At 36.6% G+C, this 228,851-nt stretch overlaps 16 protein-coding genes and 1 pseudogene across 19 annotated transcripts; 11 read left to right on the top strand and 6 right to left on the bottom strand.

The window, feature by feature from the left end:
- Positions 1-896: 896 nt before the first annotated feature.
- Positions 897-33,186, top strand: LOC127787366 (mediator of RNA polymerase II transcription subunit 33A-like). Its single transcript, XM_052315373.1, has 12 exons — positions 897-1,346; positions 2,379-2,489; positions 19,130-19,477; positions 19,684-20,000; positions 20,252-20,343; positions 21,156-21,516; positions 22,332-22,542; positions 24,258-24,372; positions 24,508-24,669; positions 25,212-25,866; positions 31,435-31,644; positions 31,791-33,186. Exons 1-12 carry the CDS (start codon positions 1,057-1,059, stop codon positions 32,909-32,911), a joined length of 3,993 nt encoding a protein of 1,330 aa, XP_052171333.1. The 5' UTR covers positions 897-1,056; the 3' UTR covers positions 32,912-33,186.
- LOC127787367 (uncharacterized) lies at positions 15,403-18,363 on the top strand (annotated as a pseudogene).
- A 1,109-nt stretch (positions 33,187-34,295) lies between the features above and the next one.
- Positions 34,296-42,606, top strand: LOC127787424 (protein PALE CRESS, chloroplastic). Its single transcript, XM_052315468.1, is given in 9 exon segments — positions 34,296-34,653; positions 35,773-35,905; positions 36,003-36,070; positions 37,246-37,270; positions 37,273-37,439; positions 38,212-38,298; positions 40,784-40,834; positions 41,570-41,749; positions 42,241-42,606. Coding segments are annotated over 8 exon segments (939 nt in total). The 5' UTR covers positions 34,296-34,653; positions 35,773-35,778; the 3' UTR covers positions 42,475-42,606.
- Positions 42,607-42,868: 262 nt separating this feature from the next.
- On the bottom strand, positions 42,869-53,785 carry LOC127787060 (CSC1-like protein At4g02900). Its single transcript, XM_052314911.1, has 11 exons — positions 53,472-53,785; positions 53,037-53,198; positions 51,744-51,879; positions 50,394-50,495; positions 50,021-50,140; positions 49,809-49,889; positions 47,202-47,542; positions 46,184-46,429; positions 45,236-45,560; positions 44,204-44,437; positions 42,869-43,264 (listed from the first exon to the last, which is right to left on the bottom strand). The coding sequence occupies exons 1-11, from the start codon at positions 53,783-53,785 to the stop codon at positions 43,037-43,039; spliced, it is 2,289 nt and encodes a 762-aa protein (XP_052170871.1). The 3' UTR covers positions 42,869-43,036.
- A 6,636-nt stretch (positions 53,786-60,421) lies between these two features.
- On the bottom strand, positions 60,422-61,670 carry LOC127814042 (EID1-like F-box protein 3). The gene has a single exon (XM_052355265.1). The coding sequence runs from the start codon at positions 61,640-61,642 to the stop codon at positions 60,716-60,718; it is 927 nt and encodes a 308-aa protein (XP_052211225.1). The 5' UTR covers positions 61,643-61,670; the 3' UTR covers positions 60,422-60,715.
- Positions 61,671-72,494: 10,824 nt separating this feature from the next.
- LOC127786791 (protein HUA2-LIKE 2-like) lies at positions 72,495-107,747 on the top strand. The gene is made up of 17 exons (XM_052314449.1): positions 72,495-72,934; positions 73,294-73,370; positions 87,243-89,330; positions 89,547-90,015; positions 99,193-99,301; positions 99,470-99,582; positions 99,660-99,847; positions 99,982-100,423; positions 100,561-101,008; positions 101,109-101,288; positions 101,672-101,748; positions 102,841-102,987; positions 103,085-103,161; positions 103,292-103,353; positions 103,470-103,588; positions 107,317-107,484; positions 107,602-107,747. The coding sequence occupies exons 1-17, from the start codon at positions 72,809-72,811 to the stop codon at positions 107,632-107,634; spliced, it is 4,923 nt and encodes a 1,640-aa protein (XP_052170409.1). The 5' UTR covers positions 72,495-72,808; the 3' UTR covers positions 107,635-107,747.
- A 7,718-nt stretch (positions 107,748-115,465) lies between these two features.
- Positions 115,466-115,897, top strand: LOC127814081 (small polypeptide DEVIL 14). Its single transcript, XM_052355318.1, has one exon. The coding sequence runs from the start codon at positions 115,544-115,546 to the stop codon at positions 115,679-115,681; it is 138 nt and encodes a 45-aa protein (XP_052211278.1). The 5' UTR covers positions 115,466-115,543; the 3' UTR covers positions 115,682-115,897.
- Positions 115,898-116,549: 652 nt separating this feature from the next.
- LOC127814078 (uncharacterized) lies at positions 116,550-124,028 on the bottom strand. Of its 2 annotated transcripts, XM_052355315.1 has the most exons (10): positions 123,897-124,028; positions 123,675-123,757; positions 123,289-123,353; positions 122,631-122,763; positions 121,624-122,420; positions 120,559-120,732; positions 120,332-120,448; positions 119,186-119,365; positions 119,018-119,064; positions 116,550-117,073 (listed from the first exon to the last, which is right to left on the bottom strand). In XM_052355315.1, the coding sequence occupies exons 3-10, from the start codon at positions 123,334-123,336 to the stop codon at positions 116,761-116,763; spliced, it is 1,809 nt and encodes a 602-aa protein (XP_052211275.1). In that variant the 5' UTR covers positions 123,337-123,353; positions 123,675-123,757; positions 123,897-124,028; the 3' UTR covers positions 116,550-116,760. The 2 variants fall into 2 exon arrangements, with proteins under 2 accessions (XP_052211275.1, XP_052211276.1); XM_052355316.1 differs by lacking the exons at positions 123,675-123,757; positions 123,897-124,028 and adding an exon at positions 123,550-123,571.
- Positions 124,029-125,172: 1,144 nt separating this feature from the next.
- On the bottom strand, positions 125,173-148,586 carry LOC127814079 (DUF21 domain-containing protein At4g14240-like). The gene is made up of 13 exons (XM_052355317.1): positions 148,296-148,586; positions 148,020-148,096; positions 142,725-142,808; positions 142,511-142,624; positions 141,875-141,958; positions 141,543-141,614; positions 135,737-135,804; positions 127,615-127,702; positions 127,430-127,503; positions 126,971-127,352; positions 126,701-126,747; positions 126,541-126,619; positions 125,173-125,389 (listed from the first exon to the last, which is right to left on the bottom strand). Exons 1-13 carry the CDS (start codon positions 148,534-148,536, stop codon positions 125,345-125,347), a joined length of 1,455 nt encoding a protein of 484 aa, XP_052211277.1. The 5' UTR covers positions 148,537-148,586; the 3' UTR covers positions 125,173-125,344.
- Positions 148,587-152,044: 3,458 nt separating this feature from the next.
- LOC127787109 (protein WHAT'S THIS FACTOR 1 homolog, chloroplastic) lies at positions 152,045-153,823 on the top strand. Its single transcript, XM_052314972.1, has one exon. It carries the CDS (start codon positions 152,412-152,414, stop codon positions 153,591-153,593), a length of 1,182 nt encoding a protein of 393 aa, XP_052170932.1. The 5' UTR covers positions 152,045-152,411; the 3' UTR covers positions 153,594-153,823.
- LOC127787111 (uncharacterized) lies at positions 153,731-157,873 on the top strand. Its single transcript, XM_052314975.1, has 2 exons — positions 153,731-153,877; positions 157,012-157,873. Exon 2 carries the CDS (start codon positions 157,030-157,032, stop codon positions 157,582-157,584), a length of 555 nt encoding a protein of 184 aa, XP_052170935.1. The 5' UTR covers positions 153,731-153,877; positions 157,012-157,029; the 3' UTR covers positions 157,585-157,873.
- Positions 157,874-159,015: 1,142 nt separating this feature from the next.
- Positions 159,016-160,472, bottom strand: LOC127787110 (adenylate isopentenyltransferase 3, chloroplastic). Its single transcript, XM_052314974.1, has one exon. The coding sequence runs from the start codon at positions 160,216-160,218 to the stop codon at positions 159,247-159,249; it is 972 nt and encodes a 323-aa protein (XP_052170934.1). The 5' UTR covers positions 160,219-160,472; the 3' UTR covers positions 159,016-159,246.
- Positions 160,473-175,656: 15,184 nt separating this feature from the next.
- On the bottom strand, positions 175,657-180,859 carry LOC127813904 (transcription factor LRL2-like). Its single transcript, XM_052355026.1, has 10 exons — positions 180,791-180,859; positions 180,531-180,600; positions 180,419-180,472; positions 178,704-179,038; positions 178,363-178,464; positions 178,113-178,235; positions 177,890-177,955; positions 177,388-177,453; positions 176,401-176,460; positions 175,657-176,236 (listed from the first exon to the last, which is right to left on the bottom strand). The coding sequence occupies exons 4-10, from the start codon at positions 179,019-179,021 to the stop codon at positions 176,081-176,083; spliced, it is 891 nt and encodes a 296-aa protein (XP_052210986.1). The 5' UTR covers positions 179,022-179,038; positions 180,419-180,472; positions 180,531-180,600; positions 180,791-180,859; the 3' UTR covers positions 175,657-176,080.
- A 5,431-nt stretch (positions 180,860-186,290) lies between these two features.
- LOC127786658 (uncharacterized) lies at positions 186,291-196,364 on the top strand. Of its 3 annotated transcripts, none has more exons than XM_052314198.1 (7): positions 186,295-186,537; positions 186,705-186,775; positions 188,338-188,446; positions 192,921-193,003; positions 194,803-194,961; positions 195,642-195,761; positions 196,015-196,364. In XM_052314198.1, the coding sequence occupies exons 1-7, from the start codon at positions 186,465-186,467 to the stop codon at positions 196,165-196,167; spliced, it is 768 nt and encodes a 255-aa protein (XP_052170158.1). In that variant the 5' UTR covers positions 186,295-186,464; the 3' UTR covers positions 196,168-196,364. The 3 variants fall into 3 exon arrangements, with proteins under 3 accessions (XP_052170160.1, XP_052170158.1, XP_052170157.1); XM_052314197.1 differs by having other exon boundaries at positions 188,326-188,446; XM_052314200.1 differs by lacking the exon at positions 194,803-194,961 and having other exon boundaries at positions 186,291-186,537; positions 188,326-188,446.
- A 3,360-nt stretch (positions 196,365-199,724) lies between these two features.
- On the top strand, positions 199,725-205,324 carry LOC127787461 (small nuclear ribonucleoprotein SmD1a-like). The gene is made up of 4 exons (XM_052315519.1): positions 199,725-199,892; positions 200,003-200,079; positions 204,703-204,894; positions 205,009-205,324. The coding sequence occupies exons 1-4, from the start codon at positions 199,879-199,881 to the stop codon at positions 205,068-205,070; spliced, it is 345 nt and encodes a 114-aa protein (XP_052171479.1). The 5' UTR covers positions 199,725-199,878; the 3' UTR covers positions 205,071-205,324.
- A 1,592-nt stretch (positions 205,325-206,916) lies between these two features.
- LOC127787145 (outer envelope membrane protein 7) lies at positions 206,917-207,668 on the top strand. Its single transcript, XM_052315038.1, has one exon. The coding sequence runs from the start codon at positions 207,082-207,084 to the stop codon at positions 207,298-207,300; it is 219 nt and encodes a 72-aa protein (XP_052170998.1). The 5' UTR covers positions 206,917-207,081; the 3' UTR covers positions 207,301-207,668.
- Positions 207,669-217,235: 9,567 nt separating this feature from the next.
- LOC127813889 (F-box protein At2g27310-like) lies at positions 217,236-220,851 on the top strand. Its single transcript, XM_052354997.1, has 2 exons — positions 217,236-217,572; positions 219,579-220,851. The coding sequence occupies exon 2, from the start codon at positions 219,592-219,594 to the stop codon at positions 220,717-220,719; it is 1,128 nt and encodes a 375-aa protein (XP_052210957.1). The 5' UTR covers positions 217,236-217,572; positions 219,579-219,591; the 3' UTR covers positions 220,720-220,851.
- Positions 220,852-228,851: the final 8,000 nt, after the last annotated feature.

Here is a 228,851-nt window from a genome sequence, read left to right as displayed (position 1 = left end):
TAGATGGGTCTTTGTATGCATATATTATTTCTCAAATTAAATTCTTTGTTACTTCAAATTAAAGCCTAATTTATTATCCATTCTTTCTTATTGAAAAAAAAAAATATCATGCTTAAATTTTTAGAATTTTCTTTAAATACACAAATATATAAAATTAATAATTAAATATATGAATACATAATATCAATCATTAAGTATACAAACAAATACACAATATCAATAATCAAATATATAAATTAATAAATAATTATCCTAAAATCAAATGCACAAGCTCTATCATTGTCATAGATGTGTCACGATTGTTTGTCTTTTGTCGTCATGTCTATTTATAGTCCGTCATATTTGTTTATATTTATCTATTAACTTTTTATTTTTTATGACTATGAGTCTTTTTTGATTGTCATATCTAATCGTTTGAAATTTTTATTTCTAAATCAAATGTAATTGATGGTCTCTTTTGATGACAAATCAATTATAATAGATGTGACGATGATAGTTGTGATAATAATTGTTATGGGAGTGTCAATTGTTAAGATGAGTATTATGCAGAGATATGATAAAAGTTGATTGGATGAGATAAATCACCAAATCTGACTACAATAAGATGTCACCGTCAATTTAGCAAAGAAATTTCACGATAGCGAGCAACGTTAGTCCTAGAAATTGAATTTCCTCCTTAAGAATTTGGACTTGAGAGGGAATTGGGGACCCCTTGGTGATAGCCTAAGCGAGGTTGCAGATCAAGTACTCATAATTAATTAATTGACTGATAGAAGGGAAATCTGATTCCGAGTTGACTAGTCAAAATTAAAGTAGTAATAGTTTGTGCGTGGGGGGATGGGGTGGGGCGGGAATAAGTACCCGATTGACCCCAAAGCTGACCCTGCCCCGCTGATATTTCCGATCTAACCGGGCACCAACTGTGCCCAAAAAGTCACCAACACTAGCAAGTTCCACGAGAGAGAGAGGGAAAGAGAAAGAGAGCGAAACTTACACCCCACGGCTCTGCAAAGTGCAGACTCCGACACTTCTCCGATCTGCCCTAATCAGGAGGCCATGGCCGCCGCCGCCTCCGCAGAGCAGCAGCAGGGCGCCCTGTGGGACGGCGTCATCGAACTCACCAAGGCGGCTCAGGAGCGGGGCACTGAGCCCCTGATGTGGGCGATTCAGCTCTCCTCCTCCCTCAACGCCGCCGGAGTCGTGCTTCCGTCTCCGGAGCTCGCCAAATTGCTCGTCTCTCACGTTTGCTGGTCCAACAACGTCCCCATCGCCTGGAAGTTCCTCGAAAAGGCCTTGATGATGAAGATCGTCCCCCCGATACTTGTTCTTGCTCTTCTCTCCGCCAGGTGCTCGTTCGCTCTTGCATGCTTCTTTTTTCCCTTCGTTTCCGTGAGATTGCGTTTGTTTAGTCTTTTTTTTTTTGGGGGGGGCGTCTCTGTATCTTATATTAGATACGTGCTTATGAATTGAGGTTTGGGTTACTTGGGTAAATGAATTGAGGGTTTTTATTTTTTATTTTCCTTTTTCTATTTTTAGGAGTAGAAAGTAAGTGACTCCATTTATCTTCGTAATGGCTTTCACTTGAACCCTCTGAAAATTCAAATTTAATCACCGAGAGAGAGAGACGTCATGATCCAAGGAACAATAGAAGAGCATCATTGTAATAGGGTTGCAATGGTTTGTTAGGATATTTTTATAAGTTGTTAGAAGCACAAGGGTGCTGGTAGGAATCAGTTAACAGCTAGCTAAGCCCTATATAAAGGCTAATTGTAAGAGATTAGGACCATGCTTGAATTGATAATGAATATTCTGATTTCTCTCTAAAATTATATCTCTCAATCTTTCTCAAGTTTCTCTCTTGTTTCTCCCCCCCTTGCTCTCAATGTCTCTCCCTCAATTCTATATGATATATTTCCCCATTTCTATCCAAATTCCCCTCTAAACATTCTGTTCTCAATCCTAAGCCTCTCGGATCCTTCCGATTGCCAATTCCAGCCCTGTTATGAACCCTAGGTTCATGAAGAGAGAGAGAGAGAGAGAGAGAGAGAGAGAGTTGGGGGGGGGGGGATGTAGTCAGCAAATTATTCGAATGTTTAGTCTTATTTGGTTTGTTCTGTTCAATGTCTGGATATTTGTCTACATGCATTGGCAAAGAAATGAATGATGCTTTGATACATGCGGAGAGGTGGAAGTTTATGAGATGGACAAGAAGAGAATAGACGATAAAAAGAAAAACTAAAGCAAAGAAGAAAGGGAAGAGAGAATCTAATGATCCGTGAATCTAATCCGAAAAATAGGAATTACACCTCTGCACCATTGCATCTTTTTCTTTTTGATCAATAACTATAACTTGTGTTGACTCAATCTTTCTTGCTCAGTGTAATTCCAAGTCGACGGTTCTATCCTGCAGCTTACAGGATTTATCTGGAGCTCCTTAAAAGACATGCGTTTTCATTTGCATCTCAGATCAATAGTCCAAATTATAAAAAGTAAGTCTAGTTTGAGTTTTAATTATGCTCTATCTGTTTCAGCTATCATTTATGCTTAATAGATGCTCCTCATTTTCTTTCTATTGATTTTAATCTTTGCCTAGAATTTGTTGATGACCTAATCACTTAACACTTACAAATTCAATCTTTTACATTGTATTGCATCCATCATCACCATCATGTAAATAATTGTGTTATGTTTGACATTTAAATACAAGGCTTTTCTAGTTACAATTAAATTGCATCAAATATGTGCATTGAATTTGAATTTGTTTGCTCTAATGATAGGTGAACTCACTAAACACATTAAAAAAGATGGGGATTTTTACCTAGCTTAATGGGTATCCAATAAAAGTTCAGTTCATTTGGGGTAGGTGTCGACTTCAAATTTTGTCTTACAAGATGGGTATGGATTGGGGGAAAAAAAAACATGTGCACAGATATGGTAAGAGGACGTGTACAAGGACCCAACCCATATTAGACTTGCATATGTAATGTATTAATCAATAAATATATATTATTTTGTTTAACATAGTGCTAGTCCATTATGCATGCAAGGCTAGGCCCCCAGACAACCTATCTAAGCCAGCTAATTGTTGGCTATTGACTAGGTCATATTTCTAACTTAGCAAAATAAATAATCAACATTCAACAACAACTATGACCTAAAAATGCAATAACCCCTATTGATTGAGATTTTGAGGTTAGAATGAATAAACAGTTTTTTAATTTAAATTAAATGGATATTGGTATCTAATGGATATTCGCTACCTGATGGGAATGGAGGCTAAAGTATATTACTTGTTGTGTATGGGTATTAGGAAGGGGATATGCATATGGTAATGGGGAATAATTGGTCCATGTTTGGTCCATTTACATTTCTACAAAAAAGTGATGCTTTGATTTATGCTAGTTTTAAATGACAAAATTTGGCGGATGAGCCAAATCAGGCATGAATACTAGCTAGAGATATTTGTCACGCCCTTGAATTAGGGTTGGCAATTCGGTAATTCAGAATGCAAGAATGATAGGAATTTAGAAGAACATAATGGGGAAGGAAACAAAATAGAAAGAGGGAGAACGAGAGAAAGAGAGATATAGGGAGAGAGAATGAGAGGGAGGGAAGTGATGATCAGATATTATTCATTCCATAATCCTTCCCATAGCGCTGAAGGTCCTTATATAGAGAACTCCTAGCCAATTCAACAGTTATTCCCCTTCTAACTACTCAACAACCCAACAACTAATTGTTACAACAGATTCCCGCCTACTAACCACCCGCCTTATTCAGTTAGACCCCCAACGGTTTATAAGGTTAGTTCCCCAATTATAGTACTACCGCTAGGGTCGTGACAGTCCCCACCCCTTTAAACAATTATTGTCCCCAACTACCTTTAATACTTGCTGCCTCCTCCTCTTCTTCTTACTATTTTGCTTTTCCCCTTTGAATAGTAGAAGTGTAGCAGCATTCGCCTCTGGCTATTTCGTTGTAGCTTCAGCCTTTCCTTCAAACACTTCAGTCTATATAGAATACAACTGTGATTCCTCTATGATGATCACCCTGCACTCACCTATTTCCTTATGGGAAACATCTTCTTCTTAGTGTTCTAAAACGCGCTAAGCGCTAGTCGAGCGCCAGACTGGGGCCTAGCACCTAGGTGGACTGCTATTAATGTAATTTCATGTTATTTTTAGATAAATCAAAGTTAAAAGACAAATGAAATTTATATATATATATAAATCAGAAACTTATATATATTTATATATACATGAACTGGGGGTGATGGCTAGGGCGGGGAAGAACAGCGGAGATGGAGCTTGAGTCAGTGAGGACGTGCTGATGAGGATGGAGCTTGACGACGACGATGGCGTAGAGGCGATGAAGAGGTTGCAATGGAGCTGGAGGCAGCGATGAGGTACCGGTGGTGTTGAGGTAGTGTCGTTTAGGCAGTGGTGGCCTTGGGCTAGAGAAGGGGGAGTCGACTGAGAGAGGGGGGGGGGGGTCTTAGAAATGAAGAAACCCTAAAACGGGCGTCCTAGGAAGCTATGTGCTGCTTGGGCTGCCTAGGTGTCGCCGTCGGCCGATTAATCGGGCCTGCGCCTAGGGGGGCTGACTAGGCCAAAGTTGCGGGGGCCAAAAGCTGCCTAGCGCCTTGCCGGTGCTTAGGCGATCGCCTAAGCCGATTTTAGAACACTGCTTCTTCCTTTTCCCCATCATAACCCTCTATATTCATCAGCTGCCTTTTACATTGATGGTTGGGGCTATATTTGTCTCCACACCTAAAGCATAGCCCTAGTTGTCTCCTTTGCTCTATTAGAGTACCCTTAGTGCCATTATTATAGGAATGTGCTTTAGCTGCCTCTTGATTAGGTCCCGTAAGCAAAAGCCTAGAGTTACCACCCTTGTATTGCCTGACCAATAAACTCGGCTCGTAGGGAACATTATACTTCTTAAAAATGATCTCTAAGGACTTTTCTTGCAGCCTGCCTCATCATCGTGGGTGTCATCATCTTAACCATGGGCCGTAATTCCTCCTTTAACCCGCTGATGAAGCTGGATACCAAGTATTGTTCGGTAAGCCTTGGTTGCATAGTGCACACCATGGACCTCAATTCCTCAAATCAGGCTTGGTATTCCACTACGGTCCCTTCTTGCTTCAATTTACTGAATTCCTCCACTACGTCCGCCATGCCCTTCTCCCCAAAACACTCACATAACCCCTCCGCAAAATCTGCCCAACTTCCTTGCATATCTTCTAATGTGTGATTTATGCACAATTAATTCAGGCAAGTGTACCCTAGAAGTATGCATATAGCGATGAAAAGAATGTCGATCCCACAAGGACTAGATTACAATACTAAAACAATTTTAACTTAACCTAAGTTGAACTAATTAATTAATCAGATAAATAAAAAGAAAACTAGATGGAGAACTAAATTATTTGTAAGAAAAACTAATAAATGAATGTAACTAGGGTTTAGATTTCATTTAATCTAGGTTATATAATTATCTATTCAACCCGATTCAAAACCAAAATACTCGTACAGTATTTTATAATTATTTGCATGTGATGGTGGATTTCTCTCAATTAATTAATAAATTTTCTCAAGTCATATTAATCATTTATTAATTCAATTTCATCGTCAAATTTTTGAGCGGATGTTAAAAGAACAAATAGTCATTAAGTTCTTTGAAAACCTCTAATATCGGAAGGGAATTTGACTTACTAAGGTTCATCGATTCCCACACATGAGCTAATCATCTCTCGATATCATAGTCAAGCATATGATTTATATTGCCTATGGATTTAATTTATAATAATCCTTTAGTTAGTCATGCATAAATCATTAAAATGTGACCAATCTCTTAAAGCATTAAGCAGAATAATATAAATTCCTCATGCAAATAATAATCGAGTTTTGAATCAAACTAAACAAATAATCACATAATCCCAAAATTAAAATTCATCCAAACCCTAGCTAGACAATTTAGCTAGACATTATTTAGCTAAACAATAGATCTGGGTCGCCCGGATTTGGATCACGTCTGCTTGCCCGTGTCTGCCGCGATTCCTTGCTGCTGTGTGGCTGCTCCTCTTCAATCTCCTTGCTTTAATCTTCAATTCCTCAATTTTTTGCCTCCTTATGTGCGCCACACTGCTTCTCCCCTTGGACTTGCTTTTATATTATTAAATATATATGAAACATGCATGCCCTAGCCTTCCAAATCTCCTTTAATTGGCCTTCAATTAGACTTCCAATTATATTCGACTGCTCCTTCTCGGTCAATTCAATCAAATCTCTTATAATATTATTATATATATATATATATATATAGCATGGCAAGCCACCCTAGCCTCCAAATCTCCAATTGAACATAGAATTGCAATTGTCCTCCAAAACCATTCTTATAATATTGTAATATTATAAATATGCACGACAATTGATTATTAATTCTTTAAATTTTATTATAATATTAATATTATAAATTAATTTATAATATCTTTTTTTCTTTTCTTTTTATGCCCAAATCTTCAAATTAATATCATTTGTTGGGTTTCTACGAAAAAAAGATTAAAATTATGTAAAATCTATATAAACACATTTTAAGTAGGGAAAAATAACACAAGGTTAAGATAAAAATATGTATACAATTAAGCCCTATCACCTTCATCTTGAACCCACCCTTAATACCAAGAGTTCGCTACATCGTTCAAATAGGTTGCTGCTAGGTTGATCTTCTGTAATCTGTCGTGATAGGAGCAGGGGAGGGTAACCGGGTAATGGCCTATTAATAGAAGGGGGTAACATTGTAATAAAAGAGGTAGGCGATTAGAAGTATAGAAGTGTGTAGAAGCTTGGTAGTTAGTCGCATGTATTTCAAATGTTGGCGCCACTCCTTGAGGAGGGTATATAAGCCAGCATATGCTGCTGAAGCAGATCATCTTGGAATAGAATTGGATCACATTTCCCCCCCTATTCTCTCTCTCTCCCTCATTTCCTTGAATTTCGTTCTCTTTTGGTTCATAATTCCCGTGCAATTCATTCTGAATTGCGGGAGAAGCATTTGTCAAACTAGAGATCTGACAATCTGGTATCAAAGCAAGTTCGTGGGCGATCGGGAGGGCCATGGCAAACAGAACCAGGATGAAGCATATGGAGGCGCAACTTTAGTAGGTGATGGCATCGGTATCTGAGATGCAGATTAGGATGGACACGTTTGAAGATTCGGTGGAAAGAAGGATCGATGGAGTGGTGAACTTGTGGTGAGAGGAGAGTCGATCACAGACTGCTCGATTAGAGGAGCAGATGAGAGAACATAACCAAACTCTCTGGGATCACATGCATCAGTTTATGAATCTCACCTGAGTTTCCTCCGAGGGAACATTCGGATTCGATCCTAAATCATCAAGGAGGTAATAGCAGATAAGAGGGATCTGCTGAACTGGAAACAAAGCAATTGATGAGGGAAGAAAACGCGGGTGTCAGGAGGCCGGGCGTTGCGCAAGGATCGAACCAAATCGGTCTGTTGATGCCACGAATGGAGATTCCCCTATTTGATGGCCAGAATCCACGATGGTGGGTGAGGCAATGTGAGAGAGTGTCTCGTTTCTACAATGTGGCCGAACAACAGAAGGTAACAATTGCTGCTGCCTACCTTAACGATGTGGGAGATGCATGGTACCAGGAGTGGATAGGAGTGAAAGACAAGTGCTCCTAGGAAGAATTTGTGGAGGGAATGTGTGGAAGATTTGGGGAGAAATGAATGTTAAATGTAGTGGAAGAATTTAACAAGCTTAGACAAGGGGGATCTATGTAGGTCTACCAACAAAGGTTTGAAGAATTGAAGGCCCTCATGTTGATCTCCAATCCCACACTTACCGAGGGTTACTTTGTATCAAGTTTCATCAGCGGGTTCAATGAGGAAATTCGGCCCATAGTGAAAATGTTTCAACCAAAAACAGTACAACAAGCTACGGAGTGCGCGAAGCTGCAAGAGCTAGCAGTAAAGGCATTAATGAAGAGGCAGAAAGAGGTGAGCAAAGGATGGTAGGCGGTGCCTCTACAACACAACAACCGGGGGTGGAATAAGGAAGGAGGAACAGGGGGACCAAGTGGTAAGGCGTTAGCTCTACCAGCTCCATTCCTATCATTCGGGAACAGTTCGAGAGAACAAAGGAGGTTAGCAGGACTTTGCTTCAAGTGTGGAGACAAGTAGACTCCAGGCCATCAATGCAAATGCCAATTGCTGCTACTAGAAGGAATAGAGGATGGGGAAGAGGAGGTTGAAGAACCAGAGAACCAAGAGAAAGAAGAAGAGGATGAGAAAATGGAGATCTCCCTAAGGGGAGTATCCACAAGTAAAATCATAAAAGTAGATGGCAAGGCACAAGAGGACGACCTGTCTATACTCTTTGACAGTGGAAGCACACATAGCTTCCTTGATGAAAAAGTAGCTAAGAGGCTCCATTGCAAACTCACAGGGACCCATCCACTGTCTGTTATTGTGGCTAATGGACAGAAGGTGATTTGTAAGTCAGCGTGTATGGGATTCTATTGGCAGATGCGGGGGGAAGACTTTGAAGCTGACTTAAGACTCCTCAGGTTAGGAGGTTGTGACATGGTCTTAGGTGTGAATTGGATGAGAGAAGTAAGCCCAATTTGTTTTGATTTTAAGAAAATGGAAGTCACTTTCGACAAAAGGGGAAAACGAATGACTATCACAGGTAGTGCAGAGGCTGGAACTTGCAAGCTTATTTCGGGGAAAAGACTACATAAGCTATTTAAGAACAAGTGGACTCGGGTGGCTCAATTGTTCTCAATACGAGCAATTGATCAGGAGGAGGAGGAACTGGACTATGGTGGGAAACTCATACTGGAATCAACGAGGGATGGCTCCTTTCCCTGGGAGGTAAACCAATTGGACTTACTTGATGAACTCTTAGCTGAATTTAAGGATTTGTTTGAAGAACCTAAGGCTCTACCACCTCCTAGACCTTTAGAGCACACCATAAACCTTAAACCCAATTCTGAGCCTGTTAACATTCGTTCTTACTGGTATCCCCCAAAATAGAAAGCTGAGATTGAACGCATGATAAAAGAAATGCTACATCAATCGGTTATCCGACCTAGCATCAACCCATATGCCTCCCTTCTTCTCTTAGTCAAAAAGAAGGATGGTAGTTGGCGGTTTTGCATAGACTACTGCCAGCTCAACTCCCTTACCATAAAGAAAAATTCCCTATTCCTATCATAGAAGATCTATTAGATGAGTTACATGGGGCCAAAGTTTTCTCCAAACTCGACCTCCGTTCAGGATATCATCAAATCCGTATGAGCCCCCAAGATATCCATAAAATAGCCTTTAGAACTCACCAAGGGCACTACGAATTCTTAGTAATGCCTTTTGGTTTGACCAATGCACCAACAACTTTCCAAGCCCTCATGAATCAGATATTTGAACCCTATCTACGCTAATTCATTTTGGTTTTCTTCAATGATATCCTAATTTACATCCCCAACTTCCCTAAACACATAGAGCACTTACAGATGACTTTGCAAATCCTTTGATTCAATAAGTTGTTCATCAAGAAGTCCAAATGTGCTTTTGCACAAACCCATGTGGAATATCTTGGTCATGTTATATCCGAAAAGGGGGTGAGCATGGACCCCCAAAAGGTTGCAGCCATGACTGCCTGGCCAAAACCGACTAATGTGAAGGGCTTGCGGGGATTTTTGGGCCTTACAGGTTAGTACATAAGATTTGTTAAAAATTACAGCATCATCAGTAAGCCATTAACTGAGTTGCTAAAGGAGGAGGGATTTCGCTGGGGTGAAGCAGCCGAAGCTGCCTTTGATAGGGTGCAGAAGGCCATGAGTGAGGTTCCTACATTGAACATCCCTGATTTTAATCAACCGTTTGTACTAGAGATTGATGCCAGCAACTATGGAGTTGGAGCAGTGTTGGCACAAGGAGGAAGACCCATAGCCTTCATCAGCCAAGCTTTAGCACGAAAGCACCTAAGCCTCAATGCATAGTTGTTAAAGGCATGCCTAGGCGCAAGGCCCCTTAAGGCGCCAGTTCAGCGCATTGCCTCGCTTGGGCCGAGGCGATTTCAGTGAGGCGCTCGCCTTGCACGATGAGGCGCCGTGGCGAGAGGCGCACCTCATGAAACCTAGGTTTTAATTAAAACCTAGGCAACCCAATTCCTCCCCTCTTCTCAGTTCCAGCATGCATACATTACAACATATTTACATTTCTTTAGTTTAAATAAATGTTCACATTTTCTTTTATTTATATTTTATCTTCCATTTACTTTAATACATAAATGTAAATAAGAAAGTACCCTCCATTTGGATTCAATAAAAATATCTAAAAAATCACAATCCATAACAATAAGAAAATAGAATTTTTGGTTTTAGTACAAACTCATGATTTAATGATTTTACCACCCCCAATATACATACTTACTATTTCTTGAAAAATTCATTAAAAATTATTTTAACAACAATGAATATTAGCTATCAAAATACCGGAAGATAGTTTTTCAAAATGAAAATATTTTCTTATATATTTCCTTATAATGCGCTAATTTTCCAGATTTAAAAAAATAACAATTTTCAAAATAAAAACATTTTCTTGATTGTGAACTTATAGTGTTTATTGATTGTGGAGAGTACTAAAGGTTGTCCAAAATGTCCTCCATCAGTAAAACAAGAGATTGTAGAGTACATGCAAAAGAAGAAGAATAACAGTGATGGGAGAAATATGGCACCTTTAGATGATGATTTTCAATTTGGTGAAGGGTATGATGATGATGAGGAGCTGCCTCAAAGTAGGAAAAGACCCAATGTATCTTCCTAGTGTATTAAACAAACTCAATCACAATCGGGTTCAACTTCGGCTTCGACTTCAAAGCGGCAAGTAACTCAAGTGATTGAAGAGGAGGGGGAAAGTGAGACAGAGACCGAAGATGATGAAGACTTGGAAGAAGGAGAAGAATTGGGACAAGAAAAAGAAGATGAAGGGGTGATTGAGGGAGATGATGAAGATATTGACCTTGATGTTGATGATCTCTTTGATGATGATTGATTAAAACTTCTTTATTGATTGTGGACTTGTAGTGTTTATATGTCTGTTTAGAACTTTGTATGATGATTGATACTTGTTTGAGTTTGAGACTTTAAGTTTGAACTTTGATGATGTTTCTAGTTTAGAATTTGCATGATGAATGAATCAACTTTGATGATGTTAGTTTAGAATTTGAAGATAATGAATCATTAATGATATGCATGTGTTATTATTGATAATTTGATAGTTTTTTATGATTTTACAAGATTTTGACTTTTTTCTAAAAGGTGCGCCTCGCTTCGCAAAGGCGCGCCTTGCCTCGTGCGCGTCGCGCCTTTCAGAACTATGCCTCAGTGTATACGAGAAAGAACTACTGGCGATTTTGATAACTGTAGAGAAGTGGAGGCATTATTTGGAGGGGAGTAATGTCATTATTTGAACGAATCATGAAAGCCTTAAATTCCTATTGCAGCAGAAACTACAAACACACCTCCAAAGAAAAGGTATGTCTAAATTAATGGGTCTTGATTATATCATCCAATATAGGAAAGGACACGAGAACAAAGTAGCCGATGCCCTTTCCCGTTGCATGGAAGAGGGGACTACGACGGCCATGACTTCTGTCATACTGGAATGGCACTTAGAAGTAGCAACCAGTTACGAGAAAGAAGACTGGACCAAGGATCTAATGGAGCAACTGACCTTGGACCCCATGAGCAGACCAGTTATTCCCTAAAGAATGGGATGTTAAGGTACAAAGAGAAGCTGGTGATCGGAGGTGATGAGTTGCTACGAAGGAAGATCCTGACAGCCCTCCATGACTCGCCAGTAGGAGGCCATTCTGGGGCCCAGAGCACATACAATGGGGTACAACAATTGTTCTATTAGCCGGGGTTGAAGAAAACAGTGCAAGATTACGTGAAGGGCTGTGACATTTGCATCCGATGTAAGCATGAGAACATTCACCCTCCAGGGCTGCTACAACCATTGCCTAGGCTAGAGCAAGCATGGTCTAGCATCAACATGGATTTCGTGGAAGGATTGCCCAAGTCAGAGGGCAAGGACTGCATATTGGTAATCGTGGACAGACTCACAAAGTACAGCCACTTCTTAAGCCTAGCTCATCCCTTCACAACCCAAGAAGTGGCGCGAGTGTTCCTAGACTAGGTGGGTAAATTACATGGATTGCCTCAAGTCATTGTGATAGATCGGGACAAAGTCTTCACTAGCTTATTATGGAAGGAACTAATGAAATCACTCAGTACCAAGCTCCTTATGTCATTCGCATATCACTCGAAAATAGATGGGCAGATGGAACGGGTGAATCAATGCCTTGAGACCTACCTTCGATGCTTGTGTTTGGTGCATTCAACCGGGTGGCACAAGTGGCTAGCCCCTTGGCACAATGGTGGTACAACACCAACCACCATTCATCCTTAAAGATGACCCCGTTTGAGGTGCTATTCGGCTACAAATCACCACTGTTACCTATTAGTGGAGGCCCCAACTTGGTAGCCATAGTGGATGATTATCTAAATCAGAGACAACAAGCTATGCAGACTCTAAAGAGGGAATGGGCAAGCACCCAAAATTGAATGAAACAATACTCTGACAAGAAGATGAGTGAACAAAACTTCTCAGTTGGGGACCGGGTCTACCTGAAACTGAGGCAAGCACAATTAAAGACTTTCTTCCCAAAGGTAGTGTCCAAACTCAATCCCAAATTTTATGGGCTATATGAGGTGTTAGCTCGGGTGGGCAAAGCGGCGCACAAACTACAACTACCAGCAGAGACCACCATCCATCCAGTTTTTCATGTCTCTCTCCTCAAACCCTCTCCTGGTACTAACCCGGTGAGTGCAACCCTACCTCCTGGTACTAACCCGGTGAGTGCAACCCTACCTCCTGTTGTCCCAGCATCACAACAGGTAGCTGAGCTTATCGTTATCGTGGGAAAGAGAGTGATTTACAAATAGAAACTACCCCTCACACAGGTGCTGGTCTGCTGGTCCACCCTTCATTCGGAAAACAACACATGGGAGTATTTACCAGACTTACTCCAACAATTTCCAAGAGCACTAGGACTCCTCTAAACTCTTCTTGAGGATAAGAAGAATTCCAAGGGGGGGGGGGGGGGGACAAGAGCAAGGGAGGGCAACTGGGTAATGGCCTATTAGTAGAAGGGGGTAACATTGTAATAAACGAGGTAGGCGGTTAGAAGTATAGAAGTGTGTAGAAGCTTGGTAATTAGCCGCATGTATTTCAAATGTTGGCGCCACTCCTTGAGGAGGGTATATAAGCCAGCATATGTTGCTGAAGCAAATCATCTTGGAATAGAATTGGATCACATTTTCCCCTTTATTCTCTTTCTCTCTCTCCCTCATTTCCTTGAATTTCTTTCTCTTCTGGTTCATAATTCTCATGCAATTCATTCTGAATTGCGGGAGAAGCATTTGTCAGACTAGAGATCTGACATCTGGTAGAATTGAAATAACCACTCGCATCTCCTTATCCACCACTGCAACTTCTTCCCCTCAGATGCTGGAATTTCCAATCTTAGCATAGGGGCATAGTTGTGAGTCATTGGTTGCTGATTCCTCACCTGTGTTTCTTGGATTGTAGGCTGCTCCACCTCTTCAAGACTTCCTTGCGTCCTCGACCAATTGCCCTGATGCGGCAAAATTGGATCAGATGGTTGTCTTGGTGGGAATTCCAGTGACAACTAGTATTGGGGCAGAGAAGATAATAAGGTAAGCATACTGTCAATCCTTTGCCCCTGCTACACCACCGTTTCTTGACACCTTTCAGTAGCTTCTCATTGTTTCTCCATAGCTTCTTGTTGCTTCTCCATTGCAGCTTGCATGAGTTCTTTCCATTCCGCCAAATCCTCTGGAGTTTAGCACATGGTATCGTGGGTGTTGGTCATATTGAATTCCATGGCCTCCAACCTGATCTCCAATTGCCTCAATCTTGTACCTTCTGCCATTCCGCCTTGTTTCTCAGTCGCGTTGTCACCCACAATTGGCTGTTCTTCCCAGTCCGCGTTGGAACATGCGTTCCCAGCTCCTTCCGAACCCTTCCTTGCTGCTTTTGATGCCTTCTTCACCGTTATGGTCCCACCGAGAATTCCCATCATTGGGTTGTTCGGCTTTGCTTCCACTTCCCTTGTTGGAATCACAGTTGTGGGCCGAAAATTTCGAAATTCACCGCCGTGAGACTACCTCCTACTTCCAACCCCCAAGATCGTTCGACTTTGCTTGGGTCTTCTTACCCAATCATTGACCCTCTTGAAATTGGCATAATCTTGAATTTGTCGGCTCTGTAATTTCTGTAATCACTGGAATTCACTGCTTCTTGAGTCGCCACTTGTGACTCGTTTAATTTTGCACCTAAGAACGTCCAACTTTGCTCGTCACACGCTCTGTTGCGACTTCAATTCTGAGCTGTCGTCTACAGAATTAGCTTTGCTGGCCTGCTTCTTGTGGCTCGGTCACTTCCAACATTGCTGGTTTTGTGTCTGATCAAACCCTCAATTCACTACTCAAGGTTTCTGCCCAAATTGAAAAACTCACAGCCAATGATTGCCTGGCTCTGATATCACTTGTCACGCCCTTGAATTAGGGCTGGCAATTCAATAATTTTGAATACAAGAATGATAGGAATTTAGAAGAACAGAATGGGGAAGGAAATATAACAGAAAGAGGGGGAACGAGAGAAAGAGATATATAGGGAGAGAGAGCGAGAGGGAGGGAAGTTATGATCAAATATTATTCATTCCCCAATCCTTCCTCTTTCTGTTGTAGTGCACGTGGCTGTTGTTTTTAGATTTTTCTTTCAGTTGAATAGCCTAGTATGTGGAGAAGAGTATGTTGGAATGATATAGTGAATTCATATTTCCCTCCTTACTTTTTCTCTCTCATTCTCCCTTCTTTTCCCTCATTTCTCTTGATTTCTGCTCTGTCTCTCCCTCCAATTCTTTTTCGTTTCTCTCTCGAATTTTTCCAATTTCCTTCCTAGACCCTAGCTAAATCCTAGGGTTGTGACATTTGGTATCAGAGCTGTGCATTCCTTGACAATTCTCTCTGTCAAGTAATTTCGACGGTTCTTGGTCGTGATCCAGAAGTTCTTAGCAGTTAGCCAAGGCGATTCAATGCATTTAATTTTGATGAGCCAGGTGATTTTCAGTGTTTCATGTGAGTAAAATTTGGCTGATAGTTGAAGTAAATTCAAGTGACCGAAGCGAGAAGGAACAATGCCAATGATTTTTAGCAAATTGTAAGCGAGGCGGATTTCGTAATTCGATTCGACTTGAATTTTTGAAGGTGATTTTAGGAAGTCGCAACAGATCCAATAGATTCTTGAGGCTACTAAATTGTGTATTAGGTGAAGTCTGGCGGTGATTGGGTGACAAGGAGGAGTTGGCGGGGAGGTGATTGTTGAATCCGCAGTGATCGTGAGCAGAGCCAATTCCGACCATCCAGTCGGACTCAAGGAGTGCAGTTGTCCTCCAGCCAGTGGTTGGTGATTGGGCGAGAAGGAAGATGCGATTTAGGAAGTGGAGCATAGGCGAATTCAGAGTTGGCAGTCCTTGGGCTACTGAATTGCGATTGAGGCGAGTCAAGATTCGAGTAATGGAAGGAAGCAATTAATTTTAATCTGACTTTGAAGATATCAGAGATTGAATCGCGAATTAATTGACTTGGGATAGGCGATTGCAAAGCAGGGCTATTCTTGGAAGCTGGTTGCAGCGATTTTAAAAAATTTGCAACATATCCAATTGATCCAGATCCATCACTGATCTAGTTAATTGGAATTGAATCGGATTTGAAAGGCGAAGCTAAGCGTAACCAACTTCGGCTTGGGAGTGAAGACGATGCAGGTTGAAAGAGTTCCGACAGGATACCAAGTTGAATTTGAAGGCAAATCAAAGGGCGCAACGGACGCGGATATTGAGCAACCATTGAACAACTGACAGTGCAATCTAGGAAGAGGACTTGGATCAGGGGCGCTGAAATTCAGATCTAGGATGCTGTAGAGGACTAAGGTGATTCAGTGGAGCTCATTTCGGCAATCCTCGATTCTAGAATTGGATTGAGGGCTTGTTGATTTGGGCCAGGGCAGAGGGAATGAGGATGGAACGACTGGAAACCAGGACGAACAATTTGGTAATTGGTGTCAAATAGCTCCAAGTGGAGGCAAGTTGCTATTGAGCGGAGTATGCGGCCAACTTGGATTAAGCTAAGTTGGGTTCCAAGAGGAAATTGCTAGAGTCAACCAGTAGTTGAATGTTGCCTCGAGCATGTTAGCTCGATAGTCTAATACGCCTTCTAACGAATTTCACTCCCAGAGCTTTATCGGCGCTAATTCTAACGACGTCAAGATCTAGGGAGAGGCCTAACAATCCTATGGAAGCAAGGGAGAGGTTGGATGCAGAGGAGGGAGATGTGGTCAAAGGAGTTGGAGGAAACCTTTCCACATCCCTAACACCACAGATGGCTATTCCGGCGTTTGAAAGAGATAGGCCGAAATAGTGGATTAGGAGGTGCGAGCAAGTGTTCTATCAATACCGAGTAATTGAAGGGGAGAAAGTGAACATGTTTGCAGCTCATTTGGATGGCGTTACAGACGCTTGGTTTCAAAATTGGAGCCAAGGGTGGAATGGAGCTGGCTAGAGTTCGTAAATGATCTCTGCAACAGGTTCAGGGAGAAGATGAGGACATATGTCATTATGGAATTCAAAAAGCTGAACCAAAAGGGAACGATAGAGGAATATCAGGGGAAACGAGGCATTGAAAAACAGCTTTTCAACTCTCGATTTCATGGCAGCTACAAGGATTGAGAAAATTAGATAGGCTTATATTAAAAAAGAGGATAGTAAGAAACTCCAACAGAAACAACTAGAGAAGATTCATCCAAATATGGGAAAGATGGATATTGATTATCAAGTTCCCCATGATGCGTTTTTCAAATATCAAACTAAGTCTAAGCTGACACAACGCGGTGATTTGTATTTTGAAGGAAAAGAGTTGGAGGAAAAGCTAGGGGAGATGAAGCCTGGGATGTTGTCACATGAACTAAAAGAAGCTCTTGGGATGCCTAAAGGCGCTCCTTCCCCATGGCTCATCGACATGCAGAGATATGGTCCACCCCCTTCTTATCCGCATTTGAAAATTCCAGGGCTGAATGCTCCTATTTCTCCTGGAGCTAGTTTTGGTTATCATCTTGGTGGTTGGGGCAAACCTCTTGTTGATGAATATGGCCGTTTGCTCTATGGTGATGTTTTTGGGGTTCTGCAACAAGATCAACCCAACTATGAGGAAGAACCAGTTAATAAGACCAAACATTGGGATGATTTGGGGGAGGAAGAAGAAGAGGAAGAAGAGGTGGAAGAAGAGATCGAGGAAGAGGAATTGGAGGTTGGCATTCAAACAGTTGACAGCCTTTCAAGCACTCCCATTGGTGTTAAGACTCTTGATGTTATTGATCTCCGGAAGCGGCAGAGGATGGACCCTAAAAAACCTCTTTACCAAGTATTTGAGGAGAAGGAAGAAAGGATTGCACTAGGCACCTTGCTTGGAACATCTCATACCTACGTCATGGGCATGGGCACACAAGACAAGACTGTAGTTGCCAAAAGAGTTGATTTGATTAAAGATTAGAAATCAGATAGAGTTGATGTGACATTACAGCCAGAGGAGTTGGAAGTAATGGACAATGTTTGGCCTGTAGGGAAGTTTGAATTTCTTTCTATGATTGGAAATGATATAGTTACAGGAATAACAACTCAATTGGAACAATTTTCAATGGCAATAGGGAAGAGGTGGGTGGTTGGACTTGGTGTTGCAGTAAGTCATAATATTGTTACAGTTGAGGAAAAAGAAAGGAGACAGCAAAAGAAAAGGGAAATACGAGAAAAGAACAAGAAAAGGCGAAGAAGAAATCAGATTGTAAGGCTGGAATGGAATGAAGAACGGGGTTGGCAGTTGTAAATTTCTTGGGGACAAGAAACCTTCCAAGGAGAGGGGATTGTCATGACCCAAGGAGAATTAGAGGGTCAATACTGTAATTAGTTATCATTGTTTGTTAGGAGATGCCGTTAGTTTTATTGTAGTACACATGGCTGCTGTTTTTAGATTTTTCTTTTAGTTGAATAGCCTATAAATAGGCTCTAGTATGTAGAGAAGAGTATGTTGGAATGATATAGTGAATTTATATTTCCCTCCTTACTTTCTCTCTCTCTCTCATTCTCCCTTGTTTTCCCTCATTTCTCTTGATTTTTGCTTTGTCTCTCCCTCCAATTCTTCTCTGATTCTCTCCTGAATTCTTCCAATTTCCTTCTTAGACCCTAGCTAAACCCTAGGGTCGTGACACTTACTAACCACCTGCTCTATTTAGTTAGACTCCCAACGGTTTATAAGGTTAGTTCCCCAATTATAGTACTGCCACTAGGGTTGTGACAACATCGACCGACATCATAGAATTCAAAGACTTCAAGTTTAGAGATAAAAAATTGAATATATAGAAAGGTGAATAATGTCATAGTCTGACTTGAAGATCAAGTAATTCCATGAAAAGATTAGTTTAGATCTCTAGGATCAGTTGTCTAAAAAGGTTGGGAGATCATTGAGGATGTTACTCACAGAATTAAAGTAGGATAATTAAAACATAGAAATGCATAATGTTTTATGTAATAGTAAGAATCTCATAAAATAAAAATTTATTAGAAGGTTATAAGACCAGCTCTCTAATATAACGGATATTAGAATGTTAAAGTAGATGTGTGACAAAATGATAAAAGTAAAAATGAGGTTGTGTTATAGGGTCAGAGTGACTCCTATTAACGCTAGAGACGTGACTAAGATGATTTGATCATATAGTAGGAAGACCAATATATGCTTTTGTAAGGAGGTAGATGGAATGGGATTTTTTTTTTAACAAAAGAGGTAGAGAAAGAATAAGAAAAACTTGGTAGAAAACTTTTAACATGATGTGTTGTGAAGCCTTACAGAAAATATGATTGTAGCTAGAGTTAATTGGCAGTTGAACATATTTAAGTATTGTTTTGCAGGATCATGAAATCAATCGATGAAGTTCTTCATATTTCCCAGATATTTGCCCTTCCTTCGTCTGAACCTGGGCTACTTATGGTTGGATTTGTCTTTTCAATTGTATGGCATTTACTTGATGCATCATTAGATGATGAAGGACTGCTGGAACTTACGCCAGAAAAAAAGTCTAGGTGGCCAACTGGTACACAAGATGTGGAAATAGACAGTCATGGTAGCATTGATGAGAAGAGAAAAGAACGCCATGAGGCAATGCTCAAAATAAATACTATTATGGCTGTTGAGATAATTGGGGAACTTTTCAAAAATAAGGTGACTTCCAAGATTTTATGCTTGGCACGCCGAAATTTGTAAGTGTTTTTATATCCATGCTTGTGTTTTTTATGCTTCTTTTTCTTTTTAACTTTGAAAATTTCTTCGTGGGAATAGAAACAAGCAATTCTTTGAGTGTCTTTTTGATAACGGTTTGGTTCATCTTAATTTTGATTAGATCAGAAGTAGCTATTGGATTACTATATTGGATGGAATCTAATACTGACTCTCCTTTTCATCCTAGGTCCTTACACTGGGGATGTTTCATCCAGCATTTGCGATTGCTTGCTGCAAACTCATCAGCACTGAGAAATTCAAAAAATATTTCCCCCGAGGCTCTTCTTCGGTTGACATCTGATATGCGTAATGTCCTGTCTCGTGAATGCAAAACAAGTTTACAGAAAAGATTTCATTCAATAATAGCTTCTGGGTCACTTACATCTTCCGGTCAAGTTCATGGCACTAGTCGTTCCGCACTTTGGCTTCCTTTTGACCTGTTTCTGGAAGATTCTATGGATGGATCACAAGTGGATGCGACAAGTGCTGTGGAAGTTCTTACTGGTACAAAATTTTTTCTGAATTGAGTTCTCAAGTTTATGTTTTATTTTTCTTTTATCCTTGTGTTTTTCACTTCTCCCAGTCCTCAGCCCAAGCTGTTTGAGGAGAAATTCATCTCACTTGTGCTCCCTTCCCTCTCACTAGCCCCCCAAAGAAAAAGGGATTCTTGCTCTTCCTTTCCCTTTTGCATCACTTAAAAAAAGTGATGCAACTGTATTCTTATGGACTACAATTGAAGTAGAAAAGCATTGCAGGTTTGTTGAAGTCTCTTCAGGCTGTCAATCAAGCTACATGGCAGGATACGTTTCTTGGCCTATGGATTGCTGCCCTACGGGTTGTCCAGAGGGTAAGTGTTCTTATAAGTTGTGTTCAACTAGTCATTTTAATTTAGGTAAAGTATTTGTGGAAGGAATATGCAAAACTTGCTTGGAATATTGGTGGCAAGTTTTTCTTCCACTTTATGTATGCAGAGCATTCCCAGTGCACAAGGTGCCCTGCATGATGGAGGTTGGGAGAGGGTCGTTTTTATACCCAACCTTACCCCCATTTTGCAATGAAGTTGTTTCCATAGCTTGAATATGTGACCTTCCAGTCAAAAAGGAGAAACCTTACCATTGCTATCAAGGCTCGCCCTGTCCCACTTTATATATAAATCTGGAGAAATTTTCAAGTTTAAGCAAAATTGAGAAATTTGATTTAATAATGAGTTATTATAAACTAATCTTCATTTTATAAGAAAAAAGGAGGAAAAATGATCTTTCAGTTTAATTTGACTTGTCTTGCTACTTCCATTTTGATTTTGACTAGGATTTAGAAATATGAATCAAGATTTGGTGGATTTGTGTGGAAGAATGTCTATCTTGTGGTATGAGGAAAGCCTGCAACTGTAGAATTCTAAGTGCCATATGCTAGAGGATCTTGATTTATAATATAAACTTGGATAATATGTGGGAATCATAAATTAAAATCTCTATTGAGGAAAAAATTTATGCTAGGATTGGCTAGCTATGGTTCTGTTCCAATTTTTTTATTTGTGTTTTTCTACTAGATTCCATTCACATATTTCCTGGCTTTGATTTTTGATGTCTTCATAATGTCTTATGAAATCAAGTATTTAGATATTTATTATGTTCCTCCTTTACTTTTTGTTCTTTTTAGGAAAGGGATCCAGGTGATGGTCCCATACCTCGTCTAGATACTTGCATGTGCCTGCTATTGTCTGTTACAACGCTTGCAATTCTGAATGCTATTGAGGAGGAGGAAACTGTTCTTAAAGATGGAGCTCAATACACCAGCACCTATCAAATGAAAGAGAAACTTGTTCCAGGAAAATGCCGTAGGGATCTGGTTGCCAGCCTGCAGCAGTTGGGTGATTATGAAGCCTTGTTGGCTCCGCCTTTATCTATAACTTCAATAGTCAATCAGGCTGCTGCCAAAGCAATGTTGTTTCTTTCTGGAATTACAGTTGGGAGTGGGTGCCTTGATGGCATAAGCTTGAATGACATGCCAGTGAATTGTTGTGAGTATCAACTACCATTCAGCATGTTTACTGTGTTAGATTATCTAAAATTTTTGCTGTTAGGGAAGGAATTGAACTGAACAAGTGGCTTAATTACACAAAAACAGGGTATACATGAACATGATTAATGTGGGAATTATAAAGGGTGATGATACTCTTAAAAAATTGTATTGTAGATAATATTTCTAATACCCTTAAGGGTATTTGTGTCTTTTTGCTTATATTTAGTGTGTGAGCAACACTTTTAGGTGTGTGAATATCACCACCACCCAATGATAAAATGCCTGACATTTTAAGTAACAACAATTCCAAAGCCAAAGTTGTTTGTAAATAGGTCTTATGGTGGATATTAAGCTTTTGCAAACTAACTTCATGAATGCTTCTGTGACAGAAAGTCCTACATCCGTGCTCCAGAAAGGCCTTCCTTGCATGTTGATCGTTGAGATTTCATAAAAGTCACCTTGTTTTAGAGTCTTTAGTCTATCTAAAACTTGTCTCCTGCAATATTTCTGGCCATCTAGAAGGAATTGATAGTGCAATCGTTTTCCTATGATCTTGATGCTGTTGGTTTTCTACAGTAGAGTTGCTTTGGAGTACTTGAGTGCTTCCAGCTTCATAATTTGTCCCAGCAGCTAGCACAATGTTTTGTTCATTATTTTTTCCTGCTTGCTTCAATTGGTTTTTTGGGTTATTCTCAGCATATGTGGGGCGGGCTCAAGCTGTGCTAAAATATGTCTTCCATTTTGTTTTGGGCATGATTAATTCATCCTTAGTGTACATATGGGAAGTTCTAATCAAATTAAATTTGCTTGCAGCTGGAAACTTGAGGCATCTGATTGTTGAGGCTTGTATTGCTAGAAATCTTCTGGACACGTCAGCATATTTCTGGCCTGACTATGTGAAAGGCCACAGCAGCCAAATACCTCGGAGTATTTCTGGCCAAATGCTAGGGTGGTCATCATTGATGAAGGGGTCCTCTCTAACACCTCCCATGGTAAATACCTTGGTTTCAACTCCAGCTTCAAGGTATAACGCAACCTCTTTTTCTGGCTTTGGTCCATTTTCCCATCATAATTCCTCTGGTGCTAGTGTTATAATTTGGAATGGAGACAACAGGCTATGTATAAATTATCTTTTTACTGCAACCCTATCCTTCCACCAGGAGGGTTTTCCTGCAGCTCTGGGTCTGCTGGTCTTGCCTTGAGGAAGTTCATGAAGTTAGTTATTTGCTTGATCATTTGATTGATGAAATTTTAGTTCGAGGATGTTCATCATGCATTTGATCTAATTTATGTCAACTGGTCCAACCTTTACCGTAATTATTTTGTAACAGGATTGGTTTGGGAAAGATTTTATCTGGTAAGTGTTTTAGTAGCAGGAGATGTAGGTTTAGTTACATGCCCTCATTCATTCTTCATTCATTATGTTACTGAGAATAGCATAACACTAAGTTTATAATGTATACATATTGTTTCTTGGCCCCTTCTTTTCTCTAATTTATATGAAATTGGTTTGGTGTAAGAACAATTCTCTACTAGGGAAGTGGCTTTGCAAATGAAAATATTATAGTTATTGAAATGAAATGTGGATCCTTGTAACTTGAGGTTGGGATAATTTTTTTTTTCTTTTAAAATTTCTCTCTTTCCTGGTAGGTGGTGGAGGGTAAGAATTAGATTTTGGCTGGATTGTTGTTGTAGCCATAGTTCTTTTGGTGAATTATTCATTGAGTTGTATCAGTTAGCTAGTAATAATTGGACTCTCTGAAATATGATTTCTCTCTCTTATTTTTTTGTCCTCTCTTTTATGGTTTTTGTTTCTTGATTGGGAGTTTGATTGCACTTCGTAGTTTGAACTTCTCCTTGCTCATTCCAAGGTAGGGCAGAAGGATAAATGGTTACCTAGCTTGGATAGATTCATTCTGTTTATAAGGCTTTTTTTTGGTAAGAAACTTAATCTGAATTTACCGTGGAAAATTTTAAGGACATTGAAAGCTATGGGTGGCATTTTATTTTATTTCATTTCTTTTCACTGTCCACTTTCCTCACAATTGGTAATCTATCTAATAACGTGATGTCTTTTTATGAGAAATTGGTTGTATATGTATCTAAGGATGGGGAACCAGCTGATCATTGTACATCTTAATTTTGGGTAACAAATGTGATATTTGGATTCCATTTACTGTTTTTTCTTTTTGCGGGTTACAGCAGATAAAGCAAGCTGAAGTTTAGATGCTTTGCATTCTTGGGTCCAGTTTGTCCAAGTAGGAGAGTGTTGGAGTCTTGGCTTATCTTGTGTCGTGTGTGGCAATATATGGAGAGAAAAATATAGATCTTTTGAAAATCTTGAAAGCTCTACCTTTTTGTCTTAAGGGAACCATTCTCATTTCCTTTTTCTTTTTGGTTGGTGGGGTTTTCTTTTTTGAGTGGGTTTGAGGCCATTTCTGTTAAGTTCACCTCTTTAAGGTGTCAAGAGTAAATAATTATATAAAATATATGCTTATCCTCTAGCTACCAACTTAAGATTTTAGATGAGATAGTGGTTGACAATTTAGCAAGAGGCAGTCCTTTTTATTCATGTTCTTATATTTAGAAACAAGTTTATATGAAAGTATGGTATTTTTAACCGCAGCCTGGTCTTCAGTTAAATCCTGTTCTTTCCTGAAGCCAGGTATATCAGATGCTCTTTTTTGTAAATTTACCAGTGTTTGGCAACTGAAATTAAGCTCATGGATTTGATGGAAGCTTAGCAGAAATAGAGAAAGTATATGAGATTGCTGTCAGTGGTTCAGATGATGAGAAGATATCTGCTGCAACAATTCTATGTGGAGCGTCTCTAGTGCGTGGTTGGAATATACAGGTAGGATGGTTTATATATTTAGTGTAAATTGTCAATTTACTCCATATTGCTCTTATCTTGTTGTGCTTTGAATGAGTAGCCACTTATCTCTTCCCCCTTCCCCTTTCTCTTGATAATTTTGGCCTATTCTTGCAGGAGCACACTGCTCTTTTGATTACTAGACTGCTGTCACCTCCAGTGCCTGCAGATTGTTCTGGGAGTGAGAGCCATTTAATAGGTTTTGCTCCATTTCTGAATGTTGTCCTTGTTGGAATATCATTGGTTGATTGTGTTCATATTTTCTCCTTACATGGAATGGTAGGTTTTACTTCTGCAACCATTATTTTCTCTTGAATTTATTCAGAGTCAAATATGTTTTAAGACATTCTAAGATTCATGAAAAGTGCATGCGAAAGTGTTCTTTTGTTTTTGTTTCTTTCCACGGTCAAGTTATGTGAAGAATTAATAAAGGCTCTTTTCTTCACCTTGCTAATAATATAGCATGCTTGGATTAGTGTTGAAGAATTCACAGAACTGTTTGACAGCGTAAACCTAATAAAACAAAAGGAAGCTAAATAATAAATGAGCTTCTCCTCATTTATGGACTGGAAAGTGTTTTCTTTTGATGTCATCTCATGATGCATTTGATTGTGTAGACTAAGAACAGTTAGACACAGATGATGTCTGCGTTGTATGACCAATTGATGGTGTAAAATGTAGATGGTGGACCAGATTTTTTATTTTGGGAATAGAGGGGTCTTAGTGTTGAAAGAGTAAAATCAAATTAGCAATGCACGCTAGATGGAAAAATCTCAACACCTCCACATTTGTCATTGATCTCATGCCTTATGTTCATCCAGGTTCCACAGCTTGCTGGTGCATTGATGCCCATCTGTGAAGTCTTTGGCTCACGGGCACCAATGGTCTCCTGGACTCTGACGACAGGGGAAAAAATTTCTTCCCATGCTGTATTCTCCAATGCATTCACTCTTTTGCTAAAGCTATGGAGGTTTGATCGTCCACCTCTTGAACATGTTATGGGAGATGTGACTCCAGTGGGATCCCAAATGACGCCAGAATACCTCTTATTGGTGCGCAATAATGAGTTAGCATCATATGCAAAGATCCCGAGAGATCAACATAAAATCAAGAGATTGTCAAAATTTTCAAGTCCAGCATCGACAGAACCAATATTCATGGATTCTTTTCCAAGGTTAAAGTCCTGGTACCGGCAGAATCAAGAATGTATTGCTTCAACACTTTCTGGTCTCATAAATGGGAGTCCTGTTCATCAGATTGTCGATGGGCTCTTGAACATGATGTTCAGGAAAGTAAATAGAGGTGGTCAGCCTACAACTTCTGGAAGTAGTAATTCATCTGGGTCAGCAATGGAGGATAACTCCCTCCAACTTAAACTTCCAGCATGGGACATTCTTGAAGCTGTTCCTTTTGTGCTTGACGCTGCTCTGACAGCCTGTGCCCATGGAAGATTGTCACCTCGTGAACTGGCTACAGGTTAGTCCAATCTGCTTGGTATTGTCTACTTTCTTTCACCCTTTTATGCATGGAAACCACAAACCTAGTCTTAATTCCTTGTTTGGAATGAAAAAAAATTAGAATTCAATTCCTAGAATTGATGGAATTCAACTACACTAAACCAAATTCCACCAAAATAGGTGGAATTTGGAAATGAATTCCACGACGTGAGGATAAAATTTGTTTGCGGACAAAAATACCCCCCCCCCTTCCATCCCCGCCATTGATCTTTGTCTCCATTGCCGTTGCCGACGGTGGCCCTCACCAATTTGACGTCGCTATCGGGGATTGCAAGCCAAGTCCTTTTAGGTATAATTTTATTCTAACTCTTTATTTTATTTGTATTTAGTTTTATTTAAATTATTGAATATAATATATTTAGTTAATTTGTAATTCCGAAATTAATTTTGAAATTTAATATTATGGAAAATAATACTTTTCTATATTGTATTGTAGAACGATATATTAGGTATTTATTACAAGTGTGGCTCCTGATTTAGGCAACCAATCTCAAATAATTAGGGTTAGTCAACTCAATCAAGGAACAAAAATAAGGGAAACAATACCAATAAGGAAACATAATCTTCCTATTAAAAAAAGGAACTCTAGAAATAAGGAAATAGAGATATTCTAGGAAGGAAACAATTATAGGAGAGATTTTTGAATTTCTAACACTCTCGTTCAAGTTGGTAAGTGGATATCATCCATCCCCAACTTGTTGATGATCTCTTGAAATCTTGACATTGGTAGTCCTTTGGAGTGTAAGAAGTACTAATCAATTCACAATCAAACTTTTCCTTTATGAAGTGCCTATCTACTTCAATATGTTTGGTTCAATCATGTTGAACCAGATTGTGAGCAATATTGATGGCTGACTTCTTGTCACAATAAAGTCTCCTAGTCCCTTCTTGCTTAACTTTTAGATCTTCAACAATGATCTTGAGCCATAGAAGTTTGCACTCTGTTTGCCATTGCTTTAATTTTCAGCTTCCACACTAAATCTAGCAACCACACTTTGTTTCTTACTTCTCCAAGTTACTAAGTTCCCTCCCAAAAAAGTTCAATAACCTGATGTGGACCTTCTATCCATGAGAAACCCAACATAATTAGCATTGGTATAGGCTTCAATAGTCAACTTGGTACCTTTCTTAAATAGGATACCTTTCCTTGGAGATACCTTAAGATAATGGAGGATTCTGAAGACCATTTACATATGCTTTTCTCTAGGGTCATGCATGAATTGACTTACCACTCCAACTGCATAAGCTATGCTCGACCTTGTATGGGACAAATATATAAGTCTACACACTAGGTTCTAATATCTTCCTTTATCGATCACACTATTCTCTCCCTTTCCAATTATTTAGTAGTTTGGATCAATAGGAGTACTCCTGCCTTTGTTAGGCATTTCATCTGTATGTTTTGATAGTGGTCAATTTCAAGCCAAAGTCCCTTCATGACATTCTAGTACTTGGTGACTAAAAGAGTATCTTGTTTTGTCATTGAAATATTTGTCTTGAGTTTGAATATGACCTCTTGAGCTTTGTAGTACGATTGACGAACAGTTTCCCAAATCTTGGAAGAAACATACAGTTTGTGCTGATTTCAGGTTTAATCAAGCTCCATAACCATGACATTATCATAGAATCTTCTTCATCCTAGGCTTGAAACTTGGAATCCTTTTTGCTAGGTCCGGTTCCTTCCAGGTGGCTAAGCTTTCCTCTCCCTTCGTCTTCACAATTTGTGACCACTAAATGTAATTCCTTCCATCAAGTTGGGGTTCTCTCATATTCGGAAGCTCTTCATTCAATGAAGTAGTTGAAGGCTGTGAAACAAGATCAATCATTGTTGGAATAATTGTAGAAGATTATGGCTGTTTAGGAAGAATGGAGAAGAAAGGTGCTGGGCAGGCTGGAAAACCAAAACGGCAAGGGCTCAGACAGCAAGGCTGATTATCTGCAAGTTGCAGAAGGCGCAGAGAAAGAGAAAAAAAAAAAACGGGCAGTAAGGCCAATTATCAGTAGTGAAGGCTGATTGAGCGAGAGCCCAAGGATGGTGGCTTCGATACCATGTGGAAAAGAATACTTTTCTATATTGTATTGTTGGAACTGTATACTTGGTATTTATTACAAGTGTAGATTCCGATTTAGGCAACCAATCCCAAATCATTAGGGATTAGTCAACTCAATCAAGGAAGAAAAATAAGGAAAACAATATCAATAAGGAAACATAATCTTATCCTAATAAAAAAGGGGAACTCTAGAAATAAGGAAATAGAGATATTCACGGAAGGAAACAATTATATGAGAGATTTCTGGATTTCTAACAATTATATATTTATATATTGCTGAATATAAAAATCTTTATATATTTTTTTTTCTCTTTTTTTTTTCTCTACTTTAACAAAGTCATTATATCAAGGGTATTTTGGGGAGTAAGAGCAAATGAAACTTCAGTTTTGGATTCATTCCAAACATAAGGGCCTGTTCTCTTTGCTGTTTTCGGACCGTTTTCTATTTTCAATTTTTCAAAACACTTAAAACGCGTTTACTTACCCATTTTTAAAAATGCATTTTTCAAAACACCAAAAAACTTTACACACAAAACTGAAAACGCCAAAAATACGTTTTGGCCGTTTTCAGCCAAAACCACAGTGCCAAACCCAAAACACAGAAAACGCCTCCCTCTGCCCTTCTGTATTCTCTTCTCACGCCTCCCTCTGCCCTTCTGTATTCTCTTCTCTCTCTCTCTCTCTCTTTCCTGTTTGATCTTCACTCTTCTCCTCTGTGAAACACCATCGTCGACCAAGATCAGCCCTTCGGATCGCTGCCGTTCGTTCTCTTCCAGCCACCATCGCCTCAAATTGACCCTCTCCGACGGCCATCACCTCAGATCGACCCTCTCCGAGGCCGCCATTCGCCCTTTAGCCACGGTCGTCGTTCGCCCTCAGCCACCGCTACCGTTCGTCCTCAGCCATAGCTGCTGTTCATCCTCCAGCCACTGCCTCTTCAGCAACTCTGATTGTCCTAGGTTCGCGTCTTCCTCCAGCCAAATCCGTCACCTCCTCCAGCCAAATACGCCGCCTCCTCTGCTTTTCATCTTCTGCTCTTCCTCTTTAGGTTTAAGAGGAAGAGCAGAGGAGGCGGTTGCGATTGCATCACCGCCTCCTTCAATGTTTTTTAAAATTATTTAAAAATTAAAAATACAGTGTTACAAAAATACACTTCATCGTTTTTATATTTGTTTTAATTTTTTAAATAATAATAATAATTAATTTAAATTTAAATAGCCATTAAATGTTGAAGTAGCTTATTAATTAATTTATTTGATGATGTTTTATGAATAAAATATCATAAAATAATTTTTTTTAAAATTTGAAAGTAAACGCGTTTTCAATTTTCAGTTTTGAGAAATAATTTTTCAGAATGACAAAGAGAATGCATTTTCAGAAATCTCAAAACAAACACTCAAAACACAAAACTCAAAATGAATTCAAAACTCTAAACTCAAAAATGAAACACAAAGAGAACACCACCTAAGTTTTTGGAATTCAATTAAATTCCATATTTTAAGTTGTCATTGCAAACATGATAATTCATTTGCAAATGAATTCTATCTAGAATTCATTGTAAATGAATTCCAAATTTTGAGGTTCAGTCATTCAAAATGGAGCCGCACCTCTGCTGAATATTCATTCCAACATGACATTTTTATGCATGTAAAACAAAAATAACCAACTCTTAGGGGCATGTTTGCAGAAAAGTCAAAAATCTTGAAAACTGTTGGATTTCACAATATCCATTTTGTTTTTAGTTTGCTCCTCTCCCTTCGCCAGGATATTCTTTTCAGATATATATCTTAGGGTGGCTTTATGAAAGGCAGAAAATACCCGACTTATTGGAAATGGCAAGGTTGGGTCCTCCTTTAACTTGATTAAACTCATTCCACTTTCCCTCTTGCCATTACTTGATTGTCACTGAAATTTTGAAAATGACCAAAATACCCTCAAATATTAGCCCACCCCCTATCTATCTTTCTCTCGTCCTTCTCTCTCAGCCAAAACCCTTTCTCCATTGCTCTGGAAATGGTGACAGCAATGTGTTTCCATCCCCCCCCCCCCCCCCCTCCCTCCCTCCCTCCCTCCCTTTCTTTGTTGTCTCTGATTATATTTCTTCAGGAATGGTCGACAGATGCCCATGAATGTTCTCTTACAAGCTTCTTTCAGAATCGTACTTCCTCATACCTGCATATATAGCTGCTCAAACTCCTCCACTTAATTCTCACTACCACTCAGTAACTTTAGATTCTATCATTGGAAATCTGTATAACACAGAGCTACGATTGATTAGCTTGTTTTGTGAAGAAATGTGAACCAATGGCGGATGAGCAGAAAGCAGGCTATCCTTGGCGCTGGCTGCCAATGCTATGAGCAATGCAGAGGCCAGGAGAGCACTGACTGATGAGGAGCTTTGGCTCCAAAAGTACAAGAAATTGTTGCTGATATCATGGTTTTCATCATCTTTCAGACTGCTGTCATAGTGTTCTCAATGACTGATGAAATTCAGAACACCCAAGTTTGAGTCTGCTTCACCACATCCAATGATTTCCAAACTTCTAATTTTTTCTTCAATCGAGAATGGATTCCAGAGTTGGGGTACACCAACTTTGGCCACTACAAATTCAATAACACCACCATGTTTATCTACTACAGGGTGTTCAATTTGGTAGCATTGCCGTTTGGAAGTCAAAAGCCAATTTCCGGTCAACCATGAAGCCCAACCAAAGTTGCAGTCATACTTTATAGATTTTTAGTTTGTAGTTATTTATATTTTTAGTTTTTCAAGATATATATTTTCTGTAATTTTTAAATTTTAATTTATATGTATATGTATATTATGTCTTTGTATATTTTCTTTAACTTTAGTTTTTATATATTTTGTGTGTGTGTGTGAGAGAGAGAGAGTAAAAAATCCAGGGCAAATTGGTCAATTACATGATCTTTAAATGGTTCCCCCTGGGGGGGGGGGGGGGGTTCCATCTCATTTTCAAAAAGTCAAGGGTATTTTCTGCCTTTTGCCAAACTTTAGGGGTGTTAGGTGAATTTACCCTATATTTTATCATTAGTTTAGAATAGATATTTCAGCGTCAAATTTTAAATTCCATTATTTGGCTAATCTGTTTTCTTATATGATTTGTCACTTCCTAAGCTTATGTGATACTTCTATGGCTTAGTGAGCATGTTAATATTTATGTGCCAATAACCTGTCTTGTAAATTTCTTTAACTAAAAATTTTATACTTCTTTGAACAGTGAGATATGGTTAGTACCACACTGCTGTTACCAATTACTTCAAAATTCTTTTTGCCTCCCTGATGTAAGACTACATATTCTGCTCACTGAAAGAATTTAAAGACAATGAAAGCATGGTTGCTTTAATTGTGTTCAGCCTCCTTTTAAAGTTCTTATAGACTGTTCTAACCTCTTCAACCTTGTTTGTGTCGAGGGTGTGGTGTTGTTGCTAAAACTCCCTTGCCTCTTTTGTCTCAGGTCTCAAAGATCTAGCTGATTTTCTTCCTGCATCTTTGGCTACTATTATAAGTTACTTTTCAGCTGAAGTAACTCGGGGAATTTGGAAGGCTGTTCCTATGAATGGTACTGATTGGCCAAGCCCTGCTGCAAATTTAGCCACTGTTGAGCAACAGATAAAGAAAATTTTGGCTGTGACTGGTGTTGATGTCCCAAGCCTTGCTGCTGCAGGTTTGTTCTTAACATTGTTTCTATTGTTTACTTCTGATCCATTATGGATATTTGTGAATTGAAAAACAATGAACCAGTTGTTAATGGGGAAGAGTATGTTACTTATAGAAAAAATCACTTTTAGTTAAGGCTCGCTTTATTTGCAGGGGGGAGCTCTCCAGCGACACTACCTTTGCCATTGGCTGCACTAGTGAGCTTCACTATAACCTATAAATTTGACAGGGCTGCTGAAAGTTTGCTCTATCTGATCGGTCCAGCTTTGATTACCCTGGCAGCCGGTTGCCCGTGGCCGTGCTTGCCCATCATAGCCTCCTTATGGGCTCAGAAAGTGAAGCGTTGGAGTGACTTTCTTATTTTTAATGCATCTCGTTCTGTCTTCCATCACAATAGTGATGCTGTAGATCAACTCCTAAGAATATGCTTCAGATCCACACTCGGGTTAAGTTCCTCGCCCATCTCAAGCAATGGTGGTGTGGGTGCTCTTCTTGGCCATGGGTTCAGGTCCCACCTTTCTGGTAGGATTTCTCCAGTTGCCCCTGGAATACTCTACTTAAGAGTGCATAGGTCTGTCAGAAACGTCATGTTCATGACAGAGGTAATTGTGGTGCTTCTAATGCATTCTGTTAAAGATATTGCAAGTTGTGGGGTACAGACTGAGAAGATGGACCAGTTGAAGAAGACGAAGCATGGGATGAGATATGGCCAGCTTTCTCTTGCTGCTGCAATGACACGTGTCAAGGCTGCAGCTAGCCTGGGGGCTTCGTTAGTATGGATAACTGGTGGAATAAGTTTGGTTCAGTCTCTAATTAAAGAAACCTTACCTTCTTGGTTTTTATCAGATCACAAGTCAGAGCTGGATGCAGGGGAATCTGAAGGTGCGGTTGCTATGCTGAGGGGCTATGCTCTTGCATACTTTGCAGTGATTTCTGGGACATTTGCTTGGGGAGTGGACTATTCCTCACCGGCCTCTATCCGGCGGCGTAATATTCTTGGGTCCCATTTAGAATTTTTGGCAAGCGCGCTTGATGGGAAAATATCACTCGGTTGTGATCACGCAACATGGCGGGCTTATGTATCAGGGTTTGTGAGCTTGATGATAGGATGTACACCATTGTGGATGCAGGAGATGGATGTGGGGGTGCTGAAGAGAGTGAGCAATGGATTGAGACAGTGGAATGAGGATGAACTGGCCCTGGCTCTGCTTGGCATCAGTGGCGTCGGCGCAATGGGTGCTGCCGCTGAAATGATCATGGATGGCGAGTTCTGAACTGGAATAATATTGGGCATACCATTGAGTTAGATAACTTTTTTGAGTTTCAGAGACATTGATGGTGTCTTTATAAAAATTACCGTACAAAAATCAATCTTGTTGCTTCAGTAGACTTAGTAGGTATGTCGTTATCAGTTGCTTACAGTAGAGTAGTAAACTTCTAATGCCAGCCAATTGGAGAAACCTAATGCAAGGTTGGTAGGTTTTGGAGCCTTGTTCCATCCCTGTGTATTATGAAACGCTAGTGAAATGGAAATATGCTTTGCTCGCAATGCAATCTTTAGCTAGGAGGAACTATTTGTTTATTATATATCCAATTTAACTATTGCTTGCTCCACAAAGGGGAAATTAATCTAAGGAGTAATGCTATTTGTACAGGTGGGGTTTATAGGTGAGTTGAATGACCATTTTGCCCCTTCCTCTCCTCTCTCCTCTCCCTTCCCTTCCCTTTCAGCAACTGTCTCTGACTGTCTTTTTCTCGTGGCCGCCGTCTTGCCGATCGCCGTGGAGAGAGGATGCAACGGCGAGGCAACCCCCCTTACAAATAGCATTACTCTTAATCAAGGTACCTTCCTTTCCCTTTAACTTCGATGTTGATACATTTTGGTTGGCTGATTTGGTTGCAAACACTGCAAAATATAAACTGTTATTATAATAACTAGTTATTTTTATCATTCATTAGATCAGGTTGGTTGGCTATTTGATTATACTTTTGTAATAATTTATTATGTATGTTCATATGTTTTGCAAGACTATGATTTTTAATTAATCAAAACATACTGTCTTTCAAGACAAACTGAAACATAGACATGGGAATTGTGCTATAAATTTATAAATTCTTTTCATTAGAAGGGTCTCAACTTGCTATTTCACCCACAAAATAAATTAGAATTACGTGGCTAATAAACATAGATATAAGTGTATGTCACATTAACAAAATTTGATAAAAAAGTAAAAGAAAGACTAAACTATAATAAAAATTAAAAATTTAATAATTATGATAATAAAAATTGAAGTATATTAGCTTGTTAAGAAATAAAAAAAAAAAATAATTATTGATTCAAACTTTTTAGATAACTTTTTAAGTATAGAGGCGATACTATTTTAGGTAACTTTTTTGCCACTACCTCAACTGCATGCTTTTCAAACCTTATCAAAAAATTTAATAAATCTAAATTTCTTTTCTCTTAAGATTAAATTTTTGCGAACTTCAGATTTATTTTTACTCATTTATAATTTCATGTGGTAAAGGTGTATAATTTTGTTGCTCAAAAAGATTTAAGATTATCTCTATTTTTTATTACTTACTAGTTTTGCATAGGATCAAGACTTTTTTGAAACATTTCATGTACTAAAACTTCGAGAAACACAATAAACTCTATCCAAGTCCTATTTATAATTTTGAAAACGTTTGGGGCCATTTCATATTATTGGAAAAAAATAATCGGGCTAGATTAGAGACGGAAAAAATTCCGTCTCTAATTGACTGCCACCTTAGTCTCTATCTCTCTGACGGTCCGCTTATCATCGTCACCCTTTCCGCCCGGTTGTTCGGTGTGCTCGGTGCCGCCGTCGATTTACAAACACAAACTGGGCTGAGCCGCCGACCATTCACAAACTCGAATCGACGGTTCCGTGCCCGGTGCCGCTGTTTCCGTGCAACACGAATCGATTCACAACTTCGATTGCTCGGTGCCGCCTTTTCCGTGCAACACGAATCGTCGATTCAGCTTAAAGGGGTACGATTTCTTTTGTTTTTCTTCTTTTGTCTGTTTCTTGGTCTTATTTCTGGTGATTCTCGTATTGCTTCGTTTTGACTTGAAAGTGTCTGATTCCTGTCCGCAAGCTAATGATTTTGCTTTTATTGTGATAATTTGATTGTGTCGGTATAATCTTTCAGAGTGATGGGAACCTTTTCTTGCTAGGGTTGTTGATTCGTGCCACCCTAATTTTGAGTCTGCCCCCTGTTTTTTTTTTTCCCCTTACATAGGTCATATACTGTCATGACTCATTCAACTTCAAGTTTAGGATCTAGCAGCAGTATAATTAGGGATGAGGAAAATAGTCCCTTGGGGAAATATGTGACTAGAATGGAGAAAATGGGAAAATGAGGGGGTAGTTGGAAGTGGACATGCAACTTTTGTGGTTTTTAAAAATTTGGGACATACGCAATAGTTAGGGCTCACCTATTAAAGATCATTGGAAAGGGATTGGTTTTATGTAAAATAGTGAATCCTGAAACTATGTCTGAAATAAAAAAATAAAAAGAAAAGCTGAAGGAGAAGTTGTAACCAGAATTTCAAATTTACAACCTAAGCAAGTGCTTTTATCAACTAGTAGTGCTTCTTTAGGACCTTCTTTGTCTTTACATGAACCACCAAGTGTTTTAGAATATTTAAAGAAGAGAAAAGCCAATGATTCACCTATTGCTAGAGCTTTTGACATGCAAACTAGAGCACAATTAGATGTTGAGATTGCTAGAATGTTCTATACCAGGGGTTTGCCTTTTAATATTGCAAGGAACCCATATTGTTTGAGTTCTTATTCATTTGTTGTTGTTCATCCATTTGGTGGCTATGTGCTTCCGGGTTATAATAAGTTGAGGACCACATTACTTCAGCAAGAAACCCATATTATTTGATTATTAAGTGATTTTTGAGTTGATATGAATGTATATTACATTAACAAAATTTGATGAAAGATTAAAAGAAAGACTAAAGTATAATAAAAAAAAAAAAAATTAATAATTATGATAATAAAAATTAAGGTATATTAATTTGTTAAGAAATAAAAATTCTTGCTATGAAGAAAAAATAAAAATAAAAAGCTTCACTAGTTCATTGCAACTGTGGTTCCAGAAAAAGATGGAGGCGAGGCCACTTCAGGTAACTCCTCTGCCACCAACTCCACTGCTTGCTTCCCAAATCCTGTCAAGAAATTCAATAAATCTAAGCTTCCCTCCTCGCAGGGCTAGGTCTCCACGAACTTCAGGTTTGTACTCACTCATCTATAGTTCCATTTGACAATGGTATCTAATTTTGCTGCTCGAAAAGATTTAAGACATCTCCATTTTTCTATCACTTACCAGTTCTGCGTAGGACCAAGAAGATAGAAGAGCGAGACTTGTATGGGCTCCCAAAAGAGTACTACGACGATGTACGTAATTTACATATATAATTTGCTTACAAGGTCTTTTTGCTTTGAGTTTTTTGTTTTTTGTATTCTTTGTGATTGTGGTTCTTGTTGTCTATTATTGGGATTACTTGCTTCACCGGGCTTTTGGCTAAAAAGTTCCTTGAATTCTTTGATTGTTGAGATGGTTACCACTCTATAGGTTCTCTCTCATATGATATCCATATTGATGGGATCTTTTCTTGCTCGGCCTCCTAGACCATGGCCCATGGGATGTTATCAGAAATGGTTGAATTGTTTGAGCCATGGGAATTTTCAGTACTTTCTTATACTGGGATTTCATTGTCTTTCCAAATTTTATTTTCTTAGTTTAGTTCCTTTCTTTAAATTTTACTTTAATTTCAAGCTACCAGGTACCTTCTGTTTTAAATTCTTTTACCCTAGATGATGCCTTGTTTTTCCCTTTTTGGTCTTTGATAAGTTTCTTGCAAGGTGATGAATGTCAAAAATGTGTTCAGACCAGGAACCATTAGAAACTGTCAAGAAGAGGCTTGTTGGCCCACTACTTTATCAAGTATAGCATCTGAATGCAAGTTGTGACCTAGAAATGAATTCAAAATTTCATAGAAACTAACCTACCAAGTTTGATGTCTTTTTTGCACACGAGGATAAAATTCTATTGTTATTGAAGTTTTCTTTCAGATTATTAGTAAATTTTTTGAGACTCTTAACACTGGAATTTGGATTTATATGAAGTGACATGGAAGATAAACCATAGGATGAAATAGTTATTTCACATATAAAATTTGAGTTTGGTGTTCAACATCACTCAATCTTGTTAATGGCTATTAGGATATTGCTAACAACCCATTTTTTTTAACTTGGAAGGGACATACAGGTTTCCGTCTCTTATATATCATAATTGCTCCATCATCTTGTCACTTGTATCTCATTATATCTGGTGTTCACTTTCTCCTATTTGTTTTTCACGTTCATTATCCTGTACTTCCTACTTCATCATCATTGCAAGGAGCCAAGGACAAAGTGAACCTTGGTTCATGAAAAGTGAGATAATTCTCTCTAATAGAAGACATTCATTATTATTTGCTGAAACTTAGGGTTAATTTTGGCACGAGAATTCCGGAGTAAGATTTTTGTAATGTATATTTTGAAAGCTGGCACTAATCATTTTAGGTTAGGAATGGCAAGCCCAACAGCGGGAAAAGACAAGGAATTGCATCGAAAGCGTCAAGAGGAAGATGAAGAGGAGGAGAGAAAGGTTGATGAATATCGTGAAATAGTCATGAGGTTGAAAGACTATCCTCAAGAGGAAGTTCAAAAAGCAAGGCAGCTGGTTTCAAGCTTTATTAGATCTGCTGAAGAAGTGGAAGAGGTAATTGTTGGGTAGAATATCAGTTAACCCCTCTGAGTGACCTCATCTCATCTTCCAACCACCATAGCATTTGAGGTGTCTTACTCTCTCAGTTTCTGCGGGCACTAATCTTTTATGGTGGCATTTATATCCTATTGGCTATTAACCAGTTAATTATTTTTCCCCCCATCAAATTTATTTTAGTTGGTTTTCTCTGTCTTTCTTGTTAAATGTTAAAAACTTTGCATTTCAGTAAGGTTACACAGTTGTTTGTTTGCAAGTTCTGGCACCCACATTGATATAGACACCTGTGCAAGGTATATTGAGTTGGTATTAATGGTTCAGCAAGTGTTTGGCTCAAAAAAAGTTGAATGAGATGAGTAATGCTGTGTCACCTCATACCATGATAAATACTCACATATTAACTGAATCAGTCTTTCTCTGAAGGGGGAAAAAAACAATTATTCAAAGAAATCTTCTTGATGTGCTGTAGATACCTTTTTTTATGATTTCTGAAGCTCTTTTTTGTTCACAAGAAAAGTCATTCCTAATTCTTCTGTACAATACATATATACATATTTGGTAAATGCTAATTCTTTTGTATATAAGAGCTCAATCACAAGCCACTGTTGGTTTTGAGTAGCTTAATGTCATCCATCTTTATCCTGAACATATGGAATATCCAGTTATGTTGTCCATTCATGTCATTCTTGCCTCGTGCCCTCTACACAATGGGATCCATAATGCCTGGTCAAACTTCAATGTTCATGATGGTTCTTTCACTTGTCTACAGAAAATTGAAGAAGCTGCTGATAGGGGTGAGCTTACTGCACTTGTTCTGATGGTCATATGGACTCGCCTTGATCTTGCTCGACGTGATGTATGTTACTATTTTACCTGCTTAATATATTTGGCTTATTTAGTTTTTCTCTGTGGTGATTTATGTGCAATACAAATTTACCAAGTTATAGTGACCAATAGGGATTGCTACTTTGCGCCACGTTTTGTAAACATTCAGATGTCATGGTCTGGGCAACCATTGCAAGATATTAATTAAGTTCCATTGGCGAGTGTAGGAATTGTAAATTTGTTAAAAGAATTTGATTTCCCTAAGAAGCCTTAGATGTATTCTTCTGCCTTGATCTGTATTTTTGGTGATGTTTGTGTATTAAAAGTATTTCGTTTCATCATTGTGTGAATTTTCCATCAAGAGCTAAGTACTTCTGAGCCTTGTTTTTGCCACGATGGTGATGATGATGAAAGCTTGTGGCACAATGGATGACTGTATTGTGAACATTATGATTATTAATGGCATGGCATACTCTATTGTAGCTAGTTTTATTTGAATGATTTATCAACCATATTGCAGTTGGGCCATGATGCTAGTTATATCCTTGAGTCTTACGTGAAGCATACTCTTAGGGGTTAGTCTTCACTGATTCAACCCAATTAGCATATGTATTAAATGTGCATGTCTTTCAAGATTAGAACATATTATCATGGCCTCACATCACAAATGCAATTGTTATTAGGTGTGTCTGACTCAATATCTTATATGCTCATGTGGCACTCCATACCCAATCAATATGGGATTGATATTCTCTTTCACCCAATCATCTAATGCCTTTGTCACGCCAACTCTCACTTCTCCTTGGACTAGAGGGGCTCAGTTTGGCCCAAGTCTATTTCAACTTTCATATCTTCAATAAGGCCCACAATAATAGTAGAGGTGATGGGAAAGTAGGACTAGGCTGTTAAGCCACATGCAACAAAATAGCACTTTCCCTGATTCTTTGTGCAAATTAAATAGCCAATCAACACTGTCAATAGATATAACCAATCAAGAGTAAATCACATGCACATGAGACACTGAATTTTACATGGAAAACCCTTCAATGTGAAGGGAAAAACCATGGGCCAAGCTAGCAAATATTCTTCCACTATATAAAATAATGGGATCCTTCTAGCTCAAGCTAGAGATCACCACAAAAGTATCAACAGCAGAAGTTCTTCACCTATGGTGAATTTCTACACCAAAATAGCCAAGAAAAATGCATAGATCTCGCAAGGTGGTGTTACCAAACCAGCCAGCGAATATGGAGCACAGCGATCCACACTTACACCGCGTGAAAAACCCCTTCTTCTTCCTGCTGCATTGCCTTCTTACTGATTTCTGTGTTCAATTTCTGCTCTCTTCACTCTCAGCCGTCTCTCCTCTCTTGATTCTCGTTCTTCCAAGAAAATGGGTCATGGCCCCATTTATATATTGGAAGAGGAAGGGGCAGCTTCTTCAGGAAGCTGCCCGCGCCTGGCCTCCTGAGGAAGCCAACTCAATTTTTGTCTTTTCCTTTTCTTTTTTTTCTTTTATTCTGTGGGTCCCAGCCACATGGGCGGGACGACCCAACAAGGGGAACGACACACCTGGGTCTTGCTTTAATACCAATTTGTCAAGGGCTCAAAATTTTGAGAATAATTACTACTTAGGTGTGATTGACCTATGTGACACTCCATACCCATTCAATGTGGGACGTGATGGTACGCTGCCTCAATGCAGTAAATGTTTGGAGGAATCTAGTGTTGTTGATGGTAATAATCAACTAACTAATCCTCTATCTCACAAATGCAACTAAACAAAACTCATTTTGGCATGTGAAGTCACCACATGTTCAGATTAGTCCAAACACTTCACTTTTCCCCTGGCACTACTGTCCCAGCACCCCTGAATCTATGCCTGGAAACTGCATTAGCTACGACAAAACCAGTGCAACAACAGAATTCAATTGTATGTTGGTGCTGGTGCTTTTGTTCCGTGGACCCACAAGGGTAAAATGTTTTTCTTTCTTTGTTGACGAGTCCCATTGTCAATATTATGTGTTGACGGAGAAAAAGTGAGAGAGCAAGGGGAAGCGCATTGTGTTTATATATAAAGTTGTGGAAAGTATTATGACAAAACATTATACAATTTATATAGATCAGGGTGGGTGAGGTGTGAAAGGCTAATATTCCCAAGCCTGGATGGGTTTTCATTTCTTATTTCCCGTACCTGATTAACTTATTCTCGTACCTGCCCAACAGAGGTGTGAACCCTACCTTTCTGGTTTCATGTAATAGCATGTCCTTTTTGTATGGATGGCTTATAATTTGCATATTCTGATGGTTTTCCTCTGCTTGATTTGGATGAATTCAAACTCCTGGGATCATAATCCAAAATGAAGAAGTGAAATGACACACAAACTATTTTGCTTCATTACTTCTCATTTATCTATGCTGTTGCTACAATAATAAGTAGATGAAACAGTAATAGTGATGGATGCTAGCTAGCTCTCTCTCTCTTGCTCAGCTATATATTTATTTTACTTTTTCAGGATGAGAAGGATGCTGTTAGAAGTCTCGATCTCTTATACAGGCGGGTTGAGGTATACACTTCTCCCCGTTATGATGCTGAGGCAATTGTTTCTAGAATGGTCTACCCGCTGACTTGGCCCATCCACTGACTTGGCCCTGCATTTTGGCACTTATTTATTCATGTACCTTTGGTCATGGTAATACAGAGTTTTATTTCTTTTTTTTTTTTTTTTTTTTTGGGGGGGGGGGGGGGGGTGGTTGTTGGAGGACAATGTTAGTTAAGCTCAAAAAATGACCTGTTTCAAATTAGCACATCAATTTATCGTCCTTACGTGTGCCTGAGATCCATAATCTGTCTCTTAAGGTTTTACATTTGGAATTAGAAATGTGAAGAAAAGAAAAGGAAAATGATAAGAATAGAAATAAAGAAAATGAAACTCAGTTTATTTAGTTTTTGCTTGATGTAGAAGAAGCAAAGATCGTGTGTAGATATATATAAAAATCCATTTTGCAGCATGGTTAATGTTTATTTTCCTTTCCGGAAAATTTCAGTTCAAAAAATAGAATGAGGTCCATTACTTTCCTGAGAGGTTTGAGATCCTTGTGAAAATATTTCTTTTTCTGAATTACCTTTTTTGACCTCAAATTTGACCTTCTTGTCTCTCAAATTCCAAAAGATTACTGTCCATAACAAATCCCAGCCTAGATCTTCTCGTATGACATGATTAGCCTCTCTTCCTAATTTAGGTCTCTAGCTTCTTTATGTCTTATTTTATTGTAAATCCTAATTTTATATAACAATGTAGACTGAGATTTTGAAACGGGAAGCTACTCCTGCTCTGAGACTTCTCAACGATCTTTTGAATTTGCCCGATGGATCTGACGGTGAAGGGTGGCTGAAGGAATGCAAAAAACGAATGATTGACACCTTTCCGCGGGAGGATCCATTCAGTATTCTTGTCCCTGAAGGATTTGACATTGATAAGGTATACCACAAATCGCCAATTATATTGTTTTGGCAAATTTTAATTGAATAATATTGATGGTCAACCATGAATAATTGTTAGATCACTTGGTGCCCAAATTCGAGGTCTGACATAGTGGCATGCAAATTTCCATGGTAGATCTGTCCCTTCTTTTCTCTTAGGAAAGGGTCTGTCGCCAGGTTTATCAAGTTATCTATCACGCAGATGGTTTTGGGCTTTGATATCTCTACTGAATTGCCTGATATTTGCTAGTTTAGGAAGAAAATTTTCTGGGTTCTTTAGTTCAGAGTGGGCTGCCCATGGAGAAAAGGAAAGTATTCGTTTCTTTTCTTTTCTTTTTTTTTTTTTTTTAGGGGGGGGGGGGGAGGGGGGGGGGGGGGGATGTTGGTTAAATCTTGCGGAACTCTTTGTATAACAAGCCATCTTTAAGATGCCATAACGTTTTAATTTCGCTCACACGAAATGGATGGCTAATTTTTCTTCCCCATCAGCATGAAGGCCCACTTAGACCACCGCTGGAGGATGATAATGTTCTTTTGAGGGTAGATTTTGTCAGGGAGGTTGACGCATTGCTGCGAGAAGTTCGTTTTGAAGAAAGCGAGGAACAAGATGCACGAGCTCTTGATCCTGAATCTGTTGCTGGTATGCTGAAGCAACAGGAAAGGCAGCGAACTATTCGCCTAGTAGAGGTTCTCTTGGATCTAGCTGTTAACTTGAAATGGTAGTTGTACTCTTCTTTTGAACCCCATTTCTGGGATATTCTTATGTAGAGAACAACCTAATTTTATGTTGTAATGTGTTGACGATTGAAAATGCATGGAAGTATCATAATTACACATCCTAATTTTATGTTGTAATGTGTTCACAATCTAATTTTATGTGGTCATAATTACATTTAATAGTCCAACACCTAACCTAAGGGAAGTCTACTCATATCCTAGGCCATCCAAACATTTTCAAATGGAAGTTGGAACAAAAACGCCATGAGAATTCCAATCCGATGGCCATGAAACAGCACCCCAAAAAGTTGTTTCATTGTGCAGGCAGTTGCTTGTCTTTCATGGACCTACGTCCATCAAGCTCATACCTTAAAATGTGGGTGGGCGGAAGGCTGCAACTTTCTTAAATCACTATATTTTTAACTAAACCTGGATTCCTGGATATACACATGCCTTTAAACTATATGAAAACAAACAATCACATCTAAAACAAATCAGATCATCTTACAATGTCTATTTACCTCACAACATTTGAGTACCCATTTTGGTGCTAAAATCAGAACCATAGTTACTCTACAATACCGTTTTCTGAACCCTCATCAGAACCATATTTACTCTCCCTTTGAGACACTCTCTTTGTTGGAACAAGGGGACTGTTCTCTTCCTCATCTATTGCTGCTGGCCTCTGAAACTCCCCATCTTTGAAGACTGGGTGCACATAAGCATCCTGGAGATAGGCTTTCAGGTTTAAGTTCGGTTCTGTAGCCCGTTCTAACGTATCCTTCACCATTGCATCCTGTGTTCAAAGGCTCCGAATAAAGATCATTCTTACACAATAGTAGCACTGTTGCTCGATAATGTGAACTTATTTATCATAAGAAGAAAGAATATCAACAATACTCCAAAGAATTTTTGAATAGTTTGCATCCAAAAATTTCAAAACAGGCATGTTCGAGTGTATTTTTTTTACACCTGTAATGCACCTCAAGACCTATGAACTTTTCTCTACCTTGCAGTACACTGAGTGTACATAAATGTTGATTGCAAACAATTTAAATACAATGAAATCACTAGCCCAAATTTCCAAAAATTATTCCACATTCCACACTACAAGTTTGATGTCAGATACAAAAACGAGAACAAATAGGCATTCCCTAATAGGCTAACTTGGTAATATTAGGAGAAGAAATATACCAAGTCTTTATCCCCCAGTTATGTGTAACCCGCTGCATTTCATTATTTATAGGTTGTTTATTATTTTTAGAATGTCATGTTTGGGGGGAAGGTGGGTTGTAGCCTTTGCATTGCCCCCATAATCCCAGTTTAATTAGCTTTATCTTTTAACAAAATTCTCAGGAATTGTTTCTTCTCCCAGTGAAGCTAGACACTTAAGGTGTGTTTGATTACATTACCTAAAATTTAATTATAGGTAAATTGGCTAGAAAATAAAAACCATCCCACCCCCTTGGAAAATGAATTCCATGGAAAGAATCTTTAAATATTTGTACCATACACATTTTTCTATAATAAATATGTGCAATCAAACACACTCTTAATGTTGATATATCTGTAAATTGAAAACATCGTCCGCCAATTCTCATAAGGGTGCTTGAATCTCTTGACACACATATGATCATTTCTTTGGAAGGATAAGATAAATCATGCTTACTCAAGCTGTCTAATGTCAATGAAAAGTTCAACAAAAAAAGCTCTACATGCAAGTGTTTGCACTCACCTGTATCGGAAATATTTTGAATACTGACTCAAACCGTCCCTTGCAAAATAAATGGAACCAAATGGTCAAGATAGGAAGTGCAATGAGGAAGGGAGTTAAGTGTTCAGCTTTTTTTGTGCTCATCAATCCCATTAACAGAAGCTGGGATATTATCAAGCCGATAATTATACGCCGATGAACATCTGGCCAGAATGATGCCGCACTCTCATACTTTTGGTCGTAGACATTAATGATCTTGCAACAAGAAAAAGTTTTACAATTCAGATTATTTATCGAAAACATAAAATTAAGAATATAGCAAGACATCAGTAACGTGCCACTAGAAAGTCCTCTAGATCCTTAGCATCCAAACTAAAGAGGATTGAGCAACATCGTGAAATCGTAATCCTGCAGTTGATTTTACGTTCTTTTTTTCGCTCGTGTGACAAACAGTGCACCAGCACTCTTCTCTGAAGTTAGGGCTTCTTTTTACTTCTGCTTACTCAAATGGCTACCAACTGTAAGTCTGTAACCACTGTATCGCTTAACATTCATATATCTCTTATTAACTGGAAGGCCTCAACTAGTTGGTCATTCACAAGTATTGCTTACATTTTAAGACGATTGAAATTCCTTTAATTTTCAGAATAAATATTCTAACTAATGTGGCATCTAGATCATGGGGGCTCCATGTATTCTTTTGCAGATTTGTACCGGTTTATGCAATGCGCTTGTTTTTCACATACTAGCAAATAATTTGTATCACTTGTACCATATACATGTTCTGCTGGAGATGTATTGTAATAAATCATTAAATCAGGCCTGGTCCCAACCCTATAAATAGACTTAACCTTCCCCTCCTTTGTGGTCGAACTGAATAGTAACCACAAAGAGAGAACCAGAGCTTGTTTCATTTTGAGGAACTGATAAAGGTGAAGCCTCTCATGTCTTTTATTATTCTGTATTTTCCGCATCTCCATTTCCATATTATATGAATGCATACTCTTACTCTGAAGTCCTAAATCATGACAATCAAAGACTCTTGCAACATACCTGATGGCGGAAAACCATGAAGGCAAAGGCAAAGAAAACAATGACGAAAGGAAGGAGAATTGGGGTGACCACCGAATACACAAGTCCCAGCAAGAAATAAAGCTGTATGCGAGGTTCATAGGTAGCAAAGTCCAAGGAACCAGGATCCGTTGCCTGCTCTCTATCTTTTTCTGTCTTAACTAAGAACGTATTCTTTAGGTGGAACATAACCAAAGGAACCAATCTAACAATCTCTGCAGCTATGCCGGCCCATCCATCAACCATTATGTAAGTAATAAAGAAAGTGGCTTTCATTGGAATTGACACGCCAACAGTTTTTGGGATCCTACAAGGAGAGAATAATGCAAAATATTATGATACTCTTACAATATGAAAAATTGCTAACTACAAATGAATAATATGAAGATTAAATATATTAAATCTAGAAACTTTACACCCCAAAGCTAAGATAAGTTGGAAAATCATACCAAAAAAAGAAAAAGATAAGTCAGGAAATCAAATTGTAAAGTAATATATGGCTCTGAGATGCATGTTGATGCACAGCTGAAAATTTCTATGATTGGCTTGTATATATCATAATGTAAATAACTAACACAATGCAAGAAAGCGGAGGATTGAAAACCATAAAAGTATTCATGAAATTGTTAGCCTGAAATATATTCCTAACCTTGGGGTCACTCCTACTTGAAATAGAAAATAATATGGGACGTTCAGAAATTATTGATGATTATTTTTATACAATAATCATATGTATTTATGACACAATTTAATTCCCTTCAGCAAGTTGCTCATATAAAAATTGAGCTCTAGGCGTTCTCAGTAGCTAAAATAATCAACGGTATCCACTAGCATTTGAATCATCTTAATTTAGACATCAACATTCCTATCCTCCCCACCCCCCCAAAAGTAATGAAATTCAAGCCTTATAAAAGCAAACAAGGATCATACTCGGTTGCAGATTGGTTTAAGAAGGTTTTAAGCTGCTGTAATGCTGTTCCAGTAATAATGCTTCCAAGAAAGACATTAACAAGCAAGAATAAATGATACTTTGCTGCTGATCGTCTATCCAAAGATGACAGAGCAGTGAATCCCTCTATTTTGGACATAGTCATGAGGATTGTTGGAAGAAGGATAAGGAATATCTTTAATGCAATTCCTGGAAGAAAACCCTGAACGAAAGACTTGATCACATCCCTGTTAAGAGAAATTTCCAACATTTAGATACTTATTTCATCCAAACTCATCTCCTTGAAAGAAAAACTCTAAAAGCCAAAGGAACAGAGATAAAAGAAACATCCAAAACAAAACTCCATAATGCTGGATATCTTTCAACTCATTTGCTAATTGAGTTTAAAAGGAGTTAAAGAAAAGTGTCCCCAATGCACAAGGTTCTTCACTTTGCAAGGGTTGACAGGATTGTATTTCTTGCAGCCTACCCTTTGTTTTTTGCAAAGAACCTGTTTCCATAACTCGTGACCATGACCTTTTGGTCATAAAGAAGCAACTTTACAATTGCCACCAAGGCTCTCCCTCAGGATACTTTGACTCCAAAAAGTAGTTTCATTAAACATTAGTATATATTGTTAACCATTTCATATATATTTTTGTTTTATTAAATTTTCAATTTGTCAGAAGTAGGAGTATGGCCTCAAAAATATTGCTTCTTCATCTTCACTTTTTTTACTTATTGTCTTTTAGTTGTTAATTGGAAAAACCAAATAGAACAGCACTTATTAGCATGCAGGCTGGTTTCCAATCACTCATCAGCATTAACTAATCCAACATAACATCAAGCTTCCATTTTTTGTTACTATTAAAACTTCAACGCTGGGATAATGTCAAACAGTGGAAATGGCCATGGAATAAATTTAACTTGGCATTTCAAGAGCTTCCTTTGAAATTATGTGATAATGATAGGGGCTAAGCACCATAAAAATTAACTAGGTAAAGCAGTAAAGTGACTTACGTTTCTATTACTGACTTCAAGAAAGGAAAAACCTTCTCAATGCCCTCAATATTGGCCAAAGATTGAACAAATGCTATAGGAATCATGAAAAAGAATGTTAGAAAAAATAGAGTAACAGCCATGAGCAATCTTCGGACACTGAGTTCAACATATGGTATCGCAAGATTATCCCAATAAACATCACGTGGTTCAGGAGCCCATTCAGTCAACCAAATAGTTGGGTTACTCGTTTGCTGAGTTTGAGCACAGATAACTGCTCCCCATCGTGATTTGAACGAAACAAATGCTGCTGGAATTATGGCATTAGGATCACTTATGACCTTTTCTCTTTCTACAGCTTCCTACACAAAAATAGATAAAGAAATAAATAATTTTTCATTGGAATCCGGAACATTACTCGAACATTCTAGCACGCTGGGATTGTGCAAAAGAAAAAGTTCAGAAGATAATCATGTCCCAGCAACAGCGTGACCATTCCAGCACAAGGCCTGGCTTTAAGCGATTTTCTTGAAAGCAACAAAGAAAAGAATGTATGTGACATAACTAGCCAGTTTGTAAAATGATTAACTATCAAAGGCAACAAAGAAAAGAAAAGAAAAGTTGGAATATGACATATTGTGTAATAACTTGAAATATGATCCAGACATAGACATCTCAATAGATGGTGAGTCATTATCACCCTAAAATTCATCACTTACATCCCTGTCCAAAATCATCTTTCTTACAAACCCAGGTACAGGCAAGGCAAATAATGGACACAAGATATAGATAGCAAGGGGGAAAAGGAGATATATTCAAAAACTGTCCCTTTGAATTGAAAAGGTTGCAAGGTCAAGACAATGGCCATTTTTAACACAGAAGGACAAGAAATAACATTTGACAGAAGTTAAAAGGTCCCCATGAGCTTATCAAACCCACAAGCCACCAGCAGTTCATTAGAGAAGTCCATTTCCAGTGTATCTGATGATATGGAATATAAAGTGCAGGAGGGGTGGGTTAGATATAGGCCAAGAAAGTAGACCCTTCTTCACAAGCTACAAGTCACATTAAAAAACAGAAACAGGAAAAAGAAATTCTTCTTAGAGAGCTAGAAATTGAATTGCTTTTAAATCATCAAGTTATACAAATAATTTACAGATTATTATGCTCATTCAGTATAATTCACCCAGAAATCAATCAAACTCAAGATAGAATGTTGAGGTCAACTGCTTAACCACCCAAGCTTTAGCAAATATCTAGTCAGATTAATTTTGATGACAAATTGTTAACTGATACATGGTAGGTTTCAAATACCTAGTAGAAATTGTTACTCTTGTCAACTTTTATGCACCAAGTTAGATTTTCCTTGCCTTTTTGAAAAGAATACTAAATTCTAAAGGAAATACAAAAGATAAAAGGCCACTTTAGCTATTTAACCAGCTGACCAAGATTGCCAATTAGCTCAGGATTTCCTAATAAGTAAACATACAAACAAGCATGATCAAATAAAAAACTAAACTTGAGTTTCATGAAGAGGTAACAAAGCCATGCTTGACTAAACGGGTATTTTTTCCAAATGAGAAAGTACATAATATTGTTACCTTTATTTATAAGGCATAACTGCCATTAATATGATTGTGATGACCACAAGCAACCAACATCTAGGTCAGATCCACATAACTTGCCCATCCATAAACTCATTATACCTTTGCAAAAACTCTAGTAACATAGAGCTCATTACCTAGCGAAACAGTTTAGTCTTGTTTTAGTGGAAAGTTGTAATGGCTTATATCTTAGATGAACTCCCACTGAACTCTCTTGGCTAAATTATGTGATTCCAACCCATCTAATGCATATACTTGTATTAACTTTATGCTTTTCAAATCTAATAGAGTGTACAATCAAACTAATTTTATCAAAGATGTTTGTTATAATCACAATTTGATGACATAAATTTCTTTGGTTCAATCCTTTTTAGCCTATCAAAAGATTTAAAATCTGAGTTAGTCTCTCCTTCCCCATCTACTCTCAAATTTGCACACCTATATTCGCACTTTACCATAGAAGTGCATTATAGATCTTACAAAAAATTGATAAAGTTTTCATGCATATTGTAAGAGCTTACAAATCTCTAGACCAATGCATACATTGTGATGTCTAAACTTGACAATAGGTAATACCTGACAATGTGCTATTTGCTTGATCAGATATAAGTAAAAAGTAGTAAGACCCTATGAAAGGGAGCCAACCAAGACACAACCTTATTGTTATGGGGTACATGACTAAATATCTGGAGCTTTACCCTGCAAAAAAGGTTGTTTCACTTTTAAACCTGTGACTCACAAATATGAGAGAAGCAACCATAGCACCATCCAAGGCCAGCCCTCGTATGTTAATAGGATGGGTTAATGGAGAACGTTAGAATACGTCATAGTGAAATCATTTTGAGTGTTGATACAACGAGAGAAACCGACTTAACCCATAATCCAAAACTCAACTTTAATGTGTTAGTCTACACTAATACACAAGGGCCTTGCCTTGCATGTACCCATAGATAATCTAATATATGATGTTAAATTGATAAAAACAAAATGTTGAGACAAATACAATTTGTAAGTCAAAACTTACTTCTTCGCTCAACCTTCCAATTTCAGCTGTGTAATGGTCAATTGCATCCACAGTTTCACCATAAAGGCCCCAAAAACCTGTCTATAGAACATTATAGCAGGTTATCAATTTTATATATAAGCAATATCCATTAGAAAAGGTAAAAATAACTAGCTAAAGAAAGAATCTAAATCGAAGAAAATCAAAATTGAAGATTATATGGAGAAAACTACCTTGGTAATTGGCTTTTTAGTAGGTTCCCTTTCATATTTGGTTTGGTAATAAACAAGCCAATTCTGCATACTCTTCTTTGTTGCCACCAATTTTGCAAGCTTATTTGCATTGTATACAATCTACATGCTCGTAATCACAAGAATTGGTGACACTATGAACTCGAAGCTAATATTCATAACAAAACTTCCAAAATATTTATAAAGTTTAATCTGGCTGCAATGTGTACCTCAAAATCCAAATGCACAAACTAGAAATTAAAGTGAACTTTGAAGCTATACTTAATTCTCTAGCTTAAAAATAAAGCAATAAGAGAAGTTGCTATTTTACCCACAATGTGGGAGAAAGGTGCAGTTAATTGAAATAGGAATAAACCTGATGTGAAAGATAATGATCAGGGTGATTTACACAAAAGAAATGCTCAACGTGCTCACTAACTGATTCATCTGGATCAGGAGGAACATTTCTCACAAGGACCTGCAGAGTAAATTGGAAATAATAAAATAAAGCTACCGAAAACTGAAGACACGTCAAGTTAGTATAAAATGTGGACAAAATATTTTTTTTACGAAGAGTGGATAAAATATATATCACTCCAGATATAACAGCGGGAAGCATAGATTTGCAACCATCATCAATTCATTGCTACAGTCAACTTACATTTAATGGTCACTGAAATAAAACAAAAGAAACTAATGAGACTTACATTTTCTTATGTTCTGCAAACTAAACGGCAGCATGCCACAAAATTGATTGAGACATTACATATGCAACATTTGATGAATTCAACTTATACTGGCATGTCTTAAAAGCCTATAACAAAACCTGAACACCAGTAATATATACAACTGTTTGTCTCTATCACAGATGAACAATCACGACAAATTAATATGCATAGAGTCCAATGTTACAACATATTTATGATAAATAATGTGTTCCATTGTCAATAAATGTTAGCTAGGAGATCGAACAACCATTGAAACTAGATCAAACAAGGTTCAAGTTACATGATCAACATGCTACACTTGTCACTCTACAGGATAGAGTGGTTGTTCAACATCCATAATACTCAAAATCCATGAACTTATGTTTTCCCACTGAAGAGAATCTAGAGCAATGACAATGATAGAACTCAAACCCTATACACAACATCTCAAGCCTTTATCCTACCACACGGGGTTGGCTACATGAATTTAGGTTGACTGTCACTAGAACTCAAATGCTCAAACCAAAAATCAGCCCTTTCTTTTCATTTAAGAGATAAATCATAAAAAAATAGCAGTGCTCTCAAATTTTTAACCCATTGGAATTGGCAAGAGAATAGAAGCAGGACTTTGTTGGCATTCCTACCGACTCTTGCACAGTAAGAAATAAGATTTAGATCAGACAAGGAAATATTTTGTTTTTAACAAACTAAAGTCATAGGAAATAAGGAGTAATATTAGATCAGTACCTTATGATTCTTGCTTTAATCTATTGTGAAATGCTAGTTGCTAGTGCGGTCAAAACATAATTTTATAATGTCAAATATTGATCCTTTGTACTTGCAGCCACGTTAGTGCAGGAAATAATATGAACCTGTTTTTAATTACAGTTGGCTGCCAAATAGACCATGGATCCCTTTTTATATAAAGAAAAACAAAATGACAAAACTAATATCTACAAGGACAAGATTATAAAACAAACAATAGTACATAACTGTATTGAAACTTTCAACAAACTTACAGTGAATTGATCAGGACGACGTTGTTCAGAAGCAAGAAAATGCAATCTCAAATTAGCTATGTACTTGTATTCCTTGTAAAGCGCATAGCATGTCCAAAATGAGAAGACATAGGCCATTGTCAGATGTGCCCAAAATCTGAAGGGAAATAACAAGAAGAGTGTCATGAAATGTAATTTAAAGGACCACATTAGAAAGTTTCCATACACGAGGTAGAAAATAAAATGGCAGGCCAGTGGACAAGGCACACGATGTTTCCATATTTTGTGTCTTATTGTAATAAATTTTGATAATTCGGAATCTCAAAACCTTGTACATTCAAACATTCACAGATGCTCCAGAAGCTAACTCAAGGTACATTGCACCACAACGGAAAATTATATCATAGTTATTTGATGGCTGGCTTCCAGTAATAATTATACATTTCACTGTGAACAGGTAGGCCAAGATTATCTAAAACTAAAGCCACAATAAGAAGCAAACAAGATTCTTAATGAATGATAGTTGACTAGTGTTCTAAAACGGCACTAGTTGGGGCCAGACGGGAGCCTAGCGCCTAGAGCGCCTAGGAAAAATATATATTTTTTTATTTTAATTTTTTGATATTATTTAAGATGAACGAGCAACAGCAACAGCAAGATGATGCTTGCTGCTTGCTGCAAGCAGCAAGGAGGAAGATGGCTTGCTGCAAGAAGCAAGGACGAAGATGGCGCAGCAAGCAGCAAGGAGCAAGGCGACAAGTCCAGGCCGCGCGCGACCCAGGCGGCTAGGCGCCGATCGGGCCCCATTAATCGGGCCGGCGCCTAGGGGGGCCGATTTGGCCTTAATCGCGGCGGCCGAGGTCCGCCTAGCGCTTAGGCGGCCACCTTTTAGAACACTACTTCATCGAAAGAAAACATACTCAACATCTGATCACACTTTGCATTTAAAAGCATAGCCTTTTGACAAGGATGATATAACCTGGTGCAAATTATGAAAAGCATGTGACCCTCTGTGAGTTCAAACTCCACACCTACCCTTCTTACGGTCAGACTAAGTGCAATATGAATATGATCTGTTAGAGTTGAGCATATTTTTTCCATGCTAATTTTGCCCAAAAATATTTGATCTACAGGAAGGTTATTGCGTATCTTGTAAAAATCACACTGAAGTGTGTTTTTCACGAAAACTGCAGGGAGCAAAATCTAATTCAATATATATTTTCATTATCTTTTCACGTATAATGATTTGATAGACCTCAAATACAAGAAAAGACATACAAAAACATAGAAAATGCACAAAAGAACATTTCTCACCTTTTAGATCCAGCTGGCACATTGGATATTGAGAGTTTGTCAATATCACTGAATGTTAAATCTTTAACTTTAACATTCATTTTTTCTAATGTTTCCCCAGTCCAGTTTACAGGCAGCAGCACCACAAAAGCAAGTGCAGCTATTGGGACAAAAATTTTCAGGCTGCACAAAGTCCAGATAAGACAATCATTAACATTTAATTTAAAACTAAGAGAAGTTAGAGGATTGGTTAAACATACTAAGCCTTTCAGCCTTCTGAAAGTGAAAGTGCCTATTAATTCCAAAAGCACAACAATTAAAATATATAAGAAAATGAACTATTAAGGAATGCTATATACAGAGAAAAATTTGGAATATGAGATTAGTAGAAAAGAAGTTACAGCATAATATGATCCATCACACAATTATAAACAGAAAAATAGACTAAAAACTCACCCAAGAAGATAAATTCGAATATATACAACAGAGTCAAGTCCTGCATGATCTATGAGCTCGGGTTCTGGCATTCTTAATGCTGCAGGCATCCAATTCAAGAACCTTATGTATGTTTTGAAGTCCAAGTTGATGAACTTTGATACAAGAGCTTTGGAATGTGTTGGACTGCCTCTTATGCCCTTCAGATACCACTTTGGGAAGTAAACTCTATCATTGAATGGTTGAAGGCGCAATATTGCAAAGGCCACAAGGAAGATAATTGCAGAAATAATGTTAACAGTAGCTGAAACAATGATATCTTGAACACTAGCCATGCTTTCTCCTAAAAGTTATCGACTCCCTGAAATTCGAGTAGCATAGAGTGAGATATCTTTCAGTGCACGAACGGGTATGAAATGTTATCCAAGTGAGTTGCAATATAAAATAATATAACATGATGGAAAGTTAGTTATTACACTACATCTATGTGTTCCGCTCCTAAAACACTTTCTACATGTCACCTTCTTGATGATAATGACTCTGAAGCAACGAAGCTTATGATTTACAATTTGCAAGTTAATAGGAATGATATGCCCACTTCAGAGTCTCAATCAATTTAAATCTACAGTTAAAACTATAAAATTCCCTCAGGCAATCATGTTTGTTCCTGGCAACTCCCTGTAGCATATTGCAATGCTGAGGGGTTGTCTACCAAATCTAACACTCAGGACAAATTAAAGCTGGAGTTGGACCAATGCTGGTTTAACTCCAAAACTTTGTATAAGCTATCAACCTAACAATATGTTAGTTTTATCATTAATTCATCACTCGAAAGTAGCATAGCACAAGGATGTTTATTAGAAAGAATGAAAACTGCAAGACTAGCAAAGAATGAAAACTGCAAGACTTACCAATCTTGTTGCTAGAATTTGGGAGGAAATAGAAGGATCAAAACCTCGCAGGAGAGTTTAACAAAGATGTATTTGTAACCAATTCATTGAAATAGTCGTCAACTACGTACATAATAGATCGTATTCTACTTTCTCTTTCTTCATAGTCCTATAGCAGAGCAAATTCATCATAACTCAAGGCCTTAGTCTGACATCGTTCAAAATAAATCTCTTCCTAAATCAAAAATCTGATTCAGCTCTTTAATTAATTAAAGTTGATTATAGTAAATTATGTAGACATGTATTCATAGGTGTGTGTGTGTGTATCAGTCTCAGAGAAAGGTTACAAACATTTCAAACCCTGCGTTATTTTCTTTTGCGTTCGTGGAATTCAAAACTCACCACACCTAAACCAAGCGAAATAGTTTTGCGAAGGAAAGTTGAGATGGGGAGAGTTTGGCGGAAGCCTGAACGAGGACAGATAGCTCAAGAAGTCAGAGCTTTCTCGTCTTTATCTTCGCTTTCCTGCTCTGTGTCTGGAAACAAACGAAGCGACGAAAAAGAGCAAGAACCTCGCAATGTTGCCTGTTGCGGATTCAATCAAATCCAAATATTCAGGATATATTCAATCTTGGAACCGCGGATGTCGTCAAGGAAAAGACTGCGATTGATTGATTGATCCATAGATTCAGACGAGTCTGAAGAGAATGTGAAATTAGGGTTTCGTTTGCGATTTTCTAAATTTGGATTTAGATCAGAGTTTTGGAAATGAGAACTTCAGCAACCACATGCAGCGAAGAGGGGGCGGCAACAAGCGCGGAACCGTCTCTCGACGATCAACGGGTGTCACCCTGTTGGTTCATAACGTTAACTTATAAAGAGACAAAAAAATTCAAACTCTTCTATTCCTAAATTGCCCTTGCAAACTCTCTCTCTCTCTCTCTCTCTCTATATATATATATATATATATTCTACGTGATTGGACGATAATTATGGAAAACTATTCTGGCAATTAACTGGGTTGCACTGTAAATGACCATAAACCTCGTAAGATTTATAATTAGAAAGGTAACCTTTAATGGTTAAATTTTAATAAATATATCATATTTTTAGAGAATGTTGAACACGATATTATTAGTTAATAAAATATGATATATTTATCATTAATTAATAAAATTATTTTAAATTTAAAATAATATACTTTACTTTGAAAATAATAATATACATTATTGAAACTTAACTATTGAGCTTAAAAAATGGCTACCAATACCATGATGCAATATGTGCACTTTGTTTTTTAAATTTTAAATAATCTTATTTATTAATAATAAATTTGTGGACAAATAACAAAAAAAAAACTCAAAGCATTTCATGAATTTGTAAATTTATCTAAACGTTTTAATTTTGGTAATTATATTCCAATTAACTCAATTTTATCCAATTTTATTCAATACTTGAAATTAATTTATAAGATTTATGTCATTGTCAAGGTAACAAATCACATATCATAATATATATATATATTGTCAACGTTCAGAATCAATCGATAATGATTCGTAGGCCCGCTATAATATCCTAGCATTTTGAGAATAATAATAATTAATTTTATATTTAAAATATTTTTTTAACATCAATTAGAAATTATAATTGAGAAAACTAATGGATTTAGAGTTAGTAAACTAAGTTGAAAAATGAAACGTTAAGTAAATGGGCTTAGAGTTAGTAGGCTAAGTTGAAAAAAAATAAATATTAAGTAAATGAGCTTAGAATTAGTGGTCTAAGTTGAAAAAAAAAAATTAAGTAAATAGGTTTAGAATTAGTAGGCTAAATTGAAAAAGAAAAAGGCTAAGTAAATAGACTTATAGTTAATGGGTTAAGTTGAGAAAATAAATGTTAAGTAAATGGGCTTAGAGTTAGTAGGCTAAAAAAGTGGGGTTAAATTTATGGACTAAATGAAAGAATAGTCTATTCAAAATAAGATTTAGTTGAAAATAATTAAAGTAAAAAATAATTAAAGATAGTTGGTGAAATAATGGAGAAATGTGGAGACAAAGTAGAGTGTGAACAAATAATCAAAGATAATGGGTCAATTAATGGAGAAAAATGAGAGACAAAATATGGTGTGAACAAATAATAAAAAATAATAGATGAATTAATGGAGAAATGTGGGAGACAAAGTAGAGTATGCCTAAATAATCAAAGATAATAGGTAAATTAATGGAGAAATGTGGAAGATAAAGTAGAGTATGGACAAATAATTAAATATTATGAGTGAGATTTAGTAAAAAATAATTTTAAAAAATGATAAAATAATAAAATATAGTGGATCACTACAATTATATTAAATTTAATTCAATTTCTATAAATAGAGAAAACTTGAAAGGTTGGAAGACTTGAATTATAAAGAGAAAGGTTGTAAGAAAGAAAGATTTGAGAGTAAGAGAGATATTTGAGAAAGAGAAATAAATAATATAGAAAAATTCTATAGGTTGAGTTTAGTAGTTCGTGTGAAAATTTGTGACAAAATGCGTTGTTGGATACGCAAATCGAGATTTCATCGCAATATAGAAGAATACCGAATCACTCCGTGGGAAGGTAAGTTATCTTCAAAAATTTCTTTAAAAATTGCAGAAATATTAGAATGATATTTTAGAATTTTTTATGGTGAAATTGGAAGAGAAATACATTATTAGTATTTATTATGGATTTTTAAGGCAATAGATGCTTGAAAATCAAAGAGAAAATGAGAAATAAATAGAATATGAATTTTTAAAATTATGAGAAAATTTCTAGGGTTTAGGAATATTGTTTTAGGAATTATTGTGAAGAGAAATTGAGAAAATGTTATAAGAAAATATTTATTTCATAATCTTGAGGAAATAATAGGAGGAAATTGGAAAAATTAGAGAAAAATTAGAAATTTGATTTTCTTAAATAATTATGATGTCAGGGTACGTTAAGGTTCATAATTGAGTACTATTGGAAGTCTGACATGAATTTTGAAGCAAAATTATGTTAGGAGCAAAATTATATTTTTACAAGGTAAGTGGTATTTTCCAACTTGACCAAGTGTTATGATCTTATCATGTTGTCATGTCTTGTTACGAGTATGTCATGTAGATTGCATTTTACATATTTTGATTTATGAAATATGCATATGAACATGATGAGATTCACGGTCATACGTTGCATGAGTTTGGGATTAAGTACTTGCTCTGTTACTTTGTCAAATGTGCACCTATACACCCCGGGTTGGCAGGGAGACTGGAAAAATGACAGGTAATCTTAAGGTGTAATCGACTCAAACATGAGAGTTATGATGTTATGTGCATTGCAAACATACACAAGCATTAAATGTTTTGTTTCCCTTACTTAGATGATTCATCATCTAACTTGGGCTTTGCCTCTGCAATATTTAAACATTCCAGATGAAGATCGTAGTAGAAACGAGGATGAATGAGGCATGAAATGGCACTTAGTAAAGTGCATGATGAGTTGTATGATCAGTTGAATGTGTGTTATGTAGCTTATGTATTTAAATTCTGCTACTTTGAATTCTGAACGTTTTGAGGAATGATGATGTAGAACCCTATTTAAGGTTAATGTTAGTTGAAAATTTATGTTATGTATTAAGACATGTTGAGAGATTTATGTTCTCATGATGTAAGCAGTGAATTATAATCAATGTTATGATGTTAGGTTCGATTCTAGCTTCCGCATTTAATATTTATGGTGATTCTCCTTGGAGATAAATAAATTGAGCTTTTGGGATATATTTAAAGAGTGACATGATTTAGCAATAGTTTTTAAGAAAAAAAAAATTATCTTAGAATTGTCATGAGTTTTAACGCGTTCGAAAAACGGGGCGTTACACTCGCAATGAGAAGATTAGTGCAAATGCAGAGAGGAATAACAGACAGAAAAAAAGATAAACGCAGGGGAGTTTTACGTGATTCGACTACAACGATATTTACTCAACGACTACCATCTGGTTATTCAAGTAGAGTAACAATATATTATTATTGTCTATCCTCTACAATTGTATTTTTGCACCCTATTTATAGTGAGGGGTGTCTACAATTATATAAAATCCAAAAGTGGAAAGATGACATCACGAAAATAAGATGTCCTTATCAATTTCATAAAATCGGGAGTGGGTTCTGTGTTACTAAAGATCTGTTTTATTTTAGATAAAGTAGATGGATCCATGCCTCCAGTTATTTAGTAACAATGTCGCTATGCGAACTAAATAGTCAAGCTAGTGAGCTCGTTTGGTTGGTTTTGGGAGCTCGTTAGAGCTCGTTTGGTTCGGCGGTCCGAGTTCGAGTCTTAGCAATGTGTGATCTTGTTCTGACAAGTTCGGTCTTGGGTCCATTCCCAATTAGGCCGGCTTGCTGGGTCGTGTTCGACTCATAAATAATAGTGCGAAAAATACTCATAATATATATATATAACAAAATTCATATATATAATTTTTTTATTATATATATATTATACCAGATGACATTCTCTTTCTCCTCAATAATTGAATCAATATAGATTAAATATTAATCTATAATTTGAATAAATCTCAATTGATCCCACTCAATAAAAATTGAATTAATTAAGTTTAATTATTAATTTAAATTACATATAATAATTTTTTAATTTGAAATTTTTATTATGTAATTTTTAAAAAGAAATATCAATGATAAATAAACAATTTACACCTAAGCACGTTGGGTAACAATTAGTAATTTGCTTTAAATAATGACAGGTAATTCATACTAAATGACTAATAAATTCACAAAATATGTCAAGTAACACTTAATGATAATATATTTATATTATATATCTTTAATTTATGTAGATATATATATTAATCGGATTTGATCAAATCCATGAATCAAAATGCTTACCCTTAGAATCGAACTAATTTTAATCAAGTCTAGTTTTTTTGGACCCTAAACCAAACTGATCCATTAAAAAATCAAATCAATCACTTTAATTCAATTAAAAAAATCGAACCAATTACTTTAAGTCGATTCAATTAAATCTCTTCAATTTAACTCTCTCTCTCTCTCTCTCTTAAAAGATAAAATCCAACCATAGCCAACGTGGAACCCATTATCCCTCTCTGTCCTTTTATCTCCATATCTCCCTCCATGCTTCTAATCCAATTTTCGTTTCCTTTACGCCACTAGGCTGGCTAAGGCACGGGTAGGGGCCCAAAATCAGTAATTATTTTAAAAAAATATGTTTTAAAATGCAAAACATTATGTTATATTATAATTTTTATTTAAATACATACTCTATTTTTTTTTGTTTCATTTGAAAGAGAAAGCTTCCTTACTCTCAAAGTCTATAAATTATCTTTTAATATTAAATAATAAATAATAAGAGATCATTTAAACAAAGAAACTCCCAACTCTCAAAGTTCACAGATCATTTTTTAATAATAGGTAATAAATAGTAACATAATTAAAAAAATAAAAAATATTATTATTTTTTTAAAAAAATTGATAAAATAATTATGTGAATAGCAAAAATTTTGTTTAAAAAATTTGCATTAACTTGAATATTAAAAAAATAAAAAAAAATCGATGAGTTTTAATTTATAAAATTCGACAGTAAATTCTTTACTTTTTTTCTTATATTTTTAAATATTTTTTTCTCTATATTGTTAATTAAGAAATTATTTTCTAAGCTTAAATAAAAAATTTAATTAGTAATTTTTCATCTCAAAAAATAAATAAAATAAAATTGAAATAATTTTAATATTTATTTATATTATTAAAATACCCACTAAAATAACTCTCGCTCAGGATCACAAACATTCTTAACGGACTTTGTTAGCCAACAATCTCAATTTTCACAATTATTATATACTATAAGAGTGTCACTAAAAACACATGCGAGTGCTTAAATAATATTTAAAAAAAAATAAATATACTCCATAAATCTAATTCATACTCATACTCTATCAGCCCCGGGTGGCTCGGTGAAAATAACGGTGATATTATCGCGTTAAAAGTGTGTTTGATTATATTACCTAAAATTTAATTTTAAGTAATATTGTCTAGAAAATAAAAATCATCTCACTTCATTGAAAAATAAATTTTATAGAAAGAAATTTTAAATGATAATACAATACATATTTTTTATAAAAAAAATAAAAGTGACTGCGAAAGCTATTTACTATGAAGTGACTGCGCCCCCAACAATAAGAAACTAATGTCTCTTTTATTATGCGAAACCATTCAAACAAAATTGTAATACGAGGGAGAATGGCACACAGAATTTACAAGTGGATTATTCTGAAGACTGGCGGGCGGGCATCCAAAAACCCTGGTCTCCGTTGACGTGGCAAGAGATGGCTTCACTCATAGACTTCAATCAGCGGGCGACGAACTCATCAACCGAGCTCATACTTCCGTTAGTCATCGTGTCCGTCCGATCAGCACCACCGTATCCACTGGGCCCGCCACCATCGTCTTCGCTGTGATCACTGCAATCCTGATCGTCCGTGTTGGCAGCAGCAGCTTCATCGGACGACAGAGGGACTAACCAACACGAGCCGTGCATATGGCCGTTCAAACAGACGAAAAACTCCAGGCCACCGTCACGCGAACCGAGCCGCCAAGCTGCAGTTCTTGGGACGAGCTTAGCAGCGGTCATACTCCACACGCGGGCCCCACAGTAAGGACACCTCACCCTTTCCTCGAGCTCCACCTGGCGAGCGATCAGGCAAGCCCTCGTCCTTGATTTCATGAATCCCCGAAATACCCCTCTGTAAATCCCCAAATCCTCCTCCCCGTTGCTGCCTCCTGGATGCTCGCACGGGTCGCTCACGTACAGCAGGTCGCCCCTGCATTTCTTCGTTAGGAAGCTCCGACCCGACGTCTTGGAAAACCGAGACGCCTTCACGAAGTGGCCCGGCAATGCGTGACTCACCGGGAAATTACGAGTCGACGCGCAGCCGCAGCAGAAGAAGAGCAGCTTGGCCAACGCCTGCCATCCGCCTCCGATCCGGCTGTTCGGCCCGCCGTTCGTCAATGCCGCTATCATGCGCGCCGCGCGATAAACGCACAGTTCCCTCCACAAAATCCTCTTCGCGACCGCTCGAAGCTTCCGGCTAACAGCCGCTGTGTGGCAGAGCACGTGGATATCCCACTGCAGAGAGTTTAATACAAGGAGGAGTACCCGCTCGTTGAGTATCCCCGAATCGCCGGGCTCGGAGCCCTCGCCGGCCGGGTTCAACCTAGGCTTCTGGCTCGCACTCATTTCCGGCAGCGATCTGGCTTCGGCATCTCGGTGAGACATCGTACACGCGATTCCATAAATAGATGACTTCAGAAATGTACTAGACGGACACGTGTCAACCAGGGCATAGGAGATTAACGGTCTGAGATCAAGGGCGTAGATTCCACCACGTGTCGTGCTGGAAATTGCTTGATTGATGCGTGGACGAATGTTATTGCACGCTTGCATTTGTGTGGAATCAAGGAACACAGCATCGGTTGGCCACGTTCCCGTGCGGGAAATATCTTTCCATGGCTCGAAATATCGTAGGGTCCACGTGGCTTGTCCATAAGGCTTGAAACACCCTAATCCGAGATTCGGCACGAAATATCTTGGAGTATTCTATTCCCGTTTCATTGAGGTAATAATTCCTACCTACGCGTGAAGCAATTAGGGACGTACACGTGTAGCATCTGACTTTTGCAGCCCTGTCGGAGACGCGACACTTTGTTTTGTAATGCGTCGCCACATGGTCATAGCATGGGCAATGCAACTCCAGAGAAGCAAACATAATTAAACTTACCATAAATAATACAAAGGAAAAGGAGTTCCTAATTGGTGACCGAACCGAGCCGTTGGATTGTGTGCCTGCCCAAAATTAGAGGCGTGTCGCGATCAAGAGTCAACTGACAACTTGACCTGAATGCCCCGACCGTTTTGACTTTAAAAAATTGAAGACGATTCTTAGATAAGTGTTTTTTCTGAAAAAAAATAATTTCCTGGAAATGTAATTATTTTTAAAAATGTTCTTAAAACGTATTTTTCATTGTTTAACTAATATTTTAAGATGATAACGACAACGTCAAAATCATCACAAATCAAAAATTAACAATGCAGCCATATATGCAAGAATTGTGCATTAGCAACATATAATAATAATAATAATAATAATAATGGATCATCAGTAGCAAAAACAAAAATATTAGGAATATCTTTAATAAATTCATTTTAAAAAATCATTAGTTTAAAAAAATCTAAAAACTAAAGGCTTAATACATCTTAAAGTTCTTAAACTATTTAAAAATATGACATTCAGTCCCTCACCTAAAAAATCTTAACTTTCGATCTCTAAACAATTAAAAATTTACATGTTTAGTCATTGTCGTCTACATCCGTCTATGCGTGATATCACACGTCCTTTAAGGGGCGTGAGATGATACGTATGCAATATTTTAAACGTCCACGTGTAAGAAATAAAACACGTCTATTTTTAAAAAATAAAAATTAAATTTACAAACCAAACCTAATTTAGATTTTGAAACCTAATTTAGTGAAACCTGATTCCCAAACTTATCTAATTTAGCGAAAACCATCGAAACCTAATTTAGCCAAAACCTAATTCCCAACTCATCGAAGGCAAAACCATCAAAGGCAAAACCATCGAAGGTCGTCGAAGTCACACTCTCTCTAGCAGTCGAAGCTCGCAACGTTGAATGTGCCAAAGAAGATTTCGAGTTCTTCTATTACTCCGTTGAAGGGTGAGTTGTCGACTGGATGTGCGCACTCGAAATTGGTCTCTATTTCTGCTAAATATATGTGTAAATTTGCTCATTTATCTTGTATGTTGGGTTTGTTTGAATGGGTTTTTCGACAGTTATAGGGTTGTTCGAATGGGTTTTTGGAGGGTTATGGGTATGTTCGACAGTTGTGGGTTTGTGCTTCTGTTGTTTTTGAATGGTTTTTGAAATGGCAGACGAGTGGGTTTGTGCTTGTAGGTGGCTATGTTATTGTGGTCCCCAAATTATTGTAGATTATGATTACTTTCATTTGCTTGTTTAGTGGTTATCTATATGTCATTTTGTGGTAAGGGTGCTGACTGAGTGTATGTAAATTAACAATATTATAATAACCTAGTTGGCAACTAACATGCATTTTATTTTTCTTGTTTTTTTTTTTTTTTTTTTTGTTTGGTAGAATGTGTGACTTGACAGTAAAGTTGAGACTTTTTCACGGTGGTGTCATGGTAAAGGAAGAAAGTAGCTATGTGGGGGGAGGAGAATAGGGAGATTGAAGTGGACTTTGACTTTGAAACGTTCTCATTTCCTGCAGTGACTTGGGCTATTGCCCATCACTTAAAATTCAACAAGGTTAGTGCAATTTATTTGAAGTGTAAAGATAACTTTGGTGAGATATCGAATGATGAGAGTATTTTCAAAATATGTAAAGGCGTAGTTGATGGGGACACATTGGACATATACTTTGAGTGTTAAGGTAAAGTAGATTACGTTCCAACTAATAACTCTCTTCAACCACATGTTCTTATATCTCATGAGTCTATAAATGAGGGTCAATTAGGTAAATTTGCTAAAAAAGTTGGTCCCCCACTAAAAACTAGTTTAGTAGCTTATGAAGAGGCAGTAGGGCAACAAACTAGTTTTGGGAGTTGTGAGGGAACTCAAGTGGCAGATGATGTAGCTAATGAGGAACATGTGGAAGAGGTAGTCTTTGACGAAGAGCCATTTGATGCAACTTTTGATGATCTAGTGGAAGATGTTACAAACTTTTTCGACGATGAAGATGAGGAATTGCAAGCTGCAAGGCAAAATATTAGAGAGAAGAGAGCAAGGATTGAAGGGATTCTAAGAAATGAGGGAGATGGAGAGGGAGAAGATGCTGTAGAGGTAGATCTAGATGAAGATACTGCCATTATTGATGCAACTGCTAATGATTGGGATGATGCAAATAGGGAGAATGACAGAGCAGTAGCTGTAGGTGAAAATGCAGGTATTTACCATAAATTATCACTTCATTTACATTAGCTTGTATTTAAAATATGACATTTGCATATCTTGCATTTTGTACAGATATTAATGGGGAAGAAGACTCTGATAGCAGCAATCATTCAATCTACATTCCAAGTGACGATCCGAGTAGTTTCTCTGATACTTCTAGTGAATCTGACTCAGAAGATGGGGAACAGTTTGTTGTGAAGCCTAGTTCCCGAATAAGGTTTGACTATGAGGCACATATTCTTGATTTTTGTCTTGGTATGTCCTTTGAAAGCACTGTAGAATTTAAGCAAGCTGTTATAAAGTATTCTGTGGTTAAGGGTAAAAAACTAAGGTTGAAGAAAAATGATTCTAAGAGGGTTCAATTTGTATGTGTTGATAAATGTCCATTTGTGCTATTTGGTTCTAAGGAAAAGAGTGATGCCAGCTTGACCATAAAGACTTTTAAGCCTGAACATACTTGTTATAGGGGGGATAACAAAAATAAACTTGTTAGATCTTCTTTTATAGCAAAACATTTTAGGGAATTAATTGTGTCAGAACCTAGAATTAAGCTTGCAACTCTCTATGTAGGAAGTTATTGAAAGTGGAGGTCAGCACTAGTGTTTGTAGGAATGTTAAGAAAAAAGTGTTAGATTCTGTTATGGGGAGTTACATTGAGGAATATGGTAAATTGTGGGATTATGTAAAGGAGATTAAGACCTCTAACCCTGGAAGCACTATTATTTTGAAGTCATGTGATGATAATACAACCAAGGTTAACTACTTTGATAGGTTCTATGTTTGTTTTGACGCTTTGAGAAAGGGGTGGCTAGGTGGGTGTAAGAAAATCTTGGGTATTGATGGCTGTTTCCTGAAAGGGATTTGCAAGGGTATTCTTTTAGTTGCAGTTGGGAGAGATGGGAACAATCAAATGTTCCCTATTGCTTGGGCTGTAGTAGCTAGTGAAACATCCATTCTTTGGACTTGGTTTGTAAGATTGCTCAAGCATGATCTTCAGTTAAGAGATGGTCAAGAGATAACCATTGTTTCTGACATGCAAAAAGTTAGTGGTGATATTTAATTGTTAATGAATTTTTTGCTTACTTATTACTTTAATTTGTTTTATTCCTTCATTTAACTTGTGTAATCTAAATCATTTGTGTAGGGGCTGAAATGTATTGTAGCTGATGTTTTACCCTCAGTAGAGCATAGGGAATGTGCTAAGCACATTTACCATGCATTTGCTAAGAAATGGAAGGGTGATGATAGGAAGTTGTGCTTTTGGGAATGTGCTAGAGCTTCATACAAAGAGGACTTGAAAGAGAAACTTCAGAAGTTGGGAAAGATGGGCAATGGTATTGTTGAGGACGCATTGAGTTGGCCAGTGAAAAAATGGTGTAGAGCCTATTTCAGAACAAGTGTTAAATGCGATGTAGTGGATAACAACATGGCAAAGGCTTTCAACGGATGGATATTGGAGCCGAGACACAAGTCCATCCTCTCAATGTTTGAAGAGGTAAGAATTATGGTCATGAGGAGAATTGCAAGGAAAAGAAGTGAACTTGCAAAATGGCTCACAAACCTTTCTCCTGCAGCCGTGAAGAAGTTAGATAAGGCGAAAGAGAATTCTTATGATTGGGTGGTAGATTGGAATAGAGAGTTTGGGTATGAAATCAAGAGTTTGTGTAACCCCGATGACACACACAAAGTTGACTGATAGACCAGGAAGTTCTATGGCACACACCAAGAGGGAGGGTAAATTGGTTATTTTAAAAACTTAATTGATAGAACTTTGAAATCCTTTTGATTGAAAATAAAAACTCAATGCAAGTGAGATTAATGAAATGCTAGCAGTGATAAACAAATAAAAAGAAGCATAAGCAAGAGAGAACACAAAGATTTATAGTGGTTCGACTTAACCCAAGCCTAATCTACTACCTTAGCTCCTCACCAAGGATTTTTCAAACCATCCACTATCAACCCCCTACTCAATCCGAGTAGGTCCTCTAGTCCAAGACTAGGAATTACAACCTCCCACTCAAATGGGCTCTCTAGCTACACAAGCTAGGAAAATAATAACGATACAAATGAAAGAGAGAATCTAAGAGTTAACACTCTTAGTTACAAGTTCTCTCACAATGAAAACTAGGCTTAAGAATAGATTTACAATGATAGAACAAAGCCTTGCATAGAAAAATATAACAATGAAAGCACAGAGAACACTGTAAGCACGAATAAAATGATTTGTAATATTTAGATCATCTCGTTTCTGTCCATTAGTCTTCTCTTGATCATCCATGACTTGTATTTATAGGCTTCCCAAAAGATTGAAGAGAAATGTAGTCGTTTGTGATCGTTGGGATTGAAAAACTAGCCGTTGGAAGCTTTCTGCAAAACACATAGTCAACAGAAGAAAATGCATAGTTGACTATTTTTACAAATAAAACAAAACATAGTCGACAGACAAAAATGCATAGTCGACTATCTTATAATACAAAAATCCCATAGTCAACAGATACATATGCACAGTCGACTATTGCAAAAATGTGAAGAAAATTTTGAATTTTATGAACAAAAATAGTCGATAGATGAAAAGCCATAGTCGATAGTCGACAGATACAAAAATAATCGACAGATGCCTTAAATAGTCGACAGATCAAATCAGCATAGTCGACTATCCTTATACATAATCAACTATTTTTAGGCATAGTCAACAACATTAAACCACAAAGTCGACTATTCTTTTGAAAACATTGAAAACTTAATATATCCTCATTTTGATCTTTTGAAAGCAAGTTGAGATTATCAAAAGTATATTTTGAAACAAAACCTCACTCAACTATACTCAATATTTCTTCTATAGGATTTCATACCTTACTTCAAAAATCATATATTACAAATTTGTTTTCTCATTCATATAAATCAAGAGTTTGTGTAACCCCGATGACACACACAAAGTTGACATAAAGTCCATGAGTTGCACATGCAGAGAATGGGATCTCACTGGCATCCCATGTGCACATGCAGTCACTACTACTTATTTCAACAAGGCACAACCATAAACTTATGTTTCCTCATGGTATAACAAAGAAACATAAGGTAAGACTTATAGTTTCGTCTTGTAACCTTTGCGAGGAAAGAAATTCTGGGTTGAGGTTGGGAATCCACCAGTGGCACCTCCAGATGTGAGAAGAATGCCAGGTAGGCCGAAGAAGAAAAGAAGACGTGACAAGGATGAACCACAAAAAACTGGTAAAAGATCAAGAAAATGAATGGTTATGTTATGTCGTATCTGCAAGGTAGAAGGGCACAATGCATGAAAGTGCCCAAATAAGCGATCTGATAGTTCTGAGGTAATGTATAATTATGCATAACTATGCTTGCTTTTCTTTTAGTCATAACTTTATTGATCCATGTGTGTTACACTAACCTGTACAAAGTTGTGCTTTAGGGGTATTGTACTGTTGTTAATGATTGATTCATTGTTGTTTTGCTGTTAATGTTTAGTGTTGGTATTTGCTATCAGAGTATTAAAAGGCCTGGAAGACCTACGGGCTAGACCAAAAAGGATAGCAATGCCAATACAACAAGCCAAAACAGTGAGTTACTCAAGGAGAATGGGGGACAATCTAGAAGATCTCGAAAGATTGCTTGTCAAGTTGGGTCTGGTTTATTCATCGCAGATAGTGGTGCTATGATTTGGAATGTAAGGTTTCTTAATTACTTTGTTGATTTCTTTTGACAAACAAACTACTATTTTTCTTTGTTTTAATCAGCCTGGACAACCTACGAGAAGGTTTATCAGATGACCATCCCCTCGATCAACAAGTTCTGCACAAGCCACTGCTTCAACTGTGCCAACAAGTAGTGCTCATTCTCTAGGGGTCCAGACAAGAGGTTCTTCTGAAAGGAGGAATATGGATGGCAACATAGGAAGTTAATTTACTTACTGTGTATGTCTTTTTTTGGATTGGATGGTATTGACTAGATATATTAGATGTATTTTGTTTTGTAAATATAAGTGTCGGCACTTTAATTGGATGCTGTCCATATTGGTTCATATGGACCACAACCATAATGGTTGTGTTTTTGGGAATACAATGGATATGAAATACATTACATATCAAATACTTATTTTTTTGTAATACTTTTATTTGATGTTGTTTGTATTGGTTTGTGCAATACATTGGATATGAAATACATTGTTTGTATTGGTTTATGAAATATGAAATTTATGCAATACATTGGAGAAGAATAATGTAAACAAATATGAAATAGAAGCTGGCTCAGCTGGGCAGTTTAGCACCCAATCCTTTAACATATATTAAAGTAAACTAGAACAAAGTTGGAAATGTTTAAGGTTTTGTTGTTTCCAACTATGACATTTTTAATACAAAAACAACAGTAGCTACAACTATCATCAATATTGCACAGTAACCAAAACCACTCATTTTCCTTATAACTCTTTTACACGGTTCTTCACTACTTGCATTTCAACATTCATGTCAACAATTAGAGCTTGTTGATGTTCCATTTCTATTTTCAAGTCTTTCTTTGTTTCATTAATCTTCTTCCTTTTCATGTCCATCTCTTCTTTCAACTCTTCAATCTCTATAACAATAGACTTCATATGCTCTCCGTCGACATTTTCATTCTCCAGCCATCTCCAATATCCATAATCATCCACCTAAACAACCATAAAAAACCATTTAAACAACTTGCATACAACTTTCAAATCAAATAAAACCATTCAATCACTTCACACCAACCTTCCAATATGGGCAGCAGACAAACCTCTTTCTCGGATTCTTCTTACTTCGTGATATGTAAACATTGCTTGTCGTATTGTGCTTGCACAGTGGAGTCTTCAAAGGTGAGGAATTGCTTTGTGATGCTGAATCCATAGTGTCCTAAAACAAGACCCAAAAACAAACAGAAAATGCGATTCATAACATATGTAATCGAGAATGTGAGCTTATGAGGGCAGATCTTCATCAGGTCAGGTCTTCAATCACAGAAAACGTCCGAACGTCCACTTTTCACTCCAAATGCAAAATAAAGAAAACAATCCACTTAAAATTTGTTAAGTTATCCAGGAAAATCAAGAAAAGAAAATGAGGAAAGAATCATGAAACCCTCCAAATTGCTCATTTCAACAACTGGGTTCTTGAAAAAGATTACAAACCCTAGATCTTTTTTTCCCATAAAACAATAATCGGATAAGAAAGAAAGGGTGGAGAACAAATATCGAAGAAGAAGGCTTACTGATTTCATTGAGGAGAGAAGACTGAGGCCGAACGCTGGAGAATAAGGTCGAACTATGGAGAAGGTGACCTATGAAGAAACGACGTCGTTTGGGGACTTTATCAGCCTGCGATGTCGTTTTACTTCATGACGTGGCAGCTTCTTTCCTATTCAGCATTGTTTGGGACAAACATAACAGAGGCGTTTACTCGCATTGACGGCAAGGACTAAACATGTAGATTTTTAATTGTTTAAAGACCGAAAGTTGAGGTTTTTTAGGTGAGGGACTGAATGTCATATTTTTAAATAGTTTAAGGACTTTAAGATGTATTAAGCCAAAAATAAAACAATAAATTATAATCTTGAGAATAATAAAAATAGAGAGATCGAGAACCAGAAAAAAAGTTAGACAACGAATTGTGAGAGATGGAGACGATGACAAGGACAATGACACAGGTGGAGACTGAGAGAGATGGACCATTACTAAGATGATGATGGAAGTACAAATAGGTAGAGCACAGTGGAGATAGAGAGAGAAGCAAAGGGCGACAAAGACGACAATGCATAAGACATATGTGGAGAGATGAAGAACATAAGAGAGAGAGGGGGGGGAGAAACATGATATAAACTTTAATGTATACGACGACATAAAATGAAATAGCTAAGACATGATAGAGAGGATGGAGTCGAAGTATATGATGAAGATAGAGACATAGGCAAAGAGATTGCGAAGTGTGACGAGGATAACCAAAGCAGGTGTGGATGAAGTTCCTATAATATAATTTCTTTTTTTGTAGGTGGGAAGTTATTTTTCAAAAGATAACTTTTTTTGTTAGTTATTTCTTCTATTGATTGGAAAACACTTTTTATTGATTTTTTTATTTATAGCTTCCAAACACAGGAAAATATTTTCTCTCAAAAAATTGAGTTTTATATAGTTAAAAGTATTATTTAGTGTAACAACTTTATATTGATATATTATATATTTATATTAATTAAATATAAATATAGTACATCATTCCAAAAAGTGTTAATTTTAAGTATCTAAATAATATTTTATTGTAAAAAGTTTAACAATAAATATTAATATTTTGTATAATATAATGTGCCAACATCTTTGCTATCCTAAATCTAAACCCTAATAATAATAATATAAATTTTTTTAATAATGTGATAATTGATAACTTGGTAAGTATAATTTTATTAAATTTTGGAAAAGAAAAGTTGTATGGATATTAGGGTAGCTTGTAGGGGTGTTCAAAAAATAGGTAAATCGCGATTTTTTTGGAGGAGTGATTTGGTATGATTTGAAAAATCCTCAAACTGTATAGTTTGCAGTTTGAAGATTTCTCAATTTTGTTAAAAATTGAACTAATTGAGCACTGTATTAATAAAAAAATTAAAAATAAACTATAAAAGGCTTATTAGAATTCAAAAATGGTCGTTGGTTCTAGAGCAAGGAATTCAAAAATTGTACGCTAAAGAAGAAAGACAAACTGTGAGCAAAAAATGCGCACGATGCATGTCACCCTCTCCGCCATGGGATTATCGGCGACGTTGGTTGTTGTGACTGTGGCGGAGAACTCGAAAGGCTTGGGCTTGAAATTAGGGGCAACTATGACATTGGTGACGAAGCTCCTCTCATCACATCATGATCGTGTGGCTATTGTAGTGAGATCGACAGTTGATATTCAAAGTCTTAATGAGATGGTGACTTCCACGATGACGATTATAAGAAGTATTCTTTTGATTCAATCTATTCCTTCTTTTTTTTATCTTCCTGCATTTGATTTTGATATGAGGAAGCACTTCTGGTGCGATTTTTGTGCATCAAACGATTTAATTTAACACCAAATCACACATAAATTAGCGTATTAAATATCATATAAATTGTCTAATTCATCTAAATCACACTATGACCACCGCTAGCAACTTGTCTATTTTGGGAGCATTCACAATGTAGGATATTTTCCCTTAGGATGAGAACACGTGTCCTCGTTGCTTTGGGCAATACACATGGCAACTGTTAAGGCTGTTTATATTGAACCTATAATTAACACACGCATTTGATGTGACCGCAACATTGTACCAGAAAAGACACGTGGTGCATGCTTTAAGTCGTCTGACTAAATTATGTGTGGACATGTGTCCATACATAGAACTCGGATGAATCACCGACGCTTAGCCGCGGAGATTCAAATGTTTGGCGTCCAGTCCAGTGCCTCTGTATAAGATTATAAAATATTTTTACTTGTTTTTTTGGTATTTATAAATATAATATTTACAAGAAAATAATTATTAGCAAAAATATTCTCCAAATAATGTGTACAAATGCAAAACTAAGATGAGAAATATTTTGTACTGTCAAATATCTTTAGATGAAAGTTACTTTTAATATAAAATGTTTTTCATCAACACAAACAAGGCTTAAAATAATGGAAAAAATAAAAAGATAACAAAATTAAACTGAGTTAACATTTTAAATATTTAAAAAACTTGCATAGTACTCACAGCTGCCATTCCATCCCTAAAGATTATTTTGATCGGCCCAGATTTTCTGAATGGGCTTCACCTAACAACACAACCCAGGCCCATCATCTAGCTGGCCCCTGAAATCAGCTACCTTATTAGCAAGAAGAAGCCCATCCCGTGCTGTTGGGTCACTTTGACTAGTGGCCCAATGGCTCAGGTTGACTGGGCCGATTGACTAGGCCTAATTTGGGCTATGGCCCGGCAGCAGTCATGGCTGCTTCGGCAGCTCGGTGTGCGCGCTGGGCAGTATCCATGAACAAACAAAGATATTCTAGATTCATCCGGACGCGGCGCATGTTAGACACCAAGTCTCTAACCGACACCGCCCTAGCGCACTATAGTATTGACCCGTAGAGAATCATATGAATATCTGCTTGTTCCATTGTGAATGGACTTCTTCCACAAGAGTCTCTCTCTCTACCCGTCCCTCAAACTAGGGTTTAGAAAAGCGTCTCCCAGTTAGGGTTTTCGATTGAAGTGGCGAGTGCAATCCAATCTCATTATACTATCAGTGAGGTTTTTTCTCAATGCCTGGAAATTCGTTCATCGAATTGTCGGCCGCAAACCCTAGACTTCTCGCAACTGCTTGCAATTTCGGCGCCGCTTTGCCTGCAGAACTCGCAGTTCGGTTCTTTACCGCGTTCTTTAAAGTTCCCATGACCTTAATTTGACTGAGAGCGTTGCAAATTGTCATATCCGGATGGCACCGAGTCGCAGAAAGGGCGGCGGCAGAGCTTCGGCGGCGGCGGCCGCTGCTCGCAAACAGTGGAAAGTGGGCGATCTCGTCCTTGCTAAGGTCAAGGGCTTTCCAGCCTGGCCGGCAACGGTATGCACATGGTTTCCTATGCACAAAAGATTCAGTCTTTTTGCTTCAATTGAAGTTCCGAGTTTCACGTTTGTTTATTTTTGTTTAATGACTTCATAGTAGTCTGAAGCAGTTGTCGAGCTTGTTTCTTATTTGTTGTTGATGGATCTGACACAATACTTGTATATTTTTGAGTTGCATGTGGGTATTTGTTCGATTTTCGCGGTTAAGAGTTTTAGATTGAACAAGTTTTGGGCATTTGCGTGAACTTTAGCATCATACAGGCAGCAAACACCTAGGCGCTGCTTGTTTATTAGAAAGAATTTAGATACCTAAAAAAGGCCTAAGAAAGGTTTAAGTAATTTAGTGTTTGATGCCAGGTAAGCGAGCCGGAGAAGTGGGGATACACAGCTGATTGGAAGAAAGTGCTTGTCTACTTCTTTGGAACTCAGCAAATGTGAGTACTTCAGTCCATATCTTAAGGTCTTTTGTGCACATACTGCTGCATTATCTTCTGCTTAATAGTTTGTATGTTTTATAACTTACATGTGTGCTTTGTGCGAGCAGTTGAGTGATTATTATTTTCTGGGTTTTTAGATAATGGACATGCTGTTTTAGTTGATTCAACGCATTGGGTAACACAGAGATAATGATCTGTTGTGGGAGCAATCATTTGCAATATCTATTTTTGCATCTTTCATTCCTATTTTTGTTCATTATTTAACTTTGTGGTCACCAGTATGGGGCAGCAAATATGATGTCCACCTTCATTCTGCGTTGTCTATTTCAAATTGTTATCGTGGTTATTATTTCTGTTTCCTTTATTTAAAGGATGCTGTGTGTTCTAGTAATGGGCATGGAGTCTAATATGGCTATATGACTATTAGTTTTCTGTTATGTGGTTAGTGTAATATAAATCTTGGTTTATTACACATAATATCTGAAGTATAAAAGGTAGAGCCCAATATGTGCCAAGGCTTGTCTTCTAGTATTATTATGTATATTTTACCCTTAACTATTTATGTCCTAGACAAGTGAGGATCTGGTCTGGTAATCTAATTGTTCCAACTATCAGCTTCCACCCAGTAGGTGGAAGTGAAGATGGACCAACAAAGACCAAGTGGCTGCCAAAAAAGACCAAGCGGCTACCAAAGTTTTGCAAGTGACACCAGAAAAATTCTAAGTTGAGAAAGTTCACATTGAGTTGTTGATATAAAGATGATCAAATAATTTGTTAGTTCGGTTGCATATTACTCCTTTGCAAGGGAAAGTGCTATTTGTTCATAGATGTGTTTAATTGATTAGGCTATACGCCTTAGGCTTTGGCTGGTGTACATGCTATGGTTCAACTGAACAACAGTTGATTGGAACATTTGTTATGTATTGGCAATTCATTTTTTTTGCGTTTAAAACAAGTGGGTTGCCTTGGATTAATGAGAAATCACATTATGTCTGGATATTCATTTTAGGAACTAACACATTGGTTCACTGAACAGCAGGTGATAGGAATTAACCCACCTTTACTGCTTCTTTACTGCTTGTTATGTGTTGACAGTTTATACATTTTATTGCTTTGAAAATAAAATGTCTTGCTGGTTAATAGATTTTACCAGAATTATTTATTTACAAGAGAATATGTTTATTGTTTGAGAAATCTTATAATTATGTTTTTAGGGTTCATAATGACCCTTACTAGTCTGTTATATACTTTAGTAGTGTTTTTAAGCTCATCAGTGTTCAAATGACTTATAAAACCTTCAAAGTCCCCTTTGATAGTAATTAGTTTTTTACTCTGCTGTATGATGTTGGTGATTAGATATGAGTGGGGATTTAGGGAATCCCCCCTCCTTCAAACACACACACCCCCCCCCCCCCCCCAAAAAAAAAAAAGAAAAAAAAAAGAAAAAAGAAAGAAAGAAAAAAGAAAAAAAAAAGAAAAAAGAAAAAAGAAAAAGACAACAAGGCCAAAATTATGTTTCTGATTGTGAAGCTGAAGACAGGGTCTTGAAGTTTTGATTCCTTTTGGTTGCAGGAGTGTGAATTGTGTTTTCTTACTTGTTTAGCTTATGATTGGTATTCGTGTTATTAGCTTTTAGTTAGTATTTATATTATTAGGTTTACTGAGTAGTCATGTGACTAGCATGCAACTTGTTGAAATAGATAAATGGCTAAGACTAGAAGGATTCCTTTGTGATCAACAAATTGGATTTATTAGTTCAGTAAGTCTAATATAAATGGTCTTTTAAGACACTGTATAGGCAGCCTTTTTTATTTGAATTCTACCTTCTCTGTTTTCCTAAACCCCAGCTTCGATCTTACACTGTTTTTTGTCCAATTTCTGCACTGTTTCTTCATCTCTCACTACGTAACTTATTGATCATACATGAATTACAGAAACATGATCTGATTTATTACATTTCTTTGGTTTGACACCCTACTTAAACTTTGGGCACAGATTCTTCGATCTTGATCTTTCTTCTACGGTCCATATTTATTCTCATGGGTCTAATTTTATACTTCACTTGTTTTTTAACAAATCTGGTCCCAAAGCTAGGCAGTTTACCTTGCTATTTGCATTGGCTAACCTATGCCCCTGCTTCTGGGAAAAATAAAGATTTTGACTACCTTCATTATTTGGAGTTTGTTGAGGTTATTCACAGAAGTTGTGTTTACCAACAACATTCTTGTCGTTTCTATTGCTCTGCCTGAGGTCCACCTGATAAGAGTAAAATAGGAGTCGCACTTGTAATGCTGTTTGCTCCTAGTATGGTTTGTCTATTTGTTTGGTAAATTAAGGTTCCAGGCCAGAAATTCCTTTGGAAGTTGTCTTCTGTAGCCTTATGATGTCAAAATACAGTTTCTTCAGAGCAGATGAACAGATGTGGTACCTTCTGTGTAATGGATAGAAAGTTGGAGCTTCTAACTTGTCATTCTTCATGTGTCTTTCTTGAGCATTGAATTTCTGTTGGTTTTTGTAGTTTTGGGTGCCATGTTGCTTTTCTTTGGTGATCCTGCCATAGTTGCTAAAAGCTCATGGTGCACTGAAGTGCAAGAGTGCTTGGAGCCTAGGTGTGAAGCACAGGCATGGGGCTCTTGGCTGCAAGGCACACATTTATTAAAATTTGTATAAAATATTTAATACATAATTATACTTCAAATACTTATAAACAGATAAAAGCAACTCATAAAATCATAAATAACAAATAGTCAAAACTATATTTCTATAATAACAGAAAAACAAAAGAAATAGCCCCCCCCCCCCCCCCAAAAAAAAAAAAAAGAATAGTGAACAACCAACATATACAAATTCATTGAAATAGAAAACAAAGAGAAAAAAGAAAAAGAAATTGCAAAAGGAAGTTGAAAAGAAAATTAGTGGAAAAAAAAGAATCATTGAAACAGGTTGCTGAACTCACTGAAGATGCAGTGAACAATGAATGACCCACACAAAATTCAATGAAACACAAAGGAAATAGCAAAAATTACAGAATTGTTATCAGAGCCTGGAGGTGCTTTACTTGTCTATGGTGACACTGCTAGTGAAAACAGTTTGCAGGAGGTAAGGCCCATATGCCCACGCTCGACTTTTTGCTGGTGCATGAGCTCACTGTCATGTCCCTAATAGTAGTATAAGGGCAATATTATAATAAGGATATAGTACTTGTTAGGCTTATAGTTGTATTGTACATAGGCGGATGATGGTTGGAGGCTATAAATAAGACATTGCTATAAGAGAGTAGGCATGTTTGAATTGATGAATTGAAATCTCTTATTTACCTCTCTTGCATTCTCTCAATCTCCCTCCAATTTCTCTCTAATCTCTCTCTTTCTTTCCATCTCATTCTTGTTCTCCCCAATTCCTCCCCAATTACCTCCTAAACCCGTTATGAACCCTAAGTTCATGACAATTGGTATCAGAGCAGTCAATCATTGGCTGTGATTTCAATCAATTCTAGGTTGTGAATTTGGCAATTCTTATCCGAAACTCAAAGGCCAGGCGAGCTAGGCTAATTTCTGACAGTCTGCGTTCACATTTGCAATTGTTGAAATATTGTCTCGAGTATATGGTATAAGAAGAAGAAAAGTGAAAGCAGTGAGTGATGGCAGTGCGCTAGAGGGCCATTGAAGAATTAGATGAAAGTTTATATCCCAAACTGTAATTAATGGAAATTGGGGGGGTTAAATTGTAAATATCTAATGTTTTCTTTAGAGATAACCGCCAACTCTATAAATAGAGTGCTAGCGGGTGTGTGCGGTCATTCCATTCTCTTTTATTGTAATGAGTGCATTATATTCTCTGAGAGGAAGGCTACAATTCTGTTTTTAGCTTTGTAATCTTGGGAGAGAAGTTGTTTTGTACTCGGGAATAAGGGGGAGATCTTGTTGTTGTACTGGTCTTTCTTCTCCTTAATAAGACTGCTAGGAGGGCTCTTTGAAGGCTGGATGTAGGTTTCCTCAAAGGAAACCGAACCAGGATAAATCCGCGCCTACTTGTGGTTTGATTGTTTCTTGTTTTATTTTCATTCTGTTTTGATTGTTTATGTTTCTGTTTTCAATTCCTATTATAGTTGGGAAGGGTAGAGAGTGTTGAGAGAGGCATATTTCATCTAAGGGTAATTCCGTATAGTCCTAGGATAACAACAATCAAAACAAGAAGCGTTGTTGCAGTCAAACAAGGAAGGAGAAGCAGAGCCGTGATTGCAACTTCGATTCAAGTGAATTCTAGAGTTCCGATTAATTCTAGTAAGTGGTTCCGGTGATTTTCGGCTAAGGATCTGGAAGTTTTGTTATCAGTGCGTAAGATCCAGATTGTTAAGGCGTGCGATTGAGGCTAGTCCAAATTCTTGAACGATTGATGATCAACGGCAATTGCGATCATAGGCAGACAATTGGCCGACTTGGAGTGTTGGACGGTGATTGGGTGTGGAATCAGGACTCAGCGGAATTAAAGACGACACAAGCCAAGATAGGTCGACGGTGATACTGAGTTGAATTTGAAGTCAAAATTAGAGTGGTGCAGCAGGTAGGGGATCGTAATCGGAGCGACTATGAAGGTGGAAGCGTGAATCGCTTTAGATTAGGTTGTCGACTTGGAGGTGGAACAACAAGGTGATTTGTTGCTGTTTTTTGAGTTGCTGTGGTTGATCAAGAAGGCTAGGCGAGTGTAGGAGACTTTGCAACAAATGAGCCAGAAGGCGGAATCGGATCCGTTGCCTAGCTGTTCAGTTGCTGGAGAATTGAAGTGCAAGCGAATTAGTGAAGCTGATGTAGAGGAGACTCGCAGAGACTGGAGGAACAGACCAACAATTTTGGCCGTGAATTCTGACAAGCTAGGCGAACTTGAAATGCGAAGCAAGAGGTGATGCTTGGCTGTGAATTGCAGTAATTCTTGGCCGAAGTGGAAAGGCAAACCAATTTCGACAGATTTGATAGCCAATTATATCACAAGAAGTTGTGCATCATTCCAGCGAATTCAAGTAACAGGTTGGAGGTGACCCGAACATAGGAACGTTTGCTGTGGGTGAACGGTAGCGAGCCGATCGTTTATCCGCTGGAACTCAAGCGGCCTTCGGCAATTGACACAAATTAGGAAGTTGACAACGAGAAGCGAGTTCCTACGCCACTGTTGAACGTCAATGAGTTGCTGGTCCAGAGGCGTTTCATAGAAGTGATTGGGTGAGGCGAGCACAAGCAAGCAAGTCTGATCTCAAACGGTGAGAAATGATTTTGGGGGTCCTCCAAGTCGGTGATTGGGCAAGAAGGGCCAATTGAGGCAGAGTCGATTCGATTAATTGAGGTCCATCACCGATTCAGTTAATTGGAATTGAATTGGATTTAGAGGCAAAGCAGATCCAGATCTCAAGGATTTCGTGAGGTGAATCTGGAGACTGAACCAATTCAATCAAGTCCGGAAGTATTTGCACAATAGAATTCAATCAAGTCCGGAAGTATATGCCAAGTAGAAACGTTGGCTTTCGAAGTATACGATTTGTGAAAAAAATATCAGCCATGGAAAGCAATGCACGCATGAGGCAATTGGAGCCTCAATGGCAGCAAAAGGAGGCTGCAATTTCAGCGAGAAACAACAAGAAACAAGAGAAGGGGATTAGCCAATTAGACAAGGAAACAAGAAGTGTGGTACATGAATCGAGCAAGGAATTCGGTCGGGTGCTACACGAACAATTGTAGGAGTTTGCAATGATACTTATTAAGAAATATCATTATAGCTTTCCTGCAGAATTCTTTGAGGATTATCATGGAAGTTTTAACAAAGAAGATTTCCTTAAAATGGAGCAGTTGAAGGAGAAAGCAAGAAGTTGAGAAGCGAATTCACTACCTATTTCCAATGTGGAGTGGAAGAAGTTTACCGGTTCTAGCAGAATTATCAAGGAGGAATGCAACATTAGTGATGATATTGGTGGTGAATGGCATTATCCAAAGAGAATATGTGATGAACAGATTAATAGGGCAGCATTTGAGGAACTGACCGAGGAAGCTAAAGCCAATCCGTTACCTTTGGTGATTAGAGCAGGGACGGAAGGATCTGATGGTGTTTCGAATCAGAATTCTATCAGAAATGGAATTGATGGTGGAGCTCCTAAGGATACTTTGCCATTGCCTATGGTTTTGGATAATACTGAGGACTCCTTAGCTAACGAGAGGGTGAAGACAACACTAGCAGGAGGAAGTTTTGCAGATCTTAAATGGTGTCACCATGTTGCTGTCATTTCCAAAGATGTAAACCAGAATTCAAAAGGTGCAAACCAGTTTTTTATGTTGGAGGGAATAGAGCAGATTCAAAGTTGTGAGGAATCTTGGCAAATGGCTGTAACGAGAGGAAAGCTAAGGAAGATAGATGCAGCAGTCCTAAGCTTGACCATGGCGAACAAAGCTGTTGTGGCTTTGTGTATTATTGCTACAGATGGCCAATTGGGATTTTTGCCTACTGCAATGACGGATGGGGTGATGAAGGAAATTAATGTTGCAGCAACTCCTAGACTCGACATTTCTACATTGCCGCATTTTAAGACTTTTGCGGATATTGTTGCGAAAAGTGATGAAGAATTAAAGTACATGAGAACCACTGCAAATCTGTTATGTATACATAATTTTTTCAAAACTTCTCCATCCAAGCTGTGGAAGAGAAGGAAAAAGGATATGGGAAGCTGTGGAGGTTTGGCATTTCTTGGGGACAAGAAATGTTTCAAGGCGGGGGGAATTGTCATGTCCCTAATAGTAGTATAAGGGCAATATTGTAATAAGAATATAGTACTTGTTAGGCTTATAGTTTGTTGTAACATTTGTATTAGATTAGGTAAAATGTATCTTACTGTTTTACTGCATATTTTTTCTGTTGTATGGTTAGATATAACTGATCTTCTAGAAGGTATGTTTCTAGAAGAAGTGCCAGCTATATGTTTTTCTGTTAGGCGGTTAGTTGGTTTTATTTTATCCCATGTATTCCGCCACCCTTATATCCTATAAATAGGGGTCGTGGATAGGTCAGAGTTAGAGAGAGAGTCTTAGTGTGCCAGAAATTGAGATGGTTTTGTTTCAACTTTCTGTCTTGAGTCGGGATTGAGTGCGAGAGGTTGGGAATAGCTGGTTATAGCTTGGTTTCCCATTTTCCCTATAGCTTTCAGAGTATATGGGCGGGAGAGATTAAGTTCTCGTTGTAATCATCCTTGGTTGACTTCAAGATAGTGGATTTGATTGGCTTCTAAGCAGTCTGGATGTAGGTCTTGGATTTCAAGACCGAACCAGGATAATTCTTGCTGTTTTCTTCTGTGATTGTGTTGTTTCTTTTTGTGTTCTATAATATCAGTTCATCTTGAGTAAGTTAGGAAGCTATTTGGGTTGGGAGAATAGAGTAGTGTGCTGTGAGATACTCTAACAACTTGGTATCAGAGCCAAGAAGTGTTCTTCGACAATCAAGATTCTCAAGAAACTCAAGGAATTTCGCTTCCTTCAAGAATCTGATATGGCTCCCTCAACCTCCAGATTTGACATCGAAAAATTCGATGGATCAAATGATTTCAGCCTATGGAGGATAAAGATGGAGGTGCTCCTCTACAGTCAAGGACTCGAAGGAGCCTTGGAGCAAGAAGTAAAAGCTACAGACGCATCCACTGGAAAAGAAGTTCCAGTGCTGACAGAGGAACAATAAACAGCCAAGAAAGTGATCAACAAAAGGGCCTACAACGTTCTGATCCTAAGTCTAGGCGATAAAGTCCTCAAGGAAGTCTCTAAATGGAAGACAGCCGCGAAAATTTGGAAAAAGCTTGAAGACTTATACCTCCAAAGATCGCTATCCAGTCGCCTCTTCTTAAAGGCCAGGTTTTTTAATTTCAAAATGCAAGAATCAAATAAATTGCTTGACCACATAGATGACTTTAACAAACTGTGCCTAGACTTAGAAAATATAGGAGTTAAGTATGAAGAGGAAGACAAGGCCCTAGTTCTTCTATATTCCCTGCCAAAATCCTACGAAAATTTTGTAGACATTCTTCAACATGGTAGAGATAAACTTTCATTAGAAGATGTTATAGGTGCCTTAAATTCAAAAGAACTTAGGTTCAAAATGAATGAGAAAACCACTTCAGGAGATGCATTATCAGTAAGGTCCAGAGGCTCTAAAAGGGAAAACAAGAAGAGGGGTAAATCTAGGTCTAAGTCTAGAAATGGGAAAGGCCCGATAAAGTGTTATTACTGCCAGGAAGAAGGACACATCAAACGGCTATGCCCAAAGAGAAAGAAAGACTTAGCTGACAAGGGAAAATTAGGAGATGGTGGAGCAAACTGTTGTGACTTAGGTTATGACAGTTCCAAAGCTTTAATAGTTAGTGAGCTTGCAGACAGCCAAGAATGGGTGTTAGATTTTGGCTATTCTTTCCACATGACTCCAAGAAGACTGTGGTTGCAAAATTTCAGAGAAGTTAATGGTGGAAAGGTCTTGCTCGGCAATGACTGTGAATGTAAGGTTCAAGGAGTGGGAGACATTAGATTAAAACTTCATGATGGCTCCACAAAAACTCTCACCTCAGTCAGATACGTCCCAGATTTAAAGCGAAACTTAGTTTCTCTTGGAGAACTAGATAGAAATGGTTATAAGTTTAAAGGAGATGGAGGATCTTTTCAGATTTCTAAGGGATCGTTAATATGCATGAAGGCAGTTTTAAAGAATGGGATTTATCTATTGCAGGCCACCACTTTATGTGGTGAAGTTTCAGCAGCCAGCAAAAATTCCAGATCCAAAGCAAGTTTGTGGCATTTAAGAATGTCACATATAAGTGAGCAAGGGCTCAAGGAACTTGCTAGCCAAGGTATATTAGACATTGGACAGTCTCTAGAACTATCTAAATGTGAATCCTGCATTCCAGGTAAATCAGCAAAAGTAAAATTCAACAAAACTGCAATCCACTCTTCAAAAGCCCCCTTAGATTACATACATTCTGATTTATGGGGTCCAGCCCAAACTGAATCCAATGGAGGTTCTAAATATTTCCTATCTATAATAGATGATTTTTCAAGGATGTTGTGGGTGTATATCCTAAAATCAAAAGATAACACTTTTGAAACTTTTAAATCATGGAAAAATATGGTAGAAAATCAGAAGGGTAGATCAGTTAAGGTTATTAGAACCGATAATGGATTGGAATTTTGCAATAAGGAGTTTGATCAAATGTGCAAGGAAGGTGGTATAATTAGGCATCTTACAGCTCCCGGAAATCCCAAGCAAAATGGGGTTGCCGAGAGAATGAATAGAACCCTTTTGGAAAGGGTAAGATGTATGCTATTCCATGCCCAATTACCCAAGTCCTTTTGGGGAGAAGCAGTAGCTGCTGCTGCCCATGTTCTTAATAGGACACCCTCAAAAGCTATCAGCCTTCAAACTCCCTATGAAAAATGGACCGGCCATAAACCTAGCTTAGCCCATCTTAGAGTATTCGGGTGTCTAGCATATGCACATGTAAAGCAAGGTAAGCTAGAACCTAGGGCTAAGAAATGCATTTTTATTGGTTACCCATCAGGTGTCAAAGGCTACAAACTATGAAATCTAGAATTAGATGGCCCTAGAACCATAGTTACAAGAGATGTAACCTTTGATGAAGAGTCTACCATAAAAATAGGAAGCAATGAACCTCAACAAAATCAGATAGAACCTGACAGATCAGTTCAGGTGGAGATCCCAAGTGAAATTCCAAATCCAGTTCAGGAAACCTCAAATTATGAGCAGATTGATCATGAACCTTTAGATAACCAAGATCTAGACCAAGGATCCCCCCAAATAGAAGAAGAATGTGACAGTGAAGTAGATTCAAGCCTTAGAGATACTGCAAACCCTGACAGATACAATGTGGCTCGAGATAGGCAACCTAGATCCCGTAGACCACCCCAAAGGTATGGTTTTTCAGATCTGGTAGCCTATGCCTTTAACAGTGCAGCTGAAACCATAGGAGAAGAACCCCTTACCTATGAAGAAGCAATGGCTTCTAAAGATGCAGAAAAATGGCAGGAAGCCATGAGATCTGAAATTGCATCTTTAAATAAGAACCACACCTGAAAATTGGTTGAAAAACCAAAAGGGCAGCGAGTGGTAGGTTGTAAATGGCTGTATAAAATTAAAGAAGGATCAGGAGATCAATCCAAACCTAGGTTCAAGGCTAGGCTAGTGGCTAGGGGGTTCACTCAAGTTCAAGGAGTTGATTTTAACGAAGTATTCTCCCCAGTTGTGAAGCATACTTCTATAAGAATACTCCTTGCTATCACTGCTCAAATGAACTTGTATCTTGAGCAAATGGATGTCACCACAGCCTTCCTCCATGGGGACCTAGAAGAAAGGATTTTTATGAGCCAACCGAAAGGTTTTGAAGCTAAGGGAGCGGTGGAGAAAGTATGCTTGCTTAAAAAGTCCTTATATGGACTTAAGCAGTTCCCAAGGCAATGGTACCGAAAATTTGACTCGGTTATGTTAGGCCAAGGGTATTTTAGGAGTTCCTATGATTGTTGCATCTACTTCAAACACCTATCTGCTAGTATTTCCATATACTTATTGCTCTATGTAGATGACATGCTTATAGCAAGTCATTCTTCTCAAGAAATCAAGCTCCTCAAAGAAAAATTGAGAGCTGAATTTGAAATGAAAGAGCTGGGTGAGGCTAGAAAAATTCTAGGAATGGAAATTACAAGAGATAAGCCTCATAGGAAGATATACCTTTCTCAGAAATCCTACTTAGAAAAGCTCCTAGTTAGGTTTGGTATGGCTGAAGTTAAAACTGTTAGCCTACCTTTTGCAGCACACTTCAAATTATCCTCAGATCAGTCTCCTAATCTTGAGGAAGAGAGAAGGGAAATGGATCGCATTCCATATGCTAGTGCTGTAGGCAGTGTTATGTATAGCATGGTGTGCACCCGCCCTGATCTAGCCCACTGAATGAGTGTCATTAGCAGATTTATGGCAAATCCAGGGAGATCTCACTGGATGGCAGTGAAATGGATGTTTAGGTATATTAAAGGATCTATAAGAAATGCTTTAACCTATGGTGGAGCTAAATTAGGAGATGAAGCCAGCATCCTAGGATTCTCAGATGCTGACTATGCTGCAGACCTAGACAAAAGAAGATCAACAACCGGCTATGTCTTCCAACTGTGGAATTCAACTATAAGCTGGAAATCAGGTTTACAGCAATGTAGTAGCCTTGTCCACTACAGAGGCTGAATACATAGCTGTAGCTGATGCCTTAAAAGAAGCTATATGGCTCAAGGGTCTAGTTAGTGAGCTCCTAGGTATAGATGTCAAAGCAACTTTGATATGTGACAGTCAAAGTGCAATACATTTGTCTAAAAACCAAGCCCATCATGAAAGAACTAAGCATATAGATGTAAGGCATCATTTCATAAGGCAAATTGTTGAAGATAAAACTGTTTTACTAACCAAGATTGCAGGAGAAGACAATGCAGTAGACATGTTTACAAAACCGGTCCCTTCAGCAAAGCTTAGACACTGCATGAAGATCCTTCAGATAGATCCAGGAGGGCAGTGTTGATTCCAAGAAGTGAAGGTCTAAGATAAAGCCTAATCGAAGTACAAATGGGTGGAGATTTTGTTGTAACATTTGTATTAGATTAGGTAAAATGTATCTTACTATTTTACTGCATATTTTTTTTGTTGTATGGTTAGATATAACTGATCTTCTAGAAGGTATGTTTTTAGAAGAAGTGCCAGCTGTATGTTTTTCTGTTAGGCAGTTAGTTGGTTTTATTTTATCCCATGTATTCCGCCACCTTTATATCCTATAAATAGGGGTCGTGGATAGGTCAGAGTTAGAGAGAGAGTCTTAGTGTGCCAGAAATTGAGACGGTTTTGTTTCAACTTTCTGTCTTGAGTTGGGATTGAGTGCGAGAGGTTGGGAATAGCTGGTTATTAGCTTGGTTTCCCATTTTCCTTACAGCTTTCAGAGTATATGGGCAGGAGGGATTAAGTTCTCGTTGTAATCATCCTTGGTTGACTTCAAGATAGTGGATTTGATTGGCTTCTAAGCAGTCTGGATGTAGGTCTTGGATTTCAAGACCGAACCAGGATAATTCTTGCTGTTTTCTTCTGTGATTGTGTTGTTTCTTTTTGTGTTCTATAATATCAGTTCATCTTGAGTAAGTTAGGAAGCTATTTGGGTTGGGAGAATAGAGTAGTGTGCTGTGAGATACTCTAACAACTTGGTATCAGAGCCAAGAAGTGTTCTTCGACAATCAAGATTCTCAAGAAACTCAAGGAATTTCGCTTCCTTCAAGAATCTGATATGGCTCCCTCAAAAGCCCTCCAGTGTCTGCCAATGAGTATAATATTGAGATTTGATGGTTGAATTTGCTATTGAAGGGTAGGAATAAAAGATGTATCTCTTTCAGTCCTTTGTCCTTTCAACATCTCCTGTCAACATCTGCAGTTGATGGTGATGATATTGTTATGATCCTAGGAGCAATAGAGGGGCAATATTGTAATAGGGTTACAATAGTTTGTTAGGAGAAATTTTGTAATATGTTAGGAGCACATGGGTGCTGTTATGAGTTTAGTTAGCAGCTAGCTAGGGTTGAGACTAGAATTAGGGGGGAAATTGGAATGAGAGAAATGAAAGGAGGGAGAGAAATTAGCAGAAAGGGAAGGAGAAATCATAAAGAACTGAGGAGAGAGAGAGGATTAGAAGGAAAGGATTTCAATATCATTTCACATAATATCTCATCCTCTTACAAATATCCCTTTTATAGGCATAGTTGGCTGCTAACTGAACCCATAACAACACTCATGTGGTCCTAACAGATTACAAAATTTCTCCTAGCTATTGTAACCCTATTACAATATTGCCCTTCTATTGCTCCTAGGGTCGTGACAGAATTTTATAGGCACAAGAAGTGTGTGCCTAATGGATGGCGTCTTGCCTTGGTTGTGTAGAGGCACACCTTCGACAGCTATGAGTGCATATACTCATTTTTCTTTTGCTTCTCTTGTAGGGAGGCAAGCATGGAGCCTTCTAATGCTTGGTGTTATACCTAGGGACACTGGCAGTCACTGGATCCCACAAGAAAACCGATCAAGTCACACTTAGATGAGAATATTTAGGCAAGAACAATCCTCTCACACCCTCACAAACCCTCTCAGATTTATTTGCCAATCACACAACATAAAATTATATGAAACAGAAACAAGAAAAACGGAATTGGAAAAACAGGACAGAAACGCAAACCAACAAGAAGAACAAGAAGATTATCCTGGTTCAGATTGCAGTGATTGCAACCCTACATCCAGCCTTCAAACACCCATCAAGAGCAGTCTTCTTTATTACCAAGAATGATCAGTACAATAGTTTGAGTAATTTCTTCTATTCCCAAGTACATCCAACACTCACTATCCAAGAGTATAAAGCTGTCTTGCTCACTAGCCTTCTCTCTAAATGAATGTCCGCTCGATATAATAGAATGAGAAAATCTGCCTCTCTCGGCTACCCCATTGCTTTCTATTTATAATAGTGGGCGGATATCTCAATGAAGACTATTAGATATTTATAGTTTAACCCCCCAACTATTACTAATTATAGATTAGGATATAAACTTTTATTTAATACTTCATTGGCCCTCAAAATACACTGCTTTCACTGATCTTCTTATCCTATACTCTAGACAACTTTTAACACTTGGTTTATTGAGTCACATGCATTACATTGTGCAGATCAGTAATTGGGCATTATAATCCTTTTCTGAGTGGATCTAGTTGTGGTTTTCAGGTTTTCTTATTTTTAATCTTCTGTAATTGTAGTGCTGAAAGTTATTTTGCTTGCAGAGCCTTCTGCAATCCTGCTGATGTTGAGGAATTTACAGAGGAGAAAAAGGAATCTCTTCTGGTCAAGCGACACGGGCGAGGTTCTGATTTTGTTCGTGCAGTGAAGGAGATTATTGAAAGCTATGAAAAGTTGAAGAGTGCCGTGAACTCTATTGATGAAGTTAACCTGACAGCTTCTGTAAACTCAGTGGGTGATGTTGAATTAAAGGATCAGATTGATGCTTCTTTGGAGGTGCTTAATTCATCTCTGAAGAAGTCATCTTCCACTGAAGAAAAGAATGAACCAAGCCTTCCTCTTGAAGGTGCTCCAGATACAACACAGGGAGATATTTTGTCTGATAGCAAGATGTCGCCTGATGAGCCAGTTGATAATTTAGTAGTTACAAGAAAACAACTGCAAAATACATTTTCTTTAAAAAAGAGACCTTCAGGTGTACGGCCACAAAGTCCTGCTTCACAGAAAAAGCAGCCAACTGCCCGCCGGTCTAGAAGTTCATCAAAAGTGGATGCCAATAGCTTTCAAACGCCTATACTGCCATTAGATGGCAGTAAAGCTGTTCAAGACTTATCTGTTAAAGTTTGTCAGGATGGCCCAGTTCGGAGGAGTAACCGAATCAGGAAGTCCCCTTTTACTCCTGAGGGGCATGACAGAGGTTCACCTGCTTTTTTTTCAAATGGTAGCATCGAAGAAAATAATTCTGAAATTGTTACAGGTGATTCAGACTCAATTAGTCTAACTGAAGGCAGCACTGTAGAGTCTGGTTGTAAACTTCTACAGCCTGAGTCCCATGTTGGATGTTGTGAAGGAGATGAGTTGAGCCAAATGCTTGATTTCAAAGCAAAGACAGTTCTCACTAAGAAGAAAAGGAAACCGAATAGAAAAAGGATGATTACAGATTGTCCTGAGACTACTGGTGGTCTGAACAATGAGACAGTTTCAGAGATTGAAGTACATAAAACTGGACAAATTTCTCAAGATTCTCAAGAAATGTTGAATGAAAGGCACTCCAGAGACGATGGTGATGAGCATCTACCATTGGTGAAACGAGCTAGAGTTCGGATGGGCAGATCATCTTCTGCTGGAGAGGAGCTTGATACCTTAATACAATCAGAAAAGAACTTGTTAGAAGTGCCAAATAGTTTTTCTGTTCAGGTCCCAACTTCCTTGAGTTCTGAAGGTGATAGCCCTGCTGATAGAAACTCATTTGACATGAAAGGAGTGGCAGATAATTCATCACCGCAAAACAAATGCCCCCAATCTTCAGTTGTTAAGCAATTATCTCAAACTGAGAAAAATCAACAATATGGTTGTTCAGTGGATGATGAAGCTGCACTACCTCCGTCAAAACGTCTTCATCGTGCCCTGGAAGCTATGTCTGCTAATGCTGCTGAAGATAGTCAAACTGAAGTGCCATCAACCATGAAGACATTAAATAATGGATGTCATGTTACCTCCACAGGGGAGTCCCCTCAAAAATCCATGGAAAATAGAGAGAGGAATGGAATTGGGTTGCAGAATTTAGATGCTTCTCAGCACGGTGTTTCTGTTTTCTCTACTAGCTCTGGCCCAGGAGTAATAATGGAAAGTGCCAAATCTTGTGAAGAAACTGCAAATTGTAATGAATCCCTCAGAAGTTCCAGTCCCCAGGAACAAGAGCTATGCAAAGATATACATGTGGAAACTGTGGAACATGCAGGTCATAGAGGTCTCCACATGTCATCTTCAGGTGCCCAACCTACTGATTTTGTCGGTGTGGTTCAATCCCCAAAACGGATATCACCTGCTTTAGTGAAAGAACAGACCTCCCTTGGAAGCAATGAAGGTTCACTGGCTCATATGCTGCCTCCAAGAGACGAGCATGGGAGCGAAACCCCTGAGTTGAGCAACCATAAAGCTGATAGGCCTCTGAACCAAATATATCCTTCAGAATGTTCTGGAATGAGTTTAAATCCTGCCTCAGGGGATCCTGATGGCAAATTATCATTGCATACTAATACTAGTTTAGTCCCGTGTGGTGAGAGCAATTGTTCTGAGACTACCAAGTTGTTGAAGCTTCCCCTACATTTAGATGACCAAATTTATCCAATGTAAGTTTCAGTTGATGCATTTCACTGTGTGTCTCATTATTGTTTTTCCCATGTGGTTTCAATATGCATTTCAACTTGAATTTTCTCCTACAGAGTCCAAAATGTTGAAATGACATCAAGTTTTTTGTCATGGCAATTATATTTTGCTCTCATTTCTGTTATGCTAATTTATTCTGTTTGTACTCTTTTGAACTTAGTAGGTTATTTTGGTTTTAGGTGTGATGTTGGCAGTGAAATTAAATCAGGAGAGAGGGATTCTGATGATGTTCTTACTTCGACATCAGCCAAGGTTATGGTGGCTTCTGCCCAGGGTCCATCAAACTTGTCTCATTCTACTTCTAAATCTGATGATCGTTCAGGTGATAAGGATGTCTCAGGAATCCGGTCATCTTCATCCCCTGCTGATGGGTTAGACTCCACTGCACGTGTGTCTCTACCCAACTCATCAATCTACAGCATTTCTGTGTCAGGTAACAATAACATTCTTGGAAATAATGGCTATTGTAGTCCTGAACAGCATTCTGCAACATCCAAACATTTGGCCAAATGGAGAAATAGAGCAGAGTCCACTGCTGCTCTGGCATCGTTTGAGGCAGTTCTTGCAACATTAACAAGGACAAAGGAAAGCATTGGTCGTGCCACACGCATAGCAATTGATTGTGCAAAGATTGGTGTTGCTTCTAAGGTTTGTTTTCAGCCCCTTCCTTTTTTTCCCTAGATGTTCTCGAGATGTATATCTGTGTTGATTTGTTTCTGTTATACTGCTTTGGAAAATATGTTCTCTATGAATTACCTTGTAACATGTCCTTCCAGGAACTTAAACACTCTTTGGAAACTATAGTTTTACTGATTGGCTAGATTGTTGATGTTAAAATGGGGAAAATGACTCTGATCATGACCTTGTCCCTCTAAAATTATTATTATTTTTTTGTAATGGCAGTATCAGTATGTATATTACTTGGAATAAGAAAAGATACAGTTAGTATAATTGGGTAGAATATGACTCACTTGCAGATCTATTGTGCCTCTTCACTGGTTGAATGATGCTATGTTTCTTTCTTCTTCTTTTACCATTTTTTTTCTTCCCTTGTTGTAAAGTGTTATCGAGTGATGCACATATCTTGCATCATTTAAGTTTGTGGTGTAACTTGCTGTTTGTCAATTTGTTGTTTACGTTACAATTATATAAGCAGTTCTAATTCTTGTCTTGTTTTAAGAAGGATAGAGTCAATAGACACTTGCTGAAACATGTTTTTATTTTATCAAACACACCCAATACATGGAAAGAACTTCAAATACGTATTGAAACATGCTTTATCAGGATTATTATTGTTTTAACTTCATTAGAATTAGACATGCTTCCAACACTTAGTAGAAGTAATTTTCTGTTACTTAGATTCACATTCAACCTGATGCAAATTTGAAGAGGATAACCTCTATTGAATAGTTAACCATCTCATCTAAAAGCTTTGGCTGGTAGATATGAGGATTAATTTTATTTTTATATTATTATTTTTACTCTCAGCACACCCCCTCAACCATCATTGCATAACTAATCCAAATGCGTGCAATTATTTAAATATTGGTTACCAATAAGTTTCGATCTCAAGACCTTTGCTTGCTACCATGTTGAATGGTTAACCATCTTCTCATCTAAAAGATTAAACTAGTAGATAGAAAGTCAATTTTAAGGTAAATTGCATTCACATCCCTTGTGATTTGACCCATTTGCAAAGATACCCCTTGTACTTTAAAATTGGCTCTAAAAGCCCTTATGCTTTCAATTCTTTGTGTGCACTCCCCTTCTGTCAACTTTAAAACTAACAGCGTCTATTTATATCAAAATGATGTGGTTTTGCATCAAAAAATAATGAAAAATGAAAATAAATTTAGCTAAAATAAAAAATAAAAAAGAACATAAAAATGAAAAAATAAAAAGCTGCCAGATTGGAACCATCACCAGAAATTGATGGTTCCAGATCTGGAACCTGAGGAGGACAAAGAGGAGATACATGAAAGTCATCACTAGGATTGATGAGAGGCAAGGAGCTGTCATTGCTATATAGGGTAGATAGAGGATTAATTTTAGGGTAAATTGCACACGCACCTTGTGGTTTGACCCATCTGCGAAGACACCCCCAATACTTTAAAATTGGCCCTAAAAAGTCCATATGCTTTCAATTCTTTGCATAGACACCCCTTCTCTCAACTTTAAAAGATTAACACTGTCTATTTCATGCCAAAATGGTGTAGTTTGGTGTCAAATAATTAAAAATTAAAAATAAATTTAGCTAAAATAAAAATAAAAATTAACAAAAAAAAAAGCTGGATTGGATACTTTGCCAGGAACAATGATGTTCACTGGAAACTGATGGTTCCAGCACCATCGGTTCCAGTGATTTCCATAAACGATGTAGTGCTGGAACCTGAAGAGGAAGAAGAGGAGAAATCTGGAAGCCATCACTGGGATCACCGAGAGGCAAGGATCTGCCGTGGCTATATTTTCATCTCTCACCACTGCTGGAGTACCAGATCATGAAGGAAAGAACCCAGATCTGTGCGCTGCTGCAAATCATCAAAGACCCCTGTTTTGCAACTCCCCACTGCCAAGAAGACTGAATCGATGCCGAAGATGAAAACGAAACAGCAGCAGCAGCAAGGAATCTGGGAAGAAGGCAAATGACTGTCATGAACCTAGGGTTCATAACAGGCTGAAATCAGCAATCAGAAGGATCCGATTGATGTAGAACCAAGAATTGACAGATTTGGGGAAGAAAATGAGAAGAAAGAGAGGAAGAAATAGAATAACAGAAGAGAGAGGAAGAATGGTAGAGGGAAGAAAATAGAATTTCAATTCAATAATTTTTCAGCATACCCTAACAAACCAATAGCAGTAGCCTTATATAGGCATTACAAGCTCAATATCGGCCTAGCACATGCACCCCATGCCCCTTACTTATTACTTGGGTCATGACAATTCCCCCCTCCTTGAGAGAGTTCTTGTCCCCAAGAACTTACAACAATTTAGCCATTGCTCCTCAACCAATACCAACTCTCTCTAGTTTGGTTGTTCTTTCTTTTATCATTCCCTTTCTAGGCCGCTTCTTCTTTGTTCTTGGATACTCCTCAGCTGAAACAAAAATAATAATCAGTGCAATCAAAGCTGCATCTTCCTCCAAGGAACGGCATACCATTTCCCGTGGGTTGGTGATAGCTACCAAATTAAGATAGCTTGTACCCATAGATTGAGGATCCAATATGATGCCAAATCCAGTCAATATATCCTCATCTAGCGCCTTCATTGAATTTAGCTGCTTTTGGTCATAGGCAACAGCTGAAACTTGCCGTCCTTCAGCCTTTAATTGATGTTGCTCCTCAACCTCAAAATTTACAGCAACATTGTGGCACATTTTAGGATCAGTTCTACACACCTTCACAACATCGGAAGATATTTCAGCTACAAGTAGGCCATTTTCATAGCAGTTCTTATCATCAATCTGATTTGTAGACTGATTCTCAACACAATTTTTAGCTTCTTTCTCTTGCAAAATTTGGCCTAAACTGATGTCTTTATAACCTCTCTTTGCTTCTTTAGAATCATTAGTTACCCTTGACAACTTTTCTTCAGTTCCAGCTAATGGTTCTTTAGTCCCAACATGATTTATTGTTTGTTTAATAACTGAATTTTCATCCACCTGAGGAGACAAATTCCCAACTTGGTATCCAGGCTTCCCGTCTAGTTTAAAATCATTTGGCAGCTCATCATTTTGGTTGGATGGGGCAGAATTTTCACTGCGGTGTTCACCACGCTCTTGGTTCCGCCTTTCCTTCATTTCTGATTCATGCTCCAACTCTTCCATAAAATGATCAATGCTCCTTGCTTCCTTGTTTGCTCTTTTTTTTAGCTTCTCCTCCCGCTGCTCCATTTTTAGGAATTCCTCTTTGTTAAAACTTTCGTGATAATCATCAAAGTATTTCGCTGGAAAGTTGTAATGATACTTTTTAATCAGTATCATTGCAAACTCCTGTAGCTTCTCGCGGGACATTCGACCGAATTCCTTACACTCTTCATGTATTACACTTCTTGTTTCCTTGTCAACTTGGTTGATCCCCTTCTTCTATTCCTTGTTGCTGCCAACTGAAAATGCAGCCTTCTTTGGCTGCCATTGAGGCTCCATTCCTACTGAAAATGAAGCATTCTGCTTCATGTATGCACTTCCTCCCCTAGCTTCATGAGTAGGACACTCCACTGAAAATGCAGCACTGTTCCACTCCAATTGAGGCTGCTCTCTTGCTTGAAAATTAACCACTGAAAATGCAGCATCATTCGACTGCAATTGGGACCCCATTTCAACTGAAAATGAAGAATTTTTCTGCTGCAATTGAGGCTCCCATGGTCTCCTACATGCACTGCTCCCCTTAGCTAATTTTTCACAATCAGCATACTTTGAAGATGAAGGAATAGGAGTTTCATACATTCTGGATCCAACCCCTCCGCGAGCTAATCGGTTCTAAATTTGAATTGCCTCAAACGACACGGAATTATTGTCGGAAGCACTGAGCCTACTCCTATCCAAGAATTGAACTGTAATTCGGATCAGCCGACCCGTTACAGTCAGGAGAATAACTTCGCTCTGTGATGCTTGCGGCGCCTCTCAATTCCGAATTGAGGGTGCTCGCTTGCTTAGAGATTAACACCTCCTAGCTCCTAACCACCTTCCAGATGTCCAGAGTCGCTGGAACACTGCCCAGCCAAGTCGCGTTCTAGTCTTCTCAACCTGGACCTAATCACTGAGACATATTTTCCTACCTTTAGCTCGAATTGAAACCACAGCCATGCAGCTACCACCCAATCACTGACCAACACCACCGTCTCTGCTGTCGCTAGCCAGAATCAGCTCTGCTCGCGATTGCTGCGGATTCAACAATCTTCTCCGGCTGAATCCTTCTCACCCAATCACCGACCACGGCTGGAGGACACAAACTCTCCTTCGAAATTTAATTTGAGAGATGCTCACCCACTCCGATCTGCTTCCGAATCACAAAATGCCTTGTGGTCGCCTCCCTGAACCACATCTGCAATAGCCGAAATCCCAGATTTTGTCACGATAAGGAAAGTTCGCTGGACTGGTGGACTCGCCTTGAATCCTTCCTCCGGTTCTGCCTACACATTGGTTGCATTTGATAATGGCCTCCACACCTTCCTCGCCCACGTCGCTAACTACAACGAAGCTCTCGTACCGGCCTTTTGCTCTGGTAGTGAGTCTCCTGGCCGTCCGCGTTAACACCAGCAGACTCGCTATCACCTCGAAACTTCTACCTAGTCACGAATGCCTGGGTTGCTTGCCTTCCTTTTTAATCGGTTCTGTTACTCAGTCGGCGTCACTCTAATACGTTAATCAACTCTAGCGCAACCTTCGCTGGTTGAATTTTGCAACCAATAATCAACAACCGCTTGGTCTTTAAAACTTTGTGACTCACTGCTGCAGTTTGTGGAAATTAGTTGGCACCATTGATTTCGTAGCTTCAAGTCACTCGGATTTCGACACAGAGATCACTTCTATAACCAACTACCTCCGTCGCCACTCCATCTTTTAGTTTCGAACCGCTTAGGATTAATTGATGCAGTTGGCAAGAACTGCTTTGCTCTCTCTCATTCACTACTGATCTTAATATCCTCCGAATCGAATTGGAAACAATCGCCTATAAACAGCCGATAATCACCGTCGGAACTCGAATCAAAACCATAGCCAAGGATGGACTGCTCTGATATCATTTGTCATGAACCTAGGGTTCATAACGGGCTGAAATCGGCAATTAGAAGGATCCAATCGATTTAGAACCAATAATTAACAGATTTGGGGAAGAAAATGAGAAGAAAGAGATGGAGAAATAGAAGAACAGAAGAGAGAGGAAGAAGAACGAGAGAGGAATAATGGTAGAGGGAAGAAAATAGAATTTCAATTCAATAATTTTTCAGCATACCCTAACAAACCAATAGCAATAGCCTTATATAGGCATTACAAGCTCAATAGCGGCCTAGCACATGCACCCCATGTGCTTCTAAAATATCTCCTAACTATTATTATAATACTATTACTATATTGTCCTTTACTTACTACTTGGGTCATGACAATGACTTTGGAGATGAAGAAGCAGCAATGATTCACATACGGACAGTTGAAGAGAATCCACAGCCAGTGGGTCACTGGCAGTGTGTTCTATGCTGACTGGAAACCTAAACCGGTGACAGCCAGCCCTTTTTTCTTAATTTTTATTTTTATTTTCTATTTTAGATAAAAATATTTCTAATTTTTAATTATTTTCTGATGAAAAATTACGTCATTTTGACATAGGATAGACAGCATTAGCTTTTAAAGTTGAAAGCATAGAAACTTTTAGGGCCAATTTTAAAGTACGGGGGTATCTTCTGTATTATTATTTTTACTGTCAACAATTTTGATCTAATAGTGAAATGTAAACATTATTAATTTTTAAACTTTTATAGAGCTGCATGCTACATTCTGTTGCCCTTTGAACTTGGACTGTCAAACAAGAAGCATTTGGGCTGTTCTGGGTGTATCCTTGTCCTTTGCAGAATAGTCATTATGACTTATCTTGACTATGTGTCTTTTCAATATGTAAGAGATTAATAATTAGTCTGATTGATTTAGACATTGAAGTCTCTCTCTCTCTCTCTCTCTCTCTCTCTCTCTCTCGGTTTTTCTCCTTTTTAAAGCAAGAATCAGAACTAACTGGAGGGGGAAGAGGGTGGAAAATGATACAGCAACTTTACTTTTCACTAGTTGATTAGCTTGTTCCCTTGTGTATAGAGGAAACTGGAACTGTGCTGAAATATTTGAATTTCAATTTACATATCATGTTAAATACATTTCATTTGTATAATGCCAAATTGGTGGACGAATATCATTTCTTACGATCTTTAATTGTCTAATGAAATTGTTATGTATGTTGGTCTTACCATACAGATTTCTTGGTTTTGGTGTAAATAGGAATTGGTTACTTTCTACCTGTGATCCATCTAGCTTTTGATCTTGTGGGCCACAGGAAAAATGAAAGGAAATTATTCAAAACCAGAATGGGAAAAACAATGGAACTAAAAGATAATCACGTTACTGAGCAAAAAACAAAAACAAAAACAAAAAATAGTGAGCTAGAAAAAGACAACCAAGGAAGACTTGGAGCTATACGGTGTGGGGAGGAAAGGTTCATGGGATAAAGATACAAAATGAGAATTGAACAGGTATATAAAGAAGTTGAGAGGAGATAATTACAGTTCACATCACTTGAGACAAGCCTTATTTCCTAGATCGTTTTTAAACATCCTCTTGATCTGGTTAAGCTAGCGAGTTTCTCTATTGTGTATGCTAAATAATTGTGTAGAAGATTTTACATCTCATGTCTTGTAATATATATGATGATCAGGAATATTATGTTTGGGAAAGTATTTTTCACTTTTTTTATTATTGTGTAAAATCATAGGTATGAATTTATATCTGCTTGTACTGGGTTTGCTTTCTCTCTAGTAGAGCTTTTTGGAGGTTTCTTGGCTATCAACAATATATTAAGCCTTTATCTCTCTATGTGGTGTCAATTGCATGAATTCTACTATTCTATCTTGCTAGTCATTTCTATCTATGGCCTTATCTTTTGTATGACTCACTCATATTATACCTAAGCCATAGTTATTAAAGGCGCGCCTAGGCGCGCGCCTAGGCGCAAGGCGCCTTAAGGCGCCAGTTTGGCGCCTCGCCTGGGCTGAGGCGAGGCGGTTTCTGCAAGGCGCGCGCCTTGCAAGGTGAGGCGCTGAGGCGCGCCTAGGCGCGCCTCATGAAAATTGCGCCTGCATCCTGCCTGCATCACTTTTTTCTCTCCTCTCCAGCATCCCTTCTTCTCAGTTTCAGCATGTATACATCACTACTTATTTACATTTCTTTAGTTTAAGTAAATGTCCACATTTTCTTTTATTTATATTTTACCTTCCATTTACTTTAATACATAAATGTAAATAAGAAAGTACCCCCCATTTGGATTCAATAAAAATATCTAAAAAATCAAAATCCATAACAATAAGAAAATAGAATTTTGATTTTAGTACAAATTCAGGATTTAGCGATTTTACCACCCCCAAAATACATACCTACTATTTCTTGAAAAATTCATTAAAAATCATTTTAACAACAATGAATATTAACTATCAAAATACCGGGAGTTAGTTTTTCAAAATGAAAACATTTTCTTATATGTCTCCTTATAATGCCCTAATCTTCCAGACTTAGAAAAAATGCGCTAATCTTCCAGACCTAGAAAAATAGCATTTTTCAAAATGAAAGCATTTTCTTGATTGTGGACTTGTAGTGTTTATTGATTGTGGAGAATACTAAAGCTATTCCAAAATGTCCTCCATCAACAAAACAAGAGATTGGAGAGTACATGCAAAAGAAGAAAAATAACAGGGAATCAGGGATGAGCAAAATATGGCACCGTAAGATGATGATTTTCAATTTGGTGAAGGGTATGATGATGATGATGATTAAAACTTCTTTATTGATTGTGGACTTGTAGTGTTTATATGTTTGTTTAGAACTTTGCACGATGGTTGGTACTTGTTTGAGTTTGAGACTTTAAGTTTGAACTTTGATGATGTTTCTAGTTTAGAAATTGTATGATGAATGAATTAACTTTGATGTTGTTAGTTTAGAATTTGAAGATAATGAAACATTAATGATATGCATGTGTTATTATTGATAATTTGATAGTTTTTTATGATTTTACAAGATTTTTAGTTTTTTTTCTAAAAGGTGCGCCTCGCTTCGCAAAGGCGCGCCTCGCCTCGTGCGCCTCGCGCCTCAGGCTTCAGGACCCTTTGCGCCTCGCTGCGCCTCGCGCCTTTCAGAACTATGACCTAAGCATTTTCCATCAAGTTTTTCTTAGTCTTCCATACCTCTTGTTAGATACTTGTTCTGTTTCATTCATTCTCTTCACAAGAGTCTCCATTAGTAGTCTTCTTCTCACATGACCAATTCATTTTAATATTGTCTCTCACATCTTATATTCTTTAGGAGCCACTTCGACTTTATTTTCTAATTTTATCTTTTTTTTTTATGGTTGGAAGCCCATCTTAACATCTACATTTCCATCGCACTCATATTTTGCACATGTTAGTACTTTACTGCCTAAAATTCTGTGCCATACTAGAATCCTGGTCTTATAGTCACCTTATATAGTTTTTCTTATAGTCACCTTATATAGTTTTTCTTTTTACTTTTAACAAAATCTTACTCACATAAAATACCAATTTCGCTTTTCCAATTTAACTAACATGCTTTGGTTCTATAGGTAACTTCCTCACTAGTCTCCCGAACTTTATAGATGTTGATCTAAGATATCTGTTTTTCTTTATATTACTTGATCTTCTAATTTTACCATAACTTCGTCTACACATGTATTTTTACCAAACTTACATTCCATATATTCATTTTCATTATGCTTAACCTAAAACCTCTCGTCCACCAACACAATTTCATCGGCAAATAGCTTTCGCTAAGACACCTCTACTTGGACATGTTTAGTGAGTTCATCCATTAATAGGGAAATAGGTAATTGGAAAAGCCTCAGTATACTGAGCGAAAAAAATAAAAGAGCCTCAGTATCTCGTCCTCATGTTCTCCAGCAGATAGTATTTTCAATATTTTGATATATATATATATATATTTATATTTTCATTAATTCATCAACCTCATTCTTGGTTTCGTTAATGCCATTTACCTCCTCTGTACGTTGCAGATATTATGCATGGGTACTGTAATTATTATTGAATATATGGTTTTTGCAAACTCAGGTGGTGGAAGTTCTTGCTCGTAATTTGGAAAGTGAATCGAGCTTACACAGAAGGATTGACCTGTTTTTCCTCGTGGATTCTATTACCCAGTGTTCCCGAGGGTTGAAAGGTAATGCATCCATTCTCAGGCTGTATGACCACCGAATTTGGATTTTGGATATTCCTGAATATCATACATATTTTTGAATGGTTTCTTCTTGAGTTTATGGATATTCCTTTATTTTTTTTATTTGGCTTTTTTGTTCGGGATTTTTTCTGATGCTGAAGATTTGTCCAGGTGATATAGGTGGCATATATCCTTCAGCTGTACAAGCAGTGCTGTCACGCTTGTTGTCAGCTGCTGCTCCACCTGGAAGTAGTGCACTGGAAAATCGTCGACAATGTTTGAAGGCAAGTAACATCCTCCTAATCCTTCCCTATGTTGCATGTGTTTTTGCTTGTCATTATTTCTTCCTTTTGATGTATAGGTATTGAGGCTTTGGTTGGAAAGGAAGATCCTCCCAGAATCAGTTATTCGCCACCATATTCGAGACCTTGAGTCTGTCAGCAGTTTGTCTTCTTCTGGTGCCTTTTCCCGGCGCCCCTTGCGAACTGAAAGGGCTTTTGATGATCCTATTAGGGAAATGGAGGGCATGCTTGTTGATGAATATGGAAGGTCTGAAATTTTCTCTTTTTTCTTAACGAAATTCTTTTGTTGGAGGAATCAATTTGTTGGATTTTATTTATTTATTTTTTTCATTGGTAATATATCTGCATTGTCAATTATTGAGTCTTATCTTATTGCTTCAGCAATTCAAGTTTTCAGCTTCCGGGTTTTCGCATGCCCCCAATGCTTAAGGATGAAGATGAAGGAAGTGATTCTGATGGTGGTAGTTTTGAGGCTGTTACTCCTGAACATAACCCTGAAATCCCTGAAGAACGGGAAAGAATTTCAGTGCCTCCGGCAATTGGGAAGCATAAACATATCTTGGAAGATGTTGAAGGTGAGCTTGAAATGGAGGATGTTGCTCCTGCTTGTGGACCTGACATGAGCTCTACCAGTAACGCTGCTACCATTGGTGCACAAATGATGCATTCACAGTTTCAACATTTTCCAGTTTCCTTTGCCCCTCCCCTGCCCAGAGATGTGCCTCCATCGTCTCCTCCTCTGCCAACGTCTCCACCACCGCTGTCATCAGCTCTTCTTCCTCCTCCTGATGGTCATGATTCAGAACTCTACATGGCTAAACATGTATGTTGCTGCTTTATTCTGTTGCATTGTGCATTCTGTTATTTAGGGTATTCTATGAAATTAGCCGCATTTTCTCAATTCTGATCCATAATATCATTGTTTGTTTGTTTTAATGCTGCCTGGGCATGAATCTGCAGACTATCAAAGAAAACATGCAAAACCCTGTGGTTCCGCAGCCAATAGCAAACTCATTGGCGCCAGATTCTGTGTGTTACCATGTTCCTCAATCTAGAGATGTTCAAATGCAAACTCCAATGCCAGATTCTGCCAACTCTTGCTCTTTCAGCAGCGCTGCTGTGTCCCATCTGCCAATTCAGCATGTGAATCAACAGGCAGATGGTGCCACCTTCCACAATACAGCTTATAATCTGCGGCCACCTCAACCCACACCATCAAATCAGTTCTCTTATGTTCAGGCCGAAAGAGTGCAGTCTCTGAGGGATGTCCCGCCCCCATCCTACCCTAGCAGAGGTCGCTTCACTCAGAACACCGATACTGGAAATTTTTACAGTGATCATGACAGAATGAAGATGGCCCCACATGATCTTAGGGAAAGCTGGAGGTTTTCAGGGCCATCACTTTCTGGCAAGTTTTGTCGTGCTCTGAGATTTTAGCTTCTTTCACGTGGCAATTCCTTTACCTGATAACAGTTGATTTAATAATGGTATTCTTCTGTCACCATCAGGTACATACCACTCTGATCCTGCTGCTAGAGGGTCATATCCACCTCCATACGGTGGCCCAAGGTGTGAACCCCCATTGCCAAATCATAGGTGGGGTTTACCTCCCCGGGCAGTGGACCATAGAGGAGAACCGATACCCCATGGAACACCATCCCAAGGTCCGATCCCAGTGGCAAACAGAGGTCTGTTTTCTTCCCACTTCTTCCAGTACATATCACTAAGAAAAACGTGGACTATCTGCTGTTATCTGCTAATTGCACCTTTTATCATTTATATCTGAGAAAGCATGGACTAGTGATGCTTGATTTGCTAATTTCGATCGCACCTTGCATATTTTGTTGGTGTTTCAGCTCCAAGCTTTTGGGTACCAAGATGAGGAGGTGTCATTGTGAAGTTAGCCGTGATGGTATGCGTATGTAACTTCTCTGTTAGGTGTGCTTTCAATGCATTTTTACTTGCACTTACTTACCGATGGAAATCTGGTTTATGTTTGTTAGGCACAACCCAGTTTTGACCTGGCTCCTGCGGCTTGTTCAAAAGTTTGAGATATAAATATCTGGACCAGCTGTTTTCAGAATTTTGAGGGCACAAATTCAGAAAGAACGGGTGATGCACCATTCTTGGTGCGTGCTTGCTTTGCTTGTACATATGTAGATTGGAGATTGGAGGAGCATGAATTATCTCTAGCAGTCAACTTTCATTCTCTAGTTCTCTCTCTCTCTCTCTCTCTGTACTGTCTTTTCTTTTTTTGTTTTTTTTAACTTGGGAAATAGAATAATTTATTTATTGAATAGGATGTCATTTTTCATATTTTCTTTATTAGGCAATTTGCTAGGACTCCCAATTTTCAAATGTCTTCCATTTCTAGGCTCCTTTACATGCTGCAAAAACTTAAATCTGTGCCAGCAGCATTTGTACATTTCAAGGAAAATGTAGGTTGAGCCATGGGTGATTATTTATCATATAATTGAATGAACGCGTATACTTCTTGTACTTGATGTTGTGCACGTACTTACTTTGGTGATCGATTGATTGATTGATTAAATGGTGTTGCTTACAACTAGAGCAAATAGCAATTCTCATCTTCATATCCCCCTCTGCCTCTGCCACTTAAAAAGGGAAAAATAATTTTATCCATTTATTAAAATTAACTCATTGTGTGTCTAGGTGGCTTGTTACTTTGTTGATCAACTAGAAAAATATATAAAGTTTGTGAAAAGACAATAGAAGAAATTAAACGTACGGTTACATATTTTATTTGATAAGATTAAAAGTTTAAAATAGAAGAAATTTATTTTGACAGTTGAATTTTTTATGATAATTTATTTTGTAAGATATATATATTTAAAATAGAAGAAATATTTGTTATTATATATCCATTGTTATTATAATCGTTATATCCGAGCGGATTGGGACGAGCCGAAAATGAAAAGGTGAGTGAATGAATGAATATATATTATCATAAGGCTGTGGTGTCTTTGAAAATTTTCAAAATATAATTTCCAGATGGTTAGGGTTAGGAGGAGGAGAGGCGATCTAGATTTTTGGGGGAAGAAAACAAAGCCCCTCGAACTCGATGACCTCCCATCCCCGAGAGTCTAATCAATTTATGAAGCCAGTTAATCCTTCCTGTCATGGAGTTTTAAATTTTCTCTCCACTGCTTCTAGAATCATCGAGATAGGATAGATACACCGCCCCCGTTCCCCGCCGCGATTCATGATAAGGTAAGGTAGCCAACAAGTTCTCTGCACTTTGGTGGTCGGGCGGTCAGCTCTTTTCCCCAATTGTCAATCAAGATATTATTCATCCACAACTCAGTTGAGCGGATGGGCGCTTCTGAATCAGTCCCCCAACAATCAATTCATGAATTCACAGTCAAGGTTTCTGCCACTCACCCATCTCTTTGCGTCTTGTTTTGTTTGTATCCGAAGGTAATTCTCAGAAAAAAAGGGCGGGACTTGGTTTGGAATCTTGCAGGATAGCAGGGGCACAGATGTGGATCTTAGCATATACAAAGGGAAGGTTCTGCTTGTTGTCAATGTTGCTTCTAAGTGGTCTGTTCACCCCCCGCCCTTTTTTTTTATCTTGTTTCGTCTTTCTTGCCAAATTGGTACGAATTCACTCTTTTCTTATCTTGTCTAATTCTGGACGCATATGTGATTGTGTATGTCGGGGATGAAATAGTGGGTTTACGGATTCCAACTACAAGCAGTTGACTGAACTTCATAATAAGTACAAGGATAAAGGTACTATTGAGGTCTTTCAGTCACTCTTTTTTATTTTGGCTGCTATTGCTGTTCTGTATTGAGGTTTGAAAATGATTGTACCCACTGCCCAGATGTGTCTTGTTGGTCGGTTTCAGGATTTGAGGTCTTGGCCTTTCCCTGCAATCAGTTCTTGCATCAAGAACCTGGTACAAGCCTCCAGGCGGAAGAATTCGCATGCACAAGATACAAGGCAGAATATCCCATTTTCCAAAAGGTATCTATTATCTTAAGATATTCAATTTCTATTAGATTTGACAATACTGTCGTCGTATTGATATTACGTTTATTAGCTTTTCTTGTTAATCTAATGTAACTTTTGGTTTGACGTGGAAATTTCTTCTTGTGAAATGTCGAATTTACGGACTGCAATTTTGAAAATTACAGTAATTGTGATAAATTTACTGCTCTCTTTCTTCATTTTTTATTGTTCTCTTTTGATCCCTGTTCTTCTTTGGCAAGCAAAGTAATTTTATTTAAAACAACTCGAAGGTAGTCCATCGACATATGTTGTACATGGGAGTACTTCCTAAATTCATGGCTCACTTATATTTGTGTTTCCTGGTGCAATTTTTGTAACCAAGACTGTCAACAATTTTGAGAAGTTCTTTATTAGTTCAATTTCTGGTCTTGGTTGAAAATATTCTTCTTCTCAAAAAAGTGGTTTTTGTATGCATTTGGTTACTGGTAGTACATATCATGGAAGTATTTATTGACTAAAGGTAACTAGTACCGCAGTTTTGTTCTTTCATCAGCTTGGTGACTTTTTGTTTCGATAGATGGCCACCATTTAGATATTTGATGATAAGTTGTGTATTCATCTTTGTTCCAGATACTCGTACCTGCAGCCAAACAAATTTCTAATTGTCCGTCTTCGTCTCTTCCAGGAAAAAAATGTTTTCATCCTTCCAGTTAATCATAATTGGCCTGGTTAATAAGTTTTAGTGCATAGACATCAACATAGGTTTGTGAATCATATACAGTTATACTTTGGTGAACAAACTGGAGTTCATAATCATTGTATTGTACCAAGCTTAAGTCTGACACTTTATGCTGACCAGGTTCTTGCATGCTAGCTGGTGCCTTTTCTGGAAAAGTGTCCAAACAATGTCACGTTTTAAGCTTATTTCCTACATGTAATACTCAGAAATGGGTACATATTTACTTTGTTCACCACCTCTCTACGTGCATCATCTATTCTCACTCGTTTTCCACAATCAGCATTATCTTTTTAAGGAGTTTAGATCATTCTTCTGCACTACTTCAGGGGCCATATTGATGGACCGCTAGAATGGTTTGCAAATTTAGTCTAGAAAGAGCTTCTGCACTTCTTTGCCACTGTCATGACCCCAAGAATTCTCAAGAATAGATTAGTAATATGAATTGCATGTTATATAAATTGGGAGCACTGACAGCCTTTAAACACACCCAAGAAACCAATCAAACACTCCTCAACACACTCACAACTCAACGGCCAACACAACACACCACAACACGAACATGTAATAAAGATCAGAATTTAAACAAGAACAGAACAAGAAAGAAAACTTGCAAACCACATGAGGAGACAGAATTTTAGCTTGGTTCGTGCCAATTGAATTGGCACTGCATCCAGCCTTGAAACCACCCCTGGGCAACCTTCTTTATTGATAGATAACAGGTCTTTCCCTCTTTCTCTCTCCCACGATACAAGCCTTCCCAAGAATGAACAAGACTATTCTAACTCACAGCTTTCTCACTCTCTAGGCTCTCATGAAAACAGAAAGATTATATGCAATTAACTCTCCCTCAGCCCCCCTACCCTATTTATAGAACATAGGGTGATATTTCCTAAGGTTGGTTATAATATTTCTGGATTTGCTCTCCACATAACTAATATTACAAGAGAGACACTCGCCTATCAACTAACCCATAACTGCATACAAGACACTGCATATTAACCTATCACTAACTCAAGACAATCTTCAACAAAACCGATCAGTACATCAACTTCTAACCCTCATCTATATCCCCGAGTACAAAACCTTTATTCTCTTAAGAATGCACAAGACTAAATTCTAATCACTCAGCCCTTCTTTCTTAAAAACAAAATCAATACTCGATCATAGATGAAATAGAAACTCTCTCCTTGGATTGCCTCTCGACTGCCTCCCATGCCCTCTTATTTATAGGAATGGTGGACACTCCAATGTAACTAACTATCATTGGGATATGACAATTAGACCCTTGAAATACTAAGTATATTACACTTGGTATTTTAAGCCTAATGTAATCTTCCAGCCGATGCATCTCCAATATTTATTGATCTTCTATCGGACAGACTCAAGGCAAACACAACACATGTATTTCTCTTTTAGTTGTACTCTTATTTTGTAGCTATAGTACCTTCATTGGTAAAGCTTATAAATAGGCTAAGGTAGTTAGAGAATATATGTTTGAATGATAATTGAATTCTCTCATTTTCACCCTCATGAATTCTCTCTCAATTTCCCTTTGATCTCTCTCTCCCGATCCCTCTGATTTCCCTTTCCTTGCTGTTCTCTCTGTAATCCTTCTCCATCCTTTGCTGCATTTCCTTCCCTCTCAGTCTAATTCCCCCTCGATTTCTTCCAATTCCCTATCAAAACCCTAGGTAAACCCTAGGTACATGACAGCCACTTGCGTTGGGCCATTGTGTACTCATGTTGTTCTGAAATACTGGAAAATTTATTTTGGTTTCTATTCTAAGAAAGTAACTTCCCATTTCTTTTCCTATGTTGAAGCAATGTCATATCTATGCTGCATCACATATGTCAAGTGAAGGTTACTACGCATCTCTAATGATGCATTTTCTTGTTGAAGAAACATTGAAGTGCAATATTTGCAACTTGGTTGTTCAGAGCTTGCAGGGATCAACTTTCTGATCTAAAAAAAGTTTGCTGTGTTGAAGCAGAGTTGGTATCTATGCTGCACATCTTAAACGAAGGTTACCAAGCATCTCTAGTGATGCACTTTCTTGTTGATGAAAAATTGAATTGCTAAAATTGAGATTATTAAGATCCACAAAAGAAATTATATGTAAAGGTTGTAGTGCAAGTATTTTAGTCATCTAGGGTGGGCACTCTTAAGGAACACCACTTTGCACGAGACTTGTTACTTTGCTAGGGTTGGGGGAGGGGTGGTTTTGTATGTAGCATTACTCTTATTTTGTAAGAAGGCTTTTTTTCATTGCTCAAATCCGTGACCTTTCAGTCACAAAGGAGTAACATTACAGTTGCAACAATGCTTGCTCATAAGATAAGACACTATACATTGTGAAAATTGATTTATGTAAACAAGTTTATTTTAAAAAGAAAGTAGACACTGGAGGGCATTTCAATTTATTTATGTAGAAAGTAGACACTTGAGGGCATTTTAAAAGGAAGTAGAAGTAGTTGTATTTTTACACCAATGGCAATCTAACGTTTTCCCTCTAGGTGCTAGGTATCCGGGCATTGCAAATGCTGAGCACCCTACGTAGCTCACAGAGGTGTTAAACCAGTCTATTTAGATGCCTATGACAATAAGACGCAACAGTACCTGGCTAATTTCCTTTCCAGCTTCACGCTAACAAGGTCATATATAATTGGCTTTAAGTAGTGAGTGAAAACCTTTAGTTTCTACGGCCATGCTGATGACCATATTTTATGGCGAACAACATCCTGTTTGTCCACCAGTTAACTTCAGTATCCAAACAATCAATTGCTTTGTTGTACTTCGGCGTTTTCTGAGTGCTTTCTCTCTGTATGAGCATACTAACCCGGAAAAGTTACCTTTATAGCGCACCAAGGAGCAACTTTCCTATGAGATTCCAGAGTGTATTTCACCACTGTGCTTGCATTGCATTTGACTCATTATTCAGTGTTCTGTTGTCTTAAGATTATTTTGCGTTATGTAATCAGGTAGTTGACCACTTTGGTTGTTTAGGTACGTGTTAATGGCCCAGACACAGCACCTGTCTACAAATTCCTCAAAGCAAATAAAGGAGGGTTTCTTGGATCCAGGATCAAATGGAACTTTACCAAGTTTTTAGTTGAAAAGGAAGGCCATGTCATCCGTCGTTATGCCCCTACAACGTCTCCACTAGCCATTGAGGTGGGTTCTTTCCTCCGCTCCCTCTTTCTTGCATCCCCGTATTTCATGTTCTTGCCTCCCATCTGTTATTCACCATATGATTTCTGGCTTTGCTTCTTCAATTTCTTTCTCATGCAGAAAGACATTCAAAAAGCATTGGGAGAGGTGTAAGGGGCTGCTATGTTGTTTTCTTGTGAGATGATCCGATCCAGATAAATCTGTAGATAGCTAGGATTTGTCTATTTGCTTAAATGTGTGAAGGTTTTCTGCTCTCCCCCCCCAAACACCCCCCCCCCCCCCCAAAAAAAAAAAAAAAAACACCATTTTCAATCTTTCTGCATTCTGTATGTTTTTTGCTGTAGCAATCTGCCCTCGTGTTGAAGTTGTGATTCGTACTCCTGGTGTACTTGGTGAGTATCTTCTATGCATTAGAAGATAAAAATGAATGAAGATGTTCCCAATTACAACTCGAATTAAGAGCTTACAGTTCTCTTGAGTTTTCCTTATATTATTTTGAAAATGAGAACAAAAATAGCATTTATTGGCTTGTTTTTGTTTCAAAATTTTGGGGCCAAAAAAAATAAATATAAAAATGAAGTGTCAAATTAGCTTTTGTCTATTGGTCAGAGGTCAAATTGACCTTAACTGAAAGGGAAAATAAATTTACATACTTTTTAGATAGGATCATTTTAGTATTTTTAAATGCACGTCATTTAAAACTTGTTTTAACTTTATTTATAATCTGTTAATGGAGTTAAGTTTCCTCTTAAATCAAATTCTAGGTTCTAGAATCTAACTCAAATCAAAACTTCAATTGTATTACACATATTCTGTTACCAGAGTTCTCTCACTCAATATAGGCGTCTGCAATTACGAGGACTCTGTAAATATGACTTTGAGGTATGATTGTGATTGAGAGTTTAATTTAGGCTTTTTTTTTTTTTTTTCTTTTAATGATTTTTTTGGTACTAGAGAATGCTTAATTTGAGTCATAATTTTCGTCAAAAAGGTGAATCAATTTCTATAGTGGTAAGCGTTCAATGTGGGCTGGGCTTGACTTGATTCATTTGGGTTTCAAGGGTTATTATTTTTATGATTTAATTATTTTTGGTATTGAGTCTTAAAGTAGAAGAACTTATTTAATCATTTTAAAATAAAAGGGTTAATTTGACTCTTGTGTTGAAATACATGATTGAGGTTTGAGAATTATTAAAGAATTATTGGCAACCTACATATTTAAAGGGTAATGGTTAACATATGATAAAGTAGTTTTTATTTAATCTTATTAGTTGATTAAATATTTTAAAACACGATTTATCAATAATATTGCTTGAAAACTTAAAACAATGTGTAATAAATGTACTTTATCTAAAAATAAAATATATTTATTTCACTTTAATCGTTATCCTTAGAATTATTATTAGCATTATCTATATTTTAAAAAATAAAACCTGAAAAATATAATTTATAATTCTTTTTAAAAATATAGTTTATCCCTCAATTACTGGGATTTTAAGTTCATTTCGTTGCTAAGTATCACAACTACCATTAACAATAACATAATTAATCTTATAGTTATTTTACTTACATTGTTAATGATATTATTAATTGATCTGGTTCTTTCTGGCCCAAAAGGGGTGGTCGGATGTGAGCTCGCAACGACAGGGAAGGGACTCCAGGGGTGACTAATACTTATAAGTACTCTGACGTTCAAATAAATAAAAGAGTAAATTAATAGAATATATGTAAGTTAGAGAATAACATATTTTGACTTTGGAGAAAACTGATCTATATAGAGGGAGAAGAGGTCCTTCCCAGGAACAGATCTAAGAGTAGATCTAAGGGAGGGCTGACCTCCAAATTCATCAGTATTTTAGCCTTCCTCTCCTTAAATGGGCCAGATCTGTAAGCTAAATTTGAGGAATTGCAGCCCGTGCTTGCCCCCCCTAAGTTCGCCCATGGTCCTCCCACATAGATGTTTGTATCGAGGGTTTCAGGGTGATGAGACTGGATATTAGGCGCTAACAGGACTCCTCGACTATGGCATAATACCGACGGGACCCTCATTATAAAGATGATATTCGTTATTATTAATGAAGATGTGATTTATCATTAATGAGAATGAGCGCGAAAACATCAAGCACAGTGATAATAATGGCTGTCGTGGACTGATGCAAGGCCAAAATTGGTCTATGGGTCGAGATCAGATCAAGATGGAGTTGGATTGGGTTGTGGACCAAGACGGAGTTGGGTGGGTTGGGTGAGGCTTAATTGGGTTGTTATGGTCTAGATCTTAACCTGTATACTTTACTATTTATATCCATATTAATAATTTTAACATGAATACAGCCAGTGATGATACAAATTAACAATTATAAATAAGTTCTATTCGAAATTATTTTCTGTAAAAATATTAGGTAAATCTTAACTATATTCAGTGACCATATAAAATAAAAAAAAAATTATCAAAAATTATTAAATATATATTTTATTTTTTTATTTTTTTAAGACAGATAAATAACTCAGAAGTCACAGACACTAGATAAATCGACCAAAGGTTGATAGGGTCAAGTGCTAAAAAATTTTATCCCTAACAATCATAAAAGGTATGTCCACTCAACCATTAGACCAGACTTTATTATGAGCATATATATATATATATTTTTTATAAAAGGCACAGGTGATGTGACTACTAGTATAGCAATCTTTAGACTCAAGAGTTCTCTATACCTAAAAAAATATTCAATTTGAGCCACTACTTGAGTTAGGTTTGAAATTAAGAAGATTCGATCTTTTGGTCTAGAAAATAAAAAAAAAAAAAAAACTAAAGAAGCACCTGGTGGGGTATACATAATTTTATTTGACATAATGAGTGGTTAAAGATGTGTAAATAATCAGTTTGAATCGAAGTAAAATTTACTAATTGATTAAACTATACTAAGGAGTAAAATCAAATCAAATCAAATCCACTGATTAAGTTGAAAAATCAATTTAATCGATAATCAAAAAAATTGAACCCAAATTGTATAAATTGAACTCAATCGATTAGATCAAAAAATACAAAAAAAAAAAAAAATTAAAATAATCGATAGAAAACACACAAAATCTAATAAAACGATGTCATTTTATAAATATCAAAATATCATCATTTTAAAGTTTAGTCAGTTCGATTAGTTCAATTCTTCTAATCAAAAAATCAAATCAAAAATTGAATTTTTGAAAAAAATTAATCGAACTAAATTGACAAGTCAGTCAGTTCGATTCAATTAGTTTAGATAAACCGAATTTTTGCTCTATCCGGCCAACAACAGCAGTGCCATTGCTATAATTTTATTTCACTTTTCTATTTATTTATTGAAAACTATTCAATCCCCTTGACTGTATAATCCGTCCAAATTTGCCTTACATTAGCTGGGCATTTTCATTCCCCTTAATAATACATAATCCGTCCAAATTTGGCTTTACATTAGCTGGGCATTGTCACGTTATATCACTTCAAAACCTTATCCCCCGGCAATTAGATAAGGCCGCCATTAATAGCTCTTTAAGAGCTGCTTGCTACAAGAACTAGACATGGATTAGCACGTGAAGTAATGGCCCCATCCCGGCAGAATCTTTTGGCTCCGCCGACGGCGACCGGAGAAGCTGCGTGTCATGATCTGTGGCTATCAGGCGACCCGCCCTGTCGACACAACGGGGAAACAATTGAAGCTGCCACTGAATGCGACAACTCGGTGCCGGCCAAATGCAGAAGGGCAGGTGATGGAAAGAAGAATTACGGATTCAGGAAGGTGGTGAATGAATGACTCGTATGTAGGTAGTAGTAACCGCTTTGTCACTTCCGGCAATCATAGGTGGCCGGCATTGCCAGGACCACCGGGGATCGCACCTTTCTTTGAATTGACCCCACCCACCTCTTCTTTAAATAAGATCGAACCAATACAACTCAATTAAATTGAGTTTATAAAATTATCTTAAAATGTATTTAATGGATTTAGTTACAATCTATTTATATGGATCGCTTGATATATGAACATCTCTAAATGATTCAACGTGTTTGAAGCATTTGATTCAAATTCCCGAGAAGTCTATTTAATAAAATTATAAAGATGCTTGCATAAATTAAAACAATCTGAAGGTAGATAGTATAATCGCCTCAATGAATATTTGTTAAAAAAAAAAAAGTATTAAGAATGATCTAATTTATCCATGTGTTTTTATAAAGAAATTGTAATTTAAGTTTGTTATAATTGTTGAATATGTTGATGACTTGAATATTATTGGGAGTCCAAAAAACTTTTAAAAGACGTTTAGAATTAGTCGATTGTGATTCGTAGGTCCGTAATGAGAAAATGAGCCAAAATACAAGAAGGAAAAACAAAATAGAACGTACACGGAAAGTTTTTATGTGGTTCGGCCAAAATTATGCATACTCCATGACTACTCTTTGGGTATTTCGACAGAGTAACAGTATATTATTACAGTTGTCCTCCATTTTACAATAGTTTCGGAACTCTATTTATAGTGGGGGGTATTTTCAATTGCATAAAATTCAAAAGTAGAAGGATGACATTAGGGAGACAAGATGTCCTTATCAATTCTATAAAATCGAGAGTGGGCTCCATATTACTAGAGATCTGGTTTAAAGTAGTTGGATCCTTGCTTCCGGTTATTTAGTAGCAATATTGTTGTGCGAACTGAACAGTTAGGCCAACAAGTTGGAAGCATCGCTGGGAGCTCATTTGGTTCCGCGGTCTGAGTTCGGGCCTCAGTGAGGTGTGATCTTGTTCTGACGAGTTCGGCTTTGGACTTCTAGCGATTGAGTCGGTCTGTTGGGTCGTGTTCAGCCCATAAGAAGTGATGCGAAAAATACTCATAACAATAAATTACTTAAAAAGAGAATTTGAGATGACAGACCTTTGAAAGAACAAAATTTTGTCTTGGCTTACAAATTGAGTATTTAGCAAATGAAATTCACATTCATCGATCGAATTATATAGAAAAAGTCCTAAAATAATTCTAAGTGGATAAAGCTTATCCATTGAGTAGCCCAATGGTTGTTCGGTCACTTGATGTGAATAAGGATTCTTTTCGATCTCAAGAGGATATGAGGAATTATTTGGTCTTGAAGTACCATATCTAAGTGCAATAACCATACTAATGTATAACTTTTTGGTCTTGAAGTACCATATCTAAGTGCAATAAGCACACTAATAATACATGACCTAATATAGCATTTTTTTGGGAATTTCTTAGCAAGATAGAGTTCTTCACCAACATGGAGACATTGAAATGGAATTAAGCATATATTTAGATATCTTCAATGCACAATAGATACGGGTTTTGTTTTATCCAAACAAGTCTAGACTTCAACTAATTGATTATACAGATACAAGATATTTATCTGATCCACATAAACCTTGATTGCAAACAGGCAATTTATTCACATATTGGGATACGACTATATCACAACAATCTATAAAACAAATAATAGCCGTTACTTCACCAAATCATGTAGAAATACTAGCAATTCATGAGACAAATAGAGAATGTGTCTGGTTAAGATCGATAACTCTTTTAAGTATCCAGGAGACATGTGGACTACCTTTCAAGAAAGGTGCTCCAACATCATTGTATAAAGACAATGCTGCGTGCATAGCTCAATTAAAAGGAGAATATCTAAAAGGGACTGAACAAAACATATTTCACCAAGGTTTTTTTTTCACGCGTGATCTGCAAAAGAATGGTGTTAAATTGATAAGCTAGCAAATCTGTTTACCAAGGCATTACCTACTGCAATGTTTGAAAAGTTGATATATAACATTGGAATTGGAATGCATCGACTCAGAGATCTTAAATAATGTTTGCAACAGGAGGAGTAAAGCATACTATACTTTTTTTCCTTGACTAAGGTTTTATCTCACTGAATTTTTTTACCAAGAATTTTAATGAGCCAATTTTCTGAAACACAGAATGATGTACTTTTTTCCCTTCATTAGGTTTTTTTCCCACAGAGTTTTTCTTAGTAAGGTTATAATGAAGCATATTTCTTGTAAAATGGACATCTAAGGGGGAGTGTTATGAAATTAAAATGCAGATGTTCATAATCCCTTCATATTTCCTTAAGTTATAATTTTTAGAACTAATTCTTATTTATTTTGCTATGAAATTTTTTTGTAACTCTAGGATTTTGTAACCTTATAAATAGAGGTTATGAGAGTCATAAAATGACTGAGAAAAAAAAAGAAGAAACTCTACCTTTTGTGTTCCTTTTTACTTTTTTGACTTAGTTTTTTTTTTTTTTTTTTAACGTAAGAATTAAGGAACCTTGATACGTAAGTGTTGCGGAAAACCAATTACAAAACAAAGAGGTAGTGCAATCAAACCGAACCAGATTTAACGAAAACTAAGAATAGAAAGAAAAACTCCATATTTCGACAACAATGGTAGTCACAAAGACTGCTCCAAGGTTTAGATCTAAAAGAACTGTTCACTACTTTGGTAACGCCAACGAATAGGAACCACAAGCTAAAATGAAGCGTCAAACCATAAGCCTAGAAAACCCCAACAACTCTCGACCGAACTCAATGAAACCCTCTCTCACCCAAACGATCAAAGCCACACACAGTAGATTACCACAGAAGGTAGATCGGTCATAAAGACGGAGGGTAGGAAGCACAAAGCTAAGAGAGAAAGCTTACCCGTAAAAGAGACCTAGGTCTCAAATATGTAGAGGTTGCAATCAGCATCGACAGATTGCCTATCGCACACACAAAGAAAGGCAACCGAAGGAAATGAAGTAAATACCAACCCACAAAGGCAAGAAGACCCAATCACGATCGGTTGGATATGGAAGGAGAGAGATCTCAATCGACCAAGGAAGGAAGACTAGAGAGAGAAGTTAGGGTTCTGCCGAGAAAGGGAAAACACCAAGAGAAAGGGCCACACAAAAGACCTTTTATATGTGGGCTTATGGGCTAAGGGACAAGAGAGCTTTTGGGCTTAGAACAGTGGGCTTCTCCCACTTGAGCAAATGGGCTGAGGCCCATTTCACCTCCAAAGTGGGAATAGAGCTTGTGGTCCGACTTTTAATATGGGCTATCTAAAAGTGGTGATAGACTTGGGTTCTTCAATCCTAAGCCGAAGCCTATGAAGATAAACCCCATCCAAAAAATTATCACAGCCTTGGACCTCATTAAGAAACACAAAACCAACAATAAGCTTTTGGCAGAGACTCGAATTTTCCCTTATAACCTATGGACAACTGACTAAATCGGGCAATCCAACTGGATCGGATTAATCTGGGTCCAAGATCCGTGCCCTTTTTTTTTTTTTTTTAACATAAGAATTAGGAAACCCTTTATACGTAAGTATTTAGCAGAGACCCGGACTTCCCCTTATAATCTATGGGCAACTGACTAAATCAAGCAATCCAGTCAAGTTGAGTTAATATTGGTCGAAGACCCATGTCCGTGACCTCGTGTGCCGGTGGCCACCCGTGACTTAGTTATTGTTGTTCTTATTTTTACTCAAAAGTTATAATAAAATATAATTTTAGAGGAAAGTGACTTTTTATCAGTTCAATTGAGTTGGGCATAGTCTATACAATCCATCCAACCATATTAATTTGATTCAATTTTCGAGTCTACCTGAATATGTGAATCTAATATTTAACATACCGCATCATTATATATAACCAATGATACAAATTAAAATGATAGGATATGATGATACACCAATACTGATTGTATGATGTATATTGGGGTGGTTGTACATTTATGAGGATAAGAAAGAGACGTGTGTGCATGCATGTCATGTAGAAAGGGTTATACAACAGGGGGCAGGGAGGCCCTCCACAGGGAGGAATTAATGACAAGTCTTCTTCATGGAGGGGTTGTCAACCAGACAAAGCTATTACCTCTGCCTTGTCCCTGCCCCAACATTCATCACTCACCACATGTTCCTTCTTCATAAATCTTCCTTTTCCCCATATATATACGCATCCAAGCCCAAAACCAACTTCACAAAAAACACTTCTTCGCAACTCACCCACCAAAGCCTCCCATCTCTTCCCAAATCAATGGCTACTAACTCCTTCTCTTTCAGGGGATCAAAGCTCCGGCCATGGCACCGGTGTCCGAAGCAAATCAGGGAGCAAAAGGCCAGGCTCTACATCATATGGAGGTGCACTGTCCTGCTTCTCTGCTGGCACGACTGATCGGTCGGCAATCCGCCAGTCTCGGTGAAGAAACCGAGTTTGAGGTTTGACACTTGAAAAGGATTTAGAACATAGGATGGCCAGGGAGATCGATGGCTTTTGTATAGTAATTGTAAGTAGTAGTGTTTTTGGCTTGTGTTTGTAAAGGCTCAGATGTGAAATGTACAGAAGATACATTGCTGATAATATACGGTTCTTTGGATTGATTTTTTGCTACTTGGTGTGTGAAATTGTGTGGTTGAATGTTAGCAGAAACAGCTGCTTAGAGACCCAAATCCAAACTCGAGGCTCTGCCCAACAACCATATTCCACAAATCACCCAAGTTGCCTTGCCAATAACTCATTTTTCTTGTAAAAAGGAGAATAGAATCAATCCAATGCTTGAATTGAAGTTCTCCAAATACTAGTTATAGTCACGGGGCGGGTGAAGAGAAGTTTCCAATTCACGTCCAGATCCTACTTGTTAGCTTGTCCTATTGGATGAATTGCTGTAAGTACATGTTCCGGTGTTAAAGAGCATAAAATTCCAAAATGGAGACCCAAATCCTGCTTTTACTGTAACAGATACAGTTCAATGGGGCCTCATGTGAGCTGCTTGCATTTTTAACCGACCACGTCATCCAAAGTTCCAAACCCACCCCAGAATGAAGCTGAATAAAAGCTTTTTATTTAAAAGAACATACAACAGAAGGCCTCACTGCCAAGTGCCAACCATGACAACATTTGACGCCATTGTTGTGTCTCTCGGTGCTTGAAACGTGAATCTGAATTTGCAGGAGTCAGGCTATCAAGGCAACTAATACATGAACAATATTTATTTGTTTAGCCCTCACTTATAGCATAAAACGATATTTAGTTCCCCGGAAAGTTGTAAAGAAGATAACTTAGCAAAGCAGAAGCAAATGTAGACTATAGATACTACTGTACATAAGGAATTTGATAGCTAAACTACAGAATGGTAAAGAGTATCTATTTAGCAAAAGCAGGTTGGCGGCAGCAATCCAAAACTTATTTAGCCAAAGCACGACTATTTCAAAAACCAAACATTTGGGAGCTCTGGATCCACAATTTTAACAAATTCACGCGTAATCCTCGCGATTATCAAATAGTTCCCACCCATCTTCCACTAGTGCCCCAAGATTATTTCCTGCTCTCTCCTCTCCTGAGAAAAGCTCGTCATCAGCAGAGGGTCCTGGGGTCGTCGTCCTTGAGGAATCAGATAAGTCAGTTCGGTCAGGAACCTGATCAAGTGCCGTGCTCTTGAAGGATGAGCTTGAAGAAGCTAAGATACAGCTCGTCTGACTGGAGGAAAGGGATTTGCTAAGGGGTACTCGCCCATCAAACTTCTCTTTCAGCAACTTCACGTCTTGACAAATAACAGATATCTCTCCTCTGCAGTAAAAGAATCACATTCCAGAGTCAGATTTTTGAAAGAGAAAGAAGAAGTACAAACAGGTCACTGTGGACACGGGCAAGCAAACAAACATTGTGCAAAGCACAAATAACACAATAGTTGCCAAAATAGGGGCCATGAGAAGCATTATTCCCTAACAGATCTATGGGCCTCACTAGAGAATAGTAATGTCAGACTTTCTAATGCCAATGCTAATAAAATATATCAACTTGATTCAAGGTTCAATGTCAGTTCAAAAACATGTCCATTCTAACAACAGTTCACATGAATTACAATAATAGTCCAAATAACATTATTGGATTAACATCCGATAGTCTCGTCATGAACATGTCACATCAATTGTATTGTATCATTGAATGTGAACCAATCAACTCTATACAGTAATTAAATGAATGAACCATTGATTACAATTTAAAGAAAAAACAATACCTACAATCAGTGCACCACAATATGCACCCAATAAGAAGTACCACTTAGTCTCTTCCAATCTGCTTTTTGGTGATAGTTATTTGAGCTTACATGAACATGATAAAGATGAATAAAAGACCATCATTATTATACACAAAATTTTCCATTTTTACCTTTAATAGTAATAGTAATTAATAATTATGAAATCCAGCCCTATTGTAGATTTAACAACTGACAATTTCATGTTAGTTCCCAGAGACAATGTCAAACTTTCCAAAAAATAAAGAATCGCGTTCTAAATAAGTTTTGTTATTTCAATATCAACATGGCAAAATTCCAGTATATAGTATTTGTGGCCATAACTATCCTCCAAACTCAAAACATTAAGGGCCCATCTGGTATGGCTTCCATTTTTTGTTTTCATTAACAAACAGTTTTGTTATTTCAAAATCCTGTTTGTTTCCAATAAAATTTTTGAAAGATTTTGAGAACATTTCAAAAATTAGAAAAAAAAATGTTTGAGTTCGAACCAACAAAAAGTTTTCAATTCTTAAATGTTCAATTTAAAAAAAAAAAACCCAAATATTACATTTGAAACATTTTGTGATTGCTGTTGTTCTAGAAACAACATAAAGGAAATTCCACCTTTCCAATGTGATTTTATTTTCTTCCCCTCCTTACCCCTCGACCAGTAAACCTTTGCCACTGAATGGAGTCAGCTGAACTCTCGGCAACTCCCTCTGGGAGTGGTCTGATGTTGGCGATTCAACAACATGGGGGTGACTCCTACAGGGTCATATTGAGTCTGGAGACAACTCCACAGACGATTAAGAGAAGAGGGTAAAAGATGGGGGGGGGGGGGGGGGGGGCAAAGTCATCAAAACATGTCAAAGTTTTTTACTTTTTTGGGCCATGTCAAAGTTTTTACTTTTGGGGGCTGAAAACAAACACCTAACGTAAAAACCAAAACAAAAAACTGGAAGTTGTGTCAAATGCCCTAAGCTTTTGATAAACAAATGGAGAGAGAAAAAAGAACTACAGAAAAGGCACCACAAAGAAAGAGTGCCAATTTGAAACTAAACACTTACGGTTTTGCATGGCAGGGAAAAAAATAAAAAAAGAAAGATGTTGGACTGCAATAAAAAAAGCTGGCATCGCTAGGATTTGGTAGAAAATAGCTTGATGGATAGACGCATGGAGAAGTGTATTGAGTACGGCTAGCCCTTGTATGTTATGGGAAAATACCACCAATACATACAATATGTTAGTTATTTGAAGGAACAAAAATCGTCATAAATAAGAATAAATGGTGACAGCACAAAACATTCAAAACCTAGTAATCAGACCATCAGTAAAAAGATGCTGTTTTGCATGCTAAAATTCTTAGTTTTACAGGAGTCCCTCATCTATTGTTTTCATGTGGCTGGATGCATCAATTATGATAAAGAGGAATGGAGTCAAAAGCCATAGTAGATGCTACCAAACTATAATATATCATACGGAATGAAACTTACTGCAATACATCAACAACCCGACCACGGTCTATCAGGAACTCCTGTAACTGCAACACAGAAATGAAAGATCAAGTCCTGAATTAGAATAATTTCTTCTTCTTTTAATTGACCTAAATTAGCAATTGTATCATTCATGCTTCAACGCTAGCATGCACAATGACTCGCTACCTTGGAGTTCTCCTCTGCTTCTTCCTTCAACATCTTTGACTCCTGAACCACCTTCTCCATGATGAGTTCCTGCTCAGCAAGTGCTTTTCTTGCTGACTCTTCCTTTTCCATCCTCTCTTGCTCTGCTGTTCTCCTGTCTTTTTCTGCTGCATCCATTCTTTCCTCAAGAGTTTGACGCATCTTCAAGAAAGAAGTATGAAATTTTAAAATACCATCATGCACATGGTCCTCAATAGAACATCAATTCAGACCAAACCACGAGTTCCTGAGCTGTATAGATCACCAGATGAATATATCCCGAAAGAATAGTCATATTCAGAGGAGTTTTCAAGCATGATTCACATCATCATGGCTTAACCCTTTCAGAAAGAGTTTTAACATGAAAAAGCACCTGAGAAAAGAAAAGCATTTCTACAACCAACCCTTGCAAAGCAGAGTGCCTCATGCAAAGGGAACGCCCCTTTTTTACCAAATTCACCATGGAATGTTAGGGGCTGTTTAGTTGTGAAAAATTATTTCCAGACTTCCAGTTCTCCATCGCCAATTTTATATAAAATCTCTAGTTTTCATTTTCTATAGAAAATTTGAAAAATGCATTCAAATATTAAAAGTATAGAAAACTAAATTTTCAAATCTAGAAAATCAGAACATATGTTCAAGAGACAGATGTTTTTCTTTTGTTTAACTTGTATTAGAGAAAGAGATGGAGATGATTTGGGAAAAATTTAGATGAGAACAGTGTTGTGCAAATCTCCAAATTAGTAAGGAAAACTTATACAACTATTTTTAGGAGTTTTCCAAGTTTAATTAAATTTTGAAAACCAGGTTTTACAAATCTTCATTTTCTATTTGGAAAAATTTTGTATTCGAACAAGTTTTCTAATTTTTCATTTCCCATGGCGTAATTTTCTGAAAAACTGGGGTTGTTTTCCACAAGTAAACAACCTCTTATTTTACACTACAGCCTAAAGTATAAGTGGGTTATGTTTAGATTTAAAATACATAGATGTTTTATGCTTTCCTATAAAATTAAATGGTCAAAAAGTAATTACTCCTAAAATGTAAAAATGAATTAGTGTGAAGTTTCCTGAAACTAAAATTATAAACGGGAGGAAGAAACTATCATGAAGTAAAAACAAAAGTAACCTCATCAAGAATTGCAAGAGATTTATCTCTTTCATCTGACAAGCTAAGCAAGCGAGATTGAAGTTCCCTCGCTTCAGTTGCAAGAATGGCCTTCTCTCCATATACTTCTCCCGCATGCTGCAACAAGGAAAAAGGTCATAGGTCATATTTCCATCCCAATTAGTTAAAGGATAGCCATATCTGAAATAATCAAGCTATAAATTGTATTTTATTATCAATCTACAAACCATGTCATTTGCTTCCTTTGCATGTTGCAGCATTGCTTTGAGATCTTCCACCTTTGTGAGAATGTCCAGGCCCCCCCTAACAGCTTCCTCTCTGGCTTGTTCGGCAGCCTTCTCCTGGAGCTCCACTTCTCTCATCAAGCTGATAACAGATTCCATTGCTAAGAACAATGTTTTCTGCACAATACTCAACAATTAGGATCAACTTGTACACCTCAGAGAGGATATATTTTCTAGAAAGTAAAACCCCTGTTTTATCTCTCAGTGGAGGTTTTCTTTCTTGTGTTAACAAACTAGTGAATGGAGTTGGATTAGGTCTGAAACCACCAAAAGACCAAAACCAACCAGTGATGCAATTTAGCAAAAGTAACATTGCAAAAATTTTCATAGGCTGCCGCAATACAAATAAGGAACAGAATAACTAAATATTGCAAAAGATTACTTATAAATGCAAATGCAAAAAAGGCTTTGCCAACCAAATACAGAAACTTTCTGAGGGATAAGTCTGGCTCATGGTTTCATGAATTAAAAAATAAACGCATGGATTAAACCAATAAGGGTAACCTATATCTATATTCCAACATTGAATGATATTCTCCAATACTTCAACTTTTAAGATACCACTTTAAATCAAAGTAACAGCCTCTAAAAGTAGATGATAACATACAAGTGGATAAGATCCAGTGAGAACAGATGCCAAAAGAAATCACTTAAAGCTAATAGCTATAAAGTATTAATTAACCCCCCCCCTCCCCCACCCACCCAACCAAAAAAAGAATAAAAGGAAAAAAAAGAGTTTTAATTCCGTCCAAATGACTCCCAACTCTGAAAATAGAGAATACAATATGTTTCTCTATTCTGATGAATGAAACAGGAAATTGCACTGAAGCCAGATCACATGCAAGCGCACGCGCACACGCACACCCACACACACCTCACATGCAAAGCGCACATGCTCACTCATACACGCGTGCGCACACAGGCGGAACTTGCATTGCTAGAAGCCTATCTCCGAATTTCAAGTATGAAAATAAATTAGAAAACTAGCATGTTCAATGCTGATAATACCTTGTTACTTCTTGCATCTTCAATAATATCCTCAAGCAAATCAATTCTACAAATCTGCCCAGATCGAGTAACTATGGTGTTCGAAGGATTTTCATCCTCAAATTGAACCGTGTCCCTGGTATCCATGTTTTCCTTGGAAGCAACATTGGTTGTGCCGTCTGGCTCAAGTTTCTCCCAATCACTGTTTACAGCATGCTCAGCTGCCAATTGAAGGCAGCCTTCTGGAATATCAGGGTTGCATTCTTGAACAGGTAATGAAGCCACCTGAACCACAGATTTCTCTTTATCCAATTGATTATCATCTAAAGGGGGTTGTGCATGAAGGCTTTCTCCGTAGTTAACAATATTACAGTCACAAGAAGAATGCCCATCAAAATTTTCCTGGCCAACCAGCAGATTACTACTCATGATCTCATTGGTACAGCCAGGTTTTGATACAGGTGATGAAACATGGGAACCCTGATCTAACCCAACTCTGACACTGCTCAAATCTTGCATTACTGACATAAATTCGCCACCTTCATTTTTCATATGTACTTGATCATCAACACCATTGTCTGCAGTATCTTTATGTACCTCGGAGATCAATGTGTCACGGTAGATCACATCATGGACAATGTTGACATTTATTTCTTCTTGCTTCCCTAGTGAAACCAATTCATCTTTTCCAGTATATTTGGATACTTTATCACCATCACCATTTGCATCACAAGATGAAGAGCCATTTGGTGTTTCAACCATCTGATCAGTCAAGCTTATATCCACCTTAGGAGCAGGGTCAGATGCATCTTCCACAGCTAATGAGATTCATAAATCATGTCAACTACATTAGTTATAAAAGCTAGAGGACAATATATTTGACTTCCTAACAAACAAGTTCTTGTTATACACACAAACACACACATATGCCCATATGTTCAATGACTTTTCAAAGTTTTGATTTCAATATGCCCTGACACTTATTTGAATAAGAATAATTAATTTCTGGAGTATACATCATAACTCACTATCGTCAAAGGAACCAGAAACTGCAGATCCTCCAGACAAATAAGGAATAACCTCCACTAGGACAACCTCTACAGCAGCATCGGCATCTTTTGGGTTCTCTATAGCAACAGCCCTCAGCATGCGAGTATCAACCTGTTCAAATATTCAAAAACTAGCACCAATAAATAGAATGTAAAGGAAATGAATTTTATTCACATCATTCCTGGGGATGAGGGAGATTCTATAGGCTTCAAGAATCATTATTTAAAAAGAATATGTAAAATGTTTTTATCTCATCAAGAACAGATAGAACTTAAAAAGATTGTTGAATTGCTTAATTCATCTCAATCATTACTATTACTAGCTGCGGAAAACAATTATCACTTTAATTCTAATTATTCAATCCAAAATTTCCTCAACAAACATCCATTAGCACCTTATAGAAACTCCAAGCTGGAGATCCTCAACTATAAACTACACTTCATCAACATATTCCCACAGTTATTGTTTTTTTTTTTTTTTTTTTTTTTTTTGAAGTGCCAAAACCCAAAAACTCAGCATCATAGACCATCCATACTAAACACAAAGATTAATCATATAAACTAATAAAGATACAAAGATGCAAATTAGGTAGTTAAGAACCAAAAATACTTCAGCGACACGGCACTTGAACATAACCTGTGGGAAGACATCCTGCAACACACGATATACTGAATTGAAACCCATCTCTGTAGTTCTCAAACCTGCAAAGAACGAGCACTAAGCCAACTTAGAAATCCATTTTACCGCGACAGTCTACCAACAGTAGTAGGTTAATTAACGAAAATATGAAGGCAAAAACAGCGCAATAAAGTCTGTAACGACGAATGTAGGGAAAAAAATCAACAACAAAAGGTTTACTTTACAATCAATTATGATCAACCAACAAGAATTGAAAACCTTCAGTTTCTTTTTGTGATAACCCTAGCCCCAGCCCTCCGTCTCGTCGGCGACGAAGGCAGTTGAAGAAAGCAGACGAGACAACTCTCAGTTGCAACTAAGTCAATTAGTAGAATCGTACTCACCCGACTGGAGATTTCCGCTTTCTCGATTGGAAGATGAAGAAGAAAGAAGAAGTCGAGAGACACAAAATGACCTTTCAAATCCTCTGCTCAGCGATGATGATGAAGAAGAAAGCAAAATCGCACATTATTCGAGATCAGTATTCACTGTACATATCCGACTCGGGAAGGGAACAAACAAAAACCCTAAATGAGATCGATCGATTAGAGAAAATTATTGCTGACCTTTAAACGACTTATGGCTCTCAGTCTCTAACCGGGGGGAGAGAGAGAGAGAGAGGGAGAGAGACAGATAGGAACACGGTGACGCGTAATTTGGGTCTGGTGTAATTACAAGTCGGTGAGAATGAGGAGACCCGAGGGGCTAAGTAATTGGGTAGTTCATGTCATTTAGACTTCCGTGCGAGGGCATTTCCGTCAATAACTTGTATGAAACCGTTATAGGCCCCGTGGCAGTTTATGATTGGCGGGTTTTCCCATGTCCCCTCCCAGGTCACCTGCTTGCGCGATCATATGGGCCAGCGCAGTTTCAAAAAATAAAAAACATAAAATTAAAGAATATATATTATTTAAACACAAACGTTTTTAATATCGATATTTTATGTTTTATGTTATATTAATTTTATAATAAATTTTAAAATTTATTAATTTTATATTTAAAACTTTTAATTTTTTATTACAGTTGCATTTATTAATAAAATATAAATTAAAAAAATTAAATAAAAATACTTTTCATTCCATTCGTGAAATTTATTTGAAAACTAAATAAATTATATAACTTTTTATATAAATTTTTTTAAATAAATTTATCTTTTTCTCCATTGGATAAATTTATCTTAATCTTATAAATAAGAAAAAAATAACGAATATATCTTTCAATACATTTCAAAAAATTTAATAAATAATTTGATTAAAATTTTAAAATTCCTCTTATTCTTATTTTAAACATTCTATATTTTATTTTAAAAAATATATCAACATTATTTTATTTATTTTAATAAATACTACCTAATTATATAATATCATTAAAATTAAAATAATTAATATTCACTTGATCATATATCTCATGACCTTTGGTTCATCAAGGCTACCACCTTATTTAAGCAGAAAGTTTAATAGTTACGCCCTATGGATATATCAAATGATTGAATGAGCAATACATCGATGTCAATTCAGTAAGTTACGAATTCGATTATTACCCTACGTAAAGGCCAAAAATTCAATTTACAATTTACCTCCCTTGATATAATAGAAGATCCCTTGATATAATAGAAGATGCAAACACAAGAACAATCATTTTAAATTTGATGGTTGAATAATCTTGTTAAATATAGATTTAATTTAACCTGAATAAGAAAATTACAAACTTAATGTCAGCCGCTAGTAGTTCATTCTAACATAAAGTGGGGACTCATTGAAAGGTCAAAGAGTCTCCTTGAATTCTTATTTGTTTGGGGGTTCCCATGTATATATACTTGGACAGTTAAAATATACATTATTTTGGCAAGATTAAAAAGGAAAAAGAAAAAGAAAAAAAAGGAAAAGGATTACAACAAACAAACAACATAAACAAAAGGATTTTACATCTATCTTGCCCGTCAAAACTGCTGCATCAATCACCCTCGGTCACCTAAAGAGGGTGCACAGTTATTTCCAGCAACCTAGTTCAACCACTAAACAGCCTTCTTTGGGGCTTGAGATTGCTTGCTCTGCGCACCCTGTAAGAATGAATACAAGAGCATATCACAAGGGTACGAGACTGAATATCAGTTCCAACAGAAAAGAAACATCAATTTGAGCCGAAAGCTCTTTCATGAGTATATATGTTACACCAAAGCAACATTTTTGGGGGATGCACAACCAATCACAGGCTTAGCTTAACCACATTCCATTTGCCCCACTAGACAGGTAAAAGTTCCCTGTTGTTGCAGCCGGTGATCACTACTGCACATGTGAACCAACCCAACAAACAAAAGGAGGACATTCTCAAAGCAGGTACATCTTCGAGAATTATTAACCAATTCCTCGTCAGTTTCAGTTCATTCAATATGAATTCTTCAAAAGATCACCTCAATTGGACCAATGGATAGTCAATGATTTTTTTTTTGTTTCTACATTCAAATTGCATTTGTATTATATTTCTATAGTTCTTTCCAGATTGGTGAACTGACCATGGTATTAAAAATAATAAGCACAGTACGAATGCAAGGAACTAATGACACAAGTGCACTCACAGTGCCAAAGGATGGTTTGATCACCACATGGCCAATTAATCGCAAGAGTTCTACATGTATTGCAGGTTATAATTACTTCGGTGATGTGCTGGCCATCAGTATCATTTTTAATTTTGTGAACTAGTAGTAGTGGGGCCTGTCACAAGAATTACATAAGCTAATCTTTCATTTTTGCCTTGATATAGCAGCACTAGTCTTACTGTTCCCAGAAAATAAACAAAACAGTGCATTGTCGTGACAAAAACAGCTCAGATATCTAAGCAAGAAACAGATTTTGTTACTTTTATTCACTGCATTAGATTAAGACACATCCTTGAATTTTCTAAACCATTGATATAATCGGATGTTGCATTTTCAGCTTCAATTATTTTCTTATAGCTGGTTTACAATCATGATGAATCATCTGCCATCTAGTTGACAGCCGAACATCATCAATCGTTTGATGCATTGACTTTTGTGCTCACTTTGGAAAGGAAGCATAACATGTCAGAATTTTGGTAACATGCGCAAGACTCTTCAGTTTGCATTAGAAACAATAGGAATGCCACAAGTAGTTGAAAATGAACAAAATAAATTCTGGTAACCATCTTATAAACCCAGAAAAAAAAGAAAACAAGAAGTTTCTGGTAACTTACAGGTTTTTGACCAGTCAACTTCCGATTTGATGGGGCCCGCACAACAGTGGCGGCTGCAGCGGCGGCGGCAACACGTATCCTATTATAGTTATGCAATAATATTCAAGCAAGCACTTAGATGGAGAGAACACAACACCCAGCAAAGACCGATGATAATTACCTCTTATGCACATCAACATATACATCCGTTTCATCCAGAATTTCTTCCTGCAATGATAAACAGCAAGATGAAAGACTACTGAGGGCAAGACAGATCTAGAAAACAAATGAAGGAAAACATTTCTTCATAAACTTGTAAAACAGAGTATCACACTAATCAAATTCAATTGAAGGTCTTGGCCAAGCAGAAGTTGGGACAATGGCAAGCATCAAGTTGAGTTATTGAAATATCTTTAAGCACATCAATTAGAAATCTGGAACAAGAGAATACTTGCAGAAGTTCTTCAAAAACATCCTCTAGCGTAATAATGCCAATTACTTCTCCTTCCCCATCTTCATAATCGTCAAGGTGGGTCAAGTTGTTTGGTGAGGTAGCATTTTGTTGATCAAAATTTTGCCTTTTTGTGGGCACTGCAATTGCCAGCTTATCAACATCAAAAAGAACACTATTTGCATTTTCATGCAGCTTGGGTAACAATGGAGTAGTTAATTGGGAATTCCAGTTGATGCTGTTATTTTCTTCATCTTTATGTCTTCCGACAACAGGTTGAAAATTCTTGCTTTTATCTTCAACTTTCACCACAGCAGCCATATGACTGCTTCCCTTCTGAAATTCATTGAGGATATCATACAAAGGCATATCTGCTGGAACCCTGAAATATTCAACCATTATAATGATAATCTGGAACTAAATCTGACAAAAAGAAAAACAAAGGACAAATTAGCATACCTAGGAATTCTTCGGATGGAAACCGAACTTACTGGAGTCTCTGTTTCTGCTCGTACAGTAAGAAGACTTTTCACCTATCTCCCCCCAACCCACCAAATTAAAAGAAAATAGCATAAAGTACTAAGAAGTATCATGAGGGGAAAATAAAGAATAATCACTGACGATCTTTGAGTTTCTGGACCAACCAGTAAGAGTCCAACGATGTTAGTCGGATTGCCTGAATAGACAGGAACACGACTATGACCATGTGCAAGAATTTTCCCAACTGCTTCCCTGCATAATAAGATGTAAGAAAACCTTTGAGAGAGTCTAAATAATGAAGATTTAATAGTTATGATGATAAATCAAGTTATGATGAGGTGGTCAAACAAAAAAGTAGAATTTAACCTAGAGACCAAACTAACTCCGCCTGTGGATCCCATTTACAGTTGTCCCAAGTCCAAATAAAGAAAGGTTGCGCTAGACAGTCAACAACTAACAAAAAACTCATCACATCAAACATCAATATTGTTTGGTTATTGCTGGAAATATGCTCAAGAGAGATTTGTCCTTGATCCTAGAATATTCTAGGATCTGAGTTTTATGTAAATAATATGTAAATATAGTAAGTCAAGGATGTAGTTTAGGATGCTGTCAATATTTAGATTATTTCCTTCCTCTTTTTGTTCATAATCCTCTCCTTAAAAGAGGATGCTGTTCTTGCTCATTTCAATCAATGAAGACAAATTGTCTTTGGTTATTTCTAATATGGTATCAGAGATGGATTAAATCCCAGCCATCAACTCCGTATGAGGCTCTTTGCGCAACCGTCTACACCTTCTCTATTGGCCTCTCGATTGGTTGCTGATGCCCGGATTCGGCAATTCCAAGCCTTCGCCAAGCCTGAATCTGCTGGTCGCGGCCACCCAAGGTCATCTTCTCTCTTGCGACCTCTCTACCATGACCAGCGTTCGCTTCCGAACGGTGACACCCACTCCGATTGGGTCCGCTGTGTTCGCTTCAGCCACTGCCGATTGCTCGCGACTTCTCTACCTTAACCAGTTTCAGTCACTGTTGCTGCACAGCACAGCATAGTCGCACGTAGCAGCCACCATAGCCACTGGAAAGCACTGCCGCAACTGTTTCTTCTGCACAACGCGGCGGCCACAGTCGTTCACAACATTACTGTTGCAACTGCTTATGCAGAGAGCCACGACCGCCTTCTGCTTGCTGGCACCTTACATTGACAGTAACTAATTTTGCAGCCATCTCCCAGATCTTGGTAACCTTGCTTGCTTCATTTCCTTCTTGTTTTTTCCTCTTCCAGCGTGTAAGTTATGTCGGAAGTCACTTCCGAAACATCCTTAAATCCTACCGCTGCTATCCAAACAAAATATCCAGCGACCTAGCCAAACCATTCAAGTACCCATTCTGTCCAAATCACCACCATTCGTTTAAATGGTGATAATTTTCTTCGCTGGTCTCAATCTGTTCGGATGTATATTCGCGGGCAAGGAAAAATTGGCTACATTACTGGCGACAAAAAGGAACCTACAGTGGATGATCCAGCACACTCTGTTTGGGATGCTGAAAACTCTATGGTCATGACATGGCTGGTTAATTCCATGGATGAAGATATCAGTTCTAATTATATGTGTTATCCTACTGCAAGGAGTTGTGGGATAATGTAAATCAGATGTACTCTAACCTAGGTAACCAATCTCAAGTTTTTGAGTTAACTTTGAAGCTGGGAGAGATTCAGCAAGGAGACGATTCTATTACTAAATACTTCCATTCCTTGAAGAGATTGTGGCAAGATCTTGACCTCTTCAACACTTATGAGTGGAAATCTACTGAAGATTGCAACCACCACAAGAAAATGGTTGAAGATGGCCGTATTTACAAGTTTCTTGCTGGCCTTAATATTGAGTTCGATGAGGTCCAAGGGAGGATTATTGGCCGATCCCCCCTATCTCCCATTGGTGAAGTATTTGCTGAGATTAGAAGAGAAGAAAGCCGAAGAAGTGTAATGCTCGGCAAAAAAACTGCTGGTGAGTCCATTGAAAATCCTGCCTTGTTTACTGATACAGCTACCTACAAGGCTGCACATTACCAACATAGAAGCAGTGAGCGGCCTCGGGTCTGGTGTGACCATTGCAACAAGCCACACCATACTCGTGAGACTTGCTGAAAAATTCATGGCAAACCTGCCAATTGGAAGAGCAACAAGCAAGGAGACAAGAGCAGTAAGCATGGGGTCCCTACTGCGAATGAGGTTGACACAGGTCCCTTCAACAAAGAGCAGATTGATCAACTCTTAAAGCTGTTACAATCCAGTTCCTCATCTGGTATTCCTAGTGTTTCCTTGGCACACACAGGTAGAAAACCTAAAGCTCTTTCTTGCCTACATTCCTCTCCATGGGTTATTGATTCCGGAGCCTCCGATCATATGACTAGTTCTCCTTATTTATTTAATACCTATTCTCCTAGCTCTGGAAATGAAAAAATCAGAATTGCCGATGGTAATTTTTCATCTATTGTAGGAAAAGGTCTTATTCAACTAACCGAAAAAATTAATCTCCATTCTGTTCTTCATGTTCCTAACTTGGCCTGCAATCTTTTGTCTGTTAGTAAACTTTGCAAAGACTCTAACTGTCGTGTTACTTTCTTTGAATCCTATTGTGAATTTCAGGACCAAAACTTGGGAACGATGATTGAGCGTGCTAGGATGATTGAAGGTCTTTACTACTTTGATGAAAAGTCTTCTGGTAATAAAAAGGCTCAAGGCTTTAGTAGTACTAGTTCAATTTCTGTTCAAGACACAATTATGCTATGGCATCTTAGACTATGACATCCTAGTTTTACCTATATGAAACGTTTATTTTCTGAATTATTTAAAAAAATGGATTGTTCTTCTTTTCAATGTGAAAGTTGCATCTTGGCAAAAAATCATCGTTCTACATATTTACCAAAGCCCTACCAAACATCCAAACATTTTTATATAATTCATAGTGATGTTTGGGGCCCATCTAAAATTTCTACTCTATCTGGAAAAAAATGGTATGTTACCTTTATAGACGATCATACTCGTTTGTGTTGGGTTTATTTGATGCACAAAAAATCTGAAGTGGAAACTTTATTCAAAAACTTTTACACTATGATTGAAAACCAATTTCAAACCAAAATTGGCATTTTACACTCTGACAATGGCATCGAGTATTTCAATGAGCACTTGAGGGATTTTTTGAAAACCAAAGGTATTCACCACCAAACTACTTGTCGGTATACTCCTCAACAAAATGGCATTGCTGAACGTAAAAATCAACATTTACTCGAAGTAGCACGTGCCATCATGTTTTCTATGCATGTTTCAAAATTTTTATGGGGCGAAGCTGTTTTAACGGCGTCCTATTTGATAAATAGGATGCCTACTAAAGTATTAAAGTACCAAACCCCCCTTGAGTGCCTCAAAGACATTTTTCCCAACACTAGATTACATTCGGATCTTCCCATCAAAATTTTTGAATGCACTGTGTATGTTCATATACCTACTCAATTTCGCTCAAAACTTGATCCTAGGGCTGTCAAATGTGTTTTCTTAGGTTATACCTCTCATAAAAAAGGCTATAAGTGTTATGATCCTCTCACAAAAAAGACTCACGTGAGTATAGATGTCTCATTTGTTGAAAACAAACCCTATTTTACCAAAAATTCCCTTCAGGAGGAGAACCATGAAGCTGAAGACAATTTTTGGGATGTTTCTGTCTCCCTTCCAAATGCAATTTGTCCTACTCAGGAATCACATGTTTCTGATAATGGTCACCTAGGAGATTTTGGTTCTTTGATGCCAAGTAAAGGGATTTCTCGGGCAAGGGGAGAATTACTACAAACTGATCATAATGATTTAAATTCTGAGCTTCAGGTTTATACCAGGAAGAGATTTCATCAAAAGAACAAAGACTTGAATGTCAATTCTGCACAAAACCAGTCTGAAAACCTGATAAATGGCACTGTAAGTTCAAGAACTCCCACTTCAACTTCTAGTCCACCTCCCTCTGCTTTACCTTATAGTTCCAAAATTGATTCTTCAACTATTTCCAATCATTTACCTACTATTTCTGATCTTGATATTCCTATAGCAATTAGGAAAGGTGCCAGGAGTTGCACTAAATATCCTTTTGCTAAATACCTCTCCTATCACAGATTATCTAAGAATCATAAGGCTTTCACATTTAGGATTTCACACTTGTTTGTGCCAAGGAATATACAGGAAGCTTTGGATGATCCAAACTGGAAATTAGCAGTTATAGAGGAGATGAATGCTCTAAGGAGAAGTGGTACTTGGGAGATAGTTAACTCACTCAGAGACAAAAAAATAGTAAGGTGTAAATAGGTGTTTACAATAAAATGTAAGGCTGACGGGAGTGTTGACAGGTACAAAGCCAGACTGGTGGCTAAAGGCTTCACCCAGACTTATGGGATTGATTATCAGGAGACCTTTGCTCCTGTGGCAAAAATAAACTCTATCAGAGTTCTGTTGTCTCTTGCAGTAAATTCAGATTGGCCTCTACACCAACTTGATGTCAAAAATGCGTTTCTTAACGGTGATCTTGAAGAGGAGGTCTTTATGAGTTTACCTCCTGGATTTGAAAATAAACTTGGGAGTAACAAAGTATGTAGACTGAAGAAATCCTTATATGGTCTCAAACAGTCTCCAAGAGCATGGTTCGAACGCTTTGGAAAGGCAGTTACCAGTTATGGCTTCCTTCAAAGTCAGGCAGATCACACTATATTTTATAAACACTCAAAGGATGGTAAAGTTGCAATTTTGATTGTTTATGTTGATGACATTATTTTAACTGGTAATAATGAGACAGAGTTAGCATTCCTCAAGCAGAAACTTGCAAATGAGTTCCAAATCAAAGACCTGGGAATCCTAAAATACTTCCTTGGAATGGAGTTTGCAAGATCCAAAGAAGGCATCTTTGTCAATCAGAGAAAATATGTTCTTGACCTTCTTGGAGAAACAGGATTACTCAGCTACAAGGTGTCAGAAACTCCCATTGAGCCTAATGTGAAACTATATGCTGTCAAAGCTGAAGAAGTAAAGGACATGGAACATGTAATACCCCGAGAGTCCAGAGAAGTTAGAATATATCGAGAATAGTGTAAGAAAGGAAACAATACCAGCTGGATACCTTTTGAGCTGAATGTTGGCAAAGAACTCCCAAGTTAAGCGTGCTTGACCTGGGGTAATCCAGGGATGGGTGACCCCCCTAGGAAGTTCGTGTAGGCCCATCAGGATAAGTTGTTCCGAATCTTCCTATCGCCCGAACGGGATGTTACAGGTGGGTATCAGAGCTGACCCCCGAGCCTCTGAGTGCGGTGGTGGGGCAAACCTCAGCGAGGAGGCTGAGTCCCGAGGGGGGCGTGAGGCCCCTATGGGGGGTGCGTGTAGGCACCTTAGGCGAATCCCACATCGGCCATGCAAGGGGGGAGAGATCTGGGACCGGTTGTAAGGTCGCATGACGAGGACATCATGTGCTTAAGGGGGGAGAATGTAATACCCCGAGAGCCCAGAGAGATTAGTATATATCAAGGATAGTGTAAAAAATGAAACAACACTAGCTGGATACCTTTTGAGCTGAATGTTGGCACAGAACTCCCAAGTTAAACGTGCTTGACCTGGGGTAATCCAGGGATGGGTGACCCCCCTGGGAAGTTCGCATAGGCCCATCAGGGTAAGTTGTTTCAATTCTTCCTATCGCTCGAACGGGATGTTACAAATGGTATCAGAGCCAACCCCCAAGCCTCTGAGCGCGGTGGTGGGGCAAACCTCAGCGAGGAGGCTGAGTCCCGAGGGGGGTGCGAGGCCCCTATGGGGGGTGCATGTAGGCACCTTAGGCGAATCCCACATCGGCCATGCACGGGGGGAGATCTGGGACCGGTTGTAAGGTCGCATGACGAGGACGTCATGTGCTTAAGGGGGGGAGAATGTAATACCCCGAGAGTCCAGAGAAGTTAGAATATATCGAGGATAGTGTAAGAAAGGAAACAACACCAACTGGATATCTTTTGGGCTGAATGTTGGCAAAGAACTCCCAAGTTAAGCGTGCTTGACCTGGGGTAATCCAGGGATGAGTGACCCCCCTGGGAAGTTCGTGTAGGCCCATCAGGATAAGTTGTTCCGGATCTTCCTATCGCTCGAACGGGATGTTACAGAACAATATCAAAGACTTGTGGGCAGATTAATCTACTTGTCTCATACGCGACCTGACATTGTTTTTGCAGTGAGTGTGGTGAGTCAATTTATGCACTCACCAAGGCCAGAACATTTTGAAGCAGTCTACAGAATCCTAAGATATCTGAAAGGTTCTCCTGGAAGAGACTTACTATTCAAGAAACATGGCCATCTACAAGTTGAGATCTACACTGATGCAGATTGGGTAGGAAGTGTTAATGATAGGAGATCTACTTCAGGCTATTGTTCGTATGTTGGGGAAAACCTTGTCACCTGGCGAAGCAAAAAACAAAATGTTGTGGCTAGAAGTAGTGCAGAAGCAGAATTCAGAGTTGTTGCTCATGGAATCTATGAGGGGATGTGGATCAAAAGGATACTTGAAGAGCTGAAATTTCCTCAATCAAAACCTATAAAAGTCTATTGTGACAACAAGGCTGCCATCTCTATTGCTCATAATCCGGTATTGCATGATCGTACGAAACATATAGAAGTGGACAAACATTTCATCAAGGAGAAGCTCGATGCTGGAATAATATGCATGCCATATCTTCCAACAACTGAACAAATTGCTGATGTTCTAACTAAGGGTCTTCATAAGAAGCAATTTGATAAACTTATTGGCAAGCTAGCTATGGAAGACATCTACAAGCCAGCTTGAGGGGGAGTGCTGGAAATATGCTAAAATCAAGAGAGATTTGTCCTTGATCCTAGAATATTCTAGGATCTGAGTTTTATGTAAATAATATGTAAATATAGTAAGTCAAGGATGTAGTTTAGGATGCTGTCAATATTTAGATTATTTCCTTCCTCTTTTTGTTCATAATCCTCTCCTTAAAAGAGGATGTTGTTCTTGCTCATTTCAATCAATGAAGACAAATTGTCTTTGGTTATTTCTAAGAGTTATGTAAGAATCAATAGAGACTTCTGTGAGGAGAGTGGATTGAATGGAACAACTCTTTAGCAAAAAAGGTAAAGAACCAAGAAAAACTTGGTAAGAAACTCTTAAGAATAATATGAGTTATAAAAGGCCAGCCTTAAAAACAGAAATGACCATGGATAGAAATGATTGGCAAACTAAACTTCATGTAGTCAACTTGATATGTTAAGAAAAAGGGAGGGGGGGACCAAACTAATGGGCCTACAGAGTTTACTAGACTTGCATAAACATACCCAGATTTTACCACATGGATGTCATAGCACCATCCAAAATACTAAATTGGCATGAAAATGTTCTATACCTAGGGGGGGAAAAAACATTATTTTCTTTGATCCTTCAGCAAGATTTCATGAAGTTTCTCCAAATTTTTGCCTCAATAAAGTCAAACTATTCTAGTGGTGTCTGATGATTAAAGTAAAACAAATTCAAATGTTAGAAAAAGAAAGTTTCACCAAGTAAAGCTGCCCAAAAAACATTTTGGTTTCCTTTCCATGTACTTCAAGAAATTCAAGGCAATATCTTTAGTTAGTATTTTTTTCCCTTTTGTATGCCCACAGTGGGAAGCCTCATGCACTAAGGATGTCCCTCTTTTCCTTTCCTATTCACAAAGATTCTAAAGGACATATTGAAAAAGGGTGGAAGTACTTATATCAGAGTTAAAAAAAAAAAACAGGTTTGACTTTGTGGGATCAAAGTGGTTTCCTGCAAACATGGGATTCGTTGATCTTTTCCTTCCCCCAATAAAGAAGAACGTCTGTGGATCATATTCAAATAATTTTTACAACTTTACTTTCCCTTTTCTGTTGTAAGCAGCATGCTATATATGCTAAGTGAATTTATTAAACATGTGGGTTTGCACTGTGTACAGATGCAAGTGCTGGCATGTGCTTGGTTGTTACAGCCATCTGTCAGGACACAACACACAAACTGGATACACATTCTACATGCATATAATAAGTAATTTGGGCTTTAGCCACCTAAAGGGAAGAAATCAGAAGGGTTCCACTGGTGAGTACAGCAGAAGCTGATGCCAAAAACACTATTCAACCATAAACGGTAGCCACTTAAATGTAGGGAGACAAAACAAAAACAAAAGGTTGCATAAACATTAAGAAGAAAGACTAAGCCAAAGTAGTTAAAACAGACTCACCAGTCCAATTTTGAATTGACATCTAAGGAAAATGTTGATTCAATAGGTGTCATAGCCTCCTCTGCAGTCTGAACATAATTCATGAAACTTCAGTCCTATGGTCCTTCAATTTAGAAAAGACAATCAAAAAGCACATGCAGATATTGATAAACTTACCAGGATTTCCTAAGACTATCAATTTGGAGATGCCTTATAAATAAAAGTGGTGTATATTACTGCCACAGAGCCTAACTGAAGCAGAGTGCTTATGAAGCATTAACAAAAAAGTAGCAAGTAATAGTTGAATGCATTTTTTTAATAAATGAATTTAGATTTTAGCAACATGGAAATGTTATACCTCTTTTTTGGGACAAGTTCAAATTGTTACAAACTACAAAGTGAAACACTTCAGAAAATATTTAAATTTTAACAAGAACTCTATTTGATGATTCAATTTTTTTTTCATGAAATATACAGCCCGTTCAACTTTCAATTCTTTATCAGAGGGAATTCCTCCTTCTCAAAAGCAAATTTCTGAATTTGCAGCCATTTCTATCCTGATAAAGCAGATGCCGCTAATGATATTTGTTGGGGGAAAATCCAGAATCCTTGTGTCAAGAGAAAAAGAGGACACAAAATTCTTAACATGGTTCATTCTCTCAATTGGCCTAAAACATACTTTGAGAAGTCTATTTATTGAAATCAATATGTGTATTGAAAATAATACTTTCCGATGATACACCCACTAGTTTTGAGAACAATGTATAGGCAGAAGAAAGCACAAATTAAGGAAGCTATTCACTACACAATCTCTAAACTAGGAAATGATTGAAAAGAGGAATCAAATTATGAAAGGAAATACTACAAAAGGAAACACAAGTAAGCCTCCTGATTTGATTTGTTTTTGTCAATCTTCTAACACTCCCCCTCAAACTAGTGAATAGATATCTATCATTCCCAATTTGCTAACATTTGACTCTTTGTTGGAACATTGTGCAAGGTGAATGTCCTATTGTCAATTTCTGACTAGATAAAGTTTCTGTCAATCCTCACATACTTCATCTTGTCATGTTGAATAGGATTATGAACTCTTATATTCAGCCTCAACATTACTTCTTACAACCATTATTTGTTTCTTGTTTCTCCAAATCACCACATTTCCCCATACTTTTGTCTCTTCAACTAAACTTGCCCATTCTGCATTTGCATAGCACTTAACACCCCATTAGTCATTTTTCCTAAATCGTAAACCCTTCCCCAAAGTACTCTTTAGGTAGCGAAGAATTTGACTCACTGCTTCTAAATGTCTTTTTGCAGGAGTATGCATGAATTGACTTACCATATTGACGTTGTAAGTAATATCAGGTCTGGTGAGAGATAAGTAGATCAGTTTCCCCACAAGATGTCGATATCTCTCTTTTTCAACTGGTGGATCCTCTTCGGTAATATTGTGCTTCCAATCTTGGTATAAGGGGGTCCCTGCAAGTTTGCATCCCAGCTTCCATGTCTCCTTCATTAGATCCAAGGTGTACTTCCTTTGGGAAATAAATATGCCCTTCTTAGTCCTAGCAATTTCCATTCCAAGAAAGTATTGTAGGTGCCCAAGGTCTTTTACTTTAAATTCTACCTGTAATTGATCTTTGCGTTTGATAATTTCTTGTGTCATCTTAAGTAATCACCATATCATCTATATAAACTATAAGCATAGTCATTTTCTCATCCTTAGACTTTTTTACAAAGAGAATATGGTCAGCCTAATTTTGAGTGTAACCTAATTGCTTCATAGTTATGCTGAATCGAATAAAACCACACTCTAGGGGATTTTGCTTCAGTCCATGCAAAGATTTTCTCAATTTACACACCATGCCTACTCTGTCCTCTTCGAACCCGAGAAGGGGTTTCATATATACCTCTTCTTCCAAATTTTCATTTAGGAATGCATTTTTTACATCCATCTAGTGTAAATCCCAGTCCAAATTGGCAGCAAAAGAAATAAGGACTCTAATAGAATTCAACTTGGCAACAGGAGCAAACGTTTCCTCGTAGTCTATACCATAGGTCTGAGTGTATCCCTATGCAACTAGTATTGCCTTGTATATGTCTATATTTCCATTGGCATAGGTCTGATGTAAAGATCCACTCACACCCCCACAGCCTTCTTTCCTTCGGGTAGAGGAACAATATCCCAAGTCTTATTCTTATTAAATGCTGGCATTTCCTCCATTACAGTTGCCTTCCACTTTTGATCCTAAAGAGCTTCATACACATTGTTATGAATCTCCACACGATCTAATTTTGAGGTGAATGCCCGGAACTTTGGGACAGCTTAGAGTAAGTAAGATAGTTGGATATGGGGTACTGGGTGCAGGACCTTACTTCTTTCCTTAGGGCAATTGGCATATCAAGATCATCAACCGTACACTTACCTTCCCCAAATTGTGTGTCTTCCATTGGATTTGGCTCCAGGTCCAGTGGTTTGCTTTGCTAAGGAACTCATGGTCTTCTAGAGTAGACTAAAAGCTCCTCTTGAGATGTTTTTTCAGCTTCTCCCCCCTTGACCAATCACCAACCTGGGTTCAAGTTCAAATTGTTGGACAGAGAGGTCTTGGGGTGTGGGATTAGAAAGTGAAAGAGAGACTGGAAGGGAAATAGATGGTCTTCAGTTGAGATCTCCCCCTGAAGAAAAGCATTGGGGAAGAAGAGTTGGTTTTCCAGAAAGGTGGTTTAATAGGAAATGTAGAAGTGTCTGGAAGTAGGGGAGTAGCACTTGTACCTTTTTTGAGTAGGAGGGTAGCCAAAAAAGATGCATTTATAAGCCTTGGAATCAAGTTTTCCTCGAGTAGGGCTGGGATTATGGACAAAGACCGTGCACCCAAAAATTTTGGGCGGAAGGGAATCAAGGAGTTGAATATAAGGAAACTCTTGGCTTAAACAACAGAGGGGAGTTTGAGAATGAAGGGTTTTGGAAGGACACGATTGATAAAATAGGTAGCAATGAGAACAGCTTCCCCCCAAAATTGGTTTGGAACATTGGTAGTGAACATGAGGGAGCAGGCAACTTCAAGAATATGACGATTTTTCCGCTTAGCAATACCATTTTGTTAAGGAGTATGTGACGGGAGCTTTGAAGAAGAATACCATGTTCAACAAGGTAATCATTGAATTCATGGGAGAAATACTCCTTGCCATTGTTAAGAGCAAAGAATTTGAATAGATGACTGAAATAAATTGGTGACAAGTTTATGAAACTGCTTGAAAATAGTGTTGGTTTCGAGTTTTTCTTTCAAAAGATAAATCCAACACACACGACTATGGTCATTTATGAAAGTAATGAACCATCGAGATCCAGTAATATTTGGCACACGAGCTAGCCCCCAAATGTCATTGTGAATGAGATGAAATGGGTTTGGATGCTTGATAAGAGTGGCTTGGATGATGTTTGCAAGATTGTTTAACAAAAATACAATGCTCACAATTGAAAGAAGAAACATCTTTATTGAGAAATATATCTAGGTATAAGTACTTCAAATAATTAAAATTGGGATGACCAAGATGATTATGCCAAAGGAAAACATTTGAATTGGAAACACTAGACAAGGAGAATTTTTTGAGTAGACCCAATCTTGAAGGAGAAGTAGAGAAAGTAGAGGCCATTTTGCTCCTCAGCATTGCCAATTATCATCCACGTAGACAAATCCTGAAATTCACAATGAGTAGGAAAAAGGGTTATCACATAGTTTTAATCTTTAGTTAACTTACTGATAGAAATGAGATTATATCGAAAACTTGGAACATGAAGGACAGATTCTAGCATTAACCCGAATAAGTTCAGATTTCCAATTCCAACAACAATCGAAGAGCTTCCATCAGCCACAGTAAAAATTACTGTGGATAACCCAGTCATGTGGTCAAATAAGTTCAGATTTCCTATCTATATGAAGAGAAGATGGTGGATGACCCAATCATGTAGTCGAATGCCCTTGAATCAACAATCCATTCACTGTTATTTACCTGTTTTGACAAAAAGGATGACTAGTGTTACCTCATTTGCTCATCAATGAAAGGGGTTGTAGCCGTCTTTTTTTATTTGTAGTGGACTCTGCTACATGTGCAGCAGCATTTTGCTCTCGTTGACTTCCGAGTTTCCAATCTACAAGTTTCCCATGAAGGTGCCAATAGGTCTTTTTGATATGATAGGGCTTGTGACAGTGTTCACACCAAGGTTTGTTCTCTTTAGGGCATTAGGATAGGGAGTAGTTGCTCACATCTCCTCGATATGTGACAAGGGTAGATCCAAATTGGGTCTCTTCCCCCATCAGATTTATGTCCAACATCACCTTCCTTTGGCTTTCTTCCCTCCTTACCCTGGCAAATGCTTCCTCAATTGAAGGTAATGGTTTTATCCAAAGAATAAGCCCTCTAACTTCATCCAGTTCTTTGTTAAGCCCCTGAAGGAAATCAAACACTCTTTCTTTTTCCAACATTTGGTTATACAAAATACCATTATCGGAACACTTCCATTTAATTGTGTAGAATAAATCCATTTATTGCCACAACTCAATTAAAATGTTGAAGTATTCGGTAACTGACCTATTTCCTTACCAAGTGTTAGGGAGGGCAGAACAAATTTCGAAGCATTGGGCAAAATTTTGGAGATTGGAGTACATTTCTTGAACTGTTGTCCAGATCTCATGGGTTGTGCTATAGAACAGGCACGTCTTCCCGAATTTCAATTCCATGGAGTTGACCAGGCACACCATGACAATGAAATTTTCAGCCTCCCACATCTTATATGCCAGATCAATCGCAAATGGAGTAGCAGTTTCACCTGTCAAGTAACCCATCTTCCCCTTCCCTTTGATTACTAGAAGAATCGATTGAAACGACTCACGAAAGTTCAACCCATTGAATTTGTGTTGGGTGATTTGAATGGAGAGATAAAAGTCGGAGGTTTGAAGGCTTGGAACCAATTGAACAAAGCTCATTGGGATGGCTGGATTAGGGTTGGGGATGTGATTGGAGTAGGTATCCACAAACTCCAGATTGGTCAGCAAAGGAGGGATGTCCGCCATGAGGCCAAATCGGGTTTTCATTCGACGGTGGACGGCTGGCCTGGTCGGCTTGGTTGCAGCAGCGTTGCTGGCAGCAACAGAAGCTAGTGGTGGAGTCTGGGGTTGGTCGCAGCGGCATCTGGGGTTGGTTGCAGTGGCATTGCTTGCTGCTACAGCTGCTAGGGTTGGTTGCAGCTACAAGATCTAAGGTTGGTGGCAACGGCTAGCCAGGGCACAACTAAGACTGGTTGTAATGGCTGGCCTGATACTAGAACCTGGACAACAATGGAGGATTGAAACCTGGACGGCTAGGGTTTGATGCCATGCTCTGATACCATGAAATCAATATATATATTGAAAATAATACTTTCCGATGATACAACCATTAGTGTTTAGAACAATATATAGGCAGAAGAAAGCACAAATTAAGGAAGCTATTGACTACACAATCTCTAAACTAGGAAATGATTGATGAGAGGAATCAAACTATGAAAGGAAATACTACAAAAGGAAACACAGGTAATCCTCCCAATCTGATTTGTTTCTATCAATCTTCCAACTTTTATGGGCAACACCTTTTGAGTTTTCCCATTTCTACCTGGATTTTTTTTTTCCATTCCTGCTTGAATTGGTTTTCAATTCCCATATGATTTGGGACTTAAGGAGTCATCTAACAATATTCATAAACTGCAAAATTGAATACACAAATTCCAGAAAAAGATGCAATGAAAGTAAATAAATGGTCCCTCCAAAATGATCCTTAATAGCATACAAACCTTTTCAGTTAAATCAAGTGCTCCACTTATGATAGTAGTCTCGTCATGTGTGAGTTCACCCCCTTTACCAGCCTAAGATGGGTAAAAAAGAGTATCAAACTGAGGGAAGTTGGAAGAGCCAATAGAAGGAAATAAAAATTTAGGATTCAAAGACTCCTAGCACAAGGTTATGCACAGTTCTTGTTATAAGATCGTTGCCATCTCTTCAGATCAGAATACTATAAACCCGAGCCCCACCCAAAAAAAATGATGTTTTGATTCGCATAATTATAAAATTTAAGCACCTGTAAGCAAGTGCTCTGTCATGCAAACATCAGTTCAAGGTGCGTTACCTCTTGACCATGGATAGAGACAAGGGCTTTCAGTTGAGCTCGCCTAAATAAAACATTATTATGCCCCAGTACAGCGTCTAGAACCTGGAAAGCAAGTCAAGTTAAAAGTACAATAGTCACTTATAACTAGAGCTTTCCACACAAAAATATTTAGTTCCAACCACTATAAGGAGGTCCACAAATGTTCGTGCACAATTCCACAGGCATGTGAATGCACATGCCAGAGACTTACTGAAAGTAAACAAAAGATAATTTAGAGACAAAGCATCTCCATAGGTAGAATACCTGATCATATTGTCTTCCCCATGCTAATGTTGCAAACAATTTTTTGATAACTTCATTTGATTTTTGAGTAACATCTTAAGTAAGCAGTTCAAAAAACTAGGGCTTGTTTGTCCACAACTATTTGAGGACATGTAACTCCAATAAAACTGTATACAAGAAGCTGCAGGCACATATATGCCTTGGCTAAGAGGATTATTGTGTATTACAATTGCAAATTATAATACCTACATATTATGGGGCAATGGTGTAGAGGGCAGCCTGGCATGTGACAAAATTAATTAAATAATCACATGCCACTATAATTAACAGCCATAGGCCTGTAACGGAAACAGACTCTCAGATTAAAATTACCTTCCCAATGGGGTAAGCAATCGGATAGCAAATGATCATCAGAATGTGAACCAGCCACACAAAATTTGCACCCATGGCAAGGCCATATCTTGAGCATACAGCTTGTGGAATGATCTGAACAATATTCAGTTGCCAGGTTAGTAATAATTAATAATACATTTATGGTTACAAAAGGTGTAAGCAATTACTTAGAAAAATGGAAAACAAAATGTACCTCGCCAAATGCAAGAACAAAAGTTACAGATAGCACAACAGCAACAAAGGGATGGAAAATTTTATCCAGATATATAGGAAGAGCCTGCAGGAAATATTTATCAGGAAAAGAAATTAACAACTTATAGTATGTGGCCAACCAAAATGGAAACAGACATGTTTTACCAATCGCACTCCCAATCCTGTGTATTTTCCTGTCTAGCCCAATGATTTAATTTGTCTATTTGAATTTGGTATTCAAATGTATAGCCCAATGATTTCATTTGTTTGTGTGGGAAGGTAAAAGGTGATTAAAGGGTGATTCTTTAAAGTTGGTTTCCAATAACTAGCGGATACAGCTATACTTGATGAGATGATTTATCCTTACCTCTAAATATGGATTCCTAGTTTTGCTTGTGCTGTATCATAGGCAAAAGCCCATTAAAAGACCAAAAAAACTCAAAAGCCCAAAATAACTTTTTGGACTAAAAGGTGTAAATTTCCCCGTACACACGAGGGGGTCCCACACAACGCATAAATTAGATAACTCTAACATTCGAAAATCCCTCTAAATATTTCAAGAAAATGATAAGCAATTATCCATAAAGAATTTTAATTTTAAAAAATTTTTGGAATATAGGAATAAACATCATCCATAAGAATTCTAATCGTAATGGGTTCCAAAGTGTAAGAATCTTAATCCTAACAGGTTTCAGAATGCCAAAATAGATGCTATCTGTAAGAATCTTAATCCCAGAGTAATTGGGATTACTCTATACTCCTTTATAAATAAATAGACACTCATTCCAGAAAAGGTACATCTCTGATATGAGTGTAAATATTGTTCTCGAGTTTTCAACATCTACATTGTCTGACTTAAGCATCAGAGTAGTATTTGAACAAGGACCTCCCCGTGCCTTCTAACTGTTTCTTTCCTTACAGACCCAGCCAGCTTGACGACAACATTTCTAATCAAATAAATTTATTGTTGTATCTTGGCAACATCAATTGGCATCGTCTGTGGGAAACGTCCAAAAAGCCTAAGAATTCTACAATGGCTCTCACACAATCTAAAGCTGCAAGAAGCCTAATCAAATCAATTGGAAAAGAAGACATTACACGAAATAAGTAAGAGGCAAACAATACAACAAGATTCTGAATTCGAGAGGCTACAAATCCGCAAATCGACTATACAATATACACCACTCTTGAGGAAAGGAATAAGAAATTAGAAGTAGCAATCAAGGAGAAGAACAGAGGTTGAAGTGACCACAAGCAACCGGCAGCGAACTCGGCCATAACGGAAGAAGCTAGGGACAATGGTCGCAACAAGCAGTGATGGTGGCATAGCACAACCACAGGAAGTTGATAGCGAACATGACCACAGCGAAAGCAAGCTATAGCGAACAACGGATAAGAAGAAGAAGAAGAAGCGGCTGGCGGCAGTTGTGCAGGACCATTCAATGGCTCGACAACCTTCTCAGAGAACGAAGACAACGGCCTCGTATTCTGCTTCTTCATTGATTACCTCTGTATCTATCTATTTCGTTTTCTTCTTCATCTCGAACTCTCTAATTTCAATTTTTGATGCTCTCAATTCTTGAGATCAAACCGGTTTGGTGCTCCAGCTGAGGGTAATTGCGATTGCTTCGCTTTTATTTCTCTACTCCATGCTAGGTCTCTTGATGCACTTCAAGAATTCAATCTTGCTGCCTTCATCGATCCTCAATTTACTATGTCTATTCGCCTTTTTGGAGGAATTCCTTTTGTTTTACCTTCAGAGAAAGGACACGAGCAGAATTGAGAATCGATACTTCAATCTCTTGCTTGTTCTCATAGGGACTCATGTGTGTTCAACGATTCTCAAATTGAAAACCCCCAAATCAAGATTTTCGAGGTTGGCCCATGGAATTGGGTTGATTTAGTATGGGATGTGGCTTGATCAAATGGGCTTTTTCGTTTTTCTCTAACGCAATGATGCATGGCTATTCTTTACACAAGAATAGCAGAGGGAATTATATGGTGATGTGTAAGGGGCATGCCGAATATCACCAAGGCCGAGCAATTGGTGACGCTTCAGTTTAATTGTCATCTTGCTTTGCATGTAGTTTTCATCGTCGGGGCACATTCAATTATCTATATAAAGACTGGAATTGAAGGTGATTTAATGCAGTATAGGACTCTTGGGGCTGAAATACACCAGTTGGATGGCCAGGCTCGGTTCACTTTGGATTATGACGATGTAAATGAGGATGGTATTAGGGAAGAAGGAAATCTGGAAGACCAGAGGGCTCTTCTAGTGGGGCCCAATCTAATACTGTTACTTCCATGGGCAGTGGGCTTAATAAAAATTTTAGCCAAGCATCTCAACATGGGTCAACTTTAAAAAATTATGGGCCATTCCCAACCTCTGTTATCGGCTCGGACATTGGCGGGATTATTAATTTGAATGGGGGCCCAATTCATCAAGCTTCTTGGGCTCAAATTATTGGCAAGTCTACTCCAAGGGTTCATTAGAAATTAAAATACTTTCCCCTTATGATTACAAACTATGGAATCTCACATGAAACTAGCACGGATTTTTGGAAAAACACTCTGGTGGGATATTTTATGGAAAAACGCTTGCTATTTTTGACGGTTTAGAACCTAGCAATGTGTCTATGGAAAAAATACGGCCTTCTACAAGTCCACTCAATTCCGACAAGCATATTCGATGGTCAATAACGTCGACAAATGAAAGACTCGCCTCGAATACACATGGCTAAATTATTGTTGAATAAACCGTTAAGATATTTAGGGGTCAATAACGTCGACAGACAAAAGATTTGCCTCGAACACACACGGAATGATGAAGATTGTTAAGATGTCTGGGGTCAATAACGTTGACAAATGAAATACTTGCCCCAAACACATGTGGCTAAATTATTGTTAAATAAACCATTAAGATGTTCAGGAGTCAATAACCTCAACAGACGAAAGACTCGCCCCGAACACACGCAGAATGACGAAGACCATTAAGATGTTCAGGGGTCAATAACATCAACGAACAAAAGACTCGCCCCAAACACATATGACTAAATTATTGTTAAACAAACTATTAAGATGTTTGGGAGTCACTTGTGTCGGCAAACGAAGGACTCACCCTGAACACACGCGGAATGACGAAGACCATTAAGATGTTTAGGGGTCAATAACATCGACAAACGAAAAACTCGCCCCAAACACATGTGACTAAATTATATTTATTGTTAAACAAACCATTAAGATGTTCGGGAGTCACTTGCGTCGACGAACGAAAGACTCGCCCCAAACACACGTGGATGATGAAAAGACAATTAAGATGTCCGGGGGTCAATAACGTCGACGTAAAAAAGACTTGCCTCGAACATACACGACAAAACTACTCATGAAAAACTATTAGATGTTCGAGGGTCACCTGGGTCGACGGATGAAGGACTTCCCCAAACACACGCAGGTGTTGAAGACCCGTTAAGATGTTTGGGGGTCACTTGCGTTGACAAACGAAGGACTCGCCTCCAACACACACGAACGTTGAAAATCGTTAAGATGTTCAGGGGTCACTTGCGTTGACGAACGAAAGACTTGCCCCAAACACACAAGGATGTTTAAGACCCATTTAAATGTTCAGGGGTCACTAGCGTCGACAAACAAAGGACTCGCCTCGAACACACGCTAAATGACGAATACCTATTACGATGTTTAGGGGTCACTTGCATCGATGGACAAAGGACTCACCCCAAATACATGTAGATGTTAAAAAACCAAAGCGCAAACGTGCGAGAACAGTTTAACAACTGAAGTGCAAAGACGCAAGAACGATTCAAAAATTCAAATCACGAAGGCAAGAGAACGGTTCAAAAACCAAAGCGCGAAGGCACGAGAACGATTCAAAAAACCGAAAATGCAAGAGTGCGAGAATAATCTAAGATCAACAACAATCGTCAAAATGAAAGAGAAATAAGAGCATGCCATGACATAGCCTACTCTTATATCCAAGAAATTCGGATAAAAGAGTGGAGAGCAATTGTTGTGTCATAGGCAAAAGCCCATTAAAAGACCAAAAAGGCCCAAAAGTCCAAAATAACTTTTTGGCCTAAAATGTACAAATTTTCGTGTACATCAAGGGGGTTCCACACAACGCACAAACTAGATAACTCCGACATTCGAAAATCCCTTCAAATATTCTAAGAAAATGATAAGCAGTTATTCATAAAAAAATTTAATTCTGAAAGGATTTCAGAATATTGGGATAAACATCATCACAAAAATCCCCAACCTAAGGGGTTCCAAAATGTAAGAATCATAATCTTAACGGGTTCTAAAATGTAATAATCATAATCCTAACAGGTTTCAAAATGCCAAGACAGATGTTATCGATAAGAATCTAATCCCGGATGAATTAGGATTACTCCATACTCTTCTATAAATAAGTAAGCACTCATTCCAAAAAAGGTACGTATCTAATACGAGTGCAAATACTCTTATTGGGCTTTCAGCATCTACAATGTTTGATTTAAGCATTGGAGTGTTTGCACAATAACCTCCCTGCGTCCTCTAACTATTTCTTTACTTACAAATTTAGGCAATTTGACAATGACGTTTCCAATCAAATAAATTTATTGTTGTATATTGGCTACAACAACTTATAAATAAAGCATGTCATTCCATTAAAGACACACACAAGTGCTCACAAGTACAACCAGGAAACTTCTTTTGCTTGCTTTCAGGACTCCGACTCCAACTCCAACCGAATTGAAACCCAAACGGAACCTGGCAAGGCAGCAGAAAGAGAACCAAGAGAAGCAGAAATGCCCGGAATGTAACTAGATGCCCTAAGGGAAAGATAGATAGAGTAACAAAATGTATAGCCCTACCCCGGAGAAAATAAAAGGGCTTGACTTCAATATTCCTTTCTTCCTGCGCTTGGGGTAGACCCTATTCCCGCCTATAAGACCTACACAGCTTTTTCAGCTTAATCAACCATGCAAGGAGGTATGATATATACAGTTTCTATTTGATTTTGCATTGTTCTTCCACATCATATTTTCTAACATGATGTCCCAAGAAGGGAATTACACATGTTATGTTGGTGTTTAACAGCACTTGCATAATTCTAATTGCAGCAATGCACAGCTCCAGGCTAACACCGAGAAAATAGAGGTCGTCAACCAGCATATTTTACAAGGATTGACTCAAGTGAGTTAGAACTTTCGCTTCTCCATAAATGCACTGAAACGTAAAAGCCAGAACAAACGAGCCGTTACTTGAAGGCAAAGGAGCTCGGATAAGTACTTACCTCCATTGCACAAGCATTGCACAAAAGCAAAGTCACGAGAAGCTGGTGCTGCTTCTGGACAACCGGCATGATAACAGCTGATGAATACAAACAAACAGAAAGTCAAAATTCGATGCACGTACACTAAAACCCATATCTATCAACAACTCTATTCACAAATTATAGCTTCGAAAGCCTCCACGCTCTCATCATTTTTTTTGCTAATTAATAATCCCAACTCTATCATCTTTCACCCTTCCAAGAATCAACATCCACTTTCTGTTAAATTTTTAGGACCTGCTTGCTTCTTCTCCGTGCATGTGCCGCTACGTTGAAGAATCTCGAGCTCGACCAGACCGAGCGACATCAAGCCCAGGGTGAGGCCAGACATTATGCCTGCGAAGAGAACGAGGAGGCAGGAGACTCCGGCGTAGACGAACCACCACAGCGTCCCGAATTGGTAGTCTTGGGGCTCGATTACAATGGAACCGGTGACGGTCCCGGTCCCGGTCCCGGCTAGGGCACTCTCCCACCGCATCGGCTCTGCCGGTTACCACCGCTTTGTGAGACAGCTGGTGATGAACCGAGTCGAAAGATAAAGTAGTAATTTCCAGTTCCACGGGACGAACCTGCTTACGCCATAAATACATTTAACAAATATTTTAAAATTTATCATAAATTTTATACATAATTTTTAACAATTAATAAAATTTATCATTAATTTTATATATATATATATATATATCACATTAATTGTCAAAATATTTCCATTAAATAATATAAATGTCCATCGCAGTTTGCACGCACATCAAGCTACCTTGATTTCAAATTTCAAATCAAAGTCAGTAAAGTAAACGACGCCGTGGCCGTAACCACATGGTCATTTTAACGCATAAAAAATATAATTGATGACACGCTGCAATTAATTATTTACGCTAGTGGGGTTGGGGCATTAAAATTGTGTTCTACAGCTCTTCATTAATGTTTTTTATTTATGTTACAAAAAATATGTTACTGTATCTTTATATATAATATATAATATATAATATATTTTAGGATAGAAGTTTGATATCTTAATTAATATTATTTAATTTATATTAAATAATATTGATGTGACAATTTAAATATAATAATTATATATAATTATTTAATTTATCTCTTAATTAACATTATTTTTATGCGTGTTACAGGAGGCCTTTTCTTAAATTATCAATACCTAATAAATCTCTGAATTGAGGCGAAGTGAAATGCCAAATTTGCCCCAATTTAGTAGACCCGCACCTGCGTCCAGTGCCCTCACTCACTAAATTTGAGAATCACTTCCAAATCTTCTACGCACTTAGCAACATAAAATACGACACCGATTCTGCATGTTTGGAAGCGACAGTGACAGTATCCCAAACCTGTCGTTTTCTTCCTGACACTGAGGCCTTTGCCTTTTCCTTCCTCTTTATCTTTTTGTTGTTTTCTTTGTTTTTTTATTTTGCATTAAATAATATTAATTATTATTTAACAGTTTTAATGTTAAAATGTTTTATATGGTACCTACATGAAAGATCTAGTCATTAATTAAATATAAAAGGAATATAAAACAAAAAAAATTAGCCAATCAACGTAAATATATAAATGCCGTATAAAAATGTATCTACTTGTAACTGACTCATAATTTCAATTATTAAATTGGGCCGCATTAAATCTGTTAAACGGGCGGCCCAAACTTGCTGGGCCTCGTTTTTTTGAGAAAAATGGTCCCTGTCAACCTAATTCATATTAAAAAAAATAGTAATATTATTTCTATATTATATTTTAAGACTCTCAACATTATAAATATTTATTTATAATTTATTAATATTTTTTTCAAAAATTATAAACATTTTTACTATGGGTAAAAAGTGGTTATAATTTTTAAAGATAAAACACTTTTTATTAGGTGTTTATATTTTTTAAAATTTATAAAAAAATAATAATTTTTAAAGTGATTATAAATTTTATAAAGTAATTAATCACTTCATACAAAGTACTTTTAATTACTCGAATAGCATTATAATTAAAAACATGCGAGATTACTACAGTCTCCATGCCCTTAATAAAAGGGTGGAGTCATGGCTCGTGTTGGGCTGCCCTGGATCCTATTGGGCCGAATGGTCCAACTCATGTACATTTAAGCAATTATTTTAAAATAATTAAATGTTATGAAATATAAATAAAAATGTTATTAGTTATAAATTATTTAATTTAGAGAAATTTAAATAAAGTTCCAGCCATTTGGAAAGTTGATATTTTTTAGTTTTGAAATTTAAATTGTAAATCTCATAATTATTTAAATTGTACTCTTAGTTATTTTAAATTTATTATAATCAAATAATACATACTGCTAATGGGACTAATCTCTATTATTCTAATAAATAAGGGATAAATAAGTAAATATTGAATATAACATTAAATTTAAAATTTAAATGATTAAACAATTACCTTATTAATTTATAACTAATAACATTTTACACAAACCTTTTTATTATGATTAATAAAAAGGTGTATTTTATATTTTACATAAACGGGCCAAGTGAGAAAATTAGTCGAATGGCTCATATCATGAGCATGTCCACAAATGAGTCCTATCAACCTAAATGATAGGATTACACCACGTGGGATTATAGATTGTATATTCTAATTTGATTTGATTAATATTTGTAAGTTAGGTCAACACAATTCACTAATTATAATAGCGTATTAAGTTGAGTTAATTCATTTATATGAATAATTTAACTCATTTAATTATTTTAGGTGTGATCTTAATTTTTTAAGTTAAATTATAAAAATTAAACCATCCCAAAACAAAATCAAATCATTAACCCAATTAAAATAATTGTGGATCAAATTAGGTTTCAACTCGAACCCTTGTATGACTAAACATTATCTTATAAAAAATGCTATCTCATAAATAATTATGCAACTCGTTTTGAGGATTCCAATTATTTTTAGATAAGATGCATTCTCCTTAATTCTAAACTAATTTTATTGATTGATAAATTATTAAAAAATTATATACATTGATCAGAAACCAATAAAATTGTTATGGGACTCAAAAAAAAAAAAATACTTCCATTGAAGTGTTACCCTTTATAAATGTAAAAAAATTAAGACTTATAATAATAATAATAAAGATAAGAACAAAACTTAAAATATAGTTTAATGCTATATAGGCCTGTTTATTGCAGCTTAAAAGTTGTAACTTTTAGCTTATAGTTTTTAAAAAGTTAGAATGTAGTATTTGTTTTAATTTATAGAATTCTAACTTATAGCTTCTATTAGTTTTTAGAAGGGGTAGAAGCTGGATTTTTCAAAGATGAGGTACCCTAGCTTTTATAACTTCTGCTTAAATGATTACATTGTTATGAAAATTTTACTCTTATTTTTAATAAATAATTACCCTATTGTCTACGCAATCATGGGTTTTTCTTCTCCACTGTCATCTCCATTTTCAGATCTCTTCCTTTTTCTTGCCATCTTCCTTTCTCTCTATACTTTAATTAATTTTTTTATAACACTTAAATTTATACATATACATTAATTAATTTTTAAATTATCATTCTATAACTACTAAAGGTATTATAGATAATTATATAAAAATAAGTTATTTTACAGCTTATGCTATAAAATACCACAACTACTTAACTACAACTTCTAAGAAATTGTACCAAACAGGTTCACAATTTATTCTAAATTTTAGAAACTATAATCTAAGAAGTTAGAAGGTATAATTTTTTTAATTAAACTGCAACAAACGGCGCCATAGTCGGGTTATAGGCAATACTACTAGATCTATAAACAAATGACTTAGAATTAGCCCAAATTAAAGTCAATTGGTTTAAAAGAAGAACCCTTTTACAGTAACTCACAAAAATTTTCGGAGGTTGATCAGTCAAAATAAATATTAAATTTTAAGTGTTAGACGTTATTATTAAATAATAAATTTTATTAATAAGCTACTCAAAATTTTTATTAAAATAAATAGGCCCCGAATTCTCCGAACACTTGGAGTGCACACTGCATTTGGGGACTGTTTGGCTGTCGAGAAACTTTTCCGCGCATTTCCAGAGGAGTGTTGGAAAGTGTAAACCCCTGCTCGGCTGCTCCCCAAAACCCTAGTTTCCAAGTCATCTAGGTCGTGGGCTCGGTCGTTGCCCCAGGACTTGACAGACGAGGACGTGCTCGAGGAACCATTGCAGCGAGGATCCTTGTTGATTGTAGAAAGTCCCCCTGCCGCTGCAATCGAAGATAAGAAAAGTTCGCCACTGACGGGAGGAGACGACCAGTATTAGCAGGCCGGCGAGATTAGCCATTGACGGAGCAAGCCATAATCACGCTGGCCATTCGGCCGGCTTTCGACGAACGTTTAACTCCATCCCAGGCATGCTTTTCGGCACTCATACCATCTCTTCAGTTTCACTTTCCAGAGTACGGATCTGGTATCAATTCGCAGCTTCAATTTCAAACCTCAAAGTAGTTTGGCGCAAAGACCCCAAACTAGACCAGGCCATCGAAAATGATAAGAAATGGAAGCTCTGCGCAAGAGTCGCCAGAGAGGTCCTGAACGAACCGGGTAAAGTTATTCCCCTGTCGTACCTTGAGAAACGTCGCCAGAGAATGCGACTTCCAATCAAAATCAAGACCTTCATCGCCCGAAATCCAGGCTTATTTGAGACCTATCCGGACAGAATCAGGCCCAAATCCGAGCCCGTCCCGTTCATTCGCATTAGCGTCAGGCTTCAGCGGTTTTTGGAAGAAGAAAAGAGAATCACTACTGAAAACGAGCCGTTAATTGTTGGCAAGTTGTGTAAATTATTAATGATGTCCAAGGATAAGGTGGTTAGTGCAGACAAACTGGTACATGTGAAGAGGGAATTTGGATTCCCCAATGATTTTCTGGTGAGTTTGGTGCCAAAATACCCTGAATATTTTCGGTTAGTTGGTTGTCCAGGGGAGGGAAAATCGTTTCTTGAACTGGTTTCCTGGAACCTGGAGTTTGCGAAATCAGTAATAGAGCAAAGGGCAGAGGACGAAGCGAGGTTGACAGGCATAAGGGTTAGGCCATCTTTTAATGTTAAGCTTCCCCCAGGGTTCTTGCTCAAGAAGGAAATGAGGGAATGGATCAGGGATTGGATGGAGCTTCCTTACATTTCGCCATATGATGATCCAAGCAATTGGGACCAATCGTCACGAGAAATGGAGAAAAGGACGGTTGGGGTTTTACACGAGTTGCTTTCTCTCTCTCTTTTCAAGAGGATTCCGGTGCCGATTTTGGGGAAGTTTAGTGAAGAGTACAGGTTTTCAAATGCATTCTCGAGTGTTTTCACAAGGCATTCTGGGATATTTTATATGTCACTCAAAGGCGGGATAGAGACTGCAATGCTGAGAGAGGCTTACAAGGATGATCAATTGATTGATCGGGATCCACTTCTTGAAATAAAGGACAAGTTTGTAGAGTTGTTGGCCAAGGGACACAAGAAAAGAGCTGAGCAATTGGGGTTGCAGAGGGAAGCAGTCCAGAAAGATATGGAGATGATGGCAACTAGAAACTCTGTACAGAACTAAAGTGGAACCTGGGAACAACTGCCGAAATTTGAAGATTAGATGTTTGATGAAGTCAAGTTGCATCTTCTACTACATCTATTAGATTCTGATGATTTCAGGGGGAATTCTTGTCATTCTTTGGGAAGATGTTTTCATTTGATGGTCTCATCTGGGACTGGAACAGGCCATAGTTCCCTGTAAGCATACAATCTTTGCTTGATGCATGCATAAGAACCAGTTACATTTGGTGTAGTCAACTTGTCCAGATAAGCTCTGCAGATATTCATCACGCAGATTTTTCTCTGGTATGCTCTTACGTATTCAATTTTAGAATTTTGCAATATTTTACATGTTGCAGATATATAGCCTGTGGACACTTAAGATCTCGAAGGACTGCTTTAATTTACTGAATGAGGTTGATGCAGAATTGTTGATAACACAATGCGATCAAGTGAATATGAATCTGCTGTATTGACTTTAGGCAAAACTGAAGTTGTTGCCCATATGAATAATCTGTAAATTTTACTCCTCAAGACCACTGAAATTATTTTCCGAGTTATCCACTGATTCTCCAATATCATAAAAACCATTGCAGATATATTATCAGAAAGGTTGTAAATTGATTAATTATCATATATGTGAATTATTTTTGTACATTGTGATTTTTTCCCCCAAAGCAAAGACAAACATGCACACATTCACGCAAACATCACATCCCGGGACTCAGTCTATAGACAGTCAAACAATCTCGAGCCATTTCTCTTGCAGTTCTTGGAGATTGTTTCCATGCTACTGTTTGCTTAAGATTTAGGTCTCCTCTCTATTCTTGATTTTGGTTCCTGACAGTATCACAGTATATGTTCTACTGAAAACTACAAATATAGGTAGACTTAACAGATATATGGACTTGACATTTATGTTGTGTGTGTTCTTCTTCTTCTTTCTTTTTCTTTCGTGGAAATTGCAAAAACTATGTCTCAAACAGAAAATTTGTTTTTAATGCCTTCCCTGAAAAAAAATGTTTTTAGCCCCTCAAACAAATTAATTGCACTTTATAGCCACTTTACCAGTTTTGACCCCTGCCAACTAATTTTACAAATCTACACTTTTATTTAAACATTTTGACCCTGCCACATTACTAGTTCAGGTACCTTCCTTGAAAAAAAAGTGGCTATAGAGAGTAGTTGGTTTGTTTGAGTGGTTATAAAGTGTAATTAGTTTGTTTGAGTGGCTGAAAACGTTTTTTTTTTTTTTCAGGGAAGGGGTTGAAAACGATTGTGTCCATTTGTTTTGGGGAACACATATTGGCTCCCTGAACCATACATCATATAATTTACTTTTTTGTCGTTTCAATCAAGAAACATAATTTTGTAATGCTCATTTTAGTAACCCTTTTCAACCGATTGCAGGTTTTCTTCTTTACTAAGCATTTACAATTATTTTATCTATTTGAGCATCTTTCTTGAAACTAAATCTGATGTGAGAATCCATTTCTCTGACTATTTCTAATTTCATGTCTTGCTTATTGACCATAGGAATACTGAATGCATATGCACCAGCACTCATAATCATAAGTTACTTGTAGATAAAAGCATGTCTTCCAAGATTTTGATAAGTAATTACATCTTTTACGATTTTACCTACCTACACAAGAATAATATAGCAAAATATTGATCATATTATGTGGAGGCCCTTTAATGTTTTTATAATGTTCCAATTTCCTTTCCAATTTAATAGTGTAGAGGTTTTCAGATTATTAGCACCAATGAATCTCTTTAGTCTCAATAACTGTAGGATCTACTGTATTATATCATAAAAAAAATGAAATCTGAAACTAATTATCATCAATTACATAGAACAAAATCTAATTATCGTTAATTAAGCACCTAGCAATAAAATCTAAAAATTCATAAAATAATAATCGGATTAAGTTTAAAAACATTCAAATTAATTAAAAACTTAAAACCATTAAAGATTTACAATAAACAAAGTTTATGATAATTCCACAATACCAACAATAGTAAATTAAAGGGTCATAAACATAAACAAAAACAAAGTTTTAAATAATTGATTAATAATAATAACAATTAACCCTGGTGTCAATGGGAATAAATAACATTTACAACTCCATAAAACAGTTACTGGTTATCCTGCCATAACATGTTGACATCAAGATATACTTATCTTATTCCCCCCCCCAAAAAAAAAACCCACCCCAACGTCAAAGCCATTGACTCCGCACCAATTGGGGCAGGGTGAGGCCCTGACAAGGCTGTCTCAGATTGTCCTCTCTATTGGGAAGATGGAGTGTTGGTGATTGCGATATCAACTTGATCTTTTCTAAATTTTGCTAATTCTATGGAGAACAAATCACTTTTTATGTGCAAGTACTAGGCCTCATATTGAGTAGAAACTAGGAATCACTAAGAGGGGTTGTCTACGTGAATTCTAGACCTCTAACCATCTCTATCTGTGGCCACATCTTTTATAAGGTGATTATACCACTTCCATGTTTAAGGGATTTCTACCAAGGTTTATTTTTAATTTTTTAACCTACTTCTATCTCTTTTCATACAATTTTCTTTTAAATCCACATGCATCTATTGGTCTTCTTCTCATATGTTCAAACTATCTTATTCATGATTCTTACATTTTATCTTTAACAAGCTCCATTCCAACTTTGTTACATAATATAATCTTGTTTCTTATTTGTCTTTTCTAGTCAAACATCTATTGTAACATCCTCATCTTATTATGTTTATATCTTGCACATGTTACTACCTAATTACAACCTAATTGTCCAGCTTTCTAAGCCATACAACAAATATAGTCTATGCTTATATAGGTGCTTCCTGATAATCTAGAATATGTTCCCTAAACATATCCGGTCAAATGGTATAAAACATATGCCCCAAACCAAAAGAAGAAGAAGAAGAAATCCCCAATGAGGGGAAGGAAACCCTTGGAATTTTGTACTTAATAAACTAACCTAGATTAACACATTCTTTTATAGGTATTAACCGTTTGTATAAGTTTTGACTTTTTATAGCATTGTTTTTCATGTCTTGATAAATCAAAATTTTCAGTGCTGTGACTCAATAAAGATTCACTAAAATACACATTCCCATTCCTTTCTACATAACCATTCTCTTTTTCTCTTTGTGAGTTGTTGTGGTTTTGGCAATGCAACTACCCTTTTTCAGCAATTAGTACTTCATCACAAGATCACCCATCATGTAAAATGTGTGAGACTCTCTTATACTATTTGGAATCCAAATATACTGCTTTAAGCCATCAAGCTTAAAAGATGGGCATTCTTTTCATGCTCTTATATTTTAATCCACAAGAAACCTAACTCAAGGAAATGAGAAGTTTAAAGTTTAAATCACTAGTATAAAAATAGAATCAAAGAGCAGTTAGTAACTATACCTGTTTGCAGTATTTGCCTAAAGAGGTAATGGGCATGGTTGCAGCCAAGGTTTTAACACTAGTGATCTTGGTGGTGTTTCTGATACTTAATCACAATGCAAAATGTAATTCACTTCCAGTACAACCACCTTCATATTGTGCAACGCAGTTTGCAGTGGTCAACCGTGCTTGTGCAATGTTGCCTTTTGTACCTCTGCATCCTGATGCGGATAGCCGAGACAATGGGAGCAGGCATGAGCATGAACAGAGTCATGGGCATGATCATGAGCACGAGCACGGACACAATCATGGGCATGGTCATGAGCACGAGCACGGACACAATCATGGGCATGGTCATGAGCACAGTCATGAGCACGAGCATAGGCACAAAAATAGGCACGGGCACAGGCACCGGCACCGGCACTGGCACCATGGACCATCCTCCCCAGGGCATGAATGTTGTCGGTGGCTAGATGAAGTGGAGAATGAATGTGTCTGTGCGGTGCTGGCTCGCTTGCCCCCTTTCCTTTCCAGGCCAGTGCATCATTACACTGTTGAAGTTGAAGGTGTATGTGATGTCAGTTTCGATTGTGGAAACCTATGACGGCTCAGATTCACTTTTTTGCCGTCACTTGAAATGTCCAGAAAACATTAGGTTTATATACATATCATCTGGATTAATTCATGTTTTTAGTTCCAGATGCAAAGTACTAAATAAAAAGAAGTTTGGTGAACCAATTGTAGCTTTTTTAAGTTTGGAGTTGTTGTTTATCTACTTTCTTCAGTGAATACAAGTGAATCATGTAATAGTATGGCTATGACTGTTTGAGAATATATTGACTCCCTGTAGTTGAAACATATTGTTTGTTCCTTGATGATTGCTGTTTCTGTTCACAAAATATCAAAATTTGCTCAGGCCTTTGTATAATTAATGGCCATATCAATGGATCTGAAAGAGTTTGAAGACTGGTACAAAATGTGGAGCGGAATGCGGATCCATGTTTATTGTACGATGAGAATATTGTCAATGGACTTTCCATTCAGAACATCGCAATTGGAAGTTTGGAACTTGATTAGAATCTCATGCACTGAAAAAGGGCCAGCCTTGGGAATTGAATTGATTGATGGGGATGGTGATGGTTATGGTGAGTTTATTCCAAGCTTATCTCCTCCATTTTGAAGAAGAATAGTTGACTGATTTTTAAGGGCACCCTTCTTTACTCTCTCTTTTTTCTCCCAATAAGACTGCGAGTTAATTTTTTCTTTCTTTTTCCAAAATTTAGCCATCTAATTCTAGTTCTGTGGACCAGAATGCAGCAACCCACAATATTTTTTTATAGCAAAATACTTTCATACGTTGTGCTTTTACTTGACTGTATTATTATATGGCACTGTTTAGAAGCGTTTTTAAGTAACCAATCGACCATGTTTTAGAGGTTGAAGATTGGTATATGCAAGTTTAAGCAGAAATTCTCTCTTTCAATGGTCCACTAAAGTACCCTGCCGTTCTATGAGAGTGACAAAGCCAACTAGATAGAACCCACAAAACAGCTGTCCGTACTCTTCTTGACCTTTCCCATGATTCTACTCGGGTTGCAACTATTAGAAAGTGTGTCTAATCCAAGGACACAGAAAGTATTTATAAACAGTCTGAACAGTTCGGCTGCTGGTAGGAGAAGATTATAATGTTCTTTTTGTGATTAGAGTTTAAACTACTTTTGAGGAGAAACTTGTGCATAAAATATGTGTATTTAGCTTTTGTATATGTTTAAAGGGCGGTGAAGTTGATAAAATGGTTTCCAAAATCTAATGCCCACTCTCTTATTTCCAATGAATACAGAACACTTGTACTGTCACAAGCTATAATTATTGTATGTATTTTTTTTTTCATTATTATATAATAATATAAGGCCAAGTTATTTCGGTTGTATAATATTGCCTTTCAATTGTTTAGTGGTGTCAAACTCTTATTAAGTATTGTTTCAATAATGGGTGAATTCATCAGCTTACTCCACAATGGGCGTATCAACTCAATGATGAAAAAGATTGGATTTGAATAAAATTTGCAAGTTATTACACAATCTCGCACACATTATTAGACAGTGGATCTCCATTATTCATCAATAATGCTTTAAGTGGACGGTACTATTAGTCAGTAAGACCAGAGTGGATACTGGATAGATGGATAGAAATCTCCTCACAGCGTATGACTGAATAATTTGCAAATTCCAAATCAAAGTCACGACGATTCGCTGCTGTCCCTTCTCTAGTGACTGGCGGCAGCCACGGCCGCTCCCATCGCCGCTGCCGCCGCTCTCGCGTTCCTGTACACCTGATCAGGGGCACCACGACTGTAAAGAAAACGACGCACTATCTTCGAACTCGGCCCCGCCACTTCCCTCTCCCACGCCTCATCTGCCTCTCGGCCGCTCTTTCTGAACACCTCGGTGGCGTTCAGCCGGTGAAGCTTCCACCCCTTCACGTTCCGAAGCCGGTGAATTTTCCCCAATTGCCGGCACGCTAATTTAAACGTATTGTCCTTGATCTCGTCGATCACTTCTTGCAGCAGCCGGGAACGTGATTCTTTATCTAAGGAAGGTTCCATTTTGAAGTATCGATCCAGTTCGGGAACGCCAATGGCTCTTCTTATTCCCCGTGAATGATCAGCGTCTGGGTCGAACATGTTTCTCACTTCTTCCACCATCCCGGCGGCGACCATTCTGTTGACTCGGTTCGACACGAAAGAATGCAGCTCCGGGAGAGAAACGTCGACCCATAAGAAGCAGCATTCGTATCTCGATCTGAACTCGTGGTTTTCGTCGTCAACCAGAGCTTCGATGTAGGAATTGGAGCCGCCAACGATGATAGGGAGCTGCCCTCTACCGACTATGGATCTCGTGGAGAGTGAAGCCATGTTGCAGAAGGCTGGCGCCGTGAAATCCGAAGCAGGATCTTGTATTATTCCTAGGAGATGATGAGGAATCCCACACTGCTCCTCCTCGGTGATCTTGTTCGTCGCTATGTCGAGCCCCTCGTAGACTTGAATCTTGTCGGAGTTGATGATCTCCGCCGGAAAACGGGTGGCAATGTCAATTGACAGCCTCGACTTGCCGGTGCCGGTGGCCCCCATCACCACCAGAACCTTCTCTTTCTGAGGTTGCCGGCGCAGGACTTGCATGTTCAAGCCGCCATTGGGAATATTAATACTCGGCAACGGCTGTACTTGTATACTCATCATTCGGGTTCAGGATTTAAATATTTTTCCCACTAAACCAACAAAAACAAACTAAGGCTCCTAATTACGAACGAATTCCCAGTTTGTTTCGGTACCAAAATGCACCCACCAACAATGGCCGAAAGAAGAGAGAAGTTGGGAAACAAAAACTTGGCAATTCCAAGTGATTGACCACTGAAAACTCTACTGGGTTTTCAGCACATTTATTTGTAATCAGGAATGAGGAACCATGAGCCACATCAACATGTGTGTTTGTATATATATTATATATGTGTGTGATGAAAACTATGTATAATTCAGTGACTATATATAGGCGCCTGATCCAAGTGCGCAACTTCAGTATTGTCAACGGGCATGCAACTTGTGAACCATTGCCATTGGTAAAGGGTATCACTAAAAGTTTTCATTTTTTTTTTTCCTTTTTTCAATCCCTTTACATGGAAGTTGTGCGGCATTCAAAATTTAAAAGAGACCAAAGCAAAACAAATAACGCAAGCTAAATACATAATTTAATTTCTTTATTTGTATGTTTTTTTAATTTACACTCTCTAATATTTTGTTATTTTAATTACACATCTGATCTGAACTATGTAATTTTAAGTCAATTATATTTTTAAACTGGAGGTGTAATTGATTCAAAATAAATAATTTTAAGTCAATTATATTTTTAAACTGGAGGTGTAATTGATTCAAAATAAATAATTTAAGAGTTTAATTAAAATAATAAAAGAATTGAGTGTCTAAATAAAAAAATATATATATTTTGTCAAAAGGTACCCTAAAATGATGGCCTGACCTCTTTGCTTTTAGGATAATAATTTGATAATCATTGAATATATAAATAGGTAGACTACACAAAAAAATTATATTTTTACAATCACCATAATACATACATATATATATATATATATATATGACATTTAGAGTTCTTATGCAACACCTATACTTTTATGATTTATCATAATCCTTAAAATAAAAATTGTAATTTGGGCTTTCACCCCATAGTCTGTTATATGTCCCATGGTGAATCAAATCAAATCACATTATAATATTTTTGACTTTTTTGGCTTGGATTCCATATGCACAAGAATTTATCCAATTTTTAACTTCTTTAATATATGCCCAACTGCTATATAAAAGAATCAAGTCTTTTCATAAATAAAAAAAACACCAAAGTCTAAATAATGCTTTTTTAACAATAAGATCACCATGTATGGTAACATTGCATCTGAACAAAAAAGTTCACAATATTAAAATGCTTTGTCTTTTGCTTAGCAATTTGATGATCCCAAAGCACTGTAGTTACCAAACCATCTATGCTAAATCCATTGAACAAACCACACACACACATGCATGTACATAATTTCTTATTAGTTATTTCAATTTTTTTCTATAAGATGAAATTTTAAATAAATATAAATAAAAATAAAGAATATATGCCTCATCGCGCAACTGAGAATCTCGTTTTAAAAATATATGATATCTGGAGAATTCACCAAAACTAACTAATAAAAAACCTAAAATTAAAAATAATCTTAAAACCAATTACGTTATGGGACAAAATTTCAATATCATATTCGTTTAGAAAATAAAATAAAATTACATTTTTATTATGATTTTATAGAATGACAATTACTTGAATATCTATATTTGCATCGTCTGAAAAGTGATAAAGTCAATAAGTCATGTTTTATTACAATTATTTGAATGCGTTTGGATAATATTTTTTTCAATTCGCTAGATATGGCTTCGTCTATTATTAAAATCCACTAATTATTTAATCATAGACATATTTTAGTTAATGGGGTCATATAATAGATATACCAAGTTAGTGTTGCAAACCCGGAGATATTATCATGATAAGGGATGAACAAAAATTATAGGCTCCAAGGCAAGTTTATCAGTATTATATCATGCGAGCAAAGATATCTCAAAAAGATATTTTAAATCTTATCCATGCTTGAAAAAGAAATTTATAGAAAGAGACAATTTTAAACTTAAAAACCGTTTATATATGTTTCAACTATTTGGTAAATCTCTCATATAGTATGATTCCACAATGCCTACTAACATCCCATGATTGTGACCAAACTCCTTGCCATGAGGCTTTTGGGGATTGATTAGACAAATACACTATATCTACACTTACAACAGTATGTAAATATATATAGCTAGATAGAAATTATATTATAAAATATTTCTAAACTCTAAATTTTAAATTTTAAATTAATCATCTAAAAATGTGTAATAAAATGAATACTCTCCTCATGCATACATCATCTTTACTATCTTTTGTTTTAGAAGTAACATTGCTTTAGGATTCAACCTTTCACCTTAAACTATAGAGGCAGATTTAGGGAGAGACGCAGGCACGGGCTGTAACCTCCCAGATTTAGCCTTTTCTCAGATCTGCAAAGCAGATCTAGCCCATTTGGGAGAAAGAAGGGCTAAAATACTCATGGATCTGGGGGCTAGCCCTCCCTCAGATCTGTTCCTAAATCCGCCCATGTTAATCCATATCTTGAGATTATTATTTTTGTGTGATCTTCGATATTCGTGCTCTCGATTATTATATGGGAAGTAAATTATAAGTTGGGTTTTTGTTCATTGCGCAAGCAATGATCAAAGTCATAATCCATCGAAATGACGCTGACATATTACTTATTTTACCATTTAACTCATGCCCTGAGACACCTCAATCCATATCATAATAGTTACAAGCTTGTGTGGATGAAGTAATTGAAACCATCAAAGAAATTAAGATCACCAGATTTTTACAAGGATCAATATTTGCTTCATTTTTAACTGTCAATAAGACAAATTAAAACAAACAAAGTTTACACAAGCTGTCTCTCTCTCTCTATATATCTATCTTTAGCTATGATTGATGTATAGCGACCCTAGAAAATCATTTGCCAAAGCATTCGGGTACAACACTACTCTCCATTTCTTTATATTTTGTGGAAAAAACAAATATTCTTATTTACTTTCAAATGTGCGGACTTTATATGTGGCAAATGTGAAATGGGTCATGTTTCTGAGAAAGCTGCGGCCAGCAGAGAGTCTCTTTTTCTCTTTTGGTTCGATACTTCAATGTGTTTTTTTGAATTTCGAGAGAGAGAGCAAATGGTTGAAGCATATGCTATGCCTCCATGATATTTTTATTCTTTAATTAATAATTCTTTGGTGTTTATTTGTTGGCATGTGTTCAAAGTTCACTTTTAATTATTTATTGCAAATTATTTTCCCCAGATAATGTTCTTTAATCCCTCTCCTTCCCTTTGCTTTCTCTTCCCTGGAAACAGCACAACTGCATATATATGAGACTGTATTTGTAGATCAAAGTTTCAAACATATATTATTTACGAGCCGAATGGGTCCAAGCCCTCTTCTCTTTCGCCGGGCGGCTGGGAACAAAGGATAAGTATTTGACAATTGACCCAAGAAAGCCGTCTTTTTCAGTAATTTCATTCCCTTTGGATCAATGCCGTCGCTTTAAAATCCTACTCGTGGGAGGGCGAAAAGATGTGACAATCATTTGATTATAATTATAATTATTATTTATGCTAATGACTGCAGTCAAATCGCCATCCTGTCTTTCGTTCAAGTGTGGGGCCGCCAGCACCTCTGCAAATTTCTTCCTTTGATTTCGTGGGCATCGTGAGATGATCGCACGTACTAGGAGGAGAAGCTGTGTCTCTCTACTTAGGATCAAACCAAGTCATCATTACTTGCCGAAAGTTTAGAACATTTCCCATTTCCCATCCCATATTAATCTGATTTGATTCTGTATCTAATTTTCTTCTCATCTATTTTTTTTTTTTTTTTTTTTTGGGGGGGGGGGGGGGGGGTCAGTTTTGGACTTTGATGGACACCACCTAGAATAAATTAAGAGGCCGTACCATTGGCATTATCTCCAGTCTATGGCCGTGTGTTAATCCATTGTGAGATTGTTGGCACATCACGCTCAATCATAAGAAGCAGCAGCAGCCGCAGGAGGAAGGTTCATGAATTTGGGGGAGATCTTAAAAGAAACTGTAGTCCAAACAACTTAAGTCTTAGTGCCATGATGGGCAAAGTCTCGTCAATATGGCGTGGTTTGAAATAGCTCCTTATAATTTGTTCGTGGGACCGATCCATGTGTTTATATTATTATATACCGTTATTGTTATCTGTTAATATTGGCGTTTTAATCATTTAGGATATTTTTTTATTAATTATCTATCAAAATGGCTTCATCAACTTTTTTTTTTTTTTTTAATACTTTAAACGTGAATCATATAATAATGGGCAACTATTTAAATAATTAATGGACATCATGCTGGTTACCAAAATCCAATTTTGGGATGAGTATATATTATTAATAGCGATTTTGATCCATTCATGCGGATGCTTCACTTCTAGTTATGCGGTCCCACGAGGATCCAATCGCCAAAACTAGTGCCAACAGTTTTGTGCACTAATTAAGCAAGATCCGATCCCACAATGAGGATTAATATTTGTACATTAAAATGAAAAGAAAATACTATTTGCACAATTGTTTTGATAATTGATTGGACAATTTAATTTATAATAATATTTTAACATTAAAATATCACGATAAATTGATCTAGAGAATCAATAATTTGAAGAGCTGCTCATTCCTCATTCTCTCTCTCTCTCATTCTTCTCTTGTCGCTGTCGCCGACATCTCCATCTATTATTGTCTCCTTCTTCACTTTCACCTGTCCTTTTTCCTACTCTTTGTCTCTCAATCTTTCTCTCTCATCGACTTGGACCGGCCCTACTAGCATCTCTTTCTCCCTTTGTTGCCACACCGTCATTTCCTTCACTCGTTGCTACCATCGACGTCTATTCTGCCTTTGCTACGACGAGCGTCTCCTCCACCCACCCATCCCTCTTTCTCACTTACTCGGACTAACCCCCTTTATTGTCGTCAACATCTCTTCCCATTTTGCTACCACTATCGTCTTCTCCTCTGTTGTTATTGCCAGTGTCTCCTCCTCGCTTTGCTGTCGGCGTCTCATATTGGAAGGATTTTTTTTTTGTTTTTTGTTTGCTTAGTGTGATTTTTAATTTTAATTATTGTTTTTATTTTTTTTAAATTAAAAATATAAGCACCAAAAACATATTTCTATTAATAATGAGATTATACTTATGCAAAGAACAAGATAGTTTTGAATTATATATAAAAATTATATTTTTATAATATTTTAATTTAGATAATTTAAATTTAAATACAAGACAATCTGGAAAAAAAAATTTATTAGCAAAGCATTTTGGAGAGTTTTTTAAATAAATTATTGATTCATTTGAGAATTGTTTTTGATGATATAACACGATTAGGATGTGTTTGATAGTATGAAAAATATATAAAAAATGTCCCGTTCAAGAAATTGAATTTCATGTTTGTTGTTTGACACATTATATTTTTCATAAAATTGAATTTCATAATACAACTATTAAAGCATCATTTAATTTATTTTCCATAAAAAATTCCATCAAAGAAAGTGATTTTTATTTTTCATGCACGTTGAAAAATATTTTCTTTTCCAACTAAATACTATCAAATACATCCTAATCGGTACAACAAACACAACTATAATACAATAACTATCACTCATGATATTTGCTTCAGATCATTGATCATCCAAGTTGATACTACATAATTAAATCCTCAAATTTCCTAACGGTGCATAGACAAAAATTGTTCAAAATGTCCGATAAAATGTCATCAATATTTTCAGTGCTCTAATGTACTAACCTAGTGTAAAACTGGAAATGCTCAAATAAGAAATAAGGTAATTTTTTTTGGTATTTTAATTTTATATTTTGATTGTAAATTTTTTAAAAACGTACTTTTTTTTATCAAAAGTTATTTCCCAAAACAAAACAAATTAAAAAATACCTTTATTTTAAAATTTTGTAAAAAAAATATTTTATTTATTGAACAACTTAAACTAGCCACAACCAGCTGATGCGGTGGTCGCCGATCAAGGACATTAACATACATAAAAATGAATCAAATTTAACAGTTGAATTTTCATATATCTAATTTTTAATTTTCGGCCAATACTAAAAAACTCATTATCAATTGCCACTGACCACCATGGCCGGTGATTTTTGGCGATCAAAGGCAACCACTCGACGCTCTCATTTTTATCGACCAACGTACTAAAAAACTAGCAACATCCAACGACCGAATCTCTATAACTCTAACCTTAAACTTTTGATCAAACCCAACACCCGCGCGAATGCACTAGCAATCGCCACCAACCATCGTGACTGTTGGTTTTTGACGATCAGAGACAACCACCTGATACCCTTATCCCTATCTACCAACATACCCAAAAATTAATAAGATCTAACGGCCGAATCTCCATAAATTTAACCTTAAACCTCCGGCTAGACACAAAATCAAATAAGAAAAAAAGAAATAAGAGAATAATGAAGGAAGAGAAAGTCGAACTTGGATTATGCTGAGGATGTGACTATCAGAGTTCTTGACACCGAAATCTAACTGGAGAGACGATGTCGTAGTCAGAGAGAATCTGGCCGAAGAAACTCTCGTAGTGAGAGAGAGAGAGAGATTGTATGGCTGGTCAAGATATTCAAATTGGGCATCAAAAGTTAAGGATAAATAAATTGTCAAATTAATTGTCAAAATAATTGTACAAATAGCATTACCCAAAATGAAAACCTTATATAATCGATGGAGCCCATTCAGAATTATGAAAAATTAGATCGTAATTGATTAGGATGAGAATCAATGCCTGGCAAGTGGTGGGTGGGTGGTTGGCACCATAGCCTGGCCTGGTGGAATTTGTTTTTGCATAGACGGAGGACGATGAGTCCATCGCCATCCACTGGAGCCGGCAGCTGGCTCTCATCGGTCGGAATTGGAGCATGCCATGCCATCTGCTATCATCGAAGCGTATTGGCACCCACCACATGGTCTACGTCAAATACCTCCACAACTTGTCGCAGCCCGGCTGCCATCGGAAGATGCACCAGCCCATGCCCCCGCCCCCGCCAAGCTCTCTTCTCAACCAGCCGCTCCCACGGCTGCAGATGTATATAACTGCCTCGAAACTCAATTTGATTTTAACTTGTTTAGTAAGCAGGCTAAATTTGAATTCGTTTGAACTAAGAGTTGAGTTTAAGGGTGTGTTACTGGACTTGCTTGAACTCGTGACTAAATTCATTTAAGTGCTCGATTATAGGTTTATTTATATAGACTCGTTTTGAAATAATATATGTTTTTACAATTAAGAACATTTTTTGGTCATATTATTTATATCTAAATTATATTAAACTACACTAATTTTGTATACATAAATGATTCTGAAATCGAGTTTAAAATAAACTTTAAATTTAGAGTTGGTAAAAATGTTTATTTAAAATTCATTTAATATAAATGAATTAAGCCAAAGTCATTATAAAATTTTAATAAATGAGCGCCAGTTTTGAGCTCAATTTAAGCTCGAGCCTTCAAAAAAAAAAAAAAAAAAATTGCTACTCTTATACCATTGTGTACACCTTAGGTGGTATAAAAATATCTAAAATATCCCTGACTGTGAGGCGCAATGAGACATACGATATTTTGGACATTTTTACACTATTGTGTAGTTCAAAATGTACACAATAGTGTAAAAGTAGTATGGCTCAAAAATAAATCTAAGTTTTAATTCACATGTAAACCTAGCCACTCCTTCAAATTTAACTAATATTGTTATTAGCCCATTTTTTTTTATAATAGATAATGTCATATATACAATACCATGCTTAGATTCATTGTTTTCTTATAGTATTGGTTAATTTTAGAAAAATCAATAAATTAGTAGATAAGTAGAAAAAAAAAAAAGAACTTAGCACAATACTGAATTTAGTGATAGAAAACGTCATTGTCAAACTGTTTGAAATCTATAAAAAAAAAAAAAAAAAAAATTGATTAGAGGGTGTAGAGAAATTCTTGCACAAACGTTTTGATATTTAAGTCAAAAACTAAAAACTTGAAGATCATATTGAAATTAATATAAGAGTATTACATTTTATTGAATGAGCAATTGTTTATTTACAGAGAAATATGAAGATTTTTTAAATCCCTTTAAATTAGAATTTTTACTATAATGCCTATTTTAATATTATAAAATTAATTGAAATTAAAATTTTTATAGATAATATTTATTTTATTATTCAGAGTTCTTATTAAAGTTATAATTTTCTATAAATAATATTTAGCATTTTCGTATGACTCTTCGAAGAATTTTTTAATACTAAAATTAGTTAGTTTGCATACTGTATGGTGGGATCTTCCCTTTAGGAAAAATTACACTTTTTTGACCCAAAAGATTATTTTAGACTTTTGATCTTTTAATAAACTCTTATCTATGGCACATCAGTAGATAAACATGAAAAAATACAAAAGGAAATATCTGCATTAAATTGGATTTTTTGTGACTTTACTTTGGGGGCCATCCTAATGCCGAACCCTATGGGCAGCCCGTCGTATCGGCCCAATTCCTCTGTGGGCACAGCCGACAGGCTCTTGGGTTTTAAAATGACGTGTCGGGCTCGAACGTTTCAAGTTCGACTTTCCATTGCATTGGCTTGATTTTCAAGTTTCCGCGCAAATGCCGATCCTTATATACGAACAGCATTACCATACGAATAACAAAGCGGCAGATGAGAGAGAAAGAGTAAGGAAAGTCGGTTGTGGCGATGCAAATAGGCTAAAATAGCGACTGTTGCTTGAATCGGATATGTTTGTATACATGAATTTGGATATGGAGATAGATTGAAGTCAGTTTTTGTTTGTTAAAGTTAGAATTTATAGGCTGAAATATCGCGAAGGGAAGCTAAATCTGGCGAATGAATGGAGTATGGTTGAATCCGAGTCGTCGTTGAGGCAAGAGGACTACGCGAAGAGCCACGATGACGACGGCGGCGGCAAATAGGAGGAGGATTATCCGCCTTGATGCCAGTGGATTTTGTCTTCAATGGCGGTGCGACTCACTTGGTCGTCTGTCTTCGGCGTCGGCCTCCTCTTTCTCCTCCTCGTCGCCATTGCCGTCCCTTGCCTTACTCTTCCTGTCGAGAAGGTCTGGCTCTTCTCTTCTTTTTTTTCGACGTGTCCATAAGGTTATATGATTGTATAATGTATGCGATCTTTGATTAAACGTGCTTTGTTTTATGGTTTTTATGCTCCGCGAGATGAATATCGTTGCAAAACATTCTTGCTTTGAGTTCGGTAATAGAAATACCTGTGTTCTTTTGTTTTTTTCTTTTCCTTTCTTCTTGATAAATGAATACCTGTGATCCTTGCTCATTTTGTATCTAAATTTTGCCAATGCAATTCATGGATCAGGATTTAAGGTCTAGTATAGGTGAACTTCCAACTGTCTCTTGAACTAAAGTTACAGAAAGAAAAGGAAAAAAAAAATGTTCTATTCTGGATAGATATTTGTCTAAGACGCATTCTCGTAATAAGTCCTATATTCCTTTACTTAGTAAAGTAAAAAGAAAAACTTACTTAAACTTGCAAGTCAGACTAGTTCCAATTATAGTTTCGAGTTTATTTTTCTCTGTAACTGGATTACTAATTTAATTAATATTTCGTAATTTAATCTCTCTTAATTATTTGTATTTCAACTATTGCTATAATTTTTGAGAAAGGGACGCTGTTCCTTGATGTGTGACATATGATTCTAATTGCTAATATTTAATTTTTTTACTAAATGTTTCATCATATTTATGAAATGAATTTTCTTGTTTCATGTAAGATTTCTTATTATTTTTTTCTTTGTTTACGCCACTGGTTGTTTTGCTGCTGAGGCTTGTTCCTTTAATTCCATCTAACATGCTAAATTATCTTCTCTCTGTGACACCTGTTGGCCTAGGAGAGTATGTGCTGGTTTCTTTGGTGGGGATGTTTGGCTCCTTTCCATAATCTCTCTTCTTATTGAGATATTTATTATTGGCTATAATGATGTGTGAACTGTGGACGGGCCAAATAAGCCATCGAATGTAAGATGATTAGTGATGACTTATCATCGATTATATGCCTCATCATCATTGACTTATATTTGATTCTTGTAACATGATACCTGCTAAATGTTATCACTTTAAGAGTAGAAACTCTGATTATAAGCTCCACCCTTCCTGCCTTCTATGACATGATTCCGCCCGTTCTATGAGGCTTCTTAACTTGCTTCCTGACGTGCATATCTACGTCATGCAAGTCAAGTCTTATGTTGGAAGGAGTTTTCTGCTTGTATACCTGGGGACTTTATAGTGAATTACAAGCTCAAGTTGCAGTTTAACTTTCAACCATATCCAACCTGTCCTTCCAACTTAATATGGATTATAGTGGGTAGAGTAGGGTACAGGTTATAGCTTCATGCTTTTGAGGTTTTCTGAATCATGTAAAATTCATGAAGAACTTGCAGCTTAACGAACCATCATACCCCTTGCTATATATATTTATATAACCTAGAATTTTAGGCTTATTTGTGTGCCTTAGAATTACAAATTATCTACTCTTCGGGTCTCCCTTTCTCTTTCCAATGATTAGAAGAGTATTTTAAAAAATAAATTTGTTCAGGTAAATTTGAATTCAGAAAAGGAGACGTGACTTTGAATACCACATAAGGCCTCCCTTAATTTATACATGAATTAAAATACGAACTGTGGTTCGAACAGTGTTTCAAAACATTTTTTAAGATGCATTTACATTCAAAAAAGTAACATGACTTTGAAAAGAGGGAACATCGGATGTGGATGTCCTTCTATAGGTTTAGACCTTTTAAAGAGAACTTTTAAGCCCTGGAAGAAAAAGGTCAACATCAGGAAAGGTGCCTAAGAGTGATGCAGTTGGCAATGCTCTAACTACATCCTTTGCAACTTCAGAGCGGCTTGTTCACAAATTAGTCATCAATGCCTCATGGTGGTCTGATATTAGAATTGTTGGAGAAAATTGAAATATGAGAATTGACAAATTTGTCCATTGTAATTAAGGAATTCAGTAGTTGATGAACTGCAACTTCTGAGAAAAATATAGGGCAGGTGAACAGAAGGCCAGTGTCTTCTATGGTAAGATTCGAAAATCTTTCCTTTTTTGGGCAGTAAATAGAATATCAATGAGCCGCTATGGCTGTAGTAGAATTTGTTTCTACATTTCTTTCATTTTTGGCCACTACCAAGGAAAAAGATTCAAAAGGGCAAGTTGGGGATTATAAACTTAAGATGTAATATTTTGATTGAACAATTCATTTCTTTGTTTATTTCTTCTTTTTTTTTCTTTTTCTTTTTCTTATTCTCATATTCACTTACAGCTCAATTATCTAAATTTTATGAAATCATTTTCTTATTTTCTACTATTTGATATATTGTTTTGGGTTATATATGTGATACACTTGATGCCTTATAACCCTAATCTTCTAACTAATCTTTTATAAAATTTTGTCTAAATTTATGTTTCTTAGACAATGATCTGTTGTCTGCGTTGGATAATGGCATGTAAGGAAATGGACACTCCTCTCTGATTTTGTTCATGTCAGACAAATTTTATATTAGCCAACACGAATAACATAATAATTTGCTATGTTTCTTTATTTGAAAAGAGAACAGAAAAATGAGTTTAAAAAAAATGCTGAATATGATGAGGGATAAGTCATGTTCTGTTTTATTCAAATAATGAAGACATCTTTTGTTTGTTACTATAGCCAATAACATTTGCACCAGTATATGTTGGAACATCATTGAAGGATCTTTCTGATGTTACACATTGACGGGCTGAGCTTTCAGCAGCTCGTTGGGAAGACATATGGGCCATGGCACCTTCCATTTTAGTTTATGACATCGAAGTCTAAATGCATCATTAGGAAGAGTGTATGTTATGTGCCGATGACCGCACGTGCATTAAATTTCGAGACCCTGAATAATTGATAAGCTTGCATTATAATGTGTACTAATTAGATTTAATCTGCTTATAACCTCTAATTTGACTATTGATGCTAATGCAGGTAGTCATTGCATCAGGCTGTGCGATATCAGGTAAGCCATTATCCAAATGAGTTAATCTTGGTATAATCTGTTTGGTTGAGCTGGTGATCGGTAGCCATTTTTTAGAAATAATTTCTTTATCTCAGAAAGTATGCCCATTGGTTTGCAAGAAAGAAAGTTATTTCCATCCACATCATTTGCTAGTTCCGAGTCCCCAATCACAGGAAAACTGGTTGAAGTCTCTTCTGGTATTTTGAATAATTTATTGATCATTCCATCGACGGTTCAACCATGCCTAACATCAATTACTTGCAGAATTAATAACATTTCTTTACAAATTATTACTTATTTTTTTTAAAATTAAAAATATTCTAATTTTTAAAATCACAAATATTTTTACATAATATAAAGTGTTTATTTTTTAAAAAAATTATAAATATTTTGTACAGATGATTAATTTTTTTTATAATTTTTAAAAAATAGTTAGTAATTTTAAAATATTATTAATATCGAAATTGAGTCTCAATTTAACATATATTATTAATTGTATTAATATCCGCAGAACAATGTGGACATGGGGGCTAAGATTGTTACTAAGGGGCTATGATGGACTTATGAACAATTGTTCGCACACTTGAATGTGCTAGGACCGCTATATTGAAATTGTCATTTATGTTCTCACTGGAAAACATTTCTCTCATACAAGCTTATGCTTTACGAAAGGTTGAGAAAAGGTTTTATTTAGGGTAAAATATATTTATATTTTCTCGTGATTTGAGTTATTGAACAAAATCTTTTTTATAGTTTAAAAATATTTTTAATAATTCTTGTGTTAGAATGACAATAGGTTTATAAGTTAATTTTATTTACCTATTTAATGTTAAAATGATTATGAAAATTTTATAATTTGAGTCTTAAAAGAGAATTTTTGGAACCCTTACTAAACTTTAATTACATATTTAAAATTAAAATAAATTTAGAATATTTATATTTAAAAGATATAGACATGTAATATATTCTTAACATTTACTAAATGTAGGTAAATAGATAAATGATTTAGTTTTTTTATAAAAACACTTCTTCTATCATTAACTTTGTTACATAAGCTTAATTTGTATCTTCCAAAAATCACTAGCAATGGGTGTCAAAAGAAAAAGATGACGGTGATGATCTTTCTTTTTTTATTTTCATCTTCCTCAATGGTTATCTTTTCTTTTTTTTTATGTTCTTTGATTTGATAAATTCTTCTCTTTTATGTTCTAAAACCCATTAGCGACCGATCTTATTATTGACGGGCGGTGGCAGCTAGAACTCTTTTGGTGACAATGATTTTTAGTCAATAGTTTTTTTTTTAACTTTAATTTTTTTTGTTTTTATTTAGATTTAATTAAAGTTTATTTTGATTTAAGATAATTTAACAGAATTAATAATAAAGGGAGTGTATTTACCAAAAGAACTGATCCATAAAAACTACTAAAAGATTAGCACAGTGAAGAAGAACGATGACAGTGCAGGGCTCTGATTTTCAACCATTTAAGATTGGAGAACACGGGAGTGCGAAGCAGGGTTTTCCTGCTCTTAAACCATCTCAAAACGACATTGTTCTAAGCTAGCACTTCTCAACACTGTTCTAAATCGATCCACCAGCATTAGTTCGGCTGGTTCGCCGTTAGACCACAAGTTCTTTTCGATCGAAGACGGTTCCTGAATAAAAAAGATTTTGTGTGCTAAACCGAATCGTTTGGCAGCAGCTCCAAGTCGGACCAGCTAGTCCGATTTTTAAAATATTGATAATTATCGTTTATTTCCCCTAGTATATTGCACAAAAAGCACATAAAGGTATACTTTCCCATCTGTCACATAATATAATTGTAGTTTTACTTTTGTCCAACGCAAAGAAATGGTATATCACGTCAAATGTCACAAAATTTTAGTGTTTTTTATAATTTGATCACTAAATTTTAATTCTTTATAAAATGATCACAAATCTTTAAAATATTTTACAATATGATCACTAAAGTGATTTTTTGACAATTTCTTGCCAAAATTACTGATTTGGCAATGACCATATCATCGTCACGTCAGTAATTTCGACTAAGAACCATAAAAAAATCACTTTAGTGGCCACATTACAAAACATTTTAAAATTTTGTTATCACTTTACAAGAAATTAAAGTTTAGTGATCAAATTGAAAATGATGCCAAAATTTTGTGATCTTTAGTGTAATTTACCCCCAAAGAAGAGAGTGATTTTGTTCACCCTCATTTAACGAGGGTTAAAATAACCCCCGTGAAAAACTAACACCTCTACTTCTCTCTTCTTCTCTTTGCTTCTCCCCTTCTCCTCTCCTCTCCTCTCTCCCCCCTTTCCTCTTCTTCTCCAGTAGCCGCCGTCACCTCTTCTCGCGCGTCGACTGCCTCGCCTCGCCGAGCCGACCGCGAGGCCCCTCTCTGCTTCCCTCTTCTTCTCTCTGTTCTCTGTTTCCCTCTTCTTCTCTCTGCTTCTCCCCCTCTCCTCTCTCCCCCCTTTCCTCTTCTTCTCCAGTAGTTGCCATCGCCGCCTCTTCTCGCGCGTCGACCGCCTCGCCTCACCGACCGTGAGGCGATGGCGGGATGCAGCAGCGAGGCGGTGCAGAGGCGCAGCGCGACGAGGCGTTGCAAAGGCGCGATGAGGCGGGGTGATGCAACGGAAGGCGGCGAGAGGGTCGACGACGACGAGAGCAAGGGAAGGGGAGAGAGAGGAGAGAGGGAAAAGGGTGGGTGAAGACCCCCCCCCCCCCCGAAATGACCTTTTTACCCCCCCCAAACTAACGGGGATGAACAAAATCGCACTCCAAAGAAGATACTATCAACTATTTTAAGTACAAGGAATTGTGTATTTTTAGTTTAAAATATTCACAGTTACTTGACCATGTTCCAGGAACCCCGACAAGAAAAAAAGAGGGATAATTTTACTTATAGTATAATAAATATTAAAACCTAAGACACTGAGTTAAAATCAACTCAATAACCTGAGCCCTCCAAGGTGCACTGAATTTATTGCACTCCTAAAAATCAGCCAACATCTTTCTAATTCGTTGTCCGACACCTCTTGTTTGTTCTATAGAAGTCAATGTAAAATAATTTTTTTCTAAGTTTTATAAACTATCTTATTAGGAACCTGAGAACTTACGAAATGACATGATTTGTCCTATAACACACCTATGATATTATAGGATCATTTTAGCAAGGTGAGTACTAACTTGCAAGGTGATGTTTTCAGCCCCTTCCTACCACTAAGCCACCACCTTAAATATTGTTAAGTGTATTATAACACCAAATAATACCTTGAAAACATGTTACATCACGTGAAAAAATGCATTCATGCATGAATAAAAATCCTTTTTCGTCCAGACAAATGGATTGGACTCACCCAAAGTGTCCCATCATAATGCTGAATTTAGTTCATTGACCAAAAGCGCCTGAAACCATTCTAAATTGGGATGCAGGAGTGTGAGTCAAAAGTTACGGTTTGGGTACAGCGATAGTGTAGAAGGAAGGGAATGGGATATACAGTTAGAATCATCAGCGAGGCTCTTATCTCTGCTTCAACATATTAAGCATGTACACTTAGTAAAGAGACTCTAAGAGAGATAATTGTACCAATCAAACGCCAAAACTTTGATTGGGTAGTAGTACCACAGTGCTGCCGAGATTACCTGATGTTACTTGTTAGTTTGATCGTGTTTCATGATTGGAGTGGTAGAAGCTCAGAAATGGTTGTTTCATCCAGCTATTCCCCATGGTAGAGAACTAGGGGAACAAAAAGAGCAATAAAATCTGATGTTCAGTAGATTGGCATGTTGAGCATCTACAACACTTGTTATTCCTCAGCCAAGTCCGGTGGGAATATAATCAAGCCCCTACTATCCAACAGTTGGGTTGCTGCTGCGGGATTCACCTCCAGTAACTTTCCCATCATCTCTTCCAGAGGTTCGTTCAACATCTGCTGCTCATTAACTAGGTAATGGCCATAACCCTGTGAATCATCAGCGGAAAAAAAAAACTACAATTCTTTATCAAGAAATGAACAAAATAAATCATAGACATCCAAAAAAATCAATCAAATTACTGAAAATGATAGCATGAAGCAGTCTATTACGAGTTTACTTGACCTCTCCCTTGTAAGCAACGACAAGTTACCTCAAAGAAAATAGAAGGATTTGATATTGATTCACCTCCCAATCTGCTTTGACTTAATTCCTGCAGATGAAATTCCTCAGATACTGAATATCTTGTTTCACAATAGCAGAAAGCTTAATGCATGCATAGAACAAATAATGAACAAACTATAATGGAATGTCCAAGCAATCCTGCAACTGGGATGACTGCCAAAGAAATTGGCCGAACATAATAAGCAGGAGAAAGCAATAATGTAGCAGGAGCTCAATAATAAGAATATAATTTTGTTGAAGTGTGTGCTTGGACCAGTCCTTGACTAATGAATTGAAACAGAGGAAACTTTGATGTATGTTAAATACAAATTATGAGAATACTGTCTCGGGACATCCATAATCCTGCAATAAGAACAACTCTTCTAGAGGGAAGTAGATGAGAATTCTGATAGCGCAAAATAGCAACTTATTGGTAACAATGGTAATAACAGTTAATGCTAGAGTCCTGAACCCAGTCCTACAATTCATTAATTGAGATTTCTTTATCTGTAAATTTCAACAAATACTGGCCCACTTTCCAAGAAACAATAAGGATTTGCATATTTGTTCGAGTACAGATGTTAGAAAACAAAAAGTTCCATGTAATCACACAGAGAGTTGCCCATTCTCAGGGAGCATACAGCAGAAGCTTAAGCTAGTAAATTATACCACACTGTATTGCACAGTAGGTAAAATTTCTAACCCTGATTATTAGTTTCCATCTGAATTCAGTCTCTGGTAGGCGGTCTTTAATACAGACCCAGATCATAGGACTAAAACAATGCCCCAACCATGGAAAACTCCCCATGAAAAATGACAACACCTGTACTGCTTTAAGTTGGCTAAAAGCCTGTATGTATCAAATTCTATGAAATGAAATACATTCCCCAAGAGTTGGAATTCTGTTCTTAACCATCTCCTACAATTTAAGTTATGAAACTGACATTGCAGTAAGAGCATTACGGTGGAAGCTTACTTTTAGTTGAAGCTGTAAATACTTGATATGGTCTATGATGTCATCAAGTAGAGATAACTTACTCCCCTGCAAAGGCACAAAAAATAGATTATTGTAATCAGGCAACATTGATGAATTTTGCAAGTTAAGCCCCTAAGAGTTTTCCTACAAATTTCACTGATCTGAAGCCAGACAAATATGGAAACATCATCAATTTTAAGAGCTTTGAGCCACTATATATATTTAAGATAGTTAAGATGCTAAAGGTCTCCTACAACTTTAAATGGTAGAACATCTCCTTTGGCTTAACCTACAGAATGCATTCAGGTTCCTGCTTTTGCTGAGATACACAATATTCATATGCAATATTCACTCACAAAATTAATAGACGTAATTTGCTTCTTGCTCGGACTAATTCATAACGCACGCCAATTCATTTTTGCTTCACATTCAACTAAAATACATGTACTAATGCATCCTCATATAGATGCATGCCTGTGCAACCCACCCCCCATGAATTTACCTCTTTGGGATGTGGAAGCAGTTCCTGCAATGCATCAAGTCTCTCATCAATCCTCAATCTGCGAGACTGAAAACGTTGGCTAGTTAGAGAAGTACACACAATTCTAGCAGCAAGAGTTTTACAATGTCCATTGGTAGTCAAAAGTTGCACTCCTGTTGAATGTGATAAACAGTAGGATCCTTATAGACTGCATGTTTGCGCTTTATTAAAGGTGCTTGCTTACACGATCATTGGCTGTGGCTCTGCGTCTTGATACTTTTTGGTTGTGTGGCTTTGAGGAGAAACCTGGTGTTACAACTCTGGAATGGGGTTCTTTAGATTTTTGTTTCTGGGAAGTATGAAAAGCCTGAAATATGTCACATGAACATGTTTAAGCTTTTATAAACAGAAGAAAGATATACTCCAATTATCATAATAAAAAGAACTCTAAAAGGAGGAGCACTACTGGAGTAAGGGAAACTATGAAACTTGACCTGGAGATGCATTTGATATTCTGCACTTGTGAGATTGATCATTGGTCCTTCATTTTGAGCCCTCAGACATTTTGGATCCTGAATGATGCGATTCTCTTCAACCTTAAGTATTTAGTTCTGAAGTTATTTATTCAGGTATACTTCACATATATTGAGCTCAAAAGAGATCAGATTGGCACAAATTTAACAACAGAAGAATCACTGTGCCACATGCAATTTCATTCTCCATCTTTCATCTCAATTTGACATGAAAATTGAAGAAAAAAAAAAAGAAGTTACTAAAATTTGGAGAAGCTTCACAAGCTGTTATTGTTTAGCATATCAGTAAGTATGACTACTACCTTCCGTGTATCAAGGCCAACTGAAGAAACAGCAGGCTTCAAACGAGATGCCCCTCCTACATTATTGTATAACATCTCCCTTTGGCTTTCAGAGACATCGCTATTGGAAAGATACTCAATACAATTGTGAGATGTTTGCAGGCAGTGAATCCACTGAGATAGTGGTGGACTTAAAGAAGGCATCTGACTCATACTAGCTGCCACAGCGACCTGCTGATTTGGATAGTCTTGCCAAGTGTGAGACACATCACTGGCATTTCCACCAAAAGCCAATGACGTCAACCAGAGAGGGTGGTCATGGCCTAATTGTCCTTCCATGTTATCTAAAGTAGAAACTGCTTAAAAATTGCAAAGTCACAAGCAATGAAATCATAACAGAAAGTCCAGTATAAACATAAAAGATAAAAATAGTAGGGAAATAATGTGGACTCCAATAAAATTAGTCAAATTAAATTTGATTGAAGGAAAATTTGATTACAGTGTGAAAAATTGCTTTACGACCAGAAGATAGGCATGTATAAATCATGTAGTTAAGTCATGTAAAATGTGGTCTAAAGAAAAGGAAGACAGGATTAATGTGACAGAATTAGAACCGTTCATGTATTCTGAATTGTAGATTTCTGCAATGGAACTTCATACCCTAATACTCGAATAATATTTCAAGTCCATTCAAGCAGAGCCCAACAGGCATTAAGCTTCATTCAAGTTAGGTCTTCCCTTAAATGAGAAATTAATGTACATGTTTCTTTTGTGGAACATTCAATCTCAGGCATGGAGACATGATTACAAAGTTGAGTCAATTTTTCGAAGTTGAGGTGAAAACACTTCATGTGAGTTGACGAATGTGTTTTTTTGTGGCCTACCTAAATCTTAGGCTTAGAAACGTGAGGCGAAAACACTAGCAAAATAGAAGAAAAAATAGTATGTATTGTTAGCTGGCTCATGTGATTCTTCCACTGCCAGCCCAACAGAGAAAACTGAAAGAGTTAGGGTGCCGATTACAAAGTTTTCTTATCTAGTAATTTCTCTACAGACAGAATTCAAGTTGAAAATTCATAAAAGCATAATAAAAGTTCCCATTGTTCCAGAGCCATTCTTAAACAATAATCAGCTTTACAAATGGACAGAATAGCAACCAAGAGAGAATCAATCTGAGGATCACGTGGAACCTGTAAAAGCCTATTCATCTTCATCCCACTGAGAACAAAATTAACTGAATAGAGCACTTGCACAAATGTACATAGTAAATCGAAGCCACTAGGCACATAAGCATCTAACTCCCGAAAACATTAAAGATATATTACGGTGAAAAGTAATTGTTCACTGAATCAGTTACTCCAAACGTGTTATCGTGTTTATCGACTCAAGAAACTCTTGCTGAGCGATTATCTAATTCAACAAATTAAACCTTGCATTTTCGAGACAAGAAAGAACTATAGCACGCGGATGGATCCATAGATATAGAGAGAACGAGTTTAATGAAAGAAAATACAAAATGTACAGAAAACACAAAAACGGAGCAATCGCAGACATACGATGCAGCGAAACATTTTGCAATCAAAGCAAAACAAACAGTACGCTATCTTGATATAGATGAAACTACCAGAGGTTTCAACAACAAACACATGTTAAATGGAAAACGTTAAATCGGAAAAACTAAACACACGCATAAACACTAAGGTCAGGTGAGAAACAACAGTTCAACGAATCAGAACCTGTAAAATCGTTCCGCTGATCGTGTTGAGCAATTGTCCAATAAAAAGCTGCGTCTATGAACAAGAGAAAATGAGACGACGCAGATGGATATATATATATATATATAGGTACAGAGAGTCGGAAGGTGCGAGTCGGCGCTACGTTCTTCGCAACAGAATGCAGTTCGCAGAACTGCAGAAAGCTGTGAAAAACCGAGAGCATCCTCAAACCAAACTAGTTCTTAATATACATATGTACACACAAACATATACGGGATTCGACGCAGAGTTCATTTCCGTTGGTTTACCCAATTCAATGAGCACAAAATCAACAAATATAAACCCTAGACAACTCACTAACTTAATAATCTTCAGAGAGAGAGAAAGAGAGACCTGCAATGTGGTGCTTGGAATCAAATAGCAGAGGCCAGGGAACGACTTCAGTTCAGCGAATAAGGGCGGATATTTATTTACGTTTGGCGGGTGAGAGAATATGTATATATATATATATATATATATATGTGAGCGATGAATGCTCGAGAAAGTTGGAGTAGGCCGGGCCTTTGGTGGATCTGGGCTGGGCCTGAAACGTGATGATGGATCGGGCTCACCCAGCCATTAGATCCAATGCGGATATTCCACTTGACAAATCCCAATTCTGAGTGCTAAATGGGGCTCACAATCAGCCGAGGTACTCGTGAGCTGGCTTAATACTTTTTTTGAAAATTGATTCAATAAGTTAGCTCATGATATAAATGAGTCAAATTTAATCTCAAATATTTGGCTCATTTAGTAAATGAGCCTAACTTGAGCTACCATTAGCTCGACTCATTTGGCTCACGAGCCATCTCGATATACTTATATATATATATTAATTTTATAAATTTATTAAATAAAAAAATATTTATTACTTAATACTCAATAATATAAATATATACTTAATAATTTTATAAATATATTATTTAAATATATATATATACATAAAAGTAAGGTAATAATCAATTTCGAGCTGAGCAGAGCCAGCTCGTAGTTATCATCGAGCCGAACTAGAGCTAAAAAAATTAACTCATATCGACCTCGAGCCGAGTTATGAGGCAAGCTAAAATCAATTGAGCTGAGCTCGAGTTAGGCCTAACTCGGCTCAACTCGACTTATTGCCAGCCCTAGTGCTAATTAAGAAATAATAAATTTGTAATAAAGTATAAAAATCCTGAAAAGTAGAAACGAAGAAGAAGAAGATGCCGATAAAATAGTTCAGAGTGAATTAGGTTTCATACTCTTAAGGTGTGATTAAATTACACATAAGATATAGTGACAATTTTTAAGTTATAAACATTTAAAACAGTAGCGTGGTTATTTTCAAGATAGGATAAATTCAAAAAAAAAAAAAAACAAAACTCAAATGTTACCTTTTATTTCAAGTTTAGATTAGATTTTAAAATTTTTCAATTGGGTTATTCAATTTTTAAGTTGATTTCAATTCTATACCATCTTTAGTTGTAATTTTATTTCACCGTTAACTATTGATATAACATGTTGAGCTAAAATATAAGATACACACATGTTTACAAGGTCATTTCTTTCTTCTTCATTTATCATGTTTGACAATTATAAGCGACACTCTTCTCTACTCTCTCTTTCTTGGACTAGAAATCCCAATCGGAGACGTTGAGACGAAGATTTTGACGATGAAGGACTACCCCTCCTTAGTACCTAGTCACAACATTCTTCTTCCCATCAAGATTGACCATCATTTTCTAAGATTTCCTTCTCTCTCTCTCTCTCTCTCTCTCTCTCTCTCTCTCTCTCTCTCTCAATTGTGTTCTTTAAAACCCAATCAAAATAAGAGTTCTTAATTGAAATTTTGTTCGACCCTAAGGGATCTCAATTGCAATTAGTGCTCTTAATTCTTATAGGGGCATAAAGGCGTTGTATTCCAATGTCGTAATCTCCAATATTATTTTTTTTGTCAATATTTTTATAATTTTGGTTTCACAGTTATAAAGAATCTAATCGAAATATGATTTTTTTTTTTTATTAAAGTTATGTTTAACCTTAAGTGAGCCCAATTGTGATTGGTGTTCCTGACTAAGGCTTTAGAGGCACGAGAACATTGAGTATTATGATGTTGTAATCTTAAATCACATCTCATTCTTTTTCTTAAAAGAGAAAGAGAGAGAGATGTTGAGAAGTTCGAAAGTTCTAAAACTTATTAATATAATTCATTTGAGAAGACTTTAAGGGTTGAGGAATGGAGAGAGTGGCCCAAAATCTCCATACACAAGAGTGGACAACATGAGATAGATTGAGAGGAGTTGGATCCAAGCGGTGACCAAGTTGCACACAAGCAGAAAGAGAGAGTTGGGAGCGGAGACTGGCATAAAGGTAGTGCTAATAATGGCTGTAACGCTCCACTTTTTTCGAACGTTAAATAATTTAAGAATTTTGGGAATATTTTTTTTTTCCAACATAAATTTAATATAATCATTTCTCGACAATCTCGATCTACATTCTCAGCATACCAAAATAAGAATCAATAAGCTGAGACATGTAATCATCATAAATGTAGAAGCAATAATAGAAACCTGATATAGTACATAATCGAATTTGATTTAATCATAATACAACAATCTGTACTATCGTACCATCAAATACTTAAATACATGGAGACTCATTTCTCGAAATAACTACTAAGCACCTCAGATACAATCTAATGATGCCTCAAAAATACATTAAACCGTAACAATTATACATAATCATCAATATAATATAATCTTCTAAACATGACTAAAAACATATCCTGAATCTTCACAAAGGAGCATATATCGAAAGAACTCGTCGAACCCATCGATCACGTCATCACGTGCCGTTACATCTCAATTATCTCCTTGCCATAGTTGCAAATCCTAACTAGAATGTTTTGATATTTCAGGAGCATAACCCAATTAGAAGATGAATCTTCTAGTGAGGTTTTAAAAAAATGATACGTGAATGCATGATACAATAACATGAACAATCGTATGTCATAGTATAACTTCCCTGGCCCACTAGCCCGGCACGGAACCCTAGGCAGAATCCTGACCTATTTTCAGGATAATCCTAACGTGATTCCATCATCTACTCTTGGAGAATTATGGTTACACTATCAAGGCAATATCTCAATCCCATGCACGAATATCAATATGTTAATAATATCGTGTCATGTAAAAATTATGACTTTCCATGTAATATGACAAAATGATCATAATTTCAATAAATATCATGTATAATGAAACAAACATGTCATATATAGGTTCTCGGGACAAAATCACTCACATTTAGCACGAAATTCAGAATATCTCAAAAAACATGCACTGCTTCAATTTATGTGTCTGACCTCAATTTTCGTGTCAAACCTCAAAAATTGCACAAACCACTTAATATTGAGTACAACAATCCTATAAATCATATTTAATCATGGAATATATCAACACTCTAATTTCTTCATATTTTTCTTCATTTTCTCTCATTTTTCCTTCTAAAATTTCAAATAAATACCTTATTGACTATTTTCTCAAATCTTTTTCTACAACAATTCATTATATTCTAAGAACTTCAATAGAAAATTCCAGAACTTACCTCAAAGCTTCATTTGCACTCAAAATGAGGCTGGTTATTGCAAAAATCGAGAAATTAAAAAGCCAAACACCAAATCTTTTTCCATAAACACTTAGATCACATTTTTTTAGGATTTTTGAACTTTTTTGCACAATTTTCTAGGCCTAGACGCACCCGCACACATTCCAAGAAGAAATCCCATGTGCCGGTCATTTTCTCCAGATCCAGCACACCGGCGATGCTGGTTTGCTCTACCACTTTGATTTCTTAGACAAGTCGATCACGATGGTTTATCTCTCGGCCTGAAAGGAACACTAGGGGGCCTCTAATTTGCCGGCCAAACTCTCGGCCTCACGGTCCACCTTCCATTTTCAACGAGGTCTTGAAACCCTATCAAACCAACATGAAAATGCCTCAAACTTTTCAGAATTCATCCTTAAGCCACGAGCAACAAAAAGCTTATGGTTTGAAACCCCAATTCATTCAAAAACTTGGTTGATTTGAAGCTCTCATTTCTTTAAACTTTCGGCCACTCGAGCTCCTTTTTATACTCAAAATCAAACCCCTAAACGATGGATCTCGAGCAACCCAAGGCCTCTGATGTCTTCTCTTGCCCTAAATGAGTCCAAAACCCACCAAAAGTTGCCTCAAAAATCAATTTACAGTGGGTAAATTTTGGTTTCTTTCGACCGAAAGTTTGATCATTCTCGATTAAGCCAAGGCCGATTGTCGGCCAAGATCGATCCTAGGGCCTTGCCCCAAGGTCCCTTGCCACTTTCTCTAGTCTCCCATGGCCGAATTCGGTGATGAGATGGAGCTTGATCGACCATGGCTTCCAAGCTCTTTTGAAAATTGCACTATCATCCCCTCTCATTTTTTAATTGCATTTCTGGCCCTTTCCATGAGACTCATGGGTTCTCCAATATTACTGTTGAGACCAATACATTTTAAATTTCTCGTTTGACCCCCGAGGTTTCAAGAAATATGTCATTTCGACCTCATTGGGTAATTTCAAAAATTTCACTTTGGCTCGGACTTATACTTTACTTGCAAAACTATCTTGTTTTGCTCCGAAACCACTTAAGGGTTGTTTATTAGGCTCAATTTGACTTTTTTAAGGGTTTCATTGACTTTTCTTAAAATTCTTATGATAATTTGATTTTTCAACCCAATCCAAAGCTATACCAAAAATTGTATATGATTAGATTTTTCTCGATGCTAAAAATAATTTCTTGAGATCGTCAATAGGTATGTACCCATTTTCTTAGGTATCTTAGTCCTCGGGTGTTCTCTCTAGTTCATTCGGTCATTTTTTCAGGCTATTTAGTTATTAATTTTTTAAAAATTTTATGAATACGTTTGTTGAGTTATTCAATATAGGCAAAATGGGAGGCAGGAGATGTAGACCCCATGGAGGATGTGGGACCCACACTCACCCCTGCATTTTGCGTCAAGCAATATAACATGACCTTTTCAATCGATTATATTTTGTTTATTTTTGTGATGGTGATGAAGTGTTGCATTTTATGTAATTTTTCTTGAGAGTAAAAAAGAATGGTAAAGGAATAGCCATCTTTGATGCACAAGAACATTGAGACGGTGTTGTTTTGACTTATCCAAATCGTTGCTTACCCCCAAAACATAAAGACGCATAAAAAAGCTTTTTTAAGCCATTTTTTTGTAATTTAAAAATGTTTTGGGGTTATTTTATAATATTAAAAAATTATTAAAAACATTTTTATGTTCCATGATCATGTTAAAGATCAAAGCAATTTGGTCTCTGCTTTTCCAACGATCACATTAGAAATAAAAGTAAATTGTGTTTATATTTATTTGAATAAATGATGAAATTTATGTTTATATTTGATTAAATAATTATTTTTTATAATTTGATATATTAATAATTATATTTATAAAATATTTGATATATATTTTTTTAGTTATGCATTTTGCAAAATTGTCATGTGACGACGTTATGTGGTAACGTGGCAATCTAATCAACAATAAGAGTTTTTCATATGTTCAACCTTTTTTCATTAAGTCAAAAGGTAATCTTATTGCTCTCAAAGTATAAGTTGAATAGCAAAAGAACAAGAGTCGATATAATTTACTAGATCGTGAATTTAATTTCTATCTTATACAAAGATTAAAAATTTAATTTATGATTTACCGCTTATTACATAATTGCGAAGAAGTGGCGCACAATCCAAAGTAACCCTATTTGGAAAGAAACGTTTCGTAGCAGCGTATGCCATACGGTGACGACAGCATATGTATTCCTGTAAGTTCCCGTCCTCTTGTTTTGAGGCTCAGTTTGGTCTCCAGGCTGACTATTTTTCTCTTATCTGTCTAACGACTCTAACCCATCATCGCCAAACGCGCCATCTCAAGGTCGAAGCCTAGAAGCGCCCAAGGCCACCGGAAGAAGGCGAAATCAATTCGTGTTCGATTCTTTATCTGAGAATCAGCCATGTCGGCCCCTGAAGTGCTGCAGAAAGAACATGATCTGCTCATGTTTTCTGCCCTATTTGACCATCCCAAAGGTATAAAACTTACCAATCTCTGTTTGACCAATCATTGCCGCTGATCTTGCAAATACAGATCCTTCTCCGACTTTTCTGTTCTGCTACTTCCTGTTACAACATGGTTTTTGAAGTTAGATCGTGCAGTATTGGATGATTCTCTGAGTTGTAGCTCTGTGCATTGGCAGAAAATAATCCAAAATCCCGAGGATTGGCTATCGAGAAGAGGATCGAGTACCTTGAGAGCCTGACTGGAACTGTAATTTCCCAATTCTCTTTTCAAGTCTGTCCAGGACAATCCTTTTTTCTATTGACTGCGACATTTAGGAAACGCCTATTTCTTTTGTTTATATGGAGAATGGAATTTGGGAGTTCATATTGCAGTGCATTTCTTTTGCAAATAGAAATCCAGTGAAGGACCTTTGATTTTCAATTCAAATTTATTTTGTAACCTAGAAAACAGTTTATTAACACTTCCTCTGATTATTCCTCATGCTATGTTATCTATTTGAGTAATAATGAAATATGGTCAAAAGAGAGAATGATAATAATCATTTTGAATATGAACACATCCACTCAGCCAAAAAAAAAAAAAAATGAACATGTTCTCTAAAATCTACAAATTTTTTCATGTAGAAAATAAGAATGAAATGAAAGACACTTCTTTTTTTTAGTTTAGAAAATTATCTTAAAGTTTTTACTAGATGAATGCATTCTCTGTCTTTTCCATGGAAAAGGAAAATGGAAAATAGAGATGAAAGTTAGAGATAGAAAGTAGAAGACTATTTTTATACCTAAACTGAAGTAGTAACTTGGCGGTTGGCACAGCCTGAATACGTCATTTTTTGAGTTGAAGGTTGTGGGCTTGAGTTATGTTGAGTTATTTTAAGGCTTGAATGGTGTCACAACACAGTTCACAAGTTAATTGTGGGGAGGAGACTGGTGATTTTAACAAGGATGGCTCTTAATAGGGTATTAAATATGCCAGTGTGCACAGGGGGTAGAGTGGTTGTATATGGTAGCCTTGAGTTCCTTCATGCCCTTTACTTAGCCAAAAGAGAAAAAGAAAACTTTTTTGTACAACTCGAAGCCACACTTGCACATATCTTGAATATTAAGTTTCTATATTTTATGCCTGAATCACTTTCAATATCCACAAGGATTTGTACATCCTGAAAATGGGTTATTTTTAAATTTCCTGGAGCATATATGTTTTCTTTTTTAAACATGTTATCTAGTTGGCATCATTGAAGATATAGATGGACGGAGATGATTGGCGAGTTAGAATCAATATAACAGGCCACCCCCACTATGTAGTGTTGTTATTATTGTGTATATTCTTTAGTTGCAGTGGCAGTGTTACATCAATCATTGTACAATACTTTCTGCATTACAAATTGTCCATGTTTAGGCCACACCATAAGTTGGGAATATCATGATGGTAAATACATGTGGATTCTCAATATTCCTGCTCTAGGAGGAAACTTGGTTTTCTTTCTATTTTTTCAGAAGCATAGGCAAGGATTATTGATGTATGTAGGGGGAGATATAAGTGCTTACTTTTTTTTTTTTTTCTTCCTTTGGGCTTTATTTAGTAAATTTCCTTTTATAGGATTTCATTGTTTTCCCCTTGATTGGTGGGCATTGGTTGGGTGTGTTGTGGTGGAGTGGGATTTGAAGTAACTTTCAACTGACTATACATAATGTTGGGAGGTTAATTCTCTAGTTTGGAAAATCTCGCATTCAATCTCCTTACATTTAGTTGTTAGAACATTTTTTTTTTGTTTTGATTGAACCTTATTGCTGCAGTTCTTGTTTCAGGTTAGCAATCGAAGATCACGGCGATGGTTAAACGATCGTCTTTTGATGGAACTTGTTCCTCGTTTAAATGCACAAGAGATTAGAGGCTTGTTTGCTCCACCACCTTGGGGTGAGACTGCATCATTAGCCTGTAATTATGTGAAATGGAAACAGGTCTATCACATAGATCGGTATTGGGTGTGGTGGTGGATTTGTGGTTTAAAAATGAGACATAAAATTTAAAAGTTCTGGATATTGTCCCCAATTTGTTAATTGTCATGTGCCTAGGGTTTAACCTAGAGTTTGGATTGGAAATTGGGAGAATCTGAGGGAATTAGGACCAAGAACAAAAAGGATTGGAGGGAGAATTGGACATAAAGAGGGAGATAATAGATAGAAATGAGGGAGAGTTGCAGACAGAGCAAAGAAAGGGAGTGATTACAGAGAAATCAGAGGGAAACAAGAGGGAATTTGAGAGAAAAAGTCTGAAATTCAATTATCAATTCAAACATACATTCTTTAACTCCCTTAGCCTATTTATAGGCTGTTCCAACCTATCTAACTGAAAAATACAACTATTCTCAGCAACTTAGGGTACAATATAGTAATGCATGTAAATTAACTATTACTATAATGATAATTATAGCCTTGGGGATCCTTGGGATCGTCACAATTCCTCCCTCCTTGAGAAAGTTTTTGTCCCCAAGAACTTACAGCGACCAGTCACTTCGTGCTTCATCCAATTCCCGTTTTCTCTATCTGGTTGATTCTTCTTCTCTTTTTCCTTCCTTTCCTTCTCCTTTTTAGCCATTTCCTTTTTTCTTCTATTCCTTTTCGTTTGCTTGCCCTGCCAATATAAACTGTATACCTGGACAATCTCCATGTTAAAGCTGTAGAGTCCAGTAATTTCTTGAATCTTTGCTAAGACCAGGTCAACTGCCAATATATCTCCAATCATACCCTTTCCAGTAATAGGAAGGGACTCAAACTTCTTCGTCAGCCAGAATCTAATTTGATACTGCAGCTCACCAACGGAAATTTGAACAAACAAACCAGCACAAAACTCTTCCTCTTGAGTTGTTTCCTGCTCGTTGTCATACACCAATGGTTCTTCTTCAACAATTGTCTTCTCCAATGATGTTGTTGTTACACTCTCCCTAGTGAATCAATGATGTTTTCCACTTCAGTTTGTTCCTTAGTCTCCCGTGAGTCAGAAAGCTGAGGATGGATCCCAACTGGTAAGATTGGATCTTTAGCGGATCTAGAAATTTCTTTTATCTTTGAAAGCTCCTCAATTGTGGACACAATAGGATCATTATGCGCACAGTTGAGTCAGTTGTAGTTACCTGATTCGATACAACAACCACTTCCTTTAAATCGGATGTAGTAGATAGGATTCCATTAGGAGGTTCAACCTCAAATTCTGAGGACCGGATCGGGTTTGATCTCTCCCTAGGAGGAAAATCAGAAGAAATCCTTACTGAATTTTTCCTCACAAACATATCATAAACTGTTGCATTGAATCTCGCAGCCGATTACTCTACTTACGCATTTGATCATGCAATTGGTTGTTCTGATCGCGCATCTCGAGCCATCTCTCCATTGCTCCATCCAACTTCTTCTTCACCATTAATTCTATGGACGCCTCAACAGTCCCCATGCGGATCTGCATCTCTGCCACTGTTGTCGTTACTTGTTGTAACTGTGACTCCATTTGTTTCATCTTGGTGTTGTTAGCCATTGTGAAGAGGTCGCTGATGAGATTGCCGGCCAAGGACCTTGCTTTGGTTGGTTCTCTTGAAGATCAAACAACAATTGCTTAGGGTTACAGAGTCATCTTTGAAAAGCTTCCTGAATCAGCTTCGCCTTCCTTGATTGATTGCAACAATGCCTGGAATTACAATCAAAATTTGCCTTCAATTCTAAGCTGGGATCTTGCTTGCTCTCTCATGGTTTCGATTGGTCGTCGTTACCTTCGAGATCAGATCGGAATCGCTGCTTGCACTTGCCTATCGAAGCCGAGGCCAAGTGAAATTGTCGGAACTCTTGAATTTGTTGGAATCTCTTGAATCACTACTCAATTAGTTCCGCACCAAGTCATTGGACTTCGCCAATCTTGGCTTGCTGCTGAGATCACAAGAGCTAACTGTTACTATTTGCAGGAATTACTGCCAAGGAGTGTTGGCTTTGCGTCGCTTCCCTGAGTCGCCTTCTTTGACTCGTTTAGTTCCGAGAATGGCTTGCTCTGTTTTGATCTGTCTCTTCCATCTTCAAGTGGATCCAGAATTCACGTCGAGAATCGTTGGAAATTAATTGTGGAGGAACGACTGTTCTGATACCAATTATCATGTACCTAGGGTTTGGATTGAAAATTGAGAGAATATGAGGGAATTAGGACCAATAACAAAAATGATTGGAGGGAGAATTTGACGGGCGAAGCTAGTTGCGATGAAGGCGATGACCAAAGGAAATAAAAAAAAGATGAATAAGAAAGGAAGATGTTTAGGAAAAGAATATGAACAGTAAATAAAAGAAGATGGACAAGAAAGAAGTAATATGAAGGCTTTATCTTACCTTCCTCTATTGTTTTCGTGGAAGCGTGAAAAGAAAAGAAGATAAAAGAAAGGGAGAGATTAGAGAGAAATCAGAGGGAAATGAGAGGAAAATTCTGAAATTCTATTACCAATTCAAACATACATTCTCTAGCTACCTTAACCTACTTATAGGCTGTTCCAACCTATCTAACTGAGAAGTACGACTATTCTCAGCAACCTAGAATACAATATAGTAATGCATGTAAACTAATTACTATTATAATCACAATTATAGTCTTGGAGATCCTTGGGGTCATGACATTAACTTTTTGGAACATTGAAGCTGAAAGATTTCTGAGACTAAATTCTGGTTGGTGCTCTCATTTCTTTGTTGTTGGAATTCTTGAAAACAGTAAATGCATTGAAGCCTCATGAGATGCCAGTTGAATTGAAGTTTTATTTGTTAACCTACTAGATTGTCAATTCCATGTATCGGGGCTTTGTCTATACACATATGCTCCGAGTTTACACTTGTTGGGGACTCGAGCCCTTGGTCATACTTGTCCTACTCTGGTTATCTGAATATGTATAACCCACAGCACGCAGTGAGCCGACTGATTTGTACAGTTCCAGAGGTCTTGAAGTTGGTCCTTGGGAATTGTTTTCTTCTTGCAAATTAGGTTAATTTCTAATGTGGACAATTTTAACAGTGCCCAGAGATCTATTTTTGAGTCAATTTCCCTGTTAAGACATAGTCCGATTTTTCAACTGCCAATCTTGGTCAAAAAGGCTGGTGGCTGGAACCATAAGTGTCATGAAGAAGCCGACATCTGAAGTATTCATGCAAGTGAAAACTGTGACATGCAAGGTTGTTTGTCTAGCTTACTTGTGTCAGACCATGAGATTTAGGTACTCCACATTTTTCTGCCATTGACAATTTTATTTCTAGTAGAGACAATTGGTTAAATCATTTTATTTGTAGTAGATACAATGGCTAAAATCCAGCTTGGCTCATTATACCTTGGAAGATGTATTCTGATTGACTTAATTGATGTTAGGGGTGTCAATGGTTTGGATTGGTCCGGTTCTATAAGAATCCAGTAACCAAACCATTTTTAGCGGTTTCAAAAAAATAAGAACCGTAACCGAATTATTATATATATAAAACCAAACTATGACCAATCTGTCACACCGGACCAATTTCGGTTCTATCCAATTAACATTTAACTTCTAAACATTTTCGCAAAATATGAAATTACAAACAAATTTGTTAATTAAAATAAACTTATAACTTCATTAATGCTTCAAGTTTTGAAATAAAAGTAGAACAAAATAATTTATAAACTTTACATCGACCATTTAGTATAGCAATAGCACATAAAAGTCTAGAAATAAAAGAATTCATGAATCTCGCTAGTTTCCTAGGAAGTGATACTATTTATACGTATGTGTATATATATATCCAAAAAATTATAATATATATATAAGTATAATATCGGTTCCGGTTCGGTTCGAATCACGATTTGAAAAAAAAAAAAATCAGTAACCAAACCAAATATATTGATTCTTAATTTTTTAGAATAAGAATCTAACAATTGAACCATAGAACCAATTCAAAAGGCACGGTTCGGTCCGATTTGGTTTGGTTCACCAGTTTTTCGGATATTTTTTGACACCCCTAGTTGATGTGTCCATGGCTTTCAATGTATTATCCATACTTTTGACCTTGTAAATCACATTGTTTGATCCTTCAAATTGTTGTGACCTGACCCCATGGTTACTTGCGTGTGTAATAAATGTTACCTTATTTCTTTGATTATTTCCCTGTCACCCTCCAATTAAAAAAAAAAAGAAGAAGAAGAAGAAGAAGAAAATTTTATCCCTTTTTGAACCATACTGTAAAATAATTGCAGCTTGCCTGTCTTTGCTGGGTGCTGATATTTTCAGAAAACATCTACTTTAGATACGCACTCATAAAAGACTTACAGTGGACATCTTTTAGAAAATACTGAACTTTAGACACCTACCTACCGTTTTCTGTTAAGTTACTGATTGGGGTTCATTTTGCAGGTGAGGATGTTCCACCGTCACCATTTTCCATGACAGATGTTGGGGAGTGGGATAAATTTAGGAATATTGACATGGACAAAGAGGTGTTTTTTATTTTTTTACTTTTCATATTTTTAAAGCTTATTTATCTGCCACAAATTCTTCCATGATAGATCAGCAACAAAGTAAATATTTGAAAAAAAATATAGACTTTTGAGGGAATACTGCTTGACTTGGACATGACTGTTTGAGGGAAATACATCTCCTGCAACAGAGCATACTGTAGCTCTGGTATCTAATCCATGAAAAATTTCTGATGTGGTTTGAGTTTTCTGCGTGAGCTAAAAGTTTGAAAGTATGTGCCAGAAAAGAAAGTGATACATGCATATTGGTAAATGTCAGAATATTCAAGAATCTCTCTATTTCAGGCAATGTACAGCTAGGAGATTGTACAGATCCTAACTATAGATTAGTTGATTGCTGATTCTTAGGAAATTCCTCGTTTAAAGATGTGATTAGATTTCTTTTTGTGTATGCATTCTGTCCATGTACTGCCCTTTGATTATGTGAAGTAAAATTAACTTTCTCCACAGTAAACATGGATATCAGAAGCTCTTGCATGAGATGTTTTCTCCTCATTTTTTATTTTGGACTCTTTTTGTTGTTTTATCTACTTGGTATTTGTTGCCTGCAATATTTATACTTTTATTTTGTATAAGGGAAGAATCTCCCAGCAAACCTGGTTGGCATGAGTTTGTCATTTAACTCAGTTATTAGGGTTAAGGATCCATTGCGCTTGGCACTTGTAGAAATTATTCAATAGTGGAATTTGATTTGAGCTTGGATGGTGATTTACCACACATATGGTTTATTTGTCTCTAGGTCTGTTGATCATTTTCTGGTAGTTAATAGACTCTTAGGATTTAGATGTAATCTGTGCTGAAAAGGTTTTATGACCGTGATGACTCAGGCTGCATTTACCAGTTGGAAGATGGGGCATGAAGCCTAGAATTGGTTGTTCACTTAGTTGAAATTAGTAATGCAAGACATATTTGATCTTTCTATATGATTTTAAATGGCGAATGTGAAAAAATTGCTGTTTGGTGGCATTCAGAAATGGAGTTTACTGCATAGTGTTATCTTGTTCTTACATAGACAAACATTGCCTCAGAAAGTTTAATGGGTAACAATAACAAATTGTATCAAAGAGTGGTTGGCAAGTTGCAAGGTGATGATTGTGACGGAAAGTGGTGTACTTCCATATTTCTTGAGGTGTGTATGGAAGTTATTACTTGTTCTGCTTTGGTAATATTTGAAAGATCTCAAGTCCTGGTGAAATTATTGAAACTTAGCAAATAACCAATAGAAATGAGTTATAGGTTGTCATGACCCCAAGGATATAATAGTAATTAATAGTAGTAATTTTGTTATTTTAGTTGTTGTATTTTTTGTTTTACTCTGTAACAGAATTACTTAGTTAGGAGAAGTAGTTATATAAAGCTATTAAAGCTGTAAAGAAAGGATCATTGCGAAAGATATCAAAGTGAGACTTCTGATTCTCTCTCTACATTCTCTTCCTCTCGGATCTTACTTCTCTTCCTCCCGCAACTTCTTTGATCTCTCTCTTTCTCTATTCTGTTCTGTCTGAAATTCTTTCCCAATTCTTGCTGTATTTCCCCCTCTTTCAGTCTAATTCCCCCTCAATTTCTTCCAATTTTCCTATTCAAACCCTAGGATCTTGACATAGTTACCAGGGTTCATGTGAGTATGCCAGGGTTTTGATACCATCTAGTTGTTGCTCTTTCTTTCAAAATTGTAGTGGAACCAACTAGTATTTGAACTTGATGTGGCTTGGAGCACCATGCAATTATGTTTTTAGCAGTTTTGGTTTTCTTTGTGGTAGGCAACCATCATTGAAGCCATGGAAAACTCTTCATCAAAAAGGGGCAGTCAAGGAGATTCTGATAAGAGGGCTGTACTGAATGCTTGGCATAGAGTAGATTCTCGAACTAGAGGGGCACTTCGCCGTAGCTTTCTTTCAGATCTTGTTAATGGATTTGAGGTAAGAGAATTCTTGAATGAAATGCATATTTTCCATTCCTCATCCAGTTTCTTCCTGATTTATTTGGTACATACGCTTTGTCTTGCCCTTCTATTGAAACAGTTGCCTCTTTTTGACATTTCAAAATCAAGAAACGAATATCTGATTCATTTTCACCTCCGACTTCTTGAGTTGGCAAAGACAGTCATAAGAATCAAACATTTGTTCACCAATATACTGAAACTTGTTCATATTCTAGGTTTACTGAGTATTATTTGGTAGGGAAGTTGCTCCCAGTTAATTCATTATTCGTTCCAAGATATGATTTAATTTTTGGTTTTTGGTTCGGCTGGCTTGGAAATGGAATTGACCGACCATCATCTATTTGTTGTTTCACAATCTACTTACCAGCAGCTAAGCTAGAAGTATGGTTTCATACGTCTTTCATATAAAATGCACAAATTCAAGTTCCAGATTTTTCTTTTTCTTCAATCTGGGCAAATGCATTTTAGAAATATAGCTCCAAGGGCATGCAGTCCATCTTAACACGACCTATTGTATGCGCTTCTGTTGATCAAATCATACATTGCTTATAATATGGACTCTTCACGACTCATATGCAACCCATCAAGATCCTTTTTTGACCGTTTCTTTTCATTTGTGTTATTTAAAGGAGCTACAATTGTTTCCTTCATATATAGGAGTGTATACGGGCCTTCGTCAATGAGAGTGGCGATGGAGATGGGGATAGGGATGGAGACCTGCTTATACTGCACGTTCAAGATCCTTTTCATAGGCTTTTGCTGCATGGTGTCTGTGAGGTATGTCTCTTCCAATTTGTTTTCATGGATAAAAGAAAGCGACATTATCTGATGATATGGTGGGGTCCAAATGGATGGAGCAGCTTCCCATTAAACCCCTTCAAAGCTTAAACTCTTATGATCAAATTCCTATTTGTCTTGTAAAAATCCAAAAATAGAGAGGCGGCTCATTGCATCGTCGTGCAGTTGACAGAACCACCAATATATTCCCTTTGGCTATCTAATAACATTCCTAACCGTCCTCCTTCGACAGTTCTACAACCTGGTCTCAGTAACACATACGCAGACTAAAGGCAAAGAGTCGGTGAAGACGACGAAGATAAAGAAGAAGAAAGGAGCATCCGTTGAGCTCCCTAACATTACCCTCTGCCAGTTCCTGAGAATGGCTAAGGAGGGGATTTGGTAACGTCGAGCCGCCCCAGGATCCCAAGTGTTGTAAGATAAGCAATCCATTGGTGATTGCAATGGACAGGAACACAAGTCATATAACGTATTTTATATGATTATGACCTTGTACACATCACCTTCATTTAACCTTAACATTAATCCCCGGGTGTAGCGGGAAAGTTAGCTCTTGATTCAATAATACTATGTTTCTTTCTATGATGTAAAAGCTCATTTATTACAATTGCTGTTATCTGTAACAGCACGTTTGATTCTTTCTTCAAAATATGTCAATACCGTCAAATTTGCTTCTACCATGTTTGGGATAGAAAGTGACTTGGGATTATTTAATCCTAGGTTTTAAGTTATCCCAAAACAGTGGAATAAAATAATCCCAGGTCCCCCGTATCATTTTGTCCGGGCAGGATGGGATTTAGAAGTGTTTGGTTTTACCATTTTACCCCTCCGGCATATACAAACTGCCTCCTCCTGCTTCGATTTTTCTTCTTCCAGAAATTGAATTTCTTTTGCTCCCACCAGATATTAAACCCCCACCGCCTCTCCCTCCTCCCAGAAATCAACAATGGGTTTTTAATTTTAAATGTTCATGTTCTTTTTAATATCTTAATTATTATTAATTTTTATTTTTAAAACCAAAAGTGCATATCATTAAAGTATAAATATATTTATACGCAGTTCAACACAAGTTACCTTGCTTTAAAGGGCGTGAAAATTTCGAACTACGGATGTAAGACTGGATAACCTAAGACCAGTCCCAATCTGGACCAAAATTCGAATATATATATATATGTACATACACATCATTTAATATATAAACTTTATAATTTACTAATTTTTCCTTCAAAAAATCGTATCGCTCGTCTTTGCTCTCCTCCAACTCTCTCATCTGTCATCTCCCATAGATAACCGACGCCAACTCGCCGCCATCTACCGCCTCTTGCTCGTATTCTTCGCCCACCAGCCAGCTCGAAATCGCAGCCTACCTCGTTTTGCCTACGAGGCCGCCGACCACCCCCACCTCCCCCCCTTGCCTTTCCTGAGGTGAGCCTGTCTGGGTCGCCTTCGAGCTTGCCTCCCTGGCACCATCCCTCACCGCCGTCGGCCACTGCCTCCCTCTGTTGATTTTGCATTTATGTATATATAGTACAACAAAAGTTTAACTAATTTGTAATATTTTTAACTAATTGCCCACCCACTCCAGACTTGCTCTGCTCAGAAAAAATATTCTGCTCTACCAGTGGTTGATTATTCTTTTTAATATTTTCATATTATTATCATAAATTTTTTTTTTAGTCGATAATCAACACAAGTAAAAGAATTTCCAGTCCCAACTGGGGCGGTATACTGCCAACGATTCGAGGTGTGCAAAGCAAAACCGCCCCCTAAGACTTGTAATATCTAAATTAATACCAAATTCTTATAGAATAGAATATGTATTATAGTTATTTTAATTTTTATAAGTGCCATTTTACATGAAACCTGTATATTGCATAGTCAAGTATTCTAAATTTAATAAATTAAGATAGTAACAGTGTTTATAATAATAAAATCTAAAATCCATTAAATTTAAATGTATGAAATTCATGTACAAAGAGTATTTTGTTTTTTAATTTTTTTTTTATGCTCTCTCATTTGATGCTTATCACAAAATAGAAGGAAAAAGTTGCCCGGCGAGGCGATAGCTTCGCCATCTGGAAGAATCTATCACACGGAGCACGCGATCCAAGACGATTACGCTACCGCCATTGTCTTAAGAGCCAGGAAGTTCGTATACAAACAGTTTTATATTAAAATTAATTAAGAATAATGATAAAAATCATGTTTATATATCATCTCACCGCTATTAAAATCGCCTTACTCGTTAATTAGAAAATAAGATATATATTTTGATTTGTTAATAAAATCGAAAATAATTACATAAAACGTTGAATTTACCTTTCCTCCGTTTCTTTGTATTATTCTAGAATCTGCAGTCAAAACTGAACAATCTTTTCAGATCATCAGCTCACCTGTAATAGGAACTTGCAGATCATCTTACTTGTTAATTAAGAAATAAGACATACACTTTGATTTATTAATAAGATCGAAAAGTAACTACGTAAAACGTTTAATTTACCTTTCCTCCGTCTCTTAGTATTCTCTGGAATCGAAGGGTGAACAATTTGAGGACCACCTGCACTCAAAATTGAGCAATCTTTTCAGATTATCACCTCACCTGTAATAGGAACTTGCAGATCGTCCGTCGTTGAACCAGAAGCAACACGTCCACGAATGCTTCCTTTGGTTGGGATGACATGATGAACTAGACACGCTCCTGGGTACAGTCACTTTACGGCACCGAATAACAAACAGTCATCCTTGATTGGTGTCCTAACCCAGCGGTAGTATCCAGGACCGTGCCCAGGCCATAATACCATGCCAGTCGCGGCTGCGTGCATAATCAGTCGGCGAAGAAGATACAATCTCGGGAAAGAAGGCGTTGAGTAAAACGAAGGATCAGAGAGTGATAAAACAAGGAAACTGAAACAACAGATTTGAAGATCTCGCAACTCAAACGCCACAGAAAGAAGAAGAGATAGAGATCCGCGGACAAAAAAGGGGAAACAAACGGGGAGAGAGAGTGGATATCGATGGACCGAATACATGGAAAAGCCCGAAGAGAGTGGGGACGGCGGCTGGGAGAGAGCGTAGGAGAGGTATATATATAACCTAGCCCCTCTCCCTTACGAAAACCCTAATGGGCCTTAATCAAATGGACCGGGCACATCTGCTTACACATCTGGTACTAATTTTAATTTACCTGAAAGAACCAACGAAGCAGTAGCACTGAATATATATATATATATATATACATACATAGTAGTTGGAGTTTGAAGGTACAGGAAAGTTCAAATATAAGATGGTTTTATTAAAAGAACTTTGTTCTTGTTCACTTGTTTGCATCAGCTGCTCAAATATAAGTTGGTTTTATTAAAAGGACATTATTCTTGTTCTGTTACTCACATCGAGCAACTCGTATTGAGTAGCATGCAGAGGACTATGCATCCATGCCCTCTCTAAATTTATTCACGTCAAATAACATAATATAAATTTTATATTATTTGACATAAATAAGTCTATTAAAATCTTATTAGATGAGACGACAAAAAATATTGATAACTATTTTGACAACTTTTTATTAATAAATAATGAGATACGAATTTAATCTGTTATTCACGTCAGTCAATAATTATGTTACGTGATATTTTTGTATATTCCTAATTTATTGTTGTCTTAACATGAGCCAAACAATATAATTATTGTCTGACATTGACAAGAAATCAAATTTCTAATGAGATAATCGAGAAATAAAAGAAATGAAATGAAAAAAGAATTGTAAAACGCACTTTGTTATTTTTAAAATTTATTGTGTTTGATACTAATGCCAGACAAGTTTAAACCCAATGCCAAATGAGACTTCCTCCCCACTATGTAACGGAGAACGCTGTGGTGGCACCCGCAGAGCCCAATAGTTGTGTGATCGACCTAGCTAAGCCAGCCCAGGCCGTGAAGTCCAATAAGAACTTATCTCGTGCGTCGCGGCGTTGCTGTATCAAAAGGCCATCGCGTGGTCTGTGCCCTAAAACCCCGTCGTCGGCATTCTCTGCACTGGCTTTTGCGAGCTTAAAGCCCTAGCGTAGCGTAGCCTCGCTCTTCTTCCTGATCGTCAACAATGAAGCTAGTCAGGTCGTCTATCTTCCTTCTCTTCATGCAATTACTTGGTTTAAATCTTAATTTTAAATCGGTTTTTCTAACGTTCTCGTCTTTTGTTGTCTTTGACTGATTTTCGTAACCAGGTTTTTAATGAAGTTGAACAACGAGACCGTCTCGATTGAGCTCAAGAACGGCACCATTGTTCACGGCACCATCACAGGTCTATTTCGTTCCTTTCCCTTTAGAAAATGAAAAATCAACCTGATTAAACCGAATAGTTGGATTTGGTTATGGATTTCTTCTGCTCACATCTCGAATCAGGAATATTTTGGAATCAGATATTTCTTTGGTTGATCTCTTTTGCCTGCATTTTTCTGAATACTAAATAAATTAACTAGGGTTTTTTGTCAATTGCTTTTTTTCCATATATGATTTCTACATATTTTGATCCAATGATTTTAGTCATTTCAATTGGTTAGTACACCTAGCCAATCCTTTTGTGTGTATTTATTTCAGGTTCTTCAAAATTTGCTTTAGGGTAAATTCCACCCTAATTCTCCCATTTGGTCTTGATCATGTTCATGCAAACACTTTTTTCCAAGAAACCCCCTTATGTTGAGTTCTTTTTTTTTTCCCCATTTTTGAAACTATTAAAATTTTTTTTTTACAAACTAATACTCTAACCAAGCTTATTCTCAAAATAAAACTCTTAGTTACATCAAACTTATACCCCTGTTCAACGTAGCAGAAAAACTCAGATTTTGGTCAAAAGGGTGAAACCCTAATGTAATGCGGTTTTATATTTTTGTTTAAGCCACAAAATTGGTTTTTATATCCAATGCATAAACTGCTTGCACAATGTAAGAAGTGCATACCACAAAAGGTTTTTATGCATAAGTGCATAAACAGCAAACACGTGTACATGCATAACCAGATTGTGCATAAAGCATTTATGCATTTAATGAAGAAACGTCTTGCGGTTTGTGCATTAAATGTAGAAACTGCATTAACCGTTTCACCCTTTTACCAGAATTTGACATTTTTCAGCTTCATTGAACGAGGGATATGGTTTGATGTGATTGAGCGTGTTATTTTCAAAAATAAGTTTGTTTGCAGTTTGTAAAAAAATTTTATAAACAATTTTAAAATTTAAAAATTCCCCTTATGTTACTAACACCTGTCTCGGCAAACATGCATTTTCCACAGCAACCAATCATGGAAAAATGCATGCTTTTCTGGAGGCTGCTTGGTTGTTCTTGATCAAAGCACCCTGGGGTCCTTCCCGGAGAGAATATGGCGTACAGTTGAGTTTAGGTTGTCAATAATGTCATCTGGGGATTGTAGGTTTGATTTGTCCCAGAAAATATTGGGGTGGGTGTCTAAGATTTGATCTTCCAATACCAGAATCTGCAAGGTGGTCATGTGGGTTTTTGTTTTTTCAGGGGAAGTTTGGTAATTGGCATGAATGATTTTCTTGGTTTTCAGGAAAATTTGGTAGGTAGCTGTTGGAAAATTTTGAATTCATGGCCAACAATTTGTAACATGGCAATAGTGTTTAAAGTATTGAATATTGAAAAGTGCGTATATGAAGGTTTTGAGTTTTTAGGGTAATTTAGAGCTGGGCAATGGAGATTCTGAATCTTGAAGCGTTGGCTTTTGATAAATTGGTTGGAAGTCTGTGACTTTGTGAGCAAAAAGTAGACATGTGTTAGGACTCCCATTAAACAAACTTATCAGAGGAGAAAGAAAAGGGATGGGGGACCACAGGGGGGCAACCAAGTAAAATGACCCAAGGCTAAAAAAGTCACAAGTTAGTTAGTGGCTGGAACGAGTCGGATGAGTAGGTATATAAGGGAGGAGAGAAAGAGAGAGGGGTGTGGAAAATTCTGTTGGAGAAGTCGTGGGAGAGAGAGGCCCTCTTGAATAGGCCTATTTTGTTTTCTTCCATTGTTTTCGCTACTTCCATTGTTGAAGCTACTGTAATGGAGGAATTCCTACCATTTTTGAGTTAAAGTTCAATCAATTGATTAAGAGTTCTATCAACATGTTGGTTGTCTGGTTTGTTAGGTCTGTTGAAGTTACCAAGATTCAATATATCATCTGCAACTCTCTCTCTCTCTCTCACTGAACTGGGAAGGAGTTCAACCCCCAAATTCCCTGCAACTCTCTCCCTACCCAAAGAATGGGGGTTGGAAAAGGCAACACCCCTCACTAATAGAAATTTCTCAACATGATGGCAACGATGTGCTTTTCTTTGTCGACTTAGATTTGCTTCTCTTTTCGACAGAGATTTACCTTGTAGATATTTCAGGATTTGGGGGTTGAATGGTAGATAGAGAATGCATAGAGTTTTTTTTTTTTGGGGAGGTGGGGGGGGGAGAGAGAGAGAGAGATTGTTCTTTTTTTAACAATGTTGGTAAACAAAAGGTGGTATTTGGAAAAAAAATAATAAACCACAAAGACTTTTAATGCTAAAGGTAAATCACACGAGGTTTGCATGAAAATAGCCCAAACCATTGGGGGCCTGGGTGGGATTTACCCTTTATTTTACTATGACAGATGTGTATTTGGCATTTTAGATTAACTATTTAATTTTTTCGGTGACTGGATTAAACCTAGTGCATAAAAGGTTTGTTTATCTCTAGGAAATTCTAGGTCAGTATTTGAGTCACCTGAATGGTAATGTTCCTGTTCGTTATGCCATGTAACAGAAACATCAGTTGGTAGACAGCCGCAAATAGGAACTTTCAGTCTCTTAAAGTTAAATTATTTGTAATACTTCTCATCAAGCTTCTCTGAATAACACCCTTCTCCAATATAAGTCTGATTTCAGCGTCTTATTAAATGAATCAGATAACCTTACATTTTTTGTTTGGTATCTCATTTCACAACCAACCTATTGAGGATGTATTTTGTCGTCAACTTATTACTTTGTCTTCTGTTTTGGTTCTTGAGTCATGGTCAAGAGCACCATTACAATCTGAACAATACTCATGTCTCCTCCTGAAATTAAGTTTTTCCTGAACTCTGAAGCAGTCTATTGTGAAGTAAATTTACTGTTACATCTTAAATATGTGCATTTTGTGTATATGAGATATAGATTGAACGGTTTGGAGGGAAGTCTATTAAGGAGTAGGGAGGGGAGAAAGGGTCCACAGAAGGCATTTTATCTCCCCTCTAAATCGGGAGAAAATGTAGAGTGAAAATTAGTCAGTTTAAATAGATTTTTAAACCTGGTATGTACTGTAGTTTTCTCAAAGATGAGTATGAAATCAATTGAAACTTTACATATCCAATATCTATACTTGCATTTCCTTTCTAATTACATAACTAAAGAAAGCGAAAATTTATCTTCTGTGGCCCTTAAATACTTGTTCCCTAACCTAGTAAGAGAATGGAACCATCCTTCGTTTACGAGATGGGGCATTAATCCTAAATCATATAACCATTATTATTCTGGTATCTTATTGTTTGTTTCTTGTACATAATTTGCTATTTTAGGAAATTTTGATGTCACCGATACAACAACAGACAACATGGCAACCCGTAACTCCACTAGGTGCAGTCAACTACATGGATTCTAGCTCATCAATATTACCACAAAATCATTCTTTTCTGAGAGTTAAATTATCACTTGCCTGTATGGCTCTTAGAAGACTGAATTATATGCAGTTGCCTGTTGGATCTTTTGAGTTTTATCCAGGTTAGAAATGTTGTTAGAGGAATGATATAACTATATGGCTGGATAAATGGTGGTAGGCAGAGATGGCAATGCAGCAGTTTGTATCTCTGATTCACCGAAATGTTGAAACAGTGCTGTTTTGACATTTCTGAAACGTTTTGTACCCCGAAACCTCAAGAAATACCCCCCAAAAACGTTTTTGAGCCTTTTTTTGTAATTTTAAAAACATTTTGAGGCCATTTTGCAATATTTGGAAAAATTAGAAACATGTTTCCGCCTATATTTCGCAACCACACTAGAGATGGAAATTTCCATCTCTAAGCTAAGATTTGGGTTTTCTTCCTACTTCACTATATTATGTTTGATTATTTTCTTTCTTTGGATTTATTGTTTTTTTTTAAATTATTAAGTCATGATTTATGAATAATAGAACTTGTGTTTATGTTTGCCTGAATAGATGATAAAACTTATGTTAATATTTGATTGAATAACTATTTTTTATAATTTTCAATATTAAAATTATATTTTACAAAAAGGCCTGTATATTTTTTTTATTTACACGTTTTCCCCACGTATATGTTTCCTATTTTTTAGAAAATGTCATTTTGCCGTTTCCATTTTGTATCTTATTTGTTCCCGTTTCCGTTTCCATGCAACCTAGGTTTGTATGGATTACTCCGTTTTGAGCCCCATCCCATCATTGACTTTGGGCAGGGCAGGGCCATGGGGTTTCCAATTTTTCTAGTGGGTTGAGGTCCCAATAGGTTGTTATAAGAAGGGGAAACAAAGAACTTACTGAGCGTGCTGTAGTGCCATGTGGCTTATATTAAAGCTACTGTCCCATGCCCATGACGTGGATTTACACTGAAGACGAGGCTTCTCTTATAGAAGGTTGGAATCCATTTGAAATTGGATGTTGCTGACTTACCAAAACCAATAAGTCGGTATGTTGAAAAATAACAACTTTTAACTAATACAAGACGACCTGTTTTACATTTCTTTTCACAACATTTTTACATGTGTAGATGGAGAGAGTTGCTTGTTAGTTCTTTATTTCCTGTGGTTATCGATGCTAGTTGAACTGTTAACTTGAGCACACGCCATGGCACCTTTTGCTAAATGTCCTCCATTTTTGGTTGGCTGTGTCTTGACCTGATGCAGGTGTGGATATTAGCATGAACACACATTTGAAGACAGTCAAACTTACTCTGAAAGGGAAAAATCCAGTGACCATGGATCACCTGAGTGTGAGGGGTAACAACATTCGCTACTATATCCTTCCTGATAGCTTGAATCTGGAGACGTTGTTGGTAGAAGAGACGCCTAGGGTCAAGCCAAAGAAGCCAACTGCAGGTATTGCTTTGCTTCTACAGCTACAACTCCTTTCATTTTGTTGTCAAATTGTTTTCATCCACTATGTCCCATTCCTGTGATCTCATTTATATGTACTTTCTCTATGTGATTCAGGAAGGCCTCCGGGACGCGGGAGGGGCCGTGGTCGTGGTCGGGGACGCGGCCGGGGGCGTTAATTACATTGCAGGAATTGCAAATTTTTGGAGTTTTGGTTACTTAACCACTAGTTGGGGAGGAGACGTATTTAGCTTGCCGATTGTTTGTAAACTGTTTACTATATGGACTTGGAAGTAGTAGTTGGACCTTTTTGTGCCTATGGTTAGCAAATTTATATCGTTGTCTTGCTGTAAAAGGTTGTAATCATCCTCCTTGGATCTGTAATTGTGGTTAAGTTATGATGAGAAAGAATTGGAGTCGTTTGTTTTGTTGATTTTGCCTTAGCAAGCAGCTATGGAGTTGAGAAATGGGAAACTTTCTTCTCCTTGGGGCCTTGGGCATATATGTATTTTGTTGCTAATCCGATTGATTGGTTTACAAGGGAAATGCATCTAAAAGATCGAGCTGCCAACCACCGCTCATTCGCAAAATGAAATCAAATAAAATAACGACGCTGAAAGCTACGAAACAACGTTAGAAACCCAAGTCTTCGATTCTCTTGTTTAGGAGGGACGAAATAAAAAGGAATTTTAAGGGTTTCATTCCATTATCTTCCAATCACCACTTTGGTCTCTCTCAAATTTGGGGAGAATGAATGCATGGATATATCCATTCCACTACTTTTATATATCTCATCATTTTTGTAATTTTGTGGGTACATTTTATAAAAATATAATTAAGATAAATTTCATATACCACTCCTAAGATTTGTCTAATTTGCACCAACCATCTTTGTATTTTTAAAAGTATCACTTATCTTTAATTTTCAAGTCTCATGTAACGTATATCCCTTGCTATTAACTAATGATATATATTTTTTGTTAATTCTCAAAATACCCCTTACTTTCTACTCTTCTTTTAAAATTACAAAAAAATGCAAAACATTAAAATAATGATAGCTGTTGTGGGAACTCAGCCAATTGGCTTCGACGATTATTTTGAAGGATTTAGAAATGGCCGAGACGACAATCATAAAAAAGTTAACCAATATATTATATTTCAAGGCAATTAGTCTTAGTAATAATAAACAACCAAAGATCTATCATATCGCACATGAGGAGGAATTACACTACTTTTTACCTAGATTTTCAAATCCTTCCAACTTGGATTGCTTCAAAACCTTGGAACCCATACCTCAAACCTTCAAATCCTCTTTTACCCATAAACAAGTGATTTCAGATTTTAAACTTTTTAGGTTCAAGAAAACAATCCCAACTCTAGGTTCATCCCTTCCAACCTAGAAGGTTCAAATTTGCAACAATTGTGTTCCAATAGGTAGGTTTTTTCATTCAAACTAAATTTCGTACATTTTAAATTTGAATTTCTTTTATCCATTTGAGTTTTCACCTTCAAATGTAGAGTGAGTATTTGTGTTATTGTTGTTGACACCACTTGTATTATCACTGTTGTCTTATCTATCTCCACGATCATGACATCTTCCCTCATTACACACCATCACTAATTTGTGAAAGAATATACGATAATAAGTCATGAATTCGACTCTTTGTTTTGCATAGTGAGATAAAATTTTAATTTATGATTTATTTTTTTTATCGAAATTGAAAGTGCGAACGGTGAGAGACTGCGCAAGAGCGGTAATCCCTAAAATATACAATAATAAGTCATCACGTGATATATAATGGACAAGAGATTAGGGAGAAGAGAAAAAAATAGAGAAATAAGAAGAAAATATCTTAAATTTAAAGATAAAATAATCATTTCATTTGATCTATTAATGACAAAAATTATTTGTTTTATTTCAAAAAAATACGTAGATAATTAATACTATCTCATCTCTTCAAACGTGTAATTTGACATACTTTTATTCATACTTATTTTCATTAATAAATTACATCAAAATCTCTTCCAAACACAGCTTAGGCCGTTACACAACCCGCGCTTGCTTCGTGTCGAAGAAAAGAATTCGAGTCCCATTGATCGAAAATTCGTGGTGTATAAATCGTCGTGTTGACATTCGAAGGTTATCTTGCACAGGAAGGAGCGATAGAGGGAGGAGATTCATCTTCTTCAATGGCGCAATTACGCAAATCGAGTACCCTGAAATCGACGGCGGTGGTGGCGGCAGCCCTAGCTTTGGGGTGGTTAGCCATTGAAATCGCTTTCAAGCCGTGGCTCGACAAGGCTCGAACCGCCATGGCCAAGTCTGACCCGATGACCGATCCCGACGACTGCGAGAAACCGGATACGGCGCCGGTCGACTCGGATGCGTCCAGTAACGAAGCCCCTTAATCCCCAAATTCCAAACCCTAGGGCTAGGGCTACGGTATTCTTCTACCAATCATTCTCGTTTCTGTTTTTGACTTGTGATAAGAGGTTGATTTTGATCAATTTGCATGTATCAGTATGAGCGCTGGAATTGCAGATTACAATAATTACCAGTAAACTTTTTTATTTTTTAGTCACTTGAAGTGTCCAACTTCACCTAATTAATTTTCAGGCTTAAACTGGCCTTCTCTCTTGTTTGATAAATTTAAATACAGACATAGTCTATATATACTCAAATAAAACATTTAGTGTAATTTATACGGGACTTAGCTTCCAACTTTATTATTTTCTTTCAACTAAATATTATCTTTTAACAATAATTTTATCTTTTAAATTATTGTATTGACTTGAATACCGAAAGAAATTTCAAATATTTTATCACTATTCCATGTATACGAGGGCCCAATAAACTTTCTCGATTGATATAAGCCTGTTTGATGGCATTTAATTGAAAAAAAATATTTTTTAATTTGTGTGAAAAACAAAAATCAACTCTTCCCTAAATAAAATTTTCTATGAAAATAAAATATACTTTAATGGTTATAGAAAATGTAACGCGTCAAACAACAAAAATAAAATTTAATTTATATTTTTTATAGAATTTCCATCCTATAAAAGACCTAATAGAATTTGTCTGCTTTTCTCACTCGAAATCAACCAGCCCTTGTGGCATTAGAAATCCAAACTTTATGACTTATGAATTGTTTTTGATGGGCTTCCAATTGGGGCGCATATTTTGTTCAGTAAACTTGTTATATAAAATATTGATATATTTAAAATTATTGATGTTGCTAATGTAATAATATTTAGAAAAATTCTATTCGCAACTAGTGAAATTATTTTTCACAACCTATACCATGCAAAATTTTCTACTAATTTTAAAATTCCTAATTTAACTCCACACCCCTCTCTTTCTCTCCCGCACCATATACACACATACACACACAAACACATATGTATATATATATATATATACACGGGCGATAGCCATAGTTGCTGACCCACCGCCACGAGCCCTCCCCAACACACTCTCGCTCTTTGTACAATGGCCATGAGTCGTAGCAAAAAGGAGAGAGAGAGTGGGTCTGCTACCATGGTCGACCCACACACACATATATACACACCTATATATATACATATACACACAACATGGTCGCAGCCATGTGCAAAGAGGTTTCTGAAACCTCTGTCCTGATCCCTTCCCACCCTGGCGACGATGGCAGCATCGCTGCCTTCGTCAGCCACCATCATCGCCCTGAGTCAGGAAACAATGGGTTCCCCGACTGCTACCATGATTAGGTTCCATGGCCGCCGCCATACGTGTATGTGTATATATATATATGTGTGTGTGGAGAGGGGACGACCATGGCCGATCCACTCCCCCTCTTTCTCTGTCATGGCTTCTATGTGTGTTAGAATGTGTATATATATATATATATGTGAGGGGAGGGTTGGTTATGGCAGCCGATCCACTCTCTCTCGCTTTTCTTTGTTATGGGCTATGGGGGTAAAAATGAGAATTTTAAAATTAATGAAACATTTTTTGTGATGTGGACTGTAAAGAGCAATTTCATGAACTGTTGATAGAATTCTCCTAATATTTATATCTCCGTGCCAAATTGCGATTCATCAAAATCTTATCACAAACTTGGATGATTTGACCGTCGGGCAACCATTCACGTGAGCTCCTTCACTTCCCGGGCAAGACTGAATTATTGTTCTGCCTTCCACCAACCTCTACTCTTTTACACTTTTTAAATAAAAAGAATAAGATTAGATTAAATATCCACACTGCATCGTACAAACTATTCAAATTCAACCTAAAACATCAAAATATCCTTAAACTCGTCGATATTATCATGCGTTCGAGATGTCATTTATAATGTAATTGATAATCAAATCCGAGATTCATGTCACTTAAATGCCATTTGAAATTCAATAATACCACATTAAATTATACTATTAACGAAAAAAATATATATCTTTAAACTCCTCAGACCTATGAATTCCACTGGCCCAAGTTGGAGCACCAACATTTACTGGGGCGTCATCACGGCAAGCCCATAAATATTTACCAGCGCCTTGTCCCTGTCATGCCCAACCATTAGGTGACTGCTACTGCCCCTTTTTTGTTTCGAATTAAAAATGAAGCAAATAATTGCACATCCGATCAACACCCCCACATTCAAAATTGCATTTAAGTGTCGCAATCGTGCATGTGATTCTGAATTAGTGTCTGTCTGTCTGTCACAGTTGACCTTTAGGGACACGGAATAGGAAACCGACTGATCGGCCGGTTGTAGCCATCAATCAAAGAGGCGATGCGTGGCATCAACTTTGCGTCTCGGCGGTCCAATTCAATCCTCTGTCTCTGTATCTGCATATTTAATTGATTTATTGAGGGGCGTTGGGGAAACAGGTGGTTGGGTGGGTCAAATGTGCAAATCACGGAGAGAAATGTTAATGTTAAAGTTGCTGGCTCAGTGGATCCCACTAGGCCCGTATCCTAAGTCACCTCACTCCTCCTTGCACTCCACACTGACATACAATCTGAGTGACATGTTATGTAATTTATTTATATATACAGTATTTGTTAAAATAAGTAAGATAAAATTATATTAAAATAAAATTAAAATATTTTTAAAATTAATAAATAAAATAGTTAAGATAAGATTAAAAATTATTTTAATTTTTTTATTAAATTATTTAATAAAAATTTTAAAATACACTAAAAGACACAATTATCGTTTTTTTTTTTATAAATACTAAAATATACTTATTTTGAGAGAGAGATGAATATAATTAAAAAAATTCAAATAAAAAGTTATGTGATTTTTTTTCGAAAGTCGTCAGATAAATTTAACAAACATATTGAAAATGATAAAAGTCTCTAATATTTTTTATATCTTAACTTTTTTTTATCTGTATCTTAATTAACAAATATTATCATCATAATATAATATTTTTATTCATTAAACGTGAAACTTTTAGTTTATTTATATAAAAATCTTTTTGAGTCTTATAACATACTGATGTAATTGAATATTATAAAATTTTGTAAATTTTAAACGATGATTTGATACAACTTCTAAATAATTGAGCTAGTGTTTGATTAGAGTTTCAAAAAATTTTATTTTAAAATTTATAATTTAAAATAACAACTAAGTATGTGTCATTTGGAATTGTTTTATTTTTTTGGGTCCAGGCAATGATGAGTTTGGACCCAAAGATCAGAATGTTTTCAATAATTATGTAATTAAATAATAAAATTAATAAGCTTGACTGAGATAAAAAATACAATTAAGAATTAAACAAGTCCCTTTGAATGTATTAAAAAATTTAGATACGATCTCTTTAGTGTTTTTAAGTCATTTTTAATTTTAAGTTTTATAAGTAAAAACATGTTTATTTTATTGTTTTTAAAAACATATTTTTAAAAATAAAAAAATATAAATAAATCTCAAAATAACAAATATTGTTTTGAGTGTTTTTAATCAAAACATGTTGAAAAATTCAAATCATGAAAAACAGACTAACCCTCCATTCTCTCTCTCTACTCACCACCTGACCCTTCATTCTCTCTCTTTACACTCATCACCTGCTCCGTTATCTTCTCATCCTCTCAATTCTCCATGTGGCCAACCATCATCATTGCCATCGACGATCATTTTTGTCCAAAAGAACTATTTCTTTGTTCATTTCCATCACCGTCACTTGTATGGTTGTCGCTTACACCCAGCTAGCCTTCGCCTTGGGAGAGAAACCTGTTGCCTACCATCTCTCTTGCCAACGTTACTTCTATCTACCCCATCAGCCACAAAAACTAGCCCTGTTGCTCCCACCGTCGTCATTCCTGCCATTACTGTCTCTCTCTTTCTCCACCTCGCCCACTCAAAAATTAGATTTGGTCAAAAATTTAAGTTCAGATCTATGTAGATTTAACCTTTAAATTTTATTGATTTTTAGGTATATTGGTTGATGGGAATAAGAGTGTCAGGTGGTTGTCTTTGATCATTGGAAACAATTGGTTATGATGGTTGGTGGCGACTAATAGTATATTTTTTAATTTTGGTCCAAAGTTAAAAATGATATCTATGAAAATTTAACCGTTAAATTTGGCTTATTTTTTGTATATATTAACGCCCTTGACTTGGTCTTTTTAATAATAGGCTCCAATTGTAGAAATCTCAAGCTGACCGTGGTCGCCATTTGGTGGCAATGGTTGTGGTTGATTTAGAAATAAAATATCATAAAATAATTTTTTTCAAAATTCTGAAATAAACGTATTTTTTAATTTTTTGTTTTAAAAAATAAATTTTCAGAATGATAAAAAAATGCGTTTTCAAAAATTTTAAAATAAATGTTTAAAATATAAAATATAAAATTCAAAATAAAAAATTTGATGTTGTTTTGAGTTCAAAATTGAGGTAAATCTAAGGATATTTGATGGGGGCCTCTATGGTTTGCGGTCGCAGACATGATTTGATTGAATATTCATAATAATGTTGCTTCAACCCATCTCGTGGGTCAAGATGTGGACTGTGCTTCATGTGAGATTATTTATTTAGCTATTTTAAATTTTAATATTTTGGATGATATTTAATATTAATATATTAAATATTTATTTTTAAGATGATAATTTACTATACAAATGAATATACAGTGCATTGTCAGTGAAAATATATTTATAATACATTAATATTGAATATCTAATAAAATATAACTTCCCTATAATCTGCAGCCCCCTCAGAGGTTGTCATGTCACGTTTGAAATTAATCAATATTGTTTTATCTGTGTCGTCTCACACATCTCATGAGGGATATTTTTGTCATTGATATATCTTTATGTAATTCATGATATACATAAAGATGTACCAATAACATTATTATTTCCTTATTATCATTGCTCAAAATAAAATGAAATAATTGTTAATACTGTCACGTCCATCACTTCACTTTTTGGAAACGAGTAATGATATTAAAGGAGTTTCCTTCTATATTAATTTCTTATCAACCATACGGTCGCGTCATGTTAGCTGTGTGTGATCCATCATATGTCACATTTATGTAAATTCTAATCGGAGTTTGTTTAAATACAACAATGCATGTTATATGTGGAGAAATCATTTTCAAATTAATAGATTTTGCAAAAAGAATATCGTTAGAGGGCGTGGACTAGTCTTTGTACTATTACTTTGATGTTTAAGTCAAATTATTAAGAGTATTTAAAAAAATTATAAATTTTTATATTAATATTATAGACGTATTTTTTTTAAAATAATAACTTTTATATTTATAGAAAAAATTGATATTTGAAAATAAATATTCATGGTATTCCAAGATTGTCTAAGATTTAGACTTTTCATAACTAAGCCTTATTTGTTATAAATTTTTTGGATAAACATTTTACATTATATTTGCTTATTAGTTGGGACTTTTGTCTTGTGTGAGAAGGAGAGGTCTATTGGATCGATACTCGTTAGCCTTCACCTTTCTTGTTAGCCTTCTTCTCAAAACCATCATAAATCTTTTGGGAGGATTTAGTTTGTCGAAATTGTCTATGGTCTCATAATTTTCCAAAAAATTTTAGGAGTTGCCAATAATCTCCTATTGACATTTTAAGTAAATTTTTAGGTTGCGTTCTCTTTATTGTTTTCAAGTCTTTTTTAATTTTTGATTTTATAAAATAATAAAAACAAGTTCTGTTTTTAAAAATATATTTTTTAAAATAAAAAAATTACAAAAAAAACTTTAAACTTAAAATACATTTATTTATTCATATTTTATTATTGTAATGGAAAAAAATATTACAAATTTTATTAACTTTAAAATGTATATATTTTTTTAATAATATATTAACATTAAATATTTATAATTTTCTAAATAATCAAATTTATTAAATAAAATATTATTAAAAAGTTATTTTTAAAATTTTAAAGAGACGTGTTTTTTAATTTTATGTTTTGAGAAATAGTTTTTTAAAATGACAAAAGAACACGTTTTTAATTTTCTAAAAATAGGCTACTAAAGTAGAAAATTAAAAATAAATTTAAAAATCAAAATTAAAAATTAAAAAACGAAAAGAACACAACCAGATTTTGAGTTTTCCTTTTTGTAGCTTTAGGTTTTGTCTTTTTTTTTTTTTTTTTAGTCTTTTTAAGCCTTTACTCTTACAGGTATTGATTTATGACACATCACTATTATTTGATTGAAATAATAAATTATTTGTATTTAATTTGTTAATTAATTAAATAAACAAGTTACATAAATATCATTTATTAATCAGTATCATATAAATGCCTGTGCATTCCTGCTTCAGCACACATTTGTACACATGTAAACTGTGTGTGTATAGTTGTTTGCTAATTTGTTATTGTATTTATTTTAATAATAATTATTATTATTAAAGTTAATATAAGAGCATATTATATATTTTATCATGTACGACTATCACATTATATTTAACCTTAAATTGTGATTTGGTTAATATTAAGTATACATAATATTTGCCCTTAGATCATAGGTTAGTTGGTAAGGATGAGTGTTATGTCCGATATCAATCTAGTGGGACACGAGTTTAAATTTTTTTTAACGTAATGAGGCAGAGTTTTACGCTTGTAATTTATTTCTTCTCACATAATCGAGGACACGAACATTAGAAGCTGCCCAAAGATGATCATCACAAATATACATAATATTTTATAAACATTTTTATGACTCGTTTGGTACAATAAGATTGAGCAAAAAGGAAAGAGAAAATGAAAAAAAAAAAGAAACGAGAGCGAAAATGAAATAGAATGACTATTTCTTAAAAAAAAGCGACAAGTAATAATAATGATAGTAGTTAACAATCGAGAGAGTCTTTTAACAACAATTTATTAATAAAAAAATTATATATGTATTATTTTATAATTAAAAAATATTATGAGGATAAAAGGGTAATTGTGTCATCTAATTTTTGATGAAAGTATTCTTATTATTTTGGTAAAATGACCATTCCCTAAGAAACAGACAATTCTACTTATATTGGGACTAACCAAACGATAAATGATTAAATTTCTTCGTAACGTTACCAAATAAATAGATAGGCTATCAAATTTCATAAAATATTAAATTTTCTTATATATTATATTTTTTGTATAATATATTAATATTAAATGTCTCATAAAATATAACTATTGACTATTGTTATGTCACATCTGAAATTAATTAATATATTTTCATCTGTGCAGTCCCACATATTTACTTAGAGAAATTCTATCGCGAACTCGAAAAATTACTCTTCATAACCCATATCTTATCAAAATTTCTAATAATTTTAAAATACCTATTTTATCCCCCCACAGCCCACAGCCAACCTTCTTCTCCGATCACCTCTCATCGCGACCATCATCTCACATCTCTCTTTCCCTCTTACATCATATACACACACAAACACATACATATATATATATATATAGAGCATGGCCGCGGCCATGAAAACCTCAGTATCGCGAGGTGCAGGGATTTCAACAATCTCCACACCTCGCGGTGCGGGAGTTTCAGCAACCCCCGCACCGCGAGGTGCGAGGATTGCTGAAATCCCCGACTGCCAGCAATTGGGAAAACCAAGTTTCCTCGATTGCAAGCAGTCGAGAAGACTTTTTATATTTTTATTTTAATTAAAATTTTTATTATAATAAAATAAAATTAAAAAATAATACAAATAAATAATGTTTAAATTTCTGCATTTTAAGTAATTATAATTTAACTAATTTTAAATTTTAAATCATGGTGTTGAATTTTTAATACTTAAAAGAATTTAAAATTAATTAATTTATCTTATTAAATTACTTGAAAATACACATATCTAAAAATTCTATCATCATTTAAAATATTTTTTTTATAATTACATATATTTAAAAAGATGATAGGATTTTTAAATTTATCTTATTGAATTAGGTAAAGATATATATATTTAAAAAAAATTATTTTAAATGATGATAGGATTTTTAGATATGCGTATTTTTAAGTAATTCAATAAAATAAATTTTAAATTTTTTTAAGTATTAAAAATTCAACACTTAATTACAATAATTTAAAATTTAAAATTAGTTAATTTATAATTACTTAAAATATAGATATTTAGAATTTATTTATTTATATTATTTTATTATAATAAATAAATTTATTATAATAAAACAAATTTAATCAAGCCTTCCCAGCAGTCGGGGAAGGCTTGATTCCCCACACCTCACGGTGCGGGGGTTACTGAAACCCCCGCACCGCGAGGTGTGGGGACTGTAGAAACCCTCGCACCGCAAGGTGCGGGGGTTTCCATGGCCGCGGCTTGTATATATATATATATTTATATAAGTGTGTGAGTGTATATGTGTGTGTGTGTGTTGGGTTGCATGGTTGCGGTTGCCATGGCCGCAGCCATGCTGTGTGTATATATATATATATATATATAAGTGTGTGTGAGTGCGTATTTATATATTTAGGTGATGACTGGGGATGAGAGGTGATCGGAGGAGAGAGTTTGTTGTGGGTTGTGGGGGTAAAAGAGGTATATTAAAATTATTGAAAATTTTGATGGGACATGGATTTTGAAGAGTAAATTTTTAGATTTTGAATAGAATTTTCCATTTACTTATTATCATTGCTCAAAATATAAAGAAGAAATAATTTTTAATACTGTCACGTCCATTGCTGGTACACTTTTTGGAAACGAGTAATGGTATTGAAGGAGTTTCCTTCTGTATTAATTTCGTATCAACCATACAGTCGTGTGATGTTAGCCATGTCATAAATCACATGTCACGGTGTTTTTTAAATATAATAATAAATTTATATATTAAAAAAATATTTTTAAATTAATAAATTCTTATAAGGAAGAGTCCAAGACAATTCTTTTTGATTTTTGCATCATCACAAACGTCTGCAGCCATCTCGCCCCTGAGACAACACTACGGAGGTAAATTGCGGGATATACTCGAACCGACCAGAGTCTAAAGTGTTGCACGCACTGACGCTTGCCAAGACTCAACCCTAGAAGACAACTTTGCTACCCCCAAGATTCGAACCCACGCTGATAGCCAACAGCCTGACAAGATTTATCCCCACCTCGATCTTTGCCAACTCGGCTGTACCCAGGGGCAAACGGAAGACAATTCTTCTAATACCATTTTGGTGCTTAAGTTAAATTATTAAATTAAATATAAAATCAATAATAAATTTAAAAAATTAAAAAAACCATGCATATAATAAGAATTTAACCTAATATTTAAGAAATTCAGAACATTTATAATTAACCAAAAAGAATAAAATGATAATTTATTCATAAATTATAATATTTAATTCTATAAAACTATACAGATTAATAATCTTTGAGTATAGGATGAAATATCTTATTTATTTTTTATTCACTTAAGGTGTCTGAGTTTTGCCCGACTAATCTCTAGAAACGGGTAACCTTCTTCCCTGATCTATTTTCAGAATAAATTCGACTGCGTACATAGTCAATACATATTATATTCAGTGCAATCTATGAGAGATTTGCCTTCTATGCTTTATCATTGTACCATGCTCGTAGAGCTAAAATATCTTATTATTGAGATTATCGTCTTTGTACAGTCTCTCATCGCTCGTGTCCTCAATTTTAATAAAAAAAATAAATTATAAATAAAATTTTTATCTCATTATACATAGTAAAGAATTGAATTTTCGATGTACTAATAATGTAAATTTTAACTTATTGTTTTATCCATCGTTTGCTTTAATACGGTTGATTGTACCGTCGCTTGGGAAATGCAGGTGTTGCCGGGTTGGGGTCGCTCCAATTTCCATATCTGAAGACGTAGTTTTGATTCGCCAAGAAAGTCAACCAGAAGGAGCCAAAATCTGGTACATGCGACCCTACTCTGTGCTTTCAAGGGATCAAGCATTCTCTCACGACGACCATCTCTATATGTATCCATAGCCGGACGGAAGCCCCCAAAATCACGAGAAAAGCTTTAGCCCTCCGGAAGAAGAAATCTCCACAAAAACAAGGCGAAATGTGACGGTGAACGCGCCGATTCACGTGAAATCAGGGCTCTCTCAACTCTCCAAATCGCTGTTCGATCAGTCTTGTTCTTGCTTTTCGGTTTTTCCGCCTTTTGAATTCGTGTCCAATTTGCTACTGCCTTTGCACAATCCAACATTAGGCTTTCTTCTCTGTGACTGGATTCCAATTTGCGATGCCTGTTCTCTGAGGTGCGTTTGTCTCTCTCTCTCTCTCTCCGCAATCTTGGCTGTATTCTGTGAATTTCTTATCGTCTGAAATTTCGTTTGCTCTTTTGGTGTTTTGGTTCTTTAAGGGGCTCACGTTATGAGTTATTTGCTTTGCTTGAGATTGTCGTGAAGATTTGAGAAGCAATTTTGGTTTAATTTGTTCTAAGATTTATTGGTTTCTTCTAGTGTCGTTTTATTTCTGTGCAGCGTATAACTACCATTCTCTTATATTTTCAAGCCATTAGCTTCTGTATTCTATGCTTGGGGCACCCTGGTGTTTTCAGAATATCAGGCACACAGCCTGGTATTCTTCTTAGGCACTGATTTATCATGAATTCCACGGGCGTTAGCGGTACCTTTGATTTTTAAATTTCCCACAAATTGCTGGTACTTTTACTTGTTTGGGATTCTTTTTCTGTTGCATATGTGTTCCTGAAATTCACTTGGCAGTGAACATGTGCAGAGAGGTTTAAGGACATGTTAGTTTCACCACATCCCACCTCACCAGTGAAACAAGAGTGCTGTTACTTTTACACCAAAGATTTGGGATGCTTATGGCTTTACTTTTGCTGTTGATGTTTCTTCTTTTTTGTTTTGATGCTTTATTTCCTTTACTTATATCAACCAATTTATCCTGGAATGAAAAGATTGGGGATGATTTCTAGGAGTTAACCAGCTTACTAAAATATTTTGTGTTGATGTTAGGGATGCCGTGTTCTCTAGTTGCTTAGCCAACCTTCCATGCCAGATCAGTTTGGGAAAGGTTCGAATTGGGACGGGTAGGTTTTGGTTTGGGGGGGGGGGCTTAAAGAGGATATCTCATTGGATTTGGGAATTTGGGAAGGGATCGGGGAACAGTACGCTCTGTGCTTATCGTCGTGCCTTCATGTAATTTGTCCTAATCTTCCTTATTGAACTCATGTATTCATGTAATTTGTCCTAATCTTCCGTATTGAACTATGATGTTAGTTGACCTCATCTAGTGGAATTTAGGCTTGGCTTATCACAGTATTTTAGTGATGGTGTGATGAGGGAATGCAAAAGGGTTTCTTGTAGACCCATCTCACTATTTCTCATGGAAATAATTTATTAAATCTGCAACGGTTAGAAAGTTCTCGGTACTTGTTGAGGCCTCATCTATTCCTCTTGCTGTGTCAATATCTCCACCTATGGCGCTATGAGAATCCTATATCATTTCTTTTAGAGGTATTATATGATATTGGTTCATATATACACTCATCATATGAATGGATAGATACATGCATCATATGATACCACAGTTCATTTTATTCTCTCTTTGGTGTGTTCATGTGTGCTGGGTGAATAGCAAATCTCCCCCTTCTCTATTTCTCATGTGCTCTTCAGTTGTTAAGAAGGGATCAAGATGGGGTAGGGCAGAAACGTGCTGTGTATGGTAGGTTGGGGTAAAGGGAGGGGTCTTCTTGAGTAGGATGGAGTCGGGTCCACCATAGCATACTTAAGCCATTGCCATCCCTAGTGATGCACTAAACTTGTGCTGAGACCTGGTTAGGGAATCTCAGTAGCTTTGGTTGTCCTTTCATAATTGTTTCTTGTGCTTTATCTCTCGCTCTGCTTGGTGGGGGGATTCATAAATCTTTATGGAAGTGTGTCAAGGGGTTAATCAAATACAATTTGGAGACTTAACTCCTTTTACCTTTATAGAAGAGAGATCAAACACATAACTTTTTCTTTCTTTTAACTTGGCTGTTTAGCTTGGTTAAAAAGGACCTCCTGCATTTTTGCTGATTTCGTTCTTTACAGTGCTGTTCTAGTATTTAAGGGTCATGATCTGATTTGAAAAGAAACTAGAAACCAAATGGCCCACGCCCACCACTGTTATGGTATATGGTATCAAGTAGCCAAATTGTTCTACTACTTGAGTTGACTTTGATTATCAAGACACTTCTTCACCAGTTGCGCACATTTGTATGTTATTGTTTCTGACTTTCATTCAATTTGCTTTTTAGATTCTCAGAGGAAATGGCTGTGTCTGTTGGTCAAGTTGAAAATATGGCGTCCTTGAGCAGTGATCTCTTCTATGACATACTAAGACGTCTTGATGGTGCAAGTTTGGCTAGTGCAGCATGTACTTGTGCAGCACTTCATTCCATCTCAAAAGAAGAAAAATTATGGGAAAATGTATGTTCTTCTATGTGGCCTTCAACCAACAGGGAAGATGTTAAAAGCCTAATAGCATCTATTGGTGGATTTAAAAAGTTCTATGCAGACTGTTTCCCCCTGATTGTGAACAAGGAAGTTCCTGAGTTTAGAGGGAATGACTATCTTGAATACCCTGAAGAATGGACTGAAGCCGAGTACTATGGTGACATGGACGAGTTTGAAAGCATTTCACCATCAGATTTTGTTTCTATTGTAGATATCAGATACAAAGACAAAACAATTTGCTCAGAGGTCTTCTGGGGGATCCCCAACGCAAATGGTCTCACTGGTTGGTTTTACAACTGCCCTTTCAGGATTGATCTTCTTACCTATTCTGCTAGAGATGATGACCCTGATGGCGATATTACCCTTTCAGTCTCCGATGGTTTACCTCCAGTCGCGTCCATGGAAAGAGAGAGGAAAGATGGGAAGCTCTGGCAGGATCTCCGCAATGGACTCCGGCTCAGTTGGATCCTTGTGAATAGGAAAATCAAGCAAGCCGCTAATCTTTCAAGCTGGAGCCCTCTTTGTGGCCAAAGACATTGGCCAACAGACAAGGATTTCTTCATACGCTTTGGATCGATTCTTCCTGCCAAGGACATTCTTCCTTGTCAATTTGTAGAATGCATCCTTATTATGAAGTTTAGATTGGTCCACATTGAAGGTGAGGGGGTCCAGACAACTCTCAAATTGACAGAACTAAGCATGCAGTTGGGTGACATGGAAGGTGCTCATGTTAATGGAAGAAACAGTCTGCTCGTTCTCAAAGAAGCACTGAGCTGCCATAGGAGCAAGAATTACAGTGAAGCGCTTGAATCCTGCCATCTGTACTCCAAAGTGCAGACTGAGTTAAAGGAACAGAAGTTGAGAAATGAAACCAGGTTAGACAGACTTTGTATTCTGAGTGGCATTGCAGCATTTGTCACATTCTGTTACTATATCCTGTGAAATGGGTGATTCCATATAATTTTGAAAGTGCATATTTTGCACAGCATTTTCTTGTTTCTCATAGTTTCAATGGCTGGAGTCCATACATTTGAATTCTAATTCTATCTAGAGACTCCCACTTTGCGATGGTCGTATCCTGGCCTACTCCTATATTCTTGAAAAGAGACTGTTTATATGAATTAAGGGTGTGTTTGATAGCATTTAGGTGGAAAGAAAAATATTTTCCAACTTACATAGAAAACAAAAACCATCTCCCTTAGATGGAATTTTCTATGGAAAAAAGTTAAAAACATGCTTTAATGATTGTACCATGAATTGAATTCATGAAAAATATAATGTGTCAAACATCAAAGATGGAATTCAATTTTTTGGATGAGACATTTTTCATGTTATCAAACACACCCTAAAGGTGTGATTGTATTACTTAGAATTTAATTCTAGGTAATATTGCTTAGAAAATAAAAATCACCCCACCCCCTTGGAAAGTGAATTCTATGAAAGAAACTTTAAATGCTTGTACCATACATATTTTTTCATAAAAAAGTTAAGAGTGTTTGATTATTTTTCATAAAAAATATGTAATAATTATATTTTTTTATAGTAAATGTGTGCAATTAAACTCACCGCAAATGAGGGTAGAATTCATTTTTCATTCAAATTCTAAGAAATTTCATCAAATAATTTTTTTTTTCATGGAATTCGAATTTCATTTTAGTTCAAAAAGTGAATTTTTTTTTGAAATCAAGGAATTAGAATTTCTAGGAGTGGGTGAGAATTGAAATTTCATGAAATTGAAATTTCACCCTATTTTTCACCTTTCAATCAAACGCACCGAAGTGTTCCAAACCTTTTACTCAGGGTATAAAATTTATCTCGAAAACCTTAATGAAGGGAAGATAAACAAGTTCAAATCATCTCTAATTAACAAACATTCCGAAGGATTTCTTTATTGATGAAATGTGTCATTAATTGATATGTTAGCTGTGATCAATAATGTGAGTAGGTCCAGGAGAGCCAACCTTCAATCTGCCTGTTCAGTGTCCATTAATTACACAAGGTCAGGGTTCACGTCGTGGTCGCCACTTGGCTCATATTCAGTTTCTGCTCAACTCCTCCCAATCATTCATTTAACTTGCTTTATTAATCAAGACATGAAGTAAAAAAATGCGATATAAAAATAATTTTAAATAAAAATAATTTTTATTATATTTATTAAATTTATCTAATAATTTAAAAAAAATTACGTAACTCTTATTTAGATTTTTTAAATAAATTTATCTCTCTTCTCTTCAGATTCTTATATACCCCCTAATATATTTTGAAAAATTTAACAAACAGTCTAATAAAAATATTTAAATGCTTCTTATCATTATTTTATATTTTAGTTAGGAAAGCATTCAAATCTTATATAGATATAATTTTATCTTATTTATTTTAATAAACACTACTTTAGTGTTTTTTTTTATTTATTTAAAATAATATTTGTTAACCAATATATGAGTTGAAAAAAATAAGATATGAAAAATATTTTAGATAAAAATGATTTTTATTGTATTTGATAAATTTATCTGACAATCATTAAAAAAGAATTGAATATGACTTTTTATTTGAAAATTTTTAAATAAATTTATCTATTTTTTTTAGATAAATTTATCTTTAACTTTACAAATAAAAAAAAACCCATATATCCCTCCCAATACATTCCAACAAATTTAACAAATAATCTCATACAAATTTTAAAAAAATTTTATTTTTATATTAATTATTTTATATTTTTATCTTATTTTATTTATTTTAACAACGCTTTCATCCTACTTTTAAAATTGGTAGCGAAAGGCCAACACAACAGTCACATCACAAGGTTGCCTAGAATTGTTATAGCTTGTACAAATATTAATTCAATTTTGCTACTTGTACCCACACCCTGACCCATAGGTTCACGTACATAAAACTCGAATGATAAAAATATCCGGTGCTCATTTAAAATTGAAAAATGTTATTAGTACACTCATTTTGTACATCTTGAGCTACATAAGGAGGTATTATGATAAAAAAAACCCTCATGAGGCGCATAGAGGCGTATGTGAGACGCAGAGTATTTTGGTCATAATACCCTCTTATGTAGCTCAAGATGTACAAAATAGGTGTACATCTAGTATGATTCTTTAAAATTAACCAGTGTACATCAGATGCCTACATCCATGGAGAGAGAAATTTTGGGTTAGGGCAAACTTGATTTCTCCGGTCTCGCAAACCCCAATTTTCTTTGTCCATTTTCAGTCGCTGTTTAATTATTGGAGTCGCCGACGAATGTTGCTCAAGCAATTGTTGGTAGTAGTAGTACAAGCTTTTTGTCGCTAGAAACAGATTGGTTCGTGTAAATCTCCCAACTATGCACACCTTAAACCATTTCTTATATTTGAGATTTTCATCACCTCGTTTCGGATTTTACAAATATTGTTTGTGGACCGATTTCTTTATGTTTCCATTTCCTAGAAATGCTTACAGCTTTTTTGGGATGATCACCTTTGTGCGATTTTCTATACTCATATATTCGATTAGACATGAACAAATAAATCGCAGGTTGGGTCTTTGGTCCTTGTATAAGGGAGGAATCAAAATCACGATTTATCGAATTACACCGACATATCGTTCGCCCTTTTGTCATTCAACCCTATGCCTTGAGAGAGCTGCTTATAGCTTTCTTGAGCTACCCATAGTTAAACTCGATTTTTTTTTTTTAATTTTTTACTTCATTTTATTATTGTTCCAACTAATATGTATAGCTAGAAACTTTGCATTCCTTAAATTCTAATTTTCAAATTTATTGTTCCTGGCAGGTTCTCTCTGTTTCTTTATACATTGAACTCGCTTTGACAACATTGAACCATGTGATGATTTTAATTTCTTAATTATCAGAGAAGTAAATTGAGCTGATATAGATAATTTGTGAACCATTCTTCACAGTGCTAAGCCGAGTTTTTACCATGATGAAAATGTTGCTAATCTGATTGAGGCTGATCTTGAGTCTGAGATGCTTCTTAATACTGAGATAAATTATATTAGTAGATTGTTTGCTGATTTTATATTAGTTGATTGATTGCTGGTATTACCCTATTTTGCTTAGCGGATGTCATGAAGTTTGATTATTTTCCGTCAATATTATTTGTGCTCAAATTAATACCCTTTTAAACATGAACTATAATGATGAGAAAGACTACAAATCATGCTACACTTGTAGACAATCGGGGCAGTGGTTGGATGATTGCTCGAAAAAATAGTGTTGCCTAGACAATGGAGAGGGATTTGTACGATAACTGGAGATGGAGAATATATCACCAAACTGAGGGGGGTTGTTCTCTCGTTACAAGAAGTGTGGATTTTTTAAGTGAGATTTGGCTTTACTACGGAAAATGTGTGCATAGATAAGTGATGAAGATGACATGACGATATGCCTTAACCTAACCATTCGAAAAGATAATGGAACTGTGCACAAAAAGAGGAAAGAAAAGTTGTAATTGTGAGCAATTTTAATTGTAATTGTATTATGAGTTGATGTAATGTATTTGTGTTTAAATGGGTGGCGTTGGACCTGTATTTGGTTGTTGTATTCGTTAATGACTATTTCTCACTAATTCAAAATGCAAATTTAGGTTGTGCACATTCAATTTGGAAATGACTATCATCTGTATACTTTAATGACCTAAAAGAATGAAATGAGAATGTAACATCTGTATTTTGTAAGCCATATTGGCCAAATTCTCATGGAGATACAAAACATGCCAATACACTTTATAGTTGTGGCATTTATATGGACAAAATTCACATGGAGGCACTTTATACATGCTAAAAATCAGAACAGTGTCTTCAAACCAATCTGCAGTGTCACAGTGTGAGTGAATAAATAACAAAATACCAAAAAAAACATAGTTCTAGTCTAATTAAATAATACCAACACAATAAGAGAAACAACAAATAGCTTGCAAACAAACATATTGTAAAGGGAAATTCGATAAATTCTTGGTTGAAGAAACATTTCATCATCTATAGATCGAAAGTGCACATGGAAAATCAATTACTAAAACAATCGGTCATTCAAATTTATTATCCATTATTACTATCTCCCAACTTTGGTCCCATCATCTCGTCTTCTTTGGAACATCGATATAAGTTGGCATAAATGGTTAACCCATTCCACAAGTCTACATACAATTCACTCCATAAACTGCATTTCAAGGTTGATAGTGAGCATCTGCAAAAATGATAAAAAAAAATTAGTTTAACTATAAAAAATAATAAAGTATAATGTAGAAGTATGCGATTTAACAATCACGCACCATCAATTGTTATGAGTAAGTGAGTGGGGTTAACACGGGATTTAATGCTTCTTGCCCTGCTTGTATTAGAGCTTGAGAAGGTTGTGTATTATTTTGCATTGAGCTCTTTCCTTTGCTCGACTTTGAATTTACCTATGCAAAAAAATAGTCTCGACCATTATATGCGAAGATTTGATACTTTTAATAAATAAGAGATAATTAAAATAGAGTTATAAACATACCTTTCATTTCTTGGTAATCGTTTTTAATGGCCCCATTTTTACGAAGTTTTCTAGGAGCTTATTTTTGTTTTCGTGCACTGTGGATTCAAAATGGGATCAGATGATATCCTTGCAACTTCGTCACAATCAGAGGCGATTTGAACACTGCCTTGGGAAAAGAGATTACTGCCACAACTTGTTCTTGGTCTCAATATGGTCTGGTTGTTCATTTGATTTTCGAGCAACTCTGTTAACTTGCAGGTGCGTTCTTTATTATCTACTACCAAAGTTGCTACCTTGGCAAATAAACTTTGCAATTGCTTGTATTTTACCTGCTCAGAAGTGTTAACTCAACCATTGTAATTGATCTTGACATTTGTGTATGTTCTACGCATATCTCTTTTCCATCTCCTCAAGATATAATTGTTGGGAAGCAATTTCATACCATTTCGGATCAATACTCAAAGAGCATGTCTACAAAGTATCCCTTAAAACTGAACAAGTGACAACTGCAAATAATGTGACACTTCTTTCTCTCAAACATAATCGTAAAGCTTTTTCTCTTCGTTGTTTAATTGAACATGATATTTTCTTCAACTTCGTACCTACATCCAAGATAGCTAACCTCGATAGAGATAATATCGCAATACACTTTTCCAGTGAGGTCTTATTAAAATTCTTTGAATTTTGAGATTGTGTAAATCTTCTAGAACTATTTCTCCATACAATACCTAGTTGCGCATGGTATTATCTATCAATATGGCTTAAAATATGTCTGGAACTCCTTTTCAACTTTACACTTCAAAGCCCGCTCATATTGTTCAACAAATAGCTTCAATGAGGTTTTCGAGTTGATGTATCCATCGAAAACTGCATTCATATTCTTACTTCGCTGCATTGTTGACATCCCAACACAAAAACTTATTCTCAAAAAATAAGGTACCCAACGACGTATTTCTCTGAAAGGCCCAAATAACTAGTGATTGCCATGCAATGTGTACATATCAATTAATGAACTCCAACCCCATTTGAATTCTTCTAGACTTTGCGATTCGTAGACCACTCCGTGCACAACCGAGAGTATTGAACCCTTATGAACGTGACCCCCAAATTTTTTAGGCAACTTCTTCAATTTGTGGCACAAACACCATCTATGTCTTGTGTTAGGAAAAAGAATTTGAATGGCATTTTGAGTAGCCCTATTATCGTCAGTTACTATACCAACGGGTGTCTGACCCTCCATCAAGTCCTAAATAGCCAAACGAAAGTCTCAGTATCCTCACAAGATACTAAATCACATCCAAACAATATCGACTGCCCGTGATGATTCACACCAACAAAAAGGGTAAACGACATGTCATACTTATTCATCAAGTACGTGGTATCAAATGTGACAACATCGTCAAATTCTTTATATACTTATCTACACATATTATCAGCCCAAAATACGTTATTTAGTCAAGACTCATCATCCAAATTCACACTAAAGAGAAAATCAAGAATTTATGCTTGTATTTTTGAAAAGTAGACTTGTATAGCAGCTGTATCTCCCACCTCAAGTCTTAATCACCTAACTTTATCAATGTAGTTTCTGCAGTCCTTTTCGACAAATGATAGATTCTCATATTCACCTACTTCAACGACAACTAAGTTGTAACTTTTGCGTATTAGAATACCAGCTATGTCATTTACTTCAACCTTTCGTTTCACTTGTTCGCTCAATTATTGATTGCATCGATACATCTAGGATTTTAAAAGATTTTTTTTGTGATTATACTCCATAATGACTTTGGTAACACGTTGTCGCAGTTGTCAGCTTAGCTAAACACTCTATTTGAATGGTTGGTTAAGGCTTTAAAGAATTGCTTGTAGTACTAGTTCTCTAGCCTTCTCGACTACAAACAAATGTCACACATTTCAACAATCTATCTTTACCATTTCTTGAATTTTTTATCCTAACATGAAACCCATACTATAAGTATATGTTTTGTAAAATTCAAAAATCTCGCTATGGTCCCTAAACTTCATCCCAATCGTAGCCACGATCTCACTAACTTCTAATGTGCATTCATCATCCGCCTCGACTTCAATCTCATCATTGGAAACTACTATATTCTTTTTGTCATAATACAAAAATTGACTTAAGAATCAAATTCTTCATCCTATTAAATTTCAAGTCAATAATTTAATCTGTCTAATTAAATTACTGAATAATGAACACTTGCTTAATGAAATCAAGGGTGCTTATGTAGAAGACTATATTAACAATAGCATTCTTATTTGCAATTTACACTAATATGATTTGACATTAATTAATCAATTAAGAACAATTCATATTCAAATCTAATTGCAGTGAATTAGTCGACCACAAAACCAAGGAAGCCACATAAAACAAACTGGATTGAATTTATTATAACAATGAAGAAAACAATGTTAGTGCTTATTTTGTCAACTGTATAAATCATTTACTCGAAATGAACTCATTTCATTGATCACTGAATGTTGTCTAGAAAAATATTCAGAGGTGCATTAGTTTTTAAAAAAAATTAATAAATTTAGTTTTTGCTTAGATTCTTGATTTTTGTAATCTTAATAAAATGTGATCGAGCAAATATATAAAAATTTAAAACAATCAACCACAATGAATAAAATATTTTTATAGATGTTCAGTTCTAAATAACCTATTCCTCTCTCAAGACTTAATTTGAGACTCTCAAGACTCAATTTAAGACCTTTTAAGATATAGGTTGAGGTTCTCTAGGAAAGATCAACACTAACTTTTGATTAGAGCTAAAACTAACATACAATCTCTTGGTTAAACAAGAACCACTAGTACACAACTAGCAAATACAATTCCTTTTACAATAGGTGAGTAATAACAAACTTACAACTAGAGACGATATTAAATAAGTCACCAACGGATTGAGAATTCTACCAGTCAGCACACTTTCAGCACTTGAACTTTCTCAATTTTTCAATTCCAATTAGTGTTGAAATCTTAAACGTGAGTGAGAAAAATTTTGCATACAAAAGTCAGGAAGAAATTTGAAGGGGCAATATTTTCTAACAAGAAATCTTACATTTTTGAATGAGAAAATCAAACCATGAGTTTGAAATACAAAATAAATTTGAAAAATATACTCTTGATGTACAGAAAAGAGTTAATAATATTTTAATGAGATATTAATTATAAGAATGGTTCTCATTGAGTAATTAATATTTTTTTTATATAATATTATGTGTATAATACTTATACATATATTATATTATAGTGAATGAATTAATTTATAATTTTTAATTTAATCAGGGTGAATAATTAATTAAGAGGTCAAAGCCAATTAAGTTGATTTGAATAGAGATTTTCGGCTGAGGGGCTGTTGGAATAGTCAATTGGATTGACAAAGGGAAGAGACATAAAGGCAATTAAAGGCATGAGCAAAGAATTAATTTATTAATAAAAGGGTAATCTGAGCGAGATTTTAGTGTAATTGTTATATCTTGGTATGATAATAATGATATCATTTTGTATTATTTAATTATCATATCACATTATTTTTACTTTTTAAATAAATAAAATGAATTTAACGTGGAATGT

The sequence above is a fragment of the Diospyros lotus genome, chromosome 12 (genome assembly GCF_014633365.1).
Source record: "Diospyros lotus cultivar Yz01 chromosome 12, ASM1463336v1, whole genome shotgun sequence".
Taxonomy (NCBI): Eukaryota; Viridiplantae; Streptophyta; class Magnoliopsida; order Ericales; family Ebenaceae; genus Diospyros; species Diospyros lotus.
This window is presented reverse-complemented; position numbering and strand designations above follow the sequence as displayed.

Coding starts and splice junctions, on each gene's coding strand:
- LOC127787366 (XM_052315373.1), top strand. CDS start 1,057: ATGGCCGCCGCCGCCTCCGCAGAGCAGCAGCAGGGCGCCCTGTGGGAC. Junction 21,517..22,331: donor TGACATGCCAGTGAATTGTT/GTGAGTATCAAC, acceptor ATTTGCTTGCAG/CTGGAAACTTGAGGCATCTG. Junction 24,373..24,507: donor TGCGTGGTTGGAATATACAG/GTAGGATGGTTT, acceptor CTATTCTTGCAG/GAGCACACTGCTCTTTTGAT.
- LOC127787060 (XM_052314911.1), bottom strand. CDS start 53,785: ATGGCTAGTGTTCAAGATATCATTGTTTCAGCTACTGTTAACATTATT. Junction 49,890..50,020: donor CTAAAAAGCCAATTACCAAG/GTAGTTTTCTCC, acceptor AATGTTCTATAG/ACAGGTTTTTGGGGCCTTTA. Junction 46,430..47,201: donor TTGAAGTCAGTAATAGAAAC/GTAAGTCACTTT, acceptor TTCTCTTAACAG/GGATGTGATCAAGTCTTTCG.
- LOC127814042 (XM_052355265.1), bottom strand. CDS start 61,642: ATGTCTCACCGAGATGCCGAAGCCAGATCGCTGCCGGAAATGAGTGCG.
- LOC127786791 (XM_052314449.1), top strand. CDS start 72,809: ATGGCACCGAGTCGCAGAAAGGGCGGCGGCAGAGCTTCGGCGGCGGCG. Junction 89,331..89,546: donor GATGACCAAATTTATCCAAT/GTAAGTTTCAGT, acceptor TTTTGGTTTTAG/GTGTGATGTTGGCAGTGAAA. Junction 101,749..102,840: donor GGTGCGTGCTTGCTTTGCTT/GTACATATGTAG, acceptor AAGGTAAGGTAG/CCAACAAGTTCTCTGCACTT.
- LOC127814081 (XM_052355318.1), top strand. CDS start 115,544: ATGGCTACTAACTCCTTCTCTTTCAGGGGATCAAAGCTCCGGCCATGG.
- LOC127814078 (XM_052355315.1), bottom strand. CDS start 123,336: ATGGGTTTCAATTCAGTATATCGTGTGTTGCAGGATGTCTTCCCACAG. Junction 120,733..121,623: donor AAGATGCAAGAAGTAACAAG/GTATTATCAGCA, acceptor AGTATTGTGCAG/AAAACATTGTTCTTAGCAAT. Junction 119,366..120,331: donor CTCTTGCAATTCTTGATGAG/GTTACTTTTGTT, acceptor TCTTTCTTGAAG/ATGCGTCAAACTCTTGAGGA.
- LOC127814079 (XM_052355317.1), bottom strand. CDS start 148,536: ATGCGGTGGGAGAGTGCCCTAGCCGGGACCGGGACCGGGACCGTCACC. Junction 142,625..142,724: donor TTGTTCTTGCATTTGGCGAG/GTACATTTTGTT, acceptor AATATTGTTCAG/ATCATTCCACAAGCTGTATG. Junction 135,805..141,542: donor CACTTGATTTAACTGAAAAG/GTTTGTATGCTA, acceptor AATTATGTTCAG/ACTGCAGAGGAGGCTATGAC.
- LOC127787109 (XM_052314972.1), top strand. CDS start 152,412: ATGCTTTTCGGCACTCATACCATCTCTTCAGTTTCACTTTCCAGAGTA.
- LOC127787111 (XM_052314975.1), top strand. CDS start 157,030: ATGGGCATGGTTGCAGCCAAGGTTTTAACACTAGTGATCTTGGTGGTG.
- LOC127787110 (XM_052314974.1), bottom strand. CDS start 160,218: ATGATGAGTATACAAGTACAGCCGTTGCCGAGTATTAATATTCCCAAT.
- LOC127813904 (XM_052355026.1), bottom strand. CDS start 179,021: ATGGAAGGACAATTAGGCCATGACCACCCTCTCTGGTTGACGTCATTG. Junction 177,956..178,112: donor GAGCCACAGCCAATGATCGT/GTAAGCAAGCAC, acceptor CAACGTTTTCAG/TCTCGCAGATTGAGGATTGA. Junction 176,461..177,387: donor ATTTACAGCTTCAACTAAAA/GTAAGCTTCCAC, acceptor TTTCATCTGCAG/GAATTAAGTCAAAGCAGATT.
- LOC127786658 (XM_052314197.1), top strand. CDS start 186,465: ATGTCGGCCCCTGAAGTGCTGCAGAAAGAACATGATCTGCTCATGTTT. Junction 186,538..186,704: donor CCTATTTGACCATCCCAAAG/GTATAAAACTTA, acceptor GTGCATTGGCAG/AAAATAATCCAAAATCCCGA. Junction 186,776..188,325: donor TTGAGAGCCTGACTGGAACT/GTAATTTCCCAA, acceptor TTATTGCTGCAG/TTCTTGTTTCAGGTTAGCAA.
- LOC127787461 (XM_052315519.1), top strand. Junction 200,080..204,702: donor TGTTCACGGCACCATCACAG/GTCTATTTCGTT, acceptor GACCTGATGCAG/GTGTGGATATTAGCATGAAC. Junction 204,895..205,008: donor GCCAAAGAAGCCAACTGCAG/GTATTGCTTTGC, acceptor TATGTGATTCAG/GAAGGCCTCCGGGACGCGGG.
- LOC127787145 (XM_052315038.1), top strand. CDS start 207,082: ATGGCGCAATTACGCAAATCGAGTACCCTGAAATCGACGGCGGTGGTG.
- LOC127813889 (XM_052354997.1), top strand. CDS start 219,592: ATGGCTGTGTCTGTTGGTCAAGTTGAAAATATGGCGTCCTTGAGCAGT.